The 278,769-nt window shown below is 49.4% G+C and overlaps 1 protein-coding gene and 1 pseudogene across 3 annotated transcripts; one reads left to right on the forward strand and one right to left on the reverse strand.

The window, feature by feature from the left end:
* Nucleotides 1-18,936: 18,936 nt before the first annotated feature.
* IGF1R (insulin like growth factor 1 receptor) lies at nt 18,937-243,479 on the reverse strand. 3 transcript variants are annotated; one of them, XM_036232021.1, is made up of 22 exons: nt 242,739-243,479; nt 201,418-201,963; nt 73,701-74,013; nt 70,881-71,029; nt 68,420-68,564; nt 62,759-62,973; nt 60,804-60,930; nt 59,206-59,444; nt 58,279-58,446; nt 57,937-58,141; nt 52,164-52,444; nt 51,225-51,361; nt 50,635-50,794; nt 46,865-46,967; nt 46,257-46,321; nt 42,258-42,487; nt 41,825-41,935; nt 39,699-39,797; nt 38,639-38,798; nt 35,505-35,634; nt 32,641-32,775; nt 18,937-26,219 (listed from the first exon to the last, which is right to left on the reverse strand). In XM_036232021.1, the coding sequence occupies exons 1-22, from the start codon at nt 242,830-242,832 to the stop codon at nt 25,838-25,840; spliced, it is 4,194 nt and encodes a 1,397-aa protein (XP_036087914.1). In that variant the 5' UTR covers nt 242,833-243,479; the 3' UTR covers nt 18,937-25,837. The 3 variants fall into 3 exon arrangements, with proteins under 3 accessions (XP_036087914.1, XP_036087913.1, XP_036087915.1); XM_036232020.1 differs by having other exon boundaries at nt 46,257-46,327; XM_036232022.1 differs by lacking the exon at nt 39,699-39,797 and having other exon boundaries at nt 46,257-46,327.
* On the forward strand, nt 35,952-36,072 carry LOC118611634 (annotated as a pseudogene).
* Nucleotides 243,480-278,769: the final 35,290 nt, after the last annotated feature.

Below are 278,769 nucleotides of genomic sequence, written 5' to 3' on the forward strand. Positions count from 1 at the left end.
TTGGCTCTACTAAAACACCCCCAAATTAGAAAAAAAAATTCTTCTACATTCGCTTCCAACATTTTTATTGTTTTGGCTTTTAGATTTGCATTTTAAATCCAACCGCAATGTATTTATGTATATGGCATAAGGAATAATTCTAATTATAGCCAACTTGGTTCCCACACCATTAAATAGTCCATTCCTTTCACTTTCTATATTGGATGTGAATTACTTTCTATATCATATTAAATTCCCATGTGCATTATGCTTCATTTTATTGATCGTTTTATTATTTCTACCACAATATCACACTATTTTAATTACCATAGCTTTACGGTGTGTTTGAATATCTGGGAGGACAAACCCTTCCTTATCAAATTTGCAAGCCAGCTGCTGAAGCATACTGGGGTCTCACTGAAATAGCATGTGGTCTGGCACATCGAACTGTACAGCACCAGCAGCTGTAAAGTTGTGAGCCTCCCATCGAAGAACATAACCACGCCTTGGTTTATTCAGGTCTTTTATAGGTTTTTTTAAGGCTAAAGGTCTTATAAATACATCTAATCCATTGTTTTCTAGGTTTATTCCTACTTATTTCTGATATTTGTAAGCTATTGTGAATAAGTTACTTCTTCTCTTCAATTACATTTTCTAATTGGTTATTACTGGTATATAAGAAAACTACTGGCTTGGGTATATGCCAGTCTCATAGCCAGCCACTGTGATGAGGTCCAATAGTTCAAAGGTGGCTATCATAGATTTTCTATGTAAACAATAAGATTGTTCGAAAATAAGTTGGATTTTTAAACCTACTTAGCCACTCAGCAATCACATCTTGACTAACCAAGGAAAAAAGAAAAATATTATCTATCTATCATCTATCTATCTATCTATCTATCTATCTATCAATCAATCATCTACCTCTATCTATGTCTGTCTGTCTACATACACCAGGAAATACAGGCGCCACAGAAGGTCTCAGCGTGCTTTCAGTATGGTCTTCTCCTCCATTCTGGGGGTTGCTAAGTACTCTGCTGCATCCCCCATCTGACCTCATTTATCTGCACGGCAATTTCTTCAGTGTTAAGAACATGACTGTTCTAGCCATTCCCAAGGTATTTGTGAAATTTGAAAGAAAAATGTAGTATTTAGACAACAGGACTAGCAAGCTGCTGGATTTTAATAAGTAAACAAAGTCCTATTGCAGCAAAAACTGACAGGAAAAAATATAAGACAGAAGACAAATACAGGCACACCTTTCTCTTGTAAACTGTAGAGAATGTTACCTTATAATGTACCATAGAAAAATACCATAAATTTTTAAATGCCAATTTTCTAGCAATTATTTCTAATTCCTAGGTGAAGTTATAAAACCTAGGATCTCCTATACCAGTTTTCCACAGAATACTGAAGATAATTCCAGCAGTGGAAGATGATCTCAACACACCAGTTTCCCAATTGTTTTAAGACAATTTTAAATGGTTGTTTCTAATATTATAAAAGTCTCAAATTTTTAATTTTTAAGTAAGTAATGCCAAAAGCATTCAAGAGCTATCCTTTAAGAAGAAAGGTGGAAAACATGAATGTATGTGTGCTATCTGAACTCTCCAAAGAAATGAAGTACAGCTTCGAGGCCCTTCCTTACCTGGCTACTGAAGCCAAACCTCACCTAGGCAACCAGCAATTACATACCCACAGGTAAGAAGAAAGATTAACTGATAACTGCTTCAAGTGAGCTAATTCCAGACTAATAAAAATCATAATCCCCATTTTGATTTTACTTATAATCTATTACTCATTTAAAAGAAAATCTGTTAATGTATATCATAAGGTCACTTTATCACTGCAGGGAAGAAAGAAACTTTTGGCTGGTCTAATAATCAAACAGACATGAGAGAGATTAGGAAGAGAAAATGACCAAATTTAATCACATACATATGTATGGGAACCCCACATTCATGAGAGTCAGAGACCCCACATACGTGAGAGGTTCAAAGACAGAAAGAGAAAAATGAGGTACATATGACATTCTGAGCTAAAGATGACCTTAGGGCTTTAGAAGACAGGAAGGTCGTTACAGGATAAAAAGAGCAGATGCTCAATAATTAGAAGTTTGCCTTGACATACAGATAGGTCAAAAAGCCTGTCCGTGATCATCTTTTCTATGGGCAAGTCATCTAATTCAACTTCTCCTAGTTAAGGGGGGAGATAGGGCAGAAGTTTCTCTCGAGCCCACTGGGTCCTAGCTGTTTTTACCTCAAAACAATCCGCACACCACAGAGGCACATCTTGGGGTGATTCCTTACGAACCCCTACATCACCAAGGCACATCTAGTTCCCTATTGAAGAGCAATCGTATTCTGGTGTGGCCTTTGGCAAACTACAAGCCACCGCCTATCTTTGTACGGTCTGCGAGCTAAGAATAGTTTTCACATTTGTAAACAGTTGAAAAAAAATCAAAAGCAGCATGAAGATGTTTGTGACATGCGGGCATTACATGAAATTCACAATTCAGCGTCGCGGCCACGCCCACATCTGCATATCACTGAGGGCAGCTTTCCCATGGCAACAGCAGAGCTGAATATCTGCAACGGACCACGTGGCCCGCGAAGCCTGAAATATTCGCCATCCAGCCCTTTACAGAGATTGTGTGCTGGCCCCTGCTGGAGCGTGAAGGGAGGGTGAGTCCAAAGGCCACCAGGGTAGTGACATTTTTTTGGAGAACCTGTTTGTTAGTGCTCTGACAAGAGGCAGCTGGGCTTGAATTCTATGTTTTATGGGAGAGAGAAGTAGCTGATCCGGAAGCAGGGACGACTGACAGACACAGAGGAGGACTGTTGTTGTTGTTGTTGTTGTTGTTGTTGTTGGTATCAGTATAATTGCCAGTGCTTCCTGCTGATTGATTGCTCCACCTCCCAAGGGGAATGTAAAACCAATTTGATTAAATTTCACTTCTGTCAAGTGCACCAAATGTGTTGTGAGAGCTCTTTGTGTCAGGGACAATACACAAACCCTTTTAATCCTTTCTCTCGCTTAAGCAGGAAGTCACAACTCGCCAATGAGAAATTCAAAACAAATCCTACAAAGTTCTACGCCTGGTTCAAAACGCGAAATAGTTCAGATTTTACTGTCACCTTGGCAAACCCATGCTTGCCGTCCCTGGTGAGGACGTGTTGCTTGCTTTCTGGTTCACTGAGACAGGGTCACACCTTGTCCTCTCAAACCCGGAGCCTCAGATGATTACAAATATTTTCCTCCTGGGAACCTCACTTGTATGGAAGGTCACCATGCTTTTTGCTAAATGAAGCATCTCTCTCTAGTTGCCTCATTTGTTCTCAGGCTTACTGTATTTCATCGGCCAAAGACTCTGTTTGACATCAGCAATCGTTGAAGACCATTTGTTTTTACAATGGAAAAATAAACAAAAGTGCAGATGTCAGACCTCAAAATCCATACTTCTCTGAACTGTTTTCATTTTAGAGAGTGAGAACGTGTGAGGTATTTTTGTTTGTTTGTTTTGCTGGTGAGGATGAATACATATCACTGTGGCTACGTAAAAATACATTATAGTTCTCAATCTCTTTTTCATTGATTGCAAAATTAGAGGAAACTTTAGGATATAAGAAAATAAGTGAATTATGGGAAAGTGAGAACTCTAGCACACATTCCGGCTTCAGCTCAGAAAGAACGACTCGTGTCGAACCCTGAGGGTGAAAGGAAACAGTGCCTTGTGCAGCCGGAGCAGGGGCGCGGGGGCAGCAGGCAGCAGGCAGCCTGAGCCGACGCCGCCAGACTCCGGCACTCGGTGCTGACATCACAGCTCCCCTTCACACGCGCGGGCATCGCCAGCGGCCGCACCTCAGCCGTGACCGCGCTGGGTAGGCAGAGCCCTCGCGAGGGGGCGTGAACCTGGGTCCCCGCGGTTCAGCAGGAGGGGGCTGGGATTTCGGCCTGGGGGAGTCTGCGAAACTGGGTCACTGCTTTTCGACTTGAATCTCTGTATCTTCTGCTTCAACTTCAAAATAAGGGGAAGTTATTTTGCCTTCCGCATCCCATGCAAAGCAGGGCGGCCCCAGCTTCCTGAGCAGGTAGGCGAGGCGAGTGGTGACGAATGCCACTTCCCACCTGTTTTCTGCTGTAAATAAGTCTGCAGCCCACACGAGGGACCAATTATAAAGAATGGCCCTTGCTTGGGTGTCCCAGGACGGCATCAGGTGGAGTCTAGCTCTTGGCAGTGATCCCATTAAAGGTGGGGGACTTTTTTTTTTTTTTTTTATCAGGGGGCCAATTAAGAAAGTGGAATGGCATGGTCACGCCCTCTCACTCAGGGCATGGTACCCCAGGGACCCTGGTGGCTTTCCCCGGCCACACCCAGATGGGGAAAGGGAATTACATTTTTTTGTAGCTCTTATTAGACAGCTTTTAAAAACAAATTTTAGTAAAAAAAAAAAAAAGTGTTTTTTAAATTTTTAAAAGGTAGTAATATTCTGAAAAGTCAAGATGTTGCGCAACATGCCTTCTTCAATAGAGGAACTAGCCCCAGGTGTTAGCTCTCTTGATGACTGACACAGTTGGAGAGGAGGAGACCAGCTACCGAGCAGGGGGTGCTGAAGGACAGCGGTGGGCATTCCCCGGCGCCATTTCGCGGGGAGTGTGGGAGGGCGACAGCGCAGCCCGAGGGCGCAGACGCCAGCTGCTAAGCCTCGGCTGGGGCGGGCCCCGGGGCTCAGGAGGGCGCCCGTCCACGGAGGGGGTGCTGTGATCATCCCTCTTCCCGAGGAGGGGCACGGGGCGGTTACCTCGCCGGGATCCCAAGCTCACAGGCAGCTACGCTTCTAAGCGGCGCTGCACCATCAGCTTCATCGTGCTTTTGGTTTTCCTTGGTTCTTTTATTTTAAAACTTATTTCACAGCAGCCATTACCAAGAGCAACCAGATTTCACCAAGTCATAATGGCCACACACAAGGAGGGATTTAAGTCGGGGGATGGGGGCTACCGGAGAGGAGGAAACAAGGTCTAAACCAACAGCTCTGGTACCCACCTTCGGTCGGGTCTGCCTGGGGCTGTAATGGTTTCGGCGCGTTCATACCCCCCAACCCAGAAACCCCTCGATCTGGGCAAACCGGGACAGTTAGTCACCAAACTGCTGGCTCATCTGTGAACCATACTTAGCAGCAAACTGACCGAGACCCAAGTGGCCAGACGTCCAGAGGCCTGATCCTGGTCAGAAACGGTTTTCTCATGGAGAAAAAGAGTGGCAGTTGGTGGTGGCCACGGTGATCCCAGGAGGAAGCGGACTTCCTGCTGTGCCCTATTCAAAACAATCAGGAGACAGACAGGTTTCTCTGCTCCTGTCCCGGCATTCACTGGACATAACTGTCGGCTGGCATACACGGAGGTGCCCGTGGCTTAGGCCAAGGCTGGAACCTGTTGTCCCTGAGCCCAGGGCCCAGTGAGCCCAGGTGGCAGTTTCGGAGCAAGGAAAGAGGAGCTGGGGACCCTGAAAGGCTGGGACGTCCATTTACAATGAACCCCCCAAAAGGCACACAGAGCCCCGCCCAGCCTGGAGAGCTTTCAGTATGTGGGAAACCCCTGAGAGCCACCAGTTGGAGACTCTGAACCCCAAAAGGCCAACTGAGAAGGAATAGCAGCCACCCACTCCTGCTTTTCACCAGCCCAAATGCACCCTGGCCACCCCCGAGTCCTTATCAGAGCTCGTCCCCTAGAGGCTTTGATTTCTTCACAAAGCTCTATTTTCACTTGGACACATTTGGCACATTTTAAGTTTTCTGAATTGTGCTGAGAGAAGGCAACACAGGAAAGGCAGGAGTCTGCATTTGCGGCAATTTGAAAGTTACCTATCTTAATACCTTCGGACTATAATCAAATTCCTCTTAACCTTCTGAGAAAAGGAACATTCTTGTGCAAACCCCTCATCTCCCCTGCTCTCTTCATGTTTGTTAATCTGGGTACGGAGTTTGAGTGGTTCAAATTACTCTTGAAGTCTTAAGGACACTGTACCCCTGATCAACGCAATGCTTGTCACAAACGCAATATGAATACTGAAACACAGTGGCAAGCCCTAGACTCGCCCGGACCCCTGCCCCCATCCCGTCGCTCGTGGTTTGCTGGCAAACTCAGGGTCGTTTGCTGCAGCACCTGATAATCAGCCATGATTTTGGGATGCCCACTGGCTTCCAGTGTGGCCTTGCTTTATTAAAAATGCTTTGCGCTGCGAGGGACAGTCTTGTCGTGTAAAGCTGGCCCGGGCACAGACGGTGGGAGAACGAGGGCCCCACAGAGGGCCTCAAGGTCGGGGCGTTCTGACCGACGGGGACGAAGAGGACCGACAGCCCTCCGCAGGGCCTCTGCGATTCCAAGGGAGATTTCTCCAGCCCTTTTGTAAGTTTCAGTAGAGGGCCTGCCAAGTTCAAAGTTAAGGTCTGACCCAGCAAAAAAAAAGCTACGAGTTTTCATTAGCTCCAGTGTCTCTCCTGATTTGAAAGAGATACAGACGATCTGAACGTGCGGATCTGAATAGGATTCTACAGCAGAACGCGGTTTTTTGGTGTCGCTGCCTTTTTAGGATTCCTACGGTCATCCCAGAAGGTACCCGGTTTCTCAGTGACTTTTCCTTACTCTCGATATTTTCTGAAACTTATTTTTGCTGACTGCCCCGCTGGCAGGTACAGACTTATGAGCGGCACAGGAGTCAGCTGGTGGCAGAGGACGCCACTCACTTCCTGGTGTCGGGACACTGGTTTCGGGGCTGACATTTAATCCCAGACCTTCCCCTTCAGAATGTGTATGAAGTGAGAAATACAACCCAGGGGTGAGTTAGCCGGAACCCCAAACCCCAGCTGCGTTGCCGATGAAGCCGAGTTGGAGAATGCCCCTGCGTCCGCAGCCCCCGACCCACCATGAAGTGAGCCCCCACCTGTGGGCTCTCAGCATGGGCCACAATAAAGGTGAATTAAGAGGCCCCAAGGGCTCAGTTCCTCCTTCTAGCCACACTGTCCTACGGGCCTTGTGATGGTCAATTTCGTGCCCACTTCCCTGGCGCGGGACACCAGATCTCTGGTTAAATTACTGCTGGGCGTGTCTGTGAGGATGTTTCTGGAACAGATTGGCATTTGAATTGTTGGGCTCACAAAGGTAGGTGGCCTCTGCAATGTGACATCACCTCATCCACTGAGGACCTGAATAGAGTGAAGAGGCCCAGGAAGGCTGAACCCTCTCTGTGCCTGCCCGATGACCTTGACATTTGTCCTCCCTTACCCGCTGTAGGGCCGAGCACTGGGGCAGGGGCTTGACCGCAACAGTCCGAGCTAGCTGACCCGTTGCGCGGACGTGGAAGCAGGCTCCCACGGGCCGAATGACACGCAAAAGGGCACGCAGGCTCCCTGGGTCCAGACGAGCGCGCCCTGTCTGCGGGGATCTGCCCTCGAGCACATGCTCCAGTGGCCGTGTAGGAGTCGAGGCCACCTCTCCCATCCGCCTGCACTCTCGCATCGAAGGGCCACCTTCCAGGGTCACAGGCCCTCGCTTCGTGCCGGGCCCCGTGCATGGGAATGCATGGTGTAGACAGTGAAGGAGAGAGTGCAGGTCTACACCGGCGGCGCACCACCCCTCAGAGAGATGAGCTATTCACAAATAAGCACTCGAGCGCATTTTCGCTGTGGTTGCTTTTAAATGGGAGAAGAGCACTTTAAAAAGAAGAAAAACACGGAAAAATTATATAAATGCTAAAAGTTCCCTCTGACAGGAGGCGCTCCCAGGAGGTGACTGAGGGCTGTGCACCAACAGCGCGGGCCACAGCGACCCTGCGCTGGCCTGTGCCGGGCACCCTGCCCTCCACACTGAGTCTTCCGAGCGACTTCGGCAGCGGCTTTCATTACCTCCTGGTTTCTGGTACCCTAACTGTGGAGCCCATGCCACGTCATGCTATTTCAAAGAAATCACGTCCTTAGCTCCTCTAGGAGCGCCTGAGCCTGGACAGGCAGCAAATAAACCGAAGCTTTCATAAAACGCACCAAGGGGCAGCTGGCCAAGGCATTGTGTAACGGCACCAAAAACAAACCCAGCCCGCGTGGCCAAGCAGCCGGGGTGTGCCAGGTTCAACCAACTGGACGTGCAGCACAGTCTCTCTTTACTCCAGGGATGAGGTGGCCTCGTGCCTTTCTTACGTGTTGCTCTAAAAATCATGATAATAACGAAAAAAACAGTGGATCATAAGAGTAGAAGAGTTAAAGAAGCACCAAGCTGAACCGCACTAGGGTGAGGGCGAGGCCTGCAGGCCACGCGCGGACAGGCAGGTGACTGCTTACCTGCCCAGGTAAAAGTAAACTGTTCCTTTGGGTTCACCTTTCTTTTCTTTCCTCAGAGGACCTCTACCCTCCCACCAAATTCCAAGATAAAATCTTTCTCCAGCACAGGTAAATACAGATAGCTAGGTGACAGACATTTTTTCCAACCTAGCCCGCTGTGGGTTTCGTTTTGTTTTCTTGAGGAATACAGAAAGGCTGGAGATCATAATAACCAGCGTGAGGATGAACGGAGACCTGACACCTTCCCGCCGTCCACGGGGCCGTCACCTGCTACGGCGACGTGCTCGGTGCCAACTCCATGGGTTGCACGGACACTGACCTCTCAGGCCAGACGACCCAAACCTGACCTTACCTGAATGAATGTTTTTCCGTGGTTTCTTACACCTTTTTTCCATCTGGCGGTTCATACGACAATGCCGTGAGTTCCGTCTCCAGGGCTTGGCTTAGATGAAATACATCGTGTCTTTTCTTGATTGCGCATGCTATCGGCATGGGAAGCACTCCGGCTTGTTTGTCTTTGCGGAGTCCAGGCCGGCATCGCGAGGGCATCAAGGCTGCATTTGTGCCGCCAAGAATATGATGAAAGCACATCGTGCAACACACGCACAGCCGAAAGGGCACATGCACAGCGAAAAGGACACGAGCGAACGTGACCCTGGAAATGGCGCGGGTTACTCCGGGCAGCAGCGTGTAAGATCTGAACTGGGATTTGGAAAACAACCCTCAGCTCCTTTTCCTTCTGGGCAGGGATGCTTGAGCTTCGGGAGAAGCAAACCCTGGGCATGCCTTTTCTCATCTCCATCCTCACACCCACTCACACCAGAAGCACCTTTCCCATCTTGAAAAAACGTCTGTGTTACATTAGGAATGCCACACCGTGGACTTCAAAACCCACAGGGCTCTCATGGGCCTCAGGCTGCCAGCCAGGCCGAGGAGCTTTCATAGCCCCGGGCCTCTGTGCTGACATCTGCAATCCCAGGGAATCATGCCGCGCCCCTAACCAGCCTCGGTGCCCACCCCCGACTCTCCCGGCTTTGGGTCCCACCCCCTGCACCCCAGCACTCACACACCGCATGCTCTCTCTGGGCAGGAAGGTGGCTGACGCAGCGATTCCTGTCTCAGAGTCATTTTCAAAAATATGTAGACAGAGACTAGTGAACCCAAAGGATCTATGGCGTGAAATTTCAGGCGCAGGGCTCCCCAGAGATGGGGACGTGCCTGGGGAGCCACGAGATGCATGTGGGGTAGCAGTCCACAGGCAGCACCCTGCTGGGGTCCCCCTCTCGTTTGCCCACTTGTAGACTGTTTCTGTTTTTTCTTCTGTCCCGGTAATTACATTCCAAGAGCTCAAAATTTGGAGACATAAAGTCATTTAGCAATTACATATTAAGTCAATTAATCAAGACCAATTAATAAAAAGGACGTAACAGCCGTAAACACCTATGCCCCTAAAAACAGCACTTCCAAAATACATGAAGCAAAAAATAACAGAAGTGCAAGGAGACCGGACAAATCGCCATCGCAGTCAGAGATTCCACGCTTCCCTCTAAATAATGGATAGAGGAAATCTGCGAAGGTGCCGAAGACACAAGCAAACTGCCAAGCAACTTGGCCTGACTGACATCTCCGGAACACTCCCGCCCAACATCAGCAGGACACGCTCTTTGAACTGCGAGGAGAACATCACCAAGGTAGATCATATCCTGGGCTATAAAACAAGTCTGAATAAATTTTTAAACATTCAAGTCATACAAGTATGTTCTCTGGCCACGATGGACTTATTAGAAATCAATAACAGAAGGACACCTGGGAAACCTCCAAATATTTGGAAACTAAATAATATATATATCCAAATAAGCCAGGTCAAAGAAGTACTCAAAAGGAATATTAAAAAGTATTTTGAAATAGATGAAAATTAAACCACTACATTTAAAAAGGTGAGGCATGCTGCTAATGCAGAAGTTAGGGTGAAATTTGTAGCAGTGGACAATACTATTAGAAAAGAAGAAGGGTCTCAAATCCCTGACCTCAGCTGCCACCTTAAGAAACTAGAAAAAGAAGAGCAAATAAAACCCAACCTAAGCAGGAGGAAGAAAATAATAAAGATCAAAGCAGAAAGCGATGAAATAGAGAATAGAGCTATAATAATGAGAATCAGAGAAACCAAAAGCTGGCTCTTTGAGAAAAATCTATAAAATTCACAAACCTCTAGCCAGATGATGAAGGAGAAAAAGAGAGACTAATTCATTGTTTTCTATTAATTTTTAAATTCATTTACCACCGCCTGGCTTCCAGCCCCGAGCCCACACTCAGGGGACTCCCATCGGTCACTAAGGACCGCTTTTTGCCGTTTTACTTGATCTCTCTGGGGCGCGATAATCTTTATGGCAGATACAGTATTGTTATTTTTCCCCACACACAGGTGAGGAGCTGAGGCCCAAGTGGACCAGATCTTCCTTTTTTCTCCTCTTGGTTTGACAGGTTGCTGTGAGGATCCTAGTAAAATAAAACCCGTAAAGATAGCTCAGCTTATATCTGTACCGAAGCCTCCACGATACAGCAAATAAACATCCAATCATGTGTTTCACTCACTGAGACCACGCCCTCTTCCAACCAGCTGGCCACCCTCAGGCCCCGGCCACCAGAAAAGTCTGGAGTCACTCCTGTCCCTGCCTCGTCCCCTGCTCCTGGGAAAACAGCTGTTTTGATTGTTCTGGATCTGCAATGTAGCATTTATGTGGGGGTCACTACCGGCAGCGACAACTCCTCTCGAGGACCCCTCAAACCCGGAGCCGCCTTCAGCAAACCAGCAGCCCTGATGCCGTCCCCGGTCACTCTCCTGTCATCACGAGTAAATGACTGCCAGATCCTGATGCCACAGAACTCCAGAGCTCTAGTCTAGAAGACCTTCAGCTATGGGAAAGGGCGGGCTCCATGAAACTCCCCGCTCAACTGGCAGCCCTGCCTGAAAGATGGAGACCTCTGCCCAGGCTAATGACTCACTGCGAAGTTGTCAGTCTCTCTCCGGGGCGCACTCGGAAGTTGGTGGGGGATGGGGACGGTGACATCCAGAAATGGGTTTTTTTGTTTGTTTGTTTTTTAACTGTGGTAAAATATATGTAATGGAAAATTTACCATTTTAAGCATGCTTAGGCTTACGAATCAGAGGCATTACGGACATTCACACTGTTGTGCTGAAGAGGAATTTTCCACTCGCACGGCTAGCCTTGGACTCCGCTCCTTGCTCTGCTTCTGTAGACGTGCTTGCTGAAGGGCAGGAGGCCTTGCCGTCAGCTGCAGACCCACCCCCGCTTTGCTCGTCTGTCAGCAGGTGAATCCCCTTTGCCTGTTCTGCCTGGATAACAGATGTATTGAATCTCATGCTCTGTGACTGCCGGTTGTCCACAGTAACTCCCTCGCTCTGTAACCACCCGAGGACAAATAAACCAATCAGCTCATGCCAACTGTGACTGCGCAGCTAAGCCCTGTAAAAGCAAGGCTGCCCCTGAGCTCGGGGCCCAGATCTTCAGAGGGCTAGCTCCCCTGGGACCACCGACGTAATAAACCTGAGTGCTGCCTGGTTTCTCGCCGGTCTGATTTTTCTGCAGCAGTGCAACTATCAGCAGCATCTATCTCCAGAACTTTCCATCATCCCGAACAGAAACTCTGTACCTGTTAGACTATGACTCCCCTGCTCCCCTTCGCTTTCTGTCTCTGGATTTGACTGCTCTAGCAACCTTATGTAAGTGGAATCATACGCTATTTTTCCATTTGTATCTGGCTTATTTCACCATAAATCTTTGCTTCTGCCCACACCTGCCAATGAACTTGGCCACCTTCCCTTCCCCATGACGCTGTCCTCTGTCACTTCTTTTCTCTTATCTTGGTCTTCAGTTTGTCTCCAGCACCTAGCACAGGCCTAGAACACGGTGGGGCACAATTAATATTTTTTAAGGAATATCACTGTTAATGAAACCACATTCCAGAGGGAGCAAAAAAACATCCATCTTACTTTTAACAATTTAACAATCTGTGCTGTTCTTTTTTCCAATTACAAAGGAGCAAATACACAAGACCTCCAAAGCCACAAAGAAACAAGGAAAACATTGTAATTCACCACCTAAAAAGAAACAAAGAAAAACACTAATTCACCACCTAAAAAGAAACAAAGAAAAACACTGTAATTCACCACCTAAACATCCTGGGTTTAGTGCACATCCTCTCGATTTTTATTATCCAGCTCTGCGTCAAGTATTACCGCTGAAAATCAAGCCACCCCAGAACTTAGTGGTATCAAACGATCATTATTTTATTCTCTCTCCGGCTTCGTGGGGCAGCTGGGCTCGGCTGGGCGGTTCTCCTGCTGGTCTACCTTGGGGCTCCTGCCTGGCTGCGGTAAGACGGAGGCTGGGGACAGAGAGCAGAGGCTTGACTGGGTGTTAGGACAGAAACATCTGTCTCTCACCACATGAGGCTTGTCCCCGGCTGGGGAGCCAGAGAGACCAGCTCCCTGATCCCGGGTGTTCTCCATAGCCTTCTTTCCCCTCTCCCTGCATATTCTTTCTCTCTCTATCTTTATCCCTGTCTCTCGCTGTCTCTGTCTGTCTCTCTCACTTCTATCTCTATCTCTACCTAAACCCACGGCTTTTGCCGCCCTGCCATGCCAGTGTCTCCCCAGTGTCTCTTTGGAGCTCGACACACAGAACCTAGGGACCGGCTCCCCTTGGGTACTTCAAACTTGGCAGGTCCCAAATCAACTCCATGATACCCAGCGCCCACCGGCCCCTCCTCCTTCATCCTCTCAGGATGCAGCTCTGCCTCCTTAGCTCCTTGTGCACTTCCTTGGATGGCTCCCTATCGCCCTAAGAAAATAACCCAGCCTTTAGCTAAGCACTTGACCTGGCTTCCGCAGACGTTCCTCGCTTCTTTCCCCTTCCTTCTCCCATGTATGGTGCTCCCCGACAGTGGGGGCAGGTGACTTGTCAATATGCCTGGGGATGCTACAGGCAGTCACACACCCAAGTCGGAGCGCAGGGTGCTAACCATGAGGCTCCGGCAGCGACCTCCGCCCACTCCCCGCCACCGCCACCCCTGCAGCTCCCTCTGCCTGGCAAGCCTTCCCCCTGTTCTTCACCGGGCTCACCCCCATGTGTCCCTTAAAACTCCCCACACCCCCTCAGTGAACCATGTCCTATTCCGTAGGCTGGATCAGGTGTGCTCTGGGGTACCCACACCTGGTGGGAGCAAGTTCACAGGCCCTGGGGGGCAGGAACTCTGGTTCTCCTGCTGGAGCCTCGTCACCATGTGGGCAACTTGAAGTCTGGGACCAGGCCCACGGAAGCCTTGGGAGTGAGAGGGGTGACCCGTGTTGGCTTTCCAGGGACTCCCCCTGACTCTCCATCAAGTGAGCCAAGTCACCCTGCTTCTTTCCACAGCCTTTCTCCAGGCTAGGCCTGGGGAGCGACATGCAGGCGGAGCTGTGGACCCTTCAGCTGCCTGTGGATTACAGGGAGGCGACACAGAGAGTCGCAGAATCTGGGAGGATCTTCGACCACAAGGAAATGAAGGCTGGGGAACCGGAGAGGGTGGGGCTGATGACGTGGGGGAGCCCCTGAGTCTGTGAACCCCTGGACCCTAGTTCTCCGGTTGGTGGCTAAAGTACACCCTACCCCCACCAGTACCGTCCCAGCCGACTGCATAAGGTACTGGGTGTTTCTAAAAACGTTAGCTAAAATACCGGGTATATCTTGGAAGAAGATTCTGGAGAGAGAAGGGAGGAAGAAAAGAAATGGAGGCTTTATTCCCAGTGGGGACCCAAAGCTGGTTTCCACGGAACAGGTCCCAGGCGTGCCCAGGCATGGTCCCCTGGGGTGGGATGGCAAGCGCCTCCTGGACTCAGCCAGAGGATGACCCACACCGGGAGGTGGCGGAGTGGCCCTTCTGGAGAAGGGGTGGCGCCTTCGTCATCACATCCAGCTGATTTTATCCCAACAGAGTCACACTCTGAAAAGCTGGTACAAATACCCCAAAAAGAATGCAGACCAGCCGATGAGGTTAACAAAACATACACCCCCAAAACGTCAAGACAGCGCCCCAGACATGTGGCCGAAACACTCAGCGGCTAATTTTTTTTTTTTTTTTTGCAAGAGGGAAAATAATCAGCTCAAACGATTTTTAACAATATCAGATTACACTGTCCCTGCCTGTATTTCCACTTTCATCCAGAAGATTCCACGGAAACGCCAAGCCTTTCCCGCGCTAGACCCTTGGGGGGAAAGGGGAATATTCCACCTTCTTCGAGACTTTTTTTTTTTTTTTTGAAATATAAAAGCACGTAAAGGAAACGCCACCACGCGGGTTTCTGCGTTCGTTTGTCGTGACACAGAATAATTAGGCGGAAACGGCCCGTCGGTCAGTGGCACGCGGCGGTGTGAGGTGAGGAGCGGAGGGCGGGAAAACGCGGCTGGGGCCTGAGGCGTCTCGCGGCCGCGCGCTGGGCCCCTCCGCGACGTGGGGCGACAGGGGGGACCGCGGTGTCCCTCGTCTCCCCGCCGTCGCACGTTCGCACAGCTTACCGTGCACGCGGACGCCGCACGCCGTCGTCCCGCCACAGAGCGGCGGGAACCCAGCCCGCGCCGCCGCCGCCGGGACTTCCGGCCGGGTGTGGGCGTGGCCGCAGCGTGGCCCGGAAGTGCTTGCGTCCCGGGTCAGCGCGAAGGCGGCCGGCAGGCACGTGGCGCTGCAGGGCGCAGGTGCGTTCTGTCGCCTCCCGGAGCAGGTAGGGGAGGCGGAGGGCTGTACTGTCCTGTGACCGTCTTTCTGGGGTGTCTTCCCTTTGCCACCCCCCAAGAGGACACCCGTGTGGTCCTGCTAGGCCCCTGGGCACAGGGTTTTCCCCCGCACCCTCCCCCCCAGAGTAGCCCTCGAAGACCTCCTGTTGTCGCCCGCCGTCACCCCGGGCCTCGGTTCCAAGGCCCCATCCCCACACAGGGCCTTCTGTGCATGGATAGAGAAAAGATGTCAAGGTGGATTTCGAGAGCCACGAAACATTTTGTGGGTGCTTTATTTTCAGTTTGTTTTCTTGCGACCGAAGTTGTGATTGAACTGTCCCGATTTAGGCCCGATTCGACGCCAACTTGCCTTTGTGGCTCTCCTGACTCTGACCCCCAGTAGGTAGTTTCTCCTCCCATGATGAATGAATGAACCAGTGACTCATTGTGACGTGAATGAGAGGTGTTTGCGGGGTGAAGGTGTTTGCGTCTAGGGTTGAAAATCTGGTGCCTTCCCTGGCTTGGCCACTTGCTGGTCGTGAGACCAGGAGGCCAAGGACCAGTCTGTCCCCAGCTCTCCATCCCCAGTACCATGTTCTTTCTGAGGCAGAAGGACAGAAGCCTCATCTCCCTGGGTGGCAGTCCTCCCCCCCCCCCTCATGCTTTGGGGACACTGCACTGCCACTTCTGCTTACATGTCACTGAGCTTCCAGCCTTGTACCCAATGAATAATGTGGTGTTTCCTGCGGTTTCAGATTCCTGCCACCTGTCTTTGCTTCGTGGAAATAGGCGTGGCACTCATCCGCGTCCCTCTCTTGTCACCATGGCTCCTGGCCAGGCCACTGGGGAAAGCCTTGTAAGTCACCATCCAGCAGATGCTGGAGGAAGGTGAGAAAGTCCGAGCTCAGAGCCCGCTTAGCGGAAAACTCAACCTCGGCGATTCCAGTCGAGGAGAACCAATGGGGGGGGGGGAGGATGGCTCCTTTAGAGAAAATTAAATGTTTCGGCCCCGTGTAGAGAGTTCAGCTGTGCTTTGAGAGGCTTTTGAAAAATCGCTTGTAAAATAGTTTACACAGAGGAAAAAATTTCTACTTTGTCCCACTGAAATCACCAAGAGTTATTTTATTGTCAGAAGACAGGAGAATGAATACTCTGAAAGGCAGACATTCCACGAGGGCTTAACTAGCTTCAGTTATGGTTTTCATGACAATAAAATGAAATCCTAGTAATGTATTTTTTTCTCTTAAAAGACTATGCATGCAGCAGGCCCATGTTGTCCTGCCGAACCCTGCGACCTCAGGCCTGTTCTCACATGGTAGGTCAATCCATGACCAGCTGGCCATGGAGGACACACAGGTGTGGTCACCGCTTGTATGTCCCATTCCTGGCCTTCGTAGGCAGCTTCTGAGCCACTGAGTCACTAGTGTTTGGTTTTTCTTTCTCTTTTATTATTTTTTTTTAAGTTGTAAAAAAAAAAAATGTAACATGAAATTTATCGTTTTCATCCTTTTTAAGTGCTCGGCGGCATTTTGTACTTCCACTTGCGCAGGCATCACCACCATCCATGTCTAGAACTTTCTCATCATCCCAAATTAAAACTCTGTACCTTTTAAACAATACCTCCCCCTTCCCCACTCCCTAGCAACGGTCGCTCTACCTTCCGTCTCTGAGAGCGTCTACTATAGGGACCTCATACGAATGGAATCACAGTATTTGTCCTCTTGTGACTGGCTCATTTCACTCGGCATAATGTCCTCAAGCTTCGTGTATCACGCATCAGAATGCCTTTCCTTTTTGAGGCTGAATGATATTTCACCGTCTGTATAGACAATATTCTGCTTATATGTTCACCTTTTAATGGATACTGGGTTGCTTCCACTTTTTGGTTATTGTAAATAATCCTGTGAACACTGGCGTGCAAATATCTGATAGAGTCCCTGCTTTTAGTTCTTTTTGTGTACATATACCTAAAAGTGGAATTGCTGGATCATAAGGTTTAATTTCTTGAGGACCTGCCGTAAACCACAGCCTACAGGGCTGAGCCTTGGGTCAGACATGTCTACTTGTTTGCTCATCTATAAAGCAGAGAAATAAAATCCTTCCTTTGCAGAGTGATTAGTGACAGAATGGATGTGAGCGTTTGTCAGTGATGAGAGAACGCTGTTAAAACGTGCACCTTCCTGATGGTGGGCTCGGAAGGGAAACAAAATTTTGCCTCCCTGTAGCTATCTTTTAGGATGTTGACTTTAAGCTGTTTATTGAGAAACAAGGCTCAAAAAGAACCTTCAAGCCCCAGCCCCACCTCCCACCCCCCACCCCTGCCTTCTTTTCCTGCCCTAGAGACTCGGACAGAGAAACCTGTTTTTTCATTAGGAAAGAACCTGGACTTTGCCAGCTTGAGTCTTTGCCCTAGCGTGACTGAAGAAGACCCCTAGCCTGAGTTCCTAGCGAGAATGTCCCTGCCACCTGCAACTAGCCCATTGTAACTTCTGAAATCTATTACCCCCGCCCCCTTGTCTCCTTTGCCCAAAAATGTCATATACACCCAGTGGCGCTTCATCGTCTTTGGGATTTTCATGCTTATGTGCATTCCCCATGTGCATGAATTAAAATTTGGATTTTTCTCCTGTTGATCTCTGTTAATTTGATTATCAGCCCAGCTAGAGGGACTTAGAAGGTATTAGGAAGAGTATTAATTTTTTTTTAGCCCGTAGGTGGACCCTGCTGGATTTGTGGTCTTAAGAGGTGGCTCAGTGGGGAGAGGCGCTAACATTCCCAAAGATCCAGCACCTTCATCCTCAGAAGAAATCGCTGCTCCTTCCGAGGACAAATGCAGGACACACCTTGGCAACCCGGAGGTGCAGCACTGACCCACCCGGGAATGGGGACAGCCACACTGGACTTTTGCGTCCACACCACCAGCAGCCCAGACAGCTGTCAGGGCCTTGGCGCCTTGGAAACGAGCCTGCCTTTAAGTCATGGGTCATCCAGTGACGGGCCCCTGAGGGCCAGGCACTCCGTGACAATGGGAACAAACCCCCTGAGGCTTGAGAGTCAGTCCCCCCTTCTAGAAAGGCCTTTTGCTTTAGGCTCAGACACTTGTGAGAGGCAGCAGGTCTTAAGTGAGCGTGGCTCTGGACTTACGTCTGTCGCTGTCGCCCGCACCTCGCTAGGAGCCTCTACCTGTGGCCTGTGGCCGTCATGCAGTGGAATCCCCGAGATCAGAGTTTAGTGGACGGTCAGCCATACTCCTGACGCGCCCCAGCGTCTCTGATCTAGTTCTAGAGCATCCACGCTTGTCTTCTCTGGTCATGTGTTCACACTTCCTGCCGTGACCATTCCCCCAGCAAAGACGATGACAATGCCTAGAAGGCAGAGTCCCCCAGGCGGGCCGAGGGCGTCAGCTCGACGCAAACTCACATGTTGGAGCACATGCCGCGTGGGCTCACCCCGTTCTCACTGCCCCCTCCGACAAGACACGCGGGACGTGGAAATGCAGAGTTCACGTCCTTTGCCCAGAGTCACCCAGCTCACACCTGCCTGGGCCTGCCTTTCATCAGTGGAAGGCAAAGGAAAAGTCTACCAGTCCGTCAAAACGGAAGTACAGATTTCTGTGTTTTAGGTATTCAGATTTTCCACGAGCTGATTTAATGGAGTGAGAAAACAGAATAGTTTCTGTCTTCAGCAGTTTGCACGCTGAGAAGTTTCAGCTGTCAGAAATAAAGCGAAGCCTTCACACGCAACACCTTCAAATGACATGTGTGAACACACATGCCACACGTAGCTCGGCTTCCCTGCCTCGGCGGCATGGCGATTCTTCCCGAAGGGGAGAGGGGAACAAATTCGGAGACCGAAAATGCATACAGAATTCCTTTATTTAACTTAAACCATGTAGTACTTTAACTACTAGAAAAAAGCAGAGTAAGAGAAACTAAAGTAGCCTTAGCTTCAGCCATTCAAAATAGACAAAGTTCCTTTTTCATAATGTAAAGAATCCAGAGTATATCGCAATAATAGGAATAAATTCTTAACAATGGAATATACAAAAACATTTTGAAATTTTTTTTAATCTACTGATTTTTTTTTTATATAAACAGAGGATTTTTTTTTTTTTAGGAATTATTTATGCACAGAAAGTCGTGTAACAAATTGGCCACGTTATTACCTTTTTTTAAACTTTTTTTTAAAAAACTTTTTTTAAACAAGAAAACTCAGAAAATGCATTATTTGCGATGCATCCATTCCATCGCTCCTTCTGTTTATTTTTTTGTTATTTTGTGATTTTTTTGTGTGTTTTTTTATTTTTTGTTTTGTTCCAGAGGTAGACAAACTCTGGCAAACTTCTCACCTCAACCTCATTGGCTTAGAAAGCAGACAGGCGTTTTTACCAAGCATCTGTTCCACACGCGATGTGTCTACGCAACACCAAACATCCGAATCCAAAGTTAAAAACGGAAAACAAATCATTTCTGGACCTTTCTCCCAGGTAGTGCAAAACGCCCAGATATTTCCAATGCTGGGGGTTTTGTGGAGTTGTGTAGACATGGCCCCAAATCATTGGGAGCTAGAGAAAACAGAGTCAAACAAACCAAAAATAAAATAAACTTTGTGTGTGTGGTTTTTGTTAAAAAGAACTTGTTTCGTATTGGGAAAACATATCTTCGGTGTTGTGCCTTAAAAATGAGTAAGGTCTCTTCCTCGCTAGAACAGAGCTTCGGTCATGACATGAGGCGTGTAAGCAAACAGCCTGCGTGCACTAGACTTACCATCTTCTGTGTGATAATCTGTATGCTGTGGTCGCCGTCACCACCCCCGGCTGTGCGGTTGGTCGCAGCGTCCCTCGGCATTGCGTTAACGATGGTAAGAACCGAAGCCATCAAACCAGATGCTGGAGGGTGCCCCAGGCACCACTGGGCTGCCACGGCTCTGCTGTTTCCTTAGCCAATGAGTTTCTTTTCGTCTGTTAAAAGTAAAGTAAAAGCTACACTCCAGAGGAGAATGACTGGGAAAAGGCGACCCCTTTCCCAGCCAGACGGTTCTGGAAGACCAAGATACTGAAGATACAGAACTACTACTTCTTAAATCATTATTCCTTTGTTATAAACTAGGGCACAAAGCATAAGGGAAAAGAGGGTGAAGCATGGCTTGGGTCAGGGGAAATATCTTTTTTTGGCATATTGTAAAGCTAGCTAGTAAACAAGTGTCCTAAAAAAAAATAATAATGGATCACAAACACGCATTTGCACACAAAGAAAAAAAAAAGTGCCCTCAAATTATCTTCGGCGATTATAAACTACAAACGTTTTATAAAATTATTCTATGTCCTTACAAAAATGTGATGAAACATGTAATTAGTTCTTGTAAACCAGATCTTCGTCAACTGTCTACCCGTAAGCTACTGGACTGAAGAGCCCTATTGAAAACGCTAACGTGTGACTGATTAAAAAAAACAATGTTTACTGGAAAGGTGTGGACACACATAAATGTGAACATACAGATAAATGATCGTTATATTCTTGCATAAACAAAGTAAAACAAAAACCTTAAAAAACATGCCCCAGAACTGACCACCGACAGGTGTGATACAGTTCGTGTTTTTACACAATTTGACTTAATTCCGCCATGACGGGTTCCAAAATAGGGTGCTAGGTCTATCTGTTGAAAGCAAATGCCCACAGACGACTGTCGAGCCTCGATGTGTTCTGATACCTTCAGAAGCAATCAAGTTCAGAACACGGCCCACAGTGCTCCCAAGCCCCGTACACTTCTGCTTAGAATTCTCTTTATGTCACGTCACGACCCGTTACAATGGCTTCCTCCTCTGCGGTCATTCCGCCATCGAGGAGTGTTCATCTGCTTTTTCTCTCAATGACCAACTAGTCATCTGAGCCAGAGGCCGAATATGAAACCTTCTGGCCTGTCCAAGGTCTGTATCTTCAGCATCTCTGGCAACAGAGAGGTTCAATCTAAAAGACATCCTTTCGTGAAGTTCTCATTTGTATCACCAACTATGTCAGAGAAAGTTTAACTTTCATCACTGGTTTTCAGCAAGTGGATCTCTGGTCCATATCTCCCAATGCCGCTTAGCCCAGGAAATGAAAAGACAGCCGACAAACACAAAAGTGACATCAACTAAAGAACAAACCCCGAACCTTAAACGCATCGCGGGGGCGGCTGGAACGGGCCAAGGCACAGCACGGAGCGTTGCTGTCAACCGGAAGGTGTTTATGTTTTGGAAAAGAGTGGACCCAACAGCGACAGCCGAGGACCTTGGACCGAGCATCCTAGCCTTCTCACCCATCTGTGCTAGGGCGACTTTGCCACAGCAGCGACCCATGTGACGTACAGCCACCTGCCAGCAGAGGTCAGCTGCTGAGGAAGAGGCTTCGGTGGAACAAACTAGGCTAGAATTCGGCGTCATACTTGGCTCGGAAATCTTTTATCCCAACCAAAACTTCGCTTCCGGCCAAGCATGTCGCCACTGGGTATTTCCACAACTAGCCACTGTTCCCACCATTGAAATGTTGTCCCGAGTCACGACAAACAGGCTGGAGGGAGGGGCCAGCGCTGGCCACGAACCCAGCCTTTTAGCTTCCGAGAAGGACACGCGTCCCAACCGCGCGCCCGACATCTCAACATCCCATATAGGAGGAGACCTGGGTGGCCTGGGTCTCACCCAGCTTGAAGTTCAACGTCTCCAGAATACACCAGCTCCCGCTACCTCAGAGAAGGGCTGTGTGGGATAATGTTTTAATGCTCACATCGACGCCACGATGTGCCTCAGTGGTTCATGTCACTTCAAGCAGTGCGAGCTGCTGTCAGAGGAGGTTACATGGAAAATGCCACAACTCGGCTTGATAAAATAATGGGGAGCATACGAAAGAGGGGGGAAAAAAATCAAGAAGAGGTGGGGAAATCAGCATAAAATCAGGCTAGAACCGTGGAAAGTTGACGCCGTGGTGTAGTCACGGTGGGTGATGCTTTGGTCCAGTAAATCGACTGCACTGTCACACAAGCAAACTTTTCTCTTTCCTTTAAGTGTTTCTGAAGCGTTTGTTACAATGGGCACTACACTGTTCGCGCTCGCTTTCTACCTAAAGAAAAACCACCTACGCGACACGAAACAATGAAACGACACCAACAGCTCGGACAGTTTAAACGGAACCCTTAGACCAGCTGAATGCTCTGTAGAAATCCAGTTGTGGAAACCGGCAGGGAGGTGCAACAGAGAGAGAGAGAGAGAGAGAGAGAGAGGAGGCCACCGCCCCACGGGGTCGCCTGGGCTGTGCGAGGAGAAAACCCTGATCGGACAGACGGCGTTTCTCAAGGACCCTAAGACGCCCGGGGAGTCGGGCACGGACAGCGGAGTTCTCGGGGCGGGTCGGGGGCTGAGTGCTGGAACGTTCTGAGGAGCCGTCCACACCTGGCGAAGTCCCACACGTCCCCAGGTCACATCGCCGGTGCCTGTGAGAGCAGCTTCTGGAATCAGAGGCCACGCCGTCCACCCCTGTGAGCAGCAGGACGGCGGGGCGCAGGCACGGCCCTGGCGGGAGGTGCGGCCCCCCAGGGGGAGGCTTGGCGCCGACCACTGCCCCTTCCGGCCCGGAGGTTTGGTACCTGTTTGTTTTCCCCTGGGGGAGGAAGAGGTGAGGGTGAGGTTGAGAGAACAGCCGGGGGAGGGAGAAAGGACTTTTCTCTGTGGTACATTCTGGAAGGATTGGCCGGGAGGGCAGAAGCCTCTGCGTTCGGCGGCAGGAGGCCTGGAGGACCCAGCTCGCAGACCCGGCTCGCCGAGGCCGCTGCGTGCCCAAGGGAAAGCTACACAGCGACAGCCCATCCCCACCTGCCACAGGCCTGGCGTGAGGCCGCGGGGGCGGCGCCCCAGAGCGGCACACGGCGCCTTTGCAGGTGGGGTTCCAGCAGAGACCTCCCGCCCCTCGCCGCCTCCTGTCCTCGAAACCTGGGAGTCTGTCCTCATTCAATCTGCGCAAAGCAGCTGGCTTCAGAGACAGCCTGGCGGGGACGGCCGAGCGGCCCCCCCCGCCGAGTGCTCTGGCTGCCCTCGCCTCCCCGTGGAGAGCGGGGGTCCCGGGCCACGAGGGCGCAAGTCCTGAACCTCTCAACCTCTGAGGGAACGAGCCAGGAGAAGAGCAGAAGCGGTGCCGCACGCGACATCGCAGAGAAAGGCAAGCCGTTCGGAACGAGTGGAGAGGTGAGGAAGTGTCGCTTTGACCCCGGAACAAGCCTGGCCTGTCCCCGCGTCACCTGGTGTGTGTGGCCTGTGGTGTGGATGAGGTTACCGGTTATCAACGGCATATTGTCAGATGCTGAGAAATGTGAGATGTATCCTTTTTGTTGTATATACACATATAAAAAAATAAAGAGTGAGGTAGATAAATGCTTGAAAAAAAGAAAGAACAAAAAACTGTCCTGTCCTACACACATGCGCACAGACACAAACCCTTTTCTCAGTATTTAAATTCATAACGGGGCTTCTCTACGATGACCGGAATTCGAATCAGAAAACAAAACTCCTAGACATAATACCTTCTTAATTAACTTGTTTCTTTTTCTCATTTTTTTTTTTTTTTTTTTGAAGGGGAGAACTACGGGACGGAGGCTACCGAAAACCACGGGACTGGAACTGGTGACAAGAATCTCCAGCCGCATCCAGCCATCACAAACTGGACTTCGTTCTTACTCGTAATTTAGGCATTTCCGTCCCAGAAGCGACTCTTGTGCTGTCACCACTCTGGTGAGAAGCGCTAAAAACTAAACAAAACAAGAGCCCCGGGCCCCGGGGACGTGGATTTCTGGCCACAGAGGAGGACCCGGCGGTGGGCTCACTGATGCCCCTGGGATGCCGGCCCGCGCCCAGGAGGCCCCTGGGGGCTTTCGGGTTGTAAGGGCAGGTGGGTTGGTCCGCAGGGTGGTGGCGGAAGGCCACAGAGGGACCTGCTGGACCACACTCCATGGCACCCTTGGCCTCAGCAGCCGAGCAGCTGTTTTCGTGGGATGGAGGGATTAGCCACTTAGAAACAAATAGTAATCCGAATGCCTACTGTGTGCAGTTCAAACTGCTGTTGTACTCAAGGATTAAAAAGCAGAAAAATGTGTGTCACGACCAAAATGCAGGCCGGGAGGAGGGGGGGGAGATGCTGAGAGGCCGCCGGGAGGCTGGCCCACAGCGGCGGGGGTGGCTGAGAGCTGACCTTTCCCGACGTGAGCTCGCACCTCGTGTGTCACCCCGTGGCCGACTCAGACGCCGCGCCCACTGCGCCTCGGGGGAGACCTGACGGGGCCGGGGAGGGCATGATAGAGCTGTGAAAAGGCATCCAACAGTTCATGGCAGCGTCTGCTCTGGAAGGATCGATGGCTAGGAAGAGAGGGCGAGAGCCACGCACGCTAGCGCGAAGCGTCAGGAGTTCCTTGGAGCGAGCGGAGGGAAGGGTCGACCTGAAGGCTTTCATAGAGTAAATCCACGAAGATAAAGAACAAAGAAAATAGCAGCTCTTTTTTTTCTTTTTTTTTTCTGTACAGACGTATAGATGAATATCTGAACCGTAAAAAAGTTATAAAAGTGACGTTAAAGACGATGTGTATGCAAAGGTTTCATGGTCGAACATAGAACTGTAAGAGCCACGAAGAAGTCCTAGTAACAGAGAGAAAGTCGGCAGAGCTCAGAATGCTTGAATCCTTCCACTGCTTTTCTTCTTACTGATCTTGTGGTGTTTGTTTGAATTTCTTTCCTCGCAAACCTGCATAAACAGCTGGGCTGAGGCCCTCAGGCGGGGGACGGGGGGACAGGACAGGAGACTGGCACGTGGATGACCTTTTCTCAACGCCTGTCTGCCAGGCTCCGGACAGGGCCCGGGTGGGGGCGTGGGGCGGGGGGGCCCGCTCCGCTTCCCAGCTTCTCCGGCCGTCTCTTTCTGTCCAGTCCCCCCCGCCCCCCACATACCCTAAGTCGAAAGCAAATTGAGCCGTGTGAGCGCGAGACCTGAAAAGACCACGAGGGGCCGAGCGGATGCGGGGTGCAGCGCATCGCCAGCGTGGGTCTCGCGGGGCGGCCCGGACCACGCTCGCCCCCCGCCTGGAAACAAGAACACATGGGCGGGGTCGCGAGGGAAGCTCCGGGTTTGGGCGGAATTTGGCAGCGTTAGAACAGTAAGCTCGGATGAATGCTGGATGGCCCTTTTAAAGTTTTGTGTGTCCCTAAAAAAGTTAAAGACAGTTAAAAAATGCCATCTCTAAGTGTGTTTTATAAAGACCTATGGTGACAGGCAGGCGCGTACAGGGGCCACGGGGAGGGAGAACCATTTGCTCAGTCTGATTTGAAAAGGGCGTCTCGGCTGGGCTTGTGGCAAATGTTTTTCCATTATGAAGCAGAGAGAGAGAGACAGAGACAGAGAGAGACAGAGACAGAGACAGAGAGAGACACACACAAGAGAGACAGAGAGAGAGACAGGGAAAGAGAGAGGAGACTCGATTCTCAGGTGTCCTGTTGCTTGCTACTCAGAATTGTCATGAAGTTTCTTAAAGGCCCACATCAGTTAAGGGTTCAGGTAGGGAAATAAAAAGCTGCTTGCATATTGAAAAAAGGAACATCCCAAGTATGTTTATGCAGAGAAGCCGACTCCCCAGGTAGCACGGCAGCTCTGAAGACCCACTGAGGTACAGGAGGCTGCGAGCAGACGTGAGCGCTCGCTGCCCACCCCCCGCCGAGCGCGCACACGTGACTGCTGCTGGGCAACCAGATCAGCAGGTGGAGGACTGGGGGAGAGGCAGTGGCCTCTCATTCTTGCGTCCCCCATTCATGTGCGCGTAAGGCTGCCTGTCGTCGAAGCTGGCCCGGAGGACCAGCATGCCCGGGCCCGGGCCGTTCTCCATCCGGTGTCCTGAGAGTCTGTCGGGCAGCGGCAGGGACAGCGACGAGGCCGAGGGGTCCAGCGGGATGCTCTCCATGTTCTCCGGCTCCAGGTCCAGCTCCTCCATGTCGGGCGGCTTGTTCTCGTCGCTGTAGTAGAAGGACACCTCCTGGAAGCCGGGCTCCATCTCGTCCTTGATGCTGCCGATGATCTCCAGGAAGGAAGGCCGCATCTTGGGGTTGTACTGCCAGCACATGCGCATCAGCTCGAACCTGCGGTGGAGACACATACATGCAATGGGCCGCGCCCCAGCCCCCCTGCCCCCTCCCCCCGTCCCTGGCCCTCCAGCTCGATGGCCCGAGGAGCCTCGGCCTCTCCCGCCTGGCGGCTCGCCGTCCACGGCCCTCCGCGGTACAAAACCCGAACCCTTATCCCCTGAGCAGGACACACGCCGGCGCACGCAGAGTCCGTTATTACGGGTTGCTGCTTACAGTGACAGAGCTAAGAAATTCAGGGAAACGCAAAAAGCCGGCTCCCTATTCAAAGCCTCTCTTGCCGCCAGCGATGCCCCGTTCTTTCCAGAACCAGCATGCAAGGAACCTCCGGTTTATCGCGAAGAAGGCTGAGAAGTGATCGCAGCTTCCCCGACTGATCTCCCTTTCAACCCCACCTGTGCGTTTTCTAAGCTCCCCCTCCTGGTGGCGGGGACCCTGCAGGACAGGCAGAGTGAGGCGGGATGGCCGGCCAGCGGGAGCCCACGTCCTGCCTTAGCTGAGTACTCGTCCGGGGACTGAGGCTGCCACCTGGGGGCCCCCCAATGGCAGAGCCCGTGACTAGGCCATGCTGAGCTGAATATGACTCCGACGGGCCGGTGAGGGACAGCCCAGTGTGTGGGCCACTGCACAGGCCGGGGACAGGCAGAGAGCCCCGCGGGGAGCCCTGCTGCACCCAGGTCTCACCAGCTGGGCTGCACGCCCTCGGAGTCACATGGGCCGCGGGGAGTTGTCCGGACAATGGGGCTGAGCCCCCCAGAGAACAGGAGGCCACACGTGGAAGGAGGAAGAACAGAGCTGGGGCGCAGCCAGCCGCCCTGGCCCGGGAAGGGCGGAGAAGGGTCCGGAAAGGCTGCGGGACAGAGGGCCCCGAACGCAGAGAGAGCCAGCCAGGAAAAGCTCCGGAGCAGAAAGCGGGGTGCCTCGGCGAAGGTCCAGGTGGTCACGGCACACAGCAGGTCACGGTTCCGAGTGCGGGTCGGCCAGCAGCCTTTTCTCACGGGCGTGAAGCCACTGCCTCCCTTCCACTTCTCTTCTCACTGGAAAATTCTATTCTCTGTTTTGTTCTAAATCTCCTGGCTAAGGAGATGCTTTTCAGCCAAAATGGCCACATAGAGGAAGCTCAATGCGCCCCACAGTGTCTCGCAGCCGTCTGTCGGGCCGACTGCTTGGCCCACGTCCGGCCCCAGGGAGCGCCCCCGTGCTGACCTGGCCGGCGACCTTGCGGCGACGTGGGGAGAAAGGTGCCGGGTGGAGTGAGGCGGGAGGGGATCGGATGGGACCCCGAGGAGGGTGGGAGTGGGAGACAGGCTTCTGCCCGTTTCCCTAAGTCGGGTTCATCGGCGCAGACGCGCTCCTTTGGCTGGCTGCCCTCAAGCTACGAGGGCGAGTTGAAGGGTTGGAAAAGGGACCGTCCGGCCTTCAAGCCCAAAAACATCTGCCACGTGGCCCTTTACGGAAAACGCTCGCCACCCCCGGCTCCGGCAGAAAAGAATGAGACAAAACACGAAGGATGAAGAACGCCCCGCCCCCCGCCCCCCACGGAACACCTGCGCCCAGGCCGCGACGACGGGGACCCCGACGGGGACCACGGGCGGGGCTGCCGGGAGGGGCGCCCGCTGCACACCCCGCGCGCGGGCAGCAAGTGCCGCGTGCGCCCGACAGGTAGGTGTGCTAGAAAACGTCCCCGTTTTGTAGACGAGGAAGCAAAAGTACAACGAGATCAAATCACTCGTCCAGGGTCCCCAGACTGGCGAGCGGGGAGCCGGGACGGAGGTCTCTGTGAAACAGCGTGGCCCCGCTTTGAACACCGCGTGCCTCAGAAGGAGGGCTTTTCTCTCAGACGGAACGAGGGACCCTGGTGCCACCAGGAGACCCTCCCCCCGTGGGGAGTTGGCGGTGATGAGCTGGTAGCACCCCCCTTCCTTCCCATATCCCCCCGTCGTTTCCCAAGAGAAAGGAACCCCTAAAAAAAAGGGGCTATAACTCCATGAACTCTCTCTATGGCTGGGCTGTGATGTCCTCTCGGGCTGGCTGACTTGTCCCTGAATGAAGCGTAGCCCGGCCTAGAACACGTGACGTGCCCTGGCTCTGTGCCCGGCTCTGTGGCCCGGTGGCCCGGGGCTGGGGCAGGTGCCACCCGCCGGGGAGTGACATCAGCGCCAGTGAGCCACGTGACGCTGCGTGTAAACCGGCCCAGAGTCACGGCCCTTCCCCATGCTGTCCATAAAAGGAAGTCTTTTTACTCCGTGGGATTCGGGACCTTGTTTGCATTGTCTCCACAAGAAAACTTTCCAGTAGATTCTGGAGGGATTTATGAGCTGATAAAACTCCTCTTTTAAAAAGCACATTTTTTTTTTTTTTTTTTTTTTTTTTTTTTACAACTCATCGGCTCTGGTGAGTTGGAATAGGCCTTCGACGGGCCATCGGGGGCAGCGCGTACCCTGCACCTGGGGTGGGGCCGAGGCCAAACGGAGCTGCTGCCCCGTGTGAAACAGCTTCGCAGAGACACGTGTGCCCCGGGAGGCCGGGGGACGGTCGGGAGTGTGGCAGGAGAGAGAGAGCTGTGCTGCCCGCTCTCTAGGCAGCCTGTGGCGACGGGCCAAGACGCGCCTGGCAACCCGGCGTCCGAGCCCCAGCCCAGCCTCAGTCCAGGGGACAAACGACCGTCCCGGCGGAGGGACCGGAGTCCAGAAAGGACCTGAAGGGCTCGGTGAGCCTCTCCGCCAGGTCCTCCCAGCAGCCCCCTGCAGCCAGACTGCCTCGCGGACCACGTGTCAGCCAGCAGGACGGTGGGACAGCCCCCGCCCCGTCCCCGGATCGAGCACGGGGCCCGCGAGGCACACTGGGCAGGCGCGGCCGTCCCGTCTGCTTGCACCGCGCCCGGGCACTCGGGGCCCACAGAACCAGCAGCACAGGGCCCGGCAATGCGGGCTCTTCATCAGCAACAGGGTCTGCGCACGGCGGGGTCTCCCGAGCCTGCTGCGGGGCCACCCGCGAGTCGAAGACTCTGGGCTACAAAGGTCCGACTCGCTCCCGCATGCTGCTCGCCGACGCCGTCCCTGGCTGGGGCTCACGCGTGGACGCCCCGTCCCTCACCCTCGCTGCAGCCTCAGAGTCCCTGTCCTCGTCACCGGGCTTTGCGAAAGCCGCACTCTGGGCCGTCCGCCGTCAGCGCGGGCCCCGAGGGGCTCAGGGACGTGTGCGGCGTGACCGTGGAGACCTGAGCGTGAGACGAGGCTAACGACGAGCTCCGCTGCATATTTCAAACACGGCTCTACCAGCGCACGGCGAGCCGAGCCTCACCTTGTGCCACCTGCTGCGTTAATTCCAGCCGAGTCCCAGCACGGGGACTTCCGGCCCTGGACACTCAGCCTGGCCCGTGAAGCCGTCCTCCAAAGCTGGAGCCCCGTGTTACCGAGGAGACAGGCTTCACCTGCTCACAGGTGTCGCGCACAGCCCGAGCGCCTTTCTGACACTGAGCTGATGTCCGCCGGTGCCCCCCGTGCACCCCACGCCCGCGGTGCCCCACTGGTGCCCACTCAGACGGCAGACCACACAGCTGAAGGTCTCCACCCCACGGAGGCCCGGCCGGGCTTCCAGGCAATTCCCAGGGACTCGGTGACTTTCCCGTTCTCAGGGAGAATCCAAGGTCCGTTCTTTGTCCTTGGAACAAAAGCCCCCTTTTCCTAGAACACTTCTTCCTCACCTAGGCTCGACAATAAACTCACAAGTATGACAAAAACTCTCCCTGTGACACCGACATGTCTCATTCCGTTTCGTTCTTTTTTCAGTGGGGAGAAAAGTTTGCCGAGGGGGTCCTGGGTGGCAGATCGGGAATGCCTCCTGGACTGAACGTTTAGGATCCGAGGGTGAGCACCCCGCGTGAATGTCCCTGTCCCTCCACACCGGGAGCCGGAAGCACGCTGCCTTCCCCACGGTAGGCCGGCTCCTTCCCCGGCAGATTAAATTAATATCAAAAGTCCGGTCACCAGGAGGGGGCTCAGCTTCAGGTGCCCCACAAGTCTCTCAAAGACTAACTTTTCCCCGAGTCGAAGGAAAAGCTCAAAAACAACCTGTCTCTCTGGCCGCCACCCCAAACCACACGAACACAGCTCGCACCTGCTCTCCGGGACTGTTGGCAAGCTTGCTAAGACGCCACCTGTTCTGGTATTAGTCCCAATTCTGCCCCCTCCAATCCCCCACCCCCACTTTTATGCAAATGTATGCAAATCAAGCCGGCATTACTCCTCACACCTCAGCTCTGAAGGAAGAGTTTTCTTATCGTGGGCTGCCGATGCGGTGACCACACAGTCCAAAGAGGGGCGCAGTCACCTGTGTAACCACTTAGGTGTCAGGAGGTGGCGGAAACTGTGCCGGGTGACTTCCGAGGTTAGGCGGCGGAGGCCGCCGCGGGCTCTGCTCTGCCGTGGGGTCACGTACTATATGGCCCTCTGGGCCCGACCTGGCCCGCTGTCTGATTCTGTAAAGCTGACGAGCTAAGAATGGTTTTTATATTCGTAAAGGGTTGAACAAAATCAAAATAAGAGTAATATGTTGTGACGTGAAAATTACGTGAAAAGCAAATTGCAGTATCCAAAAATACAGCTTCGCTGGCGCACGGCCGCCGTCACCCACGCGATGTCTGAGGCTGCGTAAATGGGGCACAGTGGCCACATTCGCCGGCGTACGGGCCCAAGGGCCGAAAATATTTACTATCTGTCCTGGGAGAGGAAGAGTCTGCTGAGCCTGCCCCGGGGTGGGGGCGGGGGGGAGCCGGCTGGTGGCATGAAGTCACTTGAGCGGAGTCACAATAGCTCTCGCGGCCTCACGTGGCACCCAGCCTCCATCCCAGCTCCCCGTCACGCCTTCGGGTGACCGGCAAGGGCTCGAGCCAGAGCCATCGGCGAAGCTGCTCCTGCTTCCCGACCCTCAGAGACTCTGTGATCGTAAGTGCTTTTCACCATTCTAAAGTAGCCGGTTTTAGGTCACGTTACAAAATTGAATACTGGTGGGAAGAAGGGGAGAAAATGCACTAAAAAATGCCTTTTGGGTCTCTTCCATCTTTGGGTCATAAAGTCTAAAAAGGCTGTACTGAGAAGTTTCTTTCCTTAATTTTTAAAAAAATTTATCTATTTTTAAAATAACCTATTTTTTAATTATAGTTGCCATACAGTGCTATATTCCTTTGAGGTATATAACGACGATTAAGCACAAATGTAGCTTATAAAGTGATCGCCCTGGTCAGTCTAGTAAACACCAGGAAGTCTGGGGAGATTATCCTGGGTGGATGTGACTTAATCAGGTAAAAAAAAAAAAAAAAAAAAAAATTGGCAAAAGCAGCAGAGCGATTGTCCTGCTCTGCTGGGACGAGGCCTGTGTGTGTCGGGCGGGCATGGGCGAGGGCTGGGTGCGGCCTCGGCCTCCAGCAGCAAGGACAGAGGACCCCAGTCCGACAGCCACAGCCCGGAGCAGCCCAGGGAGGGAGGGCCCCAGCCTGAGATGGTCGCGGACTGGCCCAACATCCTGATTTGGGCCTCGTGAGACTCAGCCTAGGAGCCGGCACGCCTGTCTGATTCCTGACCCAGGACGCCGTGGGAGACCCAACGGGCAGAGCTTGCGTGGCCGTTGGGACTAAAATCTGTGGCACCCACGTGTCGCGGAGTCTGCCGCTGAGGCTGGCACACGGTGGGTGGCAGTGCGGGAGTCCCCACACAGACAAGGGTCTTTTCCCACGTGAAGCCGAACCTGTCCTGAAAAAGCGCGTCTGGAAAACTCCTGAACTGGTCTTCAGGGACGAGTGGTAGTCGATCTTCTACCTACCGGGATCCAGAAGGATCTCCGAGCCCCGCCTATGTGCGTGTTGAAAACCAGCCCACCGCGCCTCACCTGCACCCGGCGACCCGAGCACAGAACACCTTCACGCCTCCCTCGCCCACCTGCAGCCGCTCGCCGCCACCAACACAGGGCCTGCTAAGAGGTGAGCCCCACGAGGGGCCACGGACACGGCCCCGTCACCCGACGAAGCCCAGGCACTAAGAGGCGCACAGTGTTCTCTGAACAGGCGACGTCTGAGGACACGACTCAGCCTGCACCCAGCGCTGTGTGCGCCCAGGGGTGCGTCTGCGGGGGGCCGAGCGGAACGGCCCGTGCTCCAGGCCCGCACAGGTCACCGGACGAAACTCCAGAGAGCAAGTGGCTCATGTGGCTTACAACTCCGCAAACTCGGTTTCAGTCAGATGTTGCACAGAGACGTTAGCCTGAGACACCCAGCACACACGGCTAGTCAGGACTAAGGAAATAAGGAAGGCGGGGCGGAGGGTGGGGGACCGCACGGAGGGACAGGCTCCCAAACCGCCCCGACCACGGCAGTGCCCGCCGGGCCGGACCCGCCGCCCCTCGCGGCCCGGGAGATACGTACATTATGTCGGGGCAGTTGTCCGGTTTGTCCAGCAGGCCGCCCTCCATGACGAAGCGCAGGACCTGTTCGTTGGAGAAGCCCTGGTACGGCTGCTCGGCCAGCGTGGCGATCTCCCAGAGGACGACGCCGAAGGACCTGTGACGAGAGGAGGGGAACCGTGAGGCCTCGGGCAGGCCGCGCGGCACCTGCCGTCTCCGCCTCGCCCGCTCGTCAGCCGGCCCGCGCCCTCGCGGTGCTGACTCGACTCGATGATACATGTACACGGAAATTTCAGACAGACAATGTTCAAAGAGGTGAGCCCGTCACTTGCAAGATACAGGTGCCTTCCCAGCACACGTCGCCAGCCTCTACAAATTCTCCGCGGTCCACCTGCCTTCCCATTCAATTCATTTCAGCAGAAGAACGTGGCCACTCGGCCGCCGGCTGCCCAAGGAGCTTCTGATGGACCCTCGCTGGCCAAGCTCCATTGAAGACCCCAGGGCAGGACCCATCCCTCCAAGAGCTCTTGGGACCCTGGCCCGGAGGCGTACCAGGACGTTTTGTTTTATTTGCTGCTTCGGCTCCTTTCCAAATACAAAGCTGTATGTGCCCATTGACACTAAGGGCAGAAGTTACATATAAATAGAACCTTAGCCATTGGAGGCCTGGCCCACCCAGGGCCCTTTGAACTTCCGGTGACCGAGCTTAACCAAGTCTTCAGATGGCACAGGAGACCTAGAAAAGCCGAGACCAGAGGCCGAAGCGCGGCGCCCGCAGGCGGGGGCCGAGGGCGAGGGGACGTCTGTGTGGTGGCATCGGCCTGGTCACGCAGGTGGCACGCCTCGGAGGCCGCGGCTCCCCCCTTCATGTCCACAAAGAGGCAGAGCACCAGAAGTGCCGGGCTCGCTACCTTCCTGCCCGCGGGCCTGGCCCAAGGTCGCCGCGAGGCCGACCCTCCTGCGGCCGCTCCTGCTCCCGCTCCACACGCTCTTCCCTGGCCGCGGCCCGTTCTCGCCCGCGGGCTCCCACGCCGACTCCCCCAGCCGCGCCGGCTCGGGCTCAAGCTCGCAGTCACTTGGCTGTCCGCAAACTTAACGGGTCTCCAACTCGGCCCTGCGTCACGACCTGCTCTTCCGCTGGCCTCACAGCACTCGGCGCCCCGGCCACCTGCGCAGTCAACCCGAAGTCATCCTTCCCTCGGGCTCCTGGAGCCCCCCACAGCTCGCCAGCGCAGGCTCGGGGCCGTCCGCAGGTCTGGTCAGAGGAGCGGGTCCCCCTCTCCGGCCTGCATCTCACCTTCTCCTTACCCAAGGGCGCCGACGTGAACAGCTTAGAACACAGCTCTAGGTCATTCTCCTGCTCAGAAGCCTTAAAAGCCTTTGTGGAACCTGCAGAATTAGTTCCCCCTCCCCGCCCCCAACGCACATCCGAGGCCTGACTCGATCGCTTTCCAGCCCGGCGCCCTCGAGGGAGCCCACTGTCCTTGCCACGCGCCGGGCGCTTCCCCGTCGTGACCTCTGAGCGTCCCCACCGCCGGGAACGGCTTCCACACGGCTCCGTAGGTGACAATCCTACTGGAGGGCGCCTCACAACACCACCTCCTCCGGGAAGTCTGCCGTGATTCCAGTCTGTCAGGGTCACCTCCTCTTCTCCACAAGACTCCGCCCCTCAAGGACAGGCGCTGTGTGCCCAGTCGCGGTGTGCTTGGAGGCACTGAGCACGGCACCTGGGGTAGGCCGGGCCCTCACGACCACACGCATCGAAGGAGACACTCGCCTCGCTCCGGGAATGCGGGGGGGACGCCCGGCCTGCTCCCCGCACCCCGCCCGTCACCGCCACAGCTCAGGCCTGACAGTGCAGAGATAATCATCTCGGACAGGCTGATGGCAAAACAGATCTCGCACTTGAGCTCAAAAAAGCAATCGCTCTGCCGGGTCATATTCGGATGTGATTTCCAATTTGCACCTGTCTTCAAAATAAGACAGAAAAGCCCTTGAACTGTGAGAGGGTCACAAGGTTAAAAAAAAAAAAATGATGGTTACTATTTAAACAGCTCCTCTGTGTGGTCACCCGGGACCTGAAGCTAACAAGCCCCGTTTCTGCAACATGTCAGCAGCGGGATCTCCCGCGAAGACAGCCAAGAAACTAGCTGAGGTTCTGGCAGGAAGATGTGCCAGGCTCCGCGTGCCCAGAGTCTCGTCCGGCTTTCGGAATCCGACCGCCCCTCCGCGACGTCGCCGCAGAACTGCAGTGAACGCCACTGTCACAAGACCCCTGCGCTCCGCGGCCGGCGCGACTGCCATCCCAAGGTACGCTTATTATTAAGGGAGACATTGTGCTTTTCAGACATCCCTGGGTTCACGACGATGGACGCCTTGGGAAAGGGGCACCGACGGGAAAACACATCGAGATTCCTAAGCTTTGGGTCTAAATGAAGCAATGTCTGCTACGACCCGAGGGTTTAACTAGGTGAGGCAGACACACACACACACACACACACACACACGCACTATGTATTTACTGTGAAAGATAAAATGAGGGAAGGCAGGCAGGAGGAGAAGCAGAGAGGTGACATTTGCTGGCATGTCCCAGCTCCTCTGCTGTCTCAAGGCTCCCGGCCACCTAGCGAGCCCCTAAGGATTCAGAGACCCGTGGGTCCTGCAAATTCTTTAGCTCCCACAGACGGCCTCTGTCCTCAGTCAACCCACAGACGACAGCAAAACTTCAGTCATGGAGGAGGGTGGCCCATGTGACACTTCAAAGCCGGACCCAGGGTAACGAGGAACAGAACACAAGAGAAAAAGTAAAGCCCTCGAGACCGAGCCGGCGGGACTTGTGGCGGCCAGAGGGCCCGGGGCTCACGTTCCAGGAAAAGCCTCTCATACCAGACATCAGAGTGAGTGGTGAAGACGCCGTCCTTCAGGGACTCGGGGGACATCCAGCGCACGGGCAGCAGGCCTTTCCCTCCCTTCCGGTAATAGTCGGTCTCGTAGATGTCTCTGGTCATTCCGAAATCTGCGCGGGAGAGACAAGACGCGAGAGTTGACGCCGTTGGAACGGCTCCCGGGAGGAAGCGAAGACGCACCGTCCCTGTGGCCCAGGAAGGCCCTGTCCCCACGGCCAAGGGCAAAGCAAACTCAGAGGGGCCGGGCACAGGCGTCTGCAATTTCATAAGGCTGGAAGAGCTAGGGATGAGGGGCGAATCACATGACAAGCGAATAAATACCAAGAGATCTCTGCATTGCAATGGACGTATCATTGGATACTTTTAAAAAGCGAATTCCCTTGATTGCATTTAAAATGAGAGGCAGTTTAAAAATTAACAAGTTCCGCTCTACGGCCCTGCCACCCTGAACAAGCCCGATCCCGTCTGATCTCGGAAGCTGAGCAGGGTCGGGCCTGGTTAGTACTCGGATGGGAGACCACCTAGGAAGACCAGGCGCGCTGTAGGCACAAAAAATAAAAAAATAAAATACAAACTAAAAATTATCAAGTTCCAGAGTTTATCAAGAAAAGATGTACTGTATAGACCAAAGGTCTTTCGTTCGTGGTTTTAACCCTGATAAAATAAACAGGCATGTGATGACGCCTATTTACTTGATAGCATCGCCACCTTGCCCCAGGAAAGGAAGTGGTTTCACTGTCTAAGAAGGAGGAAAATACTGTGCACCAATTCACGATTTAAAAAAAAAAAAAAAAGTGCACAGCGAGATGCCCAAGAGATGTTATTTGCTAAGCCCCAGAAGCTATTACTCAATGATGTTTTTCAACATACTGCTCCCACTCATTTTTGAAAAAGTCTTCCATTTTCCGTGTCTCTAGAAGATGTCACATAATTGTGTTTGATGGCAGGCTTGCTGTATAATCCTAAATCATTGCTTTGTCAGAATTTGATTTCTCACTCCATCATGCAAACTTTTCCCGCAAGGACTCTTTCCCAGGAGAGAGGTCTGCTCTCTTTTTTGAAACATCCATTCACGTCTCTGACTCTGCCACGGAGAGGTTAGGCTACAAAGCCAAACAGAGAACCGGGTCCCTTGGACCTTAACCGACATCATTTACTCGTACTATGCTAAGGGCCATTGAATTGCTTCTGGTTACAATTACTGGTCAGATTTGTAATCCAAGACACTGGGCCTTGGAAAAACAGTTTTGAGCCCTAGTAAAGGATAAAAATGAAGTGCTAGAGCTTTATCTCAGAATTAATCCAGGGGTGAGCACGTTAGAGGATCTGCCTTTACTTGCACAGAAATGGAGAAGAGGAGGAGAAGGAGGAGGAGGAGGAGGAGGAGGAGGAGGAGGAGGAGGAGGAGGAGGAGGAGGAAGAAGGCCCAGCAAAAGAACACAAATTATTTCTTCTAACACAAAAGAAAAAAATTTCAAATTTTAGGAAGAAAAAACACAAGTATAAAGAGAACATCACTATAAATACGCCACAGGGTTAAACAGCAACTACAGTCCTTGGAGATTTGAACTTCACACGGCAAGTGACAACAGCTCTCCCACTGGGACTGGAGGGGGGGGGGAGGAGGCAGCGGGCTGCGGGAGGGAGGGGCGCTCGTGAGCAGAGAGGCCCGGCTGCCGCCCCGACCCCGCCCGCCGCCTCCCAGGCCTGTTTGGTGACACCCTGCTGCAGAGGCGAAGAAACCGAGGCTCACGGACCTCGAGGCGCTTGCCCCAAGTCTCATCTGTTAGTGGCGGCGCCTGCCCCGGCCCCTTGGGAAAGGGGGTCTGGCTGGCATCTCCATAGGGGGAATCTGAGCCCCATGGAGAAGTGGAGGTGCAGGGGACAGGAAGTGCGTGGGTGAGCGCGCGAAGGAAGCCCGGGCAGGGGTCGGAGGGCCGCTTCCCTGGAGACTTTGGAGCGGGACAGCCTCTCGGGGTTCAAGGGACACCAAACGTGGGGACGCCTACAAGTGCCAAAACCCAGGGACACTAACCGGTGCCCCAGGATGCCTAACCGGTGACCCGGGCAGGAGTGCTCTCCGCTGTGGCCCTGTGTAGCACCTCTCGCTCCCACAAGTGACGAGACACTAACCCCTTATTTGGAGACCGTTCTAGAAAGAATGTCATTTTCACTGAAGGGCCAAAACGTTTCATTCAAAATCATTGCTACCGAAAAAAAAAATATATATATATATATATACATATACATTTGACTGGCATTTCCAGAACAGGCAGTTTAAGAGCTAGACAAAGAGGCTCATTTTAAATCATTTTTGGGCGTTAAGCCTCCCTTGTAGTTTCTCCAGATAAACACTCGGTAGTTTTCTGAACCGTCAGCATCTCACTGTGAGAAGATAAGATTTCCGGTGAGAGCAGGTGGCTTCCTCAGCGGCCCGAGGTGCTGTGAGTTCCTATCAGGCGGATTAAACCAAACCTAAAGGCCGAAATGGATCCCTGACCAGTGATGGAGAGGGCAGTGGGCGGTGGTGACAGGGGTGTCACCGGCAGGTGGGGCGGCTGGGTAAGCACGACAACGGAGGGGTCAGGAGCCCGGCGGCGGCCGGCCTGGGTGTGAGCCGGGTGAGCAGCGCTCTCCCCGCGCCGGAGGGGCTGCCGCCTCCCCGCCGCCGCTCCCGCTCTGTGCAGGGCCTTCCCCATTGAGGGACATCACGTCTTAGAAAGCGCCATGGACCCCTGGAGGGGGGCGGTGCTCCTGTACGCTAGGAAAGCTGGAGGGAACACTGGGAGTTGGACGGGGTGACTTTTATTCCCGAGGCGAAATCCCCCGAGGACACCGTCTCGATTGTTTCTGTGACCAATACTCGGCCCTGTTCTGCCAGGAGACGAGGCCCCGTGGCCTCGGCACCTCCTGGCTCACCGCCCGACCTGCCGTACCCACGGGCCAGCAGGATTAGAACCAGCCCAGCCAGGTCGTCTGCGACTATCCAGCCACTGAGCAGTGACAGTCCCCTGAGGGCAGGACTTCACACTCGCAGGCAGGCCAGCGCCAACTCGGTCCCTAAAACACGTGGGAGTCGCGTTTTTGCTCACGCCCGAGAAGCTGGGGACTCACCTCCGATTTTGACGGTGAAATCCTCGGCCACCATGCAGTTGCGGGCGGCCAGGTCCCTGTGCACGAACTTGTTGGCGTTGAGGTACGCCATGCCGTCCGCGATCTCTCCTGCCATCTGGATCATCTTGCTCAGGCTTGGAGGGATGAGCACCACATTATTCTGTTGGAGGTTAAAAAAAAAAAAAAAAAGTCACTTGCAAAATCACGCGTTATTTCAGGGTTTGCACATCCACCTTTGCTCTGTGACTCTGAGCCCCGCGGGTCATGCTGCTAAGGAACCAGGCCTTGCTCAGAAGGAAAGGGTTATTATCGAGACCGTGGCATCTGGTTCAGGGTCAAGTCACGCACCTGCCGGCTGACCACATCACACAGGGCTGCAGAGAGAAACGCCAAGTAATGCAACTAGGTTCCAGCCTTTTCCATTTGGGGTGGGATAAAAATTACTTCAAGTGCAACACGTAGTTTCTGATACACAGGATTCTTGCTTACTCAAATTCCTATCTGTTTATCTGTTCCTTTTATTGCTATAATAAAAGTATAAGTCACAGAGGGAGAGACTATCACAAAGGCTGTGTGGCAATAAGCAAATGCGTCTCTCAAATCGACAACGTGTGTTCTTTCCCACATAAGCACTGTTATAAATTTAATCTCTTCCTTTTTCTTCAATTTGCTTCTGACGTACAAAAATATCAAGATTAATTTTTTTTTTCCACCATACGACGTGGCATTCCTCGGATTATTATTTTGTGTGGGCAAAGAGGAAAAAAAGCATTTGACGACTTCACTCCAACGGAAGTTTTTTCTGGAGCGAGACCAAGGCTAAACGGTGACAAGTAACGCGGACAAACATCCTCTCTTTGCAGAGGAGGCCAATGTACCAGCTTTGGAACTGAAGAGAAATACCCCTAAACCATAATAAATCCACTTAGAAAAATGCTTTACATAAAACGTAGTCCCAAGTCTCTCCATCCTAAAAAAAAAAAAAAGTACAGAAACTGATCACCACCCCACAGTTTAGATGCTGACCACCCCTTGCTCATACGAGCACAAGAGATGTTACCTCAGTTTTCTTGGCCACACGGCGTCTCTTAGAACGCTGAAAAGCCCTCTTGCTGTGACAGGTCCCATGTGTCACCTCTCCAGCTCCAACCCTGTGGGCCTGAGACAGGGCATGTCTGGGCTTTAGGATCAGACCAGACCGTCTGGGCTCTTCCACACAGCGACCAAGGCAGGGTCACTATTGGGAGGATGAGCTGGGACCAGTCACGGACGGTGCCCGCTGGCTTCATCGGAGGTCCTGGCTAGCCCCGGGAAGCCGCCTATAATTCTGCAGCCCGCACCCCGCGCACATTTGAGGAGACTATCAAGACTGTGTCTGGCGATTGAAACTACTGATCGCTGAGCTGACTGGAGGAAGTAAGATGGCATCCTCAAGCGTAAGCCAAAACTACCGGGAGCCTCGTTGAGACAAGTTTTGCTATATCGGGATGTGACAGTCCCTTTTAACCTTCTCGGGGCTTCAGATATGCTCGGGCCACTAGGGCATCTGCAGGTGACACGTGAAGTTTCTGCTCATTCTGTTCAAGGCAGGGAGTACTACAACGAGGTGTTCACTAGAAGTGGGCGCTCACAATTGATGTGGAACACAGGGTCGATAAGAGGAACCTGATTCTAAGTACGGAAAGAGAGGGCTGGCATTTGGTCTGTAATTGGCTTCGAGCTGCTCATGACACGTATCCACAAGCACCCACACGTAGCCAGGTAAAGGAGCCAATCTTAACCTGGGGCGGGGGGCGAGATGCTGGGTAGACTATAACGAAACCGTCAGGCGAGCATGTGCATTTTTACACCTGACGTTGAGTGAGGACAAGTTGGAATCTCACAAATCTTCATGTGAATTTTCAGTCTCTAAAGGAATTCTGTCATCGTCCTGTCCAACTCTCTTATTGTACACATTAGGAAACTGAGGGCTGCAGGGAGGGACGGACTGCTTGTCCCACATTTTTAACCTGTGCCTGAAACTGACGATGAAGGGGGCAAGGGTCGCATGCTTTTCAGAGGTGCCTGGAATGACTCAGTAACAAACATACTGCCCTGTCTCCAGCCACCTGTCTGGCTAAGCTTTTCTCCTTGCTGGCTTCCCACAAATGTCATCTGCTGTGAACAGAGGAAGCCACACATGAATGGGTACGCAGAAGTGAAATTAAGAAACTACGACTGGGAAGATGGTAAGGTTTCAAACTAAAAGAAGACAACGAAGATTGGGCTCAGAGAAGAGCTACGGAAATCCAAACGGGACTGAGAAGAAGGGTTCTTGGGAACGTGGGGGCAGCCACAAGGGACTTCCTCAGCAGGGAGCCAAGTCAGGGTGAGTGACGCCACCGGACCCTCCGAGGCAGCCAAACGACAGGCAGAGGGTTGCTGGTGTTATTTCTAAGTTATTTCTCTGCCAGTTCATTCTTAGAATCACTTGCATAAGAAGTCATGCCTCTAATGTGTTAAAACGTTGGCTTGTGGGTTCATGCTACAGAAGTGGGGACACCAGGGTGACGGAAGAAAAACCGCAGAGGACTTCAGCAGATGTGGGATCTGAAGCTCAAAACACAGAGGGATAGAGGGATTTTTTTTTTTTTTTTTACTAGACTAAGCAGAGATCGTGCGGCCGAGGTGATGATCGGGCAGAGCCACAATCAGGTCACAGACTCAGGATGGAGCCTGACTCGTGAGGGGGTGACCCGCCCCGACCCCCCCATCTTCTGCCTCTGCCACAAACACAGCTCTGAGCCTCAGGCTGTGCCTGGGGTGAAAAGCTGAGCAGAACGAGGTGAGCGGGGACGCACTCAGAGACCCCCAACGAGAGAAAGGCCGGGTAAGCGAGGAGAGGAGCAGTCAGTGGAGGACACACACGGTCACGCCTGGCCAGGGGGCCGGGACAGGCTGCCGGAGGCAGAGGGAAGGAGTACACAGAGGCGTGTTAGGAAAGAGGGGACCTGAGGCACGGCATGTGCCCCTCACCGAAGTTCAAGGCCTCTCCCTAGTCTGCGAAGGCCCCACAGGCAAGCATGCAGCAAGAGACGCGGGGTGCTGGAGCAAGCAGAGAGAGGTAAAGACGCAGTGTCATCTGGCAGAAGGTCCTCAGGGGACAAGGACAGATAATGGGCACAGTCGGTTAAAGCCGAAACGTACCTCCACTTCAGGCCTCATGGACCGGAGATAACTCTTGAGATCGCCCCGGGTCATCAGTTCCATGATGACCAGCGTCGGCTGGCCCTGGGACACCACACCCAGCAGCCGCACCTGGGAGGGATGACAGAGAGGACTCAGGACGTGAGAGTTGCCCGCGCCTGTCGCCGGCCCCTCCCCCCACCGGAACAGCGTGCGCGGGGCTGGGACCTGCGGGCCAGCGGCAGAGCCCGGGCGACTGGACCATTAGACCCACGGAGGCAGCCGGGGTCTGCATCGCACCTGAAGCCCCGTGTGTACAGGTGCCGGGGGCAACAGTGAGGGAGATGGGGGGCTCCACGGAAGATGGTGGGGGCGGTCACCCCCCGGTGCCCCCGGGGGCCCCGGGGAAGCATTCTCCCCGAGTGGGGCGCTGCCTCCTCGGGGGCGTTCTCACCACATGGTGACAGTTGAACTCCTTCATCACCGAAGCCTCGTTCAGAAACTCGATCCTCTCGCGCATGCTCGCCGCCTCGTTCACCGTTTTAATGGCCACTCTGGTTTCGGGCTCGTCCTTGACGACGCCCTTGGCCACGCCCTCGTACACCATCCCGAAGGAGCCCTGGCCCAGCTCCCGGTTCATGGTGATCTTGTCGCGGGCCACCTCCCACTCGTCGGGCACGTACACTGGAGAAGAAGACGCCAGGGCTGAGACGCTGTGGCCGCCAGCGCCTGGGCGCGGCGCGATCCCGGGGGGACCTCCGCGCCGGAGCACCCAGACGCCGCCGCCTAGGGCCCCCCTCGGCGCACAGCGCGGCGCGATCACTGGGCTCGTTCTGAAACCGCTCATGTGCTCAAAGGCAACTGTACAGCCATCTTTCAAATCTTCCAGGATTCCTAGAAAATCTGACGGTCCTGACAGCATGGAGTAACAACCAGAAGGCAGTTCAAATAGGAAATTCACGCTGGATTTCGCCAACTTACTGCAAAAGATAATCTGACTATTTCGATAACTTTTATACTGATTATACAGTAAAACTGACAATGCCTTGGATCTACTGGGTTGAATAAAACACTACCATTTATTTCACTACTCGTTTCTTCTTCCTTTTTTCCTGTGACTTCTAGAAATTGTAAGGTTACATATGGGACTGGCAATGTATTTCCATGCAGCGCTGTTCTAGTCTATACAAAGAACCTCCAGCCTCGCCGGCCCAAGACTTTGGGCATCTGATAAGGCAGAGAAGCACCAGAGCTCTGCACCGAGGGGCATCCCGTGGGGACCAGCAGGGAGCGGCAGCCGTCGAGAAGTGGGGTCGCCCCAGGGCTATGGCCTGTGCTCTGTGAGCCCAGGTACCTCCCGCCACGGGCTGAGGGAGTGGGCAGTAAGTCATGCTGAGGACTCAGCCTGATTATGGTTTCCTCGCCAGTCTAGGTGCTTCCGGTCAGATTCAGTCCGGTTTAAGAAAAAAAAGAAAGACAAAATGCCAGGCAGGAAGGAAGGAAGGAGAAAGGAAGAGAGAAGGAAAGGAGAAGGCTGATGAGAAAGAAGACGAAACAGAGAATCCTTCCACAACTAATGGGCAGGGGGAAAACCCAAATGCAATCAAGCTGTTCCGGGAGCGCCACAAGAAAGGTCCATCACACTCCTGCCCATCCAATGCCAGTGCCTGCATCTCTGCCGGAAGGGGCGCCCCCTGCAGGCCGCACGGCACACTGCGGCTGGTGAGCAGCTGGTTCTGGCTCTGACAGGCAGCAGGGCTGAGGACCTGGGACGGAGACAGGTGGCTTCCCCGCTTTCACAGGCCGACCTTGCGGGCTGCGGCTGCATGCGCCGGACGCCGAGGACGCAGGCTACCGACCGCCTTCCAATACCCCAAGTCTCCAGCCTCTACCTTTACGTGACGCTTTAAAGGAGACAGGTCTATCAATCAGGCCCAGTTCACGCCTCTGAGTTGTGTCCAATGCGGACTATCTTAGTTGATCTAGAATTTTCTTGCTTACGATTTATGTTTCGGAATCTCACAAACGGACGTCCACCTTCCATGTGGCTTAGGTGGTTTCCAGCCCTGAGGAGGAGGCTGGTGCTCCTTCAGGAGGGTAAGCCTGCAAGACTCAGCACAACACCCCTCAGGACGTATACAAAGACACTGTCTAGATCCATTTATCTCTGAAAACCCAGGCTTGCCTTTAATCGGAATTAACGATGTAGCAGGCCATAAAGCACGGAGTTAGAGACCCTCGCGCTCACAACTTGGGAGGTCTCTGAAGCCAATAGCCAGAACCCTTTCCTCTGCATTCAACTCAACAGTTCTGATTTTAACCAGAAGCCTGAAGCCAGGCCAGCCAGCAGGGGTTTATGGCACACTGTTATCAGCACTTCCCTGGAAGGGATTTGCAGTGCGCTCTGGAGAATGAAGACATGCAGATTCGTGTTCACAGAAGGAAGTTTTAAAAGCATTTTTGAACTTGCAATGTCCTTTTGCCGCCCCTTGAGGAAATGAGCAAGGAGGTGCTTGTCAAAAGGCCGTATAAATCGGGTTCAAATGAGGTGACAGGGCTCCTACCTGCTGGCCTGGGCGACAGTAAGTGTGCTTTTTGTTTGTTTTGTTTCTACAAGAGAATCGAGACATGTTATGAAAGCATTGTGGAAAGACAGAAAATTTGAAATCAAACCCCCATTAGAGTCTGATATTGTTTTAACACTCTCTCTAAACTTCCAGGACACTTCAGAGTCAAAGCTACAAACGCCAGTCTTCTGTGCTTGATTTCAAAGCAGAGCAGGTTCTCTAGAAGGTTCTTATACCACCCTTACAGAGAGGGGAAGTGGCCTTGCATTTCCTCTATAAATGCCACTGAGTGTGTGATGACTCCTTACCTTCATTTTTTAAAAAGCTATTATTTGTATAAATAAACAACACATAAAAACCTTCTTGCTTTTTTAAAGAAAAAAATCCTCTACAAATAACTACTCTTTAACTTTGGTGTGTATCTTTCCAGAATGTTCTCTATGCTTTATATATATACACATATGTACAGAGGTACATATATAGGGCATAGGGGTGCGTGTATGTGTCTATATGTGCACATATATATTGTTTATTACACATACAACTTCGTGAGACCTTTCTAGAAACTGCAATAATGTCCTTATTATCCTGCACTTGACTTCCATTCAGAGGAGGCCGCCCTTTGATTGGCTTCAACAGAAACACGACTGAATTCGAAATGATCAAAGAAATCAGAGGAAAGCTCTATACACTGACACAGCGCTTTTAAATGGTCGACGTGTTTTCTCATGTTTTCTGACCCGACCAGCATAAGCGATTCGAATAATCGAGACAGGCGCACATCTCCTGCACGCCTAGCTTCACCTGTCCTGAAGGGAGAAAGAGGCAAACCCTGTTTCAAAGCACATCCGCCCGCTTTCACGCACTGGTTCATTCATGTGACAAACCAGATCCAGCTCCTCCCCGGGGGCCAGCTTCCCTGGCCACCCCGAGGACCTCACGGTGCTTTCCCACGGTGACTGCATCACACCGTCAAGAAGACGCCAGGGACCGAGTCGCTCTGACTTCTCAGCTGCCTCTATGGGACCTGAGCAAGCTTCTCCTCTTGAGCCCCAGGTCCCCGCCTGCAGACAGATGGGCATACACAAGGATCCCCAACCCCCAGGCCATAGACCGGTACCGGTCCGTGGCCTGTTAGGATGTAAGGACTAACGGGACCACGTTTGGAATAGCAAAGTGTCAGTTAACAGCGCCTACATTCCTGGATGCCATGAGCAATGCACCAACCCAACTTACTTTTAAAGTTTGGATTTAAGTACGCTAGAAAGACAGCCCAAAAAAAAAAAAAAAAAAAAAAGGTAAATAACCATTGACTGCTACCCAGCTTCCAACTCAGGCCTTCTTAGCCATTTAAATAACAGCTCTCGCTACTTAGTCATTACCAAAGAAATGGGCCGTGAGTATGTAAATCATATGACCCCATCAGGAGGGAACGAAAAACAGAGAAACTGTGAGATCAAACAATGCGGAGGAGCCGAAAGTGATCAAAGACGATTACAACGGTATGAAACTCAGGCTGAAACTAGTTCAAAAGAACTGTTTTGTCAGCTGCAGTGTATCCTCTGACTGGATGTCAACAATTTAACAGCTTTTTTCATTTTAGCAACAAAATTTCAAGCCGTTAAATAAACTGATTTACATGCTGGCCACACTCCTCTCTGAAGCCTGATTTTCCTTGGAGCCTCTCAAACAGTTGCAGAATTTTTGAGATGTTCAGTGAACTGCTAAAAACTTTGGGGGGGAGGGTAAAAGGAAAGTGTTAGTGAAGATGTATCTGAGGCTATAGGTCCCTCAAAATCATGCAGACCCCTTCCCCTACAGCAATCCTCCCAAAGCTCCCCGATCAGGCCCCCCCCCCCAACAATGACTATAGCCAAGAAGCTCACCGTCAGCCGCGCTGAAGTATTCAGGGTTAACAGATGCATACAGCACTCCATTGCCCAGTCTGTTACTGTTTCTGTCAAAAATGACAAAGTTAAGGCCGAAAAAAACCTTCATCGCTATACATTTCTGTGCGCCTGTGAACTTGCATCGGAGTCCTACCCTTTTTATTTATTGTCTCATAAAGTATCAGGAGAAAGGGCGTGAAGTGAGCTTAGGGCCACCTGGCTGTCACCTACAGGCCTAGGGCATTAGCGGACATTTGCTAACGCGCTTTTGGGCTTCTGCAGGGCCTCAGAGCAGTTTTAAGAAACGCTCGTTTACTTCACTGGAAAAATCACAACGGTTATTTGATGGAGAGGGCCACACCGTGAGGTTTGGAAAACCTTTGCATCAGCAGTAGGATCTGTGTGACAAAGTGGCCGGGGAGGGGGTGATCCATACTCTCCAAAAAATACACTTGTTGTTGACTCGTTAGTAAATGTCTCGTTTCCGTGAAGACCGTTGGATCGGAAAATCAGGGTTTCCAATCCACCAGGTCGTTCCTCAGAAAGTTGACCGTAAGCTCAGTTTCACATCCTCATACCACCTAGCCACGAAACGGGTCACTCACCTTTTCCGGTGGAAGACATACAACATTATCACCAGCCCCGCCACTATCAGCAGGATGGCAACGGGCAGGGCGATCACCAGATGCGTGAAATTTTCATAGGTCGCTGCGGAAACAAAGGGTGACGGTCAGCGTCGCTGGGTGGGCAAGCTGCCCATTTCGCGTTTTAAACATTTAGCTGGAAACACGAAAATAAACACACAAAACCCTGACAATTCTTCTACTGCCCTAGCTTGAACTAGAAATTCTGACGGTAAGCAGTGTTAGAAATGAGAGCAAAAACACTAAGTTTTCTTAATCTGGGGGGAAAAAAAAAAAAAGATTACGAAAGTACAGACTGGGGAGTAAACGAGTAAACTCGTTTTTATTTTTAAAGTCTAGTGTATTTTTGAAATAATAGTTTAAATGATGGGCTCAAGTAAAGTAATCCTAGTACGCGGTTAATAACTGTTAAGAGAAATGCATACATTTGTTAAAAAAAAAAAAAGAACAGATTCTTACATATACAGAGCTCAAGCTGTCTGACCTTTTTATCTATTTTAAGACAGTTCCACAGGAAATGTAAAATAACAAAAAACAGCTAGAAGTACCCCTTGCCAAAGTCGCTCTGAATTCTCCCCAAACGTTAGAGTCCAGTTACGAGCCCGAGACCACAGAGCTCACTGCAGTACCTGCTTGTCACCATCACCAGCACTCATGACAGATGTCAGGCTGGACATTGGGGACATTGATTCACGCCTTGGAAAATGCTGCCAGGTGCAGGAAACCAAGACGCCCACGAGCAGCATAACGACCAGAGAAGGGGACCGTACAGACCGCAAGGATGCAGAGGGGACAGGTGCGGAGGGCGGAGGCAGAAGATTTCCCTGGCACACAGGGCTGGATGGGGACCTTGCAGGGCAGAAGTCGGGCTGGCTCCCCAGGGGCCTTGTCCAAGCTAAGCCATTCAAATCTTGTCATGTAGCTTAAGACGTGCCAGGGGGCGCTCTCCAGCCCCTCAGCGCACTGTTCAGATGGTGTGTGGCGAGATGGCCGTGCTGAGGGCATCCTGGAGGAGGCTAGCAGGGGAAGGAGCCGCTGCCTGCCTTGGAGGGCTCTAGGGGGCGTTAGGGGACCTGGGCATATTCTGTGCTACCCAGCTCAGAGCTCACTGAGAAGTCACTGCTCCTCCCTACAAACGAGGAGGACAGAAGTGAGCTGCCGTCCTCAGGGTCACATGCGCAGCTGGTCACACGGCCCTAGGATTGGAACCCGGGCTCCCTGTACCCACAGTCCGACTTGCCCCAGGAAGCAAGCACCCTGGAGGCAGAGCTGAGGCGGTGGTGATGGCAACGGAGGCTGAATTTCCGGAGGCGTTTAAGAGGCAGATTCAGAGAGCTGGGTGTGAATGGGAAATAGGGAGCCTGAGAGAAAGAACGGGCGTGGCTTGGGGCGGGGCGTGGCTTTGGTGGGCGTGGCTTTGGTGGGCGTGGATTGGGCGGGGCCTAGATTATGAGGCCACCTCCTGAGCTCAGACACTAAGAACACAGAGATGATTTGAGGGTAGCAACTGTGGTTCCGGTTTTGTGCATGAGGAGTGTGAGGTGCCCACGGGGAACCCAAACGGAGACGTCTACGTGGAGATGGCGTTGGAACTCATTGGGGACCAAGTTACTCGTCAATGCGAATCACTCGCCCATGAGTATCTTGCCACTGAAAACTATTCCTATCATTACTCTTTAAGGACGATTAAAGCTCTTTTCATTTTTTTTTAATTTAAAGACATTTTTTATCAAATAGCTCTCAGCATAGATGGATATGGCAGCCTCCTGCATTTTCCAGTTCTCGACAATACAAGTTACCACTGCCTTCGAGAAGCTGCTGGTGTTGCCCCCCCCTGCCCCCGCCCGAGAACTATTTCTTATATTTGTGTCACTGAGGCTACTGACGAGGTTGTACCATGTTCTTTTCAACTTTCGTATTGCCACAGGGACACGGAGAAACTGGAACACGTCCAGAGAAGAACAAAATGATTAAACGGCTAGAAAATTGGTCTCTGAGAAAAGGCCCAAAGCCTGAGATTATTTAGTCTGGAGAAGAAAAGTCTGAAGAGCGATTTCACAATCCGCAAGCACAGGAAGAGCTCCTGAAAGGGGGAGAACTTGCCAGAACGCTTCTACATCTCCCGTTTCCTCGCGGGGTTTAAACGAGGGGACAGGCGACCGAATGAGATGGGGGAGGGTGGGGGGGAGTCACGTCTGATGGAAGGGAGAACCCCCGACAGCAAAGGGCGCGTTCGGATCCGGTTTCCCATGGCGTGTGGCAAACTTCTGCTGGGAGGAGCCCACCAGACGCTCCTGGGTTTTTCGCTGGTAGCCTAGCACTCACGGGGTTAAAAAACGGGGTGCCGGGGGCAGAGAGAAACATAACGTCTCTACAGATACACCGCAGTCACTGAACCCCAGGAGCCAGCCCAAAGCCAGAGCCCAAGCCCAGGCTCTGTTTCTGAAGGATGGAGGCAGACAGAAGAGGAGAGATGCTAAAGCAACAGGACCCTGGAGAGGGTCCTAGGAAGACGGCGAAGGGCCTAGTGCCGGCACAGGAGGCTGAAGGGGAGGGGCAGGGGAAGGGGACCACGCGGAGAATTCGGACGAAGTGAGTTTGCGGAACTACCTGCCCAAGCATCCGTCTACCCCTAAAACCAGGACCCAGGCACAGGGCCAGGCTCACAAAACGCAGCCTCGAGGCCTGCGGTCCCGTGCACCCTCTCCTTCTTGCGATATCCATTCCTATCAGGGTTTTCCAGTATCATGCACGTCTTTGGTTCTGTTAGGCGTGAACCACGTCGACTGCTGGATCGGTTGAACCCTGAATTTAAAAACTCGGACTCCAGGTCAGGAGGGCACAGATGTGGGCCCCAGCAGGGAGCAGGGCAGTGGGGACTGCCCACCGGACCCAAAAGCCACGCACGAAGCAAGGTGGGGCGGCTCTTCCTTGTGGGAGAGGCAGCGAGAAACACCGATATGCCGAATTTTCTTCCCATTCTCTGAACGTGAAATAATCGAAAAGAACTGGGTTTCTAATAAGGAATAGTAGGACGTCAATATAAAACTAATAGGGAATATTTATGCCACCAGATAAGAGACCGAATTTTCTCGGCCAAGCAAGTATAATAGGGTCCTAGCAGTGCCTATGCGCTTTACAAAACTCAGTTATAAAATATGAGATCCTCGTGGAGAACGGCCTGCTAAGAATTCTGTCTCGCCGACGGTCTGAGCATTGACATGGCCCCGTCTCTGAGCCAGTCACCACCGAGTGCCTCCCACGCACGTCACTGCTGTCGAAGTAGCATCTGCGTTTTACCAACAGGCGGGGCAGGGGACAGTGTCTCACTCAGCCTGGCCTATCACAGACTCTGGCCCTGGAGCAGCAGGCTGGGCCGGGTGGCCCCCGGGTCCCTGTCACCCTTTGGGATTCTAAGCCCTGCATCTGAGCCCTGACAAGGCAGTCGGAGGGATGGTCCACCCCGCGCTTTGTAAAAGGCTCTGGATATTAACGAAGTTGACAGCAAAAGCCACTTGTTCCCTCCCTCAAAAGGCAGTCTCAGATGCTCCCCCTGCCCATAAGATGAGAGAGACTCCAAAAGCGGCAGCCCCGGCCTGTACCCCAAGACGAGGGGATGCCCCCCACCCTGAAAGATGGCCAGCTCGGCTCCAAAGGAAGACAGAAGCCAGGATAAGGCGGGCTCCCCCCTCCAGGCCCAGCGGCTTTCCCCGCTCCTCCCCAGGCCTTACTTTTGGCCTGGACGTAGAAGAACACCGGCTCCGTCCACGACCCGTTTCCGGACAGAGAGGTGGCCTGGATGCGGGCCGTGTAGTTGCCCGGGTTGAGCCGGTTCAGCTTGGCCCCTCCGTGCTTCCGGTATTCCTGCCTGGACACGCATTCCCGCTGGTCCTGAGGCGAGGGAAACAAACGGTCACTCCCCCACAGACGCATGAGAAGCCGGGGACCGGCTGTCCGGGCCGTCACCTCCTGCCTGACAGTGATCCTGATTTGTAAAAAGCGGGGAAGAAACCAAGTCTTCCACGGCAGAAACTTTCAGCACACCTGAGTTTTAACCAAACTTTTTTTTTTTTTTTTTTGGTAACTAAAAAGAACTCCAGAGAGATTAAACATGATTAAGACCAAGCCGGTCTATGCCTAAAGAGCATTTTGTGCAAGCTGAGGACTAACTCAGTTCCTCAAAGGAGAGTCGGTAGAAAAACCCAAAGCCTCACTGACTTAGCACCTTATTTCATCGTTTTAAATCCTAAGCTGACCAGGAGGTGACCTGCGTCACAGTGTAATGGAGACGCCCCCAGACATGGCCACCGCCCCCTCTTACCTCGAGTTGTGATCCGTATTTTATTTCATACATTAGAATTAATCCATTGGGATTCTCAGGTTCCGGCCACTTTAAAAAGATGGAGTTTTCCGGCCGTGGCTCCCAGGTCACTGGCCCAGGAATGTCATCTGCTCCTTCTGTGGGACAATGGACATGGGTGATGAAGTCAGATTCGGGTCTGTCAGGAGGGACGTCGGGTGCGGGCTAACCCGAGGACACCCGCCCCCAAGCCACACGTGCGGGACGGTGACTGCGTCAAGCCCTCGTGAGCCTGCTGCCCGCACGCAGCTGGGGTCCTGCAGTGGGAGCATCTGATGACCCACGGTGGGTCGCGAGATGCCCCGACAGGCCCCCCCACCCCCAACGACAAAGCCTGCTCTCAGGTACTGCGGGAACGCGGTGGCAACGTGAGTCACGTGTTTTGTGGGGGGTGGGGGTCAGCCTCTACCGCGTGGAAAAAGAAACTACGGGACGCTGTCAAACAGAGCAGCACGGAAAAGTGCCGAGTGGGAGAGGCAGCGGCCTGGAGCCTCCAGGCCGCGACCCGGGTCCTTCGCGGTCTTTACGAAGGATGGCCCCCGGCCCGGCCCCCTGAGACGCTGGCCTCTCGCGGCCGCCGTGGACTATTCCCCCAGCGGCCGACTGAAGCGAGGGCGCTTGCTCTCCAGCTTTTGCTTTCTTAAAATGGCAAGCCAAGCGGTGAGCTGAGCGAAAGTCACCGCGATTCACAGCGGGCCTGTCTCTTCCAGGAAGGTGGGGACACGGAGGCCGGAGAGGCTGACAGCCTGGGGGGCAGGGACGTCACGACGGACTGGACCCCATGTCCCGGGCTGCTGGCTCCCCGGCGGCCCGCAGACGGGCTCCCGCTCCCTGATCGGCAGGCCCGAGACCGAGGAGCCCGCGAGCGAGCCGGGGCCGGGCGGCTGGATCGCACCGTACCTGCAGGCATGGTCCTCGCAAACACGAAGTTGGAGGCGCTGCAGCCCAGCTTCTCCGCCTCGTGGTTGCAGCTGTGGATGTCGATGCGGTACAGAGTGAAGGGCTGCAGGTTGGAGATGACCGTCCTCTCCTTGTTGTCCACTCTGCTCTCGTAGAAAGGGAACTCGGACTCCGGCTCGTCCAGGTCCGTGCCGTTGTAGGCGTCCGCCGTGCTGTTCCTGCCTCGGCTGGACATGGTGGTGTTGGCCACCTGCGAGACGTCTCTCCGCTTCCGCTCGGGTCTGCAGGAAAGAGAGGGACGGGGCTCGGAGGTGCTGCCCCCCGCGCCGGTCCCGGCCGGGTCGCAGCGAGCAAAGAAAGTTCTTAACCTCGGGAGAAAAAAAGGAGCCGTTCGGCCCCCGTGGATCAAAACCAACGAATAACACGGGGGTTTCCTTCTCCGAGATTCGCTTCGTTTCCTCTCCCCTGCGAACCTCAGCGTCGCACCCAGGCGGCCCTGGCCCCCGGCGCGGTTACGCGGTCGTACCCAGAGGGGGCGCCCTGCTACCCCATCACAGTGCTGTGACATCGCCCCCCGGGCCTCACGACCCCGCACGTCAGGCGACCAACCTGCTGGCCACGCTGAGGTTCGTTAGGGGCGAGGGGATAGATGAGAGGTGGGGTGCAGGCCCCAGAGAGATGGGCTGGGGCACAGGGGGTTCCAAGGCCCGTGTTTTGGGGGGCTTCTCTGGCCACCTTTGACTGTGGGAAAAAAGATGGCGGCGGCGAGCACGTGCCTGGACACCCCGACCCTTCCCTCCGAAGCTCCCGCTGACGCCCGCCTCCGCCGAGGCCCCAGAGCCTGTATTTTTCACACTCCTGGAGGTCTCTTCCAGCCTGGCTTTACCTCCCAACTCAGCAGCGCCTGCCTGTGGCCTCCCCGGGGCCCTGCCCATGACAGGGACAGACTCGCCGTCATCGAGTAGTGCTAAGAGCAACGGCCACGGAAACAGGACAGCGAAAGGAAATGCATGAAATCACAGACGGGAGGACGTCCGTGCCCAGAAGGGCAGGTGGGGCGGCCCCGGAGCTGGAGAAGGTGACCCTTCTGAGGGCCGCTTTTGTGGGAGGTGGAAGAACGGGCTTTTGGGGGCACCCGCCCCCAGAATCTTAAAAACAGGCTCCTGGCATTTCTAGGAACCAACAGAAATGGAACAGCTACCCTCAGGTTATCCACAGTCAGCCAGCGACCGACCCTCGTCCTGTAAATGGGTAAAGGGCGAGGAACAAAAGGAATGATGAGTCTCCTCTGGGAAAGAAAACCGGGAGCCCAAGGAAATGAGAAACAGGAAGAAATAGGAATGCTCATCAGTTCGTGTATGTGTGTGTTGGGGGGAGAGCGGAAGTTCCCCCCCAAAAGCCACTGGTGGTTCAGGGGGCACTCAGCAGGCTTCTTGCTGGTCCTTCTTCACCTCAAGGTCAAAAACCTGGAGGGAGTAACAGGTGGGGCTTGGGGAAAGGGACCTGTGGTCCCCCAGGCTGCCTGGCCCGTGAATTCCCCTGCAGGAAACACCGCTGCCGTCTTTTATGCCCCGCCCCAAGCATGAACCTTTCCTCGTAGATACGCCCATTCTGCCAGGCGGAGTATCACAAGGTCAAGGCGCGAGGTAATGTCACGACCGAAGCCACTTTCACAAGACTAGGGGAGGAAAGGCCCGGAAATGAGGTTGATAATTCCCCATCCTCGCACCAGTCAACCCAAACCAACTCTCCTGGGAGGGACAGAAAACAAGAAACCACGTTTATTGATCTAGGGAGACCTGTTTTAGACACCGACCAGGACAAATTTCCTGCCTTCTTTTCGAAACCAGAACAACACGCAAAACCAACACAATGGTCACTTGCAACTGAGTAAAAAGTTGCAAAATGATACTGTGTCGAAACCCCTCCCATAGCCGACCCCTCGTTCCCCTGGGACTATACCATCAAGTTCACTGGATGGTTTATTTATTTATAAACACCACACTTCTAGAGACTGCAAAGCTGTTACTACTGACGACAAGTCGGGGACAAAGGAGAGAGGCCACACGGGACGTCATCAGGAAGACGATTACGGGGCAAGCAGAACGGTCCTCCACAGTTCTTTATAAACAGCCACACTTCCAAATGGTGTGGCCGACAGCAGATACCGTCACCAGCTCATCACACCCCCATCTCACAATACAACCTGCTCCTCTCAGAAAAACTCTTAACTCTTCAATATCCATTGACATTTCGGTTACTAAAACCAAATTATACGATTTGAAGAAAAATAAATAAAATAAAGGCAGCGGTCGATGACAGGCATTTACCGTCAAATACTGACTCCAGGGAGTAGCTTATAAACTCCGACTCCCATCTCCCTTCAAAACAGACGGGATGCATCGGATGACGTGTATAATATACTAAATCTGACTTTGACTGGTTTTAGCCCCCAAACAAACTGTGCTTAGAACAAAGTGAAAGAAATAAAAGGGCCTTTGGACAGTTTTGTTGTGAAACAGAAAACCTTCGTGACTCAAGTCCTTCTGGCACCCGGAAACTCCTACCTGAATTGTGTGGGAAATTCTGTGGACATGAGATTTATGCCTCGGTAGGAGGTGTGAAAAGACAAGCCGGAAGTTCTTATAGATTGTGGCCCCTCACCACGGGCAAAATACGATATTTATATCCATTTTATGAAGAAAAGGGACAGGAAGCTGGACTCGAGTGAGGAGGAATCGGCACACAGGAAACTTCTTTTGAACCCAGCCACACGAGCGCAATGCATTAATGACAGCTGCGTCGGCCACAGCTCCGCCTTGACCTTGAGCTCCGCATCTGGTGAGTAAAACGGGCCATGCCTCGTAAGTACGAACTGAGAGCTGGGGGCCTTTTGGCAAAACCTTTCCAAAGCCTGGACTCGCAGCCCAAACCTGGGGCAGACAGGGGCACCAGACAGCAACGTAACCCACAAGCTCCGAGGGAGACGCAACAGACAAGTCCTGCCCCACCTGTTTGGGACGCTCCAAAGCCACCCTCTTCTGTGCCCGCAGGAAGTAACGGTGGCCGAGGCTCTGCTGGCTGGTGTGTGTGTGTGGGGGGGCGGGTATGGCCCATGTGGAGAGGCGATGCCATTGAGGGAAAATGCCTGGATGTGCGGGAAGGTAGGGGCCGCGTCCCATAGCCACCGTTAATTCATCAGGATGTCAGAGAAAAGTCGCTAACCCTGAATTCTGGTTTTGAAACATCTTTGAGCTTTTTTTCCAGCCCTCAGACTTTCCGCTGCTGGGAACCGGTCACGATCTACAGAATATTTGGACTAACACTTGAACCAAAGCCCCATAGTTACTGGCCAACAGGGAATGTCACCGGCGGGGCAGGTCATGGGGTCCGCAATGGGCTCTGACGCCTTGGTGGCTCAGCAGTTTTAACCACTTAGAGAGGACGGCAGGGCCAGAAGGCCACCAAGTGATGAAGAGCCCCATTCTGAAAAGGAAATACTGCCTCCAACTCTGAAAGGTCTTTCTTTCCTATTTCCATGGTTCTTTTTTTTTTTTTCAAAGTAAGATGGCTATCTCTCACTATTACCCAAATATGGGGAAGGTCACTTGACAGGAAAAAAAAAAAATCGTTTTAAAAACCAGCTGCTGTTATAAGCGAAGAAAGCCTTGAAGGGCCAAGTAAGAGCAGAGTGAACAGAAGCTGCAGGCTTCTGGTGCCTCTCAGATGGATGGATGGATGATGGATGGATGGATGATGGATAGATGGATGATGGATAGATGGATGGATGGATGATGGATGGATGGATGGATGGATGGATGACAGATGGATGATGGATGGATGGATGGATGATGGATGGATGGATGGATGGATGATGGATGGATGATAGATGGATGGATGGATGGATGGATGGATGATGGATGGATGATGGATGGATGGATGGATGGATGGATGGATGGATGGATGATGGATGATGGATGGATGATGGATGATGGATGATGGATGATGGATGATGGATGGATGGATGGATGGATGATGGATGGATGGATAGATGGATGGATGGATGGATGGATGGATGATGGATGGATGGATGATGGATGGATGATGGATGGATGGATGGATGGATGATGGATGGATGGATGGATGGATGGATGATGGATGGATGGATGGATGATGGATGGATGGATGATGGATGGATGGATGATGGATGGATGATGGATGGATGGATGATGGATGGATGGATGGATGGATGGATGATGGATGGATGGATGGATGGATGGATGGATGGATGATGGATGGATGGATGATGGATGGATGATGGATGGATGGATGATGGATGGATGGATGATGGATGGATGATGGATGGATGGATGGATGGATGGATAGATGGATGGATGGATGGATGGATGATGGATGGATGATGGATGGATGGATGGATGGATGGATGATGGATGGATAGATGGATGGATGGATGGATGGATGGATGGATGATGGATGGATGATGGATGGATGGATGATGGATAGATGGATGGATGGATGATGGATGGATGGATGGATGATGGATGGATGGATGGATGATGGATGGATGGATGATGGATGGATGGATGGATGGATGATGGACGGATGGATTGATAATGGTAAGATTTTAGATAGAAAGATCAATAAACAGTTAGATGAGACGGGATCAGGGGCAGGACGGAGAGCGACCACGGTGAGAACGCGCGGGCAGGGCGGGCAGCCGAGCGCCGTGGGGATCAGGGCACCAGGGGCTCGGAGGCGCCATGCTGCTCTGGATCCAGCTCTTCCACTCAGCCGCCAGGCCAAGGTCGTGCCTGAACGTCACTCTAAATCTGCCCGGAAGAGAAGGGAGCCACGGGCCACCACCTCCATCTCCTTTCCCGCGCATCACAGGGTTCCCCTGCTGAACTTTCCCCCCGTTTTACTTTTTCTGTTTGTTTGTTTTACTATTTTTTATTATGGTTGAGTAAAATTTTAAAAATTAAAAAAAAAAAAGTAATAAAATGTTGCCTTTTAAACCACTTTAAAGTGTTCGGTTCGGTGGCGTTGATCACACTCATAAGGTCACACCACCCTCACCGCTACGACCAAAATTTTCCCTCGCCCCAAACAGAAGCGTGTACTCGTTATGGGATGTCCCCCCACGTTCTCCTCACACCCTCGGCCCCTGCAAACCCCTCATGTAACTCCTGTTGCTATACATTTACCTATTGTGCCCAGTTCACAGACGCGAAGGCATATAAGGCTTGTCCTTTTGCATCCGGCTTCTTGCATTGAGCACAATGTTTTCAAGGTTCACCCATGCTGTAGCCCGCACCCCAGAATCCCATTCCTTTTTCGGGCTGAGTAATATTCCATCATGTGGACGGACCACGTTTTTTAACCCATTCTCCTGCTAGTGGACGCTCGGGCTGTTCCCGGATCTCGCCCGTTTCCATGAGCACGGGGAGGTGATCTCGGCCCCGTGCGCTTCAGGTCCCTGTCCCCACAGCGGACAGTCTGCCCGCCCTCCGCAGGCCGCTGTGTGGCTGAGAGGCGGCTGCCCTGTCACACCCCCAACGACACGAACCTTGAGTGCCCCTGCCTCAGGGCGACAGATGCTACCACGGAGCCCCAGGCTGCTGCCCCCGAGGCTGCTCCCCCCGAGGCTGCTCGCTTCTGCCCTGACGCTGCGGACGCACGAGCTCCCAGGGTGGACAGAATCGGCCCAAGCGGCAGCAGCCCAGAGACACTTTCAGATGACAGGGGCGCGTACCTGGGCACGAAGATGGAGTTGTGCAGGAAGTTCTCGAACACTTTGCGGTACTCGGCCTCCTCCTTCTCCGCCTGCTTCTCGGCTTCGGTTTTGGGGCACGCGCAGCAAGGCCCCTTCTCGCCACCGCACACCTCGGTCTTGGGGTTCTCCGTCACCTCCTCGATCTCGAAGGTGCCGTCGGCGTACTTCCTGACGGGGATTTTGTCTGCTCGGGAAAGAGAGGCCCGGAGACAGCGCCCCGTCACTCACGTGTGAGGACAAGCACGGGCCGCCGGCACCTTTCGTCCAGAACGGGGGCTGCTCCTCCCACGACGGGCGCCCCCCACCTGGCCTCCTTCCTACCTTTGGAGCAGTAATTGTGCCGGTACAGGTAGCCGTCCTGAGGCTGTCGCTGCCACCTCACAATGTAGTAGCTCAGGTTGCCGTTGGGCAGGGAGGGCGGGTTCCACTTCACGATCAGCTGGGAAGAGGAGTTCGAGGCGGACAGGACGTCCAGGGGAATGGAAGGAACTGGAACGGGGAGAGAGAGGGCGTGTGAGACGATGGGGCGAGCCCGGGGCGCACAGCGCCGGACACCCAGTGCGGAGGGGCAGAGAGCGGGGAGCGCGCAGACGGCACGCGACAGCCCAGCCTTGCGTCCAGGCGGTGGCGTTTGTGCCCAACGCCAGGCGGCGGCGTTCGCGCCCAACGCCGGCGAGGCCCTTCTCGCTCTCTGTCCTCCTCGGGCGATCTCTGCGGAAACGGACATCGCTGGGCTGCGCCTGGAAAAAGCTTGCAGGGCGAGGGGACGGGTGGCTTCGAACGCACGGCCGAGTCCAACGCCGGACTTTTCTGTTATTCCGACGGCCGTTCTCGAAGCCATTGAACTCCGGCAAGCGGTGACAAGGACCGACCTGCACGTCCTCTGCGATTGCGAATTTGCGATACCGAGTGGCAAGAAGCGGGAATGAAAAGGGGGGAGTCAAAAAAGGGGGGAGGGAGAGAGAGAAAGAGAAAGAGAGAGAGAGAAACAGAGAGACAGAGAGCAAGAAACAGAGACAGACAGAGTGAGAAAGAGACAAAGAGAGAGAGAAAGAGACAGAGAGAGAGAGACAAAGAGAGAGAAACAGAGAGAGAGAAACAGAGAGAAGGAGAGAGACAGAGACGGAGAGAGACAGAGACAGAGACGGAGAGAGACAGAGCGAGGGTTTGGGGGGGAGGCCGCAGGGGGCCGGGAAGCCGCGCAGCCGGGACAGCGGCCCGCGGGGGCGGGGCGGGGTGCGCGGCTACCTGACGCGTTCGTGCGGATGTACAGGATTTCACTCTTGGCCCCGCGGATGTGGTCGTTCTCCACCATGGTCAGGGTCACGGCCTTGACGTACACGGCGTACTGCGTCCAGGGCTTCAGGCCGTGCAGCAGGATGCCGGGCTCGATGTCCTTGTTGGAAGGCAGGTCCACATCCACCATGTTCCAGCTGTTGGAGCCGCAGGCGTCCTGCCCGTCATATTCCGTCACGTTTTTAAAGGGTCTGAAAGGCAACGGGGGAAGCTGTTAGGGCCCTGAGTTCCCCGCTCCTGGACGGTTTCCCCGGGGGCCTCGTCACCCTTTCCTATGACGGGGAATCTAAGGACAGCGATCGATTGGATTTTTATGGCAGAACAAAATGAAGCCACTGGACTCCAGGTGGCATCACGGTTACGTCTGCCCTGCAGACTGGGACACTCTGCCTCAGGAGGAGTGAGTCCTGCGGTTATTGGAAACGAAGATGCTGCTCCCTTAGCAATGCATGCAAGCGCTACGTTTCTTCCTTCGATTGCGGTGATGTTTCAACGTTAAGAAAAAGAACCAGCCTCGTCATTTCATGCACACATCGGCTGTCGGTAAAGAACGACTTTTGGAGAAAAATAACTTTGCTACAGAAAAACGGCTTCTGAAATATAGCGTCCAAAATTCGTTCCCAAGCGATTCCGATTACTGAAGTATCGTACAATATTCAAACATTTCGTTTCCACGTTGTGTCAAAAACTAGCATCGACTCTCTGGTGACATTGCCAGCCGGCATCGCAGAGCAGCAGTAGTACGAGCAGAGGGAATAGAGTATTTGCGCAGGTGTAGGCAGGTGGAACCCCCATCAGACAGGTGGGCTGGGCAGCCGCTGGCCACTGGCTTCTGAAGCAGACGTGGACATACCGTGCCCCGTTTTTGCGATGGAAGGCCATGGGGAAACCCCCCACCCCCGGTACAGGAGCCCTAATCTTGCTGGCTCCTGCTTTTTCCATTGCGAGGACCCTTTCCGGGGCCCTGGTTCCAGCTCTGGGGAAGCCCAGCACCCAGGAAAAAGGCCCGTGGGACCTCAGTGAGGAGGGAACGGAGCAGACGGGGGAGAGGAGGTAAACGAAGCAGGTTGCAGCGTGACAGCTGCCTCCTGGGGTCGTCAGGTCTGGCCGCCCAGACCGGCGAGGGCCATCTGAGGGCACGCGGTGAGCCCCACTGGATCTTGGGAGAAATCGTGAAAGGCCGGAGGCCCTTTGCGCTCCATTTCCTTTCCGTTTGTGTGCAGGGCTCATGGCCTGGAGCAGAGGACACCTGGGAGGGGTCCACAGAGGGGGGACGCCCAGGGCCCCTCGGGGGGTTCCTGCGAGGTTAGTGGGCAGCGGGGTTGACCCGCTATTTCAACCACGCGCTCCATCCAGTTTACACACGTCTGCATTGACCTGAGTCTCTAAAAATCAAGCTCGACCCTTAGAATTTATTTTGCCGCCAACACTTTCCGGTCGGCAGCTGTCGCCGGCAGTGATGGGCGTCACGGGGCAGCAGGGGAGCGCGCCGCGGACGAGGCGCGGGGTGCCTGCCACCCGGGGCCCTGCCACCACCAAGCCGCACTCACGCTTCCTTGTAGTAGACGGTGAAGCTGATGAGGTCCCTGTAGTCCGGCGGCCGGTACCGGTGCCATGTGATGATGATGCGGTTCTTCCACGTGGTGGTGGAGGTGAAGTGCAGGACGTCGCTCTCACCTGGGGCACAGAGGCACATCCATGAGGGACGGAAGGCAACATCCCTCTCCTCCGGGCGTCTGAGGAGCCGCCTGCCCTGCGCTATTATTTCTCTCTTCTCCGAAGCTGGCCGTCCACGCCACGCCAGCCCTTTTCTGGACTTCTCAGTGGCTTCTGATTCTACCAAGGACCCAACCTCTCACTACGTGAAGCTCCAAGGGGCTGTCCTTTGTCTTAGTGCACAGGTGCATGGGACATGGACCCAGGAGGGGCTCCTAACCAGGGAGAGAGGGGCTGCCTGACCGAGCGAGGCGGCCCCATCTTTCCGCTGACCCCTAAGCTGTGGGCTCCCGCAGGGGCAGGGAAGGTGAGCGTAGACCTTTAAGCGGCGGTGACTCTCCTTAGACACGATGGCACCTGTCCTGCCGTTGTGGGTACCAGTCTGCTCGCGAGCGACCACCAAAGACAGGTGACAGACCGGGTGTGCCACAGAGGGGACCTTTCCTTAGTCTACACTTGGGACCGAACCGGAAGGACGCAGGGACTCCTCAGCAGGTGAGGGAAAGAGGCTAACGGCCGTAAAAACTAACGAGTCTGCGGGAGAACACTGCAGCTCCCGCTGACGTGTTACTGAGGGAGGAAACACGGTTTTGTTTTCAAAGGACGACAGACGGCTACTGTATTCTCAGTCCGACAGGTCGGACCGGCTGAGTGCGAGGAGGAGCGACGAGGCACTGGCCGTGAACACGCTCTCCCGCTGCTCTTAAGAAACCTTTCCGAGCAAACCGAGCATCTACACGTCAGGTCCAGACACCAACCAGCAAAACACGTCTCAGCGCAAAGCTCACTGTTTCACGGCCGCTCCGCGTGCGTGCGCTAATCACCCTCCATCGCACAAATGGCTCTGTTCTCCCCCTAACTCCCTTCTCTTCTGAAAAGCTGGTGGTGGAGAGACAATTTGCTCTTATAATGCTATCCGGCCACACAGAACCGTATTTCTAAAAGCGGTTTCATACACAGGGTCAGATGAGAAACACGCCGTTGTATCCTAGACACGAGCCCGCGCTGGTGCGAGGTTATAATTACACTGTTTTAAATTTAAAAAGCAGCGTCAGCTCGGGGAGGCGGGCTGCCGTCATCTTTTTTGTGTTGGGGTGGAGGCCGGCCAGGGACATGGCACCTCGTAGCTGACGTCCTCTGCCCCCGGGGCCACCCCTACACTCTGTGGGCAAGCGAGGGCCGAGGTCGCTGCCCGCCAGGGCTGGAGAGGGCCGGCTCTGCTTGAAACACAATCGAAGCGTCTGCCTGTGCACAGAAAGACATTTAACTCCGTGTGCTCTGTAAGCGCTTTTGCAAAATCTGAGGAAGGACCTATTTACAAATGTTTAGCTCACGCGCATAGACGCTAAGGAAAATTTACTGATGTGAATCTGTCGTGAGTCCGCCCGCCATCAACTCTGAAGCTACAGATGTATAAGCAAGGTGCTAGTTGAGGAGGCCTCCTGTTCCCCCAAATCAGAGGTGCCCAACCCGCGGGCTGCGGACCAGTGTTGGCCGCGGCCCGTGGCCCGTTAGGAACCAGGCCGCACAGCAGGGGGTGAGCGGCGGGCGGGCGGGCGAAGCGTCGTCTGCATCTGCAGCCGCTCCCGGTCCGGCATCGCCGCCTCCGCTCCGCCGCGGATCGCCAGCCACCAGGTGCTCACAGGAGCACCGGTCCCTGGTGCCACCAGGGGTGGGGACCGCTGTCCCACATGAAGGGAGAGGGCCCCGAGCGGGAGTTCTGGATCGAAAGCGGGGCTGGGGGAGGGGGGGGGGGCGTCACTTTGTCGCGCCCGTCGGGGCCACTCACAGGAGGCTCTCTCTCCGTTGTTCCTGGTGTTTATGTCCCCTTTGCCCTGGCGGCCTTTGGTCCCGGTCACCTCCTCCATGCGGTAGATCTCGGAGACGCACAGCTTGGGGTTGAAGGCGAAGTACATCTTCCCGGCCTTGATGGTGAGGTTCCGGTGGTCCCAGTCCCACAGCTGCTGCAGGTTCTGGTTGTCGAGGACGTAGAAGGAGTAGTTCCTGGGAGCAGAGACACCGCGTCAGCACCCCGGCCCCCCTCCGGGCCCCGTCCAGCCCCGGCCGCCGGCCGCCCACCCGCGTCCTCTGCGCCACGCGGCTCCAGGACACCCCTCACCTTCGCCCGAGAGAGAGCGTCACCGTCGGCGACGGCGTACTGAGGCCGACACGACTCTTACTTCGTGGCCTCCGCCGCCAACGAAGGACGCTCCCCACGGCGGAGGGGGCCACGTGCGTCCCCTCCCGCTTCGGTCCTTGCGGAAGACGGGGGAGGGGGCCTGGACCCCGATGGGCGGTGTCCCTGGGCCACCCCCGTCCAGGCAACGGCCACCCGGTGTCCGACACAGGTCAGTGAGCACAGAGTGGATGAGCGCATCTGGGTGGGCCAGGGATCCCGAGCCGACCAGCGCACCCTGGTGACGATGACGCTGTCGGTGCTGGGACCCCCCCGCCTGGGGACACACCGGTCTCACAGAGGTCGAGCACCGGCGAGGGGCTGGAGGTCAACGCTGACCGAATCGGAGGTGGGTCCTGCCCCCGTGGGCATCCACGGAAGCCGCAGACCCAGCTGGCCACTAAGGGCAAGACGTGGGGACAGCCAGGATCAGCTAGAGCCATCCGGAAAGAAGTCACGGCTGGGGAGTAGAGGGAGCGGACGGCTACGGCTCAGGGACCAGGCGGGCAGGGCCACGCTGCCCGTCCGAGTCCCCGGTGCTGAAGGGAGTGCTCCCGCGGACCTCGACTCCTTCCCTCCCCGATCCTGCTGCTCCCCTGCCTCAGTTTCCTTCTGGAATCAGTCACGCGCTTTACACGAGACCGAGTCTAGGGATCAGCGCGGCACCCCGAGCTACGTCTAACATGCACCTCCGGACCCAATATGTGAAGCGCGGGGAAGAAAGGATCCCCCCCTCTCTGTGAAGCCAGCCCAGGAGCCCCGAGCCCCGCCCTGTCCCGGGGGCTGTGGCCATCGGCGCCTCTCTGTGCCGGGTGGCGGGTGTCCACCTGCCCACATACCAGGACCTCTGCACACCTGATCAGTCCTCAGCCTGAGTCGTGCACTAACAGCAAAGCCTAAGTTACGGTCATGCCGCCGTCAGGCACACATGTGACGTCCCCTTGGGAACTCACCTTCGGGGAGTTCGGAGACAGGGACCCAGGACCAGAACGTCACGAATGAGCTGCGTGGCCACGGGTAGCTCGCTCAGTGCTCTCCCTAGCCCCGTTGACACACAGACAGGACCACGAGGCACATGAACAGGTGTGGCCCGAGCTCTCGCTTAGTTTTAAGAGTGCAGGACTCGAATGCCCAGGAGAAGTCACAGAGCCGAGGCCGAGTCGGCCCCACCGGCCGGAAGCCCACCCCTCCACGAGCCCTGGGCTGCGTCCACGCATGTGCTGGGTGGGGGCTGTGGGTGAGGCTGGAAGGCAGGGGACTCCTGACAGTCACACAACTGAAGAAGGGTTTTACAGGTGGGAAACAGATGCCTCCTATTTGAGGCCCATTCTTGCCCACAGGATATTTGCAGCTCTGAAGGAACACTCTGCAGTGTCAGCTGCCCAGATTCCTGAGTTGGCCACACGGGAGAAAAAAAAAAAAAAAAAAAAAAAAAAAAGAACCTCCTTATTGGCACAGAAACCTCCAGGCCGCGAGCGAGGGCCAATTAACCAGGTCAAACTGCCAACTCGCCCCGGGATGAGGCTTCTTTTTAGTAAACTAATTTCATTGGCAGCGAGCAGAACGGCACCGAAAATACCTTCTGAACAAAACATGCCTCTCCCCATGGGAGGAAGCATGAATTACAAATCGGGAATTTGACAAATGAGTGGCAGGCGCATGGAAATTCTGTGTACGCGACTAATCACTTTGAAAAGCAAGATTATCTTCTTTTTTTTTTTTTTTACAGTAAATACAAACATTTCCTACAACACTGAAGAGGGCCAGAAGCCAGGATACCGATATCAATAAAATCCAGGCGTTACAGAGCCCATGGAAGCAACGGAAAAATAAAAGTAAAACTCCTGTCAAAATAATAATCAAGCCGTGCTCGGGCTGCCTGTCAATTCTGCCACTGTCTCCAACCCCAGCCCTGAGGCCTGGCTCCCCCCCCACGAATCCTCCCATGATGAGATGAGAATTCAAAGATGGCAAAAGGCAGAGACTTATCCGCTAAGCTCTGAGACGCACACGCTTCGATTTTAATTGTTTCCTAAAGGAAATGGCTACTAAGTCAGTGAGTCGCTCAGTAAATGGGATTTCCTAATTGTCATCTTGTCCGTGTGCGTCGCAAAGTCTGTTTCCTTCTTAAATAGCAGAAAAACCCCCAACTGTCTTTATTTTTTAAATGAGAGTTCATTTGAGCCAAGCCGATGACATGTAAGGGAGGAAGCAAGATCTCAAATGCGGTCCCCTAATAGCTTACTGTCTAAGATGTTACCCTAGAAAGATCTAGTGAGCGATGTCTTCGAGGAAACCCTGGCCGTCTGCATTTTTATGGGCAAAGTGGCAGACGCTGCCCAATGCTGTCTGAGCCTCTTTCTCCACCTGCCCGCCACTCCGCCTGTCTCCTCTGATGTGATTCTGCTCGAATCCGTCGCGAGCCTGCAAGCTGAGTTCTAAAACCAGCTCGCTCTGAGTGCAGACTGTGAGTTCGACTCCAGGGAAAGCACTTTGAATGTCGTTTTGAACAACTTGACTCGGGAGCCTGGGCCGCTCGGGAGACGTCTGGAGGCGGATCTCAGCTCCGGCACGGAACACCCCGCCCCGGCTGTCGGGCACGAAGGATCTCTGTGCCCTGACTCTGTCTGCTCTCCATCCAAACAAAAAGCTACAGAACTCTACTCTGATGGGGATTGCTTATGTTCTCGTTGGCTATGTGCGGTTCGAGAGAAAAAAAGTACTTTAAGGCACTAGTGTGACAAGAAAATATTTAGAGAGAGAAAAAAAAAATCAGAGTGCTTTGGGGATGTGCACAGGAGAACAAAAGTCGCAGGATACAGAAAAACACTGATGTCTGGGTCCCGCCCCTGAACATTTTGACTGCATTGGGATGACTTGAGCATCAGAATTTTTTAAAAGCCTCATAGCATCCAAAGATGACTCTGCTGTGTAGAAAAACCGGGGAACCACTGGGACAAAAGTCCTTTGGCCGAAAAGCAACAGCGCACAGAAATGAAATGTCCAGAAATTAAATTTCCAGACGGCTCCGCTAACACTCCTCTAAGTCAAAAGCCTCGACTACGCTCCACTGCCCACCTGAGTCAGAACCGCCACACCTGGGTGCAGAACGCCTTATTAATCCTGACACCACCCGCCTCTCCAGCATCGTTTGCCAGGCAGGTCCTGGGATGCCCCGACTCGTTGCCTTGGCACCTGCCTCGCCGTCCTGAACGGCCCTCCTTCACCTTCCATTTTCCGAATGCCTCTGCAAACCCTGCAAGGCCCACCTCGAATGCCACGTCTCCTAGGAGCATGTCTGGTCTCCCGAATCGGAGAGCTGACTCTTCTTCACGCCCTTGACCCGCGCCTTTCCTCACCCTCCGAGCGCCACGCGAGCTCTCCTTCGTACTTATCTATCCATCAAACTCCTTTCTCCTCTTCCTCTGTCTGACTCCTCCCTCCTTTCCGAGGAGGGGGCTGGACCTCACTGCCTTCCTACGTCTGAAAGGGAGAAATGAAAAAATGAGTTGTCGCTGCTGCTCGGGCCAATACGGACCCGGTAAGCAGGACCTACAGACCTGCTGAGTCACGGGTGTGGAAGGCAGACGAAAGAACCAACTCGCATCAAGAGAGGCACGGCTCTCAAGGTCCCCCGCCAAAGAGAGACTCTCCGGCACGCAGTGCACGGGCACAGGAGGCTGGAAGCTTAGCATCCGCAGGCTGCAAAGGCCGTGGATCGGCAGCAGGTTGCAAAATCCAACTAAAACACGGAGGGGCCTGAAGCTTGTCTGAGCTCGGCGGCGTCTCGAACGCCTGAGGGACGGCGCTCACCCTTAATTAGACGCCACTGGGACTTCAGATTTTATGCAAGTTTCAGATAATGAGTCGTACATAAATGGTCTTGCAAAGAAAAATCGGGCTTTCGTTTTCAGCTACGTTTCGGTGCACAGCACTTTTAGGTAACACACGGCTGAAACGTGATCACGTCATGTAATGATAATTCCTAAGGAAAATAAATTAAATTCTCCTCTCGGTTTTCCCCTCTATGTCCAGCATGAGCACAGCCTGGGGTGGGGGTCGGGGGGGGGGATGTCTCTTTGAGCAGCAGGAGACCTCGCAGGTCCCAATCTGCCTAAGAAATCACGCTCACTGACACCAAGGACTCCAGACACACATACCTGCTCAGGGCCGAAAAGGAGCCAACTAACAAAACCACCACTACAAAACAGCCGAACGTTGGCTCGCCATCTACGTGACCTGGGACGTGCTGGGGACCGGGCACAGCGGCAGCCTCTTCGGATGCGCAAGGAGAAAGATGTTTTACTAAAGAATCAGTTCCCAGTGGGGAAGATCGTGTGCTTTTCGGGGATGGAATGAAGAGCGGCCCTCTCGGGATGGAATTTGAGGAATTTCAGACTGACCGAGAGGGAGTCTGGGAAAAGCAGGGAGACTGTAAAGAAGGCCGTATGCCGTCACTGTAGCCAGGCAGGTCAGATAAATCGACAAGGAGAACCTTTCCCATGACCCTCCCACCTCTTTCTTTCCTGAATCGTCTCCCCACGTTTTCTTTAGAGGGAAGTCAGTCCTTGATGGATGTTTCCGTTTACTTCGAAGCGAGAGCATAAAGCCTCGCAGGAGCTGGGCAGAAAAGGAGGAGTGTGAGAAGGTAAGTCGATATGCAAAGGTACACACCGACGAACGGCTGGAAGGAAACCGGGTGCAATAAACACCGGCTTTTATTTATCCTTTGGCTATTTTAAAACCCCTCTCACAAAGCACCTCTCCGCAGAAGGCAAAAAATTCTATCGACGGCGTAAATCCTACAAGCTAATCAATAAAAACAATTTTGTGAATCGAGATTTCTCTATGACAAAACGAACTGTCCACACTTCTCCGAGTCTCTCATGTTCCAATATGCTTTGAAAGACGGCATGCTTTTTGTTTTTTGGTTTTCGGAGGGAGGAGGCTATGTAAATGGTGATGTCGCGGAGAGGTGAGTGTCCCTGTCACTCCTGGACCTCATGACGTCCCTGTCTACTGTTTCTCTGGCCACAGAGGGGCACACGACCCTTGACTGATGGGTCACGACAGTTTTCCAAACCAGCAACGTCCCGAGGATGGAGAGTCACGATGACACAAGACCCCACTGGAGGAGGCGGCCTGTCACTCAGGTTACTGCTTCCTTACTTTTTTAACGAGAAAGGGTCTTACCTTCGTAACGGAGGGTTTTTAAAAGCACGCTACTTATCCCGTAGTAGGAGAATGAAAGCTCAGGACGTTCAGGGCACTCACCCCTCCAGCTGCTCCTCTCCTAGGATCTGGCGAAGGTTTTTCAGGAAGGACAAGGACACCAAGGCGTGGGAGTGGCGGATCTTCACGTAGCCCGTCACCACCTCGATAAGCCCCATGAAGTTCTCCAGCTCCGAGGCAATGTTATCTACAGGAAGAGGGGACCTGTGACTGCGAGGTCGCGGAGGGCGACGCACCTGGCTTCTCACCAACGCGTGGGGAGAGCGATTCCGCGGGAGGTCTCACGGAGATGCTCAGGCTGCTGGCACGGGACCCGCCGTCCCGTGTCAAAAACTGCTTCCCTAATAAACTCTGTAAGTGTTAACCAATGTACTGAAACTAGTAACAAAATAAAACAAAACAAAATAAATAAAATAAAGTAAAATAATAAAATAATAACACAAAACAAAACAAAACAAAACAAAACAAAACAAAACAAAACAAAACAAAACAAAACAAATAAAATAAAATAAAATAACTGCTTCCCTCGCCTTGACTTTCAACAACCTCTCCCAGGACAGGGCCCCCGAGGCCGGGGAAGGCCAGTTTCTAAATGGCTGGGGACCACAGCTCCCAGGCTGATTAAAAGAATGCAAAATCATGAATTCCAGACTGCCAGTTAGCCGAGGCCAGCAAGGCGAGGGAACTGTGTTCACAATACCGTCGACAGATAGCGTTGCCTCTAAGGGCACCACTAAGTAATCGGGGTTCCCCGGCCTCGTTAGGGGTGCTCCTGCGGCCGCTCTCGACCCTAAGACACGGGTTCCGTCTGTATGTAAAGATCCCATATTACCGAGACTGGAAGAAAACACACTAATATGTCTAGACTGGCTATCGGCAGGCGGTTTCTGAAAATCCATTTCTGCATTTGTAAGTTTTCCGCGTATTCTTTTCATAACTGGAAAATAGCTGGGGAAATTGTTGCTGTATGGAAAAGTGACATTACAGAAATATGTGTATAAACGGTGCGTTTCCTTTATTTTTGTTTAGCCTATCTTTTTCTCATAATAAAAAAACAAAAAAACAAAATTTTGTGTTCAACTTACACCAAAACGTATAATAAAACAGCATAATGAAACAGGTGTGGTTTGACTCATGAGATTTTTACCGAATATGATTTGTGAAGATTTATTTAATAAAAGGTTTTATTTTGCTTCGAATAGATAAAAATAAAATTAAGGACACTGCCCTGGAGGGTGAAGCTCTACCTTTAATGTGCGATGTTTTTGGTTTTTTTTTTTTTTTTAAGAGAAATTAAGAGAAATTCAAATTGTAAAGACTAGAGCTTGTCTAAAGTTGGTGTTTCGAGGAAAAGATCTAGAACATTACATGTGGGGAAGGCTGCCTGCCTTTAACTTGGGCTGGGGACTGTCCTTTCCGACCTCTCTTTAAAAATTAAGAGATCCAGTGAGAGCAAAAAGAACAAAATTTGAGAAGCAGCAGGAGAGTGAGAAAATTCTAGCTAAAGGGCCGAAAAATGCGAAAAACGAGGGATACCGAAAAATTCAAAAGCGCTAAGCAAAATTTGTTCCTGCCATCTCTAAATGGTAAGAATATAGCAAACTCCTTCCACAGATCGTAGTTAAGAAAAAGTAAATTCGTGGAATAAGCAAATTAGTCATTTTTCTTGCTCATACGGTAAAAAAAAAAAAAATTTCTACTCAAAAAGATGTAGAAAAAAATTCCTTTCAACCTCAAGGTCTTCTTCGTGCATGTATTCTAGCTTATGAAACCATCGGCACCTTGACCAAGAAGTCCTGGTGCGGAGAATTCACAGGGCCATCATTAGAAACCCTTGTCCATTCAAGATCAGAAGTGAAAATGCCACCGAGTAAGTCAGTGGGAACCGCTCTGCACAAATGCCACCACGAGGGGTGCCGCCCGCCACCGCCAAGGACGGTCGCTGTCCCACGGGGGTGAGCCCGGAGCTTTAAATACACGATGACACACGCCGAAACCCTGTTCGGCTCTCAGAAGCCAATTCGGAGATCGACGACTCCTTTGGACTTCACGCAGTTTTAAAGTGACAGCATTAAATATTCCCTTGGCTCGTTCTCCTCAAAAGAGCTGAGGAACTGAAACTCTTTGGGCTCAAAGGTCTGGCTCCCGCCGGAGACCGCTGAGTCACACCCCCGACCCCTCGTCTCTTCTGGGGTCTGTGTGTGTGTGACGACGGGCCTCTCCTACATGAGAGGCGACTCCCAGAAAGATGACAGAGGACCCTTCTCAGGGATGAACGCTGAGCCAGTGGCTCAGAGTGGACTGCCTTTCAGTCTGTTTGTTTGTTTGTGTGTTTTAATCTTAGAGGGAAACTCAAAGGAGAGGCGTCAAGCACAAGGCTGACCCACCGCATTGTTTTTCGAGGCCTAGAGTTTACTTGTGAGTCATAGGTGCATAGGAAAAGCGTCAACAGAAGAAAACCAGGAGCTCCGGCCACGTTTTCCGGGGCGGTTGGAATACTTACTGCCTCTTCGAATATTAATGAGCAAATTGCCCCTGAATATGGTGCATCCTTGGAGCATCTGAGCAGAAGTAACCGAATCAATGGTCTTCGTTTTCTTATCTTCCTCACAGACTTTGGGGCAAGGTCCTTCGCAAGGGATGCAGAACATGCTGTTGAAGATAAAGAACCGACCACAAACAAAAAGGTCAGAGTGTCTCCTTGCATTAAAAAAAAGAAAAAACAACATAGCATGTTTTCTTCTAGCTGTTTTTTTTTTTTTAAGTACACATTATAAAAACCAACCATTTGGAAGCATTCAAGTGGTCCCCAAGCTCACCCAGGAACAGCCACTCAGACTGCACATGAAAAAGGAGAAAGGGCCTACTCGTTTCTAGACGAAATTAGTGATGGCATCCCTGAAGCAGGTGCGCAGCATAGGCCATCGGCCGGGGAGCCAGATGGTCCCACGTGGGAGAAACAGCCTCGCAGAAAGGAAGTGCCCTCCGGTGCTGTGTCCCCTGCCTAGCCCACCCTGGAGATGCCACTGGGAGGCTGCACGCAGCAGCAAAAGGGCAGCAGAGGCTCTGCCTCTGACGGGAGTCTCGCTCCCGCACCCAGCATCCCGGCAAAGCCCAGGGAGGGCTCCGAAAGGCACAGGGTCCAGCGTAGGTCCGCGATTTTCTCGCGACAGCCTAGGTGACATTATTTCTTGACGATGTTTTGCGGAAGCTTCTAAATGGATCCAAATGGTGTTTTTGCTGCATACGCCGTAACGGGCTCTCCTGTCGCCAACGCTCTCTTGAACACGCGGCAAAGCGCCAAGCGTCCGGAGTGAGGGCCTAAGGCTGGCGCGTTCCCCGCTCACCTGCTGGCATTTAGGAAATAGTGAGCGAAGTGCTCCTCCAGCCGCTGAGCCACAGAGCGAGGCTCAAAATTTGGGTTGACTTCCAAAAAGAAATAAATGACACAACATGATATGGGGTATGTAAATAATGGGATGGGGCGCTGGAGAGCCGTTATATTTCTACTATTGTACTTGAATGATCTTCTAAATCTTATGAAGATATGTAAAAAAAAGTTTTTTTTAAAAAAAAAAAACCCGTATGTTTCAGCTCTTTCCGTTAAAAATCCTTTTCCACCCCTGGAACTTGACTGTATATTGAAGGCAGAGACGAAGCATTGTGTTTTGAATGGGTCAAAAAAGGTCTCTGGTATTTTCCTATTTTAAGTCAGGACAATGGGAGGCGAGACTGGGCCAACGTCACACTCAGTACCCCCACTTCTGGCCCAGGCGGTCACTTCCCTTTGGCACTCTCTGCCAGTCTTTTATCGCTTCTAACTTACCTACCGAATACTGCCCCCTCGCTCCTTTTAGAAAACTTTCTTTTGAAATAATTATAGATTCACGTGAAGGGGCAAAGAGCACAGAAGCGTCCTGCATACACGTCACCCGGTTTCCCTCAATGGTTACGGCTCACACAATGATGATACAATATCAAAATCAGGACGTGAACACGGGTACAAAGTAGAAACGTAATCTCACGTCACTTCATTGCTTCTGTAATCACCGCTGCAGTCAAGATACTGAACTAGACCACAAAGATCGTCTCTATTCCTAACCCACCATGACCATCCCATGCCTCTGTAATTAATTCTGTCATTTGGAGAATGTTATGTGCGAGGAATTATCTAGCATGTGACCTTTTTAGATTACCTTTACGTCCTTCAGGGTAATGTCCTGGAGATGCATGCAAGTTGTCGCGTATTTCAAAAGGCTGTTATTTTTCATTGTTGAGTAATATTCCCTGGTGTGGACGTGCCACAGTTGGCTTAACCGTTTACCTACTGTGGGGCAAAAACTGGAGTGGTTTCCAATTTTTGGCTATTATAAATAAAGCTGCTATGAACAAGTACATATGTGTTTGTTTCTTTGTGGATGTATGTTTTCATTAAATCCAGGGCTGTTAACTTCTAGGTCATATGGTAACTATATATTTAATCCCCTCCCCCCCCAATATTTTATTCAAATAGCAATTTCTGAACCAAGTACCTTTGCTAAAATGTCTAGGATACTGCATGCCAACTCTGATTGGAAAAAAAAAAAACATTTAAAGATAAAAGCAAAAATAAATTTAAAAATGTTTTGGAAAGAAGAAAATGTCTAGGAATCATCTAACCCTTTAAAAATGTTTTTCTAAGGAAGAATTCTGACAATATGCTTATAGATTGCACAAAGGACCTCTTTGCTTTCCAAGCAAAGTCTCAATATTTAGGAAGAAAAATGAGGGGCACGGAGGTAAACGCGGGGAGGGTGAACGTGGAGCGGGTGACGGAGAGGTGCGGATGGGGCGTGTAGGTGCATTTACGCTGCGGGGTACTCTCAGGAAGCGGGTGCGGGCACCGGACGCCAGCTCGAGCTGAAGAGGCGTTTGGAGGCGCCGGCCGCCCGGAGGATGCGGGAGGGCTTGTCCCGCCTTCCTCCTTCCCCCGCAAAGCTCTCCGGAGGCCCAGGCTGCGGGGCGCGGGAAAACCTACATCTAGAGTCTGCCTTGCTGGGATGGTGGCCTGGCCAGGGCTCAGGGACACGGTGACCTCGGGCACCTGAGCCAGCAAGTCGGGGACTTAATTTCAGAGGGCCAGGCAGTATTCCTCCAAAATAAAACATGACTCGGGGGTGGGGTGGGGTGGGGTGGGAGAAAAAACTTGCCAATTGCTCCTAGAATCTGATGATAAAGCTGAAGTTACACCAGCTCTCCCGAGGGGCCCCACCTCCCTTGGCCTCCTCAAGGCCCCACCCTGAGCCCCCCCACCCTGAGCCCCCCACCCGGCTGGGCCACCGACCTCTGGCTGCCGTTGCGGATGAAGCCCGAGGGGCACTCTTGCATGCACTCGCCGTCGTGGATGACGAAGCCCTCCACGTCGTTGCCGTCGGCGTTGGGGATGTTGGCGCAGAAGTCGCGGTCCACGCAGCGCCAGCCCTCGAAGCGGTAGGTGTTGGGCGGGCAGGAGGTCACGCACACGCCGGAGAAGTAGTAGTGGCGACAGGCCACGCAGGCCGCGTCGTCGTCGGGCGCGCTGCAGCCGCCCAGGCACTCGGGGTGGCAGCACTCGTTGTCCTCGGTGCACGCCCGCTTCCCGCACGCGCTCGGGCACACTGTGGGGCAGAGAGGACAGGGCGGTGAGGCCGGCACGGCCGCCTCGGCCCTTCCCGACCCTTCCCGACCCCCCCGCGCCGGCCCGCCCCGTGGACCGAAGCGACGCGCCGCGCGCAGGGTCTGCGCACCCGGGAACCCGCCGCGCTCTGCAGCCCGCGCCAGGTGCGCGGCGGCCGCATCCCGCAGGCCAGTGGCATCGCAGGCCGCGTTGGGGTTCATCGGCGCAGGGGGCGGGGACTCTGCATTCCGAGTCGGGAGCGCAGGGCGAAAGGTCCCGCCTTTCCTAGTCACCGGGCCTTTGGGTCTCGGATGAGTCAGCCATTCGCTCCTATGACCTTGACCCTCTCCTTTCTCACCTCTAACACGGGGCGATGCAGGCTGCCCCGGCGCAGTCAGAACGCCGTAGGGAGCCCTAAGCGCGCAAGACGGCTCGCTAGTACTTTTAAAAGCATTATGTTCCACTCGTCCTGAATTCTGAATGTGCTCCTTCCTGAAATATCTTAAAAAGCTTTAGACTGCACGACTGCTTAATTATTTTAAAAATGACTAAACTAGAATATAGTATAGATGATGACATTCACGTTTATAAAATGGCTTCAGAAAAGTTCTTGGCCTACATAATGGACGATATTAAGTTATTCACGCATCCTAACCTTCTATCACTGAGAAGACCTCACGTGAGATGGTTATTTTCAAATACAAGAAAGCAGGTGGGCGAGTAGAGTCTCTGAGCCCAGGGGACCACAGGAGATCACGAACCACCTCCTGTGAGCCCCCTGTGGTAAAATTAAGTGAAAGAGGTGTCTAAAACAAGAGACTCACAATTCGCACCCCAAAGAGATGAGCTGGTATTTATTTCCATAACGGAGCTGTTAGCCTCACTTGCGAATAAAGTATAAATTGACAAAATAGGAAATCTGATTTGTATTTAATATACTTCCTACTTTTTCCTTGAGTTGGAAAACACAAAATTATTTAAACTTGTATAAGTTTGATGGACTCTGACGTGAGTTATTTAGTGAAGATCTTGTTACTGTTTTTTATGATAAAGACGCATGCTCAAAAAAAATCAAAGATCACAGATAAGACAAAAAATACATATAGGGACCATCTAGTCCACCTGCCCCTTATCGAAAACTTCCATGTGGATTCTCCCAGATCCTTTCTTATGCATGGGCATGTACATATAAATATACATATCCATTTAAAAAGGATTATGCCATTTTAAAAGCTCTTTTTAGCATAGCAAATGGTGAATTCCTCAATCATTTAACAGCAACATTGAATCCCAGAGTATAGTGTGCGATAAGTTATAATCAGTCTCCTATTAGACATCCCATTTGTTCCCAACCTCTTATTATTACAATGAGCACTGCGATCTTCATGAGGATCCTTAACTATTTCATAAGAATTAATTTCCAGAATTGACTGTCCTCTGGAAAGTTTGTACCAATTTGCACACCACTAGCTGTGTCCCAGAGTTCTTGTTTCACGGCAAAACAGGTGAATGCAAAACGGAAGTACAAATTGCCAGTTTTAAAAATAGTCCTGGGGATGTAAAGTACAGCATAGGGAATATAGTCAATAATATCGTAATAACTATGTACAGTGTCATTTGGGTACCAGACTTATTGGGGTGAAAACTTTGTAAGGTATATAAATATCTAATCGCTATGTTGTATACCTGAAACTAATATAATATCATATGTCAACTGTAATTGAAAAATTAAAATAAATAAAAATAAAAGCATATCAAAACTTGGGACGCTCAAATACTGTCACCTCTTAAGAAAAGAGACAAATTCTCACGACACCGTCAAGCTGAAAATAATTTTGCAACTTCCTCCTTTGAAATCATGTTTTGGCAGAGACGACAGGTTGCCTTCCATTATTTACTGTTCTTATCTAGTACTGTCATAGAATCTTGCGTGTTAGTGGTGCATTTTGCCACCCAGCTAACGCTACATCTCCCAGCCTCTCTTGTAGTCGGAAGTGGCATAAGTTCCAGACGGTGAAACAGAAGCACACTTCGGGGGTGCAAAAGTTCCTAGAAGACTCCCAAGAACAGAGGAGGTACGCTCTTCCTCCTCCTTGGCGGCTGGAATGCAGGCGTGATGCACGAAGTTCAAGCAGCCGTTTTGGACCATGAGGCGGCCCACTAAGAAGGGCAGAGTGAGATAAAAGGAACTTGGTTGCACTTGACTGTGACAGTAGGCTAACCCTGCACGGCTTACCTCTAGACTTCCTCACATGAGGGAGGAAGGAAATTTCATCTTGTTTGACGCCTATTTGTTTTACGTAACAGAATCAACCCCCAATTGACACATCTTCAGAGCTATTGATAAGCCAAGAAACAAGGGTTTTGTTTCTGCAATGGAAGCTACCTCAGAAGGAATTTCGGTAAAGCTTAAATTAGGAAAAACCATGTTCTTTATAGACAGACCAAATCCTCTGAAAGGGATCACACACCCAGGGGTTCCTTTACGTTGCCTGATACAAAGTGGGCACAAACATGCATCGAATGCTCCGGGGCAGTGAAAGGGGATGGGAGGAGGGGGCCAGAAGCTCAAAAGGGGAGGTGACTTCTTTCCTAAAGGACACGCTCTGTAAATAAGAAGCTGCTACAGGATGGAAGCCAGTGTGCCCCCAGCTGAGCATCGCCTCGAGAGGCTCCTGGAAGGCAGGAGAACACACGGAAGTCCGGGATTAGTGAGTCCTGGAGCCAGCCCCAGAAGCCTGCTGTAAATTTTGTCTCACCGTGATGCATATAAATATTAGTAGTATTCAGGACCATTAAAAGATTTCTTGAAAAGCCCTGGGCAGTGCGTCTCACCAGCAGATGGATGGCTGCTCCACACAAATGCCAAAACTTTAAATTTAGTACAGTTACCAAATTTCCAATTACGGAGCTGTGGGAGAAAGGAAGAGAAAGCTCTTGCCTGGCTTCCACGAATGAGGAGCATACCCAGCGGGGCGACAGGCATCTCTGCTCTCAAAAACGGAAGATGGAAGAAGCTATAAACTAACAAACGTACAGGGGGAAAAGGCGAATTGGTTTGTTCCGTGAAATCTTTCTATTCATCGGAATTCTTACAATGACCAACAATAAAAACAAAAGCCTATCTAAACTGCTGGAAAAGCAAACGACGTGTCCCCCACATTGACCGCTGAAACGATTGGTTCGGGGTCACGGTTACATGAAAAACGAGGCGCTGTATTAAAAGCTCATTCTCTTCATTTTGGGGAACTGGAAAAAAAAAATCAGATCTATCAGCCTGTAACTCTCTTCCTCTCTGGAGTTCTTGCATTTATTAAATTCTTTCTAGGGTTTTTTTTTTTTTTTTTAACATTTGTTTTTGTTCTTGCCAGTAATTTTTTTTTTTAACAAGCTTTATTTACTTCACTGAAACCATTTGAAAAATCATATGATACTAAAGTGCTTTGCTGGAAGAGAAGAGAGAAAATTCTAAATCTTCACAAAGGAACAAAATGATGGAAAGGGACCACTTAGGCGCACGATGTTTTAAAATGCAGATGAATTTATCCCAGATAATTTCTGAAGGATAGAACTAGTTCACGGATGTTTGAATGAGATCAAGCTTCCGAGTCAAAATACAGACGAGTTTAGGGTCATCTTAGTTATTTCTTGGCTACACTAAGTGTCATACCGCCGTTTGCCTTTTCTAACGGACACATCGTTCACGAAGGTGATCCGAATGGCTGCTAACTCGAGGAACGTGAACTTCAGCATCCAAAGTGCATCAGGAAGATTCAGGGCCGAGAGAAACGTTAAGGTTTTCTTGCCTAGCCAGGAGAGGAGCTGACTCCATCAGATACCGTGGTGGGGGCTGGGGAGGGGGATGGGAGAGACCCCCGCTGGGTCAACTGATCACGTAAGTCCCCTTAAGGCTGTTGGCATTGTCCTCTAGAGAGCACTTAGCCACAGGTGATAGGATGAGGAAGGCTCGTTTCGAATGTGAAATACATCAGCCTTATGGGCCAGGCCTAGGTAGGTCCTGCAGACAAGGACGGTACAAGACAGCTCATCCCTCCCGGGGTCCCCACCCTGAGGACAAGCGCTGAAGCTTGAAATGCCAGGGGCAGCCAGCAGGTGCCTCGGGCATGGGCAAGGCTGACAGGGGCTGAAGACAGAGAGGACCAGACTTGCAGTCAGGCGTGGCTGCAGGACTGAGGCTTGGGGACCGGAGGCTCTGAAGACAGCGAGAGTCAAGGCAGACAGCGGCAGGGAGGGCTTTTGACTGACAAATAGGAATTTTGACAACTCTTAAGAGGAAAGGCATGCTGTCTAAAGATTCCACGCAGGACATCACATGAGCCTGCGTGTGTTTCCGCTCTGGCTGTCAAGTGAGAAACGCACCGGGAGGGTGACCCCCGGGGCCACGACGGCCACCTCCGTGAACCGGGATGGTGGCTCTGATCAAGGCGGCAGTGTGCCAACGGGGGAAGTGGGCAGATTCGAGATACGTCTGGAGAATTTGGAAGCAGTGGAAAGTGTGGCAAAAACAATTTTGGGAGGGGTTAGAGAAAGATCAGCTCCATGCGGGATGTCCTGGTTTTGTGTACACATCCAAACGGAAAAGCCCAGCATGCAGCAGCACGGATGTAACTCGGGGGGCAGGGGGGCCGGCAGGGGGTGTGCTGAGCCGGCAACACCCCGGGGCGTGGGCAGCAGACAGATGGAGAGGACACTGTCCACTGGGAGAGAGGGAGGTGTGGAGTGCCAAGTGGATCCCTAGTTCAAATTTAAGTAACGATATGATTTTCGTGGAGTTTTTCTTCTACATCCCCCACGTGTGGCACCGAAGATCTGAAGAGAAATAGCTCAACCGAGGTTGGGCCCCTCACTTTCTTTTTGGTCGTCAGATCATGCAGAATAAAGGGATAAAGGGAGTTCCCACCTCGGAGTCCCTTCCGAGGCCTCGTGACCTGCTGGTTTTGGAGCTCCAGGCTGAGTTTTTCAGCTAAGACGTCTGGTAAATCAGGCTTCGTTCCCACCAGGAAAACCCACCCTGGGCCCGGGAGCCCACGGCCAGCCCCGGATGCTCTCGCCCTGCGAAATCATCTTCATCTGTTACCACTGTGGTCCTCATGCACAGACCCCTCCCCACCCGATCAGGCCAGGCACGGCCATCTCTCAAAGGGGGGACCAGCGGAGCTGCTGTATTTTAGCCCAGCTTTTTAGTGTGGACTCTCTAAGTAAGTCAGCCAGGGTGCAAAAGCACGCTTATGTGAAAACGCTTAGATCCATGAAATAAAATGAAAATGAGCCTGCTACGACTATGCGTGAGCCCCCCCCCACACACACATACGCGCACACACGCACACAAATTGGGGAGATATATACAATTATGTGTGAGCTACACACACACACGAATCGAGTATATATACACACACACACACACACACACACACACACACAGAAAAGCACGCTCTTCTCAAAAGAAAGACAAGAAGGCATGTCAAGTTCCGTGACGCCGTGACAAGTGACTAACGGACAACATGCCCAGAACAGCCACCTAAAAATTCCAGGTAGATTTTAAAACAACTTCTAAACACACAGAAGCCATGATGCCCAAGCCTTACGCGTAACAGAAGGAAGTTCAATTGGCAACCCCTGTATCTTAAATATTTCCTAAAGGAAATCACATTTGCAATGATGTTTCTCTTCTCAATGAGGAAAGAAAACACCTCCTGGGCAGGATAAAATATTCCCCCAGGGGCAGCCGGAAAAGATACATTCGATGGTTAAAATCGGAAAGGTCCTCGTGAGAACCAGAGCTTAGGCTTGCACTCGGAGGCATGCAGAAGGAACAGAACCGGACGTGAGCATGGCAGGGGCTGGCTAGGGGTGGGCCACGATTTCGGAACCAGTCGGTGTTTGAAAGTAGTGACCCTAAACGCTCTCACTTCCGCCCAAATTCAGTATGCACAAGAGAGCTCCTTCCTGCAGCCTTCGAAGGGGTTTGCAAGACCGTTTTCGGTCGGCTTCGTTCCTAACGAGAAGGCCTCTTGACAAGACATCCTTCCGCTGACATATAAACTTGCTGAAATGGCGGGGGGTGTAGGTGCAGGGGACAAGAAGTTTCATACTCCTTGTCACTCCTCTCCCTTTAACTGTCATCTCTCAGTCTCCACTCCAGCTGAGGTGACACCGGCCTCCTGGACAGCTTCAGAGCACACAACAGCGGGCAACCTTGTGCAAGAAGCGTCCGGGGCCATAAGATCTGTCTTTTGTCCACGAGCGATGCATTTATACATTACTTTCTCCCTTTCATCAAATTCCAGATTCGTAAGAGTCCCAAGGAAGTTTGGAAGTCCTCCATCTCATTCAGGCCTGTCCCGGACAGTTCTCCACAAAACCCAGGTGAGCCTCAGAGCAAAGATGAAGGGGTTCACGTTCTCTGCCAGCCAGCACTAGTCTTCACCAAGCTCGTCCTTAACAGCCGTCGAGAAGGTAGTTCCCAACGGCGTGCTCCCGGGCTTACCGGGCTGATACTCGGGGAAGGCGGCCGCTCTCCGTGCAGGTCAGACTTGCAAAGACTCAGACTCGAAATTCCAAGTCGGCGATCCTGGCCTCCTTCTGAAGGCCTCGCTCAGTCACGGCTCGTGTGGCATGCACAAAAACCACTGTTCCTTGACGCCTGTCCCCAGACCGCCTCTCGACACTGCAGAAGAGGTCTGAAGAGCGCGGACTACGAGGGGACTGAGACCCGGGCAGTAAGCGCGGGGTCTCGGTATGATCTTCAAACCACCGCCATCGCCTCGCGGAGGGAGTTCGGTCTGAGCTTCTGACCGCCTCCAACTCCTTCTCCCTTTCACAGTTACCGACTGAGTCTCTCCCGTGTGAATGCGGTTTGTCCGAACACGGGGCTTTTGATGAACATATAGTTATTATTCATCGAGCATTTTCCATATGTCTCACAGTACATTTAGTATCTTACATACGTTATTTAACGTTTAACAATGGCACGAGGTGAGTATTCTTGTCCTCATTTGTAGATGACCAAACGGAGGCACGGGGTTCTAATAACTGTCCGGGGCTATTAATTGTCCAATTAAGTAATTGTCAGGCTGTATGTACACCTGGGCTTCCAACTCAGACCGGTCCACTGGTCACAGCCTCTTCACCCATCCTGCCCCACGGTGGCGTGATGCTCCAGCCCGTCTGCCCTCTCTGAAACGGGAGGACTAGAAAGTACTTCTCACGCCACTTTTCAAGCCTGCGCCCATCACTGAGAAATAAATTGCGAGCCGGGGCACCCTCACCTCCCTGAGAGGTGCCGCTCGGACCGCAGGAAGGACAGAACCCATGGAACGTGACGCCGGAGAAAGGCCGAGCACCCGGGTAAGGAGATGGCACGTGCCCACCGAGCCATCGTCATCAGTGAGTTGCGGCCGAGAGGACCCCGTGCGATGTTTTCTAGCACAAATTGCAAGGCCGACACCTGTCCGGTTTATCAGCCAGGGTCACTGGTAAGCGCAACGCCGAGGCGGCAGCTCGGGTGACAGGAAGCTCGTAGGGCAAATTCTCGGGGGCCAACGCAATTGCGTATAAATGGCTGTGAGACCGAGGAGACTCAGGGAGGCTCGACGACCCATAAGATCTGTTCCACCCAAACAAGTCCTATTCCCGAGATAACCGCAGTGCCTTCTTATCACCAGTGCGTGTGTCTCGGCAGGGCTGGAAACTCGGGTCTTTCGCGGAGAAGAAAAACAGTCTGTGCCTTCCCCCTTGGTCAGATAAACAAATATAATCAAGGCTCACAGACACAGCCGGTTCCAAGGAGACCCTCACTGTCTCGTACACAAGGTAAGCCGAGAGGTTTGGGAAACCATGTCAGGCCGGCTGCTGAAACGCATCTGCGAACATTTTATTAAGGAGCAAGAGAAATAATCACCTACAGACAATGCCCATTGGATCACATTCGTCTCCAGGATTCCACAAGCAGCGCTGGGCGGAATATTGAGAAAACAGAAAAAGAAAAAAAGAAGAAGAAGAAGAAGGAAAAAAAAAAAAAAGGCCACCGAGAAACCAGAAGGAGGGGAGTTCTAACAGCACCATTATTAAATAAAAATGTCAAGAGCTCATTAGTGAGAGTAAAGAAGAAAGAGCAGCCTTCAAAGCGGGATTACGATGAATGCCGGAGGCTGCGTGAGGAGCACGGGGCGGCTCAGACACCCTCCTCTGGCTCGGCCGCTGCTTTTGGTGGCTGTGGGGTTTTGTTTTTTTTTTCCCCTTCCTTTGCACATTTTTTTATAACGGTTTTACTGAGATATCATCCACATACAATTCACCCATTTAAAGGAGCCCAATCGATCCCTTTTATAGTATAGTCACCGAGTTGTGTAAATGTCACCCCCAAAGAGAACCCGTAGACCCAGTTTAGCCACCTCCGCCGCCCCACCCCAGGTCCCTCTCCAGCCTGAGGCAATTGTTAAGCTACTTTCTGTCTCTGCGAATTTGCCTCCTCTGGAAGTGTCACGTAAATGGGATCGTACAACAGGGCCCCCTTCCCTTAGCACGCTGTTTTTCGGGGTTCATCTATGTTGTGGCGTGCGTCGGTATTTCCTTCCTCTTTCTTTTCTTTCTCAAATTTTGACTTTTGTGCTCCACAGGTGGCCAAACCAGCCCTGCCGACCCTCCTATTCACCTGCCCCGATAAAAATCACAGGTACCTCCGTGGGAAGGTGGTGGAGAGGTCCACTTGAAGCCCAGACTCTATTCACCGCCTACATTTATTCTAAAGAAAGACCCGATGCCTCTTAAACGAACTAAATTGTGTCATTCTCTGATCTTAGGAAGGAGGAACGGCCATCTAATCTGTGGGGGACAGGTCACCGAGCCTGGGCCCCTCCTACCTGCTCTGCGGATGGAGGATGAAATCCGCTAATGAGCTGAATCTCTGCGGAAGGCTCTGGCAAATGAAGTTGATGCCACATCACAGAAAGGTCTCCTTAGGTGGCGTGAGGGAAAACTAAATGAATAACATCAGACAGTGTGTGTGTGGTGGGGGGGGGGGGTGGGACGGAGGACTGCCCTCTCTTTTTATTTTTAGAAAACAATATTCTGTTTTTTTTTTTTTAAATATCATATTTTAAAATCGTCACCCAGTTTTTTCTTCTAAACTCATATTCAAAGCCTAAATACAAATTTGGGAAAGGCAGGCAAGTTTTCCTGGGAGAAAAAGTTTTAAAAAGGAAAAGAATATATGAGGTGTCCAAATAGGACTTACTCTGCTCACGAGAGGTCGGCTTCTTCATGGGGACAGTACCCCTCACACACAACTCAGGCCCACTCCGTCTTTTATTTTTTTAAGTGTTCCTCAAAAAAGAGAGGGAGAGAGAGAAATCCCCCCAAAATGGGTTGATTTCTTTTTAAACTATTTTTCTAATGCTGTGGTCACCAGCATGGACACATAAAGACACCGATCACTTACTACTGCCTGTCACAGATGCCTAAATGGACAGGGTGGAAAAAATATTCTTTTCACACACTTAAAAATTACTCCAAGTTATTTTAAATTTGGAACTGTTTGTATATTCCTTATAAGTTTATAAAACTCACACTCTCCCTCCATGACTAACTAAAGTGGAATTGAGGGAGTATTCTATATTTATAACTTGTCTGGTGGTTCGTGCTTACGGTCCTATTTCTACTCTCCGTTTCTGTACACAGAGTTACGTGAGGTATTGTGGGCTCCTAAACTTTGCTGATTTCCTAACAAGGCAGGCCTGTGTCCCGTAGGGACAAATCGGGGGCTGTCTCGTCCAAGAAGAGGCCAGGCTCGGAGAGAGAGGCCTCTGGCTTTGTGGTTTTGGCTGTGTCTCTTAAAACCAGTGTTAGGGCCCGTTTCTGGGCGATTACATGCCATGCTGGTGTTGGACAAAGAAAAATATCAATGTCACTGGTCGATCGCCTACTGCGCACACCAACTGGGAGTGCCGTGCTGTCCAGCTACGGCCACTCACGTCCCTTCTTCCTATTTATTTTGGTAGAAATCGTGAGTTCGAAAGGCACAGGGCCTCCACGCCGCGCGCGGAACCCCCTTTCCACAGACACAAACATTTACGCCAACCTAGTTGGAGCGAATGAACTAAACACAGCCGCTTGCGGGAAGACGATTTAGAGGCCAGCAGACAACGTTTTGGATGAAATTTTATTAACGCGGACAGAACCGGTTAGCAGGGGATGGTGAACAATATACGAGGGGCGCACGGAGGGGGGTTTGTTCAGTGTGCGTGAAGCCTCTCCACAGGTGTGGAACGAAGGGTTAGAAACGGCACCCCCAGAGCTGCCCCCTTCCTGGGTCGCACACCTCGCCGATGACCTCGCGACTCTGCGAAGTCCTTTTTGGAATCCTGTTCCGAGAAATGCTTTGAGAGACCATAATGCATTCTTCGCTGCAGCCTCGAGAGCGGTTCATCTTCGTCGAAAGAAAGAAAAAAACGGCCTGTAGTTTTTCTTTCTTTCCTGATGTCGCAAGTGGAAATAGATATCGCATCTCAGTTCCGTGGCTGCTAGTGAGGCTGGGGCTCCCCCCTCCCCAACGTTTTCTTCATGGCGGTTTCTGTTTTTACTATATATTTAAGTTTGTTTAAGCCCTTAAAGATGAACATGCTTTTTAAATGCAGCCTTGAAAGTATTTGTTTTAGGTGAAGAAAAATACCTATCCTCCCCCCCCCATGCAGTTAAGAAACACAGAGAACAGTGACAACAACCAGCAAACTTTAAGTCATTTATTACCTCCCTCCTGCCCTGGCCCTCTCACCTTTGATCCCGCTCCTTCCTGATCTTTGTTCCTTTTGGACTTGTAAACATACATTTTAGGGCATATGTTTGTGAGAACACCGCATTTTTCTTTCCTGTTATCTTATCTGATTACTGGCCCCATTTCCCCAAGTTAAAGTATTTTTACTACTGTGGAGAAACCACAAAAGAGCCACTGGATTTTCAAAGTACAGTAAATTCTCTGATAGGGGAAGAAAGAGGAACGGGCCGTCCCAAATGGCCACACTGTCTGATTAACGAAATGACAACAAGAACCTTATGAGAAGCAGTTTTTTTTTAGAGAACTGGACCGCAAAACACCTACGCCCACACACACAAAAAAAATCAATATATTGAATCCGATGATCCCAAAGTTCCTTGAAAAAAACATACAAATATAACTGTCCTTGAGAAGATTACTATTTAAAACACACACACACACACACACACACACACACACACACACACACACCTTGCCATTCCCATAGGATTCTGTTGGTTCCTATTTTAAGACTTATGTGAAGTTTAAGACTCCCACCCCTTTATTATTTTTTTTTAGCCCTGATAGTCGAATCTTTTGTTGTTGTTTGTTTTCGTAAGTGACGGGTAAAATCGGGTTCAACCGAAAAGCCAACCCAAGCATCTCGTGTGAAAAACGTTCGTTGAAACAAGTGTGTTTCGGTCGTGAATGTCCAGGACACGTTCTGCTTTTTCCAATTACTGAGGAAACGTTCAAGAATAAATTTGTATTTGATCTCTGACCCGTGAAATATCTAGTATGTTTCTGATTTTAGATATTCGGGGTTTGGGTTGTTTTTTTGTTTTTTTGTTTTTTTTTTTTTCCTGAGTAGTATTCAAATTCAAAAGTGAATTAGATGGCCGCATGCCACCCAACATCACTCCGGGGGGGTCTGAGAAAGCTGGAACTGAGGAGAAATGTGACAAAGCCTATAGGTCTGAAAAGTAGGGTAGGCCATTCAAGGGCTTGTCCTTCAGACAATGCCACTCACTCACCCCTTAATCACGACAAGTGGCCTGACCCTTGTGTGTTGGCGAGCCTGCCTCGTGCGGGGAGATGCTGGTGGGTTTCTCTCTCCTTCCGGTTTCGATGACCTTTCCCCTGCCCCACATCCTCATCTTTTAATTGCCTCCCAAACATCATCTGCTCTAGCCTAGATCCTGACTTTCGGGGTTCGAAGGAATTTGTCTTGAATGGTGGAAGAACGGAAGATTTCGGGAGAACTGTATTTAAAAAACAAGCAGGCAGCTCTACGGTACAAAAAAAAAAAAAAAAAAAAAGAGGCCTTGAACTGAGAAAGCAAGGCTAAGGACCACCCTTTCTTTCCGTCCTTGGTCTGAAGACGGAAGCAATTTGTACAAAAAAAAAAAATTCATGGACACAAGGGAGGGGGGGTCCGCTTGTATCCGAGGCCACTCACATGCCCACGCAGTCACGTGTGCGGCACACCACGAGTGTGTCAGGTTGATGTGCTAAATGAAGGGACCAGAGGATAAGCCACTTCTAGAGTACATAACGGTGCCTCCCAAGTCAACTTCTTAACTCTTTCTGCAAACACGGTGCAACCCCAAACTGCCCAAGTTACCCAACAACAACAACAAAAAAGGATCTCGAGCATAAATCTCTTCTTCCGAAAATCTTATCCCAAATCCTCGAGTTGAATAAAGTGAAAATAAGGATCTGAAAATGTTAAAAGAGTTCTCTTTTTTCTTCTTCTTCTCTTAAGGAATAAACTCTGTAGCAACTTCCTTAAACTTCACGGCAGAAACGGCCGCCGTTCCCCCGAGTTCCCACACATCCTCGTCCCCCGGCAGAGGGCCCGGGAGGCCGGCGAGCCCGAGGCACAGCACAATATCGCTCATACGTGTTTGTGTTTTACTCACAGAGGGAACAAGTACTGGCAAGTGACAAAAAAAGAACATGTTTTGCAAACAATCGGAGTGACCTGAAACCCAGGGTAAAGGCTGAAGTCAGCGTTTGTTCATTCAGGGCAGCCCCAGCCAGGCTCTGTGCTCGGCTTGTTAAGTGGAGCCCGCCGCAGGGAGGGGGAAAAAGCCTTCTCGGTTTTCCATTCACCCAGGAGGACCTCTCACCTAAGGCCACTCCCCGCCCCCGGGCCGGGCTGAGCGGCTTTGTTTCGCTCTGCTGCCGCAGGAAGGAGTCTGGAGCATCCTTTGAAATGCGGCGCGCGCTCGAAGGGAAGGAGTCACGGTTTTCTGGGGCTGGCATTCAGTGGAATGTCTCTGTCTTCATTTGGCAGGTGAAGAAAGTGAAGTTCAGAGGGCTGAGTCACTCCACACACAGGTCACCTGCACCCCGAGCCCGGGGCTCCTGCCACACCCTGATGGGAGGGTCCCGCAGCCCCACGGAAAGAGAAGCCTCACTCCACCTTCTAAGCACGCGATGATGCCTTTCGGTAAACATACCACAAGTCCCCTCTGATACTGTTGGACATTTCGAAATTGATTTTCCGATTCTGAAACTGCCTATTCGAGGTAACATCCTCCCGACGCCACAAACACACTCCTCGCAGTCTAAGAAAAGCCTGTTAAATGCGTGTGCACCCCAACTGTACTCTCTCGCCCCCATTTAATAACAGCGCCTAAACCGTCCCCCAAGCCCAGTCCCTCCTGCTCCACGGAGGCTAAGACCTTGGCTCACACCCTCGGCCCAAGCCGGAGCCTGTGGCTTCCGTCCTCCACACCGCATGCCCATGCCCACGATCCCTCCTGTCCCCGACTCCGATCTTTTGAAATTTCTAAACCCCAGTCGAGGAAGCGCCTCAGGACTCTTAATCGGCTCGGTCATACTCGAAATACCAGGTTCACCCACAAGGAATCGGAGACAGCGATCTCGACCAAAGCACAGATTGAGGGAAAAGGTGATCTTTCTTCAAGGGTCAAAATTGGGACTTCCTAAAAAGGCCACTTTCATTCCTTTGCGGTAACGCGCCTGTGCCCCTCCAACAGTCTGGGGGTGGGGGGGAAGAGGACCCCGCTCAGTGACATCCAGCACCCGCCACACACACGTGGTGACAACGGGAAATTAAGAAATCGCCCTGCTCTGCTGTCACAGAGGCAGAATCTTGCAACTAACTCTCCTCCCCTGGAACTTCAAAATGTATAGGAAATCCGCCACCTACATAGAAAACCCACTGCCAGAAAAAATGAAGGGCAAACACTTCATATTAAATTAGCCAGGTGTTTAAAAACAACAACAACATTATCAGGATGCAGTATTTTCAAATCCTGGCTCGCTTTCAAGTCTCCTGGTGCCCACGCGAGCAGAGGTGCAGGGGGCACGTGTCACTGCTCCGTTCTAAGGGGCATGTTCTGCTTTTCCAATGAACACGAACAATCTGCGAATTAGTCCACCTCTCAAGCAGCCAGGGAAAAGCAGCCAGTGGCCCTCTTTCCTTTATCTGGGGTTTCCCTCCTCTGTCTTCACACTGGACCCTGACAGTGTAAAGAATGGAAACCTATTTATCGACAGAGAAACCTTGAACTGGGTCCTAAACACCCTGAGGAGTTTTCTGAAAGACGGATCCATGAAAGTGAAGAACAAGCGAGGAACGGCCATGGTCAGCTTGCAGATCAACGCACGTCAGGGTGCGTTGGCGAAAGGAGAAAAAATCCACCCGCTCTTGAATACTGCCATTCGCCCCAACCTCTCCCGCTGGGCAGTTCTGACTTCCGGAGGCACGTCGCCTGATGTGGCCCCTGGACACGCTGGGCTTCCCCTGAGGGAGGAAGGACGTGATAGAAATTGAATACACAATCTCCAGAAAATGTCAAACGGCAAACGAATCTACCAATCCAGAAGCTACGCTGGCAAAATTAATGACAACGATTTAGAAGCAGCCTACGCCCACTTCTGTGCCAGCCTGGCCACATGTTAAGGGCCCAAACCACATCTGTCTACTTAAAAAAAAAAAAAAAAAAATTGATCTTAAGGGAAAGTCAGCATGTCAAGTTTTGAGATGCTTAAACTCACCCTCCACTTTGCAGACACAGCAGGAGAGAAAGGGCAGTGCTCAGATCAGTGCAGGACGTCGGGGTCAGAGGGAAGCGAGTTTATATCCAGGCTTTGTCATTGACCGGCGGCGGTGTGACAAAGGACTCGGGTGCCTCAGTGGACGTATGAGACAACATCGCCTTGCGCTATGGGGGAAGGATTGAATGTGGCCAGGCACGTAACTGGGGTGAGTGCTTTTCCTGGCCCCTTGAAGGGCCTCTGTGTTTTTATTTGATCCCTAAACCTTATTTTTAAGGCCCTAGTCCTGGCTCTGCCAACTCTTTTGCCTGATCAGCTGATGTGTGTCCTAAACCATGGGGTAGAACAGATAACCTGTCTCCCGCTGTGACCCACCGGTCTCTAATCCCCTGGAGGTGCCTTAAGGGCCACAATGCCTTAGGAAGGGTGGAGGGAGAGGCCAAGAGCTATGTCTCCGATAAACTTCACATATTGGGGATCCACACAAGATTTCGTTTCAGGGGGCGAGTTAGAGGGCTAAGAAAGGAGGGGGGGAAAAAAAAGAAAGAAAGAAAGAAAATTAAGAGACAGAATTCTAAAATATTTCAAATTTCACCTCTGCTTAAACTAATAGAAATGTTATAAATTTCAGATGAGCTTGGCATCCTAATTCCAGTGTTTTAGGGCTGTTCTTAACGCCATTTGTTCCAAAATAATCTTGTTAGTGCAAATGACTTATCCAAGACAACGCATCTGAAGGGTCACTGGAGTTTGTTACTATCGAGAGGAGGATAAAATGGGAGGTGGGGACATTTATTGAAAGCCGAGGGCAGATCAAACTTTCTAAGGCCTACTAAGAGAGCTTGCGCAAGTATGGAAGTTAAACTGTCTGCTTGCATCGGGCAGTAAGCTCTTTTTAGACAAGAAGAAGAATTTTCTGCGTTTCGAAGGACTTCGCTTGGCTCTTTGGGAAAAACAAAACAAAAGAAAAAAACTCCCAATGCGATTTGCTTCTAAATAACTTGATCCGACTGTAAATGGGTTCGATGAAGGTTCTAACCATAGTGATGAGATACATACAAGGCCCCATTTCTCTATGGAAATAAAAAGGTTCCCCACGAAGAAGCATCTCCCTTGTCGTTAATTGCTGGGCTGAGATGCGGGGAGGTGGTGATAAGTTGCGGAAATTTGGGGTAGGCATCGCCAATCATCGCCAACGCTCGAATACATAGACAAGTGCTAAATAATACTATACGAATGTCTTGGCAACTAGTTTCTGCTGTCAGGCTCAGAGGCTACTCAAATCTAGGGGTTCCACAGGAACCCCTAGGAGGCCTCCTTGAGAGCCGAGTACAAATATCGGCCGTCATGATTTTCCGGGTCGCAGGACTCTCTTCCCGGATCTATCCACACGCTGGACCTCTGCGTTGCAACCGAGAATGTGTGCAGGCTGTCTGGAAGAAGACAAAGCTTTGGCTCTGTGCACGGGGACCCCGGAGAGGCGGAGATGGGGAGGACAGCCGGCTGGCTGGAGCGCCCCCAGGCTGTCCGGTTCTCAGCCACGTGTACCTCCGTATCTGGAACCCAGTGCTCCTGCTTCACAGAAAATCGTCCTGGGCGCCATCGCTCTGGGCCCCTGCAATGCGGAGGGGGAGCGGGGACTACCTGCTTCTCCGCGTCAGCCCTCTCTGCGTCTGCGGCAAGAAGACGTACGTACTCGCTCGAGCCTCCGGTAAGGGTCTTGTGATTTCTCAGTGCGGGCACGGCCCAGAGCTCTGGGGCGCGGACGTGGGTCTGTACGCCAGCTTACAGAAAAGCTGCAGGTGGTGGAGATGATTTCACTGGATCGCAACGAGGAGACACGGCACACAAATACAAAACCGAAATGCCGGCTTTCGCCTCCCGGCCCCTGCTCCGACCACGCTGGCCTCTTCCTCTGTCTTGAAGGAGGCAGGCACTTTGGTGACCGTGGGGCTTCACACATGCGGGTCCGTCTGCCTGGCCTGTGGGGCCTCGCACTCTCGGCCGGCCTCCCCCAGGCTGCCGTGTGGGCCTGGCTTGTCTTCTGTTAACCACGAGGTGCCATTCCTGTCCCTCCAACATTTTAGGTCACAGCATCCTCCCCACCTCCTTCCAGCACTTACAATCAAAGACTTAACATTATTCATTTGCCAGGGGCTAGAGGGAAGGGGGGAAATGGAGTTAGGATTTAATGGGTGCAGAGTTTCAGTTTGGGAAGATAAAGAGTTCTAGGGATGGATGGTGGGTGCAAAAAAAAAAAAAAGGGGGGGACTGTACTTAATGCCACTAAACGAACGGTACACTTAAAAAACAGTTGCGATGGTAAATTTTGTTATATATATTTTATTACCGCTATTCAAAAACAAAACAAAAAAAAAGACAATTTTACGTTGCTTGCCTCTTTCTCTTTCTTCCACTAGTGTGCACTGCACTGGGGTAGAAATCCTGTCTTTTTCCGTCACTGACTTCCCAGGGCCATCACAGGCACTCAGCGTATGTTAATTAGTTCAGTGACCCCCTCATACACACCGGTGTCACCTGTAAGCTCTTCGAGGACAGGGACACCCATTTCCTAATTTTATTCGCCTCGCACCTCCTCCCAGATGTTCCTCCTCGTACACACAGGTGGAGTCAGGTGCTGATTTTGCCACGGATCACTCACTATTCATGCAAACTTTCCAGAAGCAAAGCCTTTGAATTGGATACAAAATACATGCGCACGGGTACGTGAATATACATACGCAGATGTTGCTGTATTCTAGCCTTGGCCTTGGCCGTCAGGAATGCAGAGGGGCCAGATTCCAGGAAGACAGAACTATCTTGCTGCTGGGCTGTGGTTTGTTTGCTGAGTTGGCCATTCGGGTCTCATGTCGTCCAGGCATTTTTTGCTTTTTTTTTTTTTTTTTTTTTCCAAATTGAAATAGGTCTCAGGTTCTCTTTGGCATCGGACAGAGTATAAACCGAAAGCAATTAAGTAACAGAAGGCAATGTCATTCAAGATAAGCGCTTTTCTAGGTTTTGACAGGGAATAGTCACTAAAGAAATAACAATAACGACACAAGTAATATGAAAAGCTACCCTCCTTGTCCTGTCCTGAAAGAGGGAAAAATGACAAAAATCAGAGAAGGCACTCTGAGGTGACGAGGATTAAAATAAACTATAGTCCTCTGAGTGGCTTCCCTGGTTTTCCCCCAAAATAACCAAAGCAACCATCTGACCTAACACCAAGCCCCAGTTTTCAAGCTTCAGCTCACACTTGCTTTGGGGCAGACAACTCTTTAATGAAAACAAGTCTTTTTCGAGGGCTTGGTGTAAGTAAAAGCTGAAGGTACTGGAAGCCAAGGGGAAAATGAATGTTTAGTGTCATCATTACTAAGGCGCCATTTCGGGGCACATGTGCTAAGAGCTTGGCCTGCGCGCCTGACTTAATCTCCACAGCTGGGACAAAAGAGCCTGCTCTTCCCCCCGTCCCCCGAACTGAAGCCTGAGCCTCAGAGAGTGGCTTGCCCAGAGTCACACAGCTTGGAGGCGGAGGCAGACATTCCAACCCAAGCGATCTGACTCCAGGGTCCACGCTTGGAACCACGACGCTAAACTATATCTGTTTCTAGTATAATTCTCGTGACCCACTTTCCTAATTCATAGAAAGGAATCAGTGTCATTTCACTGGTGAGAAGACCGAACAGGCTGTGACTTGCCGGGGAGACCAAGCTGATAAGCAGAGGCCGGTACTAAATACCTCTAAGACTGCTGAGGTTTAGTCTTGTGCCTTAAAAGTCTGTCGGGGGTCTTGGTGGGCAATCCCAAGGAACCAGAAAGTGATGAATTTGGCTATACAAAAGTAGAAGCTCCACTGTGGGGCTTAATCTAACTTCAAAGTATTTCTCAATTATTTCTACTTTAAATGTCATAATTCACACGAATGGAGAGAGCACAGAATTAGTCCCACCCCGAACACAGTGTTTAATTTAAATGACTTTAAAAAAAAATTCGAGAGCTCTTCTTTCCATCAGTTCTCATGGACTCAGCATTTGTTCATTTATCACCTGAGTACACCTGTCTGGAAGATACACTAGATGCTCTGAGGGCTAATGGAATGTGCAAGAAAGACCTCTGTAGCCAGGTTAGAAAATGAGATGTACATATAGATAATGATTCAAGGTAAAGATTCACGTCATAAAAAATACACATCAAGACAAAAATACTTCAGGCTGAAAGGGCCACAGAAAGAAAGGGTGTTTGCAAGGTAGGAATGCCTGAGAAGGGACACTCAGAGATTGGGGGGCGGGGAGAGCTTCTCATATTTTTCGACAGAAAATTATAAATTGCCACGTTGATTAATCTGTAACTTAAAATTCTTAACAATGCCCTCCGTGTGTTTTTGCCCTTAAGTAGGATGTTAATTAAACAAATCAAATTTGTTTAAAACATCGCTATTAGAAGAAGTCCAGAAAGAGGTTTCTGTTGCAAACTTAATGCTTATGGATCATTTATTGCTAAGGTTGTTTAGAATGGGCTAATTATTCTTCCCCACCCCAACCCTATCCTGGTACAAAAAAATTTTTAAACCATCTACAATCCCCCCATTAAATTAAGAAATAAACAAACAAACCTCCATTGTGACAGGCGCCATTGGTATCTGCCTCCTCGTCTTCCCATAACAAAAAGAGCGGAGTGGTAAAAAACACTCACTGGTCAGTTTTTCATGAATTTTTTTTTTTTTTTAAGTGTAGCAATGCTGCCTGGCGAGACAGCGAAAAACAAAAACCTCAGTCATTCGTTTAAACGAAGTCACAGAACATAACCACTTTCTCAACATACCCCCCTGAATCCTAAAAAAGGATCCCGTATTTAATGTGATTTTAAAAACTTTTTCGCTAATTAAAAGCAGGATGAGGGGACCAAACAAATGGATTCTCAGCCCTCTCTCCTGCTTATCTGTTTCTGCTTTCGTCCAGCCAGCAGAATCACCGACAGCACTTCCTAACATCCCAACAGGAAAATTTCGTGGCTCCGAGGGTCTGAGTCAGACTAGAGAGCTCATGAATATTCTGATTCTCCGGAGCTGATGCAAGGAAATCACTGTAATTGATGACCAGACACAGAGTTACCTACCAAATGTCTGGCCCCCGAAACTTCTCCGGTGAAATAATTTATCAAAAGCTGGAGTTGCATTTTCCAAGTTATTAATACTAAGAGTCTGCTTCGGATTTTTGAGACGGGGTTTACCCTTTCGAGCCTTTCCTCTTTCCAATAAATCGTACACTGGGGTCTCCCTTAATAAACTCTTCTACTTTACCGTATTTTAATGCGAGTGAATAGAAAGTAAACCGTAGAGAACCTTAACCGCCCCGTGCGAAACGGGAAAAGAAATGAGCGCGCCGAAGACTTAAAATTACGATCTGCATTTTCGGGGTACCGGGAAATTAAAAGGGTACGCGTGCCCGGGTGCTGGGGCCGCGGCAAGGCCATCTTCCCGTGGATGGCGTGGACATTCCGGGCTGTTCGGACGCGGTTCGGGGTCGACCGGGGGGGGACACGTGAGGAAGTCACTGGGCGTTAGCTCGGAACAATAGAGCGCGAGTCCGGCTGGAGATCGCACGCCCTTGCTCCGGATTCATGTCTCCTCTTTTTGCAAACACACGTTTACCCCTTTTACTTTCGTTTTAAACCGCGTGTGAGTCCGCGTCGCGGACGTGGGGGACCGAGGAGAAGTTGTTTACGCCGCGAGCCGCCGCCTCCGCGAACGTGGCAGCGGCGCTGCCAGACTCGGGGCGGAGGGAGGGGGGTGGGTTGGGGGAGGCGCCCCTCTCCCGACAACTTTAGGACAACTGCTACGTATATATATATATTTTTTTATTTTGGGGTGACTTGTTTTTGTTTCTTTTCCCACTCGCACGACTCGCTTATCGTTCCCCAGAAACTCGGGTGTGTCGTGGAAGAGTTCAAAATGGTTCGCCCTGTCCCGAAAAACGGATGATCGACATCCCGGAAATCCAAGCCGTCCACGTCCCGTCCCGAGGGAGGCCGCGTGGCTCCTGGCACCGCGCGGCCGCCCCTCCCCCGCCCCCGCTCGGCGCGGAAACTCGGACAGGAAACCCCGGGAAGTTCAGACAACACGATCGAGGGGGTGCGGGGCACGCCGTCCGCAACCTTTCGGGGTGCAAGACTTAGAAAGGGGGGGGAAGGCAGACAAAAAAACTAATCGGGGCGCTCATGTCTTCCAGAAGGCGAACGCCACGCCCGGCCGCTCCTTTTCCCGTCCACTCCGAGCACGTGGTGTCCGGAGACCACGTGACGTGGCGGCAGGCGTGGCGTGTGGGGGGGGCGTCGTCACGTGGCCGCCGCTCTCCGCGGGCGCGCGCGCGCCGGGCTCCGCCCCCTCCAGCTGGAGCGGGAGCCGGAGCCCGGAGTCGCCGGAGCCGGAGCCGGAGTCAGGGCTGGCGCGCGCCCAGGCTGCTCGGCCGCGTGGCAGCGCCACGGCCCCAGCTGCAGCAGGGACTTGAGCGGACGCGTCGGGACTTACTCCAACGTCGTAGTGAGGCCAGCGAGCACACTCGAGGCAGCGCCAACGCGTCGGAAACGTCCGCCGAGAAACTTTTTTTCACTGCGGACACGAAAGAAGTTCCGCGCAGCTACACGTTGACAAACCATATGTATTTCGCAATCGAAACTATTCCGGAATCATGAATTCCACCATTAAAATTCCTACGTGGTCCGGCAAATGGGGTGGGCCCGGACGGCGTATTTCTTGGAGCATTTACAGTTTGGGGCGGCGGGTGGGGGGAGGAGAGGTTTCTTTTCCTTATATAACAGTCTACATTGCAAATTCCTAAAGTTTAATTTGTGAATCGTTCCAAATATCGGTGAGGAAAAATAAAGACCACCCGAAGCTTAGTGTGCATAGTGTGATCTTGTCTGAATGTGATAATAAAATTACAAACTGGGACGGATTGCAGGATATTAAAAAATGTAGGCTTTCACAGTTCTATCAGATACTCGGGCTTTGATAAAATAGTGTATTTGTTCATTGTTTGAAGGTTTGATAAAAAGGATATAAAACCACATAGGATTAAAATTAAAGAATAAAATACCATAATTTTTAAAAAGAACCTCTCTTAAAACAAAGAGTAACATGAACTTTTTTCTGATGGAGATTTGAAAATAATGATTTCTTCACAGGAACTAACTGGATTTGGGGCTGCTGAAATTTAACTAAACAGGGAAGGGGCTCCCCTCCGAATTGTTTGCCGTGTCAGCCATAGTGTGCGTTCTAAGAGAAGAAAACAGTTTCTCGATCACTCCTTTCAATTACAACTTAAAAAGCTCAGAATACAATTTCCTACTATTAATTAAATTTCTTATGGTGACATATTCCTTCCTAACCCATCCAGACATTCAGGGCTAAGCTTCAGAGTCAGTTCTCCAAGCCGATTCCCTCTGTGAGCCCTCGAAAGCAAGAAACGCAGCCAGGACCAAAACTAAGGGGCCATTTTGGGGCGGTTGGGATCTCCTCCCTTCTCCTTCACCTCCTCTGAAGGGAAGAATGTCAACGACATTTCAAATAACATTCATATTTGAGATTTCTAAGCCTTCTGCATATTTTTCTGCTGCATGTTACGCATTGTCCTCCCTGAAAAAAGTGACGCTGCCACTGCTTTTTAAAAAGTTTTGTGTCCCTCGTTTTAAAAATACATAAAGTCCTCTGAGTAGAATTCCGATTACTAAGCAGAGAAAACAAAAAAAAAACCCACCATTTGGCAAATATCACAGTAATGGATGTTAAAATTAGTGGGTTAAAGAATAATGAGGAACGGTGTGAACAGGGTAGTTCATCCTCAAGTTTATATCCCCCGGATCCCCCCAAAAATGCTTCCTGATTACAAAGGGAAAAATATTAACAATGGTGGAAGAACTTGGAGAGGCCACCTCAAGCAGGCAATCGAAGATAACATCACCAGAAAAGAAATAAGTGGGCATCGTGCGTCTCTCAATAGGACATACTGAAAAGGTTACTGTGGCACTTCTGTGATTTTCTTGCTAAAACTGTATAATCCAAATTTACTAACAACTCAAAAGACATTTTATAAAATAACTGGTCCACACTCTTCTAAAGTATAAAGGTGGTAAATGACTAAGGAAGACTAAAGAAAAAGCCTCAGATTCGAGGAAACTGAAGAGATATTGACAATTGTGAATACTGCATCAGTGTTAATGTTAGAATTCTGATAACCGTATAATAGTTATGAAAGCTATTATGGGAAGGGTGTTCAGGAGCTCGTAGTGCTTTTTCTAACTTTCTTTGCAAGTCCGAAATTATTTCAAATTTAAAAATTAAAAAGTAAAAGTCATTCAAAAGTTGGTAAAGAAAAAAAAGCAATTTATCGCATGCTCATCGACTAAACTGAAAACCTCTTGCGCTATCAGGATACGTGCTAATAAATCATTGATAGCCTCCAAAATCTCACTTTGAATGACAGATTTAACTGTGTGCGCCTGCCACTTGAACCAGAGTTACTAACAGCCCCACCGCCAAGACAAAGTCACTGACGGTTTTAGAATAAGCTTCATGATAAAGTTTCATAAATACTCCGAAGATAAGGCAAATCTGTACTTTTTCCAGATGGTTCCCAGAGAAATACAGTTGCTGGAGGCTACCGAGGCTTATAGAGAACCAAGCATTCCTGCTAAGCACCCTTTCTACCCAGACATAGTGCCTAAACGTTTAATTTATCTGCAATTTATCCTCGGATGGGGTGGAAGCAGGGAGTAAGATGGTTGAAGGATGCAAAGAGAAATCGTCAACAAAATGGACAGCAGAAAATTGCATGCAGCTCTCCTGGATGCTTCCAACGACCCTTTGTCTTTAAGCTTTAAATGCAGTGAGAACCGTATTTTTCTGATTTGGCCATATCCTCTCCTCTGTCATCTGCTACATATCATACAGGCTTCTGCTCTTTTCCTGTTATGCACAAAAGAGACCAAATTCTCTCCGCGGCAAATATCTCCACTGCAGAAGCAGCAGCCTCCCAGCGTGGCAAGCCCTACAGTTTCCTGATTCACCACTATGTGGTAGTGAAGTCAACAAAAAGAGTTGGCCAGGGCTGATCTAAAATCTCACCTGAAAAGCTCTATCTCCTTTTCTTTTCTCCCCGCTGCCGGCCTCAAGTGAATTGATCCCCATTGAGGAATAATGGAAATAATTGAGACCAATAATGAATGTGCAAAAGCAAGCGTTTTTACCTTGTTTTTCTAACTTCCGAGAGTCCGGGAGGACAGCTGACTTGGGACGTGTGTCACGTCATGTGCAGTATTACTGAAAGGCAAGGAGTGGGGTCCCCCTGAGTAAGCCCCTGCCTTGCCCTGAAAACTGTGCCGATGAAAAGTGACCAAGGTCCATCCTAAGGACAGGTAACTAAGGCTCAAAGACTAGTCTGACTTGTCTAGGGTCACAGAGTGCGAGGTGGAGAAGTGAGCACTCAATCTGGCCCTACTCCGGCAGCTGGACTCTGTTCTAACTACGTGGCAACCCCCTCCCCCCCTCAAATTAAAATAAAGTTCCCTTGCAAGGGCTACGGCAACTGAGAGGTGTTTGCTCACTGGAATGGAGAGCAGAAGGCCGGTGTCCCCCAGAAGAAGGGACACCCGGGAGGGCTGGGCTAACAGCAGGGGAGGGGAGGCCCCCCACCAAGCTGATTAAGAAAGCCCCTTCCAGTATATTTATCTGAAAGTGAGGTACAAGGGAACCCTTCTAGAATACTGTGTCATTAAACTAGGTGCTGAGGGCTGGCCTAGGATACAGAAGTGAGGACTGCGTGCATTTTGAAAATGATTTTGACCACTCTATTAGGCCTCAATATGGATAAATATGTTCTAGTTATTTTACTGATTCCAGCAACTGCAAAATTATGAGAGAGAGAGACAGACAGAGACAGAGTGACAGAGACAGAGACAGAGACAGAGACAGACAGAGAGAGAGAGACAGAGAGAGACAGACACACAGATGGAGGGGCAGAAAGAAGTAAAAGAAAAAAATTACATAAAGGAAAAAAACTCACAGACTGACCTCTCGCCTTTCCAGAATTCAACTGTCCAGCAAATAAATACGTTACTGGGGGAGACAGGCAAGGATGAGAAAGAAGCTAGGTTTCACTTACATTCAGTTCTAACAAGCTTGAAAATTCATTTTCAAAGCACTCACAGCAAAGAGGAAGCAGCAACTAATCACCTACAGAGGAGCTGAGAGACACAGCTCTGGTCTTACTGCAATAAGTCTATTAAACAGAAACGGAGACATAAAAATGACAAAACCAGACCATCAGCACAATAAGCCCGAGCTATCTTCAGTCTAGGACAAACTGCTTCCCACTAGGCCTTGAGGCTATCACTGTAGTATGCATAACATGACAATTTATGCTCACTGATGTCCCTGAGTTGGCCAGAGATGATTAAATTATATTCACTAAAACAAGAAGCAAAGAAGTACATAAACTATGTTGAAAAGATCTCCAAGTATGAGTGTCCAAAAACCAGTGTGAGAGTCTCAGCTGTTCCTAAGGCTTCACTGTAGTTTGCTCATTCTTGCATTTGACAGATATTTACTGAGCACCTTGGAGAGACAGAGTGAGGGGCAAGGCTCCTGCTCTCACGGAGTTTACAGTCTAGAAAGTATCTAAGATACCCAGAGCCCAAATTCCTAGCAGGGTAGCCTGCACAAGTGTTTGGATTTTTTGTCTTCACTGCTATGTACTGAGTCTGAAAGTTTTGACCTATTTTTGGATGTGAGCAAATGAACTTGGCGTCTTTGATCATAGTTAGCAATCAAGGAGCAGTCGATACTTCAAGAACCACTACCCATGACCAAGGCATGCGGCTTCACCTACACAAAAACATAACGACAGGCAAGGCCAACAGAACCACGATTCCTGAGTTTGCCCAGTTCTCCTCCTTGTTGAGAAAATTAATTCTGACACATGCATTCTTATATTTAGGCTATAACATCCTAAAACTGAATCACTGTACATTAAATCAATGCATTTCAGAATGTGACATGTTTTAAGTAGTGACTCATTTTTTTTTTTACAAGGAAAAATCCTAGACATCTTGATACTGTTTGAAGAATTTACAAGATGGCAAAAAATCCTAACTTCAAGAAGCCCCAGCTACAATAAAATTGCTTTTCCTTTTTTTTTTTTTTTAATTGTTTTAGAAACTGAAGAGTTTCTTTTCCCTTACAAACTGAAAATTTTCATTTTAATGAGCTCTTACTTGGGGCTTACAAACTGAAAATTTTCATTTTAATGAGCTCTTACTTGGGGCTTACAAACTGAAAATTTTCATTTTAATGGGCCCTTACTTGGGGGCAAACGCAGAACAGATATTCTCTACCATCCGAGTAAAGATTATAGTATAAATGAAAGCAAACATTTTGATATTGACACGTCTCGGTTCAAATCCTGTCTCTCCCACCTACCAGGTATGTGACTATGGACACCTTATTTTTCCCACATGTCGGATGAATTTCACCAACTAGCCTTGGAAGACACAAGCTGTTCAAAATAAAACTCCACGATGATGATGGCTTAAGATGGATGAGATTTCTCCATGGCGAGCTCGGAACGAGATGCTATGCTGGTTTGTTTGGCTGCCGGATGTACAACCGAAGAGGACCCACATTTATGAGCACCCCAAAAGGCGGTCTGTGCCTCTGAACCCCACCATTTTCTGAGCCTTTATATCTCCATCAAATGGCTGAGATTGTCCTTGTATACTGGTATGGACTGATGTTATTTCTAAAGCATGCAATTCATTTCAAGAGAAGAGAGGGTGGATTAAGTTGGAAATATTTTTCTATTGAGGAGAAAAATTAAATATAAGTGGAAATGTTTTCACAAAAATGTTTTCATATTTCAGCGTTTTTCCAGAGCACTCTGATCTTAATACATCACAGGACTGTGCTACATTAGAAAGAATGAAGACAAAATGAATTTAAATAAAATTGAAACCGACCGGCCAGGCTTTATTCTCCCAATCTGATGAAACAACCAAGCGGGGAAAACCTCAGACGAACCAAAAGAAACAAGAAAAATCCATGAAAATTTTAAGCTCAATTGAGAGTTTCAGTTTTGTTTCAGATTTTCTAAATTCCAGCTCATTTTCACAGCCGTGAAAGCTCCTGAATGTCCACGAATCAACGGCCGCTTGACAGAACCATGAAGCCCTTCTCGGTCATTCTCTCTCGACCAAGAAACCCACTGGTATTCAGTTATAGATGACATCTCGCTCGGTTTATAGTTCTGAGGTCATTAGGAGTATTTAGTACTCGCCAACAATCAACATTAACAGCTCCGGAGAGTGAGTGCAAAATGGTCTAATCATGTTGCATTTTTCAAATTTTGCGTACCCCCTTGATGAACCCCAAATATGACAGGAAGAATGAAAGGCACAGGTCTTATTTAGTGACCCTTATCAAAATAAACACAAACTTTAGGGGGAAAGACTTCCGTCTGCTAATCTTGTGTCTAGTTCTGTATTGTTAGGGGCCACAAGCCACATGTGGCTATACCAATTGAAATTCATCTGAAATTTGCCACTAGGCTCCAGTGCCATGTATGGTTTATGCCATCTAATTGGCCAGAGTAGATACAAAACATCGCCATTATCGCGGAAAATTTTATAGGACAGCTTTGGCCTAGATGAGCGAACGGAGCTGTGAGCTTTGGGTGTCTACATTTATTTTTAAAGATGTCCCTAAAATGGTCCATCTTATTGACCACTGGGTGGGTCCATAAGAGCCCCTCAATTGAGGGGGGTCCACTTTAGGGTAGCTTTCTACTTGCGAACAACTGCTTTCTCTAAGCGATTTCACTGCACAAGCCAAGGAAAACCCAATAGTCTCTCTCAGCATTGTCTCTAGTTTACTTTCAACGATACAACCCCTCTCTTCCCTGTCAACAGAACCTCTCGCCCGAACCTTGAATAAGGATTTCTACCGCCTGCAGAGAACGGAGTCATTTTTAGGCGAAAGGGCAAATCATTATTTTCGGATAGAAAGACCTTCTCAAGATACATTTCAATATTAAAACACAAAGCCCGTTTCCCCCACTACGGCCATCATCACACTTCTATTTATTTAATGTCTGCATTCCCTGCCCAACTGTCAGCTCTACGTGAGCAGAAAGCAAGTGTTCTGTTTGCTGTCGCACACCCATGACAGGCACAGTGCTCGGGACAAAACAGATGCTCAGATTTTTGTGGAATGATTGAATGAAACTTAAGAAGAACGGTATTTTGCTAAAGAACAGCAAACATCTTTTTAGAGCCTGGATCCAATGCTTTTCTATTTGGATGGCAATCCGCCCCTTATTTTCAGATGCGAACTTAAAATACCTCCGCAGACTTGATTCCTGCGAGCAGGCAGCCCTGAGCCTTGTGAATATGCCGTCTCATCTGCCCCTCATTCTCACATTTTCTCTGCTACCAAGAGGAGGAAATCAAGGCTTAGGGAAATTTAGTGACCTGCCCATGGACACAAAGCTATAGATATAGAGGTGGAAAAGCTCCCTCAGTGGCGAATACAGGCCCTGCTGGTCATATTGCGGTTGTAAAATGCCTGTTGGATCAGGAAAGCAAGCGACGGTCCCAGGCAGTCCTTCCAGAAAGGGCAAGGCTCTGCATCTTTGCGCCCCCAGAGTTTAGCAGAGTACCCGCCCTGTGGGCATCCACGAATGTTCTAATCGCTTCTATGTGCAACAGTTCTAATGGGTCACAGCAACCCAGTACCGGGGAAGCTGCCTACTAGGGTCATAGAAATGGGCAGAGCGCAGCACGGCCCTCCTCTTCCCCCAATGGTGACAGCGGAGACTCACAGTGACCCTGCCCACTGCATGGCAGCTCTATGTTTTGGCCACCATGGCATCAGGGGCCCATGTGCTTCTGTAAACTGACCACAGCATATGGCCCCAGGTGGAGGGGGCAGCACTTTGGGGGTTACCATTTTTTTCCCTACTCAGAACTTCCACCCAACGAATCCATTATTTTAAAAACACAATCGACAATCATTTAGTAAGGACCCTGTGGGCCCCAGGTGTTGGCCAAACAAGCGTCTTCAAGGGGCTTGGACTCCACTTGGCCCAATTCAGATTAGGGGCCTAGAAATCTGACCCACTGAGTATACATTTTCATTAAAAAAAAAAAAAAATCACTATTGATGAAGCAACAGGTTCTAGATACACATGAAGAGCTAATTTTTCCTTTAATACATATTCACAAAGGGTTTGCCAAATGGCGCACAAAAGGGCATAAGTATAACACAGGGCACCTGTCGATACGGAGGGAAGGTAAACAAACATTAATCAGATTCCCTAGTAAGTGATCCTGATAATTTTGTTCTTTTCCCGGTGGTCCTATGAAGCAGATGACACCTCCATCCACGGCTGATGAAAGTAACGCTTACAACAAAGCACACTTACTGAGAGCCTACTGGGCACGAGCTCAGCGCCAAGGCACAGTTAATCCTCACGCCTCCCAAGGGACAGGGATCATCGCCCCTCTCTACAGACGGGGAAAGATGTGGGCGCAGAAGGACAGTCACGTGTCCAAGGTGCTGGCTGGCGTGTCCGGCTCCACGGCCCGGGTGCCATTACGTGAGACTGCCTTTCGGCCAGACTGAGAGACTCGCAGAAAGGGACAGATGAACTCAAGACCACAGAGGGACACACTGGCGTCACCCAAGTGGTAAGGACGAGACGCACAAGAAAAGTGTGTGGGGGACTTGCACCGTGGGGTGGCCTCATGGAGGGCGGTCTGAAGTTGGATCTAGAAGATGGCACGATGTGGCCATTTGGATGGGCGGCGGTGAGGATGCGTCCAGAACTGGGAGACCAGGTAAGGAACAGAGACCAGAGCTCCACGCGTCCTGTAGTCAGCTCACAGGAGCACTGAGTCCTCTGGTGGCTGGCAGAGTCACAGGTACACCTTGGGGTTGGGGGAGGGGTGAAGGCAAAGGCAGGTTAAGAGTCAGACCAGGAAGAGCTCAAAGCCCAGTCACGTGGGAAAGTACGGGGAACCCACGCCGGGGTGGGGATTAGAGACCTGGCTTCGGGAGATTCACCAGGTAATTCAAAACTCCAGTCACTCAGGAGCCCAGCTGCCAGGCCTCTCTGCTTCCCCCACTTACTCGTACCGGAGAAAGCCACTTGGCTCCCAGGCCGGCCTGCCTTGGCACTCTCCGGCAGGAAAACATGCTTGGGTTATCCAGACGTGACTTACTGGCACGCAGAGGCTGTTGGCATGAGAAAACAAACAGGCTGACCTGGCGAGAAAGGAGCAGGTGACGCAGAAAGCCAGCCAAAGATGGGCTCCGCTCGCCAGCCCGAGTACGTAGGAGGCTCACGCGCAGGGCCCCCGAAGAAAGACGGGGAGAGATGATGACGTACCAGAGGAAGAGGGCAAGTCGGGGCCTCAGGCACCTCTGGGGCCCAGCAGAGCCAGGCACATCCCCCAAGGTCTTTCCTCAGCCCTCAAAACACCACGTAGACATCACTGTTCCCGCCTCACGGAGGGGGACACGGGCTCACAGAGGTGACATGACTTAGTCAGGGCCAGGAGCCGAGTGCACGGCGTGATAACACGCCATTCCTTAGAGTGTCTTTCCCCCTCCAATCAGCTGCCTCGTTTTATAACTTCTCAAGACGGTGTGATGGCTGCGCCAGGAATGTCACCTCTGTGAGGCGGAACTCTGCCCCCAGCCCTGACACTGTCCTTTACCAGCTGTCACCTCCTGATGCACGGGAACCATTTCTTTCCAATCATGGCGTGAACGTTGAACCTATTCTATCAACACTATGACGGGTGTCGATTTGATCACCCTGGGAAAATATTCCTAGCGGGCAAGAGCACCTGTGGACAACTGGAGGAGGGAAAAAGAAAGCTACAGGTAGAGAGAGAGAGAGATGGAGAAAACTAAGTCAGACGCGGTGGGTAACTCGAAACAGGACATGTTCTTGGGGCTTTTAGTAGGTCTAGAAGATGCTCTTGCAAATGCTGGCCGCGGCATGTCATTCTTCACATTTACATCTGCAATGCATCGTTCCCCCCTTTCAATCCCTATACCCCAAATGTCCCATTGATGAAATCAGTACACAGTCTGCAGGACTGAGATGGGTGGAAGGCCTCCTCCCTCCCCTGGGGCCACGTGGCCGCAGCTCCCTAGGAACCAAGAAACTGGGCTTTCTCCCTCTGCGGCTGTGACTCAGAACATGAAGGAGGCCTAACCTCCTCCATTCAGCAAGACACTCAGAATCATCATTTTTCGTTGACGAGGCTTTTCACAAAATACCCGCAAACGAGCTCTCGTCATAAATAACTTTATCTAATTCGTTTAAAAAGAAAGACTTAAATGAGACTGTATGCCACCTGCGACGGCAGCTCTAGCAAAGGGCGTTCTTGAACCAAATGCCACATGCTGTATTTTGCCATTTCTTGCCTGCGTTGGCTGCTTGGACCCCCGTGTAACACGGCAGAGAAGCCTCAGACGCTGGAGCTACTCCAGGCCACGCAAAATCCGCTCCGCATCTTCCAGGCAGCCCTGTCGCAAATAATTCATGTCCACTACGCCCCTATCACACTGAATACAACCACATTGTGCAGCTAGAAATGGGAAACCTGATTCAGATCACAGAAGAAGGTACAAAAACATCTAGTCCAGCACAATGCAGCCTTTTCTTTGGGGGAGGGAGGGACAATATTTCGAACCTGCGAAATGAATGGGTAAAGGACTCGAGACCCATCTTGGAAGAAAACGCAGAACTAAAATAGCCTCCCATGTGTCCCCAAACGGCAATAACAACAAAGCCGCCCCGTCCTTCCAGAACTGCGCCAGTGTCGGCCGCAGCCTTCCTAACCCGAATCACTACGGCCCGTACACGTTAATTTGAAAAGGAAGCACGTTTTCCGGGGGAAATGGTGCATGTTGACAAAGCATGACTTGTCCCACATGGGTAGGAATAGAAAGGAAACAAGGCTGATCACGAGCCAGCCTCCTTTACTCTCGGTCCAGAGGGAAGAGGAAAAAAAAAAAAAAAAAAACAAGGCAGAGTAAAGGCAGAGAGGCGCGGGCGATGGAGGACGGGGCCTGGAGGACGCTTGTGCCTTGCAGGGTTTGGGTAAACAGCAGCCTGTAATGGCCACTGTTGGAGAGAAGGCAAAACAGACATGGAGGGAAACGTGTTTACAACTGCAGCAGGGGCGGGTGGGAGGCGGAGGGAGGGAGGGACGAAGGGGGGGAGGGATTCCCCGACTTTGCGCTCAGCCCCCTCCGCTCCCGTAGCCCCCCCCCCCCGGGCTGGGTTGTGCTTCGGCATACCCCCCCCCACCCTCCCATCTCTGCTTTATTGAGGTGGGTTGTGGGGGGGGGTGCACATCTTGTTTATGCAAAGGTTACTCCTCCTCCGCTCTGGTGATCGAGTCCCTAATACTCCTGCTGCATCCTTGCGGGATGCCCGCCTGACTGACAGCCGCCTCGGCCAGTCGCTGCCCGGCCCCCTCGGCAAGGTGGACTTTCCCAACGAGCTGATTGGATGGCGGCGGGGGCGGGCCCTCGTGATTGGCGTGCTACTCGGAGTAGAAAGTAGTAAACAACCTCGGTCCACGGCGAGGGCGCGGGATGCCCGCCCGCCCGTCCTCGCCCTGGGAGCGGCGGCGGGGCTGGAGGGAGCCCGCGAGACAAAAGGAGCCCACAGCGGGCGACAACGAAGGGTCGCCCGGGAAAGCGAACACGAGCGGGTGGGTGTCCTTCGAGCCCGTGGGCGATAAGTACTGACTCGCAGCTTCGTGTCATTTTTGTTCTGTGGCAAACCATGAAGGATTTGTTCCCACAATTTTTGCATTTCTTCTTAGGGTTTAAAAACTCGAGAGGGAGCGACAGCCAATTAATGGCCCCTCCGTCTTGATCCCCCACCTTCAAATTATTTTTTAGTCCCCCCCCCACCCCAGAAGTTGTTTTAAATCTTTGTTCTAAAAATTGCTTCCTTACACAATCCACCGTTAACGGCACAGAGGTGAATCAGATGCCCGGTTAGACCTTTTCATCGCAAGTTTCTGTAGCTGTGATCTCACTGGAAAGGGGCCTGTGACTTTCGGAAGCATATATAAAAAGAAACTGAGATGATGGGATTAAGGGCACTTGACAGGAAATAAGCAAGTTAATTTGCATTTTCCATAGAGGGTGTAATTCCCCCCGCCCCCCCCCCAATATCGTGTTTATGGCAACAGCTTGTCTGGTTTCACTTGAATCACGATCCATTCTTTCTGCCCTCACCATCCTCATAGGATCTTGGCAGAGAAAACCTTCAGTTTCCAGCTGCTTCTCCAAGCTGCGGGCCTCCTGGGCCTGCCTCCAGGAAATGGATGTGTAATCACCTGAGAGGTCTACACAAACCATCTTCCTGAGCTGGAATCCAGAGAGGCCCTGACTTGCCCAGTGCTGGTGAAGGACGGGGAGGGCGAGCGAAGGGAACCATGAGGCTGGACCCAAGAGAGATCTCCAAGGACTACGCTCTGATGATAAGTTGTCACGCTGTCACCTTTGTCCAGACAGCTAGCCAAGTCCTGCTTTAAATATGAAGACAGGATACGAAGGAGTCCTTACAGGATATAACCCTGGGTGGAATGGCCACCTGTGGGCCTTCTTCATCAGCCTCAGACCCAAGCTCCCCTCCAGCCCATTCTAAGATGCCTCGCCCCCAAGCCCTCTGCAGCCTGCAAAATGGCGTCAGTCCTCCCTGGCCCGCCCGGCCCGGTGCCGACCCCAGTGCGGGCAGCCTTTTTCCTCCCAAGCACCCCTCCCTCCAGCCACCTGTTCCGCCGGCCACACAGTCACTGTTCCCTCTGCTTTCTACGCCTCACCCCAGCCTGCCCAGGAGAGGACGTCGTTCTCCATGGCCTCGCCGCCCTGCAGATGGAACACTTCCGACGCTTCCAACACTGCGTTCTGTCTGCTTGCAGGTGTGTCCCCCTCACTGGACCCTTACCTTCCCGAAGGTCAGGGCTGGGTCGCTTTCTGATTTGTGTAGCTCCCGGAGGCACAGACCCACAGTAAGCCCGCTCCAGACCTGACGAACATTTGCACTCCGTCGTCATCCTCTCCCTGCCCCCGTCAATTCCGTGCGTCCTCCTAGCTGGCTCCTTGCTAACGTGACCCTCCAACCCAAAGTTGGAGGCCGTGCAGGCCCACGCCGGCCCGCGTCTCAGCACCTCCTGCTCACGCTGTTTCTTCCGCCCGTCACGCATTTGGCTGCCTTCTCTAACTGGCAAACTTCTCTGCCTAAAAGTCACTTTCGATCTTGGGCAGACCTTCCACAAACTCTGCCCTGACACCCTATGCCCCCAAGTATCCTCTCTCTCTTCTCTAGCCAGGACATAATGACGGCACGGTTCGGGGCCGAGCCAACGGCTGAAAGGCACTTTGACCAAGTGGTGCCCCCAGGGATGTATAGAGCCAACACATCCCTGTCTCCGAACGTGGAGAAGGATGCTTCAAGCTCGCCTCTCCATTGGGTCCTTCCCTGGCCACCTCCGCGTCTGAGAATCCCAGGCTCCTCATTCTTCGAGCCTCAGCTCAGACGTCACCCCTGCCGCTCACACCCACCGGCCACTATCACACAGATCTGTTTAATTTTCTTCATGAGATTTACCTATCATCCTTCTTATCTGATTATCCATTCGCTGGCTTTACAGTCGCTCTTCTCTCCCTTGGCGTACAAGCGCCAGTAAGGATGGGAAGTTTTATCTGCTGCACTCACCACCGTGTCTTCAGGACACCAGAAGAACGAACTTTGTGGACCATACCAAAAGTTCCAAATTCATTTTGGACACCAGAACAGACCACAGAGAACAAACAGCTCAGCAACGTGTCCACGTGAAGGAAAGATGGGTTTTGCGGGAGAGATTGCGTTAGTAAGTATCCTCGGTCAGATATTCAGGGAGAAGACTAAACTCTGCAGCTTCGTTGACCAAAAGAGGCCGGGCGTCTCGAGCATCCTGGCGTCTTGGACACTGGCATAAGGTGCCATGTTTGTTATCTCATATATATTCCCGAATGAACTAAGACTAATGGTGGGAAAGGGGAAATTTTTACTGGCAAACGTAGTACTTTCAATAATTAAAATTAGTCTGCTTTCAGCCTCTTATTATAGGTGCTCGTTTTTTTAACTGAATTTTTTGGGTATAGGTAATAACTCCCTGGCGCAAAAATATATTTATGTACACATATATATGAGATACCTCACAGAAGTTTCCTTTCCATACTTTGCTTTCAGTATTTGGCAAATACAAATATTTGTATTTCTTCCTTTTTTAACAAATAGTAACCTTTGGTACACACTGTGCTGTGTGTTATTTTGTTGTTTATCGTGGAGATCTGTCTATGTTAGCAAATGAAAAAAGTCTTCGTTCTATTTTAACAGCTACGTACTATTCCACTGTGTTCTTAAACCCTAATTTAGTTGTTCCCAAATCCGTCTCTATATTGGAATTCCTTTGGGAACTTCAAAAAAATATGGAACCTGTGTCCCGCCTCCCAGAGACTGGTTTAATTGACCTGGGGTATGACTTGAACTTTGAAATTAAAAACAAAAAAAATTCTGAGCTGATTTTAATAAGCAGACAAAGCTGGGAGCCACTGCCCTAAATGACAAATATTTGGGTTATTTTCCATCTTTTGCAATAAGATGCTATGCTATGATGTATAACTTAGCACAGTGGTCATTGGGCATGTGTGCAAAGCATATCTGTGGGGTAAAAGCCCTACCCCAAATTGCTGTGTCAAAGTATGCATCTATAATTTGAGAGACATGGCCACACGGCCCTCCGCAGATGTGGTACCCGTTTCCCACAGGTTGGTCGACCGAGCGTGTTATCGAATGTTTGGAATTTTTTCGAATATGAGAGGTGAAAACGTGATACCTCTGTGTAGTTTCAATTCACGTTTCTTTTATACATGAGATTAACCAGTCTTTCGTCTGCTCGCTTAATAATTATGTGTACTTCCTCTTCTGTGGATGACCTGACGGTATTTCACCCCGAATCCTTTGGGATTGCTAGTCGTTTCCTTATCAGTTTTTTGGAGCTCTGGGTTTTTTGTTGTTGTTGTTGTTGTTGTCGTCGTCCTCGTTCTGTTTTGTTGTTTTTCAACTTGGAAGATAAGCTCTTTCTCTGGGATAGAAGTTGCATATATATATTTTTCCCAGTGCGGCATGTATCATTGCTTATGGTTTTGACAATGCAGAAGTTTTGGGGGTTTTTTGTTTTTTGTTTTTTTAAATTTCTCCAATTCTTACGAATGTTTTCTCGTTCCGGATTTCACATTGAAACTAAAAAGCCTTCCCCCCGCAAGGGTTTTCAGGAACTCCCCATGTGTCCTATTTGTCCTTTGTAGTGTTGTTGTTTACATTTTTACCCTGGGTCCATTTGGAGGTTAGCCTGCTGGATGGTAGGCTGTACGGACCCAACTTGATCTATTTTCCAGATGGCTCCTCACGTCCCGATGCCAGTAAGTGAAGAGTTCATCTTTACCCCGCTGATTGGAGAGGCCGCCTTATCTAAGTACTAACTTTCCACATGTCCTCGCATCCGTATCTGGACTGTCCATCCTGTGTCATTGTCCTGCGTCTTCGTGTACCAGACCTCACTGTCTCAATTATTTAGACTCTAGAGACCAGTTTGATGTCTGATCAGGCTAGGACTCCCCGCTGTGCGTGTACGATTTAATTGGCTACCTCGTTTGAATTTTTTTTTTTTAACGATAACTTTAGAATTCATCTAATTGAGAAAGAAAACCCTGTTGCTGTTTGGATCACATTAATTATAATTATAAATTAATTTATGGAGAACTGACGTCTTGATAACATTGATTATTCCTGTCTAATCATATGGTATGTCTTTCCATTTACTCAACTTGTCTTTTGTCTTTTTAACAGCATTAAGTTTTCCATGTTAATTCTTACATGTTCTCTCTTTGTTTTCATTGGAAATAGAGTCTTTCCTTCTAGAATATCTCCTAACAAGTTATTAGCATATTGTAGGGTTGTAGTATGACAGATGTTTATGTCGTTTCTAGCAGAAGACTCTCTATTCTGTGTTTTTAGAAGAATACAGCCGAATGGAAAAACTCGAAGGTTCGAATACTCTTAACAATAGATAAAGGTTAAAATCTCCGTCAAGCATCGAAGTAACACATTTCGAGCTGGCATTCTCGAGACAAGCAAGTCAAGTGGCAGGGGACACACCGCCACAGGGGCGAAGGCGGGACTTTGGCAGAGAGAAGATGACGTTCCCTACGCTTCAGATGGAACAGACTCAGAGAGATCAGGAGACGCACACAGCGGGAAGAATTACGGACTCAGTTCACAATTCCGAGCCGCTGACTTCATGCCTTCCTGGGGCTCGCGAAGAGACGATACTTTGCGAGGCCAGCCGCATCAGCGACGCATATCTCTCCACCAGCTAGAGCCCCTGGAGACTGGCACTCGGGTGCAAACACACAAACCGAGGGCGACAGGCTGCATTTCCCGTGCAGTGATTCCTGCCAGGCTCTGCTGGAATGAGTTTCCTCTCCCGTGGCCATGCCCCCTTAAGAATAAGCAAACTCTCAACCAGAGACGTGTATTTTTTCAGATCTAGAGATCCCATTTTAGACATCGAGGTTGTGTGGGCGCAGAGATGCACAGCTCAGACCCGCCCCCCCTTTCAGAAACGACTTTCCGTCCAGCTGCAACGTGTTGCTAGCTGACAGCCTCCAGCCATTAGCTCTTCTAGGGTCCACCTCTTCAGCTTTCGGGCAAGGTCACAGTCCTCTTAGGGCAGCCTCTGGCCGGCAGTCGAGCGCAGCAATGGTCTCAGGGCCCGGCTGTATTTGTCTAATAGGACTGACTCCTCACAGGGGCGCTTTTTGCTCCGAGCTCCCTCGGGACTGGCAGAGTGCTGGTCACATAGGCGGCTCTTCTCCACCCATCATCTTCCTCCTCCTCTCTTCCTTTTACCAGTGTTACTACTTAGTAAATCTTTTGCATCCTGACCTTCACCTCGGAGTCTGTAGGAGAACCCAACCTGCGACAGAACTGCTTAGAAAATTGGGGAGGCGGCGGGGGTGGGGGGACAAAAATCCTCACATACTGTAGGACTAGACCATTCTGAGATGGAAGTAGAAAGTCCTCGAATCACCTGAGTCAAGTAAACGCACCTCAAAAAGGTCAGCATCACCACATTTTAGAAGTCTCCCAACTTTCCACGGCTATAAATGAGCACTCACTGCCTGCTGGGAAGTTATACGGTTTGGCTAAATTTATCCCCATATCCATCTTCGGCAACGGGTCTAATCATTTCCATTTTACAAACAAGGACTAGCTGATGAAGACAAGAGGTAGAACCCAGATTCAAATGCAGGTGGGTCTGTTTGGTTACAAAGTTTTTCGTTGATTTTTGTTTTTTTTTTTTTCCTGCCCAATACACCATCCAACACTCTTCGTTACTCAGCAGCGTCATGGAGCTGATGGGTTTGGGGGCTCTCGTGACACCTCCAGGTGCTTCTGCACCGATGTAAACATATCTCCCTGTGAACAAGGGACGGGTGTGCCTGTGTCTGAGGGGCGGGTATAATGAGTGGTGGTCTGAGTACCACATTGGTGGGACAAGGCTGTGCCAAGCCGGAAACAGAGCGTTCACACGTTTCTTGCAACCTACTCCTGGACGGTGTTCGCGTAATCCCCCTGGATCACACTGATTCATGGGATCGCAAGGTAGTCATGTGATGGAGGGTGGGGATTGGGAGGGCAGAAGGGGTTACTCGGTGGTTTTCAGATAGTCTTTTAAGGCAGCATAAGAGAAGTCCCCGAGTCCAGCAACACTGCCTCCTCCTCCCCACGGGACCACACGGGCTGGCAGGGTGATCCAGGCGCTGGACAGTGTCTCTGCTGGTAGCGCCAACGAAACTGACCTATGGACCGGCCCGAAGTCAGCCACCATGTCAGCAGAGGTGACAGATAGACTGACTCTGTTTCCCAGCTGCACACACGAAGCGCCTCAAAGGTGGCCAAGCTTTTCAGGGTAACTGAAAAATAAATTCCCGGTGACACAGTTCATCGGGAGAGTCACAATGTCTACTGTTAAAGACACACAGTGAAAAGGTTTCAGAAGCGCATTTACTTCTCCTCTCTCTGCTCTCAAAGTTACTGAGCGCCTACTGTATACAAGGTACGAGAAGAGTCCGCCAAGTTTGGGGAATTGCCCACATCATTCCAGGGTTAACGAGGCAAAAATATTCACTGTCACTCCACCTTAAGTGAGGTGATGGATATACTAATGACCTTAATTGTGGCGATCGTTTCTCAGGGTACGTGCACATCAAAATGTGGAGCTAGAAACCTCAGTACAGATGGTCAATTATTTTCTTTTGTCGATTATCCTTAATAAAGCTGAAAACAACAACAACAACAACAACAACAACACCTCCTGTAAAATGCTTTGCTAGATCGACATGTCGTGGAGAGGGTCTCAGGAGAGCCTGACGACATCTCAAACTTCTACTTTTACGTTTCTCAGCCACTTCAGAGGTCTGCCTGTGGAATTACTAATATTTTAAATAATGCAAATATAATTATAGTTGAGGCACATTCTCTAACAGAAGGAAGAAAAGATTGGCAGTTAGCAGCTTCATTAAACTTTTGGCCTTTTCAAGGCTAAACGAATCTTAGGGAAGAAATAAAAAGTTTCCTTTGGTGAATTTAAAAACAGATTTCTTGCAATTAACGGGTCCCTGAAAAAGGGAGCCCGAATAAGAATGTCAATGACCTCTCGCTTCCTCTAGATATTTCGAATAAAAGAACATGTCGCTCTCTAGATATAGAAGATACATATGTATTAGTTAGCAAAGCAGACTTTCTATTTTCTAATAGCAAGAAAACATCAGTTATATTTGCACAAACATGACTAGCTCAAACGACTTATTTACAAACAGACATGTTAGCTAGAAAATGAGGAAAAAAATGTATTTGTCTATGTCATGACATGTCCTCCACCCCAATCCCCAAATATATAAATATTTATTTTTATTTTTATTTTATATATAAATATATATAATACATAATTTTTTGGTCAAAAAAGAGTTATAAAAGCATCCTTAGAGTACATTAACATGTCCAGTACTTAGAATATTCCTTTTGTTATGGTTCATATCCCAACATATAAATTGGGATGATTTGTTAAAAGGATGTAACTCAATGATCATATTCTCTTCATCTTCCAGATTTATTTAGACTTGCTACCCTGTTCTTTCTCTGGAATTTCCTTTTCTTTCTCTTTTTGTCAGCACACTAAATTATTCTTCCTCCCACATGCATAAAAGCCTTAATTTATAAAACACATAGCCGGCCATGTGTCACATCTCATGTAATTCTATTTTACATTTCACCGCCATACTTATCTAACATGAACAAATAGATATTATTTACTGTAGTCGGAATGAGAATTATCTAACGCCACTTACATAGCCATAAATTGATTTTTGATTAATGTTTAAGCAAAAAGCAAACAAGCCCATCTGCTCGGAAAACAAACAAACAAAAGGCGTCAGCAGCCAACACACTTCCCAGGAATTTCTTCAGTACTGGCATGTTTCAGCTGCTGGGGAGAACGCAATTTCCTTTCTCCCCATTGCTGTTATGAAAAGTTACTGTTGACAAGAATATAATCGTGTATCTAGATGTACTTGCACCTCTAGTAGTAAATTCATTTGATAGACTATTATTGATATTAAAATTGGTGAAAATCTCACTCTGATGAAAGTCCAGAAGACCTCTAACCAAGAGCGGATTTCTTGGAGCACGCGGTGACAGCGAAGGAAATCACTCATGGATACGTTTTTCTTCTTTAAGGGGCTGTTTTCTGTGGTCAAGTTAAGAACGCAAAAACGCGAGGTGCCCTGTCTACTCAGGGAAAGTGAGTGGGAACGAAGGAAAACTTTAAATGATATTTTAAATGGTCTATTGGGTTGATATGAAATTTCCTTTGAAATGCCACCCCAAATTGGCAAGACTCTAAGCCAACGAGAGACAAAAACGAGGAAAAGGCTCCATCCTATTTATTTCTGTGACCTCTGGGGCTCACTGGAGGTCTGTCGCACAGCACAGAATACCTTCAGAGTGACTGATGGACAGCCTTAGTCCACCTAGGGTGCCCTCCACTATTTCTGTGATAAAGAGAGAAGACATCATCGCGTAAGGTCCAAATTTCACTAATACCAACGAACTGCCATTATTCTAATTTTTAGGGGGCAAAAAAGAGAAGCAAAACAAATATATATCCAGTCAGCAAATTTTGAACAGACATAAACAGCAGGGTAGTGCCCGGAAATGGAGCACACACCACGGAGCCAACAAAAGACACACCTTACGGCTGCAAGAAGAAGAAATTGAACTTGCAAATCCAATCCTGGACCTGATAACGAAAGCTTTAAATCCCACTCACCATAGTGCAGCTACTGCCATTTGCTACTAGGGCAAAGACAAGACTACAATTGAGTTTCTATAAATTTTCTATAGATTTTCTACCGACGTTCACCCCCAGGCTGAGAGACTGTCAAAGTGGTCGCTTTATGACTATATTTCAGCTTTGGGAGGCTCAGGCTCACTGTCAAACGCTCACACAAATCCTATCGCACCTCTGTACAAACGAGTCTGTCTTCGGGTTTCGTTCTAAGAGTTCATTTCAAAATCATGTTTTCAGACGTTCCACACCTACTGACAATGGCCTGGAGAACGAGGATCTTTGTCTCTCTGGGCCAAAAGACAGCGTTTTTTTGAGGCCTGATTTTGCTTTCAAAGGACAGTTCAGAGTTTGGCTTCAGAAGAATAAGAGCATGACTGTCCTAAACCCGAGAGAGAGAGAGAGAGAGAGAGAGAGAGAGAGAGAGAGAGAGAGAGAACCTCAAAGGTTGTTAGCATATCAATTATATCGACCTTTCCTAATTACAAGTCTGCATCTCACTATTTTTCAGGCAAAATGAGGACCTTCAGTTTAGAGCGCCAGGTAAACAAAGCCTTTCCCTGTCCCCCGGTCAAAAGTTTGTTTTTATAAACGTCCTCCTGACCCCCAAACTCAACAGAAGCAGCACAATGGTCCTGTTGTTGCGTGGCCTTGACCTCTACAGGACGAGAGATTGTTCTTCCCTGAGCCCCCTCAGAGCAAAATTAGTTTCAGTAAGGAAGTCCCTTCCTTATTAAAACCAGTGACGGAGTAAATGCGAGAAAATGAACGTGCACAGCGTGGGTTTCTGAGCTCGGGTTGAACCGGGATGGTGGATGTGCAGCGGGCTGGGAAAACGTGTCACCTGCTGCTGCTTCTCTGGGGACAGAGATTAAGGGGTCTGTTCTGGAATTTTTCAAGGAGGCCATTTTAGGTGTCACGACAGGAAACTTGCCAGTCAGAATGCTACTCCTGTCTACGGGGCGAGGAACAAAACAAAAGCAAAACAAAACACACAGAACGTTGCTTCTACCGGGGCGCAGGAAGGCGTTAGTCCAGAAAGAAGGTGCCGGAAATCACGCTTCCCAGAGGACAGAAAGATCAGCAGTTCCCCTCAGGAAGCTGACAGTACAGATGCACGCATGCCGAAGTGTCGGAGGCAGGGAGAAACCCCCTTTCCAGAACTTTCTCAGGAGTGAACTTTCTAAATGCACACGAGGGGGGGCCCCCACGTGAGGAGCAGCAGCTCCGGCCCGGCCCCAGGGGAGGGGGCCAGCAAGAAAGGGAACGAACTCCATCTTCCCCTCAAATGCACCTCACATTGAGCTGCTGGTGTTGCATCCTGTAGACGCTCAATCCACAGAAGACCAGCTAAGCACAGCGACCGGGGACACGTACCAGCTCGGGCTCCTCCCCGATGGTGACAAGGACAAGCACGGGGCGAGGGAAGGCGGAGGAAAGAGCTTTCTTGGAAGCCTGAAGAAAGGCGCAAGGCAACTTCGTGATGATTGGGAAGACTGATTTTCTACACGCACGTAACACATCCATCCACACACACACGTAACCACACACACACCCACACGTGACCACACAAACATCCACACATCTACACACACACACATATCCACTCACACACCCACGCACGACCACACACACATCCACAAGCACATCCAGACACACATCCACACACTCTCTTTAAAAAAAAAAAATTCCTCATGTAATTCCTGGAAAATTTTGGACGGCAACTATCAATGGGCCATTCGAAAAATGGAAACTATCGTCAAGTCATCCACACGACATTCGAGAGAGAATCGCTCGTGCAAACACCATCCTCTCGCTGCCGACTTGGCATGTTAGAGAGCCGTCGATGTGTAAATCCATCCTGAGGATGGACCGAATCAGAACCAGGTCGACACCAAGGACAGAATCGACCAGCCAAGTCAGTCCCAGCGATCGCTTCGTCATTTGCATCTTTTTATGACTCTCGGAGATACTACAGGCAAAGGTCTGGAACGGAGGGCCCGGCGTGGTCAACCGCTCCATAAATGGTGGTTCTCAGATTTTCCAGACGGGGGCAGAGAGGTTAAGAGTCCAAAAGTCTTTGTCTGACAGATGAGGACCATGGTGTTGATGGAGAACAAATCAGTTAAATACAAGAGCCTAGGTTTGACTGTTGGTTTTTCTAGAACGGTCCACCACGTCATGGTATGCTACTGCATTTTAGGAGATGGAACCAATAGACACCACAACCCAAAGTGACTTCTCTTTAAGAGTTTTAAATCCGAGTGGGGGGCGGTACCTGGTCCACAATGCAGTTCTGCCTACCTTCTTCTTAAATGACTAGTAGGAGACCCGACCAACCAAACCTACAGCTCTAGTTCAACATTCTGGGCCCCAGTCAAGGCCACAAAGGAAAGCAATCACTATACAGACTGGTCAGGATCTGAAGCAGTTAAACTGATAACAGTGCTTTGTGCGACAGGAAACTAGTTTCACAAATCTGTGAATAACAGGACAAATGTGCCAGAAATTCTGTAAACCATGGCTTAGACTGTATCAGTGTTTTTGGTAGACACGGCAAATAAACAGAGTTTAGAAGGCCAATTTCCATTCAGCATAACATAATGAACCATGTCTTAAATGAGAGGAAAAAGGTACATCCCACCTTCCTAAATTGGCATTTCTAGAGAAAGCTGCATAACTGAGATTTATACAATTCGTAGTCACAGAGACAAGTCAACAGATATCTGTAAAAGAATGATCCTTAATCTTTCAGTCTCTTCGTATAGGAATAAGATGCCAAGACTATGGCTCAAAAAATCTAACTTGGGAGGAGAGGATCCATTTCTGAGATAACCTTATAATCTGAAGTTTACGGACTGTCTTTCCCGGCTTCTCTCCATCAGTCAGTCACTCATTTCCATATGTAATGAACTCCCACGATGTGTCTGCCAGCCGTGTGCCAAATTCTGGGGACCCAGCAGGGTGTGAGACATGGGCGACTTGTGTACCCATGAGTGCGGCTGGGGCCGCGAAAGTACTTTACAACGCCTGTCTGGTCTCTAGGGTTTTAGGACGCACCATCCTTGCCCTCTAGGAGTTGACGACCTCCCAGGGAAGACAGAAGCTACGCACGATGGTAAAAAAGGGAAACAGAAGGATTACGCCGAAAGGCAAAAGCAATGCCGGTCCCAGAAGCTGAGAGGAAGGAGGATTTCCCGAAGTCTAAAGAAAAGGACGCAGACACTGGCAAGGGGAGCCGAAGGCGATTTCTGACGATTCGGAGAAGGGAGAGCGACGTCAAGACAGGGAGGCGGACGGCGGACGCGGAGCAAACGGGTGACGACGGCTAACGCCGGAAACGGCGAGCGACGCTCCTGCCTGAGCGGGGCCCATGCTGACGACTGCCACTAGCCACAGGGAAAGCAAGAGGGACCAAGCTGCAGAGACGGCGGGTGCCAGAAATTCGTTCCGGACGCTGGAAATCCTGGAGCAGCAGGAGGATGGGACAAGGAGGAAAGGGGGCTTATAAGGAGCGACGATTTGGCAGAATTTGGTCAATGATGATAGAGTAGAGTTGAGGTTTTGCGCTTGGGACCAGTACGTCGACGGTGGAGTCAGGCTGCCTTTGAAAAACCAGCGCATTCGGCGTTTCACGCGTTGAGTTTGAGACGATGGGGGACTTCTCCAGCGCTCGCGTCTGACGGACGGCGGGGACGTGGGCCCCAAAAAAGCACCAGGGAAAAGCGGGTCCCCGGGGACTCTACCGCTGGGATAGACAGAAACATGGAGGTGACGAGTGCCCTGAGGCTCCCACGCAGATGACAGGAACGCTGACCCGGAAACCCGGACAAGGGCCCAGGTGGACAGGTAAGACTCCCGAAGGAGCGATGCTGGGCCAGAGCTCAAAACGGTCGCTTGGCTTTGCTGAAGGAAGAGAGGTGAAGGGTATTCCGACCAGACTTTAAAGGGACAAACTACCCCACCGTGTCATGTCCCTATTAGAAAACCATATTCGACTCACTGATGGTAGACATTTTAGTCAGCAGTCGATTCCTTACGACGCTATAAAACTGCCCCTTAAATTCAATTATACTTTGATTTTCGCGCTTGGTTATTCTCATAAGTTAATTTATCTTCCAATTAAAAACAAAAACAAAACAAAACAAAGCACACGGAGAAAAGCAAGGTCGTCGGATTTCACCAAAGCCCTAGGCTCCCAACACAGTAGCGGTTACTTCTGGATGATCTGGCCTCTGGCATTGATGCGTTCAAACATTTCCAAGTCAACGAACGCCCAGATAAGAGTCGCCCATTTTTCAAGGTCATGACTGCTGCAGAGGGAAAGATGTCGAGTCACAGAGTGTCCCCAGGCAGCGGGAGCCCGCGTGGCCTGCCCCCCCGCCCCGGGAGCCAGGAGCTACAGTGTTCTCTCGCTTCTATTTAGAGCGTCTTGAATGCTAAATAGAAACGTTAAAAATTATCCCACGAAACGGAGCAACGTCCACATCATCTCCCTATAGACTGGTACTCGGAAGCGGCTCACCACTCAAATTTGGCTTGTAAATGCACTCTTTAAAAAAAAAAAGAAAGAAAGAAACAGCCTAATTACATATGTATATAACACCCGGAATAAGGGGGCAGGGAACCCTCAATTTATTTTTGAAGGTAAGAGCAGCTATAGCTGTGGAAAACTACAAAGCAGTTCCATAGAATGGGTACTTCGGGTATTTAGCAGCCTCACAGTGTCTCAGAGATGGACCATGCCAGAGGCGTGAAGGGACGAGGACCCGGGGAAGGACGGCAGGATCGACAAGGTACCTGGCGAAAGCATCCTTCTCTCACTACTCACACCAAATGTGGTTTCGAAAAAAAAAAAAAAAGAAAAAAGAAAAAAAAGAAAAGAAAAGCTCTTTGAGCTGGACTTGCTATAATGACTTGTTTGAACAAAGTCTGATTTGGAGATTATCTTTAAATTAATGAAGTTTTTTTTCTCCTGGTAAGGACTTAGAATAACAAGGACTTATAATAACAAGAAGCAGTATACTAGGAAGCCCTCCAGGACCTGTTTTACCGAATAAGAATAATGTGCAATTAGTCTAACAATTGTAACAAAGCGTTTCTGAAGGATCGAAAGTAGTTGTTCTCCTGGAGTAGTTCAAATATTGTCAAGTTCCTAATAAAGGATTCTACGGCTTTCGACTGAATTGGTCAACATCGTCATGTACCGAAAGGGTAAGATGAACAGATGCAATTAATAGCACATTTTAGGCATTTCCTACGTTGGAAAAAGAAAAAGTAGGAGCAGGGGGAAAAAAAAGACGCCAAACATGAGGATAAATATGAATTAAAGGAACAGTCGCTTTGGGATTCCTTTAAATAGTAGCTCCCTGTCACGCCTGCGTTTCTTCACAGATCGTGAATTACTTAGCAGAGGAGTTGGGGTGCAGAGACCACGTGGTCAGAGCACAGGACTTGAAGATGGGGAGAGGACTGGAATGGGGGTGCTTTCAGGACGCGAGCGTGCTATTTTCAAAGCATAACGCCTTCCCTTTCTCTCGGTTTCTATCTCCTTGTTTGAATCCAACCAGTCAGAAGTACAAGGCGTCAGACACAAACGAGTCATTTTGCCGTGTCCTGCCCCCCCCCCCATACAAAGCCAACAGCCAGGCCACCGAGTGGTCAGTTTGCCGGACCTCAACGAGGTGCCATGTCGCACACAGCTGGGCGAGAGGGCTCTCTGTGGCTCTTTCTTTAGGATTCTGGCTGGACCCAAACTACCTGGGAGTCAGAGAAAAGTTCCCGACGGCCTCTCTTGAAGCTGAAGGGACGGTGGTGACAAGTTTAGCTCAAGCATCTCGGGTTCCTGGAAGAACATTAGGCTCACTCATTCCAAGTCCGTCAAAGGGCGAACTGGGTGGTCTCGTTTGTGAAGACTGGCCAGTCTAAAGGGGACACCTGTCCAGGGCCGAATGTCCCAGGTAACGTTTCTCCCGACTGCCTTTCTTTCTCAAGTCATCCCCATGGCCCTTCCCCCCAAAATTTCGGAGGCTTAGTTCACTAACGACAGGGAAAACTCAGTACCTGACCGATCGGCTTCCAGCAGGTTGACGTGGGGATCGGAGAAAAAATTTCTTTGCGACCCTCCCTCCTCTCCACAGCAGATCACTGGAAGGAGAATGTCCTCCCCAATGTACCTAGCGGTTTCCGTGACCGCATTTCATCGGCTAAGTGACAGCTGGTTTACAAGGCCATTTACAAAAGGAGGAATAAATGGCCTTTTAAACCAATTCACACTATCCTCCAAGTGCCCCAGCCACCAAATCAGAGGGGCTCCTAGAACTTTCTCTATAAGCGTTAGAATAAAATCTAGTCCGGGCTCTTCCTTCCCTAATTGCTTCTTCTTTGGCTCGTGAAAAAAAAAAAAAACAAACCTTAACGTCACTTAATGCAACACTAGCTACCTGAGCTGGGGCGGGGGGGTCTTAATCAAATTGCATCTCAAGGTGTATATTCAAATCTTATGGGACCGGTGGTCACGTGGCAAAATGCAGAATCCCTTCGCAGGCTGTGGAGGTGGCTCAGAGGCCCATTGTGTGTTTTCCAAGAGCTGTTTGCTCTGAAACTCCTAACCACAGGTACAAAAAAAAAAAAAAAAAAAAAAAAAAAAAGGGCCAACACGACAGTTCACTGTCACATTCACTTGTCATTTCTTCTCTGATTCTTTTTTCTGGGTGGGGAAGGGGACAGGCTGAATGCTTATAGCCAATTCGCCTCTAGAACAGATGACGGTTTATTCTCGGTCCTAAATTCAACGCTTAGTGACATAGGAATGACATTTACAAATAAGCTTTTATCTCCTCGTTCTTTATTCTAAGGAGCATGTTCGGTGTGACGTGAAGACAGGGTAACCCCAGGCGGCCGTGTGGCCAGACCGATTACGAACCCCACAGACGCGTCGCGGGGGAGCAGGGGCAGCTCTCACCATGCGACACCTTCTTCAGGTGCCCTGGCTCTTTCGAGACATCCTTGTCTGTCTTTATCGCACGGGTTGCCAGAGCTAACGTGGGCAATGGTACGGCAAACGCTTCCCTAGCACATTTATATACGTCGTGGATAAACAATAGGAAATGTAAAAGAGATATAGGCGGACTCCTGGAACCTTAAATCTTCCTCTCACCGAGGCCTGAAGACTTACAATCTTCACACGCCCGGCAGAGAAGAAGGTAAACAAATTCCGGAGGACATCTCTAGATTTATAGCCTCAACACGTCTTCCGCTGGAATATTGAATACTCTTAAGCTCTGCGCTTTCTGTACACTTTGAAAAGCTCTTCCGCGGTAAATTACAGTAGTTGTGTATCTGATGGCGGTGCGCATAAATATCATTTTGCTTTCGGGAAACCAATTATAGACTAGTAAATCAATTTTACGTCGCGTCCCAAAAATCTTTAACTTGCCACGTGGACCGGAATCACAGGAAGAACACGGCGTGCACATCCTGCCTTTCGGTCTTCTACGTTTGGCAAGCTAAATCCTCGAGGACGTGCTACAATTCGGCGGGTTTTATGCTCTTTGGGTTACTTCGGCGAGGCGCTCGAGTATCAGACGCGACAGACAGTTCTTGAAATTACGCACTTTGCAGTCGTTCGGACTTCAGGGGGAAGGGTTTGGCTTATCTCTGTGGTTTTGAGGAGTAAACTGCTGATATCATGCCCAGTGGCTTTAGGGACACGGATGGTACCTAAGGTCTCTACGCACACAGGCCAGGCCGTTCTGTCCCCGGGACGTTCTGAGACATGGAGGTGGCCATCCCCTTTGAGAGATGCAGAAAGCAATGACGATGCGTCAAGCCCACACAGGGCTGACGACATCGGGGGGCCCGCCCGACCCCCAAACCCATGACGTGACCACCTACGACGCACCACCGTGACGCCTTCCCGGCTCCGCTGCGTTGGTGAAATTAAAGAGCGAAACGACACCATTCACGGTCAGGCCTCAGGGGAGTGGTGAAGACCGCGACCGGAAGGAAGCGCTTAGGGCAAAACGGAGCCCAGGGCTAGAGGGCGACGATGGTCAGGGGAAGAGTGGAGACAGGAATGCAATCACGTGGGAGGGAACCTGAGCTCTGTCACGAGGCTGGGGGACAAGGACCTTCAGGAAACCCGTCTGAATGGCCTGTGTCTCTGCGGAGCAGAAAAGATAAGCCCAGCTATGAAGGAGGGAAGAGCTAAGTCTAATCGTTGGGACTTGACGTCGTCGCGGACGAAAGGGGCCCTTATCACTTCTTCTGAGCAGGTGAGTGTCTTCACCAGAGCAGCCGTTTAGACAAAACCGTCTGGCAGTACTTTAGGAGGCGGACCGGAGCGGGCCAAAGGCTGGAAGTGACGACTCTAACCAGGAGACAGACCCATTAGGGCAGAGGCGTCAGGGCTGAAGGAGGAAGGGACAAGTCCGTGAAGGAGCTGGACTGGGAGGAAAATCCGTCCCGAGCCCTGCCTCATTATGACGTCGCTTGACATGCACGGGCCATCGACGCAAGCCTTCGCATTCGCTGTCCTCCGCCTGGGAGGGGCGGTGCCCCCTAAACCCCGGACTGCCCTCCTCGAAACAGGCTGCAGACAGCCAGTCAGCTCTGAGGATCTCTGCCACGCTGACGGTAACTTCGCCAGTTCTGAAGGCGACAAACCAGGTTTTCGTGAGAAAAGCTCTTCTCCTTTCGGTTCCGTTGGAATCACACCATTCGGAAATGACCGAGTGATAAATGATCAATGCGATCATCTTGCTTGGTTTAGGATGTCTGGTCTTTTCTCTCTCAGAATATGCCTGGAAATCGTAGTTAACCAAGTTGTGTGTATTTTTTTTCTTTGATGCTTTTTTGTTTGTTTGTTTGTTTTTGTTTTGTTTTGTTTTTTTTTAAGTCAGGGTGGGCCAGAGTGAACAGCATTGTCTCGGAGAGTTTTAACTATTAGATCACAAGCAGAAAATGTGTGGACGCGATTGCAGAACCCTCTGTGATAATGAAACGAAGTGACTGCCATTAAGCTCACTCAGCAAACATCAACGTTAGCTTCACAACGCCGGGAAAGATGTCACAGGGGCTCACGGTTAAGAGGCAAACAGACCAGCCTTGTTTGGCTCACAACCTGCACTGGAGTCCAACCTGGCCCTAATAACCCCATTTCGAACTCAGCGCGAAATGGTTTGGCCATATAGAAAGGACAGAACCAGGAACTGAGCTCCGAATTAGTGTTAATGTTTGGCAAAAACCTCCGAACACGCTCAGATGCAGCCGGCTCTGAACTGGGGGCGTTTCAGGGAAGGGGACAGAGGCCGAAGCCGTTACTCTCGCTTTGTGGGCAGCTGAACTCGCTGCCAGGCGCGGGATGCCGACTGTTCCAATTGGTTCCAAGTGACATCACTTTTCGTTCAACTTTGTTTGCATTTCAGCGTGCCCCTCTCGTCAGGGTCTTCAGGACCTCCCCGGGCCAAAACATTTAGAAGAGAAAGAGAAAGGAAGACCCGCGTCCTAGGTAGCCATTGATAACAGAACAGGTGACCATAAAGGTTTCGGCCGGGACCGCGAAGGTGTAAGACTTTTCACAACGCCAAGAGGGTGACGGGAAGAGGAGGAAGAGGTTGCTGCCAAGCCTCGAGTAAGTTACATCTGATGGACTTCAGTCAAAATCCTGACGGGTTGGTGTCGAGCACGAAAAACTACAAAATGGAAACCACATGCAATGGGATCCCGGGATCTCACGGAAATCATTCACACTTCAGAAACGCAAGAGAACGTTTCTAATTCGGGCAGACACTACTCTCTTAATGCACAGTAAGTCACCTTAATTTATGTCACCTATTTTCACGTTAACGATGTGACCGCCAGAAGTTGGAACAACTCCTTTCCGATTTGGAAAATAAAGCAGTTTATTCTGATTTTTTTTCATCTTCCACATAGGGAGTTACCATGGGAAAAAAATCACGAAATAGTAGAGAGAACTCAAGTATCCCAGTGCGACATTAACTTTTCATGTTCAACTCAAAGGGAAAAGCTTCTTTGAAAGATAACATGTTTTCAGTTTTTGGTTTTTTTTTTTTACTTAACAGGCTTCACGAATCCAAACCAGCGAGAAGCCCCGTGACTCCCCATCATGAAGTTATATGGCATCCAATGCCATCGGGTCCAAATGCATTTTAAATCGATAAATAAGTGAATGAACCTACCTCGTGGATTTCAAATTTAAACAAGTGGGCATTTCCGGCCACTCTCTGAGCCATTCGGCCTTCGGGAGCCATGAGGCTATCTGGATGTGCTCGGCCCATGACTCACCTCCCTCCCTCTACCAACTTCCCAAAGAAAGCCACCATGCTTGTGTCAATCTCGGATGCCTCCGGGAGCCAGGTGGGACAGGAGAGAATAATTAACAGGCAATATCCATAGTGAATAGCTATTCATAGTCCCTCACTCCGGGGAGCATCATCAAGTGTCAATGTTATATTGAAACGTTGAACCCGGGAGAAAAAAAAAAATCCAGTCACCAGGAAACACGAGGCTGTCCCCAATGTCTGGTATCTACGGCGATTCGGGGTATAAATCTGTCACTTCGGCAACTTCTCAGGGGCCCAACTTTGAGCTGCACCAAGACACCGAAGGCGAGTCACGGCGGCAGAGGAAGAAGATAGGGGACGATGGGGAGAAACCTGCCAGCTGGGGTGAGGTGTGTTCTTCTTGCCCAGTCCGGACCGGTGCTTTTGAGCGATCGGATCTTTGAAAAGCGAGGTTTGGACACAAACAGCAACATAAAGAACGATGATTCTGTGAAGGAGAGTGTATCACGCAACAAAATCCTGATGGCCTACTACGTGCAGGGTGCCAATCGGCTCTTGGCGTTAATGATGGGAACGACAGGGAGAGCCCTGAGGAGGGCTGGCGACTCAAATCGCAGGCGGTCGGGCACCCGGGGTGACGCACCCCTAATCGGGGCCACCCGAGGGACCAGGGGAAAGAGCGTGAGGACCACCACGGGAGACAGAGAAAGCTGTTTCCGAGGACACGGAGCGGGCAAGGCGAGGGGGCTGCGGCCGTGAGGACACGCAGCCCGGAGAGCAAGGACAGGGGACGTGGACGCGGCGACCTCGAAGGGCCCGCTGTGCAGGGAGCACGGCGCCCGCCTTTGGAGGCGTGGGCCCGGGGCGCGCGGGCGAGCATTCAACCCTCGAAATGAACGCCGAGGGGGAGGGGAGGCTGCCGAGACTTTCTCCTTTCTCACCGACGCGCCGTGGGGCATCGGCGTGACGGGTCCACACTGGCGCCGGCGTGGGGCAGAATGGACGACCGCGTGAACAAAGCATCGGGAGGAAGAGGGGCGTCAGGTGGGCTCTCGGGCCAGCCCTCCTCTCGCTCCTGGGACCGGAGCTGGGGATGCTTCCGATGTCTCTGCCCCAAACACCCCAACACGTGGAGTCACGCCACGCGCTTGCACGCCCAAGGAGGGAGCTGGAGTGGGGGAGACGAGAGGTGGCCCTCCCTCCCTGCCTGTCTCCACCACCCCCCCCCCCGCATCCCCCTTATTCTCAAACTCTTCCAAAAACATCAAATATTTTCTTCCAGAAATAATTGCAATAGGACGCCGTAGCTTTTCCCAAACAAACAACAGCCCGACTTGTGCCCTGTTTGTCACGGGGGCCAGCCCGGCGCACACAAAGGCTGGCTTTCACGGGCGAGCCTCCCCGCCACCCCCCACCCCAGGGGGTGGCTCTGCCCTCCCCCCTCCTCATTCCTCCACCAGTTTCGCTGCTGTGATTCCGTTCAAAGGAACAACAGGAAGAAGCTGTGACCACGAGGAAAGGGAACGACACCCAGTAAAGACAACAGCCATTGTCCCCAGATCTTGACCTCACTCAGAAAGTTCTCCTTTCACCAGAAAAGGGCTGTTTGCTCTAAAACCCGAATGACACAATTTTTATGCTCGGGATGTCTTTTAAACTTTTTATGACACGCGAACCATGATTTTGAATGGCGATCAGCCACAGCGTACAAAATGTTCCTGTTTCTGTATCTTCTGTCTTCCTATCAGCGGTTTCGGAATTGAAGATAGTTTTAGTGAGTGCCTATATTTTTGTACTAATTACTTCTCCTGGTAAGAAAAGTGTGAACTAGAGAATAAAATTCATTACTTTATCGGTGCAGCTTAAAAGAAAAAAAAAAAACACACACATCCTTTCGTATTTAAAAATATAAAGCAATATGTGCCCTTTCAGAATTTAAGGTTGATTTTCCCCCCACGGGCACAAGGAAGCACCTTCGCCAGAAATGCTCTTCCTTGCTGGTTTGTATTTCGATTGAGGACGTTTAAAAGTCATGACTCCCATTCTCCCAGTCCAAGCCGCTGACATCTGTCACAAAGAGGTTTCTTCTCCTCCTCTATCATGGCATTCCTCCTAGTCACCTCTCTCTCACTCTTGCAATTTAAATGAAATGGAGTTCCAAATGGCCAAGTCGCTAATACACTCTCCAAAGCCATCGAGAGAGCCTATACAGACATTTTTGTTTTGCAAACCGTGGACACACACCCTGTATGCCTACAGAGATCAGCGCTCCCTCGGCCATGAAAGGGACCTTCGCTGCATGGTACAGTGTTCTTCTGAAGTGATTTATCCTTCGTGCTCGTGAGAGTAACTTAACCTGAAATGTACTCTGAAGTTTAATCTTGGTCTCTCGACAGGATCTACTGAGGCGAGCGATCCACAATCACATGCTTCATCTGTGATGAAGCTCGAGGTGGAGACACGGGTCATTCACCATCTCACATACTTCAGCGGTCATCGCACGCTTTAGAAAACGTTCAAGAGATGCTTTCGCGTTTGCCTGGGCTTCAGCGCTTGAAGTAAAAACGACAACAACAACAAAAACAAAAACAAAAAACAAAAAACGCAGCAGACCAGAATCTAGCTCAGACCTTTATCCACTGCATTGTAATTTTCGACATATGGAGTCATCGTGGTGCAGGGGGTTGTGGATCTGCTTCGTCAGAGAAGGCAACTCTTGACAGAGGCAACTCTGCACCTTTTCTAAAGTCTCAGAGCTCAGACGCAAGGGACAGTTGGGGTCGCTGTGCACCCAGTAAATGGCCCTCATCCTCAACGGTCTCTCCGTGTGCGGCAGCCTCAACGTGTTTTAAAATGTAGGGTTTATTGTTATTCACACCTGGTGAGACCAACGGGTAAGGGGAAGACTGGCCCTGAAAACAAAATTAGTCGCCCACAGTTCCTGAAAGGCTAGGCCACGCCACACCACGCAGGGCCACGTGCAGAGGCGCCAGAGTCCATCAGGAGGCAGAGGGGACAGATACAACGTTGGCATGAGCTTTTACGATGGCTTGCCCCCAGTTACAGGCAAGCAGGCAAGGTGGGATAAGCAGGCTTAGGATAAGCCGGGTTTAAATAATTTCCGTGGGTTCTGGAATGCGGGGGCTGTGTCTTATTGTCTGGAGCTTGGCCCTGGGGTGACTAGGGAAGAATTAGTTGAGCCCTGAGTGTGATGGCCCCACACAGCATGCAGGAGGGGCTGGACTCCGCATGGGTCAGTCTGCACGTATTTAAAGTTCTGCTCATTTAGTATCTCTAGAAATTAGCCAGTCCTGAGAGGGGAAGTCTCTCCAGGGTCAGCAAGTCCCCAAGATGTCAGAGCACCAGAATGACAGAGAATAAAAAGACACGATCAATACGGAAAGGTAGCACAAGCCAACAAGGTCAGAACTCCGTGGACCCAGGCAGTGACCTTCACTCAAGTCAAGGCGGATGACGAGGACATCGGAACAGCAGCTCCGGATTCACCAACACTACGAGACGTGCCCCTTGAGACACTGTTTTTCTGCTAAAGGTTAGAACAGCATGAAAGAAAGGAAATGGACTTAAGATAACGGAATGACAGTCCCTTGTCAACAACAGGACCTTGTAAGATGCTTGTGAAGGCAGCTCTTTCGAGGCCGAGTCAACTTGGAATTACTCAATGCTAAGCCCAAGGACAGGGGACCTGGATGACACACACACAGTTGAGAGCAAGGGTCCCCCAACCCTCCTCCCCGTGGCCACCACCAGACTGTCTTCTATATTTGTGAGGCAGTTTTTCATTAATTTGTTCTTTTCATTACTTAGATTCCACGTATCGGTGAAATCATACGCTATTTATCTTTCTCTGTCTGACTTATTTCACCCAGCATAATAAACTCTAGGTCCAACCATGTTGTTGTAACTGGTAGGACTTTATTTTTTTTTAATAGCTGAATAATATCCCATTGTATATATGCACCATCGTTTCTTTATCCGCATCTGTTGATGGGCATTTAGGTGGCTGCCGTATCTTGGCTATTGTAAATCGTGCTGCCATGAACTTGGGGGTGCAGAGATCTGTATGAATTATTATTTTGGTTTTCTTTGGATAAACACCCAGAAATGCAATCCCTGAGTCAAAATGTATATATCCATTTTAAATTTTTTGAGAAACCACCAAACTGTTTTCCATAGCGGCTGTTACCAATTTGCAATCCCACCAACGATGGGTGAGAGTTCTCTTTTCTCCACATCCTCGCCGACACTGGTTATTCTTTGATTTATTGATGATGGCCATTCTGACAGGTGTGAGGTGCTATCTCATTGTGGCTTTAATTTGCACTTCTCTGATGATTAGTGACCTTGAGCATCTTTTCATATGTCTACTAGTCATCTGTTTTTCCTCTTTGGATACAAATCTGTTCAGGTCCTCTGCCCATTTTTTAACTGTATTGTTTAGTTTGTTGTTGTTGTTGAGTTGTATGAATTCTTCATACAGTTTGGAGAGTAACCTCTTAGCAGATGCATTATAAACGAATATCTTCTCCCATTTGATCAGTTGTCTTAAAAGACGGTTTCTTAATTCTCAGTGTCATGGCTGAAAGGGTTATCAAACAAGAATTTCTCAGATGGAGACAATGCACTCTGAAGTAAAGAACAGGTGAGAGAACTGGAAATGTTTCACCTGGAGAAGGGATATTCAGAGCGTACAGAAGAGATGTCCTCATGTATTCAAAAGGGCAATTATCTCGAAGGAATATTTATTTTTTAATGGTTCACAGGGTACAACAGAACCAACATATACAACTCATAAGGAAGTAGGGTTTGGGGTTTCTCTAAAGGAAGACTTCGCTAACGCTCTTAAGATGTCTGAGAACAGAACAAGTTGCTTCATCAGACGATGAGTTTCTTGGACATGGAGGTGTTCCAGGAGAAACGAGTTATTCCTCCACCAAATACACTGAGCTTCGGCAAAATTCCTCTGTAAATAGATTTATTTGCAAGACGTGTTTTTTTGTTGTTGCGACTCTTCAGCTCTGCCATCAAAAGGAGAAAGCCACCATCCCCAGACAATAGGAAAGCAGAGGAGCGTGACTGCGTTGCAATAAAACTTTATTGACACAAACAGGTGTATTGGGCTGGGTCAAGGATTGTGAACTGTGGTCTGCCAACCCTTGAATGAGGCTTGAAAAATAATTAAAATCCTTTGAGTTTACAAGAGAGCTGCTCACTTATAAGCAGGATAGAAAGGGATGGTCAAACGCATACATAAACGTTTAATAAGTATTGTTTTCCTCAAGACCAAGTCATCCAAAGAGACTGAAACAAAACATTCTGACTCTCGACTTTTCACCTTAAAATGGCGGGGTGTTCATTTGAGGGTGGGACGGGGGACCTCATCGAAAGGATGCTAGCGACAGCCTATGCATCATAATTTATCCATAGTTACGTTCTAACACAATGCAGACTCTAAGGAAACCACCAGCACAGCTAATGAAGCCCAGAACACAGAGAACAACACACAGCCTGGGTTCTTCGGGGACACAAGGAAAAAGCCACAACCTGCCCCCTACGCGCCTTCCACCATAAGACTGGCATCCCGGACCCCACCTTCCAGGGCTGGGGTGTCTATCAGCCTTTGATCAGACTGGAAAAGTGACTCTTTCTCATGACTTCTTTTTCACTTAGTTCGGCCCCAATTCCCCAAGGGGAGGACCTGCTTGGGTCACCTTGCTGTGTCCCCCAGGGGGTGGCTCCCCGACTGAGCAAACCGAGCCAGGCCCTGTTCTGGTCCTCTCTGCACTCGGCCTCTCCTGCCTGTGTCCCAGGCGAGGTGTGAGCTGTCACCACATTAATACAACATGGGGAGCACAATTTTAGCCACCAAGGCGAGGGGCGGGACACCCATGGGAACCATTTGTGTCCCCGGCCAGCTGCGTCGTGTGCTGCAGGCTCCGGTCAAGGGCTGTGTGGACGCGTACGGGCCTCACGGCGGAGGCCTCGTGAAGCCCGTCATGGTGGAAAATGAACCCGACAAATGCCTTCTTCGAGTATTCCTCAAAACACAGACTCGTCTTCTCTGTGGGGTTGAATCCAGAAAGTCTAAGCCTATTTACACAGGATTTACAATCTGATGTCTGCTCAGTGGCATTATGAAAACACAGAGCAGGGGGAAAAAAATGGCAGTTCGAGAGCTTGCCAACTCATTGCCAGTTCTCTGCTGCACGTTTCTTGCCCAGCAGGCCAGGCGAGGCTCCCGATGCCCCAGGCTTTGGCACCAGGAGAGCCTCTGGGTCTGGCGGGGCTGGGGAGGAGACGGGGTTCACGCAGGCTCTGTGGCGCCGCGCCTAGGTCACCTTAAAGGGGAAAGCTCTTCCGGCCCCCAAGACCCCAAGCTCAACCTCAAGCTCACTTGCCCTGGGAAAGACTAATCCAAGCTCACAAAGGGAGAGCCTCCAGCCTCCCAGGTCCCAAAGCACCCTACCAGCCAGAACAGGCCAGGAAGCCCTGTGCCACCAGAGGCTGCCTCCATCCCGGGGACATGCCAGGGGCAAGTCGGGGTCAGGACAAAGGGCCTCAGCCAGAGCCTGAGGACGCATGCTCTGGGCAGTTTCAACCCAATGCAGCCACCAAGCCGGAGGAGGACAGGTGAGCATCTGAATAGCTTCATTTTCACTGATAAAAATCTCTGAAGAATTCACCTCGTAGCTGACATCACGACTCCAGCAGCGTAATGGCCTGGAGCGTGTTCTAACTGGTGGATTCTGAACTTGTTGGCTTTTTAACGTCCCAGGTGTGGTTGGTGACCCGGGAGGACACAGCAATCTCAGAGGGCTAAATAACCATCCTGTTCCCCCTTTTGATGCAACACTTTAATGGCAATATTAAAGATCAAGGTGAAATGATGGCTCACAATTCATGCCAAAGCTGGAAACGTATTCTGGGAGATTAACGTTATCAACGAGGAAAATGGAAAAGTTTCAACCTCGGGCGTCAGCATTCATGCAAGGCTATTTAGTCGTAGTTCTCTAAATCGGTGCTAACCCATATCCCAATACCTTCTTATTGTTTTAATTTATTTTCCATATTAATAGATCTTACACCAACCAATGCGACTTTCCCTTCGGCTGATCGAAGCTTCTCACGGGAACACCCCAACTTCAGGTTGCCCCAAACACCTTTCCCAAAACACTCAAATCTGTCTCACAACTTCTTTATCACCCAGGAGTGAAACCTCAGATATCAAAAAGTAACATTCCTTGGAGCTGCTCTTAGAACACCTTCCAATTACAAGGCAATGCCGACAATGAGAGCTAATGGATCAAATATTCTAATTTGCAAACACGACTTTGCAAGGAAAGTTACTTTTTTTTTTTTCATGCAGTTGCTACTGTGTTCTTCTAAGCAGTGATCAACATGAGGCTCACATTTATACAGGCGGTGTTTAATTACGGTCCAGGCACTGCCGGGAGACTCCTCGCACTAATTAGGTCATTAAATTGCACAGCACAACAAGCCTTCGAGGTGGGCACGCGATGGCCACTAATGCCCTTTTACGGAGGGGAAACAGAGGCACAGGCCGGGACGTGGCCGAGTCAGGACAGAAGGTAAGTAGAATGTTACATATGACACTTAACCTTTCGTTCTAAGTAGCACCATGCTCGTCTAGAAAAACAAAAGGAATTACGTGTAGAAAAAAGTAAGATAAATGAACCGCAAGTTCTCAGGAGATCTGACACGCTGAAGACCATGAACATGAAAGAGAAATAGGTGAGGATATAAACAGAAGTGGTTTGAAACCTACAACCACTAGAAATCCTTCCCATTTGAAGTCCGTATGTGAGTATGTGTTTACGGTAATGATCCAGGTAGCTATCCAATGAGTGGAATTCTAATATCTCAACCGCACAACCCTCGGAAACGGAAGCCAACATGAAAACAGTCTCAAAAGTCCTCTGAGCTTCGTGGAAAATCATTTACGAAGATCCATAGTCTTCTCTCGTGCTGTGAGATACTTAGCCTAAGACCAGAATTTACCGCCCAAACAGGGAGAAGACACAAAACGCACCGTATAAATGTGCATGGATGTCGGAGGCCACGCGATTTAAAGAGAATCAGACCCCACCATGGCAACAGTTTCTGAAACTCCGGTTCCATAATTGCGCCCTGGGTTACTGAGAAAATGATCCATTATTAAAGAGAGCGAAGTGCTGTCAATCAGTGACAATTAGGAGAAAAATCTGAATATCTTCTGCTCTAAGAAGTGAACTTCGATGACTCGGGAAATTAACGCAAGTAAAAAAAAATCTCGTTTCAATGATGCTAGAGAAATGGGATGCGTTCTTTAAATGTGAATTCATGCATGCAAGTGACCCATCCTTCCTCCCCCAGGGAGCTGGGGTCAAAGGCGGTATCCGCTTCGCTCCACAAAGTGACCGGTGGTCAAAACATCTCCGAAATTCTTCTTGATCTTGATGGTTCTGGATCTCCTGACTTCGCCCTGGCAATGCCCGACCCCCCAAGCCAAACTAAAGAAAACCACGACTTTCGTCGGTCCTGCTTTCTTTCTCCCTCTCTTCTTCTCTTTTCTACTCATCCGTCAGGAAGAAGAGGCTACAGCCCCTGCCTCTGACGACAGCCGAACCGCTGGGCTATCCAGGGTGGGCTCCTTCTAGTCACCAGTGGCCCAGGGGCCCCAGAAAACACACCTCGGCCTCCTAAAACATTCCCACCCCTTCGAAAACGCGTTGCTCCGTCTTCTGTGGCTGTTTCTTCCCGTTCCTCCTTTTATCGTTGACTGCGATCCTTCCCCAGCCCCTCGCCTCCCGTAAGCCCTGAAGCTCCCCAGGGGCCTCGCCTGGGGCCTCAGTGTGAGCAGTTAGACAAGCGAGGGCCAGGATCCCGGCCCGGCACCGCCAGCCACTGCCTCCTTCGGGTCACCGGGACTGTTTTCTAATCAGGGCCCCGGCGGTCCCCGGGGCCAACACCAGCGCTTTGCCCACAGCTGTCGCGTGCACCGTGCCTGGAAGTCAGACAGACTCCCGGGATGCCGGACGCGGCGCCGTCCTCACAGTGGCACTTGGCCGTAAAGAGAGACTCGGCGGCGGCGAGGACCCCAAGACGAGCTGTTGGCATCGGGTCCTCAACACGGTCCGTCTCACACTGCCCTTCGGCGTGACCGCAGGAAGTGACCGATGACCGAGGCCCAAAACGGCCCCGAGGTGGCACTCCAGGGTGAGGAGGCGCCACGCGGTGGCATCGGCACGTGTGACACACACTCACACACACGGGAGAGAGACCGGGGTCCCCAGGAGAGAGACTCCGGCACGCGGCGGGAGCGTCTACACCAGCGCTGGGAAACGGTGCTTCGGGGTCCTTACCCGTTGTGTTTACACAACATGGAAACGTGGGGTGGGAAAGAAAGGCAGTCGGGGCCTCCGGAGAGTCTTCGTGACATGGGGTGTTGGGTGGCTTAAGGCGCTTGGTCGCTGCTAGCCACGGGGGCGGGGGAGGAGGGGCGGGTTCCTATCTAAAAGCTGGAGCAAAAAAAAAAAAAAAAAAACACAGCTTAATCCCTTCTAATTCTCCTCTGGGAGCGTCTACCTCGGGCAAGGGCGTGCGCACTCCCGTCCCGACTCCACGACAGAGTCACACTCCACAGATATAGCTATGACAGCGAAGGGGCGATTGTCTTCCCCGAACCCAGCATTTCCGACGTGGGGGATCGTTCTGCGGGTGGCATGGGTGGCCAGCTGCTCTGGGGTTCGCTTTAAGCGGTGGGGGGGCGGGGAGAAGGTTTCTTCCCCGGGCACAGGATGGTCACCGAGCAAAAGGGCCGCATCCCGGCCTTAAAGCGCTCTTTGTGCGCGACGAGGCCACCTCGCTGGGGCAGCTGTAACTGGGCCGCCCCCTCCCCGGCTGTTTGTTTTGAGAGAGCTTCATTTATGCCCGAGACAATGCCTGCCCTTTCGGCTGCCCCCAGCAGGAAGCAGTGGCGGGGGGGGGTGGGGGCCCGGCGTCGTCACAGCAGCTTCCGATTCAAGGTTTAGTGGCCGTGACAATGGGGACTCGGGTGCCACAAATGAGGAGCTGCCCACTGGGAGCAGGACAGGGGGAGGCACGGGGCAGGGATGCTGGCACGTGCGGCCCTGGCAGACCCCCGGTAGCCGTCACCCCCCACTCCCCCATCCGCGTTCTACCTCAAGGCTCCACGCTCTGGGCAGAGGGACCCCACCTGCCTCCTCTTAGGTGGCATGGGGACAGAGAAGTAAACTCCCCCATCCGCGTTCTACCTCAAGGCTCCACGCTCTGGGCAGAGGGACCCCACCTGCCTCCTCTTAGGTGGCACGGGGACAGAGAAGTAACTCGAGGGACGACAAAGCCTTCCCTTCCCTTCCCCCGCTTCACCTCTCTTACCCTCTCCCCCGACTAAATGACAAACACTCGAAGAAAATAAATATGAATGCATTCGCACGTTTATCAACGGGCGTGGGGGGAGGGGTGGGGCGGGGAGAAGTCTAACTAGAATCGCAGAAAATGCACACTCTCCTTTAAAATAAAGCCCGGCTGGACGGATGGAGTGAACGAAGTGCGCTACCCCACGGACCGACCGCCGGTGTAACAAGCCCTCCCCTCCCCGCCTCCGGGACCTCATTCATAAAAAAGCTCCAGAAACCGGCCGGGGTCTGTGTCCGAGTTCTCCACGAGAGAGGGGAGAGCGGTCGAAGCGAAGAGGCTTCCTCGCGCTCTGGGGACATTTGCCCTGGCTCTCCTGTGGCCTCCGGGTCTGTTACGCAGACGGAGGGCTACAGGCAGAACCCTTTGTCAGTGGCTGACACGCCCCACCTAGACGAAAAGAATTCCCATCTGCTGAGTCACCTCCCCGGCACTTAACAACCGTAAGGAAAAATACAACTCACAGGTTGCTCCTGGCTGGTAAAATGGGGGCCGCGGCGTCTTTAAAGATGGTCACATCGGGGAGGGGGCGGCCTCAGCTTTCCCCAAAGAGATGGCCTTTCCAATCACCTACTTTTTATTAACTCATATTACCACACTCGAACTTTACACAGCCATGCTAGAAATCGTAGGTGCCAAGGTAGAACTTTAATTCCTAATATTGCTTTTCGAATTTATGAACCAAGCCGATCGACGATGGATAAATCGTTGCGACCTAGAAGAAGTCCCCCATGGCGAAGTCCCTTTTTCCGTGGCCGTTCTTCCAGTGCGGCACCTTCTACCACCTCCCGGACCCGGGGAGGCTGCTTCTTGCGAAGAAATAACCCTGCCAAGGCGCGTGGTCCCTTGCGAAAATCGGGAATCGCTTGATAAATGAGAGGCTACCGAAGATTTTACACTCGAAAAACCCTTCTTCGAAACGAGAGCATGGCTTTACTTATCAAGGGTGGTTTCCGTGCAAGAATTAAAGAGGAACAAAGTGTAGAGAAGGCAGAAGGCGGGAAATAAAACCATTCTCGCTGCCCTAATACCAGAGCTGTCTCCTGGGGAACTGAGATATAAATTCTCCCCGGACATGAGATGATCGGAGCTATGAAGTGCTTTCCTCTCAATTCTCACAAAAGCACAAATAGGGCTTCGAAATCTCAGAGGTGGAGAAGGAAGTCTCTGCCCCATTTCCAGAAAACGCTAACTTTATCACTGCCATCCGTCTGTGACGGCACCCTGCTCGGCAGGGCTGGGGACCCAGGGGTTTATGTTCCCCCACGCTCTCCGCCGGGCACCCCAAGACTGCGACGGAGCCCTTGGTGCCCCCCTGCAGTAAAACAAACCCTCATTCCCAGCACCTTCTCCCGCCCCCAACCCCTGTGCCCAGAGACTGACAGCCAAAGAAACAAGAAAATGATTTGGAGCTAGAAAGGGAACCTTGTGAAATATCCTGCTCTGTGATTATATCACAATAATTGTATAACCTCTTCAAAGGCAAAAATGTCGAGATAACGAGCCGAGAGCAAAATAAACAAGTCTCACGGAAACGATGCCAAGCTTTACAGAGATCACCCGGAGCGTCTAGTGGCTATGGCTTGGAAGCCACAGCAATTAAAAAAAAAAAAAAAACAACAACAAAAACAAACGCGTCTCGAACCTCTGGCCGTTGTGTGAGTGCTTTTCTGTTGGGAGCTACAGGCCCGTGGGGTCTCTGTGGTTATCCTGTGACCGTGACCACGCTTTACAGGTAAGGGAAACGGAGTCGAGATCACTTTGGAGGGGGGGCCCGAGGAAGGAGGGGGTGTGTGAGCCGCACAATGGAGGCAGATGTGGTGAGATTTGAATACCTACATTGTCTCCTGTTAATCCTCTAATTGATTCCCACGCCCTTGGGTGTGGGCGTGGCTATGCAAATATTTGGCAACTCCCCTAAACAACCCACGCACAACTTTTAACCAGGTCTGCCCACCCTGTCCTCTGTCCTCTGCCGCTGGCCCACAGGGCTGCAGCCCCGGGACCTGCCTCTCCCTCCTTCCTTCTCTGCCGCCCCATGAGCATCTCACCGGCGCCCGCCAGTCCTGCTTGCCCCACAGCTTCCGAACCCCGACGGCGTCCCCCAACGGCCTCTCCCGCCGTCCCGGGGCCAAAACACACCGTCCCTGCCTGGGGCCAAGGCGGCCGCCCCCTCCCCCCCCACCCCGTGTGCTCTTCTACTCCAGTCCCCTGCCTTGTGGTCTGCTGTCAACTCGGAGTGTCAACTCCGTGTGTCACTTCTCCGCTGCGAGCCCTCCAGGACCAAAGCAGAGGTCCTCGCCACGGCCTCCACCCGGCTGCTCCCCTTCCTGTAGGTCTCTGCCCAAACGCCACCTCACTAGACCCTCTCTGAGCCCCCCCCCCCCGAAGAGGGCACCCTACTTCGACGAAAGCCTCGCGAAGTCACAGTCCCTGTTTTCCCCACGACTCCACTCCCGCGCTGGTGCGGCCGGGGAACGAGGCCGAGGGCGTGTGGGGTGGACAAGCGGCCCTGCCCCCACCCCGGGGTCTTCCCTGCCTTGGGGAAATCCTCTCATGCCCACCTCCCACCACGTCCCACGTCCCCTCCCGGCCGACCCCTGCTCCCAGAGCCGACGTCCTGTTCTCCAAGGGCCCTTCTCCGAGATCCTGGCCCCGAAGTCCCCGTTCCCACCCGCGATCCCGTTCTTCCCTCACAGTCCTTGTCACTGTTGGGTCCCGTCACTGTTTCCTGTCCGCTTCCGCCGCTAGACTTTCTACCTGAGTAAAGGTTATCCGGCTCGGTCCGCCCTTGTGACAGTGCAGCAGGAAACTCGGGCCTTTTTCCTTTTTTTCTTTTTGGTGCATGTACTGACATTCTTTCGAAACTAAACGCGCAGCTCCAAGGGAGGGACTGGGAGGGTTCTTTGTCGGCGACCCCGGGACACGCGTCCTGGAGCACCTGCCGCCACCTCCCCTGTCCATCAGCGCTGTGCGGGAGCGGCTGGAAGCGCTCAGGCTGGAGAGGCGGCTTGTGCACGGAGAGAAACACATGCGAGTTACTGGGCGACGGCCTGACACCTGTCACCCGACTGCGCGCGCAGCCGGCGGGCCCTGCACGGCGCTACCTGTCCAAACACCAGCCGTCGGGCTCCCCGTCCTCCCGAGTGGCCTTTACAGTGCTCACCGCAGACGCCTGGGTGACGGCCCCTCGGAAACGGGGAGCGGGCTCCCGAAGCCTGGGGTGCGTTTCCTACGCAGCAAAGACGTCAGGTGACTTCCCCGGTCAGCGAGGCCGCTGACAAAGCCGGTGCCACCTTGAACGGTGACCACGGGGAAGCCGGGGAGCCATAAAAACACGACACAGTGCCTCGCCCCTCACACAGGGCGGGGGGAGGGGGGGGCCATGGTGAAGAATGTGGGGAGCTGGCTCAAGGACCAGCAGAGGAGGTGGAGGCAGGCTCGGCCACCCCGACACACCCCCGGGCCGCGGCTCCGCGAGGCGGATGCGGTCTCGGCACGCCGACGGGCTTCGCGGGTGAGCGCGCCAACCGCATCCGGTGAGAACGCACACTCGGCAAACACGGACCGACAGGCCCACAAACCTGGGCCCTGCCTCGGTGCCCAGGAGCCACGCGGGAGAAAACCGGAAGATCAGATCCCGGCCCTTGGAAACGCGGAGAGCGAGGAGAACTCAGAGAGAAAATACGCAGAAGGCGTCCTTGTTAAGCGAGCGAAATCATAGGTTAGTTAGGAAATGATGAGGGAAGAAATCCAGATTCAAGTCGCCAGTCAGTAGTAGTCAGGAGACGTCGGCAGCTCAGGGGGACCGTGAAGGCGAAGCTCAGAGACTGCGGGGAAGTTAGGCCACGGGACAGGCGAACAGCAGACGCCCCGTCAGGATGCGAACCTCAGGACCGAGCCATCTGAGCCTCTTTTGTTCCCTGCAGAACTCCGGGATCGAGGGCAGCGCCTGGCACGGGTCAGAGGCTCAGCGAGTGTTTCCTAAAGAAACGGAACACTCGGCCACCAAGTTCTGTCTTCTGTGACATCAGCCCCCCTGGCCGGGGACCCTCGCAACCAGACTGCGCTTTGTCCGAAGGTGAGAAGCTGGGTTTTTACAACAAACCCCAAACGAAACCACACACACACACACACACACACACACACACACACCTCCGGGCACCTTCGCTGCACCCTCCTCCTGAGCCCCCTGAGGCACACAAGTGTGTACCACAGTCAGCCAGCACACCGGTGATGCACCCGCACGCCCTGTGTGATGCCCAGCCCACGGCGCCCTCTTCCCATGCTGGGCAGCTCGCGGGCCACGTCCATGCTGGGCACTGGGTGGGCTGCCTGCTGGGTGTCCCCCGGGCGCCCAGCCTGTCCCCGAGGAAGAGATGGATGCAAACTAGACTTGAGAGGTTCGAGTGCCGGTCTTCGGTCTTCCGTGTTTCGGGTGTGGGATACTCTAAAGGAACATTGCAAACACCTTACGTGAGCTGGGTATTCGGTTCACAGTCAGTAATTTAAACAGGGGTTTCAAAGGACTGGGGAGAAAGCGTGGACAATACATACAAAGGGCGTACCCCAAACATCTGGCAAGTCCCCTCTGGAAGCAAACCACGTGTATAAAACGTGCTTCTTAAAGTCGGATCATGTCTTCAAGAAACGTATTATTCTAACATAATAATTTGTGCATTGTTAAAATTTCAGCTTACTAATACAGGTGGCTCTGTTTCTCCAGACGTGAGATCCACGGCTACTCAACCGAGTCTAGAGGATGACGTTAAAAGGATTCAGTGTGCGCGGTAAAGTGAGTTTTCTTACTGATTCGCCTTTCTCGCCCTCTTTCAGCCACTTTTGTAATCTTGAGTTAAATATAAACTTACCCTTTAACTCTTTCCTAAATAATTTACGACCGCTATACTACTCCGTTCTTTTCCCACTTACTTTTACCTATAGACCTGAGGGCTAAACTCTATTAATTTCCTCATTGTTCGGGGCTAATGCATCGGCGAATCCAGATTCTTCCTTAAGCCGACCCGCAGTGAGGTGAAGGTCAAGGGAAGATCCATGACTTCTGGTCCAAAGTGACAACAACTCTAACGGATACACAATCAGGCCATAGCTTGGGACAGAAGGGAGAAGGTCAAAGATTACACAGTACCCATGCCAATGTCCACACAGCAAGGTCAAACCCTCAAGCCTAAAACGGTGAGGGTCAAAAAAACATGGGTTCTTGCTTCAAGGAGACACGAGGCCCCTTTCCCAGTTAGAGACCTCGCAAGGCCAGGGACTCAAGGTCACGCGGCATTTTCAGTGTTTCCCAATCTACTGTAGGCGAAGGTCTCTGAGACGATGGCGCTTTGAAGTCTGTGACTGGTTTTGTTACAAGCCAACGCCTGCCAACATTTGTACAGTGAGTGGTCTGCAGTCCTCAGACACAGGCGTGCTTTGGAGGACAGCCCCTGGAAAACGGAACTTGTCATGGACAGATCAGAACACCTCCTGCCTGATGGCGATGGCTCCTTCCCTAATCGATTACTGAGTCCGTTTCAGAACCATCAGGCTGTTGAAAGCACAGGTTCCTCCTCTACCTGTGCCTTTCCTGATCACACGCAGTCAACCCCAGCACTGCCCTGGGCAAGGACAAAGAACGTCCCAGACGCCCGTCCATTTCCGGGGGAAATCACCTCAGAGAGCTGGCGTGAAATGGTTTCCACCTGAAAAGCGCCTTTGAGAGCCAGGAACCCAGAACTATGGAAGTCTAGACCAAGCTTTCCTAAGGAAGCCGGAGAGGAGCATGCAGCACGCCACACCTCGGACGCGCACAGCTGTGCGTCGTCTTTCGGTGGCAGAGCTGAGCTCGGTGGGGACCACCATCGCACCGCAGGGCTGGACTGCACAGAGGGCATGCTGGCCGTGGCCGCTGCGCCAGTCCTGAGACCGGGCGGCCGCCGCCTTGCTTGCTCCCTCTCAGACCCTGAAATGTCACACCTGAAATCACTCTCTCGCGGCGCCCTTTCGCAAAAGTGACGCCACTCAAACCCTAGCCAAGGGATAAAGGCGTGCATGTCAGAACTCTCCGCCTTCGAGGCCTGCTTCCTCTTAGGACGGGGCTTTCTCTTGGTTTAAATACGAGGGTCTCGATGGCGTCCTTTTCCTACAGACCTCTGGGTGTGAATTACAAACTGATGCCAACGCAAGGGAAAGCGAGCCGAGACGGAGTGAATTTCTTTCATACACGATTACGCATCGGAGTGTGTCTTCTAAGCTGTCAGAATTTAGCGAGGGAGGAAATATACGACGTATCCCTCCCCTTGCTTTTCCACCAAAGTGACGGCGTCGATACTGTCATTTTAACAGGCTCGCACCTTCTTGTGTTTTGTTATAGGGAAGCATTAGGATACGGCCTCTTTCCTTTTTAAGGGAGAACGTATTGTGATGGCTGCTAAAACTGGAGTAACCTGAGCCATGACTTAAAGGCAGAACTAAGCCCTCTTCCTCCGTGAGAGCATTTGATTACATATCAGCTGACTCCCCATCGGCCCCGAAACATTATAAGGCCTATATTTTCATTACGAATGCTTGATCATGCTTTTAAAATGGATTCTTTCATTGATAATACAAGATTAATAATAATAATAATAATAATAATAATAATAATTTGTTTTCCTTTCTTCTCAGGGACACCTTCTGCTGTTTGTTAATTTCCACATCTGTCAACGACTGTTGGTTGGGCCTGTTGAGGAAACACTCATCCTCCTTGACAAGGAGACTTCATATAACATTGAACTCTTAATGGAAGTTTATGATCGAGTGCAGGAGAACGTGGGGTGACTGCACAGATAGGAATTTCTGACACTGTGCACGCACCCCCCAGAGATTCCCGTGCAGTAAGTAATCCTGGCGAACAGGCCAGCCTTCTATCCACATAGACCAGACAGGCTGGAGCCCTTCAGGATGAAAAATAAATCAATAAACCAATACGACATGACAGACAAAGCTACACATGTTTACAGAGTTTTAGCGCAGAGACACACTCAGTTCAAAAGCCTGCCGAACTTAAATATGGATTTGGACTCATGAGAAACAACCCCCGGCTCTTACTGAACCCCCCAAATTTTGTTGCCGAGGCACAGAATATTGGCACAAAATATCCGGAAAACTAAAGCACACTCTTAGCTAAAAGAAAAGCATTGTAAATTCAAGGAAACGTCACATAATTAAGAGGGATCGTTGTTTAAAATGTGGGCTTTGGGATTTGGATTCCCACCTAAGAAAAGACTGAAGTTACAATGTAAAAAATATATATATATTTATATATGTAACAATCTCACAGTGTGTACCAGCCATAATGGTCTTCATGTGGTAACCTGAGTAATAACTAGCCATCGGGATGGTTATTTTTAAAACTTTAAAAGCTTCTTTTCAAACAAATCGGTATCGAATCAAACCACGCATTTTAAAATTAGAAAGATTTCTTTTCGATTTGTCTTCTATATTTCCAAAGTATATTCTCGAACTATATGGGAATGCCTCTTAAATGCCGAGCTCACATAATGACGGGTACGTGCGTGGACGTTAGTCATTTTGTCCCCTCCCCGAGACGAAGCAGCTGCCACGTGAAGGCTTAGATTTCAACTCTCCTACAATTACAGTGTTCTACCAATTAAACACCCATTTAGATCAGCAAATAAAAGGGGAGCCAGGGACGGGGTGACGGAGGGACAGGGAGGAGAGAGCCGTCAGCCGTCCACACACCTTAAATCCAAAGGCGAGGAAGCCACGGGACTTGAGTATTCTACAGGAAGTCAAGGCGGGCATTTTTTAAGGGGATGGGGAGGATGAAGAGAGATTTTTCTTAGAACTGCACAGTTGGTCCTGCGAAGAGGGAGAAGTGTATAAACCCCGAGCCGCCCTTCCCATACCTTCCCCTTCACCCCCTGCCAGGTGAGACTCTGTGTCGAGATAAGTGATCGGAGAAGGTTTTCACCCTGCCAACTTCTCCTCTCTCATTTTCTCCTTCCCCCCCCCCCCCGCTCTGGACCCCTCCACTGAAATTCTCCACTTGCGTTCGTGTGAAATCACGGAGCTCGGAAGCGTGCCGCCTTCCACTGCCATGAGACTCGAGGACTGTGCACGTGGCGTGTGCCCGTGAAGTTTTAACTCATGCCAGCACCGTAACTCCGGTTTCTAAAATACGCTCGGCCTTCGCTGCTCATACAGCCATTTTTACCAACTTAACGACTTCGGAAGGGACTGGCTTCCTGCACTGAAGTATTTCCAGGATTCATCCGTACATTTTACTTTCCTATCGGATGGCACAATGATTTGCCCACCTGCGATCCCAATGGGTACTCTGGATTGGAAATATTCCTCATTTGCAGGTCACAAGTCACAGGTGACATGAAAGGTAGTCAGAGACAAGGATTTTAATCTGAGCAGATCACCCAATCTTCTCGGCTTCGTCCTTTTAGGAGTAAAATTTTTAAAAAAGTAAACTCCTTCCTGAATTTAATCATAAATTAAAAAAATAACAACTAAAATATAGATTATTAGAGGAAACGCTACAAAGTAAGTTCATTGTGGCTTTTTTTAAAGTCCTTTGAGACACCAGGGCAACATTTGTTGCATGTGACAAATGGCGGAACAGCCTGTAACAGGGATGGCCACACCCACAAGCCTTTCTTGGCATTGAAAGAATGTGTCTTCACATTTATCAGTCGTCAGACATTGTTAACTAATTTATGATCAAGAAGCCATGATCATCTAGCCATCTGAGCATGTTTTGCAAGAAGCTTCAAGAAGGCTTAGAGATCGTTTTTATACAACTACAGACGTCTAGCTAGGAGGCATCTTGCAAACGGAAAAAAAAACAATCTTTCCTTTTTGTTTGACCGACATTATTTTCTGCTTTTGTTTCAAGCATTATAAGGTAAGTGAATTGAATACAGATACTTAGGATAATAAAATCTCTGTCATTTGACAAGCTTGACTATGTGATTCAACATGAAAAGAAAAAACAAAAACAAAAAACAAAAGAAGTTTAAGAGGGTGGCAGTTGTTTACTTGTTTTCAATGCTATTGGCTTTTTTTTTTTTTTTTCCTTATTATCTCTGCGAGGGGAGGCTTCTGGTCAACCTCTTCTCTGCTTTCTATCTCTCCCCTCGGGGCGCAAAGACAGGTCTTAAGGATGGGAAAGACCAGAGACGCCAGGGCTTCCCTGAGCCAATGAAAACGGCAAGGCCGGGAGGCTCCGGGCCCAGGTCCCTGCCCCAGGCCACCCTGACTGCCCACTGCACCTCAGCACCTTTACACAGCACACACCGAATGTGAGATAAGCCTCCCCAGATGTCCTTACATGGGCAAGTTACAATGCTTCCTACAGATTTGTAGATAGGAAAAGAGAAATGACCCCCAGGGCTCCTTCACATGCTTCTTTTAAACAAAAGAGGCAATGGCCACCTTTCTAAGCAAGAACACAGGTCACCCACATGCTCCCCTCGCTTTATACAAACCTGGTGCGCGGGCACCTGACGCATCACGGCCCACACAGTGCCCCAGAAGGCCAGATACGCCGAGCCGCGGGGCGCACTGGGATGCCCGAGGTCCATGCCTCCTGCACTGCCCGACACTTTCTTCCCCCGTCACCTGTCCCAACCCTTCTGCAACCCGAGGAAAACAGAGCCGCCTGTCCCTTCACAGAGTAACCTCAGGGGACAAAGTCGCAGAACGCTAGCCACAGAAACTCAAGGGTTCGTATACATTTCTCCTGGCTAAGTCTCAGACAGTGAATGCTGGCAGGTGCAACACACCCAAAGCAAGTCACCGCTGTTTCTGGGGTGCGGACTTTCCTTTTTTCTCTGAACCCCAGGTGCCCCCACTCTAACCGATGGTTTTTATCTCCCAGCTCCCCTCAGCAAAGTGGAGAACCCCCCAAGGCCACAAAAGAGCCCCTGGGTTACCCACTCTGGTCACGTGATTCAAGAACACATGTACCCCTGTACAGCCTGGCTTCTTTTTCTTACTTAGCTGTAAGATTATCCATTTTTAAAAAGCACCTTTCCAAAAGGAATAGGTTCAATGACATAATTTTAAAGGTCCACTTTAGAGTCACAGTGGCATGGAATTACATTTAAGAAACAGCACGTCGCCTCTCTTTGTAAAAGGTATGGAATTGTCCATTTCCAAACGCAAGACGACCACCTCCGCTGGGGAGAGGGCCAGAAGTCGGGAGCAAGGAGGGAGGCAGTGAGCGGAGGGAGGCGGACACCAGGCCTCGGTGACAGATGCTGCAACTGTGACATGTGACGTTTTGAAAAGCATTCTATGTCCCTAATGAACGTGACTGTGGTATGCATTAAGGTCGTGGGGTTTTCTAGCCTTAACGACAAACAAACAGCTGACATTAACCTTGACATTACCCTTGACATGAACCGCTGTGGTTCCCGACTGGAAAACAGTGTCACCCAGGCCATTGTACAGGCCGAGAACGATGCGTTCTTGTAAACGGTGGGAGCGTTTTTTGTTTGTTTGTTTGTTTGTTTCTTTCTTTCAAAGATAAATAAAGAAGGCAAAACCTAGAAGTAATGTTAACTTCTTCCATACGAAACAAGGGGGGGCGGGCGATCGCGATGCGAGAGGTTTGAAGATTTGCTTGTTTGCCTTTCCATTTCAGAGAAAAGTAAATGAACGAGGAAGTGAGCTGGAAAAACTAAGCCAGGAGCCCGTGAGCTCCCTTCTGTCCGGAGCATGATCTACCGTCAGAAACTCAAAAAAAAAAAAAAGAAAAAAAGAAAAAAAGGAAAAAGAAAAAAAAAGTCAACAGTAAAACTGGTTGGTTTGTAATTTACACGTGAGAGAAAATGATATTTCACTGAGTATGGAGCACGGAGATGATTTAATTGCTTTAAACAATTGAAATGGACGCTGGAAGTAACTGTTGAGAAATGGCAAGGAATGAACATGAAGCTTTGCTGGAGGGGAAAAAAAAACAACATGAAAAAATAATGCAGAAATGCGAAAAGAAGAAGAAGAGGAGAGAGAGGAGTCTTCGGCACGGCCTCTCGTCCAAGCACCTGTGGGAGCGCTGGCCAGAGGAGGGTCCTTCCCCACCCTCCCGGGCTGGCAGGCTCAGCATGGCAGGCTCAGCATGAGCCCCGCCAAGGCCAGCAGTAAACAGCCTGAAGGTTTATACAAACTGCAGAGGTGACTTCATTATTTACACACAATCAGGAAAAAAACAAAAACAAAACAAAAACAAAAACAAAACCCCACAGAGATTCCTGTTAGATAAATGCCTTGAAAATCCTTTAACGGAAGAGAGAGATGGTCTATGTAAACAGACGCTGGTATCTCTGAGTAAAAAGCACCTTGGGTAAGTGACAGGGCTCAGGACAGGGAGCGTTTGTGATGTAAAAAAAAAAAAAAAATCAAACAAACAAACAAAAAAACGACAGATAACTCTTGTCTTTGACCCTTCAGGCGTCCCAGCTCCTGACTCGGAGACTGTCTCTCGTCTCTCCCTCCGAGGAGACAGCCGTATACTTACTTCCTCCTGCACCATCCTCCGTGTCCGAGACACCACCCCCCGCCCCCGCCCCCTGAGATTAGGGCGATCGCAGCGTCCACACTGGTGAGCGGATTCCTTTCTTACTGACAGTGGCACCGAATCTGACACTTGCAGTTGAAAATCCACCACCTGTTCAGTCACGGGGCGCATCGTACGTTTGCTCCCACACGGAGCCCCCCGATGTAGCATGGGTAAAGGCAGGTCACCCGGCAATGTTCACTGACGTACACCCGGCACTAACCCCCTTCGCAACAAGCAAAACGTCACGAAAGAAAAAAAAAAAGGAATTCCCTAGTTGTCACTGGAATGTGACCTGGGGATTCAGAGGCAAATCTGGGGACCCCGCTCTCCCCCACACAGATGTACCCTGAGAATCAGTCCCATTTCTCTCTGCCTCCTTTTGCCCTATTCAAATTAGATGTTCTCAGACCACAGATGGCACTTGTATAAAATATACGTAACTCATTCAAAAACTGGACACGTCCCCCTACCTGAAACTATCAGCTGAGTATTCCAATGCTTGCTTTCTGAGTTGAGGATATTAGAAGTTTTCAGCGTCAGACTCATTTTAGATTAGAAATATGCCTGGGCTGCAAGTGAGGGGGTCATCTTTTTCAGGATTAATAAAAATAGTGTACACTATAACTGTTTTCCAAGGGTTGTAAAGGTGGGGAGGGGGCGGGGGGCTACGTACATTTTTAATCTGGATTATGAAAAGCAAATCTCTCTTTAAACCATCTTCCATTTCCTCATACACCTTTTCCTGAAATTGTCACAGTTCTGAGCTGGGCGGTTTTTAGTCGACCTGAAATTGTCACAGTTTTGAGTTGGGCGGTTTTAAGAGTGACACCGTTCAGATTCGTTGGAAGGTATGTCATCTGAGGGAGCCGTGTGGCACTTTCTACCCAAGCCTCTAAGAAAAGCACACGGGAAAGTCGGGCTGGCAGAGAGGGTGGTGTGGTTGGTGACTTTTTCTGCTCAGATTCAGGTGAGGACAGAAGACAGAGAGACCTGGACCCTGGTGGCACGTGGAGTCCCATGGCTGCGTGCGACTCAGGACAGGGGAGCCTCCATCCTTCAACCCCAGGTCTTGCGACCACTGAGGGCATGAATGGCTCCGAGGCGCCCTGCTGGACCCTGAGCTGCAGGCTCAGAGAACGTCGTGGGCACCCCCAAGTTAGTGCCCTTTGGATCCATCGAACCCAGGCTCTGGGCAATCCTCCTGCGGGCGAGAGAGCTGAGCACCGTCGCGGGCAGAATTGGCTCCCCGTCACTCACAGGGAAAGGCGAGGATGGCGACAAGCCAAGGTGGCTCGCCAACTGCCCAGCACCCAGGCTCCCCGCCACCCCTGCGCTCCCCGTCCACGTGACAGGCATCGGCTTGATCTGCGTGTGACCAGGGACACGGCCTAAACGAGCCTGAGGCAAGAAACGTGAGCGTAAACCTGGACCTTTTCCCTGACATGCGTAAAAGGGAGGCACTTCTCATCGCCTTCGCGAGTCCACGCCGAGATCACCATGCTCTCAGGGGCCAGGCTCTGAGAGCAGCCGGTCCTTTGCTTTAACTAAACCACAGAGTAAGGACCGTTTGCAACGATGATAATGATTCTGTCTCCGATGAGCCAAGGAACCCATGTGACCCCTTCGCATTTCCGTCACCCTGTTCTAAGACCCCTGGCCTCAAACAGGGGCCAGCCCAGAAAGGCTGGATCGAAGTAAACCCGGACCGGGGTCACAACGTGCTGGGAAACCTCGCACTCACCTGGACACCTGGACAACTTGCTTTCGACGCCTGGGATTAACGGGGCCGTCCTTGCCGAAGCCTGCGAGTGTGTGGGTGGAGCTCTGGGACAGCCACGGGTCGGGCACAGAAAGGGGGCGGGGTCTGTGGGGCAGACGGGCAGCAGGTGCGGGGCTGGGCTCTGGGAAACCGCCCCTCATTGGATTAGGCAGCGGCCGCCAGCCATGCGCTCGGCACACCCAGCCCACCTTCCGCACCGGCTCGCAGTCACGTAGGCGTGCTCTGTCTTAACGTAACCCGATATCCACACTCCACCTTCACAATCTAGAACCCTCTGGGGCGGGCGGGGGAAGGGGTGTCTCACGTGATCACGCCTCCTGCCTCTCTTTCCCTTACTGCCTGGGGCCGGAATCGTGCCAGAAGGAGCCCCAAGAGAAAACAACACAGGTTCTAGAATATTAACATTAATAGTATAATAATAGGCTAGACTGCTTTACCCACAGTATCTCAAAATACCTCTATTTGTTCCCGATGTACTTTTGAAGACTCCAATAAGTTCTGTAAAAATCTCTTGGAGCCACAGAATCTTTTTGATGCCAAAGCCCACGCCCCTCAGGCTTGATTGACACCACCTTCCTTACGATTAGTCATCAAACGTAAATTTGCTACCTCTCCCCGTAAGGATATCATTTTTAACTCTGGACTACCTAGCACTGAAATCAGTGAATATTTTCTAGTGACGATATTACGTGATGTTCCCGAATTTAGTACATGCACACTATTTTCTTTCATATGCTACAGTGAAACAGGGAATTATTATACCATCTGAGAGAAAGAAGGATGAAAAAAACTCACGAATCAAAAAGAATCCCGAAGTACCTGCCCGGGTCCATTCAATTCCTGGTACAAACTAGATGTACACCGTGCTGTTTCTAAAAACACTCTCAAGACAAGGAAATTAGATTAAATTCCTTGCAACGGGATGTCACGCTGATGAATTGGAAGTTAATTAGCGTACGGCACTAACCAATCAAGTCGAATTTCAGTCGCAAAACTGGATTTTATCATCGTAATCATAAAATTACAAACTACTAGGAGCTAAGAATTATTTGCCATGTTTAATTGCTTGTCCCCTTCTACACACGCGCACACACACACACACACACACGCACACATATCCATACACCTTCTAATTTAATCGCCATTGCCAAAATACTAGACGTGTTATAAAAATGCACCTTTACGTGGTAAGTGATTAGAATTACAATAACGCAAGTCAAGGATATCCATCAGCTAGACCCTACCCTCTGGCACGTGATCAGGTGTGGCTTGTCCTGGCCTACACTGCTCACCAGGTAAGTTACTTAGGTGAACTGGGACCACCTACATCGGCACCTCATTCTGACGCTATTCTGTCTGGCGGCGAAAGCAGAACCAGGTTCTCGGATCTCTTGTACTTCCCCTGCCTCCTCCACTTACTGCCATCGTGAGAAGGACAGATCTCTGTACTGTGCCTAAACGAATCCCGAGGCGGAGAAAAACTTTTCGTGCTTAAAAATTGAACTTAAATGGTATAGTACGTGGGACAGACCAGTCAAAAGCTGTACGCACACACTGTTTGAGTAAGTGACTTCAAACCTCTCCTAGAAAGGAAGGAATTATAAATAGAGAGAGGGGTGTTAAACATATATAAAGTCACTCTGTGACAAAAGCATTTTCTGAGAGAGAACATCAGTATTCTCCATAAAATGTATCGAGTGGCTCCTAATAAAAATAATAGTTTACCTATATCGAGGCTATACTAACTCCTCTAGACTAGATTAAAATTAAATCATGGTGTTGCAATGAGGCAGTTAGTAGTAGTACTTTCTTGCATAGGAAGTTTCATTTTTGTTTTTTACAGTCACAAGTACTTTAATTTTTAAAAAACTAATCACTTTATTTAGAAATAAAATAACTGGCATCTTCCTACTCTAAAGTCAATATACAAGTAAAATAATTAAAAGGTCTGTCTCATAGATAATATGCTGAAAGTCTGTTCTATATGGACAATCTCAACTACTACACACACTTATCACGTAGCTTATCTGTAAAGTTAGATTTAAGACGCCACTCTCAAAAGTAACATTCCACTGTCACAACTACTTTACTTGAATTTCAAGGTGAAATACCCCAAGCAACGTAAACAGCTTCATTTTCAAAAGCAATATTATAAAGCGTAATGTTTACGTTTAAAATTCTCTCGGTACCAAAGACAGGTGTCATGGTACGACTTTCTTCAACAAAACTGCAGTGCACAAATCCAGCGACTCCTCGACATCCTGTCAATACAGTGCACCCTGTTTGAATGGCTGTACCTGAAAATCAAGGTGTACGATTCTTTAGGACACAGCCAGAGACGTGAACCCTCCCCGCCAAATCCAGGCACTAACAACAGTCAAGGGGGTGGGAGGCTGTGCCTTTCTGCCCCTCTGTCCCAGGAAAAAGTTTTGAAATGGAATAATATTTTACCTCATCTTTAAAAAGATGAGATTTTATTTTAGCTTAAACACACACACACACACACACACACACACAAAAGAAAGGGGATCCTTCTAAGATCATAAATACGGTGAGATGCCTTTTCTCGCCACCTCATTCAGACACTGTGATAAGGCAAGAAAAGGAAATAAAAAGAACACACATTGGAAAAGAGGAAATAAAACTGCACCTGTTTTTCAGGTGGCATGGCTGACTATGTAGAAAATCCCAAGATATCCTACCAAAAAAAAAAAAATCTTAAAACTACTTAAGTGAGTTCAGCAAGTTATATCTCGCTATACTAGCAATGAACAGAAAAATTAAATACTTAGGTAAAACTCTAAGAAACATGTACAGAACTTGTGTGCTGAAAATTACCAAATGGGAATTAAAAAAAAAAATCAAAAAGAAACTAAAATAAATGGAGAGGCATATTGTGCTCAAAGAATGAATGACTCAATGTTTTAAAGCTGTCCATTCTCCCACAAATTGATATACAGGTTTATTGAAATGCCTGGGGGGGAAAAATGCCAGCAAGATGGTTTAAAATGTAGGCATGACTATTCCAAAATTTATAGCAAAAGGCAGAGGACTAGAATAGCGGGGAAAAAAAAAAAACAATTTTGAAAAAAGAAGAATGAAGTGGGAGGAATCAGTTTATATGAGATCAACGTTTACTAGATAGCTCCGCTAGTCAAAACGGAGTGATGCTAGCAAGAGAACAAACGCTCGTATCAATGGAACAGAAGAGAGAAACCAAAAACAGACACAACAAATACACATGACTAATTTTCAACAAAGGCGCAAAAGCGATTCGATGGAGGAATGATCGCTTTTTCTACAAAGAACGTCGGGGTAATTAGACATCCCGAGGCAAAACAAAAAAAAAAAAAAACAAAACAAAACAAAAAAAACAAAATATCCCTCAACCTAACCTTCACATCTTTATGTACAAAAGTTATTAAAATGGATCATCTTTGGGGTAACACTGGACAACCAAAGCACAAACCATAAAAGGAAAAGAAAAAAAAAAAGATAAATTAGACCTTAACAAAATTGAAAAACTTCACTTGGCAAAAAATCCTATTTAAGAAGATGAAAAAGCAAGCTACAAACTGGAAATTATATATATATATTTATAAAGCATATATCAAACAAAGAACTAGTCTCTGGGATATAGAACTCTGAAAAGTCAAGAGTGAAAAAAAAAAAAAAAGATCCAATTAGAAAATCAGTACAAGACACGAACAGATGCTTCACCCAAAAGGATGTACAGACAGCAGATAAACACATGAAAAGGCGATCAACATCATTAGCCATCGGGGAAATGCAAATGAAAACCACAACGAGATATTACTCCACATCTACCGAGGAGATGTTACTCCACAGTCAGGGCACCAGAGGCCACCCGGGAGACGGGAGGGGGAGCTGGGCCATTTGCATTTAGCTGGTGGTTAAATGAAACGCTGAAGCCATTCTGAAAAACGGTTTGGCAGTTCAGAGGTGGAGGGCAGATTAGTCGTGAGTAGGGGTGAAGTGGGGAGTCGAGGAAGGGGGGGAAGCAGGTGTGGCTGTGAAGGAGCACAGGGGGACCCCTCCTCGTGGCGATGATCACGTTCCATATCCGGACTGTATCCACGTCAATATCCCAGTTCTGATACGTGACACGGTTTCACAAAGTGTGACTGTCAGTGGGAACTGCTACCTGGGACCTCTCTGCCTCACTTCTCTTAATCTCATATCGATATACGATTATCTCAAAATTTAAAAAAAAAAAAAAGAAATTAACGGCCAAAAAGAGCCTTTCCGCGAGTAAGTTAAGCTTGTCATTCATTCCCCCAACAGCCTGGGCACACAGGTGGCTTCTTGCAAGTCACATTTACTGTCCGGTGAAGACCGTCCAGATGTAGAACATACTCCTCCTGCAAGGTATCACTTCATCAGAAAGTCGCAGCTCCAATGAGGGTGGCTTTTTTTAAGTCTCTATTTGGAAATCTCATCTTTATTGCATTCGTCGCCAAGGGACTGTTTCGGTTATGATAGTTTGGGATTTTATACTATGAAAACAATAAACTAAAAGAAGAACTCGAAAGTAAGCTATCCCAGTAATTAGCACAAAAGAGTTTCTAAGCCAAATTATTGAGCAACTCTCTGAAGGAACAAAACTATTTTAAACTAAAAGAATGCGTATCCGAGACATGTTTACTGCAGGGTTATTTGTAATACTAAAACACTGGAAACCACCAAAATGCCTATTTTGGAGTGATTAAAGAAATTGTTGTCCATCGTTCTGGCATTACTCAATGGTTGAAAATAACTAGGAAGAGCCACATGAACTGACAGTAAATGCTAATCAGAGTAAATTATTACGCTGAAAAAGGTACCAAACAATGCGAAACAATGATCCGATTTCAGTCTTTAAGACAGTGTATTAGAATATGTGCATGTACAATGTAAATAACTGAGAGGACATTCTCAAAGTTATCTGTAATGAAGACTTGAGAGGGAGACGGATAAGAACTCGGTCAGGCAAAAGAGAAATGACTCTATGCTACAGACATTTGAAATGTATTCTCATTACAAAAAAAAAAAATCTAAACACACAAATTTAGATTTCTATCAACCAATTGTGATAAAAATAAGATGTGTTTTCCACTTAATTCAACTGGGTTAAAAAAAAAAAGTTACTTCCTTTCATATCATCCCAAAACACAAAGATTCAGGTTTTTATACAAATCTACCATTGAGTTGTTTCTTCTTAAAAAGTAACTAGACTAGGGACTCACAGTCTTTTACGGAACCTTACATAGTAACGGGAAAGTTATTTACTCCATTGGGTTTAAGAAATGCTGTTTAAAACGTACACAGGAAGGCAATATAGGAATCGGCCTTTCACTTGGCCAGGGCATGAGAAGATGCTCAGGGTTTGAGAAATACCGAACTTGATTCCCTTGCTTTTGCAATATCCCAAAGTTTTACTGTCCAGGACGGGACATGGACTCAAGACTCAACATGGCCTTAGCTCCTGGCACAGTGAGAACACAGAGCTCTTCCCCATGTGTAAGTAGCATGTGACCTGCATATGCAGATAGGAGCTAGAAAATCTGCAGGATATATATACAGTTTCAAGTCGTTCCCACATTTGCCCTACGATCTGTTCGTACTATGAATTTCCTCAGGTAGAGTAAATGTGATAACTCACTATTTCCATTCAAAAGAGCATGAGGAACAGTAAAACTACAGCCAAAAGTTCGGTTAAATAAATCTTAAGTTGAAATCTTGAGAAATAGGGTTCCACATGTTATAAGCAGAGTCTTCACCAATTATGGTAGTTTCCCTTACAGGTAACATTTTCTCAAGGATTTAAGACAATCTGATGTTCCACGTCAGTAATTTTGAGAGAGCATTTAATTCTACAACAATGATCAAACGAGTCCACTCTACGCCTCAACCGCGACTCACTACTTTTTTTTTCCGAAAAATTTCAAATTTGTCTCACCTATTGAAGCTTCGAGATAAAGTTTAGAACCATTTGATCGAGCTCCAAACAAACTGCAGAAGCAACAAAGTTGGTTTTTAAATTATAAATCAATTCTGGGAGGAGTGAGTGACATTGGTAGGTAATAGTCTAGCTTCTCACTTGGGAAGAACGATGTTTCATTTCATTGAAATCTTCTTTTCTATATCGCTCAGTAAGATTATGCAAGAGTTTCCATAAATGTGTCCTGCACATTTCCTATTAGAGTTATTCCTTGTTATCTGGATTATATAATTAAAAAGAAATGCAGTGTTGTTAATCTCAAATATATTAAGCAATTCAATTAAGTTATCCGTCTAAACCTTAAGGGGATCCTTTAGAAGCCAGCCTGCCTGAATAAATAGCGAAGGGTGATTAGCCTGTTAATTTCACCTGTAAATAGGAAATTATAAAACCCTTCAAAAGGTACTTAAAAGAGTTCCATCAAGCAAGCTCCACATTCACCGTACGGTCTTATTGACCATTTAATTTACACTATCCGGAATTATTCCATCAGATAACACATTGCAAGGCACTTAGAAAAGTGTCTGACATGCAGATACTCAGTAGATATGAATGTCTGTTGTTATTACATAGAGAAACTCCCACTGGTTCCATTCTTGACTGCTAAACCTTGAACACCTGCTGTGTTCCTCAGTTTCCACACCTGTAAAATAGGCAGAGCAATATTTATCCACCTGAGGAGGCTGAAGAGTAAACAAACTAAGATTTGGAAAGATGCTACGGCAGTGCCCTATAATGATTTCTTGAGTAAATGAAGTAAGATGAGCAAGAGCCTGCTTCAGAGGAATTTTTTTTAAAGAGTCGAAATTTTAAAAAGCTACAATTTTCGACTCGATGGTGTTTTTTAAAGTCATCACTGTACATGAGAAGCCGCTACACCCAGTCGCTCGTGCTGGATTACATAACAAACAGAAAACTGACTCTCCTGGGAATTTCCGGAACCCTGTAGCACAGCCAAAATACACTTGACCTTGCGGACGCTGCTCGTGAACGAAGCGGACATACCGAACGCGGCACAGCGCCGAATGCCCGCGTGCTGAATGATCTGAGAGGGATGCTCACGCGTAAGAACGACACCTAATTTTTAATCTTCCTGAAAACGGAGTATGCATTCCCGGAGCACTTCCCAAAACTCTTCTGCTCTTCGTGGTTTGCTGTCTATTTGTCGGCAGAAAGACAGCTGGTTTGGGGGGCTGGTGGGGGGTCTTCCCGTTGTTTAAAAAAGACAGAGAACGACCTACGGGATGCGATGACTTCCAGAGACGCTACCGCGATCGGTCACCGGAAATGACACAGGAAAGGTCGCCAGCAGAGATCCGACAGGTGGCTCCCCATCGCAAGGCCGCTACCAGGCTACTGGGGAGGGGACTCAGTGCAGGACAGACCCGAAAGGGAACTCTGGCAAAGTCGGGTCCCGCGGCCGGCCTCCGGCCACCCAGCCGGGGATAAGCCCCAGTCCCCACTGGGCCCTCCTGGAAGTGGCGCTTCCTGTCGTCAAGAAGCCTGAGGACCAGAGACTCTGAACGCCCGGCCCTTCTTTCGAGGCCCTTCGCATCGCTGACATGTGCGCGCCTAGGATGTCAAAGCCACTCGTGCCCCTGAGGCCCTCCTTTGGTCGCCGTTCCTTCCTCGAAGAGGTCACTGAAGACCTCTGTCGCAGGCCTCCGATTGTGTCCCTGACCGACGGTTTCTTTCGTAAGGGCCTCCCCTGCCTCCTCCCCCATGCCCCAAACCCTGGAACCGGTTTGAGGTTAAGGGCTTCCCGCTTCGAAAGGTTACAGCTGACGGCCTCTCAAGTTCAACGCTGGGAGGCACACGCAGCTACTCGACCGAGTCCCAGCGTCACATGAATGAAACGGTGGCCCATTTAAAACGCACCACGGTGAGCGGCTCGGAGGAATGACTGACTCCATCTGGGTCAAGTGCGAGATTCAAGTGCAGGCCGTGATTAGGAATTGAGCATGCTTCGGGCTCCCCCCACCAGCCCGCCCCCCCCCCTCCCGCCGCTGTGGTGACACCCGTGAGCTGACATGGTGTCTGAGCGCACCCCAGGCAGCCCTCCCCAGCACCCCGTGATTACAGGGCAAGGCCGAAGGCACCAACGAGGACCGAGAGACAAAGGCTTCTGTGAAACCAGAAACCGCGCAAGGTCACAAAAACGGCAAGAACGTGTAAATCCCAAAAGGCCTTTGGGTAAGGAATTTTCCGATGCACCTGTGTCCGGCGCTGAAACAAGGCGGGCTTGACATGCACCTGAGACGACACGAGCTCAGATCCGGCCGCCGCCCCGCCACGCACCAGAAGCACCCCGCCATTCCAGGTCACGGGCGTTGGAGACGTGGGTCCCCTGCATTCTAATCTGTGGAATGACCTTCAGGCATGGACCAAACACCTGCTTTGGAAACATGCTTGGGACAAGACGGACTCCGTCCTGGCTCACAACGTGGCCTCCCTCAGGTGAGTCGACAGAGATGAGGATGGATGAGCAGGGACGCTGGGGTGACCGGGAACCCCACATCCGCCTCAGCTGTTCAGAGCCCCTGACTTGGCCTGGGGCTTGGAGGGGCAGGGGGCGTGGACAGTGGCCGGAGAATCTCTTCAAAGTAACGCTTATGAAATTAGGTGCTTAACAAAGGGCAATTCCGCTAATAAGTAATTAGCTTAAAAAAAAAAAAAAAAAAAAACAGAACCACCCGCCCCACCCGCCCTCGCTTTGATGTAAGAAGAATCACCGCGAAGGGAAAAACAAAGTCAGTCCAAAGCTGCTTAAAGGATTTGCAATTACATGCGACTTAGAAAGTCCATGTATGATCCAAGCCTGGAAAAAAAAAAAACCGCTACGGACTTGGCGAAAGTTGACCAACGTGTTGAAGCAAATGACCCCCCACGCCCCCCTCAGGACCCCCCTTCCCTCAGCCCACCTCCCCCGTTTGTCCAGATTTGTCCGACAGGCCGGGAGTTCTCAAAGAGACCAGGAGAGCAGCAGAGGCAGGGGTACCACCGGAGGACCTGAGAGAAGACAGCTGTGGCAGAAAACGCCGGGGGGTCGGGCCCAGCCGGGTGAGTCTGAACAAGACCCCCTCCCCCCGCACAGGGGTCCTGGTCCGAGAAGAGCCACACGGGGGACAGTCCTTCCCCTGCCGCCCCGGGCTGGCCTCAGCTGCGGCTCAGAGAGGGAACGCTCTGACGTGAGCCGAATGTTCCTCTCTCCGCCACAGCCCTGGAGGGGGCAGGAGACCCCTCCCTGAGGGCTTCCCCCGCAACTGGCCGTGGCCTCGGGACGGTCTACGAGTGGTGGCCGCAGTCACCCGCGTGCCGGGCTAAGGCCGGGGGAGAAAAGCGGTGTCTAGGGAAGTGGCCCCGAGATTCGCCCGCGGCACTCACGTGGGAGCCGAAAAATGAACGTCTTTAAATGTCGCCGACCATCAGAGAGAAATGCGACTGAAAACTGCGATGACAGAGCACCTCACGCCGGTCAGAACGGCGTTTACGGAAAAGAGAAGAGGTCAGTGTAGGCGAGGATGTGGGCGAAAGGGAAGCCTAGTGTCGGGCGGAGTGTGAGGCGGTTCGGCCACGGTGGAAAACGGTCTGGGGGGGTCCTCGGGAATTAAAAACAGAACCCCCGTATGTCCCGGCTAACCCACTTCTGGACATAAACCATTCTCCCGAAGAGATATGTTCACTGCAGCAACGTTCACAACAGACAAGACACGGAAACGACCTAAAGTGTCCATGTGTGGATGAGCAGAGCAGGAAAACGTGGTGTGAGTGATGCACAAGGGAATATTACTCAGCCGTTAAAAAGCTGGACCTCTTGCGATGTACGACGACAGCACGGATGAACCTAGAGACCACCGTGTCATGTGACATAAGCCACGCGAAGCTTACAGAAAGACACGTCCCGCATGCCGTCACTTAGACGTAGAATCTAAAATTTTTTTTTAAAAAAATGTCAGACTCAGAAGCAGACAGCAGACTGGTGTCTGAGAAATGCGGGCGGGGTGAGGAAAATAGGAAGAGGCTGGCCGAAGGGGACAAACATTCGGTTCTGAGAGGCATAAGTTCTGATGATCTCATATACACTGTGGCGACTGTGCTGTAGCGTGTCATTGAAATCTGATAAGAAAGTAGATTCTCGCCAAAAAAAAAAAAAAACCAGGAAGTAAATGTGAGGACATGGCTGTGTTCATTAACGCGTATCAAATCATCATCTTGTACGCTTTAATTATGCCAAATTTTGTTTGTGAATTATACTTCGGTAAAGCTGGGGGGAGTGATACTCATGCCCTATTGCACCCCTAGAAATGGTGGCTCAGTTGGTCTAGAGGGGAGGATGGCCTGGTGCTCGGATTTTAAAAGCTCCCTGCTTGATTGCAACGGGCAAACAAGGTTAGGTCTTCAGCTGATACGTGACTGATAAATTAGAGATGGGGCGGCAAACAAGGGGTATGTGTGAGATGAGGGAGGACATCCCCCCAAAGTCTGGCCTGTTCCACGTCCCCTCCTCCCCTGGCCCAGCGACAAATGAGCCCTTGAAGTCGCTCTTCATTCTAATTCTTCACGATCGTTTCTGTTCGGAACGGCCCGTTCAATATCAGTGCTGTAGAACAGAACCAAGCACTCCATGAGGACGCATTAAAAAAAAAAAAAAAAAAAGAACAGTAAAAATATCAGCCACGTTCAAAAAGTTTCTCTTCTTCCAGAGGCTACAAAGTATTAATAAATCCACTGTAAGAAATATTTACAAACCTAAAACGAACTTTTAATAGAGTTCGCAGACGATTTATTTCACACACGTTTTAAGTCAGAAAACTTTATAATCAAGCACCTGTTTTGTGTTTTCAGAAATGTTCAAAGTATTCCACGGATATCGCAGGGTCATACCTTAAAGAACAAAAAAAATTCACGCTTTTAGTTCAACTGAAACTCTATGTTTTTCCACCGTTTGGGGGGCTCAGCGGAGGAGCCCCCAGTGGGTGTTTATAAAGGACACACACCAATGTATTCATTTTAGAAATCGGCCATGCAAACTGGTCTTTGCTCATCTCAGCTGCTGAGATGGGGGGCATTTAAGGTATTCCCGTGCTGTTAAAAAATTAAAAGTATTCCTGCCCACTTAAAAAAAAAACAAACAAACAACTGTCAGCCGGGTGGGAGGGAGGGAGAGTCAGCTAGAGCATCGGTGACTTGATAAGCAGGCTACTGGTAAGCAAAGAACACCCTGGGCTTCCTGACGACTGCCAATAACTAAACACTCCCAAACAGAGCCACCACCTGGAACTAACTAGAATCCACCTGGAAAGGAAAGATGGAACAGAAAAACCCATGCTCAGCAAAACACATTTCATCTGAACTACTAAAAATAATCATACTGAGATCACTCATGCCCAGGACACTTATTAAGGGATTACATGAAGAACTTAACACACGCATGTAAAAATGAACCGTGGACAACTAATGACCCAGAGAACACAAAACACACAGAAACGGGAAAGTGAATGGCTTCGGTGACCCATGTGAAGCGCTTAGCCGGGTTTCCAATGGCTCAGGGGCACCCGTGGGTGGGGGTGGGAGCCCACTCTGACGTCAGGCGGCCTCGTTACAATGGGGCTGGCTGGATGTGCTGGAGTTTTTCTACAAACCTGGCACTTGCTGGAGTGGCCTCCTGTTGAGATTGTCACAGTCACTCAAATTAACAACGTAACTGACTTAGGATGCCCTTCTGGGCTGACAAAACGCTTGGGAACTAGATAGAAATGTTGGTTGTACGACATTGCGAATGTACTAAACGTCCACTTTTAAACGGCTCATTTTGCGTTGCGGGAATCTCCTCTCCGTAAAAGTAAGAATAAAACATTTTTTAAAGGCAAATCTTCCAACAGGAAGGAAATCTTAGAACAGTCTCTGAAAATACAGGGCACCTCAATACAGCTGTTGATTCGTGGACAGCAGAGAGAAAGATCATTCAAACCCTTAGTGTCATTAAAAATACATACTAGACATTGTCGAAATTGGTTTAGATTCTCAGTTATTCTATTATCTCTGAACGCTCTTCACAATATTTATAAATTGTTCCCTGTCTCTGTGCTGAAAGCCTCTATTTGTAATGAAATCTAATTTCCCTGATTCGCTGAGTCTCCGGCCTTCTCCTGTATGTATAATTCCTTCGCTGCAAACACTAGACGAACATTCTTTGCAAGTGGGACTCGTGAAGGTCGATGATTTTAACAAATAAGTTATTTATTTTTACTTCGAAAGAGGTCCTTTTCCCCCTCGTTTTGTGATAAAGGTAGTGTAAAAATAAAAGAAAGAAAAAAATAAGCTTGTTTATAAACAGTCCCTCATCACATTATAAATTGGAACATCTTTGGTGACGTCTTCTGATCAATAAGGAGGAAAGTTACATTCCAGGTGAGACGCAAAAGCCTCGTGTTAATTAAAAGCTATGAAAAGCAGACCCCGTAGTGTGGGCTGAAGGGAGAAGGCTTAGTGTGCTAAATATGTAAACTGGGTATTTATTTATCGCTGGTACAGCAGCCACAAGAACGGATCAGATGCGACACCAAGTGTTCTCGCCAATGATTATTTTTCCAGAAAAATAAAAAGCTGAAACATGCACCCTACCCTGCCCCCTTCACCGCCCCCCCCCTCAACCTGAGACACGTACCAGGCCCACTCCTGAGCACTCGGGAGAAGGAAGAATGTTTTAGAAACAAGATACTTTCACGGAAAGCCCCTCGCATTAATGGGGTCCCACCGGATGGGATGGCGTACACCCCATTAGAAGTGTATGGTGATCCCGTGTGTTTCCCACTTTTGAAAGTGCACCCCGTGTTCACGGCAGCATTGTGCACAACGGCCGAGAGATGAGAACAACCTAAATAATGCCCCTGTGGATGAACGGAGGAAGAAAACGCACTGTGTGCACAGTGGGGTGCTCGTCAGCGCTGAAGGAGGAAGCCCCGTCCTTTGCGACCACACGGCTCAACCCGGAGGACGTCACGCGAAGCGAACTACGTCGGACGGGGAAGGACAAGCACCGCGCGATCTCGCTTATCCGTGCAATCTGGAAAGGCTGAACCCGGTGGGTTCGCGAGCGTTCGGAAAAGCGGGAGCCGGAGCGTGGTTGCCGGGGGGCTGCGAGGCGGGCAAAATGGGGAGACGTTGGCCCAAAGGCGCCAACTCTCGGTTATAAGAAGAGGGAGTTCTGCGGACGCAGCGTGCGGCCTAATGGCTACAGGTAACAACACTGTATCGCGTAGTGAGATTTGCTAAAGTTCTCACCACCAGAAAATAGATATAAAAAGTAACTACGTGAGGTGATGGAGGCGTTCGTGAACTTGACTGCGGCAACCCTTCGCCACGTAAACGTATATTAAGCCGTCGCTTTGTGCACCCTAACCTAATCGTGGTGGTGGCCGCCTGCCCCTGAATGAATGGACAGCCGTTGACTTGGACGCTTCAGCCGGGCGCGTGGCGCAGAGTGTGAACAGAAGCTCGGTAAAGCCATTACCGAAAATCCAAAGTGTGTAATAGCGTTTCCAGGCACATCTGGACGAACCGCCGGAGGCGGCAGGAAGCAGGCAGGCCTGACACACACAGGGGGCGCCTCAGACGCTGTCCGGCCCGAGCATTCAAATCAAAGGCACTCAGGGGGGTTAAAAAACGCTGACCTGTTTCAACAAGCGAGTCTATCCCAGAATTTAAGGTTACAAGTTGGATGAGATGAAGATCCAGATGTTTCTAAAGGAACCTTCATGTCCGTCCCAATGCCCCGCAAACAAGGGAAAGGTGAGTGGGGGTCCGGGGACGGCCACTCGCTTTACACTGGGCCCGACCGTGGACACGGTGATGGTTTGTTCTAGAAAACAACACCGGAGTCCTAGCCACATCAGTTGCGCAACGTCGACTGTTGCTAAAAACGTGCCCACAAGCAAACTGAAGCGCTCAGGACGCATGCTCGCTTTCAAAGATCGCTTGAGACCCGCAAGTCACATCCTGAATTGTAACACCAAAAATGAACACAGCGGAATGGGGAAGGATCTAACTACATCGAGAAAAACGGAGTCGGGATGAAAAGAAAGAAGAAAAAAAAATTGTTTGCTAGATCATGTAAGATGAATCACAGAAAATGTCGAAATGAAATAAAATGCCCGGCATGGGGTCGGTGGCCGGTAAATGTTGACAAACACGTCAGGTGACACTCATCACAGAGGAGGTAGGAAGGAAAGGATTTGGAGATACCCACAGAAGGAAAGGCTTCACTTGCAGGGGCAATGTCTCAAGGTCAAGGGTGAGACCACGAGGCTACCGGATGGGAATGCCATTCGGGGGGCTGCCTGGCCCCTCGGCAGGAGAGGCCAAGCTCCCGCAGAGCTGCGTGCCCTCACGGGGGGGGTCTCCTCGCCTGGGACTGGCGTCCAGTGTCTAGGCCCCTGGCTCTGGCCAGCTCACCCAGGTAGCCAGTCCCGGACAGGCTCTGAAGTCGGATCGCGAGGGCCTGACCCTTGGCCGCGTCCCTCCTCGCTGCGAACTGGCAGATGAAATCACATCCTGCTGGCTCTCAATGTCACTCCTTCCAAATCGTCTTCCCTCCTTCCTCCTCCCCCCCCCATGACTTGGTCACTTTCCTCTTTCCCAGGTTGGCTCTGGGTTCTGTTCTTTCTCCCTCCCTCTCTGCCTCTGCCCCTGAGACTCATTTGGGATCCGGCGAGAGCTGGAAAGCTATGGAGTGACAGACAGCGTTGGCCGCTGGGGGGTGACAATGGTGTATGTTTGTGAGACCTCGAGCCACCGAAGCCACACCCACGTGCTCCACGGCACCCTGCAGACCTCCCCATGGGAGAAGCCTCTGGAACTCAGGGCGGCAGAAGCCCCACACTGGAGCCTGCTGGTCACCCGCCCACTGGCCTCAGGTGCTTAGGCCCAGACTGTCCCAGGAGAGCTCTGTGCTAGACTGGTCTCTGTTTCACACGTGGCAAGACGAGGTTGTTCAGAATGTGTCCTTTTTAAATGGTTTAATGAATTAGACATCAAAAGGTCAATGAAACTGGTCAAGAAAAGAGTTGAGCAACAGTTCCCGCCCCTTGTCAACACTCTATAGTGTTTGCTTGGTCTGCAGTGAATGATGGGTAATCAGAAAACGGAAGAACTATAACTCCTTACCTAACACTCTCCACACCGGGCGATGGATGATTTGGAGTTCTCAAGACAGAATCTCCATTTTGCTAAAAAAGAAGTTTTGGGCCAAGACCCCAGCCATCGCAACGCGGTGACAGGCTGGCCTCCTTCCTTGGTCTGCCTGCCCGAGGGTGACCCCGGCAGACACCCCGTGCAGAAGCCAGCACGTCCACGCCCACGCCCACATCCGTCCCCAGGGACAGGCACTCGGCTCGGCCGGAGACACACGGGGACCCACGGAAGGGGTCAAAGTGTTCAAACCTCACAGTAAATAATGGCACTTGTTTCAGAGGCTTCATTATGAAAATCCGTAACACTCGGAGAGACTATTATGGGGCTATTAAAAAGATTTTTGCGTTCAGTTTTCAAGATGACTTAGGCAGCAGGCCATCACTGCAGTAATTGCTCTATTTATCACTTTGTAAACGGACCTTAACGCTTCATAAAAAAAAAAAAAAAACGAGAAAAATGACAATGCTCTTGTGCAATCACCGGGCCAGAGTGGCAGCGAAGGTGCTGGCCTCGCTGATAAGGAGCAAGTCTCGAAGGGCTGTGGGCCAGGTGGCGAAACCGTTCAAAGAATGAAAAGCTAGCCACGTTACGTAACCCTGCAAGTCACAACTGTATCTGACACATTGCCCCCAGGTCCCTACACAACTTGAAAATTTCTTTAAGTCTTTTTTTTTTTTTTAAATTCAGCATGGAAGTGGTTAAGAAATCTCCCGGCGCACACACACGTAGCAACGATTTCCAGGCTCTTAACTTGTGTTGGCAAGTTTGCAAGGACACGAAGCTATTTCTATAGGACCTCGCTGCAAATAATATGTGGGTTCATCAAACAGGCCATGCGGGGGGACCTTTCTCCTCTGATGAAAAAAAAAAACAAAACAACGACAACAAAAAAAACAAGTGTTTTCCGCGTCAGACCAAACCATGGAGGTCCTTCGGCACATGCAACCTAACGTACTGCAAAATGGGAAAACACACTACAAAAGGCCCAAAGACAGGACTAAAGAGATGAAAATGGAGAATGCGCCTATGTGGTCTTCATCTAATGCTGCTGCCCTTTCTGGGGCATCTCGGTGGCACTTTATATAAATAGCCTGTGAATGTAAGCCACACACACCTGCGGTGAGAGGCCAACGCTTACGTGCTCAAATTTGGGCCAAGACGGTTAGACGTTTTGCTTCAAGCTTTCTGGCTGAGGAGAGAGGTAAACGCCACCATCCCCGTCTACAGGCGTAGAATTGATGTTATTAACAAAGATTATACCTTCGATAGGATGTTATTATCTATTCTCTGTACTGGATGCTGGGGGTAAGGGTAAGAAGTAGAGTCCTTTCTGTAAGAGAAACATCCCGCGTGGTTTTTCGTTTATAATAAGTATCCTAACTTCAGACACTTAATTTGAGGACTCTGCTGCCCCATGGACATGCTGTCGCTCAAAGCTGCTTCCGAAGGCAGGCATGCCTAGCTTTTTATTACTTCCAACCCACGATGTAGCAAATCACAATCTCCTCTAACACGTTCTTTCTGGGCAAGATGGTGGCTTCAGTAAAAATACTCAACCCTGTCTCCCTGCCTGTCCCCACTCTGAAATAACAAGGACAGCGATCGAAAAAAGCTTGTAGGCAGTGCCTGGGGCCAGGTGACTTCTCAGGTCCTGGGCGGGGGGGGGACCCGACCTCTCTAGGGGGAGAGAGCAGGCAATGATTCTCCATGGTCAGTAGAGCTGAGGGTCCACGGCGTGAAGGGAAGAAGGCTTTGGACGGAGCTGAAACCTAGGAGGAGGGGGGGAGTCGCGGTGGGAGGGGCGCTGTCCCCAAGCCTTGCGGACAGGAAGGTCTGGAGACAGAGCAACTTAGCAGCTATCTGTTTCTTCAGCCTGTCATCTACCACCTCCTGGATCGCCGCTACTTGAGTGACACCAACCCGTGACCTGCGCGGCTGCCGAGGGCAGCTATAAGCAGGCAAAGGGACATGGGAGCTTGAGGGACGGTGGCCAAGCTGAAGTGCTGGCAGCGTCTACTAAAATAAACTTAACCGGACGGAGGAACAATTTTTTAATGGGAGAAACAATAAGAACACGCATGGAAAGGCACACTGGAGGATAAAAACTTCCTGACTTAAGAAATATATATAGTTTTAAAAAATCGTCATAGAAAAGTGCGAAGCCTCGGTTAAACGAGAGAAATAAATTCTATAAAGATATGCTGCGTGGCATTGCATCTAGAGTCGGCGAAACTGTCACGTATCCTTAAAAAACATGCCAGCGATAAAAAGATAAAATTAACGGAAAATATATCTATGGCTCTAGAGCATCGAAGTAACGTTTCGGATGATTCCGGAGACGCAGAGGCATTCAAGGGCAAAGAACAGGAACACGGAATTCACAAGTCAGAGGGCAAGAGGCTTGGTGGACGGAGCCAGGGGACAGTTATGGGGATGACAGAAGCTGGGCAGGTGGACATCTCGGGCGGATGAGTCGGTGATTTAATGCTGGCACTAAATAATGCTGGAGGGAAAGTTCTACTTTCAACTGCCGGGCACTGACTGGCAGGACAGGATACAACACAACTTTCGAATTAACGAAGGAATCGTTACGTTTAGGTGGGAATCGAGAAAAACCGAACGAAGAAAAATAAGCGTCAGTCGCTGCATAAGAAGAAAGCAGCGAAGTGGAATTTATCCATCACGACGATAAAGACAGATGAGGCGGGATTTTTTTATTGAAACGCAAAAGTGTCACAGCGATCTGAAAAGTCCGGCTCTTAAAAACACAACAACGAAAAGCCATGGACTCGACCCAAAACAAAGCAACAAAGAACGTTGAAAAAAGAAGAGTCGGACAAAGGTATCCGCAAGTAAATACAAATTAAAATAAAGCGAGAGTGGCAATATTAAAATCTATGAAGCACTCAAGACTGTAAGTGTAAAACTGGGGAAAAAAAAGGAATATTACATAATGAAAAATCTGTAATCCGAGACAAAAATAAGAATTCTACATTTTTATGCACCAAACAAAATGGCAGGTGACTAGATTAAGCCAAAGAGCTTAGAAATATGAAAGTTGAAAAACTGTAAAAGATACTTTAATATACCACTCAACTCGACAGTAAAACACAAATGTGAATTTGAAGACTGAATATAACACAATTGAGAAGTTTGATTTACTCAGTACAGAAAATGAGAGGTTCCGTAATTTACAAAGGATATAATTTTTTTAATGTCCATGGGACCATCAAAAATTGATCTGTACTTAGACACTGGTAAACAGTAATCAATCTCCTATGAGCCACATTCATAGGTAACGAAATATCAACAAACCCAAAAGAACATTTAGTGACATGTTTCTAAACAATCCTAGAATCGAAGGGCAAGTAAATGTTTGAATTACAAACCATCCAGAAAATAACAAAAAGGGGATTCATTCTCAAAAATCAAAGGTGCACAGCTAAGGCTACTCTCGAAGAAAATTTATCGCCACAGATGTCATTGTTTTAAGAAGACTAAATGAGACAGGCATTCAATTTAACAAACTTAAGACAAAAGGGATGGTAAAAGTGAGTTAATTAAAGATTAGATGCTGGAATTAAATTAAAAAGAAGATAAATATACAATTAATATACTTAGTTCTTTGAAGAGAATAAGGGTAAACAAGAAAAAAAGCAAAAATATGTATGAGTAATGAGGAAGGGGGTATTACCATAAATATTGAAAATATTAATAATATTATTTATAACCCTGGGAGAGAAATTTAAATTTTAGGTAAACTAATTTCCTAGCAAGTAGTAAACATTGAAATCCAAGGAAAAGGTAGAAGAGATAAATAGAACAACTGTAGTATATTCTGGAAAACTAAAGGATGTGCTTTAAAAGATTTCAGGGTTGGGTAGGGGAAGGGTACCAAGCCCACATGGTTTTCCAGATGACCTCTCTTTAATATTTAAAACCTGGATATTTCCTATGTTATGTAAACGCTTCCAGACTCTAGAAAAGGATGAAATTCTTCTTAACTCATTTTAAAAACACAAGCCTAATACCACTATGTGATAACATACAAATAAGGAAGAAACTGCAGACCCACCTGAAGACTATGGTCATAAAAATTAAATAAAGTATTGGCAAATTGAATTTAGCAACGTATCGAAAGAATACCACACCAGAAGAAATTAGAGTTTATTCCAGGAATACGAAGATGATTCATTATTGGGAAATCTAATCAACATAACTTATTATACCACAAAACAGAGGCAAAAAACCTACAATTATATCATGCCAAAAAAGGCATTTAATAAAAGTCATGCAGCCTCTTCTAATAAAAATTAAAATGTGAATGGACGCATGCAATTTAATCACGATAAATTTACCAAAACGTTACAAGCATATTCAATGCTTGAAACACTGAAATATTTTTACTAAAATCCGAAATAAGACAGCAGTGCCGTTTTCCATAGAAACAAACGTACAGCAAACAAACAAGAATGTATATGCACATAAATACAAGTGAATTTACTGTAATCCTGTTTTAGTAGCCACACGAAACACAGAATGGAAGAAAAACAAAACACAGTTGCCCCATCCACATGAGACGGCTGACTGCCTAAATTATGGCGCATCCATATTGTAAACTGCTATAATTTTAAGTCATCTCGACATATGCCAATGACCTAAAATGATATTCCTACTTGAATAAAAATGCTACAAAATGCTATATATAGAATACTCTTTATAATCATGGCATGATCCCATTTTTAGAAAACCCCAAACTATATTGTATACATCTGAATATTTTTCTATTCCAAGAGAAAGAACACAGGGAAGATTAAATTTTATCTATCTTTTGTTTTATTTACTTGCATCGTTTTTCAATTGTTCTTACTTGGGGCAAGAAAATTTTAAAGAGACCCACTCCCCCTCACCCCGAAAAAAATCTGTTTTGATAATACAAAACACCTTCCAGGCCCCCAAAATTAAGAAAGCGATTCTCTGTATATTGTTATTTCTCGGGCAGATAGGAAGGGAGCGTATCGCATTGTATCGGCCTCAGATTAATTTTGGTTTGACTCCTGACTTCACGTAGTACTAAGTCCCTTCCTTAGCTTCTCCCATCCTCTGTTTCCCCATCTGTAATGGAGACAGCCTCTTCCACTCCTCACTGGCTTGCTAAGAGGATGAAATGTTCGCACTTGACCTGCGAAGCCAGCCAATCCCAGTGTGCTTTTATTTGCCTGTTCTTCTCAGAAAGGAAGACAGAGGTGAGTGTCCCCTCCCTGTGGGTCTCCAAGGGCGGCTTGGCCTTTACTACCTGAACCCACGACACTTCTGCTACTTCTGACTACAGCCAAGGCTTTTGCGGGTTCCTTTCCAGCGTGAGTCAAAGGTGACCTCAAAAATGTCGGCGGTCCTCTGCTGTCATGTTGTGGGGATGAGCACAACCTTGACACCAGCCTTGAACGTCTCAGCTATGTTTAAAAAGCGGCAACTTCTCTCAGAAGCTCACAGGTTGGACCTCGGACAACAGCTGGGGTATTCCTTGGAGAAGACCACTCAGTATTGTTTTGGACAATAAGTAAAGGACCAAAGAGGCACTGGTAGAGTCCTTCAAATCTCAGACATGCAGAAAAAAAGAAAAACAAAAAAGAAAAATACAAAAAAAACATTGGAACAGCCAGCAGCCGCTACTTCCAAGATGCCCGGATGAATTAGGGTCATTAAAAGCAGAAAAGAAAGAAAGAAAAGGGAAATTTTCAGATCTGGTCACTCCCAAGTCCTGACACCGATCTCATTCTGTAAGACGGGATTAATTAAAAACAAAATACAGAGAAGGGAAAAGTAAAACCAGGGGAGGGAGGGAGACTGTGTATTGAAAACACCTCTCGATTCTCCAGAAAAGAAAAGCTGGACTTCTCTGACAAATGGTGGGAGGTGGGGAGGATTGCAAAGTCTGGAGCAGATACTGTCCAGCGGGGAGAACCGCACAGAAGCTTCTGGAAACACAGTCACAGCCCAGAGCAAACAGGAGAAACATCTCAGCTGAAACTGGGTATCCTTTCTCTGTGGCAGACACATCCTCCAGACAAGAGAGATGTCCCAACTTGCATCTTTGTAGCACACGTTTTCCAGATCCAAGTTAATATCGTAAAAAGGAAATAAAATCATCTGTTAGATACAGTTACTTACCATCATTTCAGTAACAGAATTCTTGACACTCTCCGCCTGGATGATAAGTTAAAAACTACATGAAATGACTCAAAAGTTTCGCTTATGTAAAATCTAATTAACTTTATAAATATACCTAGCAAAAAAAAAAAAAAACCCACTATATTCCTTTAAGATTTTATACCAAACCTTATCGGACTCTCCAATTCCAAATATACCCCTCAACACATCTAAGTGTTGTAATACTACTTCGGGTTTTCCATCTTGATTATTTGATATATGTGAAAATGATACATTTTTAATTAAAATCTAGTTATATATCATTTATAATAATTCAAAATATATTTAATATTATGTATATCATTAGTCAGAGCTATATTATTCACATGTAAAATATAGTTTAAGGACAACACTTAAATATGGTTTAATTTGATAAAAACTCCATTCCTTCAAAATGGATTGGAATCAAAACAACCCCATAGAAAGCAGGATCCGTTAGCGAGAATTGCCACCAACCCTGAGTTTTCACTCGTGTGTCCTGGTTTTATATGAAATGATCTGGTTTGAGGCTCCGAAAGTTATGATACATGTCAAAAGTCCACAGAAGAACGTTTCATTGCGAGCATGTGCTTGTCATGTAAGGGGGAGAAGCTGTGGACGGACCAGTGTGACTTTCCTCTTTCAGGATGCATCCCAAGCGACGAAGGTGGAGTAAAGGACAAAGAGCCAGGTATGCCAGAATTCACTGACATCTTGCTCATAATAGTGAAAACTCATGAAAAGCTGGAACCAATGCAAACGCCCCAACTTTGGGGAACGGTTAAGTACATTACGGCACCTACATGTCATGTCACCATAAGGGCCATTAGAAATAGGCTTAGAATGAGTTTAAGGCGCTGATAAACTTGAAAATGCCAGGAAATAAACATATTAGCACAAGAGGGTTGACTATGCTAAAATATGTTTCTGAAATCTAAAATATATATATATATATCTAAATATCTCTCTCTCTCTCTCTCTCTCTCTCTCTATATATATATATATATATATATATATATATAAGAAATCTAATATATATATGCTCAACTGCTCTCAAAGATGGACTTAGAAGGGACTTTAATTTTCTGGGATTTTTTCCAAAAGCCTTTAGCTTAGAGACAAATTTTTATCCCTAGATGAGTAGCTTTAGGCAAACTTTAGAAACAGAACAAAAAGAAGAACAAGGCATGATAGAAAGGATACCATACTGGGCCCGGAAGACTTGATTTGTGCGCTCAGCTCCCCCCTTGGACACACTGCTAACCACCTGAGCGTTATCAGTTTTTGCACCTGGGAGATGAGAAGCTGGCCAGAGCATCCCAGGGGCCCTCAGAGACAAACTGAGCCTGGTCTGGGAGGCCAGCCCCCTTGCCCATGACCCACGAAACCTCAGGGAAGTGGTGAGGTTTGCCAAGCTGGACAGGTGCTCCAGGGTCACCTGATGCAGCCTTCCTCAGCCTGTCCAGTCCCTACTTACACCTGAGGCTTGGACCTGCTCTTGTGCTGGACAAAGAGGTTCCTCACGTGGGAGGAATGACCAAAGAGAAAGGTAAGTCAAAAGAAAGGTAGGTCGCTGGAGTATAAACTGGCCTAAGCTCTATGCCTAATGACATGGCCGTCTGCAAATAATTCACTCTCCCAGCTTCGATTCCTTCGTAGGGAAGGAAAAGGGAGGAGAAGGGATGACCCCTCTCGCACAGAAACCCAGCAAACCTCTTTATTCTCTGGAAAACGAGAATAAAAGATCCAAGCAGAATAGAGTTTCTCTCTTTTTTTTTTTTTTTAAAGCGGAAAATCGGGTCCAAAAATATTTATTTAAAAACTCTAAAATAAGCAAATGATTTTCCCGGGGGGAAATGGTGATCATTAGGATCAACGCGTCTTTCTAGAAAAATGACACGTGTCTGGCCATGCTGTCCGTCACCTGTCTAGCTCAGCCCCGGTAACTGCCGAATCTAATCTCTCAGGCCAAATACGGTATGATAGGATTACATAATTAATGTTCCTGTTAGGCATAATTGTTACTGACTTTATGTCGTTTACAGTCATTTACAGTGTCGGCTCACCCAGCGGATGATTGCTGTCGCATTCTAATTATAAAAACACACAAACAATTTGTAACCATTCGTTATTAAGTAATGAGCGAGGCCGCGGTGGCTAACGACGACCGCGAAAAAATGAAAATTAAAGGCAGACCGGGCAAGAGGTGCCTAAGAAATTAATAAATTGATCTTGGTGAAATAGCTCAGTCTCTAGTTCTCAGATTACCTGCTAGGCATGTTTTCCAAGAGCCACGCTGTTTAACTTGATTAAATGTCAGAGTGACCCGAATCACTCCGTGTCACCGAGAACAAACAGAAAATACAAATATTTAAGATACAGTTTAAACGTCTACCTCTGCACTAATAAAAAAAAAAAAAGACAGTATTCCCCGTGGGCTGCCTACAACAAGGCAAGCACAAAAAATCCCAAGCCTTAAAAACGGGTACATTAAAAGGTACTCGGATAATGGAAGGATGTAGTCTGTGGTTCCCGGTGGTGCTCGTGTAGGTTGACAGAGCATTCATGAATAAGGAGCGTGTCACGAGGTGGGCAGCACCACTAGCCGAAGTGTCGGGACCTCTCGCCAGTTGTAAAGCGATCTAAAAATGAAACGAAGCATCTCCGAAATCAAATTCTAGGTTATTGTCATTCAGAATGGTGTCGACCTGTCATCTCCGAGCCGGTGAGAAAGGTCCCGTCTTAAGGATGGAGAGTTTCAGAGAAGTGATGAAGAACCTGCAAGTTTTATTGCTAAAACTCCATCCCTGTCGAAACTCCATTTTTTAAACTGATAGGCGGGGCAGGGCGGGGGGGCCGGGGAGGGGAAGTCAATAGTATCTTCTAAGAAAAACAAATACTTGTTGAAGGCTGAGCCAACGAGAAGCACTTAACTAACGCAGGTTTTGGGGTCTCAGTGAAGGAAAAGAGGGGCATCAAAAAGGCCTCCCCACCATCGCCTGACCCCACCGCACGGAGCCCCTGCGATGTGTGAATGAACCAGCCCGGCCTAAAGGCAGCTTTCTCGGTGTCTCGCTCTGGCTCTAAGCTCCAACGGCTCCTGGAATAAACCATGTAGCTGCTGAAAATCAAGCATTCGTTGCACAGCAAGGACGGCTCAAGAATAAAAGCGATTGACTAACTACATGTTTGCAGTGAGGGTACGAACACATAGATTAACCACCAACGGACTGACTCCACGAGAACGCTCGGGATGTTGAAAAAGGCAAGAGAGAGTCCTACACGTGACCATCAGGAGTCAAAACCAGGACTTGTCTGAGAGCCTGCAGTCTGCAGATCTTACAGTGAAAGTCAATAGGAAAAGATGATTCGCATGCACGTAACTGGGTAAAGAATGGACAAATTATACACGCAGAAATATAAATATAAATGTGAGAGCATATTTCGGTTACATAAAAATCACTCCCTGGTAGCCATAAGCAAATCGGACATAAAAATTAGGGGGAGAGGGGTCACTTTTAATTTTAGAATCATTCGATAAACAAGTATTTTTCCGTCCCAAATATCTTTTAAAATTATTGGGCCTAATTAAGCCCGCTCCAATACACATGTGTGGCGCGCACACACACACGCACGCACGCACCCACACACGTCAACCATGCAGCCACTAAAGCTAATATTATAGATGACATTTTTAAGAGCCAAGAAGGTGCCTTTTTCTTAACAAACTTGTGATACCCAGTATTATGTGCTGACCCAAATGTGACCATACTATTGCCTCTCTCTTGTTCTCAAGAGACACAGCAGAACTTTATAGATTTCCCCAAGAGTCCCAAACGCAGTGTGATTAGCTACTGGTCCACGCGCAGTCCAGGGACTGTAGTCTGAGGCAGCTTTTCTCCTTTCGATCTCGAATCCTCTTGTCATCACTATGAACCCCACTCCAGGCCCACGTGACACACAGTTCTCACGCTCACACACCTCGTATCATGAGATGTCGTTGTCACAGGGGATCCACGATGCAAAATAGCCCGCATTCGATTAATTGACCTAGCACCAAAAATGTTTTACTCTGATGACAAACTGAATGGAGGAAGGGTGACAGCCAAGGCAGCCGAGAGAGCTGTAATTGGAAGGGTTACACGATGCTGAATTTGTGTGATTTCCCCCCTGAACGTTCGGCATTAACCAGTGAAACAGCTGACTGCTTGAAAAATTAATCATGGCGGTCCACGAACCTGGTGAATTACAAGTTCATCCCTCAAGAGAGCAGAGGATCAACTCCAGAGATAGGATCTAAGAACAACGCCGCTCCGGTTTCTTCCCCGGCCCTCATTAGGGAAAAAATCAACACCATTCATTCGAGTGCCAAAAGAGGTTCAAAGGAATAACTAACAAAACACACCCATTTGGCCCTTTGAATTCAACTCCAAAATTAAAAGCAAAACAGAACAACCAAAAGGAACGTTCTTTAAAAATGAGAGAGCATATTTGATCAGCAGACCTTGTGACTTGACTGATAACAAGGATAAGGGGGCCAAAAAAAATAAAAAATAAATAAAATAAATAAAAACAGACAAGCACGTTGTCTGGAAATACCCCTTTCTACAAACAAAGAAAATATGCAAGTCTTCCCTCTATTGGTGTGGCTGGTGTCAGACAAATGAGGATTATGGTAGAAACGCCCATGCCAATACCTACGGTTGACCTACAGGGGGTTCCAGAGCCCCCCACTACCTAAGAAGAAGAGAACACTGGTCTTTTTTTAAGTTTCACTACATACTGTAAGCAGAAGACTTAAACTTAAAAATGATACAGAAATGTAAACTGAGGCACGCCCCTTCAGGCTCCACACCCCAGGCACAGCGTTCTCACTCAGACCTCCCTCCCTGGGTACTGGACCGGGATCCTGCCTCCAAGTACCACCTCTGCCCAGACAGCACCCCGAGCGAGCCGCCTGCCCTGATTGTCCCTGGCCACCAGGCCACATGTCCAAATGCCCATTTGACTCGGAGGTGCCTTGGACTCCCAGTCACGCTCACGGTCCTTGCCGCCTGATCTTCCTCCAGCATCCCTCAGCTCAGGGACGGGCATGGCTGTGGCCATCATGCCAACCAGAACCTGAACTTCACCCTTGACATCCTGCTCGCCCAGCCACTCCTCCATACAAGTCGGGGCAATTTTACCTCCTCCCACCCATCCAGTCGACTGCTTATCTCCACCGCGAGTCCAAGGGGGCTTCGCGCTCTGCCCTGTCTATCCACGAGCCCCCTGCCTGGCTTCCTCCCCAAGCTGTTCCTCACACTGCGGCCAGGGAGATTTTTTATGCAAACATGATAGCCTCTGTCTCTCCCTCTCTCTGTCTCTGTCTCTCTCTCTCTCTCACACACACACAAACACACGCTCCACATCTGTTGACTATTCTATACTAATTTCCCATTGCTCATATGGTAAACACGAAACCCTCAACGCGGCTTGGTCTCGCGGCACCTTTGTGGCACTCACCCCAGACACAACGCTCTATTTGTTTGTGGCTGGTGTGATTCGTGTGTCTCCCCAAAGTCAGTCCGTGTGGGTAGGCGCCAGCGTATGCAAATGACTCCTCGTTACCTGGACAGCACCCCATATATGTTTATATGATGAGTGAACCAGCGAAAGGGGGGATGGATGAGTCAGTGACCTGCCCTGCTCCGAATGACGTGACAATCCCAGTTACCTGGATGGCGACTGTAAGAACTTGGTAATAATGTATCTGTGTCATGGAAACAGTGTTCCCATGTGTTTAGGTTTCTAACTACTGATAGCAAATTATACAAATACTAACACATTCCCCGTCTTCCTCCGTCATGTTTCTACCCATCTAATTTGTACTTATTTTCAAAAGGTAGACACAGAAGTGCTAGTCATCATTGGACAAGGGAGAAATAAAAAGGAAATCTGAAAAATAACCTATTTACTATGAAATCGTGATTAACTTAGCATGTTTCCTTAAGGGATTCGTTCTGAGAGGAATTATTATACGGGTGAGCCAATTTTTGTAACAAGTGATAATGTTATTTAGAAATCATCCCAAGTGATCAGTACCTTTTTTTTAAAAAAAAAAAAAAACAGTAAAATTATATCGAAAATTTAAACTTCAGAAAATCTTATGACAGCAGCGCAGAAGTTTTTCTGGCTGAGACTAGAGTTAAACGCACACGGAAAAAAATTATTTTACTCCCTTCAGAAATGTTTACAAACACTTCCTCAGTGTCAGAGCTTCCTGGCCTACAGAGTCCCTTGGGAGCTGGTCCCTCTGGGCCCTCAAGCATTTCACACTTCAGCCAGACCACGCTGTTTAGCAGCACGAGTTCTGCCAGGGTTTTTTTCGAGTTTAACTAAACTTCACACTTACCCACAAACTCATCCCTTTTAGATCTGGCTCCATGTTGTCCAAACTCCAGGCCTGGGCCGATTTTAAATATATACACACACACACACACACACACACACACACACACATATACACACACACACACATACACACACACATAATTTATATATTTATATATATATAATTTTTTTTTTTTTTTACCATGATAGACACTCCTGGGGAAGAAGATCTGATCTTTAAAAAACCTTTTCCACCACCTCCCAGTTGAATGTAGGGGGAGCCATTTCAGGACCTGGCTATTTCTAGTCTTCGCTTAGCAGGGACCGAGTCCCCTCATTCACTAAATATCACTCAGAGAGACTACTATTAACTAGGCATCTCGACCCTTTCAGACATGCTAGAAGTCCTTCTTGAAAACACACACACACAGATACACACACACGTGTGTGTGTGATATGAACAAGAAAAAAACAACAACATAGAAATTTAGATGAATAAATGTACCTGGTTGTGTTACTAACCACGTAAAAGTCCATACGTAGAAAGAGTACAAACGGAGATATGCCTGTAAACCTACTCATGGAAGGAAAGATTTAGAGGAGGACCTGATTCGATTTCAGTATCTCCGGGGAAATCCGACACCTCTGAGACCCTCTGGTCGAAAAAGAACGGCCCTACCAGGAAGGAAGAAGTCCAGTACTAGAATGGAGTAATGGACCAGCGCTGGCCAGAAGGTATTCAAATAGGCACCTGCTCTCCATCACCTGCCAATGTGATGCCCGAAGTACCCTTCGGTGGCCTGGAAAGGACTTGACAATTTACTCTAAGTGAGGGGATGTTTCTTCTAAGAGTCTGCTATTTTCTGACACGACCCTCTGGGTCCCTGGTGAAAGGCGAGAGAGAGCCTCCCATTCCTGAAGAAGAAGATGAGCAAATCGGGCAGCAAGACCGACAGCAAATGGCAGGCTAGATAGAAAGATTTCACCCAACTCTGGAACAAAGTCACCCCCCTACCCACCCGGCATCAAAGAATTTCAGGGAATGGTATATACTGAGAAACAGAATTTTTCAGAGCGTGTGGATCTTCCCGTTACCCAAGATGCTCAGGAAAACCATATTTAAACCCATATCTAAAGACCTACCATGGAGAAAACTTCATGCATCATCAACACGAGAATTTCTGCTAATAGGTTGGTTGCCCCAGAGAGCGATTCTCAAACAGAAAGCGTACGGACGCGGAGTCAGACTGAAATTTACAGAGCAGAGAACTTCTTTAAAAACAAAAATGTAAGCAATATTAAATACCATTCTTTGGCATTTCCACCCAGGAAGGATTCTTTTCCGACCGCTGACAGACTCACCTGAGAATTACCAGCCAGAAAGACTATCCTCGAGGAAAACTCGGCGAGATCCTCCCTGGATAATTAAATTTCACTCAATCTCTTTAAAGAGCCCATTCAGACTCATAACGGTGAGCGGCGGGAAAAGGCACATGGGAAATACCAAGGAATGGGAAGACGTATTTCCTAAATCCACCGCTTTGTCTGAACTGCGTGAATTCTAGAACGTTTTCACATGTGCGGCCCTAATGCGTGTTTACTCGCAATAAAACATTTCCCTCCCGTTGTACATTTTTCCCCGAGAAAGAGAAATGCTACTTTCTCTCAGACACATTGATTTCCTGCCGTCACACAGAAGCAACCACAAAAGTCCTTCCAGCTTTCAGCGTGATTTGCCAGCAAGGCCGCTGCGAATTCTGAAGCTCGGGTTTTGATGGGTGTGTTTCGGGACTGCGTTTTGGCTTTGTTTGGGTTTCTCGTTTATTGTTGTTGGTTGCTTCTTAAAAGCATCCGATTCTTAACCTGTTAAGGGCTCTTTCTTTCTTTCTTTCTTTCTTTTTTTTTTATTTAGCCTCCATTTACTCTCAGTCCCATTTATCATCTCGCTAACCAGGGCCATGACATGCTCCAAGGGAAAAAAATGGGAAAGGGTGTTAATAAAGCCATGGGAGTCCACGGGTAATTAATCACACACGCAAGGTGTGTGAATGAGGGGGAACCCATGATCACAGCAAACGTAGGGATGCTAAGACCTTTTGAAACATCAAGGTAGCACGCCCGAAACTTAAAGGAACATTTCGCCTCATTGTTTTTTTTTTTTTTTTCTTTCTGAAGTAAATAACGGGGCCAAAATGCTTTCAGTAGAAAGCGACGCTATCGAAGCATGCTCTGAAGCATATTGTCTGTCTAGGCTGAGTTCTTCGGAGAACTGTCAAACCTTGTCACTCACCAACACGCATCGCACAGAGAAGAGATAAATACCGGACACGGTCGCGAGGTTCGGACTGAGTTTCCCGTCGCGAGGTGAATATTTTCTCTGAGCAGAGGAACCACCTGTCGCAGCCTGGGCTCTACTTTCATAAGAATCTCACGTGGGTAGATTTGAAAGACAAATTTTCAAGAGAGGGGTCTGAGGACACATTTTCAAGGAGATGCCATTTGGTATCAAAAGACATCTTGACTGATCCACTTATAATTTTGTTCGTGAGAAATGTCCACATTGAGGCTTCGACTTTGGAAAAAGCCCAAAGTATCATTTTGAGGGCATGATAAAAAAAAAAATAATAATATATATATGCCTAAAAATCACGAAGAAGGGTGTGACAAACATGAAGGCAAGCCGATTCTCTCTCAGACTGGACCTTCGACAAGTCCCCGGATAACCCAGCACGTGAGCCTGAATCTCACACAGCCAAGGACAGACCAGACGAGCCTCTCCCATTCCCCAGGTGTTCCGCACGGTCCTTGAGTCCAGCATTTGTGGAGGTCGAATTCTGTCTAAGACGCAGGAAGCATTACAGCCCCCGAAGGCGACAGGTTACGGCAGAAAATGAGTGAGCGAGCTTGTCGTTCCCACACTCGACGGTCTAATTGGTTTTTAAAGGAATGTAAACTTCGAAGTTTCGAAGTAGGACAGAAGGTCATCTAGACCTAGTTCTAATTTTGTTTTGTTTGTGTTTGCGGATAGGAGGGATACATCCTGGAGCTGGAAGGGCGATAGGGTTCAAGTTTTAACCACTTACAAAGCTGGGAAGCCTTTGGCGAAGACACTCGACTTCGCATTCGGCCGCCCAGACTGTAATAAACTGGAGTTAATTATACCCACCAAAAGGCTGGTGGGAGGATCAAGCGAGTGAGCGCGTCGGGAAAACTGTAAACAGGATTCGAGAGAATGTTGGCCGGCGTGTGGTATTCAAGTACAAATTTGCATTTCTAGTTATTTTGGTCTTTTATAACCTTAATTTAAAAAAAAAAAGAAAGAAAGAAAAATTTCACCTGAAATAAAACTTAGGAGTTATCCATCTAAATTGTGAATCGGAGGGAGGGGTAGTGGTTGGGTGTCTGTAACTTGGCCTCGGATGCACACAACTGCCCGATAATACAGAAGTCAGAACTCAAAGTCCATGGGACAGTTTTCTAGCTCAGATATCAATAAGTGGAACTTAACGAAGATGACCACGCACGTTCGCAAACGGCGTTGAGTCACGTGCAAGGCATGGCGGCCCAGCCTGTGGGATTCAGGAGCTCAGATATGGGACCCGCGTCCCTTGAGGGCGCCCACCATCATCCGAGTCAAGGGTCTCAGGACCTCACGATGGGATAGAAAAGCCTGACTCTGAATGGGATCCCACGACCCACTGGTCCTTTTCAACTCTACTCATTTGGCTTCATCAGCAGGCCCCCCCAGCTCCCTCCTCTCCTCCCTTCCCCTCCGGGCCTCACAATGGGGCCACTCTGTGGGGACGAACCCCGGTTAACTTAGGTAGGAATGACTGTGGCTTCCAGCCTCGTTGTCTCTCCTAGGGCCCTCTGAACGAATTTACACAGGAACGAGGTATAGACTGTCATGGGGGTTTTGATCCACACACAGGGAAACGTGACCAAGCACCGGGGGGAAAATGCAGCCAGAGGAAACGGCCTGCCTGGGGTGGCCGGCCTTTGTCAACAAGGCCAGGTCTGCGGACACTTCTGCTCCCACAACAGACATCCAGGGCCTGAGTGGGTCTTTTTTTTTCCCAGTCAATGCCTCACGAATGGCATGAATCCTGCAGGGCCGACTCGAGATTCTTTGAGAGCCAGAGAGGAAGTTCCAGAACCTTCTACCAGTTCCCGTCTACAACCTCCTCAAAGACGCCTCCCTCTGCCCTACCTACACCATCTCACCGCTCAACGGTGTATCTTGGATCAACAGCGATCAACTTGGATCTCGACAGACTCAGACTGTTTAAAAATGTAGGATGAAAAACTATCTTCCTGAAAGGTACTTTTCTTCATCCTAGGATATGGGGTGGGGCGGGCGTGGAGGATAGAGTAGAAACATGACAACTTTCTTCATTCTTTTAAAAATGACTTATTTTTGAAAAATCCCAATAGAAAATTTCAGCCGAGGACAACGTGGAGTGCGACGGATTCTCAAACTCGAAAGTGCAGGGACTTGAGCCTCCTTCTCGATGAGTCTCTCCCAAGCAGCACCTCTAGCTCCCATCACCTTACGCCACCCCTCACAGGCCCAAGAGAGACAAGGCACATTCTTGGAAGGACACGTCCTCTCTCAGGTCCTAATCTCTACCGCGAAAGGCGCCGAGAACCAGCCAACCAACCAACCGGTCACCAAAACGTCACCAGCCAAAAACACCCCGACGCCTTGCCTGGGAGAGAATGTCACACACACGGTGGCTCGCAAGCCCGTGATGGGCGGCACAGGGCGCTGAGTCAGCCTCAGCAAAGCAGAAAACGATTCACCAGACGGGGTCACTGAGGCCAGCCAGTTCTGTCCCCCTAGATGAGGTGCCCCCCACCCCCCCAGAACACCCCACTGCCCAACATGCTGTCTTGGGGGGCTGCCTGGTTCTAGAGAAATGACGCATTTACAGCATATCGTGCTATGGCTCTTGGTAATTCACAGGTGCTTTTAAAACAAGAAGGCTGTTAACATTTTAGGATGAGACGATTTATTTTTTTTGTCTTTAAAAAGCTTTTTTTTTTTTTTTTTCAGAAGAAGGGAGCCCCGTTTGTAATGTGGCCTGCTGTCACATGCCCGGCAGGCTTAGAAGAAAGTATCAACTCTGTCTTGTCTCACCAAGAGCTGTTTATCCGGAGTTATAAAAGACGTCCCTGGGTTTTCACTCAAGATTCTAGGACGGTGAGAGTTCAGTACTCGCGCTGTTTCATTCACGCTGTGAAATTGATAATATTAACCTTTCCTGCTGAGACACATGAAAAATTCTGCTTTTTCAGGGCAAATGTAATTAGCTCACATTAGTAACATCACCGGAAGTTACTAACAGAAGCAAAGTGAACTCACAAGATGCGGATTCATGGAATCAAAATGCCCTCTCCCTTTATCTTCCATTTTTAGGCAGCTAGTCACACTTCCTCCGCTGGTTGGATTTTTTTTTCTCTCTTTTTAATAAAAACGATCGATCAATGAAATGGATGACTGACTACATGCAGCTACCCCGCCCCCCAAGAGACGTACTGTGAAGGAAGCCATTCTGGAGAATGATCCCAAAAGTTATGTTTAGTTGGATGGGCGTGCTCAATGCAATTTTGACGCCCTAGCCATGGTACGAGGCTCCCTCCTGGGGCAAAGGGCTGTGGGGAGAGTGAAGAGGAGTCACAGGGAAGAGAGAGATGCTAGAGTCATGTGGAGTCCCCAGACGGAGCCACGCCCAGACTTTCCACTAACTGAGATGCTTTTTTTTTTTTTTTTGCCCCCACAAACCAGTCGAAATGTTTACCCACCCCCACCCCCACCCCCGGAAATCACAATGAAGATATATCACATTGCGCATTTCCCGTAAGGCCAGGAGCCCTTATGGGACAGGAAGTGGCTGTGCTGGAGAAGCCATGTCCTCCCCGCCCCTCCCCCGCCCACCTGCTGCAGGAGCCCCAGGCACGTCAGGAAACGGCATTTCCAGGCTCCCCAGCTTTGGACCCCACAGCGACCACAGCTACAACCCAATCGGCACAGCAACGAGGACATCCAGGGTCCTGAACGCCACCAGGAAGCAGAGACTGGAAGAAAGGACGTCGTTGCTCGGATACGTTTTGTCTAAATGCAGGACACTGGAAGCCGGGTCATACGGTCCTTTCTCGGGACCTGTGTTTACACGTTGGCTGTATCGAAAATGTCTTCGGTTGAACCCCCAAATCCGTCACTAAAACGGCATCCCCCTCCCCAAAATGCACTTAGAAGAAGGTGGTTTCGTGGCTCTCTACAAGTCTTTCCTTGTAAACTAGGGAGGCGCTGTATTCATTGAGTTCTTGGTCGAATTCAAGGAGGCAGTCAGGGGTTACGCGGGGGGGCTCTCCAGATGTCACGTAAAGCACAAAGAGCAGTTGACGTTCAGAATGGCGGTCACCATTTCGTCCACCACGCGCGCTGACCGATCGAGCTCCCACCTCGGTTTAAGTTTTCGGGAGCGCCTGACAGAGCCCGAAGCGCCACGGGTCTGGGGTCGGTGACTTGACTGCAAAGTCAATGCCGCGTGCGTGGCTCCGGGCAGCACTGGGTATGGCCGGGGGGGCAGAAACACACCATTTTTTTCTCCATGTGCTGTCATTTCGAGGGGGGAAAAAGGCACGATGGGAAATATCGAGACCTGATTGAGGCTGGCCGATTTTGAAATTTAAAAAGGATGCGTCTGTAGCCACCTATTTTAAGACTTTTTTTAAAGGGTTAATTTAGAAAAACAAAACAAAAAAAGGATGTTCTATGACTTTAGGTTAATACAACGGAGCGAAGGAGAATGAATACCCGCCACGAGTCACAGAGCCACAGTGGTCTTTACGTGAGGTGACGCCATCACGGAGAATAGAAAATCCGAACACACGGCGGTACCGCGGCGGCTTCCGGTGGAAATAATGATGCCGCGTACGGGAACTGGACGCCCCCTTGCACGGCAGAGAACTGCGACACGCACGGCCAGCGTCTGAGGGCCCCACGAGGCAGGCCGGTGGCACCGGCTGCCGGGGAAACGAGTCTGTCACCCACGTGGCCAGTTCCTCACGGCCCCGCCCATGAGTGAGTAGATCGAATGCGCTGAATCCGTAGACGTAAGGCTTGCGAGAAAGGGGGAGGGAGGGATGACTGGAGGTGAATGGGACAAACCCTGAGGCTTTGTCCCCCAAAGGGACCTTTCAGCGCACGGGTCGAGGTCCCCATCGTGGCGATTTTGGAAACCCGGATCTCGCTACGATCGTACGGGGCTCGGGGGCAGGACTGCGTCCTGCCGCTCTATCACCTTTATCAGGTGGTTATGCTCTAAACGGCTTCTCCGGAGAATCAGCCTACGGGTCTGGAAGGACTGTCCTCTCGGGTGGCAGTGCTGGGCGCCAGCAGGGGAGGCCTGGCTCCTCCGTGGGGTGAGTGGCCTTGGGCGAGCCTCCCCACCTGAGACGCTGCGGCCTCCTCTGGACGATGTAGGGGTGAAACAGAACCTTCTCAGGGGTCCCTTCGTCTCTCTCTCTCTCTCTCTCTGCGTCTGAAACCTGACGGGTAGAACCTGAGCCCTTGACAGCAGCCTCCTCCCCTGGCGACTCCGGCGCCTGCAGACCCAGCTCCGAGGTCCGGAGACGGGTTCCCTAATGCCTCCCTCCGGGGAGCAGGCGGGGGGCTCGGCAACACAGAGATGCCCTTCTGCGAATCGGCTACTGCTTCTGACATGAGGACCGACCTCTATTTTCCTTGGGGAAAAGACATTTATCCTTAAAAAAAAAAAAAAAAAAAGGCCTTGGGGGCTTTCTTCTGCCTACTCGGATGACTCCCCACACAGGCATCCAGCCCAATGTTTCCGGAAGCCTCCACGGCGCAGGCTACAGCGCCTTCACCTCAACACGTCAAAACTACAAACGCTCTCTCTCTCCGCCTCCCCTAGCAACTGCCTGGCCTCTGCTCTTCCCTGTCCTAGTTAATGTCACCAATGATCAATGTTTCTCCAACGGTTCCTCAGTCATCCTTAAGCTCTTGGCTCTTCTTCCACCGTCTCCATCACATTCATCCTTCACCGAGTCCTGAGAAATCCATCTCCGAAGGCGTCTGGCGCCCCTTTCTACGCTCGCCCTCCGCCCACCAGCTCTGCCAGCTCCCCTCCCTCCCTCCCTCCCTCCCCACGCGACTGCTAGAGACCTTTCACGGAACGCAGATCTGCTTACAACATGCCCTACATTGTCGCAGCCACCGCCCGCCCATAAAGTCAGGTCCGGTCCCCTCAGGCAGGCGGATCAACCAGCCCGGCACGACCCAGTTCCTGCCGGCCTCCTCACCTTCATTCCTCGAGGCAATCTGCCCACCCCAGGGAATTCTTACGCTGCCTTGAGTCACCCACTCCCCACGCTCTGCTGGCTGGTGACGTTCTCTGTGTCTGCTGTAGCCCTGCTCGTCTCCGAGTCCTTCTCCAAGCCCCGCGTGCCACCTTGAACTCCCCCCAGGCCCCCAGGACACGTAACGCACAGCCCTAATAAAATCCACATCACGCTGCCGGGAGGTGACCGCTTTATTCACACATCGGAACCCTGGGCAGGGCCCCTCCAGGACACACGGCTGTGTCTCCTTCATCTTCGGATCCTCAGAGCTGAGCTCGGGGCCGCTCGGCGGAGGGCGGCCACCCGCGAATGTCCGCTGAATCTGAATGCTGGCAGCTGAAGGTAGTCGGCTTCACGCTCCCCTCTTGGCGAGGTGCAGCTGGCTCTCCCCCAAGGCCGGCGACTCCAGTCAACGAGCAGAAGCAAACGACACAGTCGTGCGTAAACACTGGTTGAGCACAATTGCGCTGCCCTGGTTGAGTTGCATTTTCCGAAGGTTTGCTTCACGTCCCGGACCGACCGGTTGGCGAGTCGCTATTTGCAAGTCTCTGACTTGTATATCCCTCTGGCCGGAGAGACCTTTAATTATTACCCCGGGGTTCAGAAGCGAAAGAGGCCAGACAACGCTGAAAGGAGGCACTGTCCCCTGAAGCGTCTATAGCACATTCTGGGAAACAGGACCCGATCTGTGCCAACTCTCGACTGTCCCCAGAAGAGGCGTCGCCGCTGGGGGGTAGGAGGCAGGAAATCCCAGCCGCAGAAGCCAGCAGCCCGAGATGCAACGTAAACAAACCAACAGTGGAGATGATTCATCTTTTGTCAAGGCTCACTGGGAGAAGGAAGCAAGCAGCAAAGTAACTGAAGGCAAAGTTAGGTAGAGATGGAGCCATTTTTTGAATGCCGTTCATTCTTACGGGTTAATGATTCCGTGGGCGGATGACTTAGGCAGAGAAGGGAAAAGGCACGAGACCGACTAGAATTTGGTGCTTGACGAAACGTTCCCTCGTGTAGTATAAACTGTCGTGCAGAGCACAGGAATCGCACGTCCCGTGACGTCTGCTTTCACAGCACACAATCGAGAGGGAGCCATCTCCCTTTGAATGACTTGAGATTCCAGAAGGACGATCGCTATAGTAACCTTTCACAATGGCAGTCCGAGTTACCAGGCACCAGCCCACAATAGTTTGGACCTGGGAGGGCCTTTCGACAAGACCGAGTTATTTTCAAAATGCGCCTAATGATTCCACATGCCCAAGAAAAGCCTGGCTGGAAGCTAGCTAGCGGGGTTGTGTACTAGAACCGAGCTAGTGTGAGTTAATAGCAAGAGTGCCCAGGACACAGTAAGCACTCGGAGGTGATCTGTTACCATTTCAAATCTAATAAAAAGGCTCCGGTGTAAAATAGTTCTCCGACAATCGCATCGATGTGGTAACATTCTTTAATTTCGGGGGGTACGTATGAAAGAAAAAAATCACGAGGAGAAACGGGATGGGATAAAGTCTGCCATTATTTGCGTTACACTGAAAACTGACTTTCGATCATTTTACAAAGTAAGAATTGATACCAATCACCCAAGATAACAGCAGATCGCGGATACCCCCAAAAAGCTTGTGGGTGGACAATAAAATACACCTTACCGCTGGGAACATATACTCGAATTCTTCTAATCCTCCCATTCCTCAGGGAGTCGCCATTAAGAAACGAGTAACGCCCTTCGCTCCCTGTCGTCGTAAGAAAGCAGAAGGCGGACCCCAGAGGCCGACCCCACGCCCACCAACCAGGACCGGCTCCCGACTCGGAGCCAGCAGACTTGGAATCAGAGCTAGAGACTTGACTATCGCACGCTTCTCAAACCACCGGTTGCCTCTCATTGGCAGCTCTCAAGATCAGTTACATCCACCCCAGCATCACGAGACAGCGGAAGAGCTGCCGCAGGGCCACGCAGGTGCGAAAGGTGAGCTCCGCGTCAGGTGGGGCATGTTCTGCGGACGCTTGTTTCAGCTGTAGGCTCAGCTCTGTCCTGTGGTCGTGATGTCGGCGACCTCAAGGCGTCACGGCACCTCGATTTCCCCGACGGGTGAGGAGACCTGTGCGAGGTGATGCCCAAGAGGCAGTTGCTCACGCGGACGTTAAAATGCTGAGTCCTCCCTCCCGGTTTTCAAACGTTCTTTCCCTTACGTAATTAATCGTGCCTCTTTCACCAGCAAAACGTTCCCCGCCAGCGTCCAGCAGGACGAAGTTACGAAGAACCGTATTTGAGAGATGAAGAGAACCCGTGATATGAATTCTGCTTCCGCCTGGGCTGCGAGGGCTGGATGCCCTTGAACTGGGCCCTCGCGATCCCGTGAGTTTTGAATTACGGAATCACAGACCCGCAGAGACGGGGTGTCGCGAGCGAGAACTGTTCTTTCCAAGGGTTGAGCAGGGGAAACCTTAGCCGAGCCTACCAAAAGCATGGGCGTGTGTACACACACACACACACACACACGTTAGGGTGGGGTTTCGCATTAATGCAAAGAAGCGAAACCATGCAAATAAAAAAAATGAACCATGAACCCTATTGTCCAGATGATACCCACTGAGCTTCGACAAAGAAAAAAAGCAGTAAAAAAAAAAGCACACGGCACGAACCCGCCAGCACCAGGTGAGTGGCGACGGCCACCCGGCACCTTCAGGCCCCTTCTGTGGAAAGTAAACATGCACCCCTTTCCGAGATGAGATTCCTTCCGGAATTTTTTTTTTTTTTTTTTAACGACGATCCCGGCATTTACCAGCACGTGTGCCCTTTGTCAAGATGGCCCTGAAGGATCACGCCGCGTAACAGCGTCCCCGTCACTGGACACTTAACGGGTATCGGTGCCCGGAGATCTAATGTGTTATAAGAGGGCTGTGCGCGGTGAGGATTCTGCGCTTGAGAACCGAACGCGTCAGAAGCGAATTCGATTGGCAGTGTTTTTTATTCTCATCCCCCTGCCCTGTGACCCTTCTCGAGCCAAGGACAGCCGTGGGGATAAAACTACCACGGCAGCGGCAGCGAGGATGGCGCTGAGGACGCTGTCCCGGGCCAGGCCCTGCGCTGAGCCCCGTCCGCCACGCCTCCCGGCTCCCAGGGGTCTGGGGGCCTGCCCCTCAGGAGCAGAGTCGCCGGAAGGCCGGCTCTCGACCTGGGCGACAGAGCTACGGCTTTTTAAGCCACGTCGGTCGGGTCCTGCTGCCTCCTACTTGTGAGAAAAATATTTTTTTTTAATATATATATATTATTATCTTACGTTAGTTTCAGATTTTAAAAATGTTTTAATAATTTTTTTTAAATGTTTTTATTCTTATTGTAGGAGGAGCCTTCTTTGACTTGGGAAAAAGATGTGGGCTTCCCACGGCTGTCACAAAGGAAGGACCGTCCTCGCCCAGCCCGTGGGGCCTCGCCCCGCAGCTGGCTTGCGGGAGACGGTCCGCTGGGCTCAGTCCAGCCAGCACGGGCAGGGCCGGGGGCCACCCTTCGTCCTTGCCTCGCTGTCCCATACACGGGGTCCTGAGTGAAGCAGTGGAGCTCGGGCCCCTGCAGGGACAAGAGACCGCCCTGGCTGAAGGCCTGGGCCTGACCCTTCCATTCCCCACCCGCCCAGCCAGGCTTCCGCAGACAGACAACAGGACTAGTGACAGACAGGGGCAACGAAAGGTGGATTTCTCCCCCAGAAACGTCCCTTTTCACTAAAATCCCGTCTTGAATAGCTGCCAGTGTGTTTACAGATCCAGGAACGTGCCAACCCAAAATACATATTTAAAAAGTGAGTAGAAAAAGTCATCTTCAAGGAGCGCGGTGGCCACCTCATACCCCCATTTTCCTTCGCTGGGGAAGAAGTGGGGGGGCTTTGCTTTTGGGGGCCAGATCTGCAGCAGAGCCTCTGGGAGACCTTTTCCGGCCCAGCAGCACCCCCGGCCTGCATTCCTTTGGGGTGACAGAGTGCCCGGAGGTTTCCCCATCCAGTGACTCAGCCCGTAGGAATCCCGGCCCCTACGACCCCACCGGAGGAAGCCTCCTCCACCCCGCCCTCCAAACCTCAATGCTGCCCAAGGCCCCTTCCCTAGAAAGAAGACCCGAAAACTCTGTCCTCAAGCCTAAGTGTAGTTCCCCCCCGGGGCTAAGAGTCACTTTTGCTGCCGCAAAATAAGAGGTCACCTGAGTGCAGGTGACAGCCCACCACCTGCGTCTGCTGGGCTGTGCAGAAGCATCTGGGCCCTGGCCCCAGGCCTGGCCTTACGGAGAGACCCAAAAGCTGAGTGTCAGGGTGAAAAAACTTCAAGTAAATGCTGGTTGTTTGCCTGCGGTGGGGGCAGACTTAAACTCTGGGCAGGCAACTACAAGTTTGGCGTGCCCAATAAATAAAAGAAGAAAAAAATAAATAAATAAACACGCGGTACCGTGGCCAACTCATTTTTCGGGCGCCTAATTCAGAGGCAAACAGGCAGTCCGAGATCTGATTTCGATAAATTGTTTCCTGACACTTTGTATTTTACTCCAGTGTACGACTGTTACATTTTCTTTTTTGTTCTAAAAGAATAAAAAGTTTACTGTAAACCACATCCTCCTCTCCCTTCGCCACAGGCTGCCATTCATCAGCGCGAAAGCATCCACCTATCTGAAGATATTTTTACGAGATTAAAGAAGGAGTTTAAGAAGAAGAAGAAGAAGAAAAAAAAAAATAGATCTCCTGGTTAAAAAAATCAGCCAAACAAAGGTGCCTGAGCACGGATTAGAATCAAAGTTTTGTTCTCCACATGAAAATCATCCGTCACTGTGAAAATGAATCCTGCCCGAGGGGGGCAGAGGGGGTAATTAAAGGCTGAGACAAAAGCGAGGCGTTCAAATTCAGAAACAAGTCGTTTCCTAATGACGCTTCCGTAAGGCGCCTAAGCTGATGCCTCTCATTTCCACCCCTCCTTTATCTTCAGAGTCATGGATCTTCTGATCATGGAGAGCAGAGGGGTGGGAGGAGGATGAGGGGGCGGGGGGGGGGGAAGGTGGGGGAGGAGGGAGGGACCCTCGGCTGAAGCAGGGCATCAAGCGTTCTCAGCCGTGGTACCCCTAGCCTTCTCTGGGGCAAAATAGGCCACCGGGTCGTGACTGGGTATGCGTTCGCTGGATGGCACACGGGGGCCCCCTGGGAAGTGGTGAGGTGAAATGGGGGAGAATATGGTGGAATCACAAAAAAACAGGTCTGGATCCCGGTTGGCTGCTTAGCTGCATGACACCTTACGTATATGATGTCTCTGTGCCTCGGTTTCCCTATCCCCCCCCAAAAGGGACTGGCGGGGTTTGACAGAGACTGAATGCAAACCCTCCAGAAGCGCCTGTCAGTTGCTCACTGCCTGCCGACCGTGACCACCAACTGTCCTTTCTAAGAGGTTAACCGCCCCAGGGACGCAGACGGGGACTGAGGTCAATTCGCCCACGCCGAGATCTCACGAGGCCTCCACACCCCAGGGTCCACACCCCAATGCCCAGAAGGGGACCGGCACACGTAGGTCAGACCAACGGGCTTCTCCGTCCGCCACCCGTGGTCCCTGCTTTGTAAAGAGCCAGCGCCTAGAAGCCACGTTGGAGACAAAATCGCCCCTCACTGACCCACCTGGAGAGACGGCCTTTCCCCTCCAGGAAATTCACACCTGGACCCACACCCAACACTTCCCTAATGCGGGAATCCAATGAATTGGGTCTCCTTAGAAATCGGTCTTGTAAGCTAGCAGGTTTTGGTTAATAGCTGAGGCCAACGGAACAAGGTTGGTGTGAGTGAATTGGCCACCGGCTGTAGTTTGCTTTAGTCTATCAGTTCCTATAACCTTAAATAACAAAAGAGAATCCTAGAAGAGATGTACGTTCATTTCATTCTTTCCATTTTCTCAAAATAGTGATCGCCGATACGATTCACTGCCGGCTGCCCTAAACCTTTCCAAAGCTTTTCCAACCTAGTCATCAACTTTGCTCTCACTCCCGTTATACGAATTCTGGGAAACCTTGGGCTTCGGGGCGCATGATGTCGGATGAGAGGGTCAGAGCCACTGAGTTTCAACCCACGGCTCCACTTGATAAACGAGAAATGTTAACGACACACGTTTCAACGAATCCAAACGGCTTCGTAATGCGGCACCGTGACGTTCTCCCAGGATGCGAAGGAAAGGATTCTAACGAGGTCCGAATGGGCCGTTATCCACTGCCTTTCGGGCCTGGGGAGTGTAGCTTCTTCCCCTGACTGCGGAGTTTGCTCAAAAAAGCAGTAAGTATCGCGATCCACACTCAATGGAATAGTCCTACTCAAACATCTTTGCTTTTATGGTCTGCAACCCAAATCACTCAAATTAGCAGGCAAAAAAAAAACAAAACACAAAAAACTAGCTAGCTTCAAAAGTCCTCCCACCTTTCCCATACTTCAGATGACAACCTTTCCCCACTAAAGTAACCTCTGCGTTAAGTACCAGGGGGCTGAAAGATGCGATTGATTTAATATTTCTTTCTGGCCATTCACATTACTGATTTGTCTCAGCAGATCCTCTCTGCCACGAATCCGTCCTTTGTCCATGCATGTCTGCATACTTAACATAGACTTAATATTTCTCTAGTTCGAAAATCACACACCGCGTCTATCTTTGGGGGACAGGAGGGACCCGCAAAAAGCAGGTGGGGGTGTCTGGAATCCCTCTGTTCTCGTCGACAAGTCCAGAAAACAAGTCTCCATAAATTATAAAAAGCTCAACTTGGCACCCACGCATTGCAGGTCCCAAATGGGAGTGGGGAGGAGAAGGAGGTAAAATGTCCTTACTGAGCCCGATCTGGTTTGGGACCCTGTCAGATGCCTCACTGACTTGCTATCATAAAACCTGCCTGGGGACCCCGGTCTACACTTGCTCAAGTCCACACGTCACGAAAATCATGACCGTAAATGAGGAACCAGAAATCCACCACGCAGACACCGACTTCGGCCTTTGAAAGCAAGAATCACACCTTCTTCTACTTCGGACCTCCTACAGCGCCTGGTGGACACGTGCCAGACCGACCCAGACCGGCAGGAAGCTGGACGTGCCCAGCCGGCTCCGATGCCCATCGCCCGCCCACTGATCTCGGCAAAGGCACCTACCTGCGCAGTCCCCACGAGCCTGAACATCTGGACAGTGCTAAGCCCTCAGAGAAGGATGCTTTATACATGAGCATAGACATTCTGCCAGAGATAACGTGGAAACCAACAGCCTCCGGCCACCGCCCCCACCTCATCCGTCGGATGACAAAGAAACCACCTTCTGAAACTGGGTTCGATGAGGGTTCCCCCTCCCCCCCCCATGGAAACCAAGCTGTGGATAGAAGTTAGCCATATACGCTATCTACGGCACACAGGCTGGGGAGGGGGCGGGGGAAGGGCCACTGGTTGGGACCTCCAGCCCGGTTCAGACTTCTACATGTGTGAAACGATGTACTCCGCGTGCCAAAGGCCTGGCAACGTGTCGGAGTGCAGCCCACTCCCAACTCGAGGGCCGATTGCTCAGCGCCGTAGACTCGGCCCTCGAGTTGGGAGTGGGCCGAGTCTACGGCGCTGAGCAAACGGCATTGAGCAAGTGTAGACGTTCTTAGTGAAAGGCCTCGATTTCACTGGAGGCGAATATTTTTACCGTGCACAGCTCCAAATATGGAACGTGTTCCCTCTCAGCTATTACTTAGCACTTGTTACTGCTCCGCCCCTTTTGGCAAAAAAATAAAAATAAAAAATTGTGGAGTGCCTCAACACAGCATAAATTCATTCTCTCTCTCTCTCTCTCTCTCTCTCCCCCTCTCTCTGTCACTCTGTCTCTCTCTGTCTCTCTCTGTCTCTCTCTCTCTCTGTCTCTCTGTCTCTCTGTCTCTCTCTGTCTCTCTCTCTCTCTCTCTCTCTGTCTCTCTCTGTCTCTCTCTCTCTCTCTCTCTCTCTCTCTCTCTCTCGGAATGCCATGTGTTTTTATCTTATCTCACAGCGAAATTGTGAGTCCTGTTCATCTCCTATCGCCGAGCAGGGAACTTGCACAAAAAAAATCAGCTGACCGATGTTTCAGTGGGAGTTTTCGCCAAGTCCCACGGGCACAGACAGACGCATGGAGACCTGACTCCAGTGTCACGCATACTCCAGACCTCCTCGCCGTTCTCCTTTGCCACGGGCATGACACACACGTGAGACGTTCTTGTGCACGTCACAGGGGACGCTGGCTTTAGACGACCACGCTTCGCGAGGAGAAGCAGGGAACCCCAAAATTATCTACGACCCAGCAGAGGGTAAGCGTCGGCCAAACCATAGATGTGGACGGGGAATCTCTCCCATCCTCCCTCACTCAAACACTTGTTGATGCCTGGTTTGGTGTATTCGCCCCAGCGAGAACCACACTGGTCATCCGAAAATATTTTATCGATCTTTTATCCAACTCCTGTGCCTGTCACGGCTAGGACTAGGGTGAGGCGACATCATTGCTCAAGGCATGATACGTGAGCGGGCGCTGGCTCGCACACTGGCCCACTCTGAGCGAGGACCCCTTGGCCCACCAGTCCCAAGCACCTGCCTCCACGCCCGGCTAGCCTCCCAGTCTTCAGGAGAAGCCAGCCCCTCAGGTGGGTCTTATCTGTACAAAATATGTCCTCGCGGGCCTCCCTCCGGCTGCGGCAGCAGGGAACGAGGCGTGAGTCCTAACCCGCAAGTGGCTTATCACCCATTTGCAGAAAGATATGACGGATAAGCGAGGTCTTCTGAAAATACTGTTAGAGAGAGAATTGAGCTACCAGCTTGCCCGGATTCTAGATGAGGGAAGAGTCAGTCTGGGTGGGGGAAAAAAAAAAAAAAAAAAAAGCTTTTGAAGCGAATTTAAGTTCATTCGACATAACTGCGTTACAGTGGTGTTTCTCGAGGTACTTGTGAATAATGCATTTTGGTCACAGTAACAGCCAGACCAGGAAAAGTCACTTCAAAGACACAAGATGCCTACCGAATGCCGTAGTCTCGGGGCCTTCGCGAACTGCTTTTATCTCTTCCTACTGACCACCGTGACGCTTCCCCAGCCTCCTACCCCACACCTGTGACAACGCAGTGAGCCCCCTGGATCACAGCTCCTTCCTTTCTAGAACCTTCCTCCCAGCCTGTCCCCACAAGAGAGGTCCATCCAGAGAGGTCCACTGCTTCACGCCCCTGCAAGTCTAGAACGTGTTTCTACCCCCTAGCAGCGTTTACTGGAAGCCTGGCCAGCGGATCTGCCCTGGGCCCCCAGCACCCTACTCTGCAAAAGCGGCTTTCACAGCTGGAAGGAGGCCAAGGAGCAGGGGGGGTACGTGGCCGGCGTCACACTCGGCTACGCTGCCGTGAGGAAGGCCTGGTCAGGGCTTTGGGCAATCGACGACGACACTTACGTGGACACACTAGCCATTGGATCGGGAGGCAGGACCGTCCCCCATCTGGTGACCCAGCCACCTGCCTCTCCCACCGGGCGCCGCAGATGAGAAGGTGACGACGAGAGTTTGACGTCATTTTTTTTTTCTTTTTTAACACGGTGGAGGAATTTGAGACTGGACTTACGGGAGGTTGAAAAGCTGACATGTGGAAAGCTGTTCACGCTTGCACAAGTGCATGGTGTACACCAGGCTTGTTTACAAAAAAACAAAAACAAACCAAAAAAAACAGGATCTGAACCAGCTCTCGCTAAACTGTTCGCAATCCCACTCACTCTTTATCGATTAGCTGAACTGGGGTCTGAACGCCATCCCAATGACTGTTTCTAACGACCACTTAAAACCCCTTCTCACATGCCCTCGGGGGCGGTTTATACTCTGGGGGCCTTCCATGAACAAGGATGACGGTCCCCGGCGAGAGGGAGCTGCAGAGACCCCGGCAAACACTATGAATGAGTCAAGCTGACCCCAAAACGTTAACATGGATTCGGTGAATCGCTGACTGGCGCCCAAACCCTTCCTCTGCACGGGGGCGGCAGACGGTACGGGAGGCATGCAGAGCGCCGGCTGGCGTCACGGCACGGCCATCAGTAACTCTAAAACCGAATTCATCCCGCAAAACAAGAGTGTCTCTTCAGGTGGCCGTCTTGTTACGTCGTCTTGGGCAGTTTTTACCATTCGTCTGTCAAGCAAAACCGCTTTCTTGGAGCACACCCAGAAGTGCACCCTCCTTGTCGCCCACCCCTGACGCCTGGCGACCTTCTCAAGCAGAGCTTCCTGTTCTTGCACATCTCAACGTGAACACGCCGTGAAGGTCCACGGGGGACCTAAATGTCTCGTGTTCGTGTGGATGGCTGCCCCGTGGAAACCGGGAGCGAGGCCCTGGCCAGCCCCCGCGACACCCTGAAGACGGCAGAACGGCGGCCGCGCTGACCTGCACATTCTTGCCTGGACGGTCACTCTTCCCTGCCTACAGCTCGCTCTTGTCTACTGGCCCCAGGGGCTGTGGTCCCTCACTGACCTGAGAGGACAACTGCCCCCTCCCCCGCCCCCCCCTTCCCGCCAACGCCGAGACCTGCTCGGCCCCTCTGCCTCCTCCCCTGGGGCAGTGGACACGGTCCCTAGGCTCCGCGGGGAGCTGCTTCTCCAAAGACAGAGCCATTTGGAACTAGACAACACCCCAGCTCATATTACCACGGTCATGGTCCAGACTAGAATCCAGAACGGTCTAGATTTTGGATTTCTACTTAGGGCTCGTACTTCCACGCGAAAGATCTCTACATTTATCAAACTCTGAATTCTAAGTTATGAACAGCGATAGATGATAGATAGATAGATAGATAGATAGATAGATAGATAGATAAGATAGATGATAAATAGACGCCCTGTTTAATATCCTGGGTGTCACAGACAGAAAGATCAACTCTCTTGCCACCAGCATTCCTGGAATACCTTGGCTGTCCCCTGTTTCCTTCAAGTCGGGGGACATTCCACCCTAACTAAGACGGTGCTCAGAGACCGCAGGTCCTCTACGGCCTGGGTCCCCGAGTCGCAGCGAACGCTAGACGGGGGCGTGTTCCCAAGTTGTGGCTTCAGGCTCCACCGCAAGCCAGACCTGGAAGCCACCCCGGGCACCGAGTGGAGCCACGTGGTCCCCCTAGCAAGACTGGCCACAGGCCCACACCCCCCGCGCCGTCCTCGCGCTCGTCGAAGCCGTCAGCCACACCGGCACACATGCGAGAGAGAGGCTGCTCGGGAGGGGGACGAAGCCTGGACGGTCTCGCGGGCAGGGTGAACCGGTGAGGTTTAAAGGGCCCTCGGCCAGTTTCCAAGTGCCCTGGGTCACAAAAGCCGCCCTAGGAGAGTCATGCTGAAAACATTTCAGTCTCTAAGACGAGATCCTCTCATTCGAAATCGAACTTCCGAAGGGGAGCCCAGCAGTGCGACAGCTTACTTAGGGGACAATTAGCCCAGAGCACAGCCTTCCACAGACAAGGCACTTGGACCACGCAGTGACATGGGCCAGAGAGACGCGGGCGTCACCATCTTGGTTACCAGGGTCGGCAGTCAGGGAGGAGGGAACGTGATCTCCGCTCCGCGCCTGACTATAAAAGGCAGAGAAATGAGGCTCAGGGGCATGTGACCCCCTGCTAAATAAAGATCACCCCCACACTGGGAGCAGCTGACCAGAGCAGGGGCCTTCCAGGGGAAGAGCGACAAGCTCCTACAGACAACGCAAAGCCGGGCCCGCTCGCCGAAGGCCTCCTCCGCCCGGACCCACAGGCCCCTGTCCCACCTGAAAGTGTGGGTCCCTGTCCTGACCCCTGGCAGCGTGGAGGGCCGGGGCCTGCAGGAGCCTGGCCGCAGACCACACGGCATTTCACGGAAAAAATAAATAAGTAAACAGCCCTCTCGGGGAGCTTAACATCTTTCTTACAAAGGAGAAGTGCTACGACAACACGATGCACCCCACACGCCCCGGTCCGCCGGTGACTGACGCACCAGGCCCCCCCTTTTACGGCGGGCCGGACACCCCCGTCTGTAAGCGAATAAAGAAGGGGGGCGATTCCACTTCACGAACCCACACCGGCCCGGACAGAGTTCGGCTCAACACGGACACGAGAGGAAAAAAAAAAAAATGGAGCGCCGTCTCCTTTGCGCCACCCCAAGCCCCCGGCCCCGACGGCGAGGTGCCGGGGAAACGTCTTCCTCTCGTCGACGAAGGGGACGCGGAGATGCTGATCCACTGCGCCGTGTCCAGGGCCGCAGGAAACACGACAGACTCCGACCGCTGCTCCCGGCCAAGCCCCTCGGACTGGAAGGAGGGGCACCCCCCCACACCCAGCGACGCCGGCCCCCAGCTCGTCACCTTCGTGCGCTCCCCGGCGGAGACCAGGCCGCCTCGTGGGCAGCACGGTCATGTGAGCAGACCACGGGCTGTCTGTCCTTGGGGACCAAATCCAGCAGAAAGGCCTTGGGCTCCTGGGGGTGCGCTGGGGGTCCCCACCGGACATCAAGTACCAGAAAGCCCCTGAAGCAAGCACACACCAGGCGTCGCTTAGGCAAATTCGGCAGGGAGCAGAGATCCAGAGGTCCTCAAAAGGGGGTCACCCTGTCCCCACCCTGTCCGTGGTCGGCCTTCCGCGAGGAACCGGTATCCGAAGTGGTGAACAGTGCGTCGCAGGCCGAGCCTCAGCTTCTAAGATGACCTTCATCCTTCTCCATCACTTTGGCCTTGAGTCCTCCTGACGAGTGCAGGACCGAGGAGCCACCACCCAGGGCTGGTCCCCCCTGCCAGCTAAGACCTAGAGACCGTGCCGGTGACAGGGCTCCCGGCAGGGGGAAGGGGGCGCCCTGAAGCGCCCCCGAACGGCTTCACTGAGAGGAGAAAGCCGCACGCGGTTTTTTCTCCTGAATCCCGCAGAAGACCAGCCCCTCACATCGTGAGAGCAGAGAGAAACGGGAAAGCGTGTGCGGAGGGCCCGAGCAGCAGCATCCTCGGCGAGGCTGCCCGCGGAGCCGCCCGCGACGGGGCCGGGCTGTGGGGGTGCGTCACATAGACACGGCACGTTGGCGCGGCACAGCGGAGTGTTTCTCCGTTGGGTCAAACAAGTCACACGCACACACACACACGAGCACACACACCCTCGACGTGACGCCTTTCTCCAGACGTTCTCCCGACTTCTTCTGCAGCCAGCCCCGCGAAGAACGACCGAATGGGATCCTTCTACGCTTAAGTCTTCGTAGACGTGACCTCTTGACACCCAGGCTGACGTCGGGGCAGACGCTCTGTCCGGACTCGGTGCCTTTACCTGGCTCTTTGAATGGCTCCTGAGCTGGCTGGAGAGGGGGAGCAGCTGTTCCCCACCTTCGTGGCGCCAGGGCCCGGTGCTCCTGGGAGAATCTGACGCCTGAGGGTCTGAGGTGGAGCTGAGGCGGTGATGCTGGCGCTGGGAGCGGATGTAGATACAGATGAAGCTTCGTTCACTCACCTGCCGCTCACCTCCTATGCAGCCCGGTTCCTAACGGGCCACGGACCGGTACCGCGGGGCGGTCACAGCCCACACAGTACTCAGCCAGAATGTATTAAAAAAAAAAAAAATGTCAGAGAGATCTTCTTTTTCCCCCATGCATGTCTTTGAAAGCCAGTGGGTTGCTCACACTGGGCGCAAGTCTCGACCTGGGTCGGCCACGCTCAGTAAGCCACACGTGCAGATCCGAAGGAATCGTGCAAAGGGAAAGAACTCCAGCTCGACTAGAAAGCCTCCAAGGACCCTGCCCACGCTTGAGCTTTCAGGACACTCTGAGGAAAAGGCAGCTTCCCTGAACGCTGTTCTTCATTTTAAATAAACCCCGCATTGTGAAATCACAGTCAGCAGGACCGAGATGGCCGGGCTAGGGGACTGCTGCCGGCTGCGGCCTTGCAGAAGCCAGGGTCCAGCCACCAGGCCTGTCCCCGTCAGCCCACGTCACCGGAGCGCGATTTTTAACCCCCATTCCTTGTTCATGGTGCTTTTCCTCTTTTCTCCTTTTTCACCCACCGTCAGCCCTATGAGGAAGGCAGGATCCAGCCCCTTTTGCCAATGTCTTCAGAGACGGAGGGCCATTTAAATTACGTGTTCATCCCCAGTTATGGCTACTAGACCAGGACCCAGAATTCAGGCCTCGCCCCCGCTCCTGGCTTCTTCGACCAGCAGCAGCTGGTCAGGAACAGCGAGACCAAGGTCAAGGCCGAGTGAGGCGCGAACAAGTACGCAACTAATGACGCTTTAAACAGCACCTCCCTCTGCACGGGGCTTAGAAGTTTGCAAAACATGTTCGCGCACGTGAGCTCATCATTAAGAGATAACATGGGATTGCCCTAAGGAACGTTCTCAAGATGTCCAGCTGCGGCCTGGCCGGTCAAGGTCACCCAGGCCTCCTAGACTGCATCCGGCATCCTTCCGCTCCGCATGATGGCTATTTAAATAGGCTGCTGTTGTTTTCCTCAAACTAGTGGGCAACGTCACTTAAGGCACCACTTTAACCGGTCGCAAGTGTGACCGTAGCACAGTGCCTTGCTCCCACACCAGCCGGGCTTCAAGCAGCCTAGCCTGATGGCGCTCGCAGCCTCGAGGTCCCGGCTGCAGCCAACGAGACCCCTTCCCTTGCCAATCGGACGTTCGTAGCCGCACCGACTGGAGAAGCACATGAGCACCATGCTGGGCTGGAGAAAGCAGTTGCTCTGTGCTCTGACCCTGCCTGCGAAGCTGCTGAAACGATGGCTACCTGCGGATCTGGCCCTTGATTTGTTTATTGTACGAGGCGAGCCTGTGACCTCGGGATTCCTTGGCTCTCTTCCTGATGAGCTAGAGTACACGGGCTTCTTGGGTCTTGAACTGGGCCAGCCGTTAAGAAGAGCTATTTATAGCTAGCACACTGACTTCCAACCAGCGAGCAGAACTTTCTTGGCCGGTTTACCTAAACATTGCCAAAAGCGCTAAGGCAGAGAGGCTGCCACAGTCCCGTTTTAACACCAAACGACCCGACACTCAAGGTATTGATCGCAATAAGGCGGGTTCTGTTAGACTCGAGGGAAAAAGAAGCAAATTGCAGGTAAATACATGAGACGCTTCCAAATACCACCAACCTGATCCCGAGAGCAGGGAACACGTTTCGAAGTCCTTTCGTAAGATTCGCACAACTCTTCAGGAAAGAGGTGGGGGGGGCGGGGGGAGAAGGAAATGCAAGCCCGGGATATATAAATAAATGCACCTCGCAAGCAGGGCCTGAACGTGGGACTCCTGGCCCAGGGCTCTGCGGCCTTGGCTGCGTGCGCGTCACAAACCGGGACACCTGAGCATCCCATCATCGTCGCCAAGGACCGAGGGCAGGGCGGAGCCCATCGCTGTCCCAGGAAGCACATCGGCTCTTTACCTGCCCTTCGGCCGACTTTTTTTTTTTTTTTTTTTTAACTATATTCGTGCGAAGGAAGGCCCGCTGGACCAAAAAAAATACCCTTTCGCGCAAAAGACGGAAAGAGCGGATACGTAAGCTCTTGGATGCCCCGGGTCGCCCTTCCCGCCCGGCATTCGAAACGGAAGGTCGGCGAGCGTCGAGCCCGGAGGGCGGCGGATTCTTCCGGTATGTGATCTGGATGGGCATGACAGCGGCCGTGATGACCGCAGGCCACGCCACGCTCCTGCACCCGCCCCCAACTTCCAGGATGCTACAGAAAAGGCAACCGGACCCCCCCCCCCAGCCCCGCCCGCCCTCAATGCATGACAACCGCCCCCGCCCCGGCAGATCCCGAGAACTCAGGGGAGGGAGGGCAGGGGACGGGAGAGCAGAGGCGAGAGGCAGTGACACAGCCGCGGCCCGCGTCACACTCACTTTTCTGGCAGTGGCTGTTGGTCCAGCACCGGTAGTTGTACTCGTTGTTGATGGTGGTCTTCTCGCACAGCGGCTTCGCCTCCATCGCCCCTGGACACAGGTCCCCACACTCCTTTTGGGGTTTGTTCCCCACGACGTAGTTGTTGGAGACGGCGTCCAGGATCAGGGACCAGTCTACTGTGGACAGGTAGCAGAGGTCAGCGTTCTTCTCGATCCTGATGGCCCCACGGGTGATGTTCCGCAGATTGTGAAGCCCTATGTCCTTGAGGTTGGTCATCTCGAAGATGACCAGGGCGTAGTTGTAGAAGAGCTTCCATCCGCGGATGACCGTGAGGTTCGGGAAGAGGTCGCCGAGGCTCTCGAGGCCGGCCACGCGGAACAGCAGCAGGTACTCGGTGATGACCGTGAGCTTGGGGAAGCGGTAGCTCCGGTAGTCCTCGGCCTTGGAGATGAGCAGGATGTGCAGGTAACCCTCGATCACCGTGCAGTTCTCCAGGCGCCTCAGCTGCTGGTAGTCATTGCGGATGTCGATGCCGGGCCCGCAGACTGGAGGGACACAAGGGGACAAGGGCACGACACGGCTGAGTGAAAAAGGAAGTCGTTTGGAACGCGATTTCCCCCACCCGCGACACGGTCAGTTTTGGGCAAACCGATACGGTCGTTCAAGAAGGAGGACTCGACGCGTCACTGCCAGCTCCCCGGAGGCGTGGGCTGCAGGCTGTCATTCGGGAAGTGCCTACTCTGGGCCGGACGCTGGGCTCAGCCACCGTGGGAGACGCCATCCCCGCCCATCCGGAGAGCACGCAGGCCACAGCCAGCGTGCGGGGTCGCACGGGGGCGCAGGCCTGCGTCACGGGTGCCGTCTCCCCCCACCCCCGCCCCCGACGCTCTGCACGGCGCCCGCTCCCGACGGCTGAACGAAAAGCTCGGCAGCCAACACCGACGACCGGCGACTGTGCCCAGCCCCGAGGACACCCAGCAGGAAAGTCTACACACCGGAGACTTCGCTTTTCTGTGACTCGGAACGTAGGGATTCGAAGACGCACGCGCCCACGTCCCCTGGCCCCATCTGACGCGGGCCAGCTGGGCTCGTGTACCCCCCAACACTCCCTGGAGGTAGGTATACAGGCTAATTGAACAGAAAGGCAAATACCTTACGATTGGTACGAGGAAAGGAGATACCCGATCCCAGCTTTTACAGAGGGTTTTATTAATCAGCAAAGCATGCTTCCTGTAGAAAAGTTAGGTGATAGACGGTAAAAATCATCAATAACCTCGACAGCCAATCCCCTGTTGCTGGGCATTTAGATGACCTTCAGTTGCCCCCACTGAAATCAGGGCCCCGGCACTGGTCGTGTCTGGGCGCAGAGCACCTGTGCCTGACCGGGCGCCCAGGTGCGTCTGGCATATCAGTTTCTGCTCTCGCGTTAAGTCAGCCTGAGGAGGGGAGGTGAGAACAAGGTCTCCATCGGATGTTGGCCACCAATGCGCCCTCCAAATCGAGAACCATCGCCCAGCTTCGGGGCGAGGACTCAACGAGATAGTCTGGTTTTTCTTTTGTGCTATCAATGTTTCCCTCTGCCCAGCCTAAACATCCAGATTCCTTCCACGCCATTATAAAGGAAGTCTATTCGTTTGTTCTTAAACGGTCAACAGAAGTCCCTAAGAAGAGTGCTTAGTTCAATCTGTTACCGCCGTCCACGTGTGTTTGGTCACGTTATAGAGCATGAGGCATCGATTTGTTTGCCATCATCCCCGACCCTCATCGCCAATGGACCAAAACGCATCCAGCGCCCAGTGAAAGGGCCTGAAGTCGCATAACCAGAGTTTGCTGAATTTTTGAAGAACCAGCCCCACTCTGCCTCCCGGCCTCCCTCCGTGGCCCACGCGGACCATTGAGCGACCAGAAGCCACGCTACAGAGAGGGCACCAACGGTTTCTACAGACGAAAACGCCGTCTCCATTTATAGAAGAAAAAAAAAAAAAAAGGAGGAAGACATGACCCTCTTGTTCCTGAAAAGAAGACAAGACAAGGCCAAGCCATAAAGTACAGGGCAGGGCCCGGCCACCAGCTGTTCTGGGTTTTGTGAGTGACAGCGTCGGTCTTCGGGATATTTCTGTGATAGGAAGAGAAGGAGGAAAACCCCGCTGGACCGGGAATGATAGCGCCGCGTTCGAAAGGCACTAGCCACAAACAGGAAAGGGACCACGACGTGCCTCGCTGGTGCCGTGAGAAGCCACGAGCACCGAGGGCCCCGACGCGCCGGCCAGGGCGCGGAGGAGGGACACGCCCTCACTGCTGCCCGTGCGCGATGCCACGGAAGTTACGACGCCCTGCGCCCCGCTTTTCGGAGCGGCAGAGATACCCGAAAGACTCGGGGGGCAGGGCGGGGGGGATTTAGGAAAGGCGTGGCGTGTGAGAGCGCAGGCTGCCCCCGTGAAGAGTCCGAAGAGTCGCTGAAGTTTATGGAAATGAAGGCCAGCAGGAAGCAGAGGGAGAGGACACAGCCAGGGGCGGGAGGGACGGTGGCCTGGGCAGCAGGCCCAGAGTCCGGGAACAGGGACAGCAGAACCGGAACGGAGGGAGGCCCGCCAATGCGGGCGGCGGGGGAGGAGGGCCGGGAGGGGGGCAGTGGTGGCCCGGTCCCCAAGCAAGGCCACCTCGCTGGAGGTCAGGCAGGCAGGTAAGGACGTGTAGGGGGCACCTGGGGGGTAGAATTCACCGCCCCAAAGACACTATTGTAAATAAAGTCTTTCAGAGGAAAAGAATACTGCTCCCAAAAATGTTCCCAGGTAGTTTTAAAACATCGAAAGGCAGAATTCCTGCTCCAGGGGCTTAAACGAATGGCGTAAACAAACGGTACGTATTTGGAAAATAAATCCTTAAGAACTGCTAACATGAGGAGGGCTAATGAAAAGCATTTGACCGAGAAACTCCCCAAAGCTGCATATCTTAAGTATCTGCGAGAGCACGACGAGAAATTCGATAATGGCTTTATGACGTGATCGCCATTAAGTACGATCTTGGGTTCTAGGAAAAAGAAAAATGGGATGATTTGGGTCTGAGTCCCAGAGGGCCACTGACCGACTCCTGCCCTCGACGGGGACTTCCCCCCTCTAAGCCTCGTTTGCTTCACCTGCACAATGGGCTCTTAATACCTACCCTCGAGAACTTGTCATAATGATCACATAAGTGTTTTTGCGTCCCTGTCGACAGGAACAAGCTTTGGGCGATGTCGCTACATAAATTAAACATTAATAAAAACATTCGCGCATTCTGCTGCCCCAATCTAAATATTACTAATACACGACAAAGAGGAAAAAATGAGCGAAATCATTGATTGTCCTTCTGACACCTTTCCCGGCTAGACCCCGATAAGGGCACCCATGACTCCACCACCACCCCCATCCCTGGAGAGGGCAGGAAGCCTTCTCGGAGGAGGGGAGCCCTGAGGACGGGCTAAAAGATAAGCAGAGTCTTTCCAGAAAAGGCAGGAAGATGGCAGTGCGGGAGGCCCTGGGACAGGCAGAGGGCGGGGCACACAGCCCGAGGCGGCTGGTGGCAGTTCAGGGGGAACCCCAGGGGTACAGGCTCTGTGGCAGGAAGAGGAACAAGAGCAGAGGCGGGGCAGACGCTAGAAAGCGCGCTGAGACGAACAGTACCGGGGTCAATTTCGCCCCCGCAGGAACAAGGCCAGTCTCCACCGTCAGAACCCCCGGAGGGCTAGTTAAAACACTGGGTGCAGGGGCTCGAGAAGACGCTCATAAGCCTCGTAAGTGCCTGGATAACGGGAACCACCCTGTGAGAACCACTGCCCTAGGAAATGGTCACTCCCCTCCGCGCCCACCTAAATGCGCAGTGTGGTACAGGTAAAGCCCGGGCACCTGTATACATCCTAACCCGATCTCCATCCTACCAGAAAATCCCCAAGCGACCCATAGAAACGATGCTCGAAACATAGCAAAGAAGGAAATTGGGGTGGAGAGGAAGTGTCCCTAAGGCCCCACGGCCCTCCCATGGCTTCTGAATCTGCAGTCCTGTCCTCAGCTCATTCAAGAAAAGTGGAATGGCTTTCTTCCCACCCATTGCCCTCAGTAGACTTCAACTAACCAAAAAAATCAGAGATGAGAGGTGGGCGGGGTGGAGAGACAATGTTATGATAACAAACACTGATACTGTTTCGGTAGAATTTGTTACAGTAGAAATTTTCTGTGTAAGTATAAACAGACACATTCGTGTTAAGCCTTTTATCTTAATGTGTCAACGAGAATGTTTACATTGTATATATACGTTTATCTCTCGCACAGACAACAGCCTCACCAACTCGACAAGTCCATAACTAAAGGCAATCATGAGAATGTAAACGACTGCATCCCACGTGTGACTCTGAGAACAGAAATTCAAAACTAACTAATTTTTTTTTCCACATGCAGATTGTTCTTCACTGCCCCACGTAAGAGCCATCTCAATCACACATATAACCATGATCGAAACACCCGTGCACACAGAACATGAGATTCTGAAGGCTGCAAATGTTAGCTCAGAGTGTGACCACGGAGCAGGTGCTACAATGTGGCAAAAACTTACAAAGATGGGGGGAGAGATGTTTACATCCTGCCTCCCCATTGGAGAAATGGGAACTTTACCCAGAATTCATTCAAAGACCAGAGGGAGCACAAGCCACTGTGTCCCCACCGCTTAAAGCATCTGGAACCGGACGGATTGGTGTAGAATGAAGCTGGGTTTGCTTCAGAGGTGACAGTGGCACGGATTATTTTCCTGGGTCTTCATAAAAACGTTGCCTGTTCTGACAGTTATTCCAAATTCCTTCCTGATCTTAACATATCAAACATCCAATGCTCTCTCTAAGTCTTTGTAGTTTAAAAAGCGCCCTCCTAAGAGCCTCTCGTCCTTCCTAATTATTCTAAGTTCTAGTGGCTGGTGGACTTTTTGATGACGGGGCACATGGGGACTAGATTCCCTTTGGTTACGCCCACTCACTACCACCTGCTTAGACGCCATGGGCCCTGTGGGAGCCTCGGTACCAGGCCTTCTGGTGGGTAAGGGGACAATCTCCCACCACCACACAGGTACGGTGTGGCCAGCACCCATCCCTGCCACCCACCCCCACCCCTGCATCCTACACACACGTGATTTGTGGATACGGTGTGAAAGGTCAGCCCCATGAATCCCTGAGACTTTCCATCTGACCTGGGGCTTTGCTAGAGAGGAGTGTCACTGGGCTGGTCCTCAGGACCAGATAACTCTTGGTCCCATCACTAACCGACTTGCCACTTGCCCTGAGGTCGGTTGCGTCCTTGCCCTGTGCCTCAGTTTGCTCATGATTCCGATACGGGGTTGGGATTAAATGTGTTCATTCTTCCAACAAATACTTATGAAACAACCTCTGTGTGTTCCCCCAAGCACTGGGAAGTCAGCAGTGAACCAAACCAACACACTCCTACCTTCAAGGGGCAGTCACTCCTAACGGCCACCTCCCCCCAGGTCCCACAAGGTGGGTCCCCTTCTCCCCTGCAGCGACCCTAACACAGAATCAGTGCTGTGGGCTTGACGCACACCCAGACAACGATAACGCCCCTGCCAGAACCATCCCACAAAACACAATGGGACACCAGGCCTCTGTGACGCCCAAGGAGGCGGTTAGCCAGAAGCCACACGCAGAGCAGGAGCTACAAGAGAGGGCTGGGCTGGGGAGCAAGATGCTGGGGTCGGCAGGGACCCAGTGGAGCTGCGCCCCTGGAGGGGACAGAGAAAGGAGAGGCAGAGGTCTGAGGGGGAGGAAGAGGCGAGGCGTCCCACAGAAGGGCCACGGAAAGCCTGTGACAGATGCCACTAAAAAGGGCCAGGGGGCACCCCAGCCGGGAAGGCGTGATCACCGAGGCTCTGGGCGTGAATACGGTAAAAACACGGAGTTTGGGAACGGCCGCTCTGAACGTGGTCAGTAACCACACGAAGGTATACGGGATTCTACACACCCGGCTGCAGGGCGCCGTGACTCACCGTCGCCAAAAGGCAGACACGACCCAAGTGTCCGTCAACTGATGAACGGGAGAAACGAAATGTGTTCTGGGCGATTCTGACACACGCCACACACGGATGAATCCTGAGGACGTTTTATGCTACGTCAAATAAACCAGTCACAGAAACGAACAAACGACAACAACAAAAAACCCACGCGGTATGACCCGCGCATCTAGCGAGGTCAAATTCACAGAGAGAGAAAACAGAACTGAGGTTGCAGGAGGGAGTTGGGGGGACAACGGGGAGTCGTTATTTAATCGGCACAGAATTTCTGCTTTGCAACGTGAAAAGATTTCTGGAGAGAGGTTGTGTAACTGTGAATGTACTTAAAGCTGGTTAAGATGGGAAATTGTTTATGTGTATTTGACCACAATTTTTTAAAAGAAAGAAAAAAACGACAGAGGAAAATGCTTCCTGCATTTTATTCTGCCCCTCGGGGGGGTCGCACAGGTAAATGGGCAGCGGAAGGCAGGCCAGCGGCCCGTCCGCCTCCAGGGACCGAGGAGAGCCCACGCAGCCGGCGTGCAGGAAAGCGGGTTCGGCCCCGGCTCTGCCTCAGGTGGGCCGAACCTTCGGAAATACCACAGCCAGAGAGACCCCAGGACACAAACGGGGGGGCTCCCGCAAGAGTCATGCACAGAGCCCCCAGGGGAACGGGCTCTGGGCACACGGGGCAGGGACAATGGTCAGCAGACGGGCAGCGTCATGCGCCTCTGTGAGGACCGGGCAGAAGCTAGAACCCCGTGTGGAATCCGCAACCTCTGCGGGCTAGACTGTGGCTGAACCCCACCGTCTGGTGTGACTCCGATAGGATTAGCGCCTTATTTCATGGACTTCCTAACTTGGGGTGTTCGGGAGCTCTTTCTTACAGCCTCATGCGCCTCCACGCGGCTCTCGCCTTATAAAATGTGGTGGAGGAAGCATAAATAAGGGCCAGCCATGCTCCAGCCTGTCCCCGAGCTCCTGCCTCCCCTAAGTAATCGCCTCCCCCACCCCTACGACTGCTACAGTTATTATTTTGCTCTCAGACTTCCAGGGGTTCATCTCTCCCCCAAAGGAGGGCTGCTTGGTCCCCTTTGGGCTTTTCTAAGCATCTAGAGGCGGATCGCATCCTGACTCCTGGACAGAGGAGTGCGGTTGACTTTCACCAAGGCCAGGCACCTTCTGCCTTCGGGACCTCTCCACACAGACTACGTGAGGAGTCCCCACTTCTCCCTCCACCTGAACCCCCACGGAAGCCACCACCAGCGACACCCCTTAACGGCACGACCGTAGCAGTATTACCAACTGAAGGCAGAAACAGAAAAAAAATATATACCGCAGCACAGCTAAGCCATAGATCACAAACCACAGCGATGGGCCTTCGGGATTTTTTTTTTCCCTTGGCATAAGGATGTTTTAAATTGTTAGATTGTGACGACACCAGATTACGTCCACGGCGCCTTGTTAAAATCTCATCGTATCCTTGTTGACGAGGGGCAGCGACATGAACTACATTCGAATAGCTTGGTAGACACACAGCTCTCTCCCCAGAGCGATGTTTAATGAATGGCTCAAGGAAGGTCTCCAGCGGAAGGCCATGTTTCAATATTTTTATCAGCTACTCGGATGGTGGTGCCAATAAAATGTTTACCTGATTTGAGGATAACGAGTTTCCAGGAGAGATGGCAAATACATCGCATGAGAGAGGCAAGAGCTAAAAAGATCAACAGATTGGAACGGCAATCGAGAGGAAATTATGTTATTTGGACACTTGGGTGCAAAAAAAGAAATGCACAAATGTAGGAGGTGTGAAAGAGACTTAGGAGATTTAATTGAATATAATTTCTCCTTGCGATGATGTGGTGTTGTGACTGCGAACAAAAACAAGTTAGGTGGTCTCGGACCAGACTTAGGGTGACTCAGTGGAATGAGGGGTCGCACATCGGAGAGGACCCCCCGAACTGGGTTTGTATCTCCACACTTTAAGAGAGTGAATGGGGGAATATCCCAGGACAGCCGGGATGGAGCGGGGACCCGAAAGCCATCTCACGGTGAATGGCTGCAGAAGCCAAGCACGTGGGGGTCCCCAGGGGGGAGGGCTGTGTGACCCTCTGTGACTCTGATGGGGGAGGAGAACCCAGAACTGAGCCCGACACAGAGTTCCACGTCAGGACACGCAGCGGGATCGACTGGGAAGCAGACCCGGCCGCCGAAAGCGATGATAAGTATTCCCGTGGAGCCGCACGTCGCGGAGGTGGTGAAGCCCGACCTCGCACTAACTGCTGATCCCCTTTGGGGGTGGGATTTTCCCTGTTTACAGCTGAGGAAACTAAGGCTCAGAGAGGTCCGAACTGGGCGTAAGTCTGGACCGTTTCACACAACTCCGGAGCAGAAAGTTTCCTCCTTAGCGACGGCGAGGCTGGCAGGGCGCGGCCTTGGAGACGTCTATCCCGGACAGACGGAAACCCAGACAAGCCTCTCCTCGCTCTGTCAGGCAGCCCAGCCCTGGGAGGTGGTGGCGGCCAGCTCCACAGGGCCCCGGCGACATGATCCTCGTCCGCTGTCAGCGGCGAGCGCCGGGAACCAGCCTGCTGGACGGCGGCCACGCGCGGGAGCCATGTGGACCGGCCATCCCAGGGGACCGCGCAGAACCCCGCTCAAAGCATGGGATTCGAACGAGGTGGGTCTGCAAGGGAGGAAAAAAAGTCTACACCAAAAAAAAAAGCCTCAAGTCCCTCCAGCAGGACGGGAAAGCCTGTCCCCCGCATGCAGGGGCCACCCCTGACCGGCGGCCAGCACCGCCTCCGCGCCTGAGCCCTTCCGCTCACCCCGGACCCAGCCTTTGAGGCTTCAGGGGTCTCCCAGGCACAGCACGCGGGCAGGTGGCGAGTCAAGGGGCAGATGCAGCCAGCCCTGGGGTTAGGGGACACCCCTGCTCAGGCCCCACCAGCCTGTCCCTAGAAATGCCTCGCAAGAAGGAGACGTGGGACAAAGAACATGAGTCAAAGTCTCGGCTAACTGTAATGACCGTGGAGATTCAGAGCCTAGATTGGCCACACCGCTCAACCACCCCAGACCCACGTCACCCAGAGGCCCCCGGTGCCTCCGAGCGCCTCCCCATTAAAACCTCCACAATGCCAGACGGCAGCTCTCGCCAACGTACCAAGGGCCCGCGGTCCCCCGGCACAAACTCGGGGTGACCCGCACTGAGTGCTTTCCATTTTTAAACACGGGGGGGAAGGGCCTAGGACCAGGAAAATATCTTAGGTAGCCGTTGTGGAATGAGACTTTTTAGATAAAGGCCTTGATTCTTCGAGGGTGGAGCCTTATATTGCTTATCTTTTCTTACTTTTTATTTTTAATCAGAGCGCAATACAAAATAGACGTTGATCACATGCTGCTGGAGAGCCCGTTCTCACACGAAGGCTTCCAAGAGCATCATACATACACGTTTCACGATCAGAGAAATGAAAACTAAGACATTTTTAATCTACGAGATTAGCAAAAAAAAATGAAAAACAAAAAATAATTACAAATCGCATAACACTGAGCTTGAGTGAAGACACAGTTTGACAGGGACTCTCCTACTTTTGGTAAAAACGTACGTTAATAGACATTTTGGAAGGCACCGTCAGTCCAAAAATCCGAATGCCCGTAACCTTTGGCCCGCCAACTCCTATTCTGGGGACCCGTCACATGGGTGGGGCAGACAGGTAAACGTGAAAGTATCCCCCAGAATCTTATTTACAAAACCGGATGCTGGGAAACAACCTAAACATCCACCTTTTAAAGACGCTACAATGATCCTTCCAGTGATCAATAGACAACAATTAAAAAGAACAGAGTATCAATATGTTGCTGATTTTTTTTAAAAGCCCTTTACAATAGAGAAGCCCAATGAACACTCCCCCAGCCCCAGCCGGTGGTCAAGGTTAACACCACTGGGGACAAGTCATAGTGACAGTACGTCCCCCGGGACAGGCTGTGGTTGGAAGGGCACCTCACCTCTGGGGTCTCCCGCCACCCCACCAAGACCAGTGGTTCCAGTCTACCCAGAGGAAAACCATCGACCGGACAAGCCCAGACAAAGGGGTCCTCAGCAGGCAATGGGACCAGCGTTCCTCAAACCTTCCACGGCCACCAAAAAACAAGGATGGTCTGAGAGGGACCACGAGGGGACAGAGGAGGCGAACGAGAGGTGACGACCGCGTTGAACGCGAGGCCGGGCATGGGATCCTGGGACCGACAGGCGAACGCCGGCCAGCGAGCGGTGAAGTCGGAATAAAGGGTCGGGTGTCGTTAATTAACAGAAATGTCACGGTGCTGGTTCCTGCGCTGCGGCAAATCCACCCCAGCAGCGGAGAATGTTAACAGGGGGACGCTATGTAGGCACAGGAACTCGGCATCGTCATGGCAACTTTCCCGGACATCTAAAACTATTCTGACAGAAGACAAACGGAAAAAAAAAAAAAAAAAACAATTATATAAAAACAAGGAGAGGGACGCCCTCGGGACAACAGGGATTCTACATATGTCTTTAAAAGACCGATCCATATTGTTCTGCCTCCTTCCTCACCTGCCGGCAGGTGTATATACACGCACACACGGGGAAACATGCTGAGCCGTGGGCCGCGGTGACCTCTGGGGACAGGGCAGAGGCTCAGAGGTGCCAGGAAAGCAGAGAGAAAAGCCATCCTCTACCCTGAGATTCTCTGCTCTTTTAATTTGTACACAGAGCTTACGCGCCCGTATTATTTAGACACGCCAAAACCATTTCAGAAACAAAGTAGATCCTTCTGCTACAGGAAGATCTCCAGGACACATTACATTGAAAAAACCGCTAATTGCACATTTGCGTTTAAAAAACACCCAGGACCCGACATGTTGGCTCTGAAGAGTGAGTATGTGCAGATCTGACCTTTGGGGAGAAGGAAGAAAAGTCTGAGAAGAATAAGTGGGAGCTTGGCGTTTATGCCCCCTACCATCTGTCTAAGTGTCTTAACCAGAAGCATGTCTTTTTTTATATAATAATCATCCTCAAAATGACAATAAATCCTCACAGTTTATTTCTTACCTGTTTCATCTCTTTGGCCGCAAACCACACACAGAGTTGCCGACAAACATTTTATACTCTATTTTGGGGGCCTTCCCACGCCCTGGGCCCCCCTGCCTGCCACAGCCTAGAGGGGTCATGGGATGAGGGGGATGAGGAAAGAGTGATCAAGGAGCCCCTAGGGGCGGCCCCCGGTTCTCGCTCACACCTTGGCTGGACCACTGGTGAAGAACCTCTGTATGAAACCGGGTCCGCTGGGCATCCAGGCTGCAGCATCCCAGCAGAGTGACGAGAGCTGATCCCCACGGTGACAGGCAAGGGTGGCCAGACCCTAACATGCCTCGCAAATCAACTCTCCCCTATGCAAGGTCTCCCTCTCTCATAAGTAGGTTTTAATACTTTGGATTCATACTTTCTGATTAATCGACCTAGGACCAGTCCCTAAGTCCCCCAGCTTGGGAATCCAAAAGCCAACTGTAATTGTCCATAGCTGCTTCTCTTGAAAAAAAGGACATCAAAAACGAACAATAAGAAAGAATGGTAAGTTCTCTAGAGGGAGGAAATAGCCCAATGAATAAGAAAAACTGTTCCATTTTGCTTTTAAGAGCAAGCGACTTAATTTCACTAACATTGATTTTTTTTTTTTTTTTCCAGAGCGATTTCATTTTGCTAACACTAGCTGAGTTTCTGCTTACTTGGTAGCGACGTCTGGGCAAGCCACAGTCGCCACCCACCGCAGAGAGGAAGGAGGTGATGGAGGGACCCTCCAGACAGGTACTCAGAAGCGTGGGAGCCTCTGAGATAGATTGAGATTGAGCCTGGTCTGTCCGTGTGTGTGTGTGTGTGTGTGTGTGTGTGTGTGTGTGTGTGTGTGGTTCTAGATCTCTCTCAGAAAGTCTGATAAAACCTGGGCCCTTTCTCCAAAAAAGTACACTTACGAACAACGTGCAAACAATTTTAAGGGGTCCTGAACACCCCACCTGGGGCCCAAGTCCCTTGAGCCTGAGGCATCTGTAATGCCGTTTTACATATGCGTAAACGAAGGTCTAGACAGAGCAGGTGACTCTCCTAAAATGCGGCACTTCCTGGTGGCAGGGTGGAAACTAGAGCCCTGGTCTCATGCTGCCAAGCGGAGATGTTTCTAGAAAACATGCAGACACCTGGCAGAGGTTATACCATCATTCCCACGTGTGCCAAAGCCACACCATGGTGCACATGGGAAATAACAGCGTTGTAACGCATCCAGGTGACAATCTGTGCAGTGAGCAAGAGGGTCAGAACCACACTTTTGGTCACCATGAACTTGGGCCGGGGCTGGAATCCACAGCCCAAAACCCTGCACTCTGCTCATCTTCCACAGTCCTTTGGGAGCAGCACCCAGGGACCCAGCTCCCAAAATGAATTTTCTTCCAGGGAGACCCTGGGAAGACAACTGGCAAAAACCGACAGGGTCTGGGCCGGTCGGGGCAGCTCCCAGAGGCCCAGGAAGGAGGCTGTGAAAGACTCGGCCATCAGAGGAAGAGAGAACCCCCAGGGGGGTCCCAGGGGGCGAGGGGCTGCGGGAAGCCACGGATGGGAACCCCGAAGAAGCCAGGGCCCCGACTTGCCTTAACCCCCTGCACTAACCATCCCAAAATGTTGGCATCTGTAAGTTGCAGCCCCAGCGAGGACCAAGGGGGTCTAAATAACTCGGCACACCGCAGCTGAGCCCACGTGCCCACCAACCGACATTTCCATTCGCTTCCCGGATTGAGCTGTTCACAGCGAACTCAAACGGAGCCTCGCTTTTCTGAAAAGCCAACAAACAGTTCCCGCGGAAAGCGAAACAGAATTCTGAAAGGCTAGCAACCAACCTTCAGGTTTTCGATCCCGTTTAATTCAATCCTCCGCGGCGCATCGGATGGGATGGCAAAGAAATGCATAAATAATCTAAACCCGATTTCCATTTAGCTTTGTAATACGATTTGGGCCCATAAAACGAGCTTCCCCTGTTGCACTGGGCCTAAGATATTTTTTTTAAACGAATTTGCGATTTTCGAATTACGTTAATAAGTGGCACCCAATTACAGGCGACTGGCAGGGGAAAACCCGAACGGTGAAAAATTCCTGCAGGAAAGATTTCAAGCTTAGAGGTTAAGACGTAGCAGAAATGTGTGTGAGGACCACAGAGGAGGGGACCCAACTCCTCACGAGGTCTCCCAAACATCCCGAAGCTCGGGGCAGGTGACATAACTCGCTGCGGATTAGTCACTAAGTATTGGTGCTGGGTGGGACGCAAGCTGAGAGTCACAGGGGCCAAACCCCAGGCGCCTCTCACACGCACGGGGTCTCCTCCGACTGCCAATTAGCTTTCTACTCTCCAGACTGTAGCATCCTGATGGCCAACTTTTGTTCCTTTTACAAAAAAAAAAAAAAAAAATTGCCCTGCCCTCATCTGGAGAAGCTTTAATTATGTTTGTAAAACATTCAGAAAAAGCCATAAAGAGATTTTCGCCAAGGGCTGTGTTAAGGATTAAGTATTATTCAATAAACCACAGCTTGGAGCCGCCAGCTGATGTCTAGCTAGAAGCTAGAAAGAGCACTGGCTGAATACGTTTGGGTTTTGGGGTTTTTTTTTTTTGTTTTTCCTATTTCTATTTCTAGGTATCGCTGACCTAGGCTAGGTCTCATCGCCTCCCCGTCCCTGTTAAACGTAAAGAGACAGAACGGCAGTGAGGTATAACCAGAGTAGGTGGCATGTTATGATAAACAAGGATGACATGAAACATCTCTCCAGCTGTGATAAACATATTTAAGATCTGTCGTCGAGGCCGTTGGAGCTGCAAATGAAAATGATCAAAATTACAAGTTGTTTATGACACGGAGTTTATGTCTTCGGAGCTTTTATTTTTTTAAGCAGAAGTTGTCTCACTAGGAGATCATTTCCTTACCGGTTTTTTTTTTTCCCCCAAATTTGAGCTTTTTTTTTTTTTTTTTTAAGTTGTGACTTTTTGAGGCTGTCAACACACCCTTTAATCAATAAACCTTGCCATCCAACAATGACTGATGAGATGTGCTTTTGAAACTGGCTTGTCTGACGCACTTAGACAAGACGGTACCCACTTGACTGCTACTCGTAACGTCCCTAACCTCTTAAACGCTTCAATAGATAACGACTTCCTCAACAAACAAAACTCTGGTGTATTCAACTAAGCTGAGCTAAGATTACCTCACCCCTGAAACACCAACGGCAGTTGGCAAGTTGTAACCCGGCTGGGCAGTGCCCACACAGGCTCACGTCCCTTTTGCAAAACCCAAGGGACTTGCCAGCGACCTCCCCGCCTTCTGAGCGGGAAAAGCCCCCAAAATCCGAGACTCTGGAGCAGAGTCGACAGAACTGGATGATGTCACATTGTGCAAGACTGCTAAACGGAACACTCTTACTTTTTGAATCCTAAAATAAACAGCCAGATCACTTGAAAAATCACTGGGGTGAGTATCCTTGTCTCCTTGCTAAGTCACACATCCAGACGAGTCAGAGGTCCCCTCAACCCCACGTCAACCCAATTCCAACTGTTTTTTATGAACACCTACTGTGTGCCGGGCACTTGGTCAGGCTGCAGCAAATCAACACATCCCCTGCTCTTAAAGAATCCCTATTAGCAACAGGGGGAGAGAAAGACGAACCCCCCATCCTAGGTCTGTGAAGCAGTGCAGTAGATGGCAGATGTCCTGGTCACTAAAGAGATCAGTGACATGAGAAGTCAATCAACTCTGGGGACAGCCATGCCGCCCAAGAGTCCCCTCTGAGTAAAACGCAGAGTGAGAAAAATTAAGTACTCTAATCGCTTACTGCATTTGAGACCCAAATAAGACACTGAATATAAATTTAAAAAGCAACCCTGAGAAAGATATTAGTTTCTGTGTCCCTGAGGAAAACATAAAAATGTAGACAAGTTCTTCAATTAAACCGCCAACATTTCCGGATCAACTCTTTAAAGGAAAAGATTCCTCTTATAATTACACTTGACACTTTTCCCCCATGAAAAAAAGAAGAAAAGAAAGAAAAAAAAAGCCAAGAGGACAGATTCGCTTCTGCTTCTTCCACGTGAAGGCCCGTCTCCTTGGGCCCTACATGGAACATGAGCTCACCCAACAGGAATAAATACCCTAAAGGAGGTGGTCATCTTTCTCCTGGAATGTTCCAGCCCCTTCCGGAAAACCGCTCAGATCACCTCTGCAGATTGAAAGACTACTGGTATGATTTGGGAGATGGAAGTTACTCAAAGTCGTGTCGAACCGGATCACCACTGAACGCTTTCGATGACCAAAGGACGCTGGCAGGCCTTGCAGGCTCCTACGGAACAGGCCTCCCCGAACCCCCGCCTTGTCCCCAGACTCTGGCCCTCGAAACCTCCCTAAGGGCAGCGACTTCCTTTATCCACTCTCCACCCTACATGGAAAAATCACTTGGCTCAAAAGAAAGAGGGCAAGGACGCCAGCGAAATTCTAAACTGATTTTTCCTAATGCAACAGAAATCGTGGCTTCTCACCAACCTTACCCAACCCGTGCTGAAGAATGACAACTCTTCGTGGTCATGTATACCAAATGGTAATTCCATAACATCAGAGAAAGACCCTCTATTCAAGTATTGGCTCGATATAGGTATAAATCGGAGGCACGAACAGGATTTTCAAATTAAACTGAGCAGGAATGACCTTTACTAAGACATGGGCGAAACTCCACAGTAGCTCCGAGGACAGCCCTGAGCTTGAGAGGCCCCAGGCCACCACTCACATATAACTTCGCCCAAGCTGTACCCAAACCTACAACCACTTCTGCAGCCGGGAACCACCTGAGACCGGGCAAGCCATTTTCTGGGGCTCTCCGAATGTCCAGCAAAAGGGCAACACATCCTCAACTTGGAGCCTCATCCAGGGGGAGCTACTCTTGGTGATGAACCCAGATACCTAAGCGTCTTCCTTCCCATGAAGCCCCCAAGGTCAAAGCAACGCCCACCGCAATCGATGAAAACCTCCTTATAAGTGGAGTGACAGCAGATGGTGGCCGCAAAGACACAGGCAGAAAGGTAAGCATTGAACAACCAGGTGTGCGGCGTGCGTCAGGTCACACGTGAAAGGGGCACGCAGCATCTGTCTTTGAGGAACTCGGGGTCTATCGGCAAAGCAGCTCTGCAAAGAGACAGAATCCTACCATGAACGAAGTGCTATGGACACTTAAAAAAGGAAGTAATTACTTCTGATTTTGGGGGGGCTTGGGGAAGGAGAGGAGGGAGCATGAAACAAAGAGAGCTCCGGCAGGTCTAATCAAGAATAAAAGAGAAAGATGGCTAAAAATAGAAATGAGAAAACAGATGCTGAGGAAATAACACCATAAAGAAAAGACGACACACGAGTGAACTGTAATTTTTTTTTTGAAATTGATGTGTTGGAAATTTTTAACTTACCAAAATTGATCCAAAACAAAAACAAACAAACAAACAAACAAACAAAAACCCAGAACAGACCAATACCCAGGGAAGAATTTTTTAAAGTTGTGACAGAACTATCCATTTTTAAAAGCATCAACCTCCAGCTGTTTAACAAATGAGTTTTTTTTCCAAACCTAAAAGGACAGTGTATTGTCACACTATATAAACCGTTACAGAGAAGAAGGTAAAAAAAAAAAAAAAAGTCATTAATTCATTTTATAAAGCTAGCACAACAAACCTGATAGAGAAATCTGGAAAAGATGGCATTCAAAGAGGACCATAAAATTATTTTACTTAAATGTAGAGATGAAAAATTCTAAACGCAGTGTTAGCGAACCACATTCAAATAGCAATCTAAACAGTCACCCACCGTAACCGAAAATAGTCTAGCTCCACGTCACACTAATAAATATAACAACAACATACGAATCTACATAGATCCCAGAACGGCATCCGATGACATTGGACACCCACCCCTAATAAGTCGCCCATGAAAACTAGACAGTTCATCCTCCAATGCGATGTCAAACAAGAAAGATCGCACACTTACTGAAGAATATCAGAGGTGTCACCGTTAATATAGGCCTCGAAAGATAAAGATGCTCATGATCAGCATTTAATACTATTCTGCACATACAGGCCAATGCAAGGAGACCCTGCGGCCAAGGCCGTTTGGCCGACTCTACCCCCAAGGCAGGCCCGCTGGCCGCCTCCCGCCTCCTTGTCACAGGAGCCCCTGTGACTCGGTTCTGACACGAGACAGAGGGGCGGTTGGCTCAGCAGAGCTCGCTGGCATGTCATCCCACCCTTCTGTCCTTTGCCTTTACCCCCGTCCGTCCCCCCGCCCGAAACCCAGAATGTAACATCTGGAGGCGCAGGGGCCATCCTGTGACCGTGAGTACGAAAGGTACGTGGATGGATGAAAAAGCACAAGCCAGGAGCCCTGTCCTCCTTGTCCTTTTTGAGCACGTGGTGGTGGCCACAGACCACTTCCCTCTAGACTTCGACTGGAGAAAAATCAGCCCTGATTGCTTAAGCCTTTATGAGTCGGGTTTCCTGGGATTTGCAGCCATTTAAATTCCTACATGACACATACCTGCAACAATTAAGAGGTATGAGTTCTGGGAAAATGGAGATGAAATTATCCTTATTGGTTATCAGTGATTCTCTGCATAGAAAAAGCAGAAAAGTCAAGTGACAAAATTCTAACTAACGGCAGCTTAGTGGATAGAGACAAGATAAATATACAAAATGCCATAGCTTTTCTCTCTCACACGCAACCGTCCGTTGAATAAGGGAGATTCCTCCCACACTCGTGACAAAAAATGTTAATTACCTAGGAATAACCCCGAAAGAAAAGTATAAGACCTCTATGCCATTCTATGATTTCTTAATAAAGAAATGTGAATAAATGGAGAGCCATGAAATGTCATTGAATGAGAAGTCCAATACCGGGAAATGGTATTTTCTTCCAAATTGAATGACGATCATGACACAAATCCAATGGATTGATTTCTCTTTTGGGAAAGTGGCGAAGAAAACTTTCAAAACTAAAACAAACACACACAAAACTTCATCTGAAAGAACGCTTCAAACATTTTTAACTGAATGGAGATTCTTTCTATACTACTATGCATAAGAGCACGATTTTACCACAAACAGCACGCAGATAAGGGGAAAAAAAATAGCTTTGAATAGATCCCATCATATAAGATGTATTACATAATCCAGGGAAGAATAAAAAATAAAACAAGCACCATGCGGGGAAAATTGAATGATCAACAGGGGAGCTACCCCACTCTGTTTAAATATAAAATAAATCCTAGAAGCATTAAAGAATTAAAAGAAAAAGATGAAACATAAACTAGACATGAATAGGCATGATTAAATTTAACTGATTTTGACATGAGTATAAACTTTTTTAGCAAAGGATTAAAGACCATAATGAAAAGACTGTTATTTTGTATTAAAATAAACAAGTTAAAGGAAAAAAAAAGCAAACCACAAGAAATACTTGTGATACAGAAAACAGAATAAGACCCTTTTATAACAGAAGTCTACACAAATCCATAAAAAAATGCATTGATAAATAGCCCAAATAAAAAATGAAAAAAAAATCGGTAAAAGATCTCAGCAAGATTTTTTTTTAAAAAAAGAAATTAAAACAAGTAGATAAAAAAATGTTTAATGCTAAAATTGCAAGGCTCAATGTAGCATTCAATACTGGTAAGGAATATGAGTAACAGGCATTGGGAGCTTAAACCAGGAATTTTCTGGAAAGCAGTCTGGTGATATTTATCAAGGATCGAACATACTGCACACTTAAAAATTCCTAGTGCTCCATGCTTTTGACTTTCAGGAATCTAACTTGAAGAAACAATCACATTAGTAACAATACAGAATCATTTTAATCACATTTTTAATGGCAAAAATCGTAAAATACTTCAACTTAGCAGTTCTGGAATCATAATTTTAATTTTCATAATTTCATTAAAGACCATATTCCAGGTGACAAAAATAGAATGTGACCGATGAAAATTCGCAACGTGATACTAAGTAGGGAAAATCAGGAATCGAAACTGGACGGCATACCATCAAAAATATACAGATACACACATAGGTTAAAGGGAAAAAAGACCTCAGAAAAAATACAATGAGACACTAACAATGGTTACCTCTGCATTGATTGACTAAAGATGATTCTTATTTTACTTTTTCCTAATAATATTTTCCAATTATCCATTAATAACCATTCTCTATTATCATTCGAGAAAAAAAAAAAAGCAATAAACGTAATAAGTGTAGTGTAAGGTAGCAGGCAAATGGGTCCCTAATTAAAGGTTCATTGCTCATCACAGTGGCACATTATCTTTAAGCAGGTCAAAGATGTGAAACTGGCATATTGTCATTTGTACACGCGACCGTTGAATCAACTCTCTGAGTCACCTGCGCGCGCTCTGTGGGCCTAGACGGGAAGCAATGGGCGTGGAAGGAGGCAGGAGGCTTTGCTTGGGTCGTGACCTTGACCATGATCTTAGAACTACTGAACCTCCATTTCTCCAATTCACGTTCACGGGACGCCCACCATAAGCCAGGTGGCGGGGACATGTATGATTATCACCATTTAATAATAAATTCTGCTTCGATGCAAAAAAAAAAAATCGGATTCAATTTACAGAGTCATTATTTTAAAGTGTGTCCAAAATTCACTCTCCCCAAAAGCTGAGATTTTTATCATTATTACTTTTAAACCTACAGATTTGCTAGAATCTATAGGTAGCATTAACATTTTGACCAGAGATCACTATTGACTTATTCTGTCAATTCAACTCAGCTAACTAAGTCCTCAGGACGCCCTTCACTAGACCAGAGACCCGTGATCACACAGTTTTAACAAATGTTTTTTAGAGAAATTACAACCAAAACGGAAATTTCGCTCACTGGATGAAGACAAAGTTCGCGGGATGAAAATCTAGGAAGATGCTAGGTTTCCAGGAAGAAAAAGACACTGGCTTGGAACACACAAAATACAAAACTTATTAGGAAAGTCAGGCACACGGGGGAGGGGGGTGCTTATCTCGTATCTGCACATTAACTATTTCGCAGAATGAACAGGGCGGCTTTGAACAGCAATTGCCCATCCGTTAGCTCAGAGCCCCCAGCTCGCAAGAGCTCTATACCCTCAGCAGAAATGGCAAAGACACCTTTGGCGGCCAGAGGCGAGGCCAGGAGTGGGTGGCCATAATTGCAGAGCGTGTACCCTGCATGGGGAGAATCCAGCCACCGCGGCCTCGTTCATTGCAAACCTAGGTGTCCCCAAAGATGTTTTGTAAGGCCGCTAAGTGTTAAAGGTCTTTCTGCTTAAAATAAGTAGATAAAAAGATAAAAAAAAATAATAATTAAAAGTTATACCTAGGGATTCAAGAGGGTTTGTTTTTTTCCAATTTTTATTGAGCCTCCCTGCCCCATGCACCCCCTCCAAAAAAAAAAAAAAAAAAAGCTAAAACAGACAAAAATAGAGAAAACAGAAAGACATGTCTGCTATTTATGACCTCTAGAAATAGTCATCCAGGAACAGTACCTGTCCCCTGCAGTACATCAGTCAACCGCATCGTAGGACACTTTTTGGCTAAATCCACACTTTTACGTAATGGAAGGGGTGGATGGGATGGGTGACGTGTGACCTTCTGTCATCTACTCGATGGCGTGGGGTCTTTCGCCCTCAGCCGCAGGACTCATAAACATCCCCATAGCTTTTCACATTCGCAAAGTGTCGTCTGCATCTCAGCAAGTCGTTTAAAAATAAACACGAACATCACGGGGAAAACGATCGGCATTGTTGAAAACGGCTGGCCGACTCGCTATTGCTTGGATTATACACACCATAAAAGCTAGGGAAGAAATTAACACTTAGCCTGTGCACGTCTGGGCTGATTCAACCAAAGTCTTTTAACTTATCACCTTCACACGGCCTGTCTAAACAAAATGATCTCGAGAATTCCTTTGAAATGGCCCAAACAAGAGCCTCGACTTGCAAAGCTATTTTTCAGAGCTCAATAGTACAGCGACAGGAAGTAGGACTTCTGAAATGGGGATTTTGCTATTTATTTATTTTTTTTCTTTCAATGGCTGCTTTTGAGAGAGTGGGGAAAAACATCTATAGGCATTACAAATCCTGGAAACTCTGAATCAAGAAGCGGGGGGCATGGCTCATGCCGAAATGGCCGAGCCTGAGAACCTTGGCTCTTTTATGTGGTCAAGTCTCCAAGGGCAGGAATTTCAGAAATCTTAGGCATTTTGCATTATTTTCTGAATCTTAAAAGAATTGAGACTTGAGAGAGAAAGGCCAGAGAAAATTAACAAGTAAGTCAGACGCTAGTTTTCTGGCCGCCCCACATACCTTGCCCCCGTAATGATGGGCTCAGTGGGAACTCGCTGTCTGCAGATGGGGTTTTGCTTAAGATGTCACTGATAAAGGGGTGAGACGGGGTTCAGAGTTTCCAGCCCCCTTCATTCCTTCTCAGTGCTGAACTGGCAACAGACTCGGGACCCTAAATGTTTCACATTTCGAAACACCCTATAGGAGGTTAAAAACAATGGTCGCTTTTGTTTCCAGAGAAGACTATCCTGGATCGATTTTGCTAAGTCTTGAGGGAAACGCAGAGGCCCAGGCACAAAACTGCATGAATGCTTTCGGACCTGCAGTTTGGAGGGGGGGGGGGGGGTCCCAGCTCTCGCTGTAGCTCCCCGTTTCCAAGGGTGCTCTAGCCACGGGCAGGGGTACTCGAGGACTGTTTCTGCGTCAGGGCAGGACACCCACCAAATGCCCGCACGGCGTTTATTATGCTGGTCGAGGGGAAAAAGAGGCGTAGGCATCCTCCTTTCAAAAGCATTAACGACTCTATCAGAAACTTGCCCCCCTCCCAAGTCCTGGCGATTTCGGCCCCCGAGAGCTACAGAGCTTGTAAAGCACTCTCAATTATTTGCTACAGAAATCGAACGTTTACCAGCAGGTTATATCGGATGACAGGCTTTAAAATATGTCGATCTGGGGTGAAAAAAGCAAAGAAAAAAGGAGGAGGAAATAAAGTCCTTTGTACTTACTCGTGTCAGAGGTGATAACGTGGGACGCCTTTTCCTGCGTCCTGATAGCGAGTGTCATAATCGGACACAGGCGGACACAACCCGGAGGGCACGCTCAGGACCCTCTTTCTCTCCGTCTCCCCAAAAAAGCTCCGGGTTATTTCACAAAGACCAGTAGCCTCCAGGCTATCGCTTTAACTTAGTACAGATAAGAGAACTCGTGTTTCATGGACCCAGAAAACAACCGCATCCCTTTGCGTGAACCCCCAAGACCACGCCCCAGTTTGCCCCAGCCTCGTCTCCCCACCACAACGAACCTCCTTCTCCAGCCTCTCTCCGAGCCCCATTCCGCATTTTTAACGTCCTGATTCTCCGAGCACCTCCTCCGGGAGGTCTCCAGGATGCCTCCAGCCGCCAGGATCTGTTTCCGTAGGCCTTTCCCACGCTGCTCATTCATAAAAGCGCCCGGTCCTACCCAGCAGCCGCAGACGCCTCATCTCCTCACGCACGCCGTGCGCTCTTAAGGCCGGGGCTGCGTTTTACACACCAACCTACCTCCTGCGGGTCTGGACACTCCAGTGTGTCCCTCTCCAGCTGCTACGGAACCAAATTCTCTGCACCCAGCTCAGCTCAGCACCCCTCAGGCCCCCGACCTGCCTGTCTGCCGCCCGCACTCTGCAGTCACAGCGACGCCAACCCCTGCGGCTCTGCTGCCCAGTGCAGCCGCCTCTGATCTCAGCCCATGCCCTCGGGGGCAGGGGAGGGGCACCCGGGGCCAGCCTGGCACCAGAGAGGAAGCCAGAATGAGTGAACACAACCCACTACCCCTGCCAGGAGCCGGGGGACCCGTCGCGCCCCGCGAGGCTTCCCCGGTAGGTGGCCAGACTCTGACCGAGTGGGCTGCACGGCCAGCCCCAGGCTTGCATCCCTCCATCTCTACATCGACCTGGCCAGGCTGCCCAGGGGGCCAAGGGGCTGTGGGTACAAGCGCTTGACCCACTGGGAGATGAGGGGCCTGAATTTCCCGAGCCAAGAACAGGAGGGTGCCAGGGTTTCCGCTGTGCCCCGTGTCTGACACGCTCTGCCCCGACACCTCACCCTCAACCCTTCTGTCCGTCAGTCGGTGAGAATCCACAGCGGCCACGCGCAGAGGACCCTCAGGGCGGCATTCTGACCAGGACAGGAAAAAGGTGGCAAACTGGTCTTCAGCTCTGAGCCCAGGGAGGCGGGAAAAGGATCATGGTTTCTCCCGACGTTCACTGAACATTCAAACGGGGGGGTCGAGGAGAAAAGCTCGTGTGGGCTTCCTTTAAACCCGCCGCACACATGCCAAGCGGCATGATAAGAAACACCCCTTGCAGGTTGCGGATCAGCAGGTAAAGGAGCTGACCGAGTCCTGAGGAAGCCCAGAGCTCAGGCAGCAAGCCACACGCCAGGATCCTGCGTGACGGAAGCCCTAAGACTGGCTCATCCGCCTCTAAACTGCTCACAGGATTAACACGAAGGCCTGATCAATACTGACTTTACCGTCCCGGGAGTGACTCATTGTTAAATCCTACCCGGCTTAAAACTCAGCTGTGAACAGAAACAAAACAACGGAATAGCAGAGTCAGATTTAAAATAGCAAGTATGACTTATAAACAGTGAACGCTGATAAACAACGGACGGGCATCTCCCCGGCCGTCTGGGTTGGCTGAGAGAGGAAGACCCACTAAGCGCTGTGAAGGGGCTGCAGCGCCAGGTGTGTCCCGGTCATTGCAACGCCCCCCCCCCCCGCCCACGATGGTGGTGACCCGTTTGCAAAATAGACCCTAGGGAAGGGGAGATGGGCCACCATCTCCTGATACAGCTGACAGGTGTGTGCTTGGCCAAGAGACGGAGCTTTCAAAAATCTCAGAGTTAAGTTGTCCTGGCATCTAATTCCCCTCCGTGTAGCCACTGCCCGACTTAAAAAACTGCGATTTCTTTATCTAAAAGTGGGGACATGGGGTCACGTGAGATTTCCCAGTCACTGAGTCCCTCTTGAACCGCACTGACTCTAAGAAAAGCAATGGGGTCCTCAGCAGACAGACGATGCCTTTCAGACACCTGGCCAAAGCGGCCGAAGGCAAACGTGTCGTCTTGAAAACGTGTCCTTTTAGGGACCGTATTCCACTTAATTTTCCAGAACGAATCTGCAACCAACTCTCAGCCAAGAAAGTCTACACTACAGACAGAGTCCCGGCCTCGAGGAGCCTTCGCTACAGCACGTTGTTCCATGACCACCTCCACATTCAGATGCCGAAGCCCTGCCCCCGAGCTGGATGGCCTGAGGAAGTGGGGCCTTGGCTTGGATGAGGTCATATGGGTGGAGCCCCCATGGTGGGGATTAGTGCCCTTCTGAGAAGATCATTCTCAGATCATGCTCATTCTCATTCCATGTCTATCTCTATCTCTGTCTGTCTGTCTGTCTGTCACCCCCTCCTCCTCCTCTCTCCCTATGCCACTTGAGGATCCAACGAGAAGATGCCCATCTGCAGACCAGGAAGCAGGTCCTCAACAGAAACCGGATCTGCCAGCGGCTTGACCTTGGACTTCCGGCCTCTAGAACTGTGATCGATGAATGTCTGTTGATGAAGCCCCCGAGTCAATGGAAGGTCATTTGTTCTCACAGCCCGAGCTGATGCCGACATCCCCACGGCTCTCTACGACGGCATCAGCGACCCCAGGCAGGGGGCGCGTGACAACACTCCCTGCCCTGGGATAGACAAAAAACGGTCACTTCGGCTTGCTTCTGAGATTCCAGGAAAATGCCAGTCCAACTTCTGGGCTCAGATGAGCTGCTGTTGGCCAGTTTCCTACAGCCAGGCAGGCTCAGCTGCCTCCCGGTCTGGTTGGAACTGAGCAGGGCCAGGCCCCTGAGCTCAGAATCCCAGATGAAAACTTAGTACAAAGAGCCAGCCCGAGAGAGAGTATCTCCTGCTGGAGTGGCAGGCCTGGCCTTCCACAGGCAGGGCATGTCCTGTGCTCTCGAAGCCTCAGTTTCCCCTCCTGAAAAGCAAAGGCCCTGGTGTTTTTCTCTGGTTGGGATGCTCCTGTTCTTGCTTGCAGAGGTCAGTCCCTTTCCTTCAAGGCTCCTTATGGAACGGGGGAGGGAGCGAGTCGGTTTGTGATAAAAAAAAAAAAAAAAAAAAAAAAAAACGGAGCTGTCAAAACAAATGGAAAACTTCCCCTCTCATCCGCGAGGGAACCGAATATCTAAACAAATCTCTCTGCTGGAAAAAAAAAATAAGAAAGTGAAAAAGCAATCACGTGTCACGTGGCTGATTAATAATAAATTTCCTTGGCGACCAGATGAGCACGAGAGGCCGGCTCCTGACTCGCTTCCTCTGAAAGGAAAACATTATCTGCGATAATGTTATCTCATTAGTGAAAACAACCTGTCTCTGGTGACTCAGCTCAAATCTACGGTTTTCGGCGAGGCCTCCCCTGACCTCATGCGTCCTCCACTGTGTTCATGTGGCACTTGTCACACCCTCAGCTCAGCTCCTCTGCCCTGGCCGCCACGGGTGAGGCTGGGTCTTCTGAAATCTGTCTCTCACGCCGCCCCTCGGGGCACACACTCAGGGTTGAACCAACTGAGAAATCTTGTCTTCTTTTTCGATCACGGCAAAATAAACCTGACATGAGATTTCCTTGTTTTAACCATTTGTGCAACTGCCGTCACCGTCCATCCCCAGAACTATTTCCATCCTGCAAGAGAGACACTCCGGACCCGTTAAAACAACAACTGCCTAGTCCCTCCTCCCTGCCCCTGCCCCTCTATGAATTTCACTCCTGTAGGGAAAGTGGAGTCATACAGTGTGTGTGTGTGCGTGTATGTGTGTGCGTGTGTGTGAGCGACTGGCCTATTTCACTTAACGCAACGTCACGAACGTTCCTCCATGTGTAGAACATGTCGGATCCTTTTCCTTTTCAGGGCTGCATAATATTCCTCTGTTTGTACATACCGCCTTTTGTTAAATCATTCTCCCGCTGATGGACGCTTGGGTTGCTTTTGCCGTTTGGTTATGACAAGTCATTATCTGCCGCTACGAACACGAGTGTGCAAGCATCTATTTGACTCCCTGGTTTCGGTTCTTCCAGGTATATACGCAGAAATAGGACGGCTGGGTCAGAAGGCAATTTTAAGTTTGGTTTTGGAAGAAGCGCCTGTTTTCCACAGTGACTGCATTTACCTTCCCATCTGCAATGCACGAGGACCCCGATTTCTTCACCCCCTTGCCACCACTTGTTATTTTCCATTTTTGATCCTCGCCATCCTAGTGGGTGTGAAGTGGCATCTCTCTGTGCATTTCCCTGATGACTAGCGACCTTGAGCATCTTTCCCTGTGCTTGGCGGCCTCCGGGAATACGCTGTAAACCAGAGGAACTGACTCTTCTTCCTAAAAGAGCTTTTTTCACAAAGGAACCATCACTGTTTTATTACCTTTGTTAAGTAAGTGGTTTGGATTCAGAACACATCTCCCTTAGAAATAACCACCAAAGGTGACGGTTCCCTGAGGGGATACCCAAGACCACCCACCAGGCTCCTAGAGCAAGATGAGCCTGAATCCAGGCCCTGGGAAGCAGAGACCCTGTACCGCCCAAAGAAGCGGTTCCTTCTATTCTAGGTCGGGGTCCCTAATCCCCAGGCCATGGACTGGTACCAATGTGTGGCGTCAGGAACCAGGCCACACAGCAGGAGGTGAGCCGCCAGGTGGGTGAGCAAGCAAAGCTCCATCTGTACCTGCAGCCGCCCCCCAGCGCCAGCATCACCGCCTCAGCTCCGCCTCAGGTCATCAGGCGTTAGATGCTCATAGGAGCCCCGGTCCCTGGTGCCACAAAGGCTGGGGACCTCTGTCCTAGAGGAAGGCACAGCCTTCCTAACCAGGTGATGGTTCCATGTCTGGCTTTCCACCCCTGACTGCGCCTTCTCCAGCCCCCGGAACCCCAGGCCCTGAGAACTCCCACACCCCGCAAGCCGTCCCACGAGAGCCACAGGTTCTCAACTTGCCCTGCTCCCCACTTAAAATCTTTTCGTTTTTCCGGATACGTAGATGCGTGCTTTTCAGATCCGAGGCTATGACTCCCAGCCCCGGTCCTTCTGCTCTTGACCGTGCAGATCTGGTTCGTCCCCAGAAGACCACGTGACCCCGAATTACCTACTGATCCCGGGGTAGGAAGAGAGGGCAGGGATTACAGCACCCACACCGGCACGTGAACGACCCCTTTCCGTCGCTGGGCCCCCTGACACTTGGGCTTTCTTGGGATCCACACGGCCCCTCCTCCCCTGGAGGCAGAGGGGACACGGGAGGGAGGCGTGGTCGGAGGGAGGCGTGTCTGAGCCCCAGGGAGGGGAAGGCTCACCGGGGCTCTTGCGAAGCGAGAACCTTACCGCACGGGGCAGAAAAGGCAAACGGAGCTAAGCGCAGATCATCAGAAGCCACACGTCTGCAGGAGGGTTTGTTTTCTCTGACGGAAGTAAACAACTTCTAACGTGTGTCTCCAGCGCCGGTGACAGGAGCAGCAGCTAATCGCCACCCTGTCCCCGCCCCGAGCTTACGTCAGGCGCTGGGTTCTGAGGGATTTACATTCATGTGCTCATGAAATACCTGCACCCCTCCTCTGAGACGGAGACCATGATCACCTCCCATGTTACAGGTGAGGAAACCGGGCAGAGAGAGGTCATCAGGGGACCCAGGTACAGCCCGTGCAAGTTCTCATCGTGAGAGGCTCTGGGCTCTAATTCGGATCTCAGAGAGAAACCTGGACCATCAAACACGATTGTGGGCGGGGAGCACCTGCGATACAGGAAAAGGCATCCTTTTCAGGTGGGGAAGAGATGCTTGAACTCTGCTGGCTCAAACAGGGGAAAAATGATTTAAAAGTCAGAATTCGCTATGCTGATATCAAGACAGGAATACATATGGCCCCAAGCCAAGTGCTGTGACCATCCCAGAAAGCCTCCCGCATTACTGTGTATTTTAATATCATTTGTCTCGTGAAAAGTCTTCTACTAACATCAGTCTCGGGCTCAGGACCAGCCGCTACTTCTCAGGGAGGACTGCAAGGTGCCCAGCCGAGTTAGACACATAGATCGACCTGAGTCAAAAAGCACCAGCAGCAAAGCCCAGACCTGGACCGAGGCTGGCACCCCCTTTTGGGCAAACCCCTCCTCCCTCTGCCCTGTGCGGTGAGGGCTGGGAAGAGCTCAGTCCACTTTGCCAGCACTGCAGGGGACAGGAGCTCAAACCCATGCCAACCACAGGACAACGCCCAAGGCCACTGGCCGCCCCAGCCCAGGGCCACCCTGGCCCCCCCCGACCCAGCTCGAGTGGGAACCAGGGTCTTCTCCAACCCAGGTGCTCTCAGGAAGTTAGGGTGCAGGGTTGTGGCAATGAATTTGAGTGCTCACCTGTAAAAGTTTAGCTTTCACTGTGAAGAGGGCAGCAGTGGATTCGGAGTAAGGAACAGTATCGCTCCGGTCATTTTAACCCCGGTGCTGGACCCAACCAGGTAGCCCTGACCAGGTGTCCCTCCGCGGAGCTTTTCCGGGATGCAGAGTGGACTCACTGCCCCACCCCACGCCGACCCCACCGAGAAGAGCAGCCCTCTACCCCACCCCACCCTCCGCTCTTCATCAGGTCCCCTGTGCACCCAGAAGGCGTCAAAGCTCCTCTCTCCACCCATCCCCCCACCCCTCCTCTGGGGTGCTGTCCCCTTGGGCCCCGAGAGGCCGACATTCCATCCAGGTGACACTGAAGTCAGATGTCCTTCCTGGAGCCTTCCCAAGCTCTCCCGCAGCTGGGCGACCCCACCGCCTCCAGCTCCCACACTTCTCCCACCCCCCAGCCAGCCTCCCGCCTTCCTGCCCGGGACCGCTCACCAGGAGCCCGACTTCTCCCAGCTGGGGAGCGAGCTCCCTGCGGGTGGGGGGCATAGATCATGCCTGATGCTCATGCGCTCTCCCCCGGAGCCAAGAGCAGGGCTGTGTCCGCTCCACCACCCACCTCTGTCCCTCCTCCTCAGGCACGGATGTGACCTTGAAATTAAGGATCCCACAGAGCCAGCCCAGTTAACTTGATGGGGTCTCTTCCAACACAGAGGCAGCCTGGTCAGAGGCGAGCTCAGACTTCCTGAACTCAAACCTTCCCAAAGAGGAAAGAAGGTCTGTCTTTGAGGGGTGACCATGCCCAGTGCTGGGAAAAGGCTGGACCCCCAAAGACCGGCCGCCTCGCACGTGGAGGAAAAAGATAAAAGCATCCGTTTGCTGGAGACTCCCTACCTGTCGGTCCTGCTGGGCGTCTCAGGTACGGCGTCGGCAGGGCTCACACCATCCCAATAGAGTGGTATCATCCCACAATACAGATGGGGACTCTGAGGCCTGCAGCCCCGCCCTCCGTTCCCCCCCCCCCGCACTTTCCCTCCAGACGGGGAGACGGCGGTGTTGGAGGGGTCGGGGCATGGCAGGCGGCGCCGTGCACACACGCGACCCCCACCGACACCGGCAGGTGAGACGCAGGCGCCGCGCCGGCTTGCCCAGGTGAACCCACGGCCGCCGCGTCTGACGGGCGCGCGGCGTTCTTACAAGATTCCCTTTTACGAGCTACGCTTGAAATTAACATGCCAAGTTCAAATGATTGTGTTTACATCCTCTGTAAGAAGTAACCCGCCTCACAAGTCTCCTCAGGAGCACGAAGCTTTTAACGATAATCTCTTAGGTGTTAATTATGTTCAGGAGTCCTCTTCACACCCCTCTAGACAGTGAACTTGGGGGGAGGGGCGTAAGGGGAGTGAAGCAGGGAGCAGGGCCTCACCTTCTACGAGGGCATTCAAGACCCTGACCCGAAAGAAGACAGGGCACTGAAGTGATCAGATAAATGCCTTTGAGATTGGCTACTGCCCCTGCCCGCATCCAAGACAAAAGGTCACTTGATTCACCGAGAAACCAATGCAAGAACCGGAAGCCAACGTCTGTTCACAGCGATCTTGTCAATTCCCACCACACCTTCCTGCGAACTCCGTGGCTCTCCACCTTGCGTCTCGGGATCTGCAGGCTGGAAAGTCTGTGGCAGATGATGACCCAGGCCCCTCCCATCGCTCAGAAGGAAGAGGGCCAGCGCACAGCAGCTTCGGAGGCGGCCCCGGCCTCTGCCATCGGCCGCATCTGAAACCGCCACGCCGCAGAGCCCCGCCTGGCTGCCTACTTTCACTCAGGCGCCCAGATCCACCTGGTTTCAAGCCCTTGACCAACTCAAACTGGTGCCGATGATTGATTCATTCTGTCTTATCCGGAGGAAACTTACAGACCAAGGGCTCCCCCCACGGCGATGAGGAGACCCCGACACACGGCTAAACTCACGAGTGACCTTTCCGGAAATTCTCAGAGTTTCATTCACCTCCATATGTAAAAAGCCTGACAAAACAATGATTTTAACAATAATCGTATTGCTCTCACGTTCTATGTAGGAGTAGCTAGTGTGATCAAATGTTTTAGCTGGCAAAATGAAGATTAATTTGTTGTAAAGAATCTATCAGAGCAAATGGGGTGGAGGCACAGAGTTTCTTCCTTTAAGAAGACTTCTGTTTCTTGAGTCTTCCTATGTGCCAGGCACTGAGCCAATGTCCTGGGAATCCAAAGGTGGGTGAGATGACATGGCACCTTGCCCTTCCTTGACCAGTCGGTATAAAAAGAGTGCCATAGGACCATCCACGCAGAATCGAGGCCACCAGAAAGGGCGAAATTGCAGCTAATTCTTAAAAGAATTTCCCAGAGGATAAACGGGCCCTGTAGCTGTCCCAAGCAGAGGGACTCCCACCTGCCAAGGCAAAGAGACTTGAATGAGGACAGCCCGTTTCAAAGACGGCCGGAGGAGTTGTTCAAAGTGTCGAAGATAATGGCGGCTTGCATTTCTCTCTTGGAGAGCCGAAGAAATGATTTCCAAATTGAAAACAGTAAAAGGCAATCACTGAGAAACAAGTCTCAAACTTGCGAAATGTAAAACTGACTAACCACCTATATGCTAAACACAGTTTCAACAAAGAAACTGAGAAAGTGGATGCTGAAAATACCAAAAAGTCTGAAACCAAATACAGAAAAATTCCTAACGCAATACAGCCAAGGTGAGACCCCCAAACCAGTAATGGAAATGTGTGTTGCTATTGCCTATTAGGATTTCTGGCTGGCGAGAATCTTAACTACATCAAATGGCCCAAGAGGACACATATAAGGATGATAATTAACGGGTGAGTTACCACATATCTAAATAGAGCAATGGGAAGCAAATATCTTGGTTTATTTTTCAAAATGAATCGGTAGAGTTTTTTTTTTTTTTAATCCCTCATCTCAAAAGGAATCGTTTAGAATTTTTCATTTAGTCGAGTCCTGTAAAGACATCTCAAATCCCAAATTGTAAGACGCTGTCACTTCGCCAGTTATTTAAGACACCTAGAGGGACTCTAAGCCCCTCCCGCTAGCCGACAGAGCACAGCAACCTGGATGGCAAACCATCGCCCACTGGTCACTTGAGAAGCCTAAAGCCTCCGCGTTTTCCTGCCACCCATTACCAGGAAAGCGAGGTCTCGGGGAAGTGGGGGGGGGGGGCGGCGGAGGCTCACGCACTTCACCCTTGGGGCATTGAGAGGCTGAATTTCCTTTCCGGCCACTAGATGGCGCCTCTGTATAAGTGAGCTGGGCAAAGTGTACACTGGACGCGTCCGGGGCGCCGGGCAGAAACTGACAAATGAAAGGATTAAGGGGAAAAGCGTAATAGACAGGACTCTGAAACGGAAGGTGAACGTCAGAGGCTGGCCACTGTTTCCTGAAAAAAAAAAAATGTAAAATGACACAACTGTGTTCAACAAGCAGAAATGCAATCCCGTTAAAGCCCCGTAACAAAATTAAATTTTATTATAGAACATTTATTGAGCACCTAGTATGTGCCAGGCCATCACATTTCAGTGACAAGGGCAGTCAGTTATCAAGCGTGGCCTATATTTCTGGCACTATGCAAAGAGCATCTCTTTTTCCAGGCTGTCTCATCCTTAAGAGAGGTAGCAAGCTAGTCTGAAGGGCTTAGTATACACCAGCCCCTGTTCTAACCACCTGACAATAAGAATTAATTCGCTTCCTTTTTGCGAATAACTGTAGGAAGTAGGTTTTATTCGAACTACAGTTTGTCACAGATGAAGAGACCGAGGCACAGGAATATTCGAACATTGGCCTGAGATCTTAGTTACTCAGGAGCAGAGGTTCAAACTGAGATCTTTACCTCCCACTGCCTCCTACAGCCTCAGAAAATGACAACAGCTAAGGTACAAGACAAAGCAGATCACTGTACCCAGCACAGTCGTGGTTACGGAGTCAAGAAAGAGTGACAGGGAAGTCGGGGCTAGAGAAGTTGGGGTGATCCAGAAAAGCTTCGTGAAAGAGAAGGAGCCACAGTTAGAAATGAAAGGATGACATCTTGGATCTGTTCAAACCACAGGAAGACATTTGGGGGTAAGGAATTCAGACTCAGTGTCCTCCCGCCTTTCAAGTTAAAGCTGTGTCCCTATTTCACAGATCTGTCTGAAACCCAGAGATTTTTAGAAATGAAAAAAATGACTCTGGCCCCCACCCCGGGGGGAAAAAAAAAAAAAAAAACATTTCTGACATCAGTCTTCTAAATACATGGGAAAATGGATTTTTTTTTTTTTTAGTTTGTTGTTTAATGAGGAGAAAAATTCTCCCCGAATCATTTTCATTCTCTCCCTTTCTGGTGAGACTCAGAAAAGCTAAACAACTTGTTCAAGGCCAAAGAACTAATTGGCAGCGAAGGAGACGGCAGAAGCAGGTGACCTTGAGCACGGCAGGAGCAAACGCACGCGGGGTGCCGTGGCTGGGCCCACTCAGCACAGGGCCAAAGCGCAGCCGCTGGTGAGCACTGGGAACGACCACGGGATCCCTACGGCAAAGTCCCGTTGAGCGGCACTGCAGTCCAATCAGGAGGGGCCTGGAACTCGATTCTTGGACCAGGATCCAGCACCGCAAAGGGCACGTGCTGAGAACCGGGGGCTGGCGACCCTATCAGACCCGAGGGATGGCGCCGAAGTCGGAGCGGCCGGCTCGGAGGCCGACGGAACGTCTCCGCGATCACTCACGTTGGGTCTGGGCTGGACTCTAGCTAGGGTGTGGCCAGAAACGGGACAAATCGGAATAATTCCGAGTGACTCAGTGAGGTTGAAAGGAAACATTCAATTTGTCGGTCTCCCCAGAAAAGGATGGTTGGAGAATTGAAATTTAACTAGGAATTCCAACCTGATCCAACTCATGGTAGAAAAGTCTTAACGGAGGCAAGGCAAGGTAAGGACCCCAGAAAACACCCTGAGACAGCGTTTTCTGTAAACTCCCCCGTGCTGGGGCTTGACCTGCGACATGAACTCATGAGCCACAGAAATCGGATGATGGGACCGAGGAAAGGGGCCGATCCCTTTGCTCATTTGTGCTCACGACAGTCTGTGCTTCTCTTTCAAATCCTGAGTCTGTGAGTTTGGTTATTATTGTCCCTGAGTAATGACTAATTATTTGGGTATTATTATCACCCTGAGACCCAGGGGAATTCGGTGGGGAAAATAAATACAGACATCGCTGATGAATCTGGGCACAAATGATGGGGATTTTATAATCTAACCACAATTAATAACGAGTGATTTAAAGAAAATTATTGTCAATTGATACAGCTAGGTGGACCATGGACCTCTCACCTGGGATTTTTTTTTTTTTTTTTTTTTTTTTAGGCTTCCTCCTTTTTTTCCAGGCGGTTATAAAACTTGGATACTTCAAATTTGGGGAAAACTGGAAAGCCCCTATATAAAATTCGCCTCTCTTTAATTATCATCAGACTTGTTCCTGAAAGTACTATTAACTAAAATGTGTCTAACTCAACTTGTTGCTGCGCCATTTACTTATAAATGCATTCCCAATAATCAATTTTAGAGAGACAAACCATTGAGTACAAGCGAACCTCAGAGATGCTGTGGGTTCGGTTCCAGACCACTGCAGTAAATCAAGTCGTAATCTTTTTTGCTGGTGAGGAGGAACTCTTACCTTCAATTTGTTCAACGACAACAACAACAAAAAAATTTAAAAATAAAAAAATTAAAAAGCAACCGCTGTGAAACGCAATAAAATAGAGCAGAATAGAAAGAAGTATACCTGTGTGCAAATGGGCATCCCCGATACCTCAGGAAAATTGGAAGGTTCTGCCCTGTAAAATATTTATGCTTTAAGACTGTCAAAATATATTTGTTCTCCTGTGTCAGAAGTCATTTAAAAAGCAGTTTGCATACACCCGAATGATCAGAGTGAAAAATAATCCCAAAGCCAGTTTAAAGAAAGCTGGTGCCTGCTTAAAAAGAACGTAGCTATACAGAAGTATACAAAGCAGGAAAAAAAAAATCATGTATAGAAATACACACACACGATTTTAAACAAATGGCATGTTTATTGTTAAAATGATCACTGCAGTAGATGCCTGTGTTATTCCGGTGGCTAAGAGAATGAGGAGATGAAAGAGTAAAATCTCAAACTCCCCACCCTAGGACTTTTTGGACTAGAAAAGAGGTTCTAAAGTCTTTAAAATATAAATGTTTAAAAAAAAAAAAAGACTTCCAGATTATGATCATGTGAGCCACTTAGGGCAGACACGGCTGTCTCTGCAGTATTACATGGCACGGTCACCTGCATGCACATTTTTCCAATGTGGCCAGCCACCAAACTATGTCAAGTTAGAAAGTGCAGGCTTCAAGACCATCAGCCATTGCGTGCGGGACCAAGTCACTCAGGTCCACGGATGGATATGTCCCAAGCAACTTCTAAACGAAGCCATCGTGAGCGCTAGCCAAAGAAAGAGAGGCCAAAAATGGGGACGAGGGCAGAGCCTGCATGCATCCTCTTTGCCGGTCAAAAAGATGAGCCACGATAACTGTAAAAGTTATTGCAATCGTAGGCACTCGTCTCTCTCATCATAAAAAAGAAAACTACTTTCTGTTGTGTTCCAATAAAATCCGAATAGAAGCCTATAAGTTTTAAAATGCTTGTAGGGGAGAGCAGGAAATGGAAAGAAAAATGTGTAAGTTTTGCTTAGTCTTTTGCTCTTTTGTGTTTTAAATCAACACAGCAGGTAATTTCTATGGTTTGGTTCATCGCCTTAAAAAACTTATATAAGACATTTTACGGTATCAGAACTAATTTTTAAATGTAAAAAAAAAAAAATTGAGTCCGGTAAGCAGTTGACATGTATTCGCTAAGAGAGGAAACAAAAACTAGTTCTCAGTTCAAGTAAAGAAATGTCAATATTTCCTCGAGATTTTGAAATTAACCCATTAACCCAAGTGAAACTGGCACAAGTGAAAAAAAAATAGAAAATCGATCAGCATAAGTGAAAAAAAAAGAAAAAAGAAAATCCTTCAAAACTGATATCTGGGACCTTACGGCATATGCAAAACTGATGACTTAAAAACGGAAAGCAATTTAGTCTTCAAAAATTCAAAAGTCTTGAATTCAAAGATATTGTTAATATTTTGAGTTACGTAAGACCAAAGCGATTTAACAAAACAAAGTTCATCGTGCTGAGGAAATATGCACCTCTTAACATCCTAACTTGTCTAGTAAATTACCAACCATTTTATACCAAACATATGCCATTTTCCGAGAACAAATCAATTCTTTTACAGACCCCTGGGAGTGGGGGTGGGGAAATGCACATATTTTGAAGGTTTTTTTTTCTCTTTCCAAATACTGAAAAATCAGTTATGCTCCCCAAATGTCAACAGGTCTCAGTGTGCACAAACATCGGACCGCCAGGCCGCCCCCGCCTCCAACCCGCCTGCTCGGTTTAAGTCAAGTCCTATCTCTACAAATAACTGGAAAACTTCCTCTTGATAATGTGACACCAAGTACCATTTTCCAGGAAGGGTCAGAGTGCTTCATTCTTTACTCACTTTGTTTTCTTCAGAGCGCTCGGCGTTTTCCTTTAGAACATCTCAGACAATCAAGAAACTACAGACCGAGCATGTGTGCAATGATCAAACACGTGATCACATGCGCAGTACAATCGAGACAGCAGTGTGTCTCTTAGACTTGGAGAACACCTGTCATAAGTTGGCTAAGAAAAACAGTTCAAAGCAAGTTAGCCCTCGGGCACAAATATTTCTTCTACGAACTAGGGTTGATTTGTAAATTGAGTTTTGAAAACAAAGAGGATCACAACTCAGAGAGAAACGTGACTTGTACATTTTACAATTAAGAAATTTTTCAAGAAATTGCCTCTCCTTCTCACCCCTGCATGCTTTTAAAAGCAACAAGTGATTTTAAATTATACTCAATTATTGAGTTTCCTAATGCCTTCAAAATTGCTACCCAAGCAATGTGACAATCCAAAGAAGGTCTGCAACTTAAAACATGCCACACGACACTCATGCACACACCTGTAGCTCCTAGAGTTTGGGCAAAAGGTAACTACGGTAGTGAACATTTTCCATCACAATTGTCATAACCAGTATTAAAAAGAAGGCAGGCCAGCCAATCACAGTGGGTGAGTGTGTCTCCTCTAATGTCATGGCCTCCAGGGACACTGTGACAGGGAAGGCATTAATAAGGCAAAAATGGTGCGCTGCAGCTCAGGCCTCCAGAAGAACACTGGTTTACTTCATTATCTTAAGTCTACAGAAATGTTTTTAAAGGGCCTTTAAGACGTTGTTTGCTGTCTATCTGAAAACTATGTATCCTGCGCTGAGTCAGGAAAAAGAGCTGAATTTTCAAGCAACTTTGTTTCACACGGGAGTATATAAAATACCCCAGGGACAAAAGCAAAGTCCTCTTTCTTTTGTAGGCTCAGGAATTACCTAGCACAGAGTCCAGTGTCCATACAGCAGGTACCCAATAAATGCTGGCTGGATTCAGTTGCTTCTTACCAGCACATTCTTACAAAACCAATGAAACCAGATTTCAAAGGAAGCTACCGTCCCTATGGGATCTCCTTGGCAAAACTCGAAGGCAACAAGTGAAAATGATACAGTTGATTTTCATTATTGCTCTGACCTTGCAACAATAAGGATAGGAAACACTGTTATTAGTAAACTAAGCCTTAGACAAAGGCCAAAAACAAATGTAAACAACAATTATTCTCTAGGTCTTTTCCTATTAAAAGGCCAGAGGTAAATCTGGATAAAATGTAACAGTTTAAAAACAAACAAAAAAAAACCTTTGTTACATTATAAAATCTTTTGTTACATATGAAATTTAAATTACTATATGCTAAAATAGCTACTGTATCCTACGAAGATTCTTTTTCCTGCTCAGATTCCAAAGCTATGTAAGAAATAAAATAAGCAACAAAGGAAAAAAAAAAAACCCGAGTACATTAAAATGAACAGTTCATCCTGCCTTTACAACCAGGGTCATTAGCATGAAACATCAAAAAAGAGAGTGGAAATTCTTCACCATCTTAAAATATTACATTATTTCTTTGTTGGAAAACATATGGAAGAAACTGGAAATACAAAAAGCCACGCAGACTCAGCCCATGAACTCTAATCCTGGAAAGAACAACAGTGTTTCAGATTCAGCTCAGGATTTTACTGTCACCAATCTGAGTCTCGCTAGCATTTTTTTTTTTAAATCCAGCCGTTCAATCCTTAACTGGAACTATGTATAACCAAGGTTCTTTTTTCCTTTTTGTCTATTTCTCCTATGACTGAATCCTGTTAATGACATGATCACAGTATGTTTAAAACGCATGTAATTTTTTAAAAGCATAAGAATATTCAACTATCACTTTTAAACTTTAATTTTCAGTTTGTTGTATTGCTGAAGTTCATGAATCTGGAAAACTCCATAAATGAGACAGACAGACAGACAGACAGACATGCAATCCTGATGGACAAATTTACGTAATGATTTTAGCCTAACTTCTATGTTCAAAGTAACAGAATACATTTTTCAACCTTAGCATATTTCTTTCAAAAAAAAAAAACAATTTATTGGATATAATTCACGTTCCATAAAAGTCACTAATTTAAAGTGTACGAATGAAATTGTTTTAGATATATATACATATTCAGAGACATGCAACAATCACTGAAATCTAAGTTTAGAATACTTTTATCACCCCCAAAAGAAACCCTGTCCACCCATGACCGGCCGCTTTCCATCTCCTCTTCCCCCACCCCCATAATTACTAATCTGCTGTCTATGGATTTGCTTATTCCAGACTTCGTATAAATGGAATCACACAATTTGTGATTTTTTTTGTGACTCGAGTTCTTTCACTTAGTATGTTTTTAAAGTTCTCCCAGTCAACCTTAGCCTATTTCTTTACATATAAGGACTTTTCTAATCCTTCTAACAAATCAGACAGGTATCCCTTTAAGCTTCAAACCCTGACCCACACCCTGTCCCTCCTGAAAAATATCGTTTACTTGCTATTTTCCTCTAAAGTGTCTACACCCTGATTTGCTTTTTAGGACATTTCCAGACTTCTTATTCTGGGCTCTTCCGGTAATAAAAGTCCAAGTCCTTTAAACTGTGATCTTTCGCACCTACGTTTCCCTGAGAATAAGGACAAGACTGTGCCTGGGACTGAGTCCTTTTAATGAGATGGCCATGCTACGTGTAAAATGTGGGTTGATTTAAAAAAAAAATCGAATTATCTAGCTACCACTCAAAATTTCCAAATGTCCTTATTCAGATGCTCTGTTCATATCAAGTATGATTTCATCTGCTTCAAAAGTTTCCAGATTTTCGAAGTTAAGGATTTTGCAAAGAGGAAATACTAATCCCTAATATGCCAATAGGATAGAGAACTAGCATCATCCCGATCTTTATTACCACACTAGGCAGCCAAAAGAATGCGGGACCCTCATAGGACTGGGGAGCTGTTTCTATTCCAGTTAAGTGTTCTAACTCCGTTTGGACGAAAACTTGACTGTACGCTTACAATGAGCGTATCATTTAGTCCTCAAAACTTCAGAGCTGGAGGGTGGGGCAGCTCTTGCGTTAGAATTCAAGAAACCATCTTGAGGATTCCTTCGCCTTCTGGCCTCTCCTCAGATTTTCAGGAACCAACCAATTTCCAGCCATCTTTGAGAAAATGTTGGGCTATGCCGGATCACAAACGTCCATTAAAATACCCCTGCCCCTCCCGTTTTCTCAAGAAAGAAGCGCCTTTCACAAAGACTATTTTTCAGGAGGGATCGCTCCAGAAAACAAGACATCCTATTTTAAAATGCTCGACCCCTACGCCCCAGCCCGAAGGCCATCCACGCTCTTGTGCGTTTCAGGACTTACTAAGATCAAATAAGAAAACGAGAGACACTGCATAGTTCAAAGGCATGCCACCGTAAAATGGATTAACTCTCCTGCCTTCTCGACGATACGTAGCTGTTAAAGGCGATCGGCCCTCTTCTGTGCCCCCCAAACTCCATCTTTAAGCCTCAGGAAGGAGCCTAAAAGCCTCTCTCTCGCCCAATCCAATGAGCTGAAAGTTTCGAAAACAAAGAGCAGGAGAGCTCAGATTTGCGGACGGTCGGGCCTCCGTCCGCGCGCGTGTCGCTCCACGCAGCAAACACGCTGCGTCCACGCAAGCCCCTTCTCACCGCACCACGCGCTCGGCTCTTGCGTTAAAGAAGGCTCGGTTCGCACCGCCTTTCCGAGTTGCGCCCGGGATAGGCGACCCCCGCTGCCTCCCGATTGTCCCCCTCTCTCTCCTCGAGGCTCCGTCGTGATTTTTCGAAGTTAACTGGCGCCACCTGCATACGTCGGCCCCCATGACTCACCCCCCAGCTCTGCGACTGCATTTAAACTTTCGTCGGCATCACGTTACTCCCCCGTCGCGAAAGTACCAGTGCGACGCACTTGGATTTTTGTTTGTTTGTTTTTAGCAGAATAGGACCCCCTCCTTCTCCCTCCACACCCCGCGGGGCCCCGACTTCTCCTGCCCTCCCGCCCCTCGCTTCCCTACCCCTGCCCGCCGCTACCAAAACAAAAGCTATCGCATTGCACGCGCTACGCGTGCGGAGAGATAGAGCTTATTAACTATGTACAAAGGAAGTGCGGGGCAGGGCGGGGGGACGTGCGACGCAGCTCTGGTCACAAAGCCACGGCCAGGGCTGCGCGCTGGCAAAACAGACCCCGCTCCTGCCCGCCGCCGCCGCCGCCGCGGACCCCGGCGACCCTCGGTGTCCCCCGCGCGCGGCCGTGCGGCGGCGGCTACACCCGCGCGTTGCGAGCACGTGTGTGGAAATGCACGTCGGCTCCGACCACACACCCGCTCCCGCACGCGCGGACCCCGCCCGATCGCCGCCACGGGGAGAGCGTCCAGGCGCGGGGCAGCGGCTGGGAGAAGGTCCCAGAACCCTCTGCCCCGGCGGCCCAGACGCGCTCCCGGGACGACGCTGGCTGGCGCGCGGCCCCCGACTTCGCACTTGTCCAGCGACTGCGTGGCGGGATGCGGGTCTAGGCGAGATCGCTCCCCGCACCCCAGAGCCGCACCGAGCGGCCCCGGGAAGCGGGGAACAGGTTGCCCGCGGCGCAACGAGTGAAAGTGACGCGGATCCAAACGGGCGAAGCGCGATGGGCGACAGGAGGCCGCGCTGGGGTGTCTGGAAAGGTGTCCTGCGGCTGCGGGGCGTCTCCGCCCGGCACCTCCCCATCCCATCGAGGGCGACCTGCACCCCACGGGCGCGCGGGCTCCCCGCCGCCGCGCACCGACTCTGCCACACGGCGCGGGCGGCGTCACCGCCGTCGGCGCGCTGCGAGCGCCGTGCGCCGATCCCGGGGACGAGGTGCGGGTGGCGGGCCCGGCCGGGCGCGAACTTCCCCGACGGAGTCCCAGCGCCCGGCTGCGTAGTGTGCGCTCCGGAGGCTTGCGGCCCGCGGGGACAGCGACAGAGAAAGCCCCCGATGCTCTTCCCAGTGGGGGGGGGAGGGGGAGGGGACGCGCTGACTCGGCGCCCGCGGGGCTGAAACTCCCGAGCCTGGGCCCCTCTGCGCCCCGCCCCGCCCCGCCGCTCCCGCGCCCGAGGGGCCCGACAGCTGCGACAGTGGCCCCTCGAGTTTCGCAAACAGGGCGCAGCCCCTCGCAGGAAAAGTTCCCGCGGTGGCCGCGGGCGGCGGGCGCATACTCACTTTCTCCGCTCACCGGCCACAGCGAGAGCGCGACGCAGAAAAACAGGAGCCCCCACAGCGAGGTCGGGGACCCTCCTCCGGAGCCAGACTTCATTCCTCTGATTTGGGACGAAATTCCCCTTTCGCAAAAATAAAAAGAGGGACGGGGCGGGGGTGCGGGGGAGGGAGGAAAAGAAAAAGTCTTCAACTCAAGTGTTCGCTCCCTCTCCAAAAACGAGGGCGAAGGAGACAACGCTGGCAGGCGGCGCGGACGGGGCGGGCGGCCGCTCAGCGCCCGCAGCCGGGGCACAGGGCTCTGGCGAGTGGGGAGCCCGGGGCGCGCTGGGGCGGGCTGTTGGCGTCGTCGGCCTCCATTTGCAAACCCAGAGAGGCAGAAAGGGGGGGGGCTGCGAGGAGAGGGGGCAAAGCGCAAATCCGTCCGGGCCCAGAGAAACGAACCCGAGCCCGGCCCGAGGGGGAGGTCGTCGGCCGCCCGCGCCTCAGCCAAGGGAGGGCGCGACGCAGTTCGCACGATTAGCCCCGAAGTCCCGGGCTTGGCGAGGCCGGCCGCGCCGAGATGCGGGGTGGAAATGAATGAGAGGCTCCCGCTCCGGCTGCTCCTCCGCGCTCCGCTCGCAGCCGCCGCCGCCGCCGCCGCGAGCTCCTGCCCAAATCCAGGACACACACAAAGCGACGGGCCGGCCGCGCCGCGCTCTGCGCTCCCGCCGCCCGCCCCGCGCCGCCGGCTCCGCGCGCGGGGGCTCCGGCTCGCTGAAGGTCAAAGCCGAGGCGCGCGGCGCGCCGTGGAGCTCCCCCGGCGCGGGAGGGGCGTGGAGGGCCCCGGGAGCGGGGCCGAGGGTCTGCAAGCGCCCGGGCACGGGCGCGCCGCGGGCCGGATCGCCGGCGGCGTCCCTCTCACTCGCCCGCCTCTCCCGAGTTCGCCCGGTGCGCTCGCTGCTTCTCAGGTTTTTTTCCCTTTTTTTTTTTTCTCCGCTCAGCGGAGTTAATGCTGGTAAACAAGAGCCTCAGCCTCGCCGCGCCGCTGCCGCCGCCGCCGCTGCTGCCACACACTGGGGGCTGGCGCGCGCGCGCAAGGGGCCTGAGCACACGCGCCCGCGCGCCCCCGGGAGCCGCCACCGCCGCAGCCGCGGCGCGCCCCGGCCGGCGCGCGCCAAGACCCGGAGCCCGGGATCGCAGGGACGTGCGGAGCGGAGCCGGGGCGTGTGGTGCGAGGCGGAGAGGCGCCGCCTCCGCCCCCCCCCCAAACCCCGCCCGCGCGCGCCCTGGCACCCGCGCGCGCGCGCTCACACGCTGTCGCCCCCACCCGCACTGCGCCGGCCACCCTGCACGCGCCCTTCCCTCCCGCAGGACTCCAAAACCAATGCCCCCGGCGCCGGGCCGGGCTGGGCACAGGGGCCGGCTGGGGAGGGGAAGCGCGGAGGGAGCGGGGTGGGCGGGCAGTGCGGTGCCCGAGAGGTTCATTGAAAACAACAGCGCGGCTGGGAAGCGCGTTTCCCCGCTTCTTGAAAAGCTTCATTGTTTCTTGCAGCTGTTGCAAAATAAATAAGTGCGTGCATGCGGCATTTTTTTCGCCCTGTGCTGGAAAGCCCGAACGCAGCGGGAGGGGCACACCTGGCAGAAAAGAGACCCCCCGGCTCCCAAGGCGGGCACTTTCACACAGGCTGGGGTGGCCGCAGCGTCGCGACGGGAGAGCCTGGGGTTCTGGGGTGCTAAGGGGGGAGGGCTCGGCCCGCGGGGCTCGAATCGGGGCTGAGAGGGGAGACAGCCCGCCACCCGCCGCGGGCCCAGAGCCGGGGAAGGGGGGCCCAGACAGGCTGCCCCGCGTCCCCAGGGCGCGTCCCCGCGGCGGCCGCCAGGGGGCGCAGCAGGCGCTGGGGAGGGAGGGCTGGCCCGCGGAGTGTCGCCTCCCTCCCTCCCTCCCTCCGCGAGAGGAAATGTGGGGGCCCGGACTGGGGGCCCGCCAGGCTGGGTCGCGCCGGCCGGGCCTCGAAGACCCGCGGCCCGCCCCGAATGCTCCTCGCGCAGCTCCGGGCTCCGCCACGTGGGCGGCTGCTGGGAGCGGCCACAGAGCGTGCACGGGTGCGGGCCTCGGGGGCCCCGGAGGCTAGGGGGCGTGTCCGAGGGGCCCCAGAATGAAGGGGTCGGGGGCCGCGGGCCCGGATGGGTCTCCTGGCCGGGGTCGGGACCCTGAAACGCGCCGCGCGCACGCACGATCGGTAGTCACTGCGGAAACCCACCCGCACCTGCCTCGGGTCCTCCGGGGCACCTCCCTCTTGCTTCCTCTGCTATGTGACCAGACACCAGCACCAACCCAAGTCTCCTCTGTGGTTTTCTTGAATGTGCCCACGGAGAGCTTTCCCCGAAGCGAGACTGCCCTAGGACTGCCATCTAACGAATACATGCTGCGGAGACCAGGTCCTTGAAGGGGGAGACAGCCCAGAAATGGCTGGAGAAAGGAGTTTGAAATACGTGGACTTTAAAAAATAGTGAGTGGACCACGTGTCGCCTTTAATGTGGTCAGGTTTCATGACTCAGGCTAATCGATGTCAATAATAAATTTTAAAAAGATGGCTAATAAAAGAGTCGTGAACGCCTAGATCGAGTAGAAGTGTTTGTCTCATAAACAACCAGGCTGTCTGGAAGGCAGGGATCTGATCTAAAGAAAAGATAGGTTTCTGTTTTTACTCCCTAATTGTTAAAGATTTCCGAGTTACGTTGTGCATCCCATCGTTTATAATTTTTCCAATCGAGACCTGAAAACAAGTCAAGAGCCATCATAATGGAAACCTAGCCTTTCCGCCTATATTTATTCCCTAGATCATTTTTCTCCTTGGAAATTTTTAGCTCAATTCAGTGAGTCAGTTGTATAGAAGGGAAATAAATCTTTTTTTACTTAAGAGAGTTCTTCATATGGGATTGTTTTTGCATGACTGAAACGCAGCTTAATTTTTAAATAAAATGTTCCAGTTTTAGATGTTTTGGACATTGACACAGGAAGAAATGTATTAGAATCTTTAAAATGAAACAAGTTTAGCATGTATCAGTTCTAAGTTAAGCACACCTGTGAATAATTAAAATTCAGCCTACCAATTTTTAAATATTTCTTCAGACAGTTCTCTGCATGAGGTTGGTCTCGATGCCTAGATACATTCCTTGGTTAAATGTAAAGGAAAATCAATTTTATATTTTCTTTACATTTGGTGTTTAGAATTTTTTAAATACATGTGAATGTCGACAGAAGTTTGGAGCTGACTTTTAAAAGACTAATGCTAATATAAAAAAATCTTTAAATACTACACGATATATTTTTATTATTTATATATATTTTTATATTATATCTTACTAATATATTAATATTTATATCTTAGTAATAGAAACTCCCATTCAGTTGTCCCTAAGGATGACACACACAAAATAAGGAATAAATGCTCAGTTTAAATTGTAGGGTTTTTTTTTATCAAAATAATTTTCCATTTGTGAATTTTTAAAATGTTTGTTTTCCTAAAGTAGTAGAAAGTCAGTAAGATCAAGCTACTTTAGACAGTGAAATTACGTGATTATTGTTATGTAGCTTAATATTTAGAAAAAAAATCAAAATGTAGTTTGCCTTTAAGTTTTAACTTAATCACATAGACAAAGAAGGCGATTTTTATTTTCTTCAATGGTTATATTCTACATACTGATATCAAACTTACTTTTTTCATCTCGGAAATAAAATCATGTAGTAAAACATTAATTGGAGTCTGGTTGCCAATCACACTGACGATGAATGCATCACACTTTTTTGTTTTTATGCACTTTTCCCCAGGGACGCTGATAAAAGTCCCTTCTTTTGGAGCAGAAACTGGTTGCTTATTTTCATTTTTTAAAAAACTGTTTATTTGAAAACAGCTTTATCTCAAATTATTCTGCTAAATGTACCAGACTCCCCCAAAATATAATATATACCGAGCGAAAATGAGAAACCGCACAACTAGCAATTGACAAGTGTTAGTAGTAGCACAAAATATTGTGATCTATTCCCAAAAAAGGAACGTTACTCAGCAGCAAAAATGAATAAACTAGAACTACACATAGCATGGGCAGATCTTTGAAACACAATGTTAAGTGTAAAAAAAAAGAAAAATGCAAGTTCTGAAAAACTACTCAAACGACACCATTTTGATAAGGCTCTTAAAAGCGGGGACAATGAGAGATTGAAATACATGGTAAAATATATTTTTTTGTTTTACCAAAAGGATTAATAAAGCACATGAAATTGAAGATCCTGGTTACCGCTGGGAGTGGGCGGGGAGAAGCCCGAGGCATATGCAATGTTCTCAGAAATATGTTCATTCTCAGACCAGCTGCTAGATTTACAGGTTGTAGGTTTCCATTCTATGGTTTGCTTTGTAACTAACACATATGCTATTTACATATATGTATATATATGCATAAAAATATTAAAGAAGATAAAAGAAAAATATGGGGGCGATCCACAAGAGAGATCATCCTAGTTTCCAGTACGATTCTTCCAGATCCCAAGCTGTTTATATAAGCAGTTCACGAGCATTAAAGAATCATCGCAATGATTTAGTTAATCAAGGTCTCATCCTTTGGGATACATTTCAAAAGAACGCGTACTCATAGCGATGCAATTCAAGACAAAAACAAATCATGAAACAAACAAACAAAAAAAGAATTCACTTCATAGGTAATCAGGATCATTAATCAGGAGTGCATTAGGTAAACCATCTAGCAGTTTCCTATGAGGTGAAACAGACACCTAACTCACGACCCAGCTATTCTGCCCCTTGCAGTTTCACCAAAAGAAACAAAAATATGTCCACAAAAAAGACTTGTATGGGAATGTCGCTAGTTGTTTTATTTATAATAGCAAAAAAAAAAAAAAAAAAAACCCTGGAAACAACCCAAATACAGCAAAAGAAGAATGGAGAAATAAACCGCGATAGATCGATTCCACACGATACTGCTTAACATAAAAAGGAATGAGCTATTAATACATACAAAACCATGGGTGAACCCCAAAAGCATAACGGGTAAGCTAGGCACAAAAGTGTACGAAGGGCACAAATTAGTCCATCCCTTTGAAGTTCAAGAGCAGGCAAAATTGATCTATGAGAAAGAAGCATGGTCACCCTTGGTTGAGGAAACAGGTATTGTGGGTGACTAGAACGAAGCACAAAGAACTTTCTAGAGGGATGGCAATGCTCCACGTGTTGATTGGGGCTTTGGCTACAGTAGTGCATGCATTCATCAAAAACACATCAACCTGTACACTTAAGATGGATGCGCTTCCTTGTGTGTAATTATATCTGAATTTTAAGTTTTAAAGAGTGCATTATGTAATTTAGAGATTTTGCAGCTGTTCTAAAAAAAAAAAAAAAGGTTAGCATGATGCTTTCCAGTTTTGCTATTATGTGAGTTAGCAGAGATGTTCACCTCCAACCTTCGTGCCCACAGCTGTCCCCACAGATAAAAACACTTCCAGAGGTGCATCTGTCGCAGGTCTCCTGCAAAGGGGTTTAGCAGTGGAAGGTACTTAATGACTTCTGGTTGGTTCCAGTCCCTGCCAATGCAAGTCCCAGTCTCCTCGAGATCTGTTTACACTCAGCTTGAGGAGCTTTTCTATTTTAGATTGAACGGAGAGCCAGCCCGCAGGACCATGGATGCTGCACTCCGCCGTGACACTTCAAAAGCAATGTGGAAGGTCTCCGCGAGCATTTGGACAGAGGCAGCGGGGATGTGTTTTTGTGACCACTTCCAGTACCATGTTCAGGTGAAAATATCAATATGGGAAGTTTCCGGAAAACCCAAGCCTGGGCCAGGAGTGGCAGGCACCCTCGGCATCACGGGAGATCCGAGGTGGAGATGGAAAGACTTCTGCGGCTGCGCCAGCGCCACGTGGTGCGGCGTGGGAAACTAAGCCAAGCCAGGAGCGTGCTAATGACTCCATCTTTGTCCCTTGTCGTTTGCTGTGGGTTAGTTTCTGAGATAGGTGTACCATGTTTACTCCTCTGTGTAATTAACTTCCAAACGTGTCAATAGTGAAGATTCGTGCCTGGCAGAGAGCGCTGAAGGTGCTTCCTCATTTTAGAAATGCATCATGAAAGTACCTGAAAAGAGAAGTTAAGTCAAAATTTCTGTTCCCTCGGGTTAATGCCGGCAGCTCTCAGATGTTTCATCAGCAGCGTGCCAGGGAGAGACAAGTTGCTCCTCTGCCCTGCCCTGCCCCACTCCGCAAAGCTGTGTGACTTTGTGCAGGTCGCTTTGCCTCTCTGTTTCCTCTTTTGAGATGACCATGTTGGAATAGACTTGCTGCTTCTAAAATAGCAGGACTTCTTTGTTTTTTAACCGAGACTGACTGTTACATCGGCGTCTCATTCTTTAGTTGTTATGTCTCTTTGCTTTCTCTCCCAAACAATTAATAGTCTATAAATCAATGCACAGGCAACAGAAGCCAGGCTCAGGCAACCCTTTCACACATTAGGGATTCTTAGAGCGGAAACATTTTTTTTTTTTTAGCCGTTCTGAATCCCCAAATATCTTCTTCTAAGAATATAGGTATGGAAAGACAGAAGAAACATCACCACAGCAGGGGCAAGTGGCCACAGGTGATCCACAAAAGGAATAATCCCCCGATTGACCATTGAAAATGTTCCCACAAAATGTTCTCTTTGGGATATTAAGTTCTAGTGGAACCTTATTCTGCAGAATATATATTTGTACATTTCTTCAGTAATCCTTCTAAGCAATATCAATGTGTCAGGCTCCTTCCTGGCAGCGAATTCTGTTTCTGGCTCCCTGAACGTACTACGAATAAGTGAGATCTTACAGTTATGCAGATGCCTGCTGCTCTCCGGTGTGGAGACCACATCTGGAGAATCAGGTTTACATCCGTGCTTGGAGCGCCGTCGATCAACAAGAAAACTGAATACTGACAGGGGGTCGAGGACAAGAAAGAGCTGGTTCCCACACCCCACAAGGCGTGATTAAGACCTATAGACATAAGGCTTCTATGACTTCCGGTTTTATGCAACTAGAACATGGTGATTGGACTTGACCCAAGTCATTCCAATGGGCGAGCTAGACCAGTGGGAAGCAAAATGGATTTTCGGCTCTTTTTAAGAATATTTCTTGCTTCTATTAGAAATAAGTAACTAGCGTTATCTTCCAGTGTCTTCTGGGGGCACTGCCTTGTGTGGAAATTTCTCTGAGCCATCAGAACATCCAGGCAGAGACTGGGACCACACCCGCCGGAGAAATCGTCCAAAGCGGCACTGGATTGACTGAGAGGATGACAGGGCGACATCTGAGGCCCCTTCCAATTTTAGGGTCACTGGATATTTCGATTCCACTTCTGTGTGGACTACAGTGTCTGATGGGCACTGAAGGAGCCCGGCTTTGCTTTAAATGAATAGTGATCTGCTTCGAAGTTGAAGATGTATCCGTTTAATGGGATATTGAATTTATCTTCTAGCACAGAAACCCTGATGAAATCGCTCCTGAAAGAGGTTCAAGGCCCAGTTCCAACAGGTCGAAAAGTCAAGCCAGAAGGTCCAGGATTGGTTTCAAACCAATCACGTTGTGAGAGGTGGTTAAAGCAGGTGGCAGCCAGGTAGAGATTAAGATAATGCATGCTGGTGAGCTAGCATCGAATACTTAATAGGCGATGTGTGTAGGGGGCTGGGGAGCCCAGATTTACAGAGCTTGCCAATTTCCCTGTGCAAATATTCTACCCCGGCTGATTCAAGCTATCGATGTGAGGTCACTCAGTACAGAGTTCTGAAGAGATGAACAGGCTTTTGGGAGAATCCGTGAGCCTGTTCTAGTACATCACTGGGCAAAGATATCTGAGAACCTTGCGTGGCCTTTGTAAAAAATTAAATATGCATTCAGGAAGAAATTTATAAGCAACCCAGCATGGAAATGGCAAGAGCTATAAACAGGCAGTTTGCAGAAGAAATCGGCACAGCCAAGAAGCAAGAAAATATACTCAGGAACCTGGTTGGCGAAATTAAGAATGGGACAGTACCGCCCATTCCCGTGGGGGAACTGAATTCTGAGTCGCTGCTGCCAGGAAGATAAATTAGTAAAGCACATCACTGTGGACAGCAACTCGACAGCATCTCTCACGTGACAGATGCCCTTACCTACCCCACAACCCAGCGATGCTGCTCACAGAGTATATCCTAAAAGCCCTTAACATATGGCACCAGAGGACACATAGAAGAATGGTAATTGGACCATTGCTTTCAATAGCAAAAAAAAGGAGAAACATTCTGATTTTCCCTCAGCAGAACGAATAGTCACGCGTTTTTTCATATTAGATGCTATGCAGAGGTTTAACATGAATTAATCTGACTAAATCAACGTGATGAATTTAACAACCAATATGGTGTTAAGGAGCAATTTGCAAAGTTACAGGACCATGTGCTCTCTTTAATTAACTAGTGACATCAAAAAAATAGCATTTATTGTTAATGGAAATATGTATATGGAGCGTAAGTATCGAATAAGCACGGAAAGGATAAAGGACTTCAGACGTTTTGGGGAGGAAGACGTGGAGGGCAAGGGCCATTCCCATCACATCGCACATCAAGCTCACAGACGCTCATCCTGAGTTATCGCGGTCAATGTTGACCTTGATCATTCGGCTGAGGTCGAGTTTATCAGGTTTGTTTTGCCGCAGCAAAGTTATTCTTTCTCCCCCTCTCTTTCCACACTCTCGTCTTTAAAAGAAAGTCACTGTGCTTAGGGAGTGGGGATCATGCATCCTCTCCTAAAGGTGAAGTATATCCATAAATTATTGGGCATCCTGCATGGGAGATTTGTCTGTTCTTCTCATTTCTTTATTTCTTTAATCATTGTTTATTAGTGGTATGGGCTCATGTATATTTCTTTCAAAATTTGTGTTATAATCCAATACTACTTTATTTTGTTTTGTTCGACTTATTCCAGCTTTGGCTGTCAGGAGCTCTTTCCACGGACTCTTGGTCCCTTTGACGTACCCCCAGTATAGGGTTTTGTTGTTTTGGAGGGTTTTTCTGTTGTTTTTGGTTTGGGGGGTTCTTCTTCATTTTGTTTCTTTAGTTTTTAGTTCTTCCTTATTTTCTAATGAACAAGAGATGCAAGCTTATCTTATATATCTCTGGCCCCAGTCCTAGAATCAGCCATTTCTCCAAGAGCTCTGGTTCCTTCTATTAGAAACCAAAATCTGGGCGCTAAGCGTGCTTGTCGTTCCTGGGGTGTCATTGCTTCTAGGCCCGCGCAGCAGACAGAACAAGGAAGTGTGTGTGTGTGTGTGTGTGTGTGTGTGTGTGTGTACAGTAATGTGCATTTGCTCACATCTGTTTGTAGACTGAACATGAACTCGTGCTGTAGTATCGTACTGTCTCCAACTCTAGTCCATCGTCACGTGTGTCATTCTGACCATCTCTCCTTGTCTCCAAACACCAAGGAACCTGGATGTCGCCATCTGCTATCCAGATACCTGTGGCTCTACTTATAATTTTCTTTTTTTTGAGAAGGAAAAGAAAAGCTGTAAAAAAAAAAAATGCTTTGACATGTGATAGTATCGAGACCTACAAGTGTAGACTGTTTAGAGAACAGGCATTTGCAGGGAGACGACATTTCTGGTGCCTTCTCCCACTCCAGGGGGCGCTCATGGGAACGTGGGCAAAATGTCCTTTCACGACGAGTCACACCGGGAGGGATCCTTGAAGACAGCTGGGCGAAAGGCAGTGATGGGATGTAGCTCAAGTGAAAACGAGACTGGAAATGTTCGTTTGCAGCAGCAGTTCTAACCATCTTCTGAGTGATGTGTCCTTTTGAGATGCAGATGAGGGCTATGGATGGACTCCCCACCAGGAAAATATTCATATAGATCAAGAAGCATAAAAAATAACCCTGTGGTACAGGGAACCTCACCTCTGGACCCACAGAGGTGGATCCCAGTTTAAGAAAACCTTAGGTATGAGCGTTCCTTTCCCCCCACAACTTCTCTGACATTTATTACTTGTCCTGTTGAAGGCCATTCTAATACGTGTGAGGTGGTGTCTCGTTGTGGTTTTGATTCGCATTTCCTTAATAGCTAGTGAAGTGGAGCATCTTTTCATAGGTCTGTTGGCCATTTTTATGTCTTCTTGGGAGAAGTGTCTGTTCAGGTCCTCTGCGCAATTTTTTAGTGGACACACAATGCAATCTACATATGATGTATTATTGAATTGTACACTCGAAACCTATAACTTTATTAACCAATGTCACCCAAAAAATGTTTTTCAAAAAGAAGAAAGAAAACCTTATATATATATCATATAAAAGTCAAGTTTGTTTGTTTGCTTATTTGTCGGTGGGGAGGGGCGAGCAGCAGGTGGGCCCAGTGTGGACACCAGGTCGCTCGAGTCCTCTGCTTTTCAGGATAAGCAAACCTTCCCTTTCCAGGTGGGGCCCAGGATTTGTCACTGGCAGCTGCCAGTTCACTTTTATAATTACCTCCCATTTATAGCTAGGGACACTGCTTTTCTATTTATGGAAACGATAAACGAGTTTTCCTCTTAAATCAAACCTGTTTTATTTTTAAGAAAACCAGCTCAAGGAAACACATGCAGCGACGCTTGGGACAGTAGGTAAACGAAGTCATGGGAACAGGTACAAAGAGAGATGTCAGGGACAGGGTGGAAAGTACACAGGCCTTCGAGCGCGAAGGGTCAGCATTCGAAGCCCCTCCGTGCCAGCCACCAGATGCGTGATCTCAAGTAACTAAAACCTGCCCCGTCTGGCAAACGGCAATAATAAAACTGGACCTGCAGGGCGGTCTTTCTTCAGGTGTGTTTCCTGTGCCACCAGCATCAGAGTCAGCTGAGATGCTTGTAAAATGCACTTCCCAGCCTGCCACCCAGAACTTTCTTTATCGGACAGAATGCAAGGGGGTAAAACCTTGAAATCTGCATTTTAAAAAGAGCTGCCATCGAGTTTTATGGTGTTCCACAGGCTTTGGAGAAAATGAAATAGGCAAAGCACTTGGCACGCAGGGGGGAGGAAGGATGCTGTTATTCTGAGCTGCCCAGAATCAGAACGTCACCTCTTTTTGACGGGGGTCCCAAGGGCCCTGCTTGGGATTGTCACGGGGGTCCCAAGGGTCCTGCTCGGGACTATCATGGATGGCTGTGCAAGCTACACACTGCACGAGTTCGATGACCTCAGAGGAGCTCAGCTGATCCAGACCCTCTTAATTCTCCCCCGTCCCCCACCATACACACACTTTTTTTGTGAGCCTGGTTCTCCCAGACTTCCTTCCGATTCTCAGCCACAAGGGAGCCTTCTAGTGAATTCCTTCACCGATCAGGGGGCCTGGAATTGGCTTTCGCTGCTTGGGGTTGAGAAATTCGACCGGTTGAGTGACCAGTGACTACTTCGTTCTCTTCCATCGAGAGCTCCTTGGCAATGACCTCGGGATCTGGGGACAGCTGCCGAGCCCTTCCCCGGCCAAGAAGTAGGTAAAGCTAGGATAAGCGTCCCCATCCAAGCTCTGTTCTGTTTCAACCTGTTTTGCAGGCTGGAGTTTGGCTCAATGATTTCTTTGGAAAAAAATAATTCCACTCCATTTATTTTTTAAGTTTGACAATCACCGCCTGTCACGAAGACACCCGAGGAGAGCCTTCGGGTGCAGGAGGCGACGAGGCAGAGTGAGGGCAGAGGAGGGAGCCGCCTCAGGGTGATGGGACCCATCACCACATCAGTCCGAAAGTCCCCTGGCTTCAGGACTTGGGGACAGGTGGAAAGTCTTGAAAATTTGCAAAGATCACAGCAAGAACACGGCGCCAAAGGCATTACTGAGGGACCTGGTGGGGGAGAAGGGCACGTGGGATTTATTTTGTCATGGGGACCCCAGCCTGCGGGAGCGAAAGTGAGGACAGATAAAGGGGTCTGAATATAGCTTGTTCAGAGCTCCCCAGACCTGGAGTGTGAAGGTAGACACGTTTCTCCTCGCTCCGAAATGTCACATTTACAAGGGAGTCGTTACATCATTGTTAAACATGTCCTCTTGGCCCACAAGGAAGACCGTAGAAATGAACCTGTCCAACAAAAGACGGTATGTTGCACGTTCTTACATACATTGTCCCAGCCTATCACAGATCGGATGCCACAGTGTCTTCTTGCTTCTCGATGGGCCACAGAGTCTGTGTCACATGGCTGTGTTATTCTGTCATTGTTCCGTACCAGGCTCTTCGCCTATTTTACTAATTTCTGCTCTTAATCCCCATACCCCACTCCCAACCCTTAACCTTTTTATTCTCATAAAGGGAGGCAGGAAGTTTTATATTTTGTATAGAATTGAGAAGTTGGATTATAGTGAAACACACACCATATAAGGTTGCAGCAGTGATTAGGAAAAAAGTCTGCCTTTATTCAAACACGTGACTTTGCAATTTCTAGGGTTCAGGGACCCCTAAGGCCCTCTGCGGACAGCCTTTGAAGCCTAAGTTCTCTACCCCTGTGTGGATAAGAAAATTATGAGAAATAGGAAAATATTCAGAACTCAGACCCCTTTAAATGAACTGTACCTTGTGTTATTTCAAAATTCGCTGTGCCATGCATGATTCTACTATTGGGTTCTTTTGTCTCATTTTCTTTGGTTTTCACTTGAAAAGGAGTCTAAAAAAAAAAAAAAAAAAGACGAGTCCCTGGTATTTCTATGATACCTTAACACCTTAAAAAGATAAGTCCCCCCGGACTTCTCCTCGCTCGTTTGTCCCAGAAGCTCTCGCATCTCTCAGGAGTGAACGAACGGCCCTGCTTCCCAGAAGTGGGACCAGCCGTTGCTCCTTTATTCCCTAACGCCCATCTCCACATGCCGCCAATGATCTGCAGGCAGAGTCTGTGTCCCACCTTTCGCTACCTTTACTGAAGGGCGTGCGCGCACATCTGAAGCGTGCGGTAAATGCCTGCTAAACTGAGTGAGATTCCTACTTTTTCACCGGAAAAAAATTGGGATGCAGAAAAAAATGAGAAGAGTTTTTAAAGAGACACGTTACCCACGAGCCAAGTTTGCCACACATGATAACATTCTCTTATTTTTGCATTAGATCTTTGTTTGCTTGAAAGAACGAAAATTCACAGATAATTTTCTTCTCTGGTCTCATTCTCTTCCTGTCTACTGCAGAGAAAACTATGATCATTATTTTGGTATGCAGCTTTCTGATTTGTATTTTTATAGTACTTTTACTACCTGTAATTTGAGTAGTATTTTACATGATTTGAAATTTTTTTTACACATCCTGTGTCTTGCTTTTTAAACTCGATGTGTTTTCAAGATCTATTCACATTCATGCATATAGATCTTGTTTATTTGCCTGACATCCGATACACTGTCCCATGACTTGAATATACTACGATGCACTTACTCCTTCCCAAGTAAGAATCATTTAGAGACTCCCTACCCAACTCTTCATGAAAACAAACAGTGCCGTAATAAACTTCCTTATTACAACTGGGTTACTTTTTGTACAAATTTCCTAACATATCATTGCTAAATGGGAAGAAGGATGTTGAATATAGAGGTCATATTGACTCATACGTGATTTTTTTTTCCCCCAGCGTGTTACTGTTTCGAAGGGAATGAAAGAGAAAGTCTTAGCACTGAATGTCGACGTGAGCTGAAAATCTACAGACATGTCCTTTTTTGGAGCAAACAGTGACAGATTAAGTGGCTTCTAGAATCACTATGCCTTCTACTATTTAACAATCTGCTAACACAGGGAGTGCAGATGAAGAAAACAAAGAAATTGGAAATGTCTGCCCCTGTGTTAAAACAATGGACTGATTAAGAAAGCTATCACGAGGGTCGAGTTTTTAATTTTTATGAAAACGGCCTCGACCCCCGGGCACCCACCCACAAAAAACAAACACACAAACAAAAAACAGTCACCTGGGATTCCAGGGGCAAATGACAGCAGTGGGTTAACTGTACTATATTTTGTCATGGCTTTAAAAATATTTTTGTTTTTGTTAGTTCTTGTATATCAAAATTCCAGGGTTGTCAAGTGTCTTCCCCAACCCTGCTTTCCCCATAAGGCTTGCTATTTTTAGTGGAGGAATTTTCGCTGATGGTCTTCGGAGTCTCAGAGTGCCTATGCGGCTAGCAGCGGAACTGTTGTCACAGGAGAGGTCCATTTTCAACTCTTCTCGATTGTTTTCCAAATTACTCTTCAATGTGGCTTCACGAATTTACACTCCTATCAGCGGCAGAGGACGGTCCTTATTTTCCTGCTTCTGCCCTATTACTTGATGTCGTGAGGCTTTATTTTTACCAATATCATGGGTGTAAAATGCCTCCCCACGGTTGTTTTAATCTGCGTTTCCGCAACTGCTGGTGGTGACGCTGTGCACATTTTGATGTGCTTCTTGGACATTTCAGCGTCCTCTTCTGGGTATTACCAGTTCAACACTTCGTCAATTTTTAAGCCGAATTGTTTTGGTTTTTTCCTTATTGATTTATAGGAATTCTTTACGCATACTAGACATGAGTCCTTTACCTGTTAAATTTCTCCTTTTATGTTCTCCTCCCAATGTCCTCACTCCCACCTAAGTCTATTTTTGAGATTTCTGCTCGACTATAAAACATACAGGGTTTTATTTTTTATTTTTTTCTGGAATAGGTCCTAAGTACCTGTGGTTTGGAGTATACAATGAAGTTGTACAACTAGAAAAGTTTGAAACTCAGGTGTCTGTAAAGTTTCTGGTTTTCTTCTCCATGCTTTATCCATTCTCCTATTTCTGGAACTTTCTCTTCGTACATGAGAGTTTTCGAAGCAGATGAAAGGAGATATTGCTGATCTTAAAAAAAAAACAAAAACGGCTGACCAAATTTACTTCTTTTGCCAGGTTAATAAGAAAAGATTTTTGTGGAAAAAATTAGAGGAGGTTAAATGTCACATTTGAATTGGATCTTTTGGCAGTGTCTTAAGCCCATGAAAAAACAATACACTTTATTAAATTCCATGATTCTCATTTTTAAATTACTCAAGTCACAAGTAATCGATCATGTTTTTCTGATAAATGACCTAAGAAAGACTTCCTTAAAACTAAACAGAATTGAATTTTAGAATAAATTTTAAAAGTGACATTCGAATTTAAAAAAAAGATACCTAACTCCTAAAAGAAAATACTTAGAGTTTGCCTGGGACTAAAATTTTAGTGTGTGGAAACGTGAGAAAAAGATCTAAGCGTTGGCCAAAGACACCAATAAAGTAAATGATGTGGTTTTCTCAGGGGTGACTTTAAAACTTGAAACATTCCAAAAAAAGTTACTGATCACCAAGTTTCTTTTCGTTTCTAGCCTTGAAATACTTGGCATACATGGAGCTCTTACAGATATTTGGATAAAATTAAATTTATATTGACATTTTCTAAAAGTTGGCATAGGTTTTTAGCTGTTTGTGGGCACATGTCAAACACAGAGCTTTTTGAGGTATTTAATTTTCTAACCGTCCCTATCAAACTGTCCCTTCCAACACTATATTCACGAAAGCTGAATCGCATTGAGATTTAAAATGTTATTTTTTTCTGATAAAAAGCAACAGATTCCTCAAAAATTAATTAAAAGAATTACCTTACAACCCAGCAACTCTACACCTCTGAATATACCCAAAAGAACTGTGTTTATGGCGGCTTGTTCCAAACAGTGGAACCAACCCAAGTGTCCATTAACAGAAGAACGAATCAACAAAAGTTGTGGTCTATCCATACAAGAGAATATTATTTAGCCTTTAAAAGGCAAGAAATTCTGACTCATGCTACAACATGGATGAACCTTGCAAATGTTATGCTAAGTGAAATCAGCCAGACACAAAAGGAAAAAAACGGTCTGATTCATTTCCATGAACTCTCTAGAACAGGCGAATTCACAGAGATAGGAAGTAGGCTAAAGTAGATGGAAGGAGAGGGGAGTGGGCCGTTCTTGCCACATGGGTACAATTTCTGTTTGGGGAAGATGAAAAAGATTTGGAAATAGTGGTGATAGTTGCACAACGTTGTGGATGTAATTAATGTCACTAAATTGGACACTCAAAAATGGTTAAAATGGCGAAATTTATGTTGTGTACATTTTACCATAATGAAAGTTTGAAAAAGTTTTCCTCAAGCCCCTCCCCCAATAAAGCTACAAATGTTTACTTTAAAAAAAATTTTTTTTAAAGCACTTGGAAAACCTATAAAGTAAAATAAAATTAAAGCCAGATGTTCTATCGCCGCACAGTGATACCATGTGACACATGAGCTGTGTGTTTTCTTTTTTCTGGTTATGTACATGTGTGTGCGTGTGTGCAGATGCACACCCAGCGTCATCCAGGAAAGTGGCCTGCTTTTTTAAAAAAAGAATCAATAGATTCTAATCTTATTTCTGACCCTTGATTTATTCAAATCCATCAGTGACTCACGGATATGTAAAATGTTTTCAGTATTTTTTCGATGTGAAATAATTTGTAGTAAACATCCTTGTATGTACCATTTGTGAATGTTCGATTATTTCCTTAGGATAAATTCTTCAAAGTGAAATTTCTGAATCAAAGAAGAACTTGTTAAAAACAATGCTCCGAAGGCACGTGTACTATTAATTTGCCTTGCAGGATGTTTTATGATTCATATTTTCAGCAGCCAAGTATAAGATTTTATCGTATCCTCACCAACACTGAGTGTTACATGTTATAAAAGTTCTCTTTGAAATTAATAAGAATCAATTCCATAGGAATGCAGTGATACTGGAATAATAGTATGGTAGCGACAGTATGAGTGTGGAACAGAAAATAGATAATTTTGGTATAGTATTGGTGTACAAAGAAAAGATGACTTTTATAGATTATTGGTGACGGAATTGATGTAGTAAAGAAAAAAGATCACTTTTATAGTTTAGAAAGGAATGCAAGAAATCAATAGGGACCAGGCACATTGAATGATAAGCCATCCTCTGCCCCTGTTATCTGGATGGAGACACCCTATGGCTCTCCTTGACTAGGAAGTCACATCTGGTGTCGCCCGCCCAACCCCAGGGGCCCCGCCAGCCACACCCAGGTGCTCGCTGCCCAGCTTCTTGGTCTTTGCTCCTGCCATTGTCTTCGCCATGAAACATTCTCCTCACCCACTTTCTCAAGTACAGACCCATTCATTCTTTGAGATCCGTCTTTAACGAACCTCCAGTGGCCAGAGGTGGCACGGTCTGGGCCGTGAGGGAGAGGCGCAAATGCAACCCACAGATCGGGGAGACAGGGCCCCGTGGAGAAGGCTTCGAGTGAAGCCTGGGGGCTGCCCGCACCACGAGTACCATCCGGGACAAGCACGGTGGGGTCGGGGGTGCTAAAGGTGCTGGGATCTGGGTGGGAGGCAAGCTGGGGGCAAAAAGGGGGGGACACGCTGCTCGTTGGCGTCTGTGCCTTCTCTCTGGCGGGGGGGGGGACAGGAGCAGCAGGGTAGGGTGGGAAGGCAGCCCCATACCCTGGAACACCGGCACCTTTTACACTGAGAGCTCGAATCTTGAACAACAGTCAGATTTTAAAATATAAGAAACCTTGTCTTCAAGTATTGCAAAGTAAGAACTTGAGTTTGAGTAGCGTCTTCACCTTTTCATATCGTCTCTGGTTTTTTAAAGATCTGTTTTGAGTCTCAGAACCAACGTGTGGAATCGGCAGTGTGTGCACCGTCGTAGTCAGTGTCACGTTTTGGTGTGGCCCCTGAAGGTTCGAGAAGGCTGGACTAAGGACCGACTCACCCCCAAGACCTCTGGCCCTACATCCTGAGCAATTCTCCAAGACAGACCAAGCTGCTCTTTAGAAAACGTGGCCACCCTCTGTCAGATCTGTGACTTTTCTGTTCTGATGATGTCACGTCAAGATGCCAAGTTGAGAAAGAAGGTTTGCGTTCAAATGACCCTTCTGGAAAGAACATAAGGACTTCGTTTTCTTTTTCAGAAACCAACGGTTTACAATGCACAGAGGTGCTGTATGGTAATGCTGTAGAATGACAAATGTGAATGATATCTCAACAATAAATGGCTTAGGAGATAATTTAATAACATGTTTTAGTATAAATTTTAAGTGTATTTACATCCGGTTTTTTGTTGTTGTTTTTCGGTGTTTTTTTTCTTTGTTTTTTACTGTTGCCTATCATTCTCATTCATTCTGTCGCTTTCTCATTATCTTAGGATTTTTGTTTGGTTGAATTATTTTCATCAGGAGTGGTTTATATACAGGAGGAACACGGGGTTGGCTGTGTCATACAGAGATGAAGCACATACGGCCTTTGTCCTTAAAAACTGCTTCAAGCAAGCCAGAATCATGGGCCCCTACCATCTCCCAACATGCTCCTGGAATGAAATACACACACACACACACACACACACACACACACACACACACACACATCAATGAGAGAGGGCTGGGTTTTGACCGAAATGTTTGTTTTACTTTCTAAACAAACTATCATAATGATATTTAACTAAATATCACATTCATCGATACCAGAAACAACAATAAAGACACCGGCATATTATAAATACCGATAAGTCAAAGAGATTTGGCCTCAGATTGCTTGAATAACCTATCATTATTCTTTGAGCATTTTTGTCAAGGAGAAAGATCACCAGGACGTGAATGAGACGTGTGACGATATCTGAAATGATTTTCTTCAGCTTTGTCTCGACAAATGGGGTAAATGGACTTCAGACTTCAGTAGGTGGTCTTGCTGAGGTGTGCTTCGAGAAATGCGTACTAAAAAGTACATGATTCCCATGCTCGTTCGAAGTTTTATCTCTTCCGTTTTTCAACCTAAGTAAGATCTTAAATTTATTTGTAAAACAATTTTAAAGAAATATTTACATTCTTTTTTTTTTTGGAAGTGATTACTTCCCAAAGTTAGATTTCCTGTGGTCACCGAGTATTTGACCCCTTTTACACCTATCTCCCCCCTCCCCTAGTATTTAAATTCTTCCATTAAATCATCCAACTATATTATTTTAAGCCTTTTTCTGATTTCACACTATCTTTATCTATAGTTTTACACATTTTCATACACTTTTCTGTTCTGCTTTTTTCACTTTTGGTTTTCTACACATTTTTCAATCACCTAATTTTTTCTTTTCTTGGAAAGGAGTAGCTTTGAAACTTTCTTTAGTAAAATAATTATCTTACCAAACAAAATCCTATATGGTTTGGTGAGATACCCACCTAGCCTATGACTAACCACCATAATAGTCCCTTTCAAAATTTACAGTTCCCCTTTCCTATATAAATAGTTTTCAGTGTTTAAAAATTTAAACGATGTTATTTTAAGTATCTTTGTAAATAACCTTTTAAAAATTAATTTTATTAGGATAAATTCTTAGAGGTAAATTTTTCTGAGCAGAACTTTTTTAGTTTGTTTGTGATATGCACTGTCGGGTTACTTTCCAGAAGGAATGAGCCAATTTTTATTGCCATCAACAAACGAGAGTCCTCTGTTACCCTAAACCCCAGCTAGCAATGGGGTTTGTCATTTGCTTTACTTTAACTTAATCTAATGGGTGTGAAATGATGACACATTAATTTAATCTGAATTTCTTTAAATTTTAGCAAAGGTGGTTGGTTCACCAGATGTTGATTTTCTATTAGTGTTATATATTGTTTAAACCATCCCTTTTAACATTTGTCTCTTGAACACTAGTGTTTGGTTCTGTTCTAATGAATCTCTATAAATCCTTCATCTATTTTAAATAAAATTTGCCTATCATTTATTTCAACTGTTTTTATTACTTTATATGACTTTTAGAAATTGAATTCTATCAATCTACTTTTTCTGTCACTTGAATAATCAAAATTATTTTCATATGTGATTTTATTCCTTTTTCTCCTAATTTTCTTATTATTAGTAATAGTAGGAGGAGTGATTTACCATTTAATCCACTCACTGTTTATTATGGTAGTTGAATTGAGGTCTAAGTTAATTTTTTTCTTCATTTTTATTTCAAATTATCCTCCAAGTATTCATTAAACAATTATTAATTCTCCATTTGCTTCATTAGTACTTACCATTTACCAAATTCGCATATCTAATAGTCTACTCCTGCTTTCTGTATTGTGTTTAAATTTTTTCCTGTTTTTAAACCAAACTCGTAATGGTTTTGATTTTCTTATTTTCACTGTTCTGTGTTCTAAAATTTTTCCATAAGCATGCATTTTACTTTTTCATATTTTATAATGAGGAAAAATCTTTAACACTTGTATTGACCATTCATACATAGTTATCTTTGAGACATGACACTGGAATAATTTTCGTCAGAGTTTTGTAAGAATTTTATAGGTTTAATTGAATGCAAATCAGACCTAAAAATTAACCTGTGAGAAAACATGTTATTTTTCATATTCAATCACCCATGCGTGTAGTTGTCTTCTATTTAGTCTCCTGTGAAAGTCTGGTATTTTCTAGTTTTGTTTGTGCATCCTGAATTCGGGTAGTTCTGTAATACTATGTATTTTTGTTAATGTTATGAGTGGGACTGCCTCAAACCAATTACCAGTTACTTGTTGGTTTTTACCAGAAATGCTTTGGAGTTTTCTGGATTTTGCCTTTATCTAGATACCTTCACAAAATCTTTTTGTTTCTTTCTAATACTTTTAGTTGGGATCCTTGGTTTCTTCAGGTTTAACTTAAAACAATTATTCTTTTAAAATGTTTATAATATTTATTATCTGCTGCATATTTGAAGTATCGTTAGGATAACAAAAGTCTCCAATCATTGCTAAATAATTTTAACCAAAAAAATCTTTGTTTTTGCCTATTTTAAAAAAGAATGTTTCAAAATTTCTCTGTTACAAACTGGTAGGTTTTATCATGTTAAAGAAGTATTTTAGTACTTCTATTTTTAAGTTTTTACGAGAAAAAAACATTGCATTTTATCAAATATTTTAATCTTTTTTAAGGCCATATAAGTTTTATTCCTGAAGTTATTTAAATTGTGCATTTTATTCATAACTTCATTTACATTAAACTGGACATACTACTAGGATAAAGCCCACTTGTTTATAGTAAAAATACTTTTTAAAATAATAGCATATTCTATTTACAGTTATTCACATTTATAGAAGTTTCATCTCGAGAGAGATTTCCTTTGTAGTGTTACCAGGTTTAAGAACAGGATTAATTTTATCTCCTAGAGTAAACTAAAAAATACTTAATTAAATTTTTTGAGTGATAATTAGTTTTTAGTTAAAATTCTGAAAAAATTTCCAGCTAACTCATTGTGTCATCACAGCAAGGAAAGCAGTTTTCTTGGCTAATATGAATTTCTTCCTTAACTATTGGTCTATTCACATTCTCAGCCTATCATATCCTTTAAAATGCTGTCACTTTGGTAAAATCATCCATTTTACTTGAATGTCCAAATCCATCGCTTTGTAAATGGGCAACATATTCCCTAATGATTTTTTAAAATCTTTCTTTATTGTTTTTTTTTCTGATTTCTAAAAATTCTTTTTCATTGAATTTACGAGTGGATTTAAATTTTTTTTTTTTTTTTGGTCTTTTCAAAGTAAGAGGTCTCAGCTGTAGTATTTCAGAGAATATTTCTTCTCCCATTTGTTTACTTCTTCATGTATTTTTTTCCTGGTGGTTTTTATTTGCTTCTTTTTCTAGAAGCATGTTTCTAGTTTTTGAAATTTTGCTTCTTTTACCAATAAAGGCAATATGAAGTAGTAATTTTCTCTAAACACCTTTCCTTTAAGCTCAAGGATTTAATGGGTACTACTTTTGTTTTCCATATTTTAGAATGATTTGTTATCATATATCAATTTCTTCTCTGACCAAGTGATAGTTAGAATCTTTGCTTTACTTGTAGTCAATTATTTTTTTTAATTTTAAATAAAATACTGTTTTTTGCCGTGAGAGCATATAATGTAGTGTATACAATTTCAGTATTTTTTCTTTATTGAAATTTCTTATTAATTTTTTCCTATGAAATTTTTTCATGTTTTACATTTTCCTTTTAATTTTGCACTCTAAAATTAGTCATTCTACCTTATTAGTTGTTAGTTTTGCAAATTCTTCTCCCCCCACCCCCATTTATCTAGTTGTTATGGTGGGATAAGGATTTCTGTTATAATTTTTTTTAATATTTTTTTATTTTTCAGTTACAGTTGATATTCAATATTATATTAGTTTCAGGGTACAACACAGTGATTAAAGATTTACATAACTGAGGAAGTGATCACCCCGGTAAATCTAGTACCCATCTGCTACAATTTTGTTTCTTTCAATTTCTTGTAACTCTTTCTTTCACATACTTAGTTGCAATGTGTTTTAGTTCATATAAGTTTAACACTTCTGTTTTCACTAATTATTTTGCCTTTTATTGTCAGTTATCAATAGACTCAATTTTATTGTTTTACACTCTTTGCTTTAATTCTGCTTTGATATCATGATATGTTTGATTGATATTTTCAACCCCCACCAATTGTTTTTACTCTTTCCACATCTACTTTTCAAAGTAGAATAATTCTTGGATTTTTTTTTTAATAGAGGGACGTTTAATCCATTGACATACACTCTTACAACATTTACTATTTAAACCATTGTGACCATATTTTATTTTTATTATTTCTTTCTTTCTTTCTTTCTTTCTTTCTTTTCTTTTCTTTTTTTTTTTTTTTTTTTTTTTTTTTTTTTTTTTTTTTTTTTTTTGCGGCGTGAGTCCTATATCTTTTTTGTTTCTCGACTTGGGAAAGAGTCCTATTTAAGCTTCTTTCCCTTCACTCAATTGTAAAAAAAGAAATAGTAAAACATTAAGAATTTTGCACCCTAAATTTTATGCCTTCTCTTTTTTCTTTTCTCTCTTGCGTTCCTCACAGCTTGTATATCTCAAAGAAATCGCTTTCTTAAATGCTTGTACTTTTCTATTGCTGACGCTGACTGTGCAATGCCATAACTCTGGAAATGACGTCTGAAGGGGAGGTGTGTGGTCAGGCTTTTTATGCAGCGTTTGCGATCTGGTAGGCAGTCTAGGACGAGGTCCTTCATCTTTTCTCTTTTTAGGAACACTCTAGATAGCTTTTCACTGTTTTTGGGGAGGTGACTGTCTCAACTGCTACGTTGGATCGCATCTTAATCGAAAGTACTTTTCAAAAGCAGAAAACCACCACTGTTGATTACACTTGTAATAAGAACATGAGTAGAACAGGGAAGGTGACATTGGTGGCTGGTATTCATCTCACACTTAAGGTGGAGAAAACACTCTGGCTATGTTTTCTGTTCTTGAGCAGGGAAGCTCGGACTAACCAGCTGGCTGCCTTCCTGTGCTTGTCAGACTCCGTGGGCCCTTGCTAGAAGGAACATGGAATTTAGAACTCAAGAGGGTAGTCAAAGGGGCCGACCTCCGGTGACAGCTCCATTATCCCAGAGTTCCATTCATTTATTTATATATCGATTGCACGAATTCTCTTTATTCATAGCTTGTCTGTTATGTAAGTTCCCCCATACAGCTGAGATCCTTTTTTGGAATGAGATGCGGAATATTTGAAATACCTATGAAATCAAGTGAATACTCAACACTGTTTCAGTTTCCTGTCTAAGGTCGTCTTCGAATCGGTTCTCGAAATCCTATTTGCTTAGTTTAAATGACGATCTGGGACACTACATTTTCTCCCTAGGAGAAACAGTATCGGCAAAGGCCACAAGCTGCCTCACTGTCAGGTTTAAAAAACCATAATTTCAACTTGATATCCCTTGCATTTTTTTTTCATGATATTCATCAAGAGTTTAATCTTTATCTTACACTTGATTTTCCAGTCTATCCTTTATTTTGAATGTTTCGATACTCTGGAGAGTTTTCTCTCTTTTTTTTTCCTCCCTTGTTTCTAGTCCTTTCTAGATTGTTCTGTTTAAAGCAAGCATACATTTCTGTTTTTTAAATGCTAACAGATTTAGTGGTCGTTCTCTCCCATCTTTGTTTATTTGAGAATGAAGGTCATCTATATTCTGACTGTGATTCTCATAGTTTTTAGGAAAAGGGGCAGGGGTTTTTTCACAGTTTTCATGCTATTAACAATGTGTTTTGAATATGGTTGTCACTTATGTTTAAAGTTTTTGCTCTTCTCCCTTTTCACATAGCTCCTAAGAAGGCTCGTTTCTTTCTCTCCCAAACGTTTAGATATTAAAAGGGTATTTAGATTTCTGATATTTTCATCAGTATCCCAAAGGTTTTAACAGAGGAATTACCCTATAAAGCCACTATCTCAGAATATTTCTTTCTAAATGACTTGACTTCACCATAAATGACCTTGTGAAACAACAAATGTTTTTAGAGCATATAGTTATGTTCTGAACTATATCCTCTAATCTATTGCTCTAAACTCTTGGAAATGGAGAAAACACCAGAATTTATTTCATTCTTTGAATCCTGTAATCTCAGTTTAAAAGTTCTCTTTGCTTGGAGTTATTTTGATTTCGGAAGTTCGACCTTTTATTACCAATCAATTCAAAACAATTCTGCTTCTCAGTGACCTCTTTCCCCCTGGGTATATAATCCCCTCTCTTACAGAGCTAGCTTGTTAGAATTTGTCAATACAGGTAGGTTTTTGGGGGGTGAAAACAAGCACTCTGAACAACAACAAAATTCTTTCTTAAACAGACCGGAAGTGGTTTCAACACTATCACTACTGCCACCTACCTGCCTTTCGCCCAGACCTTTCACCTGTTTGCCCCTTAATCACTTTCCCAGGAGTGCACCTGGTGAATAAATTCAAAATAACGCATGCACAGGGCTCACCAGTGTCCACTGCTTTATGTTATTTTGTGCTTTGAGAGAGCTGCGCCCTCCACCCAAAGAACCCACAAATCCGAGCACTGTCTCTGTGCATTTTTCTTTTAAAAGGCTAAAATAAACACGCTGGGGAAGGCAAGGGCTTCTCTCATTCTCGTAGAGGGAAAGAAAGCTGGCCCCCTACAGGAGAACTGTAATTGATCGTCTGTACTTGGCACGCAAAACACATTAGTTCGCACTGCAAATGGGACGCTGGATGTCACTGCTAAATATTGCTAGCTTATACCATTGTACCCCTGCAATAAACAGTATTAGTCCTTAAAGTTGAGCAAGCATGACATTCTGATTTGCTTCTCCTTTTAAACAGAGAATCAAATCTATAAACAGTGCCTGGGTAGCATCTAAACATTTCGGAGCGTTGCACTTTTGTTAATACGAACGTGCGATCGGAGTCATTCACGTGCATCAATATTTTCCCTCACTATCTGAGCATCCGCAGCCACAAGCATTTCCCAGCCCCCACCGAAAATGAGACACTCTGTAAAATGCTGGGCATTCCGAGGGCAAAAACGCAGTGGCTAGTCGTGGACCCAGGAATGTACGACACACCATTTAAACGCCTTCTCCACATCTTCGCAAAGATTCAGCAAAAAAAGAGGTCAGTGTCTCCCAAAGTGGACCACTGTTGTACCAAAAGATGTTTTTTTTTGTGTGAAAAAGCATTCTTTTAGTAAATAAGTTTGGGAAGGACCACAAATTATTTCCCTCTTCTAGGAAATTCATGAACATCCAATATTTATTCCACAAATATTTATTGAGCACGTACCGAGGCTCAGTGTCATTCAAGGGTCCAGGCGTTAGGGAACAAATCAAACAGAGCTGCAGACCTCCAGGAAACTTGTAATTTTGTCTTAAATGAACACCTTGTGATAGTTTCTTGAGGATGCGATACCACATTACCACAAACTTGGTGACTCAAAACTACAGAAATGCATTCTCTTAGAATTCTGGAGGCCGAAAGTCCGAAACCAGTATCTCTCTGGGTCACAATCAAGGTATCCATTAAAAAAAGAAAAAAGAAAAACAGTGTCCCTCGGGTGGCGCTCTAAGGAAGATGTGGACCTTGCCCCTCCCAGCTTCTGGAGACCGCTGGCCTCGCTTGCCTTGTGGCCGCATCCCCAATCTCTGCCTCTAGGCGCACCGCCTCCTCCTCTTCCCTCTGTGTCAAATGTCCCTCAGCCTGCCACTACTAAGGACGCCTGGGACCGCATCGCATACAGGACCCGCTGGAGAGTCTGCCATCTCGAGACCCTTAACTTCGTCACATCTGCCAAGACCCGTTTACCGGACGAATTTCCCGTGATTAGGACCGAATGTCTTTGGGGGCCACCGCTCAGCCTAGCGCACGTAGAAAGGGCTCTGAAGCGGCCCGCGGTAGCAACCGCTGTTCTGCTTTAACCTTGAACTCCTTCCTCTGCTGGAGAAGCGCCTGACACAACCCTGAGAACCGTAGCTAGCAGAGCTCACTGTGGGAAGTGCTAGGCACGGGGCGGGGACAGCGGTGCCGGGGAATTCCCTCTGGGATTTTTCCTCTCCCCTGGGGTTCAGTCAGCTGTGTCCGACTGACCTTGACCTGTCCGTTGTAAGGAACAGAGTCCTGCAGGGTTCCCCGGACATGGGCGGGCTGTGCTCCTAGTGCTACCTGGGTAGGGTTTCTGTCTCTCCTTCGCTCCTGGCTCACGTCAGCTCTCGGAATTCTCCCTGTCTTCGCTTGGAAAATGCCAGGCAGGATGGGAGCATTTTCAGAAGGAACTATGTTTAAAATTGACAGAAGACAAAAGAAGCGTAGACCAGGAACACAACGCAAGCTGGTTCGCGAAGTGCTTCTTCCAGGCTAGCGGACGCCTGGGCCCTCATGAGGCGGGCGGCCTTTTTGGCCCCTGGCCTGGCTCTGTCCCCAGCTCCTTGCTGTCGCTCGTCATTTCCGGCAGGTAGCCTCCAGGCTCCTCCGGGCCAAGCCTCAACCTCATTTTTCTTATTTCAAGTTTCTGACACTCTCTCTAATCTTCCTAATGACCTCCAGGTCCTGTGTGTCTAGTCAGTCACCCAACGAAAACGTGATGGGCACTTATTATATGCCAAGGCGGCCAAATGCCATCTCAATTTCATGCCATTTCCCATAGGCCTGGGTCCTGGACCTTGGACAAAGCAGGAGGCCCTGAGATAACTCCTTCTTCACCTCAAGGGTGGAGCCTGAACGAAAGGGTGCTTTACAGCAGCCACCCCCTACCTCTGTGGCCTATGAGAATCTAATGCCTGAGGATCTGAGGCGGAGCCGAGGTGGTGATGCTGGCGCTGGGGAGCGGCTGCAGATACAGATGAAGTTTCGCTACCTCCTGCTGTGTGGCCCCGTTCCCAACAGGCCACAGACCGGTCTCTGTCCCGGTCCGCAGCCCAGGGCTTGGGGATCCCTCTGCTTTACAGGGTTCCCAGCCCTGAACTCACCATAGAATTCATCTGACAGCGTAAATGGGAATGAGATCGGTAGCATTTAAAAAGTAAGGCTTTGGACATTACATATAGCATAGAAAGTTTCTCTGGAGTTTACCAAAAACTACTAAGAGATAAAGAAAGGCTCCTGGGAGTGTTATGGAAGCCTCGAGAAGATTTCCATGAGGATCGATGGTGAGGGGAGAGCATCCCCAGTGATGGCCAGGGCCACACACCACCGAGGGGCTGAAAACCGGGAAAGCCTGCAGTGTGAATGTTCCAGTGACAGGTCTCCGAGGGCGGTGGCCCTTCGAGTATAGCTGCCAGAAAGTTCTCTCTTGTGCCTGTAGGACTCCTCCTTAATGGAAGGGCTCTTAATTTATAATACGGATAAAACATTATTATGTAATTGATACTGTTTCATCATTGAAATGATTTTACATAATATGTAATTGGTAATGTGCCGATTACAAAATGTCGATGATAATATCGACAGAATATCGATAATTTATAATATTGGTAAGAGGGTCCAGGCACTGTTCTCACTGCTGGGTCGCAGCAGTGGACACCACAAGGAGTGACCTCCTGCCTTCGCAGGACTGACACACTAACGTGACAACGCCGATACTGAGCACAGAAATAAACAAATAACTTGGCGCCTTCTCCTTCCTCCTCCAAGCCCGTAAGCCCTCACCCTGGGCACCCCTGAGTCAGAAGCACCGTGAAAAGGGTGGCCGGGCCTCTGTGGAGAACAGAAGACGCGCGAGGACAGGGAATGAGAATGTGCTCACGTCAAAGCCGTCTCCGTCTGCATGGCAATGTGCGAGCTGCAAAGCACCCTTTCTTGTCCTGCTCCTGGAACCCTCTCATTGACCATGACGGAAAACTATCAATCACCCCCATATGTTATCCCCACTTCAGAGATAAAGCTTCGAGGCCCAGACATGCTCAGGGTTACACAGAGCCAGAACTTGAACTCGGATCCTCTCTAAAATGGGCGCTATACCCACGGCAGTATGTTAGATCCTAGCTCAGACACAGGAGCCAAACGCCTGCGTGCAAAGAAAGCTGATTCTGCACAGAATTCCTTTTTTTTTTTTTTTCATTCTCAGTTTGCCGGGTGGGGAGCTAGGGGCCTCCTCCTGCAGGCTCTGCCCTCTGCTCACCTCGGTGGACACTCCACTGCCACCTGATTGAACTCTGACTCTGAAGGAGACAGGAAAAATGCACAGCCATTCTCTGCGTTAACGAGTGGGGGGGGTGGTTCACATCTATTTCTCAAGCTGTGTCTGGCAGTCACGCTGGTGGGCACGTAGTGTGCAACCTGTTGACACAGCTGTGGCTACTTCTCGTAGTGGGGACGTGGTCATTGTTTACAGGGCAACGGTCAGTGTTGTATTAAAACAAACAAAAAAAATGTTTTCTGACTTTATGGGATATACTGCCAGATCAAAACAAAAGCTCCCACAATTTTCTTTCTCCTCCATCGACCAGTCAATAACAAAAGAGTCACTGAGAAGAGTCAACTGAAATGGTTTTTGGAGCACCTGCTCTACCACAGGTGATCGCTGCCATGTCTGTCATGCTATCAGGTGACATTGGTGGGTGGATGGTCCCCCTTCTTTTCCCCCCTCTGTCTGGCAGGGGGAGTTTTGAGGGGGCAATGACTACGAGAGGGAAATTTAATTTTGGAATGCTGAGTCTGGCTAGATGAATTTGGGGAATTTCAAGCATGCACCCAATGCGGCCTCTCTCCAACAGCGAAGAGTGTGTGCCTCGACTTCCCCAGCCCGATGCCCAGGGGAGATGACTGGGTCCATGTCCCACGTGGGCATGCCTGTGCTCTTGCCTCACAGAGCACAAAGGCCTCGCTTCATCCACGTTCCAATCAGGTCCTGGGATCCACTGTCCCAGGAAGTCTGGGAGCTACAGTCAGGGTCCCAGGACTTGGGAGGAACACTCTCAAGATGAGGACTGAAGGCCACTACCCGGAACTGGCCTGGGTTCCTTGCTAGGGAACTGGTGTCCAAAAGGAAGCAATCAAATAATTACGTTTAGTCCAACAGCAAGGCACCATTCCGCCCTTCTCCATGGAGGTCTGGGTATCACTTTAAAATGGACGGCCCTGATGACACTCATCAGGCCATCGGACAGTCCAGCTGTCTGGGTGTTCCCATCTCTGTGGCCTCAGAAAGCAGGGCAGGGGGAGATGCAATTTGACAGTGCTCAGGAAAAAAACAATTACTGCTTACTTTATCGTAAATACGAGATACCAGCAGGGCTATTGTGAGAAATGATACAATGTCTCTCCCCTCTTCCTCTCTCTTCCTGTGCCTTTCCCTCTCGATTGACTTTCTTTTTAAAAATGTATTATTTTTGTAAAACGATACCTACTCACAGTAAAATATTTGAGCAATGCAGTAAAGTCAAAAGGAAAGAAAACGAAGTATTCGAAATCTAACCATCTAAGAGGTAAGTACTGTTAACCGTTTGTAGTAGAGCACGCACGCGTGTGTAATTTCTAACGCTTTTCTCAGTGTACAACAGTACAACACACTCGGACCAAACTGTCAGCGCACGGCAAACTGAACACCGATGTGCGACCAGCTCCCAGCTGTGCCCCTGCTAGCCATGCGCGCCCCGAGCACGAGCGCAGCGAGCCCCCACGATCCTGAACACGAAGCTTGTGACAACCACGTCCCCTCCAATCGGAAGTGCACAAACAGCTCACATTCCACAAGTTAACTGACATGCCCAGCTACACTGAGTCACCCCACAAAACTCTGCCCAGGGCCCGAGGTCCCCCGAGTTCAGCCTTGCCGCCCATCGGAGCCGGCTGAGCAGCCAAGGCCTGGGCTCCTGCTCCAGGAAGGCTGATTTAACTGGTCCAGGTGAGACATCAGGGTCTATACATTTGTCATCTCTCCAGGTAATCCCAAAGCGCCACCAATGAGGGGGACCTCAGCTCTAGCGCCATTTCCCACCGTACAAATGCACTGCAAGTAGGACTCTGTAAGACACTGTGTCGACCCCCCTAACCCCACCATGACCTCTGGAAGACCAGGCAGTGGGCGTCATGCACTTACCACCCGTAAGGAAACTGGGGTTCTGTGAGGTCGTGGCTCCGAGCCCGGACTATGCACGACGGCGGCGGGAGATGCTCTTGCTGGTCCTCTCAGCCTTGAGGCAGGTCATGGGCGCCGGCCACGTTCTCAGGGAGCTGAGGCAGCCTGGGCCGGAGGAAGCGCTCCCCGTGTCCACTCGCCCCACATCATCCGCAGTGGGGTGGGACTCTGTCAGCAGGTCACGTCCAAGGGCACAACTTTTAGGATTCGCGCGCGGGAAGACAAGCGCGCGCCAAGACACGTGCGCGCATGCGCAGACGCGCCCCGGAGGGACAGGCAGGAGGCTGCGCGGGAACTTTCAGGATTCGCGCGCGGGAATCCAAGCCCGCGTGCGCATGCGCAGACATGCTTCCTAGGCCCAGGCAGGTGGCTGGCTGCGCGGGAACCGCTAGGATTCGCGCGCAGAAATCGAAGCCTGCGTGCGCGTGCGCAGACGCGCTTCTGTGGACCAGGCAGGAGGCTGCGCGGGAACCGAGTCTCCCGGGGAGAGGAGACGCAGGTGGGCAGAGGCCTTATAATAATTTTTATTATTAAAAATTTTTAAAACATGGAAAAGGAGACAGAATGGAATACATTACCTTTATTAATAATGAAAATTTAAAAATGAAGACTTTTTTTTTTAAGGCACTAGGAAGATATTTCTAAACCATTAGCAGCTAAAATTAAGGATGATATTTCACAGGTTTTCCCCCTGAATTTTATTTCCACCATCCAGAGTTTGCTAAAATAAAAGCTCCGCGAAGGCAGGGATTTTTGTCCCTTTAGCTCACTGCTGTTTCTGCAGGGTCTAAACAGGGCTTGGCACATAGTGGGCAAGGGCTAAACCTGTCAGAAAGTGAGTAAATGTATGAATTGAGCATGTATGGCTTTTGGATTTTGGGAGAAATGATTATGAGTGTTTCTGTAAAAAATAGATGCAGTGCATTTATACGGTGTCTTCCTTTTGTCTTGCCACTGAGCAAGGGATGTGATGTGACCATCTTCCTTCTCTGTGGTCATGTCTAATTTTTTCCATGTTGTAAATTTAAGGAGTATATGAGTTGAAAGAGGAAACTGTAAGAACGCTCGAAGGATAGGTGATAACCCAGAAAAATCGCCATATATATCAGCCATAGAAACTGTTAATTTATAAACGCACACGCTTAAAATTAATGGGCAGCTGATTCACGAGGGAAAATATAAACCCAGGTGCCAGGGGGTAGCACCTGGGTGCTGTGAGTTTGTAATTTCTCCAAATTGCGAGACGGTGGGAGTATAGGGTCTCATCAACCTCCTGGGGCCATGACCTCATAACCACTCTGGTTTCCTCACCTGGTTGTCCCCCATGGTAGTGGCAGAGAGGGATCTTGCTGTTCTTTTTCCAGCAGAGTAGAAGCAACCAGCCAATAGAATGTGAATGGGAGACACAGACGACCTTGACCTCAGACACTTTGTCCAGACTGTACTTGTCCCAAGGACTCATCATTTCCAGAAAGAGTTAACATTGCAGGCTCCTGAGACACTCTAAACCCGCCTGGCTTTAATTCTATTCATGTATGCAATCCTGATTTGTAGAATTCATTCTTGCAAAGCTTCTGCTAATAGGCAAGAACCTAGGGAGATGGTGTCCTGTGTTCTCTGAGGACATAAATTTATCCAAGTCACATCCTTGTAGGCAGACATCGAAGCAACTGGTACATCTCTTCCTCCTAGATGAGGCAAGGTCTGAACCTGGGCTGAGAGGACATGCTCAGTATCACACAGAGTGGCCCCAAAGGTTCAGAACCCCTTACCTTGGGCTCTTATGTGATCAAATCAGCCAACACCTGGCAATTTTCATGTGCATATGAATCCAGCCACACTTGTAGAAAGTCTTTACAAAAATGATCCTCAGGTTTCCCATCTGTATCATCTTTGGGCATTTATCAAAGCCGCTGTCTGTAATTTCTGTAGGCCTCACTTACTATTTCAGAATGCATTCTGTCTGCTGACGTTCGATATTCTAATATGAAAGCTAACGAAGGCAAAGGTTTTTGTAAGGAAACAAAAGTGTACATGAAAGGACTAATTTGTATGCTCTCCCTGAGTTTTTATTGAGGTTTTCCTTAGCCATTTTGTTATTTCCAAGGGCAAAATGTAGCCAAGTTCCCATTACAATTGTTTGCAAGGAAATATTTATATAGTTGGAGAATAAATTAAACAATGCATTATATATATGTTTACTATGGATACAATGTGGAAGCTTTAAATTTGTAGGATTTCGGGCTGTTGGTATAAATTAGGAAAAGGCTTCAAGGGAGAGAAAGAGTTAAAAAATGATCAGTAGAAAGCAGACTAGAGGCCAGACAAGATGACTGGGGTCTCCTCCAGGGGAACCCAAAGAGCACATTTTGGGGGGAGTGACCACCCACAGGAGCCAGCCAACAGTCTTGAAAATGGAATCCTTTATGGTATAGTGTGTGTGCACGTGCGTGTGTGTGTGCAGAAAAAGAGATAAAATTGGTGAGTTGAAAGATTTCTCATCAAGATTTTTTTTTTTTAGTTTTAAAACCTCTTCAGTAAGCTCAGTCTTTGTAAACATACCTGTATGCCCAATTCTTTCCAGCCCAAGCAATATAGGGGCCTGCTTGTTTTCAGAATTGCTTTTGGCATTTTTTAAGGGGGCCTTAGCTCTGCCCTCCTACTTAAAGCTCTTTCCTGCACATGTGTGTGCATTGTCTGCACCCCAGGTACTCAGTGACTTGCAAAAGGTCCTGTTCCCTCTGGAAATGAGATTCCACTCCAGTGTTTTGAACTTTGCATATTTAGTTAGGGACATAGGGGCTCTAGAAAGGTTAGATATAAAACTTGGTGTGGATTGTCCTTCACAGCTAAGGACTTGGTCTAAATCCCTTATTCCTTCTGCGCAGCCAGAAGCAACCACAGTTGCAAAGCCTCCAAGCTCTCCATCCTCAGCTATAAATAGGATTGATTTCCAGCTTCTAGGCACAAAATATTTGTCAGCATGTACGCTATCTGCATTTATGCAGATCGTGTACCCCCGTGATCTTCTCTGTGTTTCCTGGTGTTAAATGTAGTTATTTGTTCATAAATATCCTTTATCTCAATGGAAAATCCATACTCTTCACCCACTGTGTGTGAAGAGAGGATGCAGGGCAAGGCCAGCCAGGAGCCACCAGCTTCACCCAGCTCTGTTCACCACATTAATCACTTAAAAGACACTTAGTAAGGATGAGCTTTGCACCTCCTGGGGGCCTGGGAGTGTCCGTACCTCATCTCTAGGGGACAGGTGTTTTTTTTTAAGTCTTCAAAGAGGTTAAACACTTTACCTGAAGTCTCATGTTCTGCATTAGAATGTGAATCTAGGAGATCCTAATTCAGGAGACTGGTAGCTTTGGGTTTTAAATAAAAAATATACAACTCAGAGGAAGCAAATGGTTTGTCTTTATCATCCAGAGCCCAGATATTCTTTCCCAAGAATGGGCTTGCAGAACTGTGTCCACAATGATGTCCCGCCAGGTAGCCTGGGCTTGAATCCTGGCTCTCTTTCTTACCGGCTCTGTGACCTTGAGCAACAATTTCACCTCACTGTCGTCATCTGTAAAATGGACGTGGTGATGATGATAATTCTATCCACAGAGAAAGGTGGTGTTGGGATCTGATAAGATAATCTATGAAGCATGGTAAGCTTCCAAGTATTATTAGCAACTTGACTAAGATTTTCATAATCAGCCAGGGCTGGAATACCAAGTTCAAGGAATGCTATTCTAAGAGTAGAATTAAATAAATCCACTTGAAAGCAATAAAACTATTTTTCACCATTTTTAATGGACTCGCCCAGCAGTTGGATAAGGACCTGGTTCATTCAACAAATTCTGAGCTGGGCACTGGGGAAATAATAGTAAATAAGACACATTCCCCCATTCCCCAGACTGGGTAGCTCACAGCCTGGTGAAAAAGGCACCAATTATACAATCAGACCTGTGGCAGGTGAAAGTTTGTTCATCAAGCCAGCTCTTGCCTAAATTTTTTTAAAAATCTACAATTTACCCTGAAACATGTTTTCTCTTTTGCCCAAGAAATAATTGTTGCATGGAATTATATGTTGCATATTTTTATAAATACCTTCACCCAGCACATGCTATTATATGTATGCCGAAAGCCTATATGTTTACTTACATTTCTACAAAAAACCTTGTTGACAAACCCTGCTTCATGTTAGTTCCAGCTACAAATGGCAAGTTTAATTCAATGTTTTTCACACCGCAGACATTTAAGTCTTTTTTTAAAAAGAAATATCTTAAAATGCCAACTGGAATCTTTTTTGGAGCAAAATGTCATCTTAATGAGAATGCAGAATGTAGCGGTGGATGGAGTATGTTAGGGTTTTGAAAAACGTTCATTTGGTTTTTATAGGGCAATTTGAGAATCCAAAGGTTTCTGACTTTTCCTTTTGGAGGCCATGAGATCCCCGGAAGCACTTCTGGGGCGTGTGTCTGGACACATGTCGTCTCTCTGTCCTTTATGATCCTCCCCCGTAGGGCTCACGACAATGGGCTCTGAGTCCACGTGAGTCATAGATTCTACCCAGGACACTCTCTGAGGGTGACCGGTACTAAGAAAGTGAAACTTTTAGCAAAGCAGGGTGGCTTGGGACATGGGCTGATGTCTCCTGAGAGGGAGGGTCCATGAGCAGAAGACAGGTGACAGTTTGGTGAGGTGGGACAGCCAGGTGGCAGCAGTGCCAAAGACATCAAACTGCACACCCACCTCTGATGTCTTGCCAGCAACTAAGGCTTCGGGAACATTCCGTGTTAACACGAAACAAAACAGCAGAAGTGACAAACTAACCACTTCCAGTTTAACCTCTGGAGAGAAAAGCCTCCGTCCCGCCCAGATCCAGTCCCTTGGTGACGCATTCTCGGGGAACTTCAGTGTTTGCTCTTGGTAAGTGAAAAAGCCCGGGCAGAATTCACCATGATGGAAGGAAATATTGTATTATCCATATTACCTTTAAATAGCTCCCTCTCCATCACTCCCTTTTACACGCACGCGCGCACACACACACACACACACACACACCCCAGAAAAAAACAGATAAACTCTCAGGGTCCGTTTGGAAAGTAGAAAGTTGTCTTTGAAGTACCAGAAGGGACGGGGTGTCTTCAGTCCTGTGTGACTGACTGGTGGGCAGCCCTTCAAGGTGACAATAAAACCCCCAACAGCGTGGACAAAGATTACGGAAGGTGTCCTGAGGTCATTTTCCTTTCTATTCTTATCAACTTGGCATCTCTACAGCTCAAGACAAAAAAAAAAAAAAAATAGCTTCTTTATCTCCCATGTCCCATGAACGGAGAGAGGCACCTGCTTGTGAAAAATTGGCCGAGGGTGCGTTTTCAAGGGTCCCTTGTAGTGACACCGCCCAGGGGTGGCTTGCAGGTGAGGCAGGGAGGAACCTTCCGGAACTTGCATCAGCTCCTCAAAGCGTGGCCTCAGACCAGCAGCGGCAGCTACTCCTGGGAGCCGATTACAACTACAGAATCACAGAATTTGCGACACATCTGGGCCAGAAGCAGCATTTCCCCAAGATGCACGGGAAAAGGCATGTGTATTAGAATCAGAGAAGTCTGCTCTGAGTCGGTGGTTCTCCCCCTGG

The sequence above is a fragment of the Rousettus aegyptiacus genome, unplaced genomic scaffold (genome assembly GCF_014176215.1).
Source record: "Rousettus aegyptiacus isolate mRouAeg1 unplaced genomic scaffold, mRouAeg1.p scaffold_m13_p_14, whole genome shotgun sequence".
NCBI lineage: Eukaryota > Metazoa > Chordata > Mammalia > Chiroptera > Pteropodidae > Rousettus > Rousettus aegyptiacus.

Excerpts from the sequence above, each read along its gene's own strand:
- IGF1R (XM_036232020.1), bottom strand. The coding sequence starts at position 242,832 with ATGAAGTCTGGCTCCGGAGGAGGGTCCCCGACCTCGCTGTGGGGGCTC. Across the intron at positions 201,964-242,738 it reads GTGGCCGGTGAGCGGAGAAA|TCTGCGGGCCCGGCATCGAC; the intron begins GTGAGTATGCGC and ends GTGTCCCTCCAG. Across the intron at positions 59,445-60,803 it reads ACCGTCTACTACAAGGAAGC|ACCCTTTAAAAACGTGACGG; the intron begins GTGAGTGCGGCT and ends GTTGCCTTTCAG.